The sequence below is a fragment of the Brassica rapa genome, chromosome A03 (genome assembly GCF_000309985.2).
Source record: "Brassica rapa cultivar Chiifu-401-42 chromosome A03, CAAS_Brap_v3.01, whole genome shotgun sequence".
Taxonomy (NCBI): domain Eukaryota; kingdom Viridiplantae; phylum Streptophyta; class Magnoliopsida; order Brassicales; family Brassicaceae; genus Brassica; species Brassica rapa.
The window spans coordinates 13,912,870-14,157,847 of record NC_024797.2 but is presented as its reverse complement, the minus strand read 5'-3'; the positions used below and the strand labels follow the sequence as shown (position 1 = coordinate 14,157,847).

Here is a 244,978-nt window from a genome sequence, read left to right as displayed (position 1 = left end):
TAAAAATCATCCTAGTGATGACATGTTGCTACAAAAAAATGTTATAATGCTTCTCAATTAATATATAAGGGATGTTAATATTGTAAACATTGCTATTAAAACGTAAGGATAACATTTTATCAGATATAAGGTTACAAAATATTTGTGATAACATTTTATTAGATATAAGGTTACAAAATATTTGTTTGGTAGACCAATTACTTGAATCACAGTATACAGTGAAACTTCTATAAATTAATAATGTTGGAACTACACCAAAACTATAACTTTTTATTAATTTATAGAGAATTAATTTATTAATATACTAATTGAACCAAAAATTTAATTTAGAACTATAAAATTATATTATTTTATAGAAATTTTTAGTATATATTAATTTATAGAATATTAATTTAAAGACGTTATACTGTATATGGATGGATCGGGAAAAGAACACTCTTGTCTCTTAGGATTGAAGAACAAAGAAAAACATATGTATTCTTCATTTCTTTGGACTCAGAACTAGTGGCTTTAATTTGGAAAATAGAAACCACGCTCCAACATACAAATTTCCAGCACTTTTGAACAGACTTAAAGACATTGTATTAATGATCCAAGATTTAAAGCATGACCGAGATTCTCAAAATAGAAGTAGATTTGCTTCAGCGAAGATTTCTTGGCTAAAGATTTCTCACATACTGAAAGAGTAGAATCCGACATTAGATGGTTTAGCTAGAATAAATCATACTTTCATTGCAACTTAATTTTTGTTGGTTGTTCTACTCATGTATTGATTCCCACAGATCTCTAATTTGAGTAATAGAATATTTTTTTGATGGCAAAAAATATTTTATTTGATATATTAGTTAACAGCTTACATATAAAGATTGTTATATTGTTTTACTGATAAATTTGGTAGTTGCCCGCACACATGTGCGTATATAAATATTTTATGTTAAAAATAAATTAATTATAATATTGAATTAAATAAATTTTGATATATACTTTGAAAACGTGGAATTGTTTATTGAGTCACACACAATTTATTTAGCTTAAAATATATTTTTTAATAATAAATCTTTTTTATTTTAAATATTTTTAAAATTATATTTTTTTTATTTTGATAACTGAACTAACCGACTATCGAACCAAATGAAATTGATAACCAAAATTTCTCCCACTACACCATTCGAATAATGAATGGTGAATGTGTTTTTTACAAGTACGGAATGGTATTAATGTAATTGTTGGTGACCCTTGCGTTTGTTACCAATCAATAACAATGTGTAGAAGCAGACTTTTTTTTTGTCAAAGTGTGATTTTTTATATTCATTGAATTATATGAAGAAAAGGATCAATACGCAATTATCAGTAATAACACATCTTTTTACAAGTGTTTGAAGTTATTTTAATTTATAAATATGAAATAACATTGTAAATATTTTATGGAAAAATTAAAGTATTTGATAATATTTTTTTATTACAATGTATATTTTTCTTTTAAATATTTCATGTAAATATATGAGAAATGAATTTTAGTATTGAAAATTATAAAAAGAAATAAAATAATATAAATTATTATTTGAAAATAATTTATTTAATTATATTAATAAATTTATTTTATATTATGTTCTATCAAAACCATATTCTTATTTTTATCAAAATCACACTATTTTTATATTAAAATCTCACTACTTTTTAGCACTTATCCTATAAATTAAATATGAAATTGTATGTTTAAAGTACAATTTTTTATTTCAAATATTTATATTGCATACTAATTTTTACAGTCGAGTTGTTTTTTTTTGGATAATTTTTTGAGTTTTTCTGTTTTTCGAGTTATTTTTTCGGATTTAGTTAATAGCACTTCGAGTTCGAATATATTTTGTAACACCATACAAAACTCTTTTAGATTTACGTTGCACCGGGTATAAATCAAAGTTTTCTGTTTAGATTTGGTTCAGATTATGGAGTACGGACTTAATTAACGCAGTTCCGCTTTGCATACACGTAATTGTTGCAAGTTCTTCCTTGATCAAAAGAAATCCATAAAATATTCTTAAAAGTATGAAGAAGAAGCGACTACACAAGAGCATGGATTCATGATTGTTTAAGAAAGCTGGCAGAAGCCGAGTTGCTTAGCCGGTGAGTTGACTTTTATGTAATACCATCACAGATCTGAACTCCCCCATGTCCCATCATTATGACATTCTTTTTAAACTTATTTCATTACTATAATTATTTATATTCTCACTATTATTAGCAACAAATGACAGGAAATCATTTTCAAAGCTTATGCCGGTGGAAATTTTGTCTTCTTATAGTATTTAATTTATGTTGACGTTTCTGCCGGCATGCGCGTATGAAGTAAATGCGTCAGCTACGATATAGGATTATTGTGCATTTCTCAATTATTTAGGTTTTTTTTCTATGATATAATAATTGTTATTTGAGCTGCACATATAATTGCGTCTGATGAATTGATGATTAGTGCTGATGATATTTTCAGTTTATCATCCTAACTAACGTAAAAATGAAATACTTTCGAACTTAACTATTTACAGCATGTAACATATGGAAGCAACCTTTCATCTACCATATTTCCGAAAAACTCCCAAATACTTAGGAGGGGTCAGGAGTGAACTGGGCGATTGTTCAAATGGTGATGATATATTAGAGAGAGGATGTAACCGTTGTCAAAAAACTGGACAAAACTAATTTGTTTATGCGTGATTGTGCATCAAACTCGTCCTTAAAAACATTTCTATAATTTGACTTCAAATAGTAACGATAAACCGTAGTAACATAAACATATATATTTTTGTTATTATTACAACGACACCATATATAGTTACTATGCATATACCATTTGAACCCCTATATATATATTTTTTGACTCCATAATTGTGAATTCAGTGATGTAGATTATAGTATCAAATATAGAATCTTAAAAATATGTAGTATAGCATTCAACCTTATCGAAAAACACAATTAAACATGTATTACTGTAGAACGAGATGATATATTAAACTGTATAATTAAACATATACCATATAATTGGTATAGTTAACTAAATCAACATTTTAATATATTTAGACTAGTATTTTTTTTTTTTTGGGCAACTAATTTAGACTAGTATATTTAATAGAGTGATTTTCATATATAGATAATTGTTGTCAATTTATTACATTGATGGACACTTATTGCTACCAACACACTTTGTTGTGGCTAAAGTCGTGGGTGCCCTTGAAAAAGGTAAACCAGTCGAGGGTGTTTTTGTAACTGGACATACAATTCTGGTTACTCTGGTTTGCGGTTTCGAAATTCGAAACTGGTGGATTGTGATTGGCGGATTTAAAGGGATCAGTTATCATCGTTTTATTTTCTCACCTTGGGCCCGTAAAAAGGTGAAACTGTAAACTTTCTGCTCTTTACGGTTTCTACCTCTCGATCTTGTAACCGCCGGCGACATCGACGATGGAAAAACTGCGGAGTAACGACGGTTGTAAAGGGAGACGAAGTGAGGATATGTCGACGAAGAGAAAGAGAGCTGGGAAAGCGATCGACGACGGTGAGTTTTTCTTGTATATGTTCTTTTGTCAGTGTTTCCTGAAGCTTTTGGGAACATCTATGCCGGCAAACACCTGTTCCGCATCAGATCCACCGAGATGTTTTGCAATCAAAGGGTCCCAAAACTCGTGGTCATAACCGCGTGGTTGAACTTCTTCAAAGCCTAGAGGAAGGGGACTGTCAGGACCGATAACCTCCTCCTCCTCAGCTTCTGTTCGCCAACTATCGGGGATGTTGTCGGAGTCTGATTTGAACATCTCTTCTAGCATATCATCGCTACAAAGAACAGTCTCATCAATAAGCGAGAAACGCCGGATCTTGGAAGGAGTTGAGTGAGGGCTGTTGGTTGTGTTAGATGGCTTAGAAGGACTGGCTCCAAATAAATCACCATCAGGGAAAAGGGAAAAGCAAGGGATTTTAGATGGCGGGGATAGTCCGGATGTCGGAGGACGAGGACCAGAATAACGGTTGAGTAGATGGGGGGGTTTGGTGATAGGCTGATCGGGAGTGGTGAATGGGAATAGATTTTCAGCAACTTGACTCGTGTGGACGGGGTCAGACAGATGGTTGAACGTCACAAACAAGTTCATGGCTTTCTGTACCTCGAAATGCCGGTAGAAGAAACAAACAGAACCATCGTGTGTGAGCATGACAGGTGGGGTTGAGATCCCAGTTGCCAGTTCTTTAGAGTTCGGAGGCCAGTAGCTCAAAGAGGCTTCTGGGAGGGTTTGGGTGTTAGGGAAAAACTCGTCCAAGACATTGTTTTGAAGTTCTAGCAACGTCATGGAGGGGCTAAGGGTGAGGATCCTCGACATTTGGTGTTTGTCGATGGAGAAGTTCCAGCTACCGTCGCCGGAGGTCTTCCATTCGCCGGCAATGATCATACAGTGGTCGGCCATGGTAGTTGCCTGCAACAAATTGGATAAATATTCCTTTAGTTGGAGATAACGTGACAAGAAGACCTAAAAAAAGTGGTGAGTTAGCTAACGAAGCTCGACTTGTGGTACAGATAAGAAGATTCCCCTTTCAGGGGATTGATGATGTTCTTAGTTTCTGAAGACAGAATGAGGTAAAGCTGAAGATGTTCTTAGAAAGAACGACAAAAGGTAGAAAGAAGATGGTGGTTCTGCGGCAACAAATCTCGGCCGTTCAATGTACTAGGTTTGATCTAGTGGTTGATGTTTAAAGAAGATATTTACAGAAAGTAATGTGTCTTGTCTAGATCTGGGTAAGAAAATCTAAGCCATTGACTAAAATGCGAAATCGACGGCTAGGGTTTAATCCCGCCTAAATGACAAATGGGAAGAAGCTGCGTACTTGGACTGTAACGAAAAAGGGAATATGTTTGTTAGGAAACAAACTAGATGGGACAGGAGCTGTTAGGGAAAGTGTCTCAGTATAGAAAAGTGTCTCATACTGTAATATAAAGTAGGAAAGTGTCTGATAGTGTAAATGTTTTCTATTTAATATAGGAATGCATAATATAAATTTTATACTGTACTATTTACCATAATCTTTATTGTTATGGTATATAGTACAGCCTTCAACATTAAAAATATAATGGTATAAAACGGAACATAATGTGATATTTTTAAAAGATTTATCGATCGGTTTTTGTTTTATTTATCTGTTTACCAAAAAAATATAAAACTATGGTATATATGAAAAACAAAATTATCTTTGTGTAGAATTTTGAGGTTAATTTTTTTCCAAGAGAATTAAAGGAATAAGAAAGAGTTGAGGAAATTTTCATTAAAAAAGAAAGAAAAAAATAAATAAATAAAAAATAAAAATGAGTGGTTGTAAAATCGGATTGTGATATTTTAGTTTATATGTAATATATCGTAGCCATTATTCTGTAATAGTTACATGTTGAAGTATAATTTTTTGGTTATCCTTGCCAATTTCCTTTAGTATACCCTCTCATTAAAAATACATCACCAACTATATGACCAAGCCATATTAAAAATGATTCTGGAGTCTTTTTTTTTTATCGGACAGATCTCTCATACAAACAACATAAATAGGTAAGTCTGCAAGAGGTTAACAATTACATTTTGATTTCGTAGATTACATATCACCGATTAGACTATCTGACTTGAATTAGGAGTCAATTTTGTGGCCAAAACAAAGTCAAAATGATATTTATAGTATTGCCGTTTTGCTTTTGACATATTATTTTTATCACTTAACTATTTTCATATGTTACCATTCTTTCTTTCCGCTACTGTAGCATTCGGATATCCATTCGGGTTCGATTCGGATCTATTCAGATTTTAGATTTTTTGGGTTAAAAATTTTAGTCACATTCGGATATTTCTAAATTTTGATTCAGGTTTGGTTCGGATCTTTGCAGGTTTGATTCGGATAACTCATTTACATTATTTTTAAAATTTTAAATTCATTATATACTTTAAATTTCTCAAAATCTATAAACAAAATTATATATTACATAAAAATTTGAATAACATATGTTAAAAGACCTAAACTTAACATATAAATTGGTTTGGTTTGAATATTTAGAAAGAGAATCAATAGATATTTCAAGTATTTTTGGTGTTTTGAGTATATTTTAGCTATTTTAGCTATTTATTTTTTACTATCTGTATATATTTTTTAAATATTGTGGACAACTTAAAAGTATAATATATATTTTAGATGTTTTTATTATATACTAAATCTAAAATAATTAATATATTTAAATATAAAAATCTATTTCGGATACATTTGGTATCCGAAATATTTCGGTTCGGGTCGGGTTCAGTTACATAGATATCTAAATTTTAAATCCATTCCGATATTTAATCAATTTCGGTTCGGATTCAGTATTACTTTTTCAGATCGGATTCGGTTCGCTTCTTCGGATTCGGGTTTTTTGCCCAGCTCTACTGCTACGTATTTTTATCGTTTTGTTTTATCAATTGAACCTTATATGATTAAAAATAGTATACACAATTGTGCTGACATGAGTATGAATCAAAACATTGGATACAATCATACGAGTACACAATTAATATATATGCACATTTAATATACTATTAGTTTAGTATTAATTAGGAGAGATTCCTTATCATGTTGCTTCCATCATCGGATACCTTAGAAAATAGAGATTTACATTAGCCATTTGGTCAAAAAATATAAATAAATAGAGAGTTACATGCACGCAAATATTGTCATATAAATGCCACCAAAAGGCACAAAGCAGAGAGAAGTTAACAAATATATCAAATTGTCAATATAATGATATGTTCTATAATCATGTGAGGTCAAAGCTCAATATATAAATTTCATCTGACGACCGTCTCCAAAGTTTGTCTCAATCTTGATAAACCATCTAAAAACAACCGGGACTAAACCACAAAAGTTCGTCCAATATTGCAATTGTTTCAAATATTTCTGAAAACCAGAGTAAGAAGATTAAAAGTGAATGTTATGAACGTGCAATATTGCAATTGTATTGTATCAAAATGATTGACAATAATGTAAGAAATAGGCTAAACTTACTTATAATTTAGCAAGACCTGGTTCACTACGAACCCAGGTTAACTCAAAGTTTGAAGACATTTCTAGGCCAAAATATTTTGTTAAGCAAGATGTATATTGTAACAACCAGGCTTGTGGATTCCAGACTGGCTCTCCGGAACACCGATCCTAACTCCTTATCCGTGAGTTTTTATTGATTTTTCATGTAAGTTATCGGTGAGTTTGGCGTTGCTTGAACCTAAGAGGTCACTTTTTAACAACGCTCACACATGACAAGTTTTCACCAATTGATCAATTAGTGATAACTCGTCTTGTGGGAACGCTGTTAAAATGTGAGGTCTTGGTTCGAAGAAACGCCAAACGCACCAATAACCTACACGAGGAAGAACTTAATATTCATAGTTGAGGGGTTAAGATCGGTGCGCTACAAAACCAGACTGGAGTCCATGAGATGAGTTGTTACATATATATTATAACAAAATATTATTATCATTTTTTATGACAAAATATTATTTTAGTTTGTATAAAATTTTATATTCAATTATAAGTTGAAATATATTTCACATAAACCACCTTAAAAGATATCGGTTTGAGTTTGAATCATATCAATATACTATATGCAAATAATATTAAAACGGGCAAATCTCCAAAATAGCACATTTCTAAGTTTATATCACAAAAATAGCACTCAAAAACTAAAATGACCAAAATAGCATTTTATCTTTTGAAAATTTTAAATTTTTTTATTTTTCAAAATTTGAAATCTTATCCCCAAAACCTCACTTCTCAACTCTAAACCCTAAAACCTAAACTCTAAACTCTAAACCCTAAATTCTAAACCCTAAACCCCACCCCTTGAATGCTATTTTTGTGACTTTTGGCCTTGAGTGCTAGTTTGGGAACAAAAACTTGATTTAGTGCTATTTTAGTCTTTTTCTCTATTAATATTGCAGATGGTATATATTCGATCACTTATGCGAGCTGAATTGTTATATATGTTGCACAGTGAATCCTCCACTTATAGAAATTTAGATCTGTTTGTTGTAAACATTATAAATCATCAGATATATCTATTTTACCAAAAAAAATCAGATATATCTAAATATTTACATAATTGTAGTTATTGAATGATATAAAGTACGAAAAATATGTGTGAAAGTGAATGGTCCTGGCAGGCAAACAAACTTAGAAAAATAATCCACATGTATATGTACAGTATTACTCATTTAGTCATACACAACGCAACAATTAATAACACTCACATGGTCTCTTTCACGCCCTCGCCCTCCTCCTCCCTCACTATATATTTATGTGTACTTCATGTTATTAGCTTGCACAATCTTTCTAAATACTCCAAAGGACAAAACTCACAAGGATCAATCAACGGCAATAATGGCGAGGAATAATCCATACGTATACACAAAGATGGAAAAAGAAGATCCCCAAGAGCTAATTCACAGAAGAGCTCAGTTTATTATTCAGAAGGTTCTAGAACGGGCAGACAACAGGACAAGACAGCAGCACCAGAGGAAGAGATCATCTGGACCGTTGATTATAATCAGAGTAGCTGGAATAAGAATGAGAATCGGTAAGAAGCTAAGGAAGCTGAGGAAGAATAATAGTTGCCTTTGCAAAAATCTTATCTCTCGTTTCATCAAATCGTTTAAACGATTGTTGTCGTCCTCGTCTTCTTCACGAACTATCTCTGATCTTCCTCCTCTATTCTCTCTTCAAGTTTGATGATATGAACTGTTTTTTGTTTTAATATTTTCCTATATAATATACTTCGATTCCCTTCAACTAATAAATACACGTAAATCATGTTATCTGTCGCATTAATTTTTGATTTGGAGAGAAATATACATGGTTTTTACACCAAAGAAAAAAGATACATGGTTAAAATATCAGGAAGTGATTTTAAAATTTAATTAGTTTTTATGGCTTTATTAAATGGTTTTCAATATCTTTTTTAAAAAATAGTTGATTTAGGCTGTGATTAGGTTACAGTTGATGTAATGGTTAGGAAAATCTATTTTGGAGAATCGGTGATGGATGTTGTTCAAAAAAAAAAAAGAGAATAGGTGATGGTTAATTAATATGAAAATGATGACTCTAAGTGAACTTAGCGTAACCATATATGTATTATTTTAGTTAGGCCACAGTTGACTATACAATTAAAACTGAGGTAAAGCAATTTATCAAAGCAGAAGAACAAAGACAAAAACTGTTCTACGATATATCGTTTTACTATGGAGTTCAAAAGAAAAATTCAAAACTAAAGATATACCACTCACTAAGAAAATCTTGTCCAACATATCAGCCCGTACTTTACTTGCAATTATACGACACATGAGCCTTGACTCATGAGTACCAAAATATCATTATTATTCCCTTTTTAATCTACTTGAAGCAAAACGTTCTTTTTTATTTGCTAAGAATGCTAATATCATATTAATGATGTTCGGATTATACAAAAAGCGTAATCTAAAAACTACTCTACCTTGGCAAAAATAAGAAAAAAATAAGATAGAGCAACAACAGCTAATAAAACCTACTAGTTAGATAATCCAACTTGACAAGAGATTATGAAATTTCTTCCTATCTTTCCTTTGCCATGATTGTGTTCCTCACTTCTCTGTAGATCATTCTCGCGATCACTGCAGGTCCAATGATGATGTTGTTGTGATAAACGTTGTTCCTCTGCTTCCCCAAGTGGTATATCGTTGATTGAACAGCCAACTTACGGAGAAGGATAGGGCTTTGAATAACAGACGATCTGATCCAAGATAGCAATTCATTCCAGTCATGGAAAGCATTTGTAGGTGGGTTAAGACGGATTAAGACAAGCTGCCAAACCTGTCTGCAAAACGTTCTTTCATATACATTATTTCATATACCAAATTTTATGAATGATAAGTTAAAGATTGTTTAATCCCGAGTCAAGTAGTCTAGTTCGTCGACCAGCATCATGTGAAGTAAAAAAAAAAAAGGCAATGCAGTGACGGATGTGTCGAAGTCTGATTGAAAATTATAAAGGTTTTAAGAAATTTTAGTTCTAGGTTAATCAATGTATGTGTAGCCACTTACATAATGGTCGAAGAAAAGACGTATATAATACTCCCGACATTATATATGGCCATGACAATGGAAAATACTTTATAACGCGTTACGACGTTAGTTATCCTTTTTCCTACAAGTAATTTTCAACTCAATTTAATAGTATAAATTCGATGTAATAATGGAAAATTGGGTAGTTGTGAGAGACAGAAACTGGAAAAGGCTGTAAGACCGAACATGGCCACACACAACTCATTCATTTTTCACGATCTTGTCGGTTCTTTGATTAACTTTAAAACACATTAGCTCTTTTCGATTACTTAGTTCTTGTTTGGTTGACGTTGACCTATACTTTCTTTCTTTGCTTTATCATGTTAATCACATTTCGTTTTTTTAATCGTTTATCGTTTATAGTACAATTGTTCATAACTAGATGAGTATGCACAAATTTAAAATTAGCTTCAGACATGTTGGAAGCAAACAATTTGATTCCAGAGAATTACATCAAAATTTATTTTAACCCAAACATCAACTGAAAACCCAACAGAATTTTGATTTCTAACCGAAGTGAATAAATTAAATGATTTAATTATATTGTACTATAGACTAGTTTGGTAACTACTTTCTTGTAGAGATTCCTGACTAGACCTGATAGAGTAATCGGTTGGTGTTGAAGGCATATAGCCTTTTCTTCTTTATCATTAAGGTAATTAACAACTAACTACAAAATGGTCCGCAACTAATTAGTTATTAATCCAAAACCATCCAAGAAGAAAATTTTAAAACCACATCTATGGATGAACAAAAGCAAATGTAAACTTGATTTTAATTTTGAATTTTTCTCAAAACCAAAACTAAAAGAAGTATTTCAACCGACAATCTAAACAAATATTTTTATCCATATAAAAGTAAGAACATACATTCATCTCACTAGCACACTATCCCAAAAAGACTGAATATTATATAAGGTCTAATAATAAGAAGACCTTGAGAACGGCCCAATCGAACGGGAGAAAGACCTATTTCAACATGAATCTTTTTTTTCCGTCGTTCCTTCCCTTGACGAACTTTGTAAGTTTGTCACAGTGCTTTTTATCATGGACTTAATATAATTAATTTCAAAAGAAATATATGAAATTTTGAAGAGAAATTCTCGTAGATAACTTTTTTTTAGTTTATTTTTACAAAAATAGACTTTTAAAAAAGAAAATGACCAATAGATGTTTTATTAAAAGATAAATATGCATTTATATATTTAGAATTAACTAATCTAAAACTTAAGATTTAGAATTAAGCGGTTGAGTTTTAGGGATATGTTCAAATTTTTTAAAATAAATAATAAATAACAAAAAAATTTAAGATAAAAAAAAATATTTTAATCATTTTATTTTTTTGTAGGCTATTTTTGTGATAAAAATTTAAAATGGACTATTTGAGAAATTGCTCTTTGTCAATTTGCTGAAAATGCTCTCCTAGAATAAAATCTAAATTTAACTTGTTTTTACTGGAAAGACAATGAAGAAGAACAGAATATTCTATATATGGGAATGGTAACTAAAGAAAATAAACTCCTGAAAATATTCAAATTTCTTTTTAACAATCAAATACTTTTTTAGAAAAAGTTATAGGTTCTAAAAGTGTTTTGGATTTATTTTCTATATACGGATTTTAGATTCCCTTTTGTGGGCTAAGTTTTCGGGGATTTTAAGGTGTTTCTGCCGGTTTGGATTTTATCCTTGTATGGTTCTTAGTTTTATAAATCAAATTCAGATGAAAAAAAAAAAAGAATTTCTCTAGATTATTTTTTCAAATAACTATTTTTATGTTTTTGTCACAAATAGCTTTCAACAATAATTCTAAACTTTAAATCTTAGATTAGTTAACTTTAAAAGTATAAATGCATTATTATCTTTTATTAAAAAAAAATTTTGGTTGTTTTCTTCCTTGGATATTTTGATGTTTATTCAGCTTTAGTTTTTGGATTTTTCCAACTTTTAAAAAATGTTGGATATCCGTTCACATTCGGACAATACATATACCCGAACAACCATGTTCAGATATTTTGTAGATCAGATTAAATACAAATAAAAGGTTTTTTAATTAGATTTAATGTTGATATCCGTTCATTTACAACAGAAAATAAAAATAGCCATAATAATTCAAGAATAAAAATTCATACAATCCCAAAAATGTAACAAATGGTACGGGTACAGATAATTGGTTAAGCTAGTGAAACCAATGTCTCAGAAAGTGAAAACCGGTCATCAAAACTGAGATCTTACATGTTACACAATACAATGGGATGTCTCTTTGCTGTAATCATCTTTCATCTGCATCTCACATCGGCTACAAGATGGCGAATCCGAGGAGCATACCATTTCACTTTCTCTATATGTTCTACTGTAACTTCCCAGCTACGACCTAAACCATGACAAACCAAAATATAAACCTGAGTTATTCTGTGGTTAACCAAAATAAAGAAAACCACACTACATCAGTCTTGATTTAGTAACCAAAATCAAAAAGCGTTTGACAAAATAGTCGTTTACCTTCGGCTCTGGCGATATCACTTAATGATTTGGATACATGCTCGGACCAACTGCTCACATCCGAGTCCTTGACGTTTCCATGCACATGGAGTATTCCTCCCTCTGGCCTGCAAGTTCCAATACCATGAACAGGGAGATTAGTGAGAATTCATTACTTCGCAAACTTATGTACAAGAACCAAGTTCAAGGAAACTAAAACGACCTTAACGCCTGAATAGCTGTGATCCAGCTTCCTTCGCTGGTCGGGATAAGACCAAGACAGACTCTGTCAGCTACTCCCTGAGAATGAAAAAGATTTCAAACCCCAAGCAATTTATTTAGTCCAACACTTAAAACAATTTGCACAAGATTGAATAGATTATGAGCAGTTTATAAAGTGTCATCAACGTACTTTGGGTGCATTGATCCTGTTATCCCCTTCAAGAATGATACAACGGTCAGAAACAAAATTTGCTTCAATGTTATGACGAAGTGCTTCAATAGCATGAGGATTCCATTCACAAGCATATACCAGCTTTGCCTTTGCCCTGCAAAAGTATACTTACTAAGAATGAATTGAAGCTACAAGAGATCATTTGTGGTTGTAAGACTTCCTTCGTTTGTTTAATGGTGGCATACCTCACAAGGAACGGGAGGGTAAAGTATCCGATTCCAGCAAACAGGTCCACCACAACCTCATTTTCGCAGGCCACGTTACCCATACGGAGCTTTTCTGAGAGATTACCCCATGAGAACATGCACTTGGTAGCGTTAAAAGAGTACAAGATCCCATTTTCACGGTGATCAACCCATCCATCGTCTCCCACAAGAATCTCCAATGTACTATCCCTTGTACCGTTGGCTTCCACACGTCCCTTGAAAGCAAATGCAAATAGGGGATGGTGAGACAAAGTGCTTACTACAACTATCAAATAAAAAGGTTACACTTAAACATACTTGGCGTGTAAGACGGTTGGCACTGAGGGATATAGCAACAGCAGACCAAACTTCCTCACTTATAGAGCTCCAAGCTGGATCTTTAAAAGATGTTACAGGAAGTACAACAATATCTCCAAGCCGTTCCCATCTACGAATAGAAGAAAAATACACAATAATTATCAGTGTCTAAAAAATAGTGTATGTCCTAATCGGCAAATGGACCTAAGTGAAACGATTTTCTTTTAACGATTTAAATAATTTAATCTACCATTTAAAAAACTGGTCTGCGTGCACGCCTAATCAACAATCCCCTATAAAAAACTTTTCAGTCCCCGGACATAATAAAATTAGCATTGTGTAACACTTACTTCTGTGGAAGCTCATCCAAAAGCTCCTCAGGTAGACCTTTCTGTTTAAGTATAGACGTAACAGCTTCTTTCATTCTTTGTAAAGGGGACTTTGCTACTTTTTTGGCTTCAACAGCTACATTAGTGAATTTTCTAGCACCAACTTCCTTTAACAGATTCAAAGCCACAGAGCTGGATATTTCCTTCAGTGATAGACCCTTTGTGAGCTGGCTGGTAAGGTGATTATCTTCTGACCCTCCTAAATCCTTGTCCAAAAGCTGCTTTTCATGGAAGAGGGCAGAGAACTTTTCTGTAACAGGGAAGCAGATATAAAGACCTTTCTCGTGTGAATAAACTTTCCTCTCAAGGTCTAACCATCCAAAGTTTTTAAGTATGTCCTTGCCCAACTTTGCATACTTTCTTTCTAACTGTATGACACAGGGTTGAGACAGAGAAGCTTCAGTCTTCACTTGTATAGAAGCCTCAACATCATTTCCACTCATAGTCAATGATTGAAGCAAGTTGATTTTCACTGGTTCACTAAACTTTGTCCCAAAAGCATAGCAAGCAGCTCCACCCCCAATAACAATAAGATCATCACCAATCACACTAGCTGTACTTCGAACTAATAACTCTTTGTTCATAAAGTCCAGTCTCACACTCCTCCACAACCGGTGCTTCAGATCTAGCAGAACCAAATCATGGCAGTTTCGTGAAACAGGGCAGCCTCCAATTATGCCAATAACATGTTTATACACAAACATCGAGTGTGAGAACCTGGCCTGAGGCCATTTTCCTGAAACCATTTCGAGTTTCCAAGAACAGCTTTGGACGTCAAAACTATATAGATCATCTAGTACCTTTTCACCATTGTATCCTCCGAACATGAATAACTGAGACTCATATGCAACCATATCATGAGAATGGCGCGCACAGGGCCATGGACCTCTCTGTTCAATTTCTTTCCACTGAAGGTTCTTTGTGTCCAAAATGTGCAACGAGGATAGTATCTTATCCTGGTTAAGCCCCCCAAATATGTATACATTTGAGCCAATCTTGGCTGCTGCATGACGATGCCTCGGAGGAAATTCACATCCAATGCATCTCTGTAAGCTCCACTCACACTTAGATATATCAAGCATCCACACATCATTCAGAATATTCAAGGGATCAGCTCTTCCACCAATCACAAACATGTAATCGCCGACCATCGAAGCTGTGTGTCCGAGTCGTGGCGATGGAGATTCATGGACTGTGATTAACTTTAAGGTGCCGCCTGAAGGGTCAAGCAACATAGACTCGTTTCTTCGAGCATGTCTACCAAAACCGCCAAAGCCACCAAACACAATAACTTCTTTCCGGTCTGTTTTATTTATAGTACAAGCTGAATGTCCCCAAATGTGAAGCTTCTCAACAGATTCCCCGGTGATGGATATTGTTGAGAGCGGCATAAGATCTTGATGAGGCCCTGCCAATGATTTAGATATGGAAAGTGGTTGTCACGTTTAAAATTTGGAAAGTTATCCTGCAAACCAAATAGCATGACTCAAAGTCTTGACCAATGATACTCTAGCACTACCATAAAAGCTGAAAAATTGAGACCAGAAACAAACCAAACCAGAGATTACAAATACTCAGAACAGTTCCTATATATATCTATAAAATATCCAAACTGAAACAACCCAAGAACCGAACCGGAACCTAATATAAGAAATACACTTTTTATACCTAAAATATTAATTATACTTATTAATTAGAATAACCAAAAATCTATAAATATAACTTATAAACCTACTAAAAATATCTAAAAATATTTGAAAAAAAAAACAAGTTACCCAAAAGTATCCAAAAAATTAAACGGAAATAATCCGAACTATTTTATAATTTTATTTTAACCATACGAGACATTTTACCCAAATTACGCAATATTTTATTCGAATTTTCTGGATAAACCGAACCGAACTGGAACCAACCTGAACGGAGGACTAAATGATCCAAACCGAATCTCTCTCAGTTGTTAAATGGATCCTAAATTCACCCAAACTATCATATCCTAAATAACCAGTACCCGAAATGCTCAGGCCTAAGTCCTAGTGATACACATAAATTCCATATACAAGATTGAGCTCAGCGAATTACCAGGAAGCAAGTCACCATTGCTGATGCTCGACTCATGATTCTCAGCTAGATTCTCGAAATTATCCTCCTCGTCCACATCATTAGCATCATCTGGATTCTTGAAACCGTTACTTAACAAAGCAAAACCAAACCCATCAGTCCTCTTCCTATTAGCAACCATCTTCTCATTCGCAACGTCCACAAGAAACCTCACATACTCCCGCGACACCATAACCTTCCCCGTATCACCCAACGGCACCTCCATCCGAATCGAACACCTTATAGCTATAATTACCCTTTTACCCTCTCCGCAACACGTGATCCCCGACTCTCTAAACCCCGCGGAGATCGCCGTCGCCACGAGAAACTGAGCCGACCTCACGTCCTTGCACTCCACCGCGATGATCAACGGCTCGAATCGGAAGACTAACTCGCTGGGCTGGTCAAGTGGTTCCGACGGTGGGGAGAAGAGGAGGTGGAGTACTGACTCCGGATCTGCCGGATCGTGCGTGATGTAGAGCCACGAGCCGCCGCGAGCTTTCTTCTTGGATGAAGGGTTTGTTGTGGATTGTGGTTTGGGTTGGGAGAGGATGGAGATTCGACCGGAGCAGGAGCTGGTGGTGAAGTAGGAAGGGTGGTGGTTGATGGTTTCGAGGAGAGGGAGGATGGGCTCGTCGAGGAAGCCTTTTGGAGACTTGTCGGTTACTGATGAGCGGATTGAGGCTAGCGTCGCGGCTTTCCTCTTCTCGAATTCCATTTTTTTCTCGAGGTTGATGTCGAGGAGAAACCCTAGCTAAGCTCAGGTTTCATAAACCCCTCGGCGTCATCGTCTTACGAAACGGTCACAGCCGCTGTCGTTTAGATACAATGATACGACAGCGTTCTGTCTGCTACGTGTGTCAACCGGTTCTGGGATTTTAAACATTCCGGTTCAATCGTACTCATTCCATGCTGATAAAGGGACTACACAATGTTTCTAAATTAGTAAATTGGGAAGTGGCAGTGTACTTAGCAGAAAGGTCTGTACATTGATTATCTTGTCTTCCAGTGAAGTTGAAAGAGACCTATTAAGCATATCAAATCTTTAGATGTTCATAGAATACCTTAATCATAAGAAAATATTTATATCAAAATGTATTTCTAATGTGTAAAATGGATGTTTTACAGTCTTTTCTCTTTTCTCAATATTACAAAATTAAGAGCAAATATTAACGTGTATATGTAAAGGGGATATACAAAAGAGAAAAAGACTAGGATAGCACCAAACCAAGTTTTTGTTCCCAAAGTAGCACTCAAGGCTCAAAGTCACAAAAATAGGTTTCATTAAAGAGGTAAATATACACTTATACCCTTTGGGTTAATTAATCCAAACCTTAGGGTTTAGAGTTAAGGGGGTGGGGTTTTGGAATTAGGGTTTAAAATTTTATAAAAAATAAATACTAAAATAAAAAAAATAAAAAATTTTAAAACAGTTTCAAAAATTATTTTTAAATTCTAAAAAGAAAATTTGAAAAAAAATATAAAAAAATAAAAAAAAAAATTATAAAAATTTCGAATCTGAAAACATATAATCTGAAACTATAAAATTTTTTTTTTTTTTTATTTTTTTTTTTTGTTTATTTAATTTTAAACCAAGGGTATTAGGGATATTTTACCCTTTAATGAATGTCATTTTTGTGACTTTCTCCTACTAGTGCTATTTTTGAGACATAAACTTCAAAAAGTGCTATTATTGACAATTGCCCTTTACAAAAATTCTCAAACGAAATATTTTTTTGCAGTTTTCTGTTTTTCTTATTTTTTATTAAAATTTATTGCGAGAACTCTATTGAAATATTTCCAATGGTTCTCAGATTTTAACTATTATGAATGATTTTAACTATTAAGAATGATTTTAATTTGCTTCTTCCTCAATGTCAATCAGATATCGACATGGCCGCGTTCTCCATAACCATGAGATGTGCACACCTGGACAACAAGACACGGGATATTGTCAACTCTTCGCGGAAAGTCTTAATGTACTAGCATTAATGTGGTTCTCGAGACTGAAGGCGAACTCACTTGAAAATTTTCACCAGTTATCAACAGAATTCATATATTATTCAATGTTTATCAGACATAGAGCATCAACCACTGATTTATGGAAGCTGGCACATGGTCCCAAAAAAGGTCCGAGAGCCTTCATAAAGAGATGCGAGAGCATGTTATCAAAAGTTTTGGTTCCTGACCAACTTCAAAAGATGCACTACGGAATGTGTCGTAAATATATAATCCTTCTACTAGGGCCTGAACACGAACATCAACATTTTTCAAAATATGCTCTCTATCGAACAACTGCTTCATCGTCATGGAAGAAAACAAATCCGTGTATGCTAAGCAAGCTGCAATGAAATCCTAGACAAAAAAAAAGACGGCTGACACATATTAAGAGCCACAATAGCACAAGAACTGAAACAAGCAAGACAGAAAAAACCATCCAGTTATGCCATAAGCGCCTCAGGAGCAAACGAAGCGGCTCCATCAGATCCAAATAGACCATGGAACAAATGGCAGCGACAAGTTGAGGATTGATACCGTTGAGTGTTCCCATCTTATATATATGCTCTCATCACTGCGTTAAACAAAGATAAGGTACAAACATAAATACGTCCATATACCAGAAAGCACAAGAAACCATGATACAAAGCTCAGAACCGCTTTCAATAGAAGTCACAAAATCGTCCTAGAGATAATTTGCTAGTCCATCTTATATATAACTGATATTTTTAAGTATAAAAATTGTATTTAAGTATTTATGTATTAATTTGATTTTTGGTTCGATTTTGGTTCAGGTTTTCTCGATTCGGTTCTTCGAATTTAAGATAAAATATCTAGACCCTGTTCAATTGCATTAAAGTACAAATTTATCTGAGTAAACCGAATAAAATTGAACCAAACCGAACACATCAATTTAATTTATATCACTTGTTTCATCATATATTTCCTCTCATTGGGAGAGACACAAAACTAATAAGCACTGGTTGGCTGATAATCAAACGAAGATATCGGATTCTCCACTCATACAATGCCACGTCAACAAAATGAATCCTACATCAAAGACTTAAAAAAAAAAACAAAGGTTCAAAACCTTATCTCCAAACCTCATCCGTTACCTTCTCTTCCCTCCACTCAATTTCTCTTCTTTCCTTTCTTCCTTCTTCTTACAATCAAAGAACATAGATAAGGTTACACAAAATCTCTGTCCGAACAGAAAGAAGAAAAACTTGTCTTCTCTCACAACAAGATCGAGAACAATGGCTTGCACTAACCTAACAACAATGTATCTTTCATCAAAACCATCTCTCTCTGATTCCTCTTCCTTGTCCTTCCGATCTGTTCTCAACCCACTTCCTCTCCCAAACCACAACTCCTCTCCTTCAAGATCCTCCTCCGTTTCACCAATCCAATCCTCTCTCCGTGAGCTCAGAGACCGTATCGACTCCGTCAAAAACACTCAGAAGATCACCGAAGCCATGAAGCTTGTCGCTGCCGCAAAAGTCAGGAGAGCTCAAGAAGCCGTCGTCAACGGCCGACCCTTTTCAGAAACCCTAGTCGAGGTTCTTTACAACATCAACGAACAGCTTCAAACCGATGACATCGATGTGCCCTTAACCAAGATCAGACCGGTTAAGAAAGTTGCACTCGTGGTCGTGACCGGAGATCGTGGGTTATGTGGTGGGTTCAATAACTTCATCATCAAGAAAGCAGAGGCGAGGATCAAGGAGCTTCAAGGTCTAGGTCTTGACTACACAGTCATTAGCGTGGGGAAGAAGGGAAACTCTTACTTCCTCCGTCGTCCGTACATCCCCGTCGACAAGTACCTCGAAGCCGGGACCTTACCGACCGCGAAAGAAGCTCAAGCTGTTGCTGATGATGTCTTCTCTCTGTTTATAAGCGAGGAAGTCGACAAAGTCGAGCTCTTGTACACAAAGTTCGTGTCTCTGGTCAAGTCAGAACCCGTGATCCACACGCTACTGCCTCTATCGCCCAAAGGAGAGATCTGTGACATCAATGGGAACTGTGTGGACGCTGCTGAAGACGAGCTCTTCAGGCTAACGACCAAAGAAGGGAAGCTGACGGTCGAAAGGGAGACTTTTAGGACACCAACCGCTGATTTCTCCCCGATCTTGCAGTTCGAGCAAGACCCTGTTCAGATTCTTGATGCTCTGTTGCCTTTGTATCTCAACAGTCAGATTCTTAGGGCTTTACAGGAGTCGTTGGCGAGTGAGCTTGCAGCTAGAATGAGTGCAATGAGTAGTGCTTCGGACAATGCATCTGATCTTAAGAAGTCGCTTTCGATGGTGTATAATAGAAAGCGTCAAGCTAAGATTACTGGAGAGATTCTTGAGATTGTTGCTGGAGCTAATGCACAGGCTTGATTTGTGTTGGTACCCTATTTGATATATGAGCAGACCCTTTTTTTTTTTTATCATCGTTCTCGTTGGTATAATGTATAATTTGTCTAGAACTTGTTCTGATCTTCTCTTTAAAATCATGCAATTACAAACATAATGCGGTTGTATTTATTTTGGCCTTCCATTGGATAAATGGTTTAAGAAAATTGTGAATGTGGAGGTTTTGCAGGATCCTTCAAAGAATAAAATTTGTTTTTGTGAACAGTTACTTTAGTCATATTGAATTGTTGTTATGAACGATCTTAGTTAGGCAGAAAAGAGAGAGTTATCATGAGTATTATTGCTAAGTGTTTGTTTATCTTTTGGTCATCTATTGTCAAATAGTTTTGATGTAGCTACATGAACTTCAAATGGCACTCTTCAAAGGAATATCAAATAAAGAAAAGAACATTGAATAGGAAATCAGATTTGTTCAACAAACAATCATCCTAAGAGATAAACTAGAAATACTACATTAAAAATGAATATATTATATAATGTAGATGGTTAGAACGTAGAGGTGATGGCTAACTCCATTTGTAACTTTTCGGCAAAGGTTAACTCCCACTTACATACAATTTCTTTTACGTTTAAATCGACTAGTGTCGAATCTGAGTTAGATCGGTTCTTAGGAGATGAACAAAACTCGATTGTGGGTTATTTCAAATGCGTTTTATTGATCAAACAGAAGTATGTTACAATGCTTGTATGAAAAAAATAGACAGCATTCAGTGGAGTCTGCCAGAAAATACAAATCGGTAAGATTAAGCTAAAAAAAAGAAGAAGCTAAATTAGAGAAAACCCTAGTTTCTAGCAGTCAACCTTTGTAGTGAAGTCTGAATGTCCTACTTTGTGTACATTATCCCTCTTTTATACTGAAACCTCTTCATTTATTTGCCCTAAGTCGGTTTGACCTAATGAGCTGAGCCAAACTTCATGGACCGAGCACCTGAGTCGAGTCTCCTGGTTTTCAAGCTTAACGGCCGAGCACCTATGCCATCTAAAATTTTGAATTATTATTTACTAATAATCTGTTTTAGGAGGTATACTTTTAAAGACTGAAAGCATAATTTTCTTGTGACGTCTCTCACTAAAAGTTGGGAATATCTTTTTTTTTGTTTAATAGATCTAATAGCAGTGAATGATTTGTAGAACATAAAGCGGTGGACGCGGGTGATAGGTGAACAATGAAAGTAAATCGTGTAACGAGAAAACATAACAGAGGTTAGAATTACAAAACCCTTTCTTTTATTATTACAAAATGTAGAAAGTACTAAAGATCTTGTTCTTTAGAAGAAAGTTGAAACTACAGTTCATTTTTTGATAGAAATGTATAAAAATATACCACCCCAAATCACGATCCAAAATCGTGAAGTATATAGAGCCAAACGGCCCAACAAGGATTCAAACCCAATTAAAAAGACCCTTTATTCATCAAGGTGAACTCATCACGGTTATGTACCTCATGGTTGATGTAAAAAGAATACGAAGTTCAACGACTTGATTATATTGTTTTTATTGCATGCTTGGCAAGCTAAAGCATGGATGTTGATTGGTACGCACGTTCAGACGTTTTCTTTATTGCGGAGATTAAGTCAATGACTTGATCAGATCAAATAATGTGGTTGCTACTTGCTACTACCCCAATTATCTTCCACGTTTTCTTCTTCCTCTTTCGTCTACTAGATTTCAAAGTGTCTAAGGTAATCTTTGAGTGCGTGTTTCCGAGTTTTAACTTTTAAGTTCTGTTTATCCTTTTGGATTTCAATTTTTAAGAAGACGTGAGTTTATGATCTCTTTTTGTCAACTTTACCATCCAAATTTCTATTCTGAATCTGGTATTTTAACAACATGTTTTTCTCATAAATTCCTATCAATTTATGTCTTATCTAACTTCTTGACAGAGATTTAACTCGGATATGGCCTTGGGATCTGCTGGCTCACAACCACGTCTCTCGAGTGCTTCACGGCGTCGCAAAAGATCTAACCAGCAAAATATAGAAGATTCAAAAGGTGGCATCAAATTTCTTGCGTGGGCTGCGATAATGGCAGCAGCTGTGACATTTGTTATGGGTTTCACATGCACAAAGCTTTACATCAGTTCTGCTCCAGGTCCAGGTTTGGTCAAGAAAGCAATATTCATGGTTTTTCTGATGTGCAACACCATTTCACTGTTTAGTTCTATTGTAGCACTAACACATCTCATTTGGGGACAACGCCAGAGTGATTTTCAACTTATACAGAAAGCTATGCTACGAGCCATGGCACTTGTCACAGTTGCATTTATGTCTATTTTGGTTGCTTTTATGGTTGGTGTTTGTTTTGTTTTGATTCATCTCCCATGGCAAACCTATTTTTAATGTTTCCTAATTGTAAGATTTGTCCGACACATCTTCTTCCACTTTGTATCCGGATGCTTTTTGGTTGATGGCTTAAAAATGCTGTGATTAAAAAAGAAGTTATTGTGACAACTATAGGAAGTGTTTCAAATTAAACAAGTTGATATTCATGCTTAAGACATCTCTTCTTCTGTAAGATTAAATCAATTAACCTAAAGCAATTGGTGAAGTTGGTGAAGATAGTTAATTTTCGTAAGCAACTGACACTGACATGATCAGCTTATCTGTGGGTAATTTAAATTTTTGGGCCTTACCCCTAATTTTTTTTAGAAAATTAAACCCCTCTTAACATTATTTATGCAAAAACGGTTGGGCCCCAATCGAAGCTCAAGCCCCTTGCCCCGTGTCTTAAGCCTTCCCTGATTCTAGCCTTCGATTGGTGAAGCTATTGTCCCAATACAAAGAAGGGTCAGATGTCGTATCCTGTGCAAGCAAAGCCGCAATTGCCGGTAAACCAAATCCCGCCTCCGGCCTATAATGGTAGTCTTCGGTTCCCATGGGTTACCCGCATGAACCTGTAACGTCCCGACCGTCCATTAACCGTGGACGGACGGGGCGTTATAGTTATGCTTCTAGAAACTGTGGAATGTAAGAAATGCATATCGAATCAAAAAGTGCAAAACTGTATCTTGTCTTGTGAAAGAGATGCTATATATGTTATCAAACCGAACTAGGGAGGCCTTTTCTTAAAACCGACCGAACTTCTAGTGAGTAATCAACCATTTGAAAAAGAGATGATTACTTGATTCCACTGTCATTCAAAACCTAATTATCATATCATTGTATTTTAAAAGAAGTAGCATCAGAATTTCATGAAAGGCTAAAACTCAATTGTGTTTCTCAAAAATGATTTTTTTTTTCTTTTTTGTAATATCCATCAATGTTCAGTCTTGTTTCACAATTTTTTTTAATTCTTATTCGTTTTAAGTTAGTCAAATTTTCAGGTTTTAGATGTTCATGAAACAATAAACAATTTAGCAAACGGAATGGCATCCGAAAAACAAAGTTTCATATAAGTTCATTTTGATGGATATGCAATGGTTTGAATGCCAAGAAGTGGACACCAACCATTGCAATGGAGAAATAAGTACGTAAGAATTTGACGTTAAGAAAATAATAATACAATACAAGCCTCCCTCTATTTATAAAGATAATTTGTTTGCACTACACGGCATCTCTTTAATTGCATAAAGCAAGCCAAAGAAGTATACAAACATGCTAGATGGTTCACTAGCCATGCAGCGATGATGATGGTGACGGTGGTGCCGTAAGAAAAGTAACAGGTGTGGGCACAGGCATGGTTATAGCAGTATGACTTTCAAGCCATATGAGAATTGAATTAATGGTAGGCCTTTTGGAAACATCATCTTGAACACACAATAAACCTATGTGAATGAGCTTCATTACTTGGTCTACTGGGATGTTGTTACTCGGCGCAGCCAAAGGATCGATGATCTCTGCATATTTTCCCTCATTCCACTTCTTCCATACCTGTAAAGAATTTTTTAACATTTCAATATCTTTAGGAAGAAAAGAAGAATGATGATCAAAATATGTGAAAATCTTACAAAATCTAGAAGCCCTTCTTGTTCTCCCTCTTCTTCTTCTTCTTCTTTCAAGTTTTTGTTTCTTTTGCCACTTATCATTTCTAGGAGCATAACACCAAAGCTATACACATCAGATTTAGCTGAGAATTGTCCATATGTCGCGTATTCTGGAGCCATATATCCACTGCATTAACCAAGTCACATTAAATGGAAATGTTTATGGAATAATTTTAAGAAAGGAAAAACAGAGCATACTTACTAGGTTCCAACTACTTTGCTAGTCTGTCCACGAGTCTGGTCCATGTTGAAAAGCCTTGCCATCCCAAAGTCTGCAACTTTAGGGTTCATCTCAGCGTCTAAGAGAATATTGCTTGCCTTCAAATCCCGGTGAATAATCCTCAACTGGGAATCTTCATGGAGATAAAGAAGCCCTCTTGCAACTCCTTCTATAATTCTGTACCTCACTTCCCATGTAAGAAGAAAACGTTTGGCTTCATCTGTAGATATCAAAGAATTTTTATTTTTTTAGATTTTGTTGTTTTCAAAAATTATTGTAACAAAATGGAATGGTCTAGTAAAGGAGGTTCACCAAATATGAAGTTGTCAAGGCTTGAATTGGGGACAAATTCGTAGACAAGAATCTCTTCATCTCCTTCATTACAAAACCCAAGGAGCTTAACAAGATTCCTATGTTGGAGTCTTGTCAAGAGTAAAACCTCATTCCTGAATTCCATATCTCCTTGCCCTGAACCTCTTGTTAATCTTTTTACCGCTATTTCTTGGCCGTTCGGTAACACCCCCTGAAAACCATTGTAATTCTATATGATCACTGACCCATCTAAATATAGGACTTATAAGATTATTTTACCTTGTAGACAGATCCAAATCCACCTTCACCAAGCTTCATTTCAGGAGAGAAGTCATGGGTTGCAGTTCGAAGCATTACAAAGTCAAACCGTAACATAGATTGACCATCATATGGATCAGAAGACTCTGCACATCACCATGAGACATGTAAGAAATCTATATATATATTCTAACTGTCAATGGGAAATACTAATACATTCCCTTGAGATTTGGCTCATATGTTATCTTGAATCGAATCTCATCCTTGGCCTATTTGGACAAATCTTATTTGGGTTGATAAAATGGGTTTTGATATCATATTTCATTATCTTAATTTAAACTTAAACCAATCGACTCTTATATACCAGGCATGTTAGAACTTCTAATATAATACATGATCTAACAAAACTTAATATATAGTGTTGTTTAAATAACTTTACCTTTGATTCCGGTGCGTGGCGTTTTTCTCTTCCAAGAACAGACTAAAGCAACAAATATAATAAGATTAATGATTGCAGGGATCACAATGATTGCAATATGTCTTCCTTCGAAATCTTTCTCGTCTCTCCCACAATCCAGAGCAGTCGGAGAAGCTTGACTAGGAGGAGCAAGAACCCTTGTAACATTACCAAAAGCTTTATAAAATTCAAAAAGATCCCACCGGAAATAACAGCTAGGCCGACCAACTCCACCTCCTAGTCTTCCCCAATACTGCCTTTGAAAGTCATTAACACTCTCTCTAAGACATCTGTTGCAGTCACTTGGCGATAAATCAGGCGTGCATTGCATCATCGCGTAAACATCTGGAATCTCTGTGAACTTTGTTCTTGTGGCGCTATAGTACTTGAGTACTGAGGAAGTGTCAGCCGTAGAAGCAGCATCGAGCGTCCTATTAACCATAGCAATCCATTCTTGGCTGAAGGTCATATTCTTGTATGATTCTATAACGTTCGGATTAGGGTTGATAGTAAATGGCGAAAGCTCTAGTTTGCCAAAAGTCGAGTGATTAGTGTAACGTAGATTGCATAAAACGTCATCGGCTTGTTCAGTGACCCACGAGAAAGACTCCATTTGGTGAGGACAGTTGGCTTTTGTGTCGTCAATGACATGCTCGAGGCATGTCTTACAAGCTTGGATATCGTAACCGCGTCTGCATAAGGCGACAACGTGGACACTATTGTTTCTGGATACGCTGCCAAGTGATGCGTTGTAGAAACCGCCGTTATTGACGACGTTAGAAGGAAGAGAAGATAAGAGGTTGTCTCGATTGACGCCGTAGTTTGGGGTGAAAAAGTCGCCGTAGCATTTGAAACTGGCGTGAACATGTTTTAGGGTTTGAAGGAACAGAATAAAAAAGAAGGGGGAAGTTATCATAACCCAACTCTTTCCCATTTACTCAAATTATCAAATCAATAGGATTGAAAAAATGAATCTGTATCTATTCTATTAATTTAGAGTCCTATTTTTTATCTACTTATAAATGTTGTCATTTAAGTTTGGACCTATTCATATTTCACTAGGAATATACCTTTAAAATAAGATATCTTTAAGTTCCCTTAATTTACTTTTAATATTACAAATGTGTCTCTCCTATTTTTATGGTTAACAACATTAACTTCATCCTAATTACTATACATTTGTAAAACATTCACCATTTATTTCATTTGAAACTACAGAGATTTCATTGTACTTAATTGTTTCTTATTTATTCATTTAAAAATTTTCAAAGCCTAATAGAGTTGCTGTTTTAGTTGTAAGGCATCAGAAATATACAACAACATTGGTTTGAATTTGATTATTAATATGAAATTATGGATGGTAAATTATAGTTATACAACTACATGATTTTTATAATATAATTAACTTTTAATATTTTCATAGCTATAGTGCTATATAAATATATAGTTGCTATATTATATGATTTTAATTAAACATATTTTACTCAAATGTGGGCTAACATATTATATCATCATTTCTAAAATGGTTAGTTATACTATAAAATATATAACTAAATGTATTGTAAATTAAATTAATTTAAAAAATGTATTGTATACAAAAATAATATTTAATAACAAAGTAAAATAAATAAATTAGATCAATATATATTTAAGAAATCTAAACAAGAAAATTTACATAATATTTAAAGCTAAAATGTAAATTTAATATCAAAATTATACATTTATAAAAGAAAAAAATATCCGCACGGACGTGCGGGTTCAAACTCTAGTTTTCATTATAGGAGACATGCCTAATATATAACACTAACTAATGTATATTTTTTGGTTAGACATGACAAATATATGACGTGAGAAATGGTTACCAGTTGACCTAGAAGATAAGATTTTGACTTGCATACTCGTTTTATTTTCTTTACTAGCTGAAATAATCTATATTTTTATTGTAAGAGATTTAATTATATAAAAGTCTAATTTCTTGGTTGTGTTTACAGTTTTATTGTTTAATATAAACCGTATAATTCTGGAGTTTTGGTCTATAATCTATGTTAGTGATGAGAGTTGACCGTTAATTATACAGAACTCTTCAGTAATCTCGAAACTCTTACAACTATTAAACAACCATCAATTTGATATCACAACTGTTTTTCTTTCATTTGGGTTTCATACTTTCATGGCCGTGTGGTCCTTAAAGAGTACATGGATTCTTTTTATTTTACCTGATCAAACACGTTACATAATAAATATATGAAAGCCTTAAAGAAAAATTACATCATAAATATCGGGAAAAACGTACATTGTTTCCAAAGTCGAAAGTCTTCAGTAGTCCAAAGTCAAACGTACACCAAGCAGTCTGCTTTTATTTCATTTTTTCAGTTTTCTTGAAGTTGCTTTGAGACTATTTTGGACAACTGGTTTCTTACCAACTAGAAGGTGGGGGTTAAGAGTAATGACACCATCATTCTTTTACCTAAAACAGTAAAACTCCTGCTTTCACTGGAAGTCAATCACAATATAAACATGGTACAAAATTTCAATATTAATGCATAAGATAAATATGACATTATTTTAAGAAGTACAAATATGTTTATATAAAAATAGATAAATAAATTAAATTAAAATACAAAGACATTATTTTAACCGCACTAGAGGAAGAGTTGTTCTGTTGGTTTAGGCCAGAGATCGATTCACCTCTAGTGCGAAATTATTAGTTTCACAAATGGCCATAAAGATATAAATCAATTTGAATATCTGGAAGAAGGTCTATCTGTGTGATGCATCTTACAACCAGAAGTTGTGTTTGGTTATTTAATGGACTTCAGTTTAATCTTTTTTCAGTTCAATAAAATAAATTTGTACATAGATAACTAAATTTACAAGTCTAGCGGTCGAAAGACTCAACGTAAACGCAGGGTCAAAGGACTAACCAAGATGTTTCCAGTATTTGTGCTTGTTTTTAATATAATATTATTTTTAACTTTTCCGTTATATTTGATGATATAAACATATCACGGTGCGGGGAAATTGCCATGCCACATAAATATAGCTTTTGGCCTGCAGCCAAGTGGCATTGATTCTCACACTAAGCAAGACTCACCCACGAGTTATTCCACATGTTATCCCAACCTAGTTAATTAGTCCAACTTTTATATTACGTTAATGTCCAAAAGTAAACTGACAAAACTGTATTCAAAGGGAGTTAATTGGCAGTTTGGCACAGCCTATGTCCCGTATCGAAAGGGTAACTCGACATTGACGAAGATTTCAGATGTGAACATGCAGATGACGTTGATGGTCATTGAAATATGTCTGTAAGTAAGGCTGGAAATCTTGTTCAAAAACAGCGGGTTTCACTCCGCCCCGCGCTGCGCATTAAGTTTTTTTTTTTTGTATATGGGACAAATGTGGGTTGACTGTAGGATATGGGACAAAAGCAGATCAACCATTTCTGTATTCGCCAATCCGCTAAAATTTCAAAAATATTTTTAGAAAATATTTTCATTTATCTAATTTTTAATTTTAAATATTTTATAATATCTAAACATTATTTTTAAAATTATTTATAAGAAAATATATTTAAAAAATAAATTATAATTTTAACTATTATTATATGGGGATAATTTGCGGATAATCTAAAAACTCGACGGATACGAATTTACTAAATTTTATTTGAAAATTACAAAGATTAATTTTTTTTGAAAAAAAATTGTCAATCCGCCACAACCAGTATCAAACGGGGCGGATCCTTTCTGATAGACCATGGATTTTACCCATTATTAGCCATGATATATAAGTATTTTAAGATATATTTACTACTATATAAAGTCTATTTAAAGTAATTATAGGTTCATGTACTTATTTGAGGAAAATGCTGTATTTGGAGCAATTTGGAGACGTTTTGAGAGCTTTGCTGAAAACAGAGAGAGTCGATTATTTGTCAGAATATCGACCGATAATTACCAAGCACAATCGATCGATGAAAGACTTGCATCATCGATCAATGGCAAAGCCATCTACGACTTAATGATAAAATTAGAAGATTGCAAGTTTCACAAAAGTTCCAATAATTACATTTTAAGTCCCTGACCGCCTGTTAGGCTCTATTATTAGGGTTTTGTATTATTTTAGAGGCAGACTTGCCTAGAGACTTTTTAGACCTAGTTTGGAGAGAAGTAAGAAACCACCATTGAAAGAAGAGAGAGCTTAAGTTTGGAGAGATAGATATGAACTACAAAACATAGAAGATCTTGAACTCTCTTGCTTTCATTTACTCCATTACTTACTCTTTATTATTCATTTATTTAAGTATTATTTAGACCATCATAGTCATATGCTTTATGAATATGTCTGAGTAGTCTTACTGTTAGTTTAGGTTTCTCAATAGGTTGATAAATGTATTACTGACTTAAACTGTTGCTAGGGTGTTTAAAAATATAGTTCTTCATCTAGTTGTTCTTAAAGCTAAGTTTAGGATTGATCAACCTTTAAACTTAGAATCTTAGGATTAATTGAGAACAAGCCATCGCTTGACTCAATACCTGAAATTAACTAGCATGATTTAACCGAATATGTACACACGAGAGTTGATCTAGCTAGTAAGTTAGAGAATATAAATCAAACCTATCCGTAAAGCTTTCTGGAAGAAGCATCGATCGACGCAACGATAGTTCTCTCGATCAATATTTTGATAGGTGTATCGATCGATATTCTTAACGAATCATCGATTGACACTTTCTCGCGATTAACATACGATAGTTAAAATTCGAGATCCATATTAGATAATCAAATTGATTATATCTGAGTTTAAATTCAAGAACAATTAATATCAATAAACCCCTAAAACCCCAAATTAAGTTATTTACTTATCATACCTGAGAATATACCTGAATCTAGATATTTTCCCAACTGTTAACAACCTCAAATCAAACCAATCGAGCAATTACTTAGCTCACCAATTCATGTACTGCTTTAAAACCTATTAATCTAGCTTTACTTCAAAGAATATAGATCTATTGTGTAATTCTAGAGTCTCTGTGGATTCGATCCCTAAATACTAGAACTGAACTTCTTATATGAGAGAGTAATTTACTTTTTAGTGTAATTTGAGTGATATCACTTTTCCAATACTATTTATATGAAAATAGCTGGGATCTATAAGAAGATGAATGTTGCAGCTGTATTATGTCTCATCCGACAATTGAATCAGAAGATTGAGACCCATAAACCAAAATAGCACAAAACAAGATCTATTTGGTATTTATGTCGGGTTCAGATTCGTTTTATCGGATCGGGTTTGATTCGAGTTTTCGTATTTGGTTTATTGCTCAGCCCTAATTTTAGTAATTTATAGTTATTTTAAAAAATTCAAAATATAAGATATAAGAACAATCTAAAATTTATTATATGGTTAATGTGATTTTTTTAATTTCTTTCTTTTTTTTGCCAACAAACGGTTATTCTATTACTCAAATTTGAGTTGGTCTGGATAACCAGACCGAAATAGAACAACCAATAAAAAAAGAGTTTTTAATTTCTTTTAATAATATAAATATTAAATAAAAATGATGGAGGATACCAAAATTGTTATCAAATATTTATATATGTGTTAATTATACATGTAACTCCTTAGCTTTTATTTAAGAAAAAACTGAAAAATATTTTTTCAGTACACTACTAATTAATTTGATAGTTAGTTTTATGAAAAAAATATAATATATATTTAGATGGATCAACATATTTTCTAAAGATTTTAAGAATCATTTTAGTGATGACATGTGGATACCTCAAATATTGCAATGTTTCTTAATTAATATATAAGAGATTTGATCGATTACTGATCATAAACAACGAGAGTTTTCTGAGAGAAAGAAGAATGTTCTTGTAATGTAATTGAAAGAATAATGCACACTTGTATGTATGAGTTTACATAGAGCTCTTCGATTCAACGAGGACTTAACTCGCTGACTGATAACTTGTTCAATGACAGAGTACCAGCTTCACCTTTGGCTTGATTCATTGCATCGGTTCTATGCAACTCGGTCGTGGTGAAAGCAGCAATGGTAGGTAAAGGAATCGCGATAGTGTCACTACTAAGCCATTGAATAACCAAACTCATGGTTGGTCTCTTTGCAACATTTTCTTGAACGCACAACAAACCAATGTGGATGAATCTCAGGATTTCATTTGTTGGGGTCCTACTCAAGACAGGATCTATGATACTGGCAGCCTCGCCGGCCACCCAAGACTTCCAAGCCTATACATATACTTAGTAATCAATAATTTTTTGAGACCCATTTGTGTGTTCAAGTAAGAAAAGGAGTGATAATTATATGCTTACATATGCGGGTAGGCCCAAGGATTCAAAGTAATTCTTGTTACTTTGACCGGTTATCATCTCCAAAAGCACAACCCCAAAACTGTAAACGTCGGTTTTGGCTGAAAATCTTCCGTTCTTAACGTACTCAGGAGGCATATAGCCACTGCAATCATACAAATGTAACATGAGGGGTGATCTTATTCAATAATCTCTGAAATAAAATGACATTAATGATAATCCTAATATCCAGAATCTCTCAAATTTCTATTTTATATAACATAACATCCATCAGTATCTATGTAAGAGATAGATCATCCAAGTCTAATACAAATTATACTTACTGAGTTAAAGAAATTGATCAAATTCTGATTTCGTGTTTAGTCTAACTTGTGAAATCTTTTTATGTTTTCCTTATTGTTTATACTCCTTCCGTTTCTTTTTGTTTTATATGTCTTCTAGGTTTTTAAACACATATTAAGAAAATCACTAAATTTATTATTTTACCCCTTAATTTATATATTATTTTATATGATTATTTTAATTAATGAACAAAGAGAATACGGTTAAAACTAGAAAAACTATAAATAAATGCACTGAAAATATAAAACGACACTTAATATAAAACAAATTTTAAACTCTAAAATAAAGGGAGTATTTAATATTTTATTTCAATGATTTTAATGGACTTTTTTTTTGAAACAAATTTCAATCGGCTTTATTTTGTAATTTTCAATCATAATTGTTGGTGGTTCTATACTTACAAGGTTCCAACGCGCCTCCTTGTCACTCCTTTAGTCTGGTCCATGTTAAATAACCTCGCCATCCCAAAGTCTGAAACTTTGGGGTTCATATCAGCATCTAAAAGAATGTTGCTCGCCTTCAAGTCTCGGTGAATAATCCTCAGCTGAGAATCTTCGTGTAGATAAAGAAGACCTCGAGCAACTCCTTCAATGATTCTGTACCTCACATTCCATGTCAGTAGCACACGCTTCTCTTGATCTACAGATTTCCAAAGAATCATCAATACTAAAACTTTATAGTTCCAAAAAATGCAGCATCTCCCATCAAAAAGGCTTACTGAATATGAAATGATCAAGACTTGAATTCGGGACATGCTCGTAGATAAGAATATCTTCTTCTCCTTCACTACAGAACCCTAGAAGCTTAACTAGATTCCTATGTTGGAGTCTTGTCAAGAGTAAGACCTCATTCTTGAACTCCATCTCTCCTTGCCCTGAGCCTCTTGTTAATCTTTTTACTGCTATTTCCTGCCCACTCGGTAATATCCCCTAAAAACAATTCTCATACGATAAGATCTTTGACCGATCTAATGATTTTATACAAGTTTTTTTTACCTTGTAGACAGATCCAAATCCACCTTGGCCGATCTTATTTTCAGGGGAGAAGTCACGGGTTGCGACTAGGACCATGCTAAGATCGAACCGCAGCATAAACTGACTATCGGAAATACAGTCCTCCTCTGTACAGACTAACCAAAAGAAACTTACGAGCAAACATACATTATAAAAGCTGACTGAAAATAATGAGAGCGTACCACTGGTTTCGTCTTTAGATTTTTTTATCTGGCGATATGCTCTGATCAGACCAAGAAGCACAAAAAGATGAATGACGGTAGGAACCACAACTATCGCAATAATTGTTCCTGCAAAAATTTACTCGTCTTTAATGTATGTGAAACTCAAATAATTATATAGGCGGCAATGAACATAACTCATAATTTTGTTTCAAACCTTTCAAGCTAGTAGCAGATGTTGCTTGTGCTTGAGGAATCAAAGGTCTAGGAGGGGCAGGAACTCTTGTTATATTAGCAAAAGCACCGTAAAAAGAGTAAAGATTCCACCGGAAAAGACAGCCTGGTCGACAAATTGTACCTCCATCTTTTCCCCAAGACACATCTCTAAAATACGTAACGCACTCTTCCAGACATGTCTTACACTCGCCTGAAGTTATGTCGGGTGTGCATTGCATCATCATGTAAACATTTGGAAACTCCACAAACTCTACATTAGCTACTCCATAATACTTGAGAACCGATGCAGAAGTGTTGACGATTGCAGCTTCAAGTGTTCGGTTAACGGTTGCTTCCCATTCTTGGCGGAAGAGGGTCATGTTTTTGGTGGATGAGTCGATATTGACGGGACTTACGTCATTCGTAGCTGGTCCAAGATCGAGTTTCTGAAAAGTTGAGTGGTTTGTTGCACGTACAAGACAAGATACCTGGTCTGCATCGTCACCGTCCCAGTCGAACGATTCCACGCGATCAGAACAACTTGTTTTTATCTGTCGAATGGCTTTTTCAACGCAGTTGATACAAGCTTGCCGCTCGTATCCTCTTCTGCAGAGGGCAACAGCGTGAACGCTATTGAGTGAGGCGTTATAGAATCCACGGTTGGTGATGACTTGAGAAGCAAGAGAGGAAAAGAGAGAATCGCGGTTTTGGCCGTAGCTACTGTTGGCGGTGAAGGTGTCACCTACGCAGTGGAAGCCGGCTTTAACTCCGTTGAGAGTTTGAAAAAGAAGGGAAATAGAGAGTAAAATCGTAGCAATGTTTTTCATTATAATTGTTATGAAATGGAGATTAGGGCTATGTTAATTGTTATATTTGCTTAAAAAATATATAGGTGTATGAGAGATTTGTTTTTGGTCTAGGATTCATCTACTAGCCCGTCTCCCCAGTTCACTTCCTCCACAGAATGAATCTACAGACATATCTCAATGACTAATTCAATGACCATCCAAGTCACCCTCATGTTCAGTGTTCACATATAGTCTTCGTCAAGGCGTCAACGTACCAGCGCCGAGTTGAATACTAATTCGTTGTTACCCTTTCAATACGGCCACTGTGTCAATTTTCTTTTCTGCTTTACTTATTATGAAAGTTTGAATAATTAGTACTCGTGGGCGACTCTTGCTTCTTTACCTCGAAAGAGTCCCAATATCTAGAACCCCTAAGATCATTTCCAATGTATTACTCCAAATTTTACTCCAAAATGGTGTAACTCCAAAATGGAGTTGGATTTTCCTCCAATGTATTACTCCATTTTTACTATAAAAAAAGGATTTTTTTTTTCATTTAGTTAATAATTGTTATTAGTAGTACCTTCAACTTATAAAAAATTAACAATTAACCCAACTATTTTATGTTTACAAAATTTCTATAATAATATATTTTATTTAAATTAAATATTTATCATTAAAAATACAACTATAGATTATCTTCCAATTTCAATTCGTGCAGATTTTATCATATGCAATTTTTCTAATTCAAAAATATTTTTATGCATTAAAAGAACATAAAGAAAAAACAAAGTTTTGTTTTGTTGAATTATGTATTGGGTCCTATTGTTTGTTTGTGCAGATATCAAGTTCAACAAGTACAAATGTTATCAATCAAAATTTTGACACACAAGATTAAAAAACTCATCTATTCCGTTTGAATAATACTTTACCGATTTTGGTAGTTTCGAAAACAATTTACAGAATTAATTATTAAATTACTTATTTATAATATATTATATTTATTTTATATTTTTTATTCTTAGTTTTGACTTTTATGAGTTTATGCATATTTTCTGTAAACTATAAAGTAATCTTTTGCTGAGTATTATATTTTTTTTATGTTATTATATTATTTTAAGTATGAAATAAAAACATTAAAAATTAAAAGGACCATTTCATAAATATAAAACGTTCAACTCCAAAATGGAGTAATGGGTAAGATTACTCCATAAATGGAGTAACCCTAGCTATTACTCCATTTTAGACTTGAATATGGAGTAGGGTTGGAGAAGATTTTACTCCATAATTGAGTTTAGAGTTGAATATGGAGTAGGGTTGGAGAAGATTTTACTCCATAATTGAGTTTAGAGTTGAATATGGAGTGGGGTTGGAGATGCCCTAAGCATAATATATTTGAAAAGTAGTAGCAGATGTCTTCGCTAAAGTACTTGGAAGACGCTCACAATTGGGAGTGTATTAGAGCATTGGAAATGACACACTATTTACTCCTCTATAATTTATACTAAAATAGAGTAATTTTATTATAGTAACTCTTTCTCCAATGTATAATTCTATAATAGAATTATTTAATTTTAGTGTAAATTATAGAGAAAAATCGAAAACCATTGGAGATAGATTTTAGAAAATATATGTTCTGGTTTATGTATATATCGGTTTCTGTAATTATCATATCTATAGTTTTTTGTAATTAAATATTATATTAATTGTCTCAAACCAGGTTTGGTTTACTGATTACATTGAAAGGATAGGATGAAATAAAACCAAGATCAAAATAAACCAAAATTTGGATTCCCCAAGTTTCGAAAAAACTCTAGAAACTAAACCAGTGCAACAGTCGTCTCTAAATCACCGCCGCTGGCAAGCCTGAGCCTCTTGTTTTGTATCACTACAATCATAATTCTCAGAGCCGACGGTGAAAGACCTCGACGTAATACAAGCATTACCAGTGGTTCGACTAGAGCCTAACCAAACTGCCCACACCAACCACGTAGGAGATACCAGCGACAGAGGTTCATTCCAAAGAGTGCATCTTAACAACCAGAAGGGATTTTGGCATGAAAACAGTTTCTACGGATAGTCAAATCAACAATGTATCACTGGGTATTGGAATCACAAGGAAGATTCATGGATCAAGAAGATATGGAGTTTACAATTCATGCCATATTCTGAGCCATCGTTAGCGCCGGCCTGGAGCACACACAACATAAACGACGGATTGAAGCCCATGAGCTGTATAATTTTTTTTTCCACTATGTAAATTTTTGTTTATAATTTTTCCTATGTAAAGATATAAATTTATTTATTTTGGCTTAGGGTAATAGAAAAAATTCTGAATCTTTGGACCAGGTTCTGGCCATCGTACTAATCAGAAATAAAGAGTTAGACATGGACTCACTAAATCCTAACAGAGACCTCTTCTTTTCTTAGACCTCGATTGGTACAACTAATGACAACCAATATGCTAGATGGTAGAGCAATAAATGATTTATATATAAAATTAACATATCATATATAATTAACTTATTTCTGAATAATATAGGTATATTATCTATTTTAATTTTTATATTTTTATTGGCAATAATGAATTATATATTAAATGCAAAATAATTTTATTGAAAACAAATTTAAATTTTATTTAAAATTTTATTTTAAAATTCAAAGTTTTATTTTAAAAATTTAAAAATTTATTTTTAGAATTTTAAATTTTTTAATTTTTATTCAAAAAGTTTTTTTTAGAAAAAATAAATTTTATTAAAAAAAGTTTATATAGTTTTTAGATATAAATATAATTTGTGATATTATTATATAAAATAAGTTAATTCTATTAAATCATATGCTAATGCTCTGAATCAGCTCTAAGTTGTACATAAAGGTTGTATTTAACACATATAATACACACTATATCATAATTACATTATTGCTACGGTTTTTTAGTACATTATAATTTTTTGGAGGTTGTTCCTGCCAATTTTCCAACTTCGGTCTACGTGTTTCGTGGATATCAAAAATCGAAATTTACTATCTGATACTTTTGTTTTAAATAAAGTTTTTCTTTGTCTAAATGTGTAAATTGACGGAAGGCTTAATTAAATATTAAAAATTTGTGTGATGTATTTTTTTCACCGTTTGATGTATTCAAACAGATGCGTATTATTCTGATATGTTGAAATTATTATAACGTTTTGGTCAACTCTTTTATGTCAACTGCTTCTCGATCTTTTTCTCTATCCACCGTAACGAAAACGTTCATGTTTAAATTTTCTGCAAAAAGTAATTTTAATAATTATTTTGCATGTATATATATTTAGGAGGTATCACTTTTTTTACCACTAAAAATGTTTATGAGTAGCCAAAAATTATTGCTGACAGAAAAAAAAGTAACCAAAAATTATTGAATTCATAGTAGAAAAACTCATACTCTACCAAATAAGAAATTTTTTCTTCATAACGAAGGACCATTGGAAAAAAGAGACTATAAATAGTATTCCTAAAATTTGAAGAAACACTATTCATGAAGTTATTTTAATGTTTAATTTTATTTACTTATAAACTAGTTCTTAAACTTTTATATCATTTTGTTTAAATCTGAAAAGATACAATATTTTAGTTTTATAATTTATAAAAATTATTAATAGTTTAGTAATATAATTTTAAGCTTATATAAATTATTATATCTTTATAGGAACTAAAATTATGTATATAATAAAGATTTAGTTCAATTAAAATTATATTTGAGTAAAATTTTGTAAGTTTTATAAAAATAAGCATTTTGGAATTAATAAATAGTAATAATATAATATACTAAGTATTCTTTTCGAGGAAGAATATGAAAAAAATCATTGGCCAGTACTGACTGAAGTTTTGTTTTTGTATTTAGGTCCTTGTAGTATCATAGGTCAAGTATTTAGATACTAAATGGGTCAAGTATTTAGGATTTGATTGGTGACATGCATTACACTTGATTTAGTTTGATCTAGACACAAAAATTTAAAACGTTACCAATTATGAATTAGTTTTGAGTTCTTGAAGTTTTGTTTGAGTTATCTAATAACTTAAAGAATTAGTTATTTATGACATATTTGATTATTTACATTAATAATAAATCAACTATAATTTTTTTTAATTATAACAAAATCTATGGAGGAAAAATGTAACAAAATATTACTTAAAATTTAAATATTTTTATAAAATAACATATTTAATTTCGTAATTAGTAATATAAATTGTTATAAATTGATGTTAACTAAAATTTTATTATAAAAAAAAAACTATATACTACTTTTAATAAATTCTATAATTATATTTTCTATTATATAAAAATAGAAGTGTTATATGAATTAAATATGAAAATTCTATTAAATAGGTAAATTAACAAAAAAAAATTGTTTCATTTAAATAAATTATCACTCATCATTAAAATGGTTTAAAATTTATAAAATATATAATATTTTATAAAAAGTAAATTTATTAATATAGGTTAAACTCTTATATCTACAACTATATGTTATTTTTTATTTTATTTTGAAATTCTCAACAATATATTGTTTAAAATTTTTATATACAAAAATATAATAGTATATAATAACCTTTAGTTCATATACTATTTAAACAATATGTTATTAGAAAACAATGAAATTTAAGTAATTCATCTAAAATATTAATGATAAATCAAATTATGATTTTTTATTTTAACTATAACAAAATCTATTGAGAAAAATTTAGAAAATATTAAAAAATTCAAATATTATTTTTATAAAATAATGTATTAATGTAGTAACAAAAACAAATTCAAAATTTATGTAATTTTCCAAACTTAAAAACAGTACTGTAATTTTTCAAAATTTTCTTGACAGAATATAAAATTTTGAAAATAAATATAAAATCAAAAATTATAAGTTTTCACATTTAAAAAAAAAAAGAGAAAATCATAAATAGATGATAAAGAATAACTTTTTGAAATGCATTACGAAAAAACAATATAGTTTGTAAAAAATTAAAGCAATCTAATATTTTAAATTCCTAATTAAAAATAACAAAAAACTTAATATCATAAACATTCAAAAATACTCTATAAATATAATTTACTAAAATAATATGATAGATGCTATTATGTATAAAAATTACTAAAATAATAGGGCTATAGTATTTAAACAAAACAGTATTTTACTTATAAATCCTGTAAAATACCAAAATAATATATGTTAAAGTATATTTTTTAAAAACAACATGTAAATATAAATGATCTTAAACATATTTCTTTTCTATAATATAAATAAATAAATTTTAAAAATGTAATATAGAAAAATGTATATTTTAAAGAAAAATATATATTTTGAAAGATTTTATAATATTTGATTATTTCATATTGTTATTTTATTGTACCTGGATTTAGTAAGTAATACAAATTAGCAACAAAGTAAAATATATTAAAAAAATCACTATATTCTAATAATGCCGAATTAGAAATATAAACAATAATATTATTGTGTTACATAATATATAATATGTATTAAAATTGAAATTATATATTTAAAAAAATTGCAATAATATCAAATATATTTATAAAATAAAAGAATATCTGCACGTACGTACGGTTTAAAATCTAGTAATTTATTATTATTGAGTTATAATGTTGAGTTATACTTTTTGTAAAAGTGATAACTCAAATGTTAAACCAACATCAACCAAAATCTCATGTATTAAGATTTGAGTTAAAGAAAATTATTGGATTTTCTATTAACTACCCACGTACATTTTTTTTTATTTTAAAAAATTAAACTATTTACATATATTTTAATATAGTTGACGTCAGAAAACAAGAGTCTTTAGATTTTTGTTTGTTAAGAACGTACGTAATTGTAACTAATAAAATATATTTAATAATTTAAATAGCTATCTGGTTGTTAGCCAAAGATTTTTTTTCTGAAAAAATAACTTTAATAAATTAATAATTTTTGTCTATAATTTTAGTTTTTGATTTTTTTGGTAATTTAAATTTTATGTAAATAAACTATTCGTATATTTTCACTTAATTAGTTAATCAAAATTGTTCCTATAATTTTAAGTGTTAATATTGTTGATACTTAAAAATTTATGTACATAAATTATTTATACGTTTGTTAATATTTTAATTTCATTTTTCTTTGACAACATAAGAGGCTGTTAGCCAAATCGGAGGTAGAAAATCGACATATAGTATAGCTGAAGGAAAACTCATTGCACTACGTGCAAACTTGTCCGTCATTGTGTTTTGTGCCTTTAGAAGTATGGTCTTAAAATTAGAGAAGAAAGTCTTACTGCAGCAGAATTCTTCTATGTAGCAAACGCTGACTATTTTTTAGGTGAAGACATCTTTACCAATTGAAAATAATCTGAGAGGATTTCATTTGTTGGAGTCCTACTCAAGACAAGATCGATGATACTCTTAGCCTCACCGGCCACCCAACACTTCCAAGCCTAGTGTACATTATCATAAATTTACAATCAATCAACTTATGAGACTCATTTGTGTGTTCAATTAAGCAAAAAAGAGTGATGATTATATGCTTACGTATGTGGGGAGCCCCATGGCTTCGAAGTAGTTATTGTTACTTTGACCGGTTATCAACTCCAAAAGCACAACCCCGAAACTGTAGACGTCTGTTTTGGCTGAAAGTCTTCCGTTCTTAATGTACTCAGGAGCCATATATCCACTGCAATCATACAGCTGTAACGTGAGGGTGATCTAATCCAACAATATTATATATATATATATATGTACATAGAAATACAAAACTAAAGCAATACTAATCAAATATTCTTTTGATAGTTAAATGAATAACTTTTATTTAAATTTATTGGTTCAATAAGTTAATTAACATATTTAATTTTAATTGGTTTAACTTATTTTAACTAAAATAAATAAAAACCCAAAATTCATTAAATTATATTTGAATAAATACCTATTTCAAAACTAAGGAATAAATAAAAATAAAAGAGTTAAACCAAATAAAAAGAAACAATACTACAAAAATATGTTTATGGTTTTTTTTCTTTCAAATTGGTATAGCAATGTCAAAGTATAAAATATTTTTTAATAATATTATATTTATAATTATTATTTTTGCACATGGTGCAAGAAAAAATTTAGTGTACATTTATACAATTGGGCGAAAGCATGACCAAAATGTAAAAGATCAGTTTTGGAAATGTGTAAAAAGGCATTATATGTAGTACGTGTAAAAACATTACCGTCTTACGTTTCAACTCTACATGCTACAAAAGCAACAACAACGTGCCACCCAAACAACATAAAAAAACAGATGCGACTTTTGCTATTAATTGAAGCAAATGAAACTTGTCTATTTCATATGAAGCGCAGCCCATGACTTTTTATCTCCAAATTATGTATCTAAGCCAGCCTGTTATATTATCTACCTATAGATAAATTAAGAATGTAGTACCATAACTATATTTGTATAAGTCTAGTTTGTCAAACAAAATATCATGTTCTAATATGCATAATTAATACCACTCGACGTTATTAAAACACTATATGTCAACTTTAAACACATCACCCTCCCCATAAGATAATCTCTAGCCCCTCCTTGAGCCAATCATATCTAACTTTAAAAGTCAAAAATGCCGACACAAATACCAACTACAACAGTCGATCTTCACAATAAACTTACATACCTACTAACAAATGTTCAGTTTAATTATGGTAAATAAACGCCTATATATTAATAGGAAAAACATTAAAAAATTGTATCCTTAATTTTATATTAATTTTGAAAAAGTCTTGTTTAGGTGTCACTTAATTAGGATGTCAATTTCGCTTATGTGACAGCATAAAAATCAATTGAAAATTTTGTAAGTCCAAAATCTAATTACTGGAAAAATTTATATTAATTCAAACATAAATGTATATGATTTGATAAACATAATACTCGGCGATCTCATTAAATTAATACTTGGCGATTTCATTAAATGAAACTTTCTTTAAATGGATGAATGTTGATTTATACTGTGAACCCACATAATAACTTTTTTTAAGTGTAATATATATACTCTTAGTCCGTATTACTTGGACAACAATTTCAATCAAAGTGTGCTATATATTATGGCATAAGTATTGCATGCTTTTGCTATAAATGGGAAAGTAATGATTTTTGTAAGTGTTGTTTTTTTATTAATAGAAATGAGAAGCTTTGATAAAAAATAAAAAAAGCTGAGAAACGCAGCTATTCATAAATGTTTTGTTAATAAGAAAAAAAAGACAATATTATTCGGTTCTCAGTTCTTCTTCGCCTACATAAATATATATAAAGAGTAATACATAAATTAAGTTTTTTTTATTACCAAACGAACTTATATATCAAATATTTTTCCTTGCAACACAATTCTTTAGAACTTAAATTATGGAATTTATATTGAAGATTAAGGAAAAGCTTTGGCACCTGCCTAATTGTTTTTCTTAGTCTAAGAAAACATTAACAATGACATTTTGTAGTAGTTAATGATATATATCACGTTAACCTAACTTTCATCCTATACAAACTACAAAGTATCGGTTGCAAACAAATAGCACTATCATCTTTCTATATTTAGGCCTTAAGTATAATAATAGTCGGGCTGCAAAATTTTATGTTGTCTTAATGTGGTCCATAACCAAACTATACTTCAAATTATAAGTTTAATATAATTTGTAATTGTTTTTAATATATTAATTTTCCATCTTATGTTGTCAAAAAGAAAATAAAAATCTGATATTCTGGAAATTAGTGTAATTTCAAAATCGAAAATATATAAATTTTATTTACTGATAAGTTAGTAAAATAAAATATCCAAATGTATCGGCCCGACATATAGATGAGTATATAAATAATCAAAAATTATATACATATAAAAACAATTCGATCATACATAAATCTTAAATTTTTCAATACAATATGTTAATTTAGAAAACAACTACATATTTCGGATTATCATAATTGAGGTCGCTTAAATGTTCTTTTTAATTTCAACTGACCCGAAGAAGGATCAATCATAAAGTGCCGGTATTATTATAGTTAGAAGACAATAAAAATTCTAAAAATTGAACCAAATTGTGTGAGCCACAATTTTTGAATCAAGCTCTTTTGGTAAGTTTAAATTAGGGAATTATTTTTATACCAAGTTGTTTAAATAAATAAGAAACTTTTCCACCAAGTTAATGTTCCACCAAATTTTTAAGCTTGGTACAAATTTTTAAAGAAGTTATATACGGTAAGTTTAATTTAAGATTATAATATATTTTTCATCAAGTCTATAATTTCAACCATTGAAAACAACTTTTCAAATATGTTTGTGGTAGTTATTGAAAATTTACATAAATATTGGTTCAATGTATCTGGCTAAAATACAGTTTCTAGATAATTAATGCTAACTATTTTAACTTTCCAAACAATCCGAAAATCTACATATGTCTACTATATATATATACGGTTGAATTTTCCTTTAGAAATACCATCAATTTTTTTTTCACAACTCTTAATTTATGATTATAGAGGTATCAATGATATCACATTTTAATTGTTCGATTTGGACTTCTATACTTTTTTATGTGTACCAAATATTTATAGTTAGTTAATTATTTTATATTGAGTAAAAAATAAATACCAAATATATTTTCACCACAAGAACATATGTATCGAAAAATCATCAGATTTTATAATATGAAAATATAAGATTCTTAATAAATATTTCACCCTGCGTAAACCGCAGATCTTATCCTAGTCATGTGTACAACGCGACCATACCACTAAAGTATAAATAAAAGGTTTTTATTAACTTTCTAATTTTTTAAAAAAATCTGATGTATTATTTCTTAAAGAATTATTTAGTTATGTTATTATAGTCTTGATTGGTCTTGTTTAAATTTAAAGATAACTATTAAAGAAAAAACAGAGCCACATGTTAATACTCCATGATCTACCATTACATTGTTACCAGACTCAGTTGCAAAAGATCGACTAAAATTCCCTTTCAGCTTCTAGCGATCCATTTTCTCTAGAGGTTTCTAGAACTATTGTTGTATCTGTTCATAATTGTTGCTACTTTCTTTCTTATTTGAGTACAGTTAGAAAATTTGGTACTACCTTGAAAACAACACCTAGATTAACAATTTTAACTCAACGACAACTCAACTCCGTGAAGACATTGCTCATTGACATTGTATCATCTTCAGATTGGGAATGACTACCAAGCCAAACTATTACAGTGCTCATGGTTGGTCTTTGTGTTGCATTCTGTTGAGCACACAACAGACCAATGTGGATCAACTTTATGATCTCGTTACTCGGATTCTCTATCAATAAAGGATCAATTATAACCTCAGGCCTTCCTTCAGCCAATCTCTTCCGTGCCTGACCCAAAAAGAAAAAAGAGTATATTTTTTCTTTTAGGTTTTAACATACGAGAGTAAGGACCAAGAAGACTGTCATGAGAAGAAACTTACAAAGGCTGCAATTCCTTCTCCTTCAAAACTATTATTTCTTTGACCACTTATCATCTCTAGAAGCACAACACCGAAGCTATACACATCAGATTTAGCTGAGATTTGACCATAATTCAGGTATTCAGGAGCCATATATCCACTGCATATATACAATTATAATAACGTTAATTGTTGGTGAGCATATTTATGTGTGTTCAAAGTTGATTGATATGCTTTTTACCGAGTTCCAGCTATTCGTTTAGTTTCATCTCGAGTCTCATCAGTATCAAACAGCCTAGCTGTTCCAAAATCTGCAACTTTAGGGTTCATCTTTGCATCTAAAAGGATGTTGCCTGCCTTCAGGTCTCGGTGAATAATCTTCAGCTGAGAATCTTCATGGAGATAAACAAGACCTCTAGCAATTCCTTCTATAATTTTTAACCTCACTTCCCATGTAAGAAGCGAGCGCTTCTCTTCATCTACAAATTTGGAGGAAACATTTTTATTTCAAAGAGTTCCTTAGCACTATATAAAATATAGCTGTTTTTCGAAGTCTCACCGAAGATAAAGCGGTCAAGACTTGAGTTGGGGACAAACTCATAGACAAGAATCTTTTCATCTCCTTCATTACAGAAACCAAGAAGCTTAACTAGATTCTTATGCTGGACTCTTGTCAAGATTGAAACCTCATTCCTAAACTCTATACCTCCTTCTGAACCTCTGGTTAATCTCTTCACCGCTATCTCTTTCCCGTTTAGTAATATACCCTGTAACCGGTTCTTAAGATTTATACTCACCTAAGATTAAGATCTCAACAGTATAAGTAGGAAAAATGTTATTACTACCTTATAGACCGTACCAAAACCACCTTGGCCAAGCTTATTTTCAGGCGAAAAATCAGCCGTTGCCATTGAGATCATATCAAGATTGAACCGTAACATAAATTGACCATCTGAATTAGAGTATTCTGCACAACCAACTAAAACGAATAGAAATAAGTCTTACAATGAGAAAGGTTGACTGAAGCAAGAAAGAAGGCGCACTTACCATTTATTCCCTTCTTTAATTTTCTCCTCCGAGCTTTTACTTTGTAGAAACCAATAAATACCAAAAGATTAATGAAAGTGAGAACCACAATTATCGTGATAATTCCCCTCCTATGCATGCTTCTTCCTGAAAATTTTTAATTACTTTTTATTGCTCTGAGAATGTATATTGAGTTCTTTATCATACAAAATAATTTAACAGCGCTACAACTATTTATTTGACCTTTCTTTTCTGGTATATAGCTCGGCCGCTTTTCTTGAGCCGGAGGCCGAGGAAGTGCAGGCATACTTGTAACGTTATCCCATCTGAATAAACAGCTCGGAAAACTAGCCATGCCCCCTGCTCTTCCCCTAAACTGTTCTCTAAAGTACTCCACACAATCCCCCAAACATTGCTTGCAATCTTGGGAAGTTATGTCGGGTGTGCATTGCATCGCCATGTTAACATTCGGGAACTCTGTGAAATGGGCGTGTATGGCACTATAGTACTTATGTACCGAAGAAGTATTAGCTTGTGTGGCAGTCTCGAGGGTCTTATTAACCGCTGATTCCCACTGTTGCATGAAAAGTGTCATGTCTTTAGATGGCTCAATATGATCTGGGTCTGCCTCTATTAAAGGAGGTATAAGCTCCAAGTTCCCAAAAGGTTGGTTTGAGGAACGTATAAGACACCAAAAACGGTCTTCATCGTCACTGCTCCAAACGAAGGATTTCGTGATGTTTCCACAACTCGTTTCTGTATCCAGAGCCAAGCTTTCGAGACAACGGAGACAAGCTTTTTGCTCGTAGTATTTTTCGCAGAAGCCAAGAGCGTAAACTGTGTTGGGATATTGGCCGAGTGAAGCGTTGTAGAATCCGCCGTTAGTGACGACATCATTAGCAAGAGTAGAGAAAAGATCACGGCGATTCTGTGCGTAGCTGCTGTTGCTGTCTAAGCTTCCAAAACACCGGGCGCCGTTAACAGCTTCGAGTGTCTGATGAAAAAGAAGATAAGAAGCGAGGATGATCATCAAAGCTGGGAATTTCCCCATATTTGTTTTTTACTATGTAAGATAGAAAATGTTTTTTCTTTTTTTTTTTCATTCTTCTTCTTCTGCCTCAATAAGTTAATACTATTTTTTTTTGTGCACTAATACGATTGATTGCAGAACATTGTAATGTTTCTTTATTCCATGGTAGGTTCGGAAAAGATAAATTTCATACGATAACTTTTTTTTGTTTATTTTCGCTAAAATAATATTTTTTTAAATAATCAAAATTATTTTATTAAAAATAAAAATATATTTATACTTTAGGATTAACTAATTTAGATTTAGAGTTTTTAGTTAAAGTGCGGGGTTTTTGAGGATATTGTTTAAAATTTTGAAAAATTAAAATTTTTAAAATAAAATAGACTCTTTTATTAAATTTACTTCTATAAAACTATTTTTGTGACAAAAACTTAAAAATAGTTGTTTGAGAAAATTGTTATGTATTGCTTTATTTTAGGAGATGTGTTAATTTTTAAAACAGAACGGACATATATATATATCTTATATGGACACCAAAATAAAGTGTTCTTTTTGTGCAAGATTGCTTAAAAAAATATTGAAAATTGTGTTACGTATTTTATTCATTGTATGACGTATTCGAAACAGCTTTACTTTTCTGATATGTTCAAATTTAAATAAATACTAGATTAGATTTTGACCCGCGCTTTTAAAGCGCGGGATTGTTTATTTATATATATCTTATATATTAAAACAGAAGTCATGACTTCTTTTCATGTGTGATTTTTTTATTTTGGACCATTCCTAAAAAATATCATATTTTACATAAGTTCATTATTATATCTTTTAATATCTTTATCATTTTATTTAAAATACAAATTAATATATTTAAAATGTTCTAACAAAATCTTTTTAAAATCTTCTTAGAATCTTTTTAAATTTACTTTCAAAAATTAGTTAGTTTTAATTTAAATATAATTAGAAATTAAAATTGAATATAGTTTTGGTTTATAAACGAAAATTTAAATAAAAAGAAATTAATTAATTTCACAAATACATTTACTAATAACTTTTAAAGATTTTGTTAGAAATACATATTTATTTTTATTTTAATTTTTTCAAATTTGTTTTCTAATAAAATAAAAATCATGATTTTTTGATGAGTGATATTTTTATTTGGACCATCATCTAAATTTTATATTAAATGTATATCACTAATGCTAATATACATAATATTTTTAACTACTTTAATCATAATATATTTTATATCTTTTAATTTCTTTTTAAAAAAAATTAAAATTCTAACAAATCTCTTGAAAAATATTATAATAAGTTCTTAATTGTCATAAATTGAATATAAATATTTTCAACTAATTTTGTAATTAGTAATGAAATATTACTAAAAGAATAAAATTATATCATATTTTATCAATTTTATAATAATATCTATCATTTTAAAATAAAAATGTTATATTGAATAAAATATGATAAAATTATTTTTAATTGATAAGTTAACATATTTTATTTTCGTAAACATAAAATATTTATGCTAAAAATATAATATGTTGGTAGAACGGGTTAATATTAGTAAACTATATAATACATGTATAAAAATTTAACTTATCCAAAACTTTTTAATATACAGTAATTTATTATATAAAATTAATAAACATTAAAAAAATACTAAAAAAATCTAGCAATTTGAATTACGGATCATGATTATAATTAATTAAATACAAAATTGTTTTCATATATGTTGTTTCATGCATTTAAAAATTTAGTTTAGTAATCAAACGCAAATTCAATAAGACAAATATATAATAAGCAACATATATATGTGATTTTAATTTACTGCATAAAAACTATAAAATTATTATATTTGGCATAATTATACAAACATTTAAATATGTGAGTAACATTAAAAATATATAATAATAATTATGTAAGTATTTCCGCCTGTCACGCGGGTGACCCGGATTCGATACCCGACAACGGCGTATTTTTGTTTTTTCAACAAAAAAAAATGTGAAAATATATACCCGCACGGTTGTGCGGGTGGAAATCTAGTCTATTATTATAACAAATGTGTTTCTTCATAAAATTTATATCAAGTGTTTTTATGATTTTTATTATCAGTTGTTTTTATATGTTTATGTGATCCTTTTTATCTATAAAATATTAATGCTGTGAAATTTATTGTTGCAAAATTTAGTAAGAAATTAACTTCAAATTATTTGCAATATAATTAATTTTACAATGACATGTAATATTATTAAAATTTTAAAAGACTATATAATTTAAATTAAGAATGTTTAGCAATATAATGTAAAACCATATTGTAAATATATTTTTATGTTTATTAATTGTAAATGTGATATTTTAATGTAATATCAGAAAAATGTTTAATTGTTTTGTTAACATCAAAATTAAAATATTGAAATAATTAATTCAAAGTCTATATAATTAAAGGTTGTTTGATAAATATAAATCGAATGGGCCCCCAACAAATTTGTTGTTGTCGTTTGTAGTCCAATAAAACTAATACTTATTTTTGGTCTCATAGACCATTTGTATATATGTACTAGATTTTGACCCGCGCTTCGAAAGCGCGGGTATTTTGGGTTATAAACAAAATTGAATATAAATTAGTATTTTGTGTTTATTGTATATTATTGTGTTATAAAGTTGTAGTATATCGAATAAGGATATTTGTATAAAAATATATGATATATGAATCAGTTTATTTGAGATTTTATATGTACACTCTTTTGCAACTCTCTCTTACGTATGAGCGTTTTACCTGGATACAAAAGAACGCTGAGAAACTAACACGAAATACAGGTTTTGGTCCAAGGATCATGGCAAAGTACCTGTTGGATTTTTTGGGCCTGTGGGTCCTTTGTTTTTTTTGGCCTGTGGATAATTTTTTAGGTTTTAAGTTAACATTTTCGGTTATAGTTTTGAGTTTCAGGTAAAATTTCAAAATTTTAAAAACGTATTTCAGGTAATCGAATAAACTTTGGATATATTTGGTCGATCGAGTAAGATTCGAGTAAAATTTTGGGTTTTTTGAATATTTAAATATTTTGAGTATTTATTTGATTTTATTTTTCGTATTTTGGCTTTTTCGTCTTAGTTTGAGTATTTTTTGTTCCGGATATCCGAATAGATCTAATTCATTATGTATCCAAATTATATATAATTTACAGGTACTTGAATTATAGATTTGAACTGACCCGGATCCAAAAGGAACCAACTTAAACCCAAACCAAATTTTCTTCAAAACCTAGTTGGATTCAAATGTCTAGGATCCGAAGAAATCAGACTCGAAAGACATCGATTTGTGTCCGATCCAAAGACCTGAATAAACCTATTTTTCTCATTATATTTGGTGAGTATTTTATAAGAGTTACATTTTTTCGGTTAACGAAACTTATAAATTACTTGGAATATTTTTGGGTAATTTAATATTATAGATTTGTAGAATTGTTTTTTCTAATGTATCCTTTTTGGAAATTTTTTTAAAAATAGTTTCAATTCGTGAAAATTTAAGACATATATTATATTTTGGTTTGTGTTGTTTTTACCAAAAAAATTATAAATATAAATCTGTGCAAAATATAACATTATGTTTATATTTTTTTATATCAAAAGTTAATATGATATTTTCAAAAATAGCTGAACTAAACTATTTAATTTTAAAATTCTTAACCCATAAACACACTAAAAATGGCCCAACATAAACATTGTAAACAAAGCCAAAATACACACTAAATTTTCCAGGAATGAAACAACCAAGTTACGTTATCAAAAAAGTTAACAACTCTGGAAAATTCTCTTCAAGTGTCTTTCTCTCTCTGATCGGTTCAGATAATGTTGCATGTATGATCCGATGATAGATCTGTTTATTCCTGTCTCTCAATACAAACCAAGCTTGGAGACCTCGATCCAGATTTTCCTATTACTTCAGGTAAATAAAGTTTCATCATTTATCTTACTCGATTAATCACTAAATAAAAATAGAGTCTAACCCTTTTTACCATTTTCTTTGAAATTTTGAATGTCGCAATGGTGATTTCTTTCTGGTTCTAAACAATCACCGATCAAGGGCAGGTATATCTCCCATATCTAACTCTTTATAATGTTTTTCTAAATGTTTTGCATGTTTGACGATATTAAGATTATATATGTAGCTCTTTCACTCTGTATAATAGATTTTTTTTTTCTTAATTTTTCAGAAGAAAATACACTGTATGATGCTGAAGGACATGAGGCACAGTCGAACCAAATCCTTACAGTACACAGATAAGTCTCGGACTAAAGGGTTATTGAGTTGTCTTATACCCTAGTTAATTTCTAGGATGTTCTAGAATTTTATTTGTTGCCTTATTAATGTTTACGATTCATGTGCAGGTCTTGCAGTGGCAGAGAATAGTGGCAGAACTTTATTAATGTGACTCTAACCTTAATCACAAAAACCTCAAACCTGAGAAAAAGATAAGTTTTTATTAGATGACATAAATTTCAACGCATACAGTGACTATATTATATTTAGTATTTGTAAAATCTAAACTGTTGACTAATGTTTTCTCTTAATTTTACAGAAGAGAGTCTATATGCTGTATGATGATGAAGCAAAGTCAAACCAAACTTTCGAACCAGTATACAGATAAGTCTTGGATTATAGTTTAAAAGTCTAGATTGTTGTATATTTGACTGAGTTGTCGTATTAATGTATACAATTGAAGTGCATGCCGTGCAGTGTCATAATAGAGCCAGCGCTTTGTTCATGTGAAGGTCATGGGGACAGTGGACATTCTGCAATACGTTTCCAAGTAGGTAAATTTTAAAATATCAACATTCAAGTAATTAGGATTCGAATTGAGAATGGTAGTTAGAAAAGAAAGTTGGAGATTGATTGCGTGTGTGTTTGATTGAGTGATTGCATTTTTTATAGTACTACTCTTTAAATGAATATTGAAAATAAGAAATCTTGATTGTTATTAAAACGACCTATAAATAAAAAATTAAGTCTATAATTAGGAAAAAGTTGAACAGGACAGAGATAACAATTTGGTTCTTCAATGATGACATGAACTTTTCCAAAAGTTCAAAAACAATAGAATTAAAATGACTATGTATTTGTTCAGTTTACCTTCTTGTCAGTGAAAATGATCTAAGACGGATTTGTTTGCTTCCAGGTGTGGATTACTTTCACTTACTTTGGCTTCGATCAATCAAGTTGTTTCCCATGGCCTAATCGTATCAAGGTACACCATCTTTTTCTTAGAAGACATTATATAAGAAACGTTTGTGTTTCAAAAAAAAAAGAGAAACATTTTGAAATCTGCACGTTTGCTTTGAGGTTAATGTGATGTATATATAGCAAAAAAAAAAGGTCGCGGATTTAGGATATTCCAATTTATACTCTTAGAGAATATAAAGCGTGAGTTTAGTAAATCATATATCTTGTGAATCAAGCTTATTCAAGTTATAGAAAAATAGATTTTTGGATTTATTATATATAGATATAAATTACCAAATTCCGCGGTTTCTTGTTTTGTTGTTTGTTATTGATATTTTAAAGATATGAAATATAATGAACGACCAGGTATTTATTATTTAGTACATTCGCAATTGTTAGTTAAGCAACTTCCGGAAATTTAGTTCATCTGCTTAAGTTTTAGATTATTATTTAACGGTATAGATATTTATGGTTATTGATTTTAAAAATGATTGGTATTTATGATTTGGTATATTGGATATGGTTATTTATGGAACTTCCGAAAATTTAGTTTATTTTGCCAAATTTTTTAGTTTTTGCGTTAGTGGTTCATATTTTTTTTGTTATTGATTTGAAAAAGTTTTGTACATTCAATAATTTGGTCGAGTGTAGCCAAAACATTGATTGGAAGTGATGAAAGGTGGATACACTGATATGAACATAAACGCTCTGTTTTTTATTATGAAATACTTGCAGAATCCAACAATTGTTGAAGCTTCTGTTTTTTATTATGAACATCAGTATCAAATTATCAATATTCAAAGATTTGGTAAAGGTACTGTCTAAGAAATGTAAATCAGTGTGTCATAGCAATTGGAGTTTTTTTTTAAACGTAATTGTTCTTTTGATATGTAATTAATTTTTTATATGTAGCTGTTACTTTGATATGTAATGGATGATACATTCGGTAGTTAATTTAGCGTAGGTGTTGTTTAAATGTTGTTTAAATAAAAGGAATTTCAAAAAATACATAATTTAATTAAAAGCATACACTCAAAATATTCCAATGGCAGAGAAGGGTAAATACTTCAAAACTTCAAGGTGACTTCAAAAAAGGCCCTTCAGTTTTAATAGTATTGACTAGATTTTGACCCGCGCTTTGAAAGCGCGGAATTTTTCTTTTCGGTTCTACTTCGATTGTTGTTTTAAGTTTTTAGGTTAAAGAGATAAAACTGTTTGATTATGTATAGATTTGGCTCAAATTATTTGACCTGATTAGTTTTTGATATTTGGTACATTGATTCCGTTCTTGGTTTAGTTCTAATTTAGTTTAATTTTTCATGTTCTACAAATATATAAATCAAAGCGCAGGATTTTTTTTGTCATAATTTTTTTTTAGATTAAAAAGATATAAAAACCATTCGATTATGTATAGATTTGGCTCAAATTATTTGACGTGATTAGTTTTTGATATTTGGTACATTGATTCGGTTTTGGTTTAGTTATAATTTAGTTCAATTTTTCATGTTCTATAAATATATAATTCATTCTGATTTATATGAATATTTTTTCTTCTTTACTTTTGTATTTTGAGTTTGGTATGTTTTAGTTTGATTCGATTTATATGTGGAGGTTTAAATTTATTTAAAAAAACTTGTCTTGCATTTGACTCATAACCAGTGTTTTTGAAACCCGACCCGGATCTGCCGCGATTGAACCGGTAAACCCGATGACCCAAAAAAAATCTGGTTTGGGTTTTGTGAAAAATTAATATTTAGAAACCCGCAAAAATCCAGTAAAACCTAGAACTCGATACCGGTTGAACCACCAGGTGAACCAATAAATAACTTTTTTTTTTTAGTTTTAAATTATGTTTTTAGATTATGTTTTATATTTTCAGTTTCCAATTAAGAAGTTAGGTGCTGACAAAAAAAAAGAAGTTAGGTTTTCCCTTTTCAGTTTTATATTTGTGATTTTTAGATTTTGATGAAGATTTCACTATAGCACCTGTAGAAAATGAAATGAAAGATGGTAGAGAGAACCAAAATTAGTTGATGTGATTTGGTGTTAGTTTATTTCCGTTATTGACAATTATTACAATGATTTTTTACTTTTGGTTTATTTTGTATTTGAAGTTTAATTTATTATTTACATTAGACATTTAAATATTTATAAATTTTATGTCTTGATATTTTAAAGATATCATAACTCTTACCTTGTTAGAGAAAATTTTAAATAGTCTAAACTATTTTTTTGATATTTTGTATGTCAATTGAAAATAAAAAAATATAAAAACTAAAGTTAAGTATTTTCTAAATGTTTTTAAACATAAAATATATACATATCCAAACTATTATTTTAAGTTTTCAAAAATATTTAGAAAATATTAAACTTTAGTTTCTATATTTTGTTTTACATAGTTGATATATTATTATATAATAAAATTAATTTATTTATTAACTCACGGTTCACCCGCGGTCGACCCAGTGACCCAGCAATCCGGTAAGTCATCCGGTTCAGTGTCCGGGTTGGGTTTTAAAACATTGCTCATAACTGATTTTAAAATATTTTTAATGATAAATTTTATAACAAATTATAAATTTAATGCTTAAAGTTTAAATATAAGTAAAAATTTTGCTACATGAATGTTTAATTTGGAATAATAAACTAAATGCAAAGTCTTCTACTTTATTACATTTAATTCTGAAAAACGCTGATCATATTTATTTCAAAAACATTCTGCATACATTGGCCAAGGTATTAAAGACTTTTAAAAAAATGTTTCAAAAAGAAAAGTCCATCGTTAATACAAAAGTTTTCAATTTTATGTCAAATACTAACCGAATACTTCCGGCAATCAAGTTTATTTGCCAAGTTTTGAGGTTTTGATTTAGTGGATTATATTTTTGGTATTTGAAGTGGGAAAGTTTAGGATTTAAATAATTTGGTCAACTATATTTGAATAATGCAACATATAGGATTTATGGTGCAATCATTTGTAAGCAAAACTTCTGTTTGGAAGTGACGACTGGTAAAAACAATGATATTAACAGATATGTATTGTTTTTATTTTGAAGTTTGCAGAATCCAATAAACGTTCAAGCTTGGTATTGCTGGAACATCATTCTCAATATACAAAGAGATGGTATATCTAATCTATAAAAAATGAAAATTAGTGTTGATGCAATTGAAGTTTGTTTAAAATGTAGATGTTACTTTATTATTTAATGATACGTTATGTTTCATTAGGAAGACACTATGTTACTTTTAAAATAAAAGAATTACGTAGCTGTAATGTAGGTGTTTCTGTTTAAATAAAAAGAATTTCGAAAATATTGATTTTAATTAAAAGCATATGTTTAAATAAAGTTAGTGGCAGTGTATTGTAAATACTTTAAAACTCTAAGGTGACCTCAAAAAAGGCCTTCAGTTTTAATAGTATTGATTGATTATTTGTTTAATATGATCCATGCCCACAAAACCTTTTTTGGCAAACACACAAAAATTCATCTGTCTTTTTGCCTTCTTCAAGAAAAGTCTTGCTCTGAAATAAAGATTACTTTCTTGAAATAGAAAACGAAAATTGGGAGATACATCCTCCATCGACACCAATCTTTACAGGCATTTCACTTCTCACTTATTTTTTTTTTGATCAATAGATCATACGTTCATCTGAATCATTTTTGATAAATAGAAACGCACTTACACACACACACACACATATATATATATATATTATATATATAATTTTTTTTTGTCTTTCCAGAAAAGGGTTGCATGTCGAATCTGATATCATAACTTTTTAATCGGATGAGCTTCATATTGTTTTGTATATCCAAAAAAGATCTGTAAGAAAAGACATTTCTCCATCAAAAAATCACACGAAGATCGAGAGTTCAAGGATCCAACTACTCCAAAATGGTCACGTAAATATAATCTAAATTCATTTTGAAATTCTAAAGATAGTAGGTTAATCTGACCGATTTACAAAAAAGTTTAAAATCGAAATCTAACTTTGTTTTTCTTTTTCGAAATGTTGCATGTCGAACGATGGGTTGTGCGGATTATAGGAGTGACTTCTGATGGTTTCAGATATAATTGACAAAAATAAGCAATAAAGTTTGATATTGTTCAAACTTTGTCAAAACCATTAAAGGTTTGTAATCGAAATGATTTCTTTCTTCAAAAAAAAATACTCTATTTCCTGCTCTAAGATTTGATATTCGTAACATTCATTGTAAAATATAGATTAGTCTGTAATCGAACAGAACTATTAAATTTTATATAAAAATGATTTGTGATTCAGCTATATTAGTTATGTTTTCTTTATTGCAGCATTCACAGGAGTTAACATGTTGTGCCGTTGTACTACTCAAATGAAAAGGACTGCAAGAAATAAGTAATATGCAATGATGCTCAAAAACGAAGGACTGGTGGCTATTTATAATCATAAATGTATATCTAAAATAATCGTTTGTTGTGTTTCTATAAAATAATCAGATTATTTCCTTTACCTCATGTAGTTGAATCTAGAAATCTATGATATGAAGTTTTCCCTCGGGACCATTGAACTTTATAGGATCTACAAAGATTGAAAACATATAAATTATTTGATCAATATGCTATTTCTAAAACTGTAAAATGTTAAATATTTTTGTTTTTGAATTATCTTAAACTTTGTTGTCTGCAAACACGATCGTTTGTCCGATCAATTTTTTTTTTTAATGTAGTTTGAATTTTGAAGCCCTGCAAAAATTATAACAATGATCACATGAAAAGAAAACATACGCAAAACAGCAAAACGTATTGAACTATTTAAGTTTTTCTTCCATTAATTAACGAAAACATAGACGCTTTTTGATGAACCTGATTTCGCTACAATAACAAACAAAAAAAAAGTAATCGTTCAAGTTGATATATATTTACCTTTTTATCTGCATTCGGATGTTTCCAGGTGGTACTTTCACATGAACGCTCCATGCAGATTTGAAAGGCTTAAGAACAGTTAGATTGCTGATTCTGATTGTGGAACCCATAAGTGTATATCACGGTTTTGGAGGTTTAAAATGGTTATTTTTGCTGGGTTTGAAAGGATAATTATATACTTCTTATCGCATGTAAATTATTAGGATAGCAAACCAACTAAATCGTTTTAATTTAGGAATATTCTAGGTATATATATTATTCGATATCTTATAAGTTACAACAATCTATTCTTTATGTTTTTGGATGATTAAAGTTGTTCAATTTAGATAAGATATAACAATATAGTTGCGATTTTATACCAGTTTATTAGATAGAATATCACAATGTGTTGCGATTATACAGGGTAGTTTATGCTTAATTATATATTAAAAATTTTGCAAAATAATTGCATTTGAAAAAGATTTGCAAATAAGCTTTAGCGAGTTTGTTTCATAGTTGTTAATCTCAGAATTTATATTATGTGAATTTTATAAAATAAACAAATCTGATAAAATCATAGCAAATTAATACTCTGTAACTTGAAATGAATAATTATTGCATTTTTCTATTGTTTTTGTTTTTGGTGTACATTTTGCTACGTGAATTAGTTGTAGACTATTGTGCTTTACATGAGTACTAAATTTCAAATATTACAGGTATAAACTTTGATGATGAACTGGTGAAGAAGGAAGATGTCAAGATGATGAAGTGGTGAAGAACAGTATGGTGGCGAAGAGGATGCTACGATCTCTTTCTAGGTTTTATTTCTATATTTGCTTCGTAATTGTTATTTTCCTGTCGGTTCTTGCAATATCAAATTCTGTTTGTATTATATGGTTGAATAATCATGGTTTAAATAAACCATAAATCTTTTAAATAGAGGATAATAACTGTGATTTACAAAAAAAAAAAAAAACATTTAATTAAAAGCATAGACTAAGAAGATATCAGTGGCAGAGATCTGTAAATATTTCAAAACTTCAAGGGGACCTTAAAAAAGACCTTTCAGTTTTAATAGTATTGATTGTTTTAAGTTTTTATTATGCACTGATTTTGCTTGGTGAATATGGCACATGCCTAATATTATGGCTGCATTTAGTGATAATGTCGAAATTTGGTTCCTAGATTTTAGGAGAATCACAACGTAATATTTATTGTAATTGGTTTGAAAAAAAATCAGGCCAAAAATAGAAGTATAACAGTTAATGATTTTATGTAATTGTTTTGTAGATTTGATTGGTGGTAATTAATGTTGACGTTTTTTTAAAACAAAAAGCAAAAATAGGAAATGGCAGTCCCTTGTAAATAACTCTCAAAATCAAAGGCAGAATCCTATTAGGGATTCTGCTTTAATAGTATAGATTATTCAAAAAACAAAAAAAATATATATGAAACTAAAATTTATGAAATAATTAGATTAAATTTTAAATTACATTTAAATGGGTTGTTTATGAACATGTCTATTTGAACACAATATTTAGACATACGTTTTCTTAAGTCATTGTTCATTATGGACCAATTAATTATTGTTCAACATAATACTTCATCCGTTTTACATTAAATTTTTCACATAATTAAGAAAATAGTTGATTATTCAATTTTTCTCCATATTTACCTATTATAATTATATTACTTTTTGTTTTACTTTACTTAATTAAGGATAAAAAGATAAATAAATGAAAAAATAATTGACATTTTAAAATAACAATAGTGGAAAATTTTACTTTACTATGACATTTAATATGAAGTAGTCTATCTTTTTTTTTTTGGTGTAAGATGTAGTCCATCTTAACAAGTCTAACAAGAAACATTTGACAGCTCTGTTTCTAACAAAAAAATTATGACACTCTAACTCCATTGGAAATTTCTAAATTGGCTGCTTGACGAATTGGCTCCATTCAGATCTACTTGTTTACCAACTCCATTAGAAATTCCCAAGTTGGCTGCTTGACGACTTGACTCGATTCAGATCTACTTGTCTATACAAACTCTTTTAGAAATTTTCAAGTTGGCTGCTTGTCTGGTTGACTCCACTCAAATCTACTTCTTAATATTTTTTGGAAATAAGAATCAGTTCAAAAAAAAAAATTGTTTGGAATTTTAAGTCTTCGGCCAAAAAGTAATAATATTGTTTGGAAATGGAAACGACGTTGTTTTACAAGTCTTGAACTTTGCATGACACTGCATGCCACTTGACTTTGAGTAATACGGACAACAAAATCTTTCGCCACATAGTTTACGTGTGAGCGAAAACTAAGGGAAGAAAAGTCTTTCTTTGTATAGCCTTAAAGGTTAAAGTTTAAAAGATTTTACATCTAAATCTAAAATTTAAATTCTAGACTATACAATTTCTTGCATGTTATAATTGATCATTATATGTAATATAGTTAGACATTATACGATGATGTAATGCCGGTGTTAAGAAAAAAATCTGTCTCGTTCCTTTCTCTATTTTTGTTTTACCGTCAAAGGACTCATACAAATTAAGATCAGACGTTAATTATTTATATAGATGGAAAAATATGTTCTCTTATTTACCTTATATGTCTTTTACTTTTCTTTTCCTTTTAAGTAATGGCTTCATAGATACCAACTTCTTCTTTCGGCGTTGAAAACTTCAGTTACCGATCTTTGGAGGGGCATATTATGATTCATTGAAATTATAATAAGAAATTGTCAATCAAAATACTTCCTTTCGATTGACAATCCAAAAAGTCATTTTGACACATTTTCTTATTACGTAAAGTAACACTTATTAATTCTAATGCAATTTATATCTTTTTAGTATTAATAAAAACTAGAAAATGTTTTAAATTTATAAATAATTTTATTTATCTAAAATATTATTGGTAAAATAAATATAATTATTAAATATATAAATTAATAGTAATCATTTTTTAATTTATGTACAAAAGTCAAAATGCTACTCTGTGTGAAACCAAAACGTTTTTGTTTTTTTTTTGAACTGAAAAGGGTTAAACCCGGGTCTATTAAAGACACAGACCTAACCTCCGGGTGGAGGTACAACCCACGGATAGACCCTCTCATGAGCATTCAAATGAGTCGAAAGCAGTAGCTCATATCCGTGTGGTCAGCGAGGTTCGAACCAGGGTTCGCCGTATTGGGTTTAATCCCTCAAGCGCCACTGGACTACCACCACCGGTTCCAAAACGTTTTTGTTGAGGGTTCTAGAACTTAAAATTGTATTTATTCATACTTTTTACTACTACTTTTCTCAATTAAATTCAATTAGAATATTTGTCACACCTTCAAACAACATATAATTTAACAATTGATAACTCAACGAGAACTCAATTCTGTGAAGACATTGCTCATGGACATTGCACCATCTTCAGATTGAGAATGACTCTCTGTGAAAGCAGGAGCCTTAGGCAAGGGAATGGTGATGGTCTCACTGCCAAGCCAAACCATTACAGAGCTCATTGTTGGTCTATTTGTTGCGTTCTCTTGAACACACAACAAACCAGTCTGGATCAGCTTAATGATCTCGACACTAGAATTTTCTACCAATAAAGGATCAATTATAACCTCAGGCCTTCCTTCAGCCCATCTCTTCCATGCCTGAACCAAAAGAAAAGTTATATGCTTACTTTCTACATAGGTTTGAAGATACACGAAGATTGTTATGTGAAAAAAACTTACAAAAAGTGCAATTCCTTCTCCTTCAAAGCTATTATTTCTTTGACCACTTATCATCTCTAGAAGCACAACACCGAAGCTAAATACATCAGATTTAGCTGATATTTGCCCATGATTCAGGTATTCAGGAGCCATATATCCACTGCATATGTGCATTTAATAACGTTAATTTATGGTGGCATATATTTATATCTTCAAAGTTGATTAACATGTTTTTACCGAGTTCCAGCTATTCGTTTTGTTTCAGCTTGAGTTTCATCGGTTTCAAACAGCCTCGCTGTCCCAAAATCTGCAACTTTTGGATTCATCTCTGCATCTAAAAGGATGTTGCTTGTCTTCAAGTCTCGGTGAATAATCTTCAGCTGAGAATCTTCATGGAGATAAACAAGACCTCGAGCAATGCCTTCTATAATTTTAAACCTCACTTCCCACGTAAGAAGTGAACGCTTTTCCTCATCTGCAGATTTAGAAGAAACACTTTTATTGCTAAGAGTCTCTAAAAACTAAAGAAAATGCAGCTGTCTCTCACAGAGCCTATCCAAAATTATTTTAGGATAAAAAATAAATAAATAATTCTATTATAATTTTATCTTTTTATAATAATATTTTTACTATTATATAACTTCCAGAATGTTTTTACTGTATGTTATATCAGAGAAAAATTATAAATTAATTTATAACTTTTTTAAATTATGGCTCCTGTATAATTCTTTTTACTGTATGGCTCTTGTATACTATATTAGAATGTTTCATATAAATGTTCTGTTCCGGCTATGGTCTTTCGAAGTCTTACCAAAGATAAAGCGGTCAAGACTTGAGTGGGAGACAAACTCGTAGACAAGAATCTCTTCATCTCCTTCATTACAGAAACCAAGCAGCTTAACCAGATTCTTATGCTGGAGTCTTGTCAAGAGTAAAACCTCATTTCTAAACTCTATACCTCCTTCTGAACCTCTGGCTAATCTCTTCACCGCTATCTCTTTCCCGTTAAGTAGTGTCCCCTGAAACCGGCACATTCTCAAGATTTGTTACTCATCCAAGACCAAGATCTCAATAATAGATAACAACTCTATATATTAATAATGTGAGAACTATATTGATTTATAAAGTTCTTACTAAAAAAAAACTTTTTTATGAATTTATTAATCTGAAAAGTTATTAATTTAAAGATAATTGGCTTTTCAAATATTAATTTATAGAATTTATATTATATTACCTTATAGACAGTTCCAAATCCACCTTGCCCAAGCTTATTTTCAGGCGAAAAGTCAGCCGTTGCCAATAAGATCATTTTTTTTTTGCAAAAGAAAAGGGTTAAACCCGGGTCTATTAAAGACACAGACCTAATCCCCGGGTGGAGGTACAGCCCACGGATAGACCCTCTCCTGGGCATTCAAATGAGCCGAAAGCAATAGCTCATATCCGTGTGGCCAGCGGGGTTCGAACCAGGGTTCGCCGTATTGGGTTTAATCCCTCAAGCGCCACTAAGATCATATCAAGATTGAACCGTAACATAAGTTGACCATCTGAATCAGAGTATTCTGCACAACCAACTATAATGAAAAGAAATAAGTCATTACAAAGCTTGACGGGAGCAAGAAACAAGGTGCGCTTACCATTTGTTCCGTTGTTTAATTTTCTCGTCCAAGACTTTACTTTGTAGAAACCAATAAATACCACAAGATTAAAGAAAGTAAAAACCACAATTATCGTGATAATTCCCCAGTGCATGCTTCTTCCTGAAATTTTTAAATCCTTGTAAATTAGTTTGAGAACCTCTTTATTATATATATATATATATTTTTTTTTTCTTTCTGAAAGCTACATCTTTATTATGCTTACAACATATGTTTTACCTTTCTTATTTGGTATAGAGCTCCCCTTTTCCTGAAGCTGAGGTCTAGGAAGTGCAGAAAATCTCGTAACATTATCAAAAACACCATGGAAAGAAAATAGATCCCACCTGAAGAAACAGCTCGGAAGACTAACCATGCCCCCTGTTCTGCCCCGAAACTGTTCTCTAAAGTATTTAAGACAAGCTTCCAAACATTGCTTGCAATCTTGGGAAGTTATGTCTGGCGTGCATTGCGTCAGCATGTAAACATTCGGAAACGCTGTGAACTCGGCTTTTACGGCACTGTAGTACTTATGTACAGAGGAAGTATTAGCTTTTGTGGTAGCCACGAGGGTGTTATTAACCGTGTACTCCCACTGTTGCATGAAAAGGGTCATGTTTATAGATGGTTCGATTTGATCTGGACTTATCCCTGTAACAGGAGGACTAAGCTCGAGGTTCCCAAAAGAGTGGTTTGACGAACGTACAAGACAAGAAACACGGTCTTCATCGTCACTGCCCCAAACGAACGAATCCATGATGTTTGGACAATCCTTTTGTGTTTCCAAAGTCAATCTTTCGAGACAACTGAGGCAAGCTTTTGGCTTGAAGCCTCTTGCGCAGAGGCCAAGAGCATAAACTTTGTTGGGATATTGGCTGAGTGAAGCGTTGTAGACTCCGCCGTTAGTGAGGACTTTATTAGCAAGAGTAGAGAAGAGATTGCGGCGATTCTGAGTGTAGCTGCTGTTGCTGGCTAAGCTTCCGTAACACTTGGCGCCATTAACAACTTCGAGGGTTTGAAGGAAAAAGAGAAGAGAAGAAGCTAGGATGATCATCAAACCTGGGAATTTCCCCATATTTTTATGTAGTATAGCAAATGTTTTTTTTAATGTATTTTAGCAAATGTTTTCTTTTCTTGTACTTCTACGTTAGATATTGTGATATATATAGGTCTCTTTTTTTATTCCATTCCTTGGTAGGGTGAGAAAATGTGCATTGTTTATTTTAAAGATGAAAGTATGTGTTGATTATTTAAAGGGAAATTGCACCCTATAACCTTCAAATAAATTATAATTCACTCTCTATCTAAGACTTCAAACAAATTGCTTCGTAAAAATACAGATATCCGGAAAACCGGAATACCGGATATCCATATTTTTTTTTTGATATTTGCAAATATTCACAGATATTTACTTCTACTTCATCCACTTTGTTCAATACAAGTAAATTTAGAAAAAAATAATACCGATTTATTTTTTAGAAATATATTTTAACATAATAAAAATATAAAGTAAAATATTAATGAAACCATATGTTTTATAATTTTTTTAAATTAATAATGTTCTTATAAAACAAATGTTCTTAGAAAAATTGTAGTTTTGTATAAATATTTTATATTCTTTTTTTGTTTAATTTAATATTTTTATAAGTAACTTTTAAAATAAAATTTAATAAATTATATGTTAGATAATAATTATATAATATTATGCATTTAAAACTCTATATTTAATCATAGATATACATTTATTGTATAAATGTCGGAGCGGATTGGATATACGTCTCTAATTTTTTTTGTATTTGTGATTTTCATCTTTTTAACGGATATGGATTTTTAGTATTTAGTTTGCTTCAAATAATTACAGATATCCAGATTTTTCGAATCGAATCGAATAAAAATTTGAATAAAATTTAACGGCTAAAATGTCCAGTAAAAAAGTAAAATGAACGCAATCACAATCAATCACTAAACAAAGAAGCAAGATTTAATCAAAGTTTTAAAATAGGGGTGTGGCAATTGATTAGATGCTTAGGGTTTAGGTCTAGGGTCTTAATTTCTATACTAATCATGTAATTACATGAACGCAATCACAATCAATCACTAAACATTAATCTACTTTCATGATCTTAATTTCTATACTAATCATGTAATTAACATCAATTCTCATTGGCTAATCATATTCAACTATGTATTAATTAATCACAAGTCGATGCAACCACAAATCATCTTAAGCATCAATTTCCATTGGCCTAACATGATAAGCACTTAAACTGGTTCATTCCAGCTTTTCATAGAATACCTTCTCGGCATGAAAAGCCTATGATCTATATTCATGATTTTCAATTTTAAGTGAGCATAATATACACCAATCAAGTAAGGATTATATAGATTAAACACTAAACATCCTAAATCATCCCCAAATCAACCTAATCTACGTACATATCCCATGAGTCTAACAAGTGTGTACTAACTAATCACTATGAAACCCACTAAACACATGAAAAGTTAAGAGATAAACATGGTAGAAAAGTAGATAATAACTACAAACATAAGAAATGATTAAAAAAATTGCTTAAAAAATCAAAAGATCCAAAATTTTAAAAATGTATCAAGAGTTCCTGAGAGAAAAAGAGTTAGATATAAAAATAGGTCTAAAATAGTATAAATAGGCTACGTAAATCGAACCGGCTCGACCCGAAAAACCCGGGCCAACCTGAATTTTTTTCTGTCTGCGGGTCGATCAGCAGCAAAGGCTGGCCGCTGGTATCGTCCGTTGGACACCCGATCGTCGGGCTGATGGTTGACTGCACGTCCAGCGGTCGAGCGCAGACGCTGGGTCTGACCGTGGGTCGTGGGAGGAGATTTGGTCGTCGGCCAGCGGTTGGGCTTGGCCGCTAGGTTCTCGGGTACTGATATGTCTCCAGTAAATTAGCCATAACTCTTAGAATATAGCTCCGATCGATCTGAGACCACTTCTATTGGAAATATAACTCAATTTCCTATGTTGTGGTAAATAATGAGATTCAGTAGATATCTTTAAAACCTTCATCCAAGTAGATATTTCAAACCCTTGTGGGTTAATCCGCTCCAATTACTCCAAAATCCTAAAGTAACCACTCCAATATCTATAATATGCAAATGAACAGGAAAATGCAATATATACTACTAAGTGCAATCTAAATGAATTATAATGAGTTAAAAAAGGGGCTAAAAATAATTAAAATAGCAATACATCAACTCCCCCAAACTTATCATTTACTTGTCCACAAGTAAACAAGCAAGAAACTTTTAGAAAAGAAGTTTGAAGGTGCAAACTCATAGCCAAAAGAAACACACAAAGTTGAACCTAAAATTTTTCCAAAGCAACTCCATTCTTACTCTTTCGTGCTTCACCATACTTATCGCAAGTCAAATGTTTTGCTATCTAGCGCATGCCTTGACTTCCATATGCAATCATATCCACAAGCCATTTAACATTCATTAAGCTCAAGGTGCATTCTCACAAATGGACAAGCAATCACAAACTATTTAGCAATGAAGAGGAAGGATTTAATATTGGTGAATCAAGAGGGTTATTAAGTTCCTTTGTAATTTACTCTCAAGAACAAGTAAGTTGGCATTACGCATAATATATCTAAGAAAGAGAACAACTGATGCATACAATGCTCAGTATCCATTATTCTACCCTTCATTCTCATTGTCAATCTCTCTTTTCACTCACCAAAAGACACAAAGATCACCCAAGAACACTCTCACCACATGAACCCTTTGTTTCTTTTCTTTGTGTACTATGTACTTTTTCACTTTTCTCTTTTCTTTAGCTCTCATTCTTTCTTCTTCCCCATACTTTTTTTCTTTTTTTTTCCTCGCTATAAGGGTTTCTTCCGGTTGTTTCCAATACTCTCAACATTATGCATATCTCAAGCTTTCGTAAAAGACCTCACTAACTAATGAATGTTAACTTGAAAGGAAGAAAGGGCTAAGAGTGGAAGGATGCTTGGACTATTTACAAGTCAAAATTAAGTTCAAATTCACATGAATAGCATTAAATAAAGCAACTTCGATTAAGACGTGAACAAGTAAGCCGAGAAATCCATGCATGGTTTTCCATTTTTCGGTGTATCAAAGGCTAAAGTCTACTCAATTAGGCCAAATTCACATTGGGTTTCTATGCAATAACCATCTACAATACAATGCATAAGACTCATCACAAGTAGACAAAACAAAGCATATGGTGAGATGATAGATTATTCTCCAAACTTACTTCACACAGTCATCTCTGTGAGAGTAAACATAAAAGAGAGATTCAAAGAAATAATAAAAAAAAATGTAATGACAACTAAGTATTCACAAAGTTGGAGTAATACTTATTTAGAGGCGGGTTTACTTGGGTAGTAGAAGACCTTTGGCCTGAGGTTTGCTGGACCGGGATTTCGACATGACCTTTGAGCAATATGGTGATTCCCCCCCCCCCCCCCTCCCCCCCCCCCCCCCCCCAAACTTACTTCCCCCCAAACTTACTTCACACAGTCATCTCTGTGAGAGTAAACATAAAAGAGAGATTCAAAGAAATAATAAAAAAATGTAATGACAACTAAGTATTCACAAAGTTGGAGTAATACTTATTTAGAGGCGGGTTTACTTGGGTAGTAAAAGACCTTTGGCCTGAGGTTTGCTGGACCGGGATTTCGACATGACCTTTGAGCAATATGGTGATTCCCCCCCCCCCCCCCCCCCCCCCAAACTTGTTGGTTGCCCTCTTGCATCAATCAAGTTTGCCCATGCTTATTCAAACGTACCAAAGGAAGATAAAAAAATAGAAAATAATATTTATAAAGGATACCATGTGACTTCTTTCCAATTAAGCTTGTTTAAAGTCTTCAATTACCAAGCTTGGGGGCATTTTAATATTGATGGAGATCCTACTATATAAAAGGGACTAAATCTCTCATTTCTAAGCCCTGCCACATGGGCAAAATATTGTAAACCAACCAAGATGCCATGTCATCCGGACTGGAGTTGAGTTAAAAAAAAACTATTTTCGGAGCCCATTCGACCCATTTTGAAGCACATTCCCGAGCCACTCTCTCATAAACATAATCATGTGTTCTAAACATCCCGTGTTAAATTTTTTAAAACACTCTAATCTTACAAATAGTTTAGAAAATATCTTTATATAAATGTTTTTTTCTTGAATAATATTTAATTATTGTTTTCAGATAGCAACAAAATATATATAAGAATTATCTTATTTTTAAACTTTGTGATAATTTTATTATATTATTTTAGAATCAATTATTTAATATTAATATAACATATAAATTTTATATGATTAAAATAAAAATTCGTTTTTAATTATATATAAAATTCATTAAGGGTATTGTTTTAATTAACACATTAGTGAATCAGTTATAAATTAATAATAAATCAATAACCTATCTAAAAGTCTAAAACCTAATAAAATATGACAAATAAGAAAAACTAACTAAATTTTAATATAAAACAGAAATTTAATATTACTAAAATAAAATTCATTTTTTAATATATATATATATAAAATATTAATTAAGGGTATTTTTAAATTAATAAATTAGTGACTTAGCTAAAAATATATAATAAATAAATAATAAATCAATGATTTAGCTAAAACCTAATAAAAACATGACAAATAAGCAAATTTAATAAAATTATGGATAATATAAAATATGATTGATTCTTTAATACAAAACTAAAATAAGAGTTTTGTTAAATAAAACATAATTTTACCGTATCGGTGTTACAAAAAAAAACAATCATTAATAGTATCGTAGGAATTATGTATTTCCCATTAGCGAATGAAATTGAAGCAGAGTGTTGGAGGATAACTCAACGTATAGACGAGATTATGGAGATTGATATGGGAGTTGAGGTAACGGATACAACTATTCCTCCGCAAAGAAACGCTCCTGCTAGACATCCTGGATAAATGAAAGAAACATATCTGGACTAGGCTTTGTGTTAATGGATGGTGACTTTCCAATGCTGTTTGGAGCAAGAGCCGAAATAACGCACCAAATCACCACTGCAAGCGGAAGCTGAAGGTTTGCTATGGGCAATGCAAGTGATACTGAAGTTTGGACACAGGGAGATGGTCTTTCAATCGACTGTGAACAATTGGTTATACTCATTCAAAAGGAGGAAGATTGGCCTGCGTTGGACTCGGAGCTCGACGAAATACAGGCTGTATCCAAAGAATTTTTTGGACTTTCTATTGCTTATATTCCTAGATCTTTAAAATTCTGTACGAATAGCCTAGCAAAAGGAGTCTGATCACGGGCATCTCGATCAGCTTTTGTAAACTTTTTTGCACCAAGTTGGTTAGCCCCACAAGCTAGCATGAGGGTACCAAAAAAGAGAATAAAGTTGAAAGTAAAACTAAATATCTCAATTAACAAATTTATTAGAAGTCTATATTTATGTGGATGTCTATATGGGACAATTATAGAATATAGTCACGAAAATCAATCCTAAAATATATAATTTAAAAAAGACCATTTAAACAAACCATCAAAATTTTTAATATTACACCAAATAAGAATATAAAGACCAACTATATTCTCTTCATGTATAATGTGTTGTGGTAAGATTCAAAAAAATTAACTTACTTTACAGTAAGGAAAAATTGGATTTTTAATTCCAAATTTACAGTAAAAACATAACATTTTATAAAGCTAAACAATTTGCATAATAGTATAAAATATGAAAAAATCAAAATACTATCCGCGCATAGCGCGGACAAGGACCTAGTTACCGTAACAAATATTAAATCAAATCTGTATAAATGGTAGTTACATATATTCTATGTAGAGGTTTCTGAACTTAGGATTGTATATACTCATACTTTTTACTATTCTCTTTCTCAATTCGATACATTTAGTACTACCTTGAAACAACATAAATTAACAAATTTATAACTTAACGACAACTTAACTCTGTGAAGACATTGCTCATTGACATTGTACCATCTTCAGATTGGGAAATTTCGAAGTTGGCTGCTTGACTCCATTCAGATCCAGTTGTCTATTTTAACCCCACTGGAAACTTCCAAGTTGGGTGCTTGACGAGTTAAGTCCACTCACAGGTGCTATATTGTTTGGAAGTGGAAACGACGTTGATTGGAAATGATGACACTGCATGCCACATTGTTTACATTAGGCCTGGGTATTTTGGGTATCGGTCCAGTTTAGATATTTTGGGTTTCGAGTAGTTCGGATAGGGGACTAGAGGATCAATTTACTACTTGACATATTTTCGGTTCGGTTTGGATAGTTTTGGGTTCGGTTCGGATAGTAAAACAAAGAATCGGAAAATACCTGAAAAATATTTTGTTCTCATTTGGTTGCGGTTCGGGTTTGAATAGTTCGGGTAGTTTGGACAATTCAGATAAAATATCGGTTATTTAGATAATTTTTTTGGATATTTCGGATTAATTAGTTTGGACATTTCAGATAAATTTCAGTGTAATTAATTCTTGTACATAACATAGTTAAATAAATATGTCATTTGTTTCCATTCGACTATACTATACTATATATTGTATAATATAGAATCATATGATGTCTGGTGCTTTATGAGGCTACTAGTGTGTCTCCCGTGCTATGCACGGAGCAAATCTCTTACGTTCTTAATTATTTTATTTAAAGGTATTAAAGACAGGATTCAAATTAACAAACTGAAGTTCCATTAGATATTAACACAAGATCATTTTACCTTCTCAGCATCCTTACGTTTTGACTTTGTCCTTTCAGACCCTGTATCATACAAACATAAAAGCCAGTAGAACCAATGACGTTCCTTGTGAAATGCTAAGATAAGAAGAAAAGAATTATTCTAAAAATATTGATAGAAAGCATAAACCTTTGCAGAGTGTTTTGGCTACGATGGTAAAAAAGAGAGAGATGAAACGATGATGAGAAGAAAAAAAACGGTGGTGATAAAAAGAAAGGGAAAGATGAAAACTATCATGTGATGATGGTGTTCAGTTGAGAATAATTAGGAAAATAGTTTGTGGGATATGTAATCGTGGGTAGTTATTCTATTTTTATCTCTTTTTATTGTTAAATTAATTTTATGGACTTTGTATTTTATCTATCCTTTATTATATTAATAATACAATCACAAAAACACATAGAAAATCTTGTATTTGATCGCTAGATTTTTTTATATCATAGAAATAGACACATGTAGACAATCATCCATATCACCAGGTTGATATAGTAATATAGTAGAAAAAGACACATGTATCATTCACCACCAGCTGGATGAATCCTTCGTATACATTAAACATTTGTAGATCACACTATTTGAGAAAGCTCGCTTTTGAATAAGAGTAGTTGTCGATGAAAAAAATGAGTATAAGAGTTTTGAAAAGTTAAAGTATCATCTGGTTTTAGGATAATTTATATAAGAGATGAAGAAAAGATAGCAAATTTATAAGCTAACGTAAAAGATAGCAAAATTAGGAAATTGGTTGTTGAATATTATAACTGCCGAAAAAAGAGTGATGAAAATAATTATTTTTTTTAAATTTTTTTTGCCACATGTCTAGTTTTTATTCGCCAAGCGACTTGCGCTTTAGTATATAAAGGATACTAAAGAATGTCTTGCACGAGATTCAATGTACCTACTATACTATATGGTGTAGAATATAGTAACATTTCTTATATATTAGTTTCCTATGTCTTAATTTAAAATATTTTTTTTGTAACTAAAAACTCACCTTAAATAATTAATTTAAAATATTTTTAAATAGAAAATAAGTTTTTTTTAATAGTAACAGTATGGACAACATTTTTGTTTAATAATGATATAATTATAATTGACTATTTTAAATCTAAAACGACAAGTATTAAACTGAATTTTCAAACAATACTATCGAGATAATTGTAATTGGCCATTTTAAAAAATCAATAAAAATATGGAGATAACTTCGTACTACGTTTTGTTTTTCAGTTTTTAGCCGTTTGAAAGTTCTCTCTAAATCCAAACGCAACCTACGGTGGAAACCTAACTCTCTCACCCACACTCACTGGTGGATGTAGGTTACGACCAAGTGGGTAACATCTCCGACTAAATTTTGATTTTTTTTTAAAAAAAAAATAATCAGCTCAAAACATGTAACTTCCTAAAATTAGTTTGTTCAAACTCCATTAAACACTTATGTCTAACTTAAATTTCGAGAAAATGGCCAAACAAATCCTGAACTTTCGAATTTAAGCCAAAAAAACTTAAATTTGTATTTAAGCCAAAAAAATACCCCAATTTTCAAATAATGGTCAATAATAAGCGTGCCCCTGTTGGAGAGAGGTCTCTCTAGACCAGGATTGCAAAGTTTCCAATCCAGCGGCAATATTCCAATACCATGCGTGTTGGCGTATTGCGTACCATGATTGATCTACAGCACAAGTCTTCAATTACCGATCTTGAAGGGCCATATTAAGATTCATGGCGATTACAACAAGAAATTGAAAATTAAATCTGTATAAGTAATACTATCATATATTCTCTGTAGAGGTTCTAGAACTTAGGATTATGTATTTATTCATATACTTTATAGTCTCTCTTTTTAATTCAAATCAAGTAGAATAATTGTTACACCTTAAAAGAACATATGGATTAACAAATTATAACTCAACGAGAACTCAACTCCGAGAAGACAATGCTCATGGACATTGTACCATCTTCAGATTGAGAATAACTGTCTGTGAAAGCAGGAGCCTTAGGTGATGGAATAGTGATGGTCTCACTGCCAAGCCAAACCATTACAGAGCTCATGGTTGGTCTCTTTGTTGCATCCTCTTGAACACACAACAAACCAGTCTGGATCAACTTAATGATCTGGACACTTGGATTTTCTACCAATAAAGGATCAATTATAACCTCAGGCTTTCCTTCAGACCACCTCTTCCATGCCTGAACCAAAAGAAAAGTTATATTCTTACTTTCTACATTAGATTGAAGATACGTGACGACTGATATGTGAAGAAACTTACAAAAGCTGCAATTCCTTCTCCTTCAAAGCTATTATTTCTTTGACCACTTATCATTTCTAGAAGCACCACACCGAAGCTATATACATCAGATTTAGCTGAGATTTGCCCATGATTCAGGTATTCCGGAGCCATATATCCACTGCATATATACAATTATAATAACGTTAATTGTTGGTGTGCGTATTTATTTGTCTTCAAAATTGATTGATATGCTTTTACCGAGTTCCAGCTATTCGTTTTGTTTCAGCTCGAGTCTCATCGGTGTCAAACAACCTCGCTGTCCCAAAATCTGCAACCTTAGGGTTCATTTCTGCATCTAAAAGGATGTTGCTTGCCTTCAAGTCTCGGTGAATAATCTTCAGCTGAGAATCTTCATGGAGATAAACAAGACCTCGAGCAATTCCTTCTATAATTTTAAACCTCACTTCCCATGTAAGAAGCGAACGCTTCTGCTCATCTGCAGATTTGAAAGAAACATTATTATTGCTTTTATTTTTAGAAACTAAACGAAACTGTCCTATCCAAAACCTTGTCTACAATCCAATAAATAAATATATTTTGTTTTAAAAATATATTACAGTTTTATAATATATCATTTTTTCTTTTTATAAATAATTTACTATTTTACTATTAGATAAGTATTTTCCAAAATTTATAGTTTTGCTGTATTTTATATTAAAGATTATATAAATTATAAATTAATATATAAAGTTTTTTAAAAATTTTGGCTCTTGTAAACGATAAATCTCTATTAGAATGTTTCATATAAATCTGGTCTTTCCAAATCTTACCGAAGATAAATCGGTCAAGGCTTGAGTGGGGTACAAACTCGTAGACAAGAATCTCTTCATCTCCTTCGTTACAGAAACCAAGAAGCTTAACTAGATTCTTATGCTGGAGTCTTGTCAAGAGTGAAACCTCATTCTTAAACTCTATACCTCCTTCTGAACCTCTGGATAATCTCTTTACGGCTATCTCTTTCCCGTTAAGTAGTTTCCCCTGAAACCCGATACGTTCTCAAGATTTGTTACTCATCCAAGACCAAGCAAGATATCAATAATATAACTAGAAAAAAATGGTATTACTACCTTATAGACGGTACCAAATCCACCTTGCCCAAGCTTATTTTCAGGCGAAAAGTTAGCGGTTGCTGATAAGATCATACCAAGATCATACCGTAACATAAATTGACCATCTGAATCAGCGTATTCTGCACCACCAACTAAAACGAACAAAAATAAGTCATCAGAAAGGTCGACTGAAGCAATAAACAAGGTGGACTTACCATTTTTTCCGTTGTTAAATTTTCTCCTCCAAGCATTGACTTTGTAGAAACCAAGAAATACCAAAACGTTAATAAAAGTAAGAACCCCAATTATCGTGATGATTACCCATAGCATGCTTCTTCCTGGAAATTTTAAACCCTTGTTAGTCTGCGAATCCTCTTTATTATATTTACAACATATGTCTTACCTTTCTTATCTGGTATAGAGCTCCCGTTTTCCTGAGGCGGAGGTCGAGGAAGTGCCGGAACTCTTGTAACATTCAGAAAAGCACCATGGAAAGTATATAGATCCCATCTGAAAAAACAGCTTGGAAAAGTAGCCATGCCCCCTGTTTTTCCCAGAAACTGTTCTCTAAAGTATTTCAAACAAGCTTCCAAACATTGCTTGCAGCCTTGAGAAGTTATGTCGGGTGTGCACTGCATCAGCATGTAAACATTCGGAAACGCTGTGAACTCGGCGTATGAGGCACTATAGTACTTCTGTGCCGAGGAAGCATTAGCTTTTGTGGCAGCCTCGAGGGTCTTATTAACCGTGTATTCCCATTGTAGCATGAAAAGGGTCATGTTTATCAATGGCCCGATATGATCTGGACTTGGCCCTATTTTAGGAGGACTAGTCTGGACGTTCCCAAAAGAGCGGTTTGAGGAACGTACGAGACAAGAAACAAGCTCTTCTTCGTCACTGCCCCAAACGAACGAGTCCATGATGTTTGAACAATCCTTTTGTGTTTCCTGTGCCAATTTTTCCACACAATTGGAACAAGCGTTTGGCTTGAAGCCTCTTGCGCAGAGGCCAAGAACGTAAACCTTGTTGGGATATTGGCCGAGTGAAGCGTTGTAGACTCCGCCGTTAGTGAGGACTTTATTAGAAAGAGTTGAGAAGAGATTTATTCTATTCTGGGAGTAGCTGCTGTTGCCAACTAAGCTTCCAAAACACTCGGCGCCATTAACAACTTCGAGGGTTTGAAGGACAAAAAGAAGAGAAGAAGCAATCAAAGCTGAGAATTTGCCCATATCTTTTTTTAATGTAAGATAGCAAGTGTTTTATTTTCTTGTACTTCTTCGAGTACTAACATTGTTACATTTATAGAGCTCTTTCTTTACTGAGATAACTACTAAGAGTTAAAAACAATTGGTTTAGAATTTAGTAATTAGATTTTAGAATTAAATATTTAGGAATCGAGGTTAGAATAAAATTTAATGTTTGAAGTACTTAATCATTTTATCATGGGCAATTCTCTTAGAGAACCAGTTTTTGTCACGAAAATAGTTTTCAAGGAGAAAAATGACCAATAGAATTTTTTTTTAAAAAATTTTAATATTCTTTTTTAAAATTTGAAATTTTATCCTCAAAACCTACCGTTTAACTCTACACCCTAAACCATAATATATGTTTTTATGCTTTAATAAAACTTATTTCCGTCATTTTTCTCTTCGAAAACTATTTTTGTGAAAATAAATTAAAAAAAAGCTTTCCTCGAAAATTTAATCCATCATTAGTAAATACCATTTTAGAGATTTTTTTCCCTAAAATACTATTTTACCACAAAATGTGATATTTTGGAGATTTACCCTTACTGATAGGGAAAGAATGTGTTGATTATTAAACAAAACGGATATATCTTATATGGACACCATAAACTGAAATTTGTTCGTGATGCCAAATAATATCTGATATTTTTTTTAAATAGTTTTTTTGTCTAAATGTGTAAGATACAATCGCTTAAAAAATATTAAAATTTGTGTTCTGTATTTTATTCACAGTTTGATGACGTTTTTAAAACAGGTGCGTACGTTTTGGTCAAGTTCTTCTGGTATGTCAATTACCAAATTGCTGGATTTTGTGTGGTATTCTTTCCACCGTAAAGAAAACGTTCATGTTCTTTTTTCTGTATTCACCGTAAAGAAGACGGTCATGTTCTTTTTTTTTTCTCTATCCACCGTAAACAAAACGTTCATGTTATTAGTTTTTCTGTTAAAAATAATTATTGAAATGAATTTGAATGGATATTTTATTTAGGAGGTATAGGTTCATTTACGTGCATTATGGATAACGTTTACTATGTTGGGAAATTAGAATGTATAACCATAAAAAAATATAATTGAACATATTATGTATAACCATAAAAAAATTATAATTGAACATATGAACTATATGGTTAGGGTATGCAATATATTTTTATGTACTATATTATCTATGTTTCCCTAAACAATTTCAAAATTGATTCATTTTTAATCAGTTTTTTTTCTCATTTCTTCTTTTTCCTTCCTATTTAATTTGATGTATATTTTCTTTACCAACATAATTTAACCAAATAATAATATTAGAATAAATCATACATATTTTTTACATCGGAAGCATATCTTGGGTTATGGTATACATGGCGGTAAAAAAAACAGCTTTCATGTCGGCTGTTTGTCGTCTATCATTACAGCGGATTTCTTATGCTTTGTCTCTCTCTAAATCTTTCGGAAGTCGGTGGCGGTCCATTCCGAAAGTGTCACCTTGTTTAGTTTGATTTCCTCTTTTTGTTGACACCGGAAAGTGGCTTACAAGCCTCAGTCAACTGCTTCTCGGTTCTCGATAGGCAGTGAACGTATTTCCGGTTTGATCGTTCTGTGTTGCTTTGTGTCAACATTCGGTTGATATGGACATCCCAATTCCGCTGGTGTTTCGCTTGTCCATTTACAGGATAACCCTAAGGTGAAACAAAAAAAAACATTAACCGTAAATTGAATTGTTTATATGAATCCTTCAAACACAATAATTTTATAGTTTACAAGTTGTAACTTAATTAGTTGTTTAAAACTTTCATAGTATTTTCTGCTTTTTATTATATATTTATTTTATTGTATTTGCGTTTGATATTTGACGAATTAACATATGCATGAAATAACATATTTTAAGAATATTTTGTATTTAACTAATAGATTATTAATTGAATATTCTTATGTCTTTCTATTTAAAATTGAAAGTAATTAAATAATTGATTAATTATCTAGTAAATTTAGTTACACATATGATAATTATATATATTCATTTATGTTAACATTTAAACATTTGTTATTAGTTATACATATGATAAATAAACTACTGAATATTAAAAGAAAGCATTGATATATGTTTTTATTATGTTAGATTTGAAGGTAAATTTTAAAACATAAGTTTATATGTAATTTAATTCAAATATATACAAATTAAAAATGGTCTTTACAAAAATAGAAATTTTTTGAGTTTTATTATTAGGGTAATAAACGGTAACCCATTTAAAGTTTGACACACAAGCATATGTCGGTATTTTTTTTTATACGGGTCAAAATTTAGTTTTTATAAAAAGTTTATTAAATATGTCGTTTGAAACTGTTGTTATTTGTTTTATAATTTTATAATACTGTTATTCATGTGCTTTTTTCAAAATTATTGATATAATCATTAAATTTTTTATACATAATTTATTTTATCATCAGTTTTTAATGAAAAATAATGTATTCTTGTTACATTTGTGACAAAACATTCTTGATTTATAATAATCAAATAGAATAACATATTAAAAAATGCCCAAATTTTGTTTGTATAGACTTATATGTTCCCTAATCATACACTAAATTCTTTACTTTATGCATTATTCTTTGCATTATTAAATCAATACAAACATCCAATGTCCATTAAAAATATAGCAAATCACGATAAAAAAAACGGGATATCTTCTCCTATTATATATGTATATATATATAAAGAATCATATATAAGCTACATATTTTTTTTATCTCTCCAAATTTTAAAATATGTTTATTTGTTAAATTAATTATTTTTTACTAAATTTTTAAATTAAAATATTTTTATAATGAAATATTTCTGTTTTAAATTTTGAAGTTCTAGAATAGTGCTTAATTGATTTAATGATAAATTTTCTATATTCATAATCTGATTTTCCGTGATTTCCTTAATGCATGAAGCTCATTATTCATAAGTTTTACACTGTATTTACTATATAAGAAAACAAACTTTCCCCTTTCGCCTTAGCTTAATTTTATTTTCAAAGAGTTGTTGTATAACATTGGTCTAAGTGTATTTGATTTATTTTATATTACTTTTATTGATGTGAACTTATCCCCTATATATTATTTGAGAAGCATTGCAACATTTTTTTGTAGCCACATGTCATCAATAGAATGATTCTTAGAATCCTTAGATAAATAGGTTGGTTCATCTAAATATATAATAAGTTTTTTATTAAACCACAATAAATACATTATTAAATGTGCTTCGTTATTTCTTTAAATAAGATTACGGAATTGCCTAATGTGGCTAAAGTATATATGACAATTAATGATTTTGAATAATAAAGATTTGATAAAAATAAGTGTGTATTATAATTATATTTGTTTAATTTTAAGCTATTAAAATAAATTAAACAATCATAGTAACTATATAATAAAAATTTAAAAAATTATTTATATATTATATTTTGAATTTTTGAAAGCGAGTATAAATTACTAAAACTGTTAAAAGTTTCACATTCAAATTTTGTGATCTATGATTTAAAATTTTTGTTATGACATGATAAAAATAATTAAAAAATAATATAAGTTGAAAGTCTCATTTAATAAATATCAAAAATAAAAGATATATAAATATATGTATCATTTTAAATTAAACTATATGCCATATAAAAATATATAAATATCTTAATTTTGAAATTTTTTTTGAACATTTTTTTGATAAAAAATTTGAAAAAATATTGACAACTTAATTTTTTAAAATATTATAAATTACTTAAACCATTAATCCCATAGTGAAAATTTTGTTATCACTAATTTAGACTTTTTGGTATAACAGATACAAATGATAAAAAAAAATATGAGCAAAAAGCATCATCTAATAAATATTAATATTAAAATTTACCATATATATGTTACTATCATTTAAATTTAATTATGTATCATATCAAATATAAATATTTTTTTATTTATAAAATTTATTTATATGTTCGCACCAATTTAATTATATAAGTAGTAGATAATGATTTTTTAATTATTTAATATATATTTATTATTTCATAATATGTTATAAACATATAATATATAAAATAATTTATATATATATAATATTTATCCCGCGCAAGACGCGGGTCTTAACCTAGTAAGGTAATTAAAAGGTTAAAACTTTGAGCTATCACTGAGAGAGTTGGATTGGCCTCATGGTGTCTCTCGGCGGACTTGAACACGAGATCGACATTATCCCATGTTATGGATTGGTCGATCCCGTGTGTCGTGGAGTAATAATCTCATGAGTTGGATTCTAGGACATTGAGTTGGGAACATGATCAATGTATATATATTTTCTTACATTGATTATCTCATGAGTTGGATTCTACGAAACATAACGATAAGAAGAAAAAAATGATCCACATGTTAGTACTTGTTGATACGTGAAACTTCACGAAGCCGGCTGATCATGATCAACCACTGCATTGTTGCAAAACAACGACTAAAAATCCCTTTTCAGCTTCTGCCATTGCAATCTTTTCTCTGTAGAGGTTTCTAGAACTTAGGATTGTATCTATTTATACTTTTGCTACTCTTTCTCAGTTCAATACAATTAGAACTTCAGGTACTACGTTAAAAAAGACATATAAATTAACAATTTGCAACTCAACGACAACTCAACTCCGTCAAGACATTGCTCATTGACGTAGTACCATCTTCAGATTGGGAACGACTCGCTGTGAAAGCAGGAGCCTTAGGTAAAGGAATGGTGATGGTCTCACTGCCAAGCCAAACTATTACAGTGCTCATGGTTGGTCTCTTTGTTGGGTTTTGTTGAGCACACAACAGACCAGTCTGGATCAGCTTAATGATCTCGCTACTCGGTTTCTTTACCAATAAAGGATCAATTATGATCTCAGGCTTTCCTTCAACCCATCTCTTCCATGACTGAACCAAAGAAAATATATATTCTTATTTTAGGATACCAGAGGAAGGACCAAGAAGACTAATATGAGAAGAAACTTACAAAAGCTACAATTCCTTCTCCCACAAAGCTATTATTTCTTCGACCACTTATCATCTCTAGAAGCACCACACCGAAGCTATATACATCACATTTAGCTGAGATTTGCCCATGATTCAGGTATTCAGGAGCCATATATCCACTGCATATATGCAACTATAATAACGTTAATTGATGGTGAGCGTATTTATTAGTCTTCAAAATTGATTGATATGCTTTTACCGGGTTCCAGCTATTCGTTGAGTTTCAGCTCGAGTCTCATCGGTGTCAAACAGTCTCGCTGTCCCAAAATCTGCAACCTTAGGGTTCATCTCTGCATCTAAAAGGATGTTGCTTGCCTTCAAGTCTCGGTGAATAATCTTCAGCTGAGAATCTTCATGGAGATAAACAAGACCTCGAGCAATTCCTTCTATAATTTTAAACCTCACTTCCCATGTAAGAAGCTGACGCTTCTCTTCATCTACAGATTTTTTTTTAAACATTTTTATTGCTAAGAGTTTCTAAAAACTATCAAAAGTGCAGCTGTCTTTCAAAGTCTTACCGAAGATAAAGCGGTCAAGACTTGAGTTAGGGACAAACTCGTAGACAAGAATCTCCTCATCTCCTTCATTACAGAAACCAAGAAGCTTAACCAGATTCTTATGCTGGAGTCTTGTCAAGAGTGAAACCTCATTCTTAAACTCCACACCTCCTTCTGAACCTCTGGTTAATCTCTTCACAGCTATCTCTTTCCCGTTTAGCAATATCCCCTGAAATTAGTGTCTCAAGATTTGTTACTCATCCAAGACCAAGATCCCTCACTAGTATTATTAGAAAAGTTGTTATCAATACCTTATAAACCGTACCAAATCCACCTTGGCCAAGCTTATTTTCAGGCGAAAAGTCAGCCGTTGCCAATATGATCATACTAAGATCAAACCTTAACATAAAATGGCCATCCGAATCTGAGTATTCTAAAGTGCAACCTAAAACGAAAAGAAATAATTAAGTCTCAGTACTCTCTACAATATAAGGTTGACTGAAGCAAGAAATAAAGGTGCACTTACCATTTATTCCGTTATTTAATTTTCTCCTCCGGTCTTTTGCTTTGTAGAAACCAATAGATATCAAAAGATTAATGAAAGTAAAAACCACAATTACCGTGATAATTCCCCTATGCATGTTTCTTCCTGAAAATTTCAACCCTTTAGTCTTATAGATCCTCTATATCATTAGAAATTCTATAAATTAGTATTTTCGAATTAATAAAAAATTAAAAATTAAAATTTTCTCCAATTCTTAGATTAGAATAAAATATGACACAATTCGATAATTAGATAAGATAATAAAATATAAAAAAATATTTTTATAAATATATGATCCCAATATTTACACAAACTAATAATTAATGTGTATAATATTTATATAATTATTAACAAAACATTGTGAAGTTTGTTTATATTCATAGTGGAGTCAACTTTAAATTTTTAGAACATTTTAAAATATTTTTATGTTATTAAATGCATATAAATATAAATACATATTTTATACACCAAATAATTGAATAAAACAATTTGAAATTTGTTTATGTAAAATTTAATCAATATAGTATACTGTAAAATCAATTTTTCATAAAAATATATTTGAAAATATATAAATCTAAAAAAAAATCGTACATTAATAACTATATAAATTAACAAAACAGCATAATTCTAACATTATTAATTTATAGAATTTTTTTTTGACGAAATGTTTTCAAATTTTTAATCTATAGAATTCTTACTTTACTTACAAAACTTTGACAAAGCTCAAACTCATTTGCTTTACCTTTCTTTTCTGGTACAGAGCTTCCCTTTTTCGGAGCCTGAAGTAGAGGAAGTGCAGGAACTCTTGTAACATGACCAAAAGCACCATAGAAAGAATATAGATCCCATCTGAATAAACAGCTCGGAAAACTAGCCATGCCCCCTGTTTTTCCGCGAAACTGTTCTCTAAAGTATTTCACACTATCTTCTAAACATTGTTTGCAATCTTGAGAAGTTATGTCGGGTGTGCATTGCATCATCATGTAAACATCTGAAAACTCTGTGAGCTGGGCGTGTACAGCACTATAGTACTTGTGCATCGAGGAAGTATCAGCTTTTGTGGCAGCCTCGAGGGTCTTATTAACCGTGTATTCCCACTGTTGCATGAAAAGGGTCATGTTTACAGATTGAGCGAAATGATTTGGACTTGGCCCTATTACAGGAGGATCAAGCTCGAGGTTCCCAAAAGAGTGGTTTGAGGAACGTACAAGACAAGAAACGCGGTCTCCATCGTCACTGTCCCATATGAACGACTTCATGATGCTTCCACAACCCGTTTGTGTTTCCAGAGTTAATTTTTCAACACAGCTGATACAAGGTTTTGGCTCGTAGCCTCTTGCGCAGAGGCCAAGAACGTAAACCTTGTTAGGATATTGGCCGAGAGAAGAGTTGTAGACTCCGCCGTTAGTGACAACATTATTAGCAAGAGTAGAGAAGAGATTGTCGCGATTCCGAGAGTAGCTGCTGTTGCTGTTGGAGCTTCCGTAACATTTGGCACCATTAACAACTTCGAGGACAGTGAGAAGAGACGAAGCGAGGATGATCATCAAAGCAGGGAAACTCCCCATGTCTTAATTTATGTGTAAAACAGCAAATGTTTTTATTAGAACTTTCTTATATTTATATAGGGATCTTTCTTTATTCCATGGTAGGGATGAGAAAACGTGTATTGTTTGATTTTCAAAGATGAAAGAAAGTGTTTTTATTAAAACAGAATGGATATGTATTATATGGACACCAAAACTTCTAGTGTTTCATGTATATAAAAAATCGAAACAATCGAAACTTACTATCTGATATTTTTGTTTTAAATATAGTCTGTCTTTGTCTTAATGTGCAAATTGACGGAAGGCTTAACTAAATATTAAAAAATTATGTTATGTATTTTATTCACTGTTTGACGTATTCAAAACGGATGCGTATTATTCTAATGTGTTTTTGTCTTTGAAAAGTACTATTCTGATATGTTGGAATTTAATTCTACGTTTTGGTCAACTTTTTTTATGTCAATTGCAAATTGCTGGATTTGTGTGGTAGTCTTTCTCGATCTTTTCTTTATCCACCGTAAAGAAAACGTTCATGCTTTAATTTTCTGCAAAAAGTAATTCTAATAATGATTTTGGTTGTATATATATTTAGGAGGTGTGATTTGTTTACTAATAAAAATGTTTATGAATAGCCCAAAATTATTAAAATATCATAGTAGAAATACTCAAACTCTACCAAATAGAGCATTTAGAGTGAACTTTTTAAACCACGAAAACATCTCTACTCTTCAGAAAACATCTCTACTTAATTGTTTGAATCGAAATTAATGTACTCCCTAAGGCTTACAGCAGATACTCAACTTTACCCCCTGAAAAATAAATAATACTATATATTATATATTTTTTTTTGTTCACCATACTATATATTATATACTATAATTAAATTCTTGTACATAAACCATAAGTCTTAAATCCTTATTTGTGAAACATAAACCCTATGCTCTACACTTTTCCCATAAACAACATATAACGTTGAAATTTCACTAAAATAAAACATATTATGTAATATATTGATCAAAAAGCAATCAATTTATAAATAAGAAAATTGCAATGTACAACCATAAAAATTATAGTTCAACATATCAACCACATGGTTATAATATACAGTGTATTTTTAAGTAATACTAGATTTTGACCCGTGCAACCGCACGGGTGTTTGTTTTCACTTTTCTATACATAAATTATTGTTTTAGAATATAAGTGGTATATATTTTTAATGTTAATCATATACTTAAATATTTATTTAACTATTTCAATAATTTTATAATTTACATATTATAATTAATTAATTATTTAAGTCTTATGTATTTGTCACTTCTTATTATATATTTATCTTATTGTATTTGCATTTAGTTATTAAGAAAATTAATATATTCATGACAAAATATATTAAAAAATATTTTATATTTAATTTATGCTAAATTCTGACCCGTATTTCAAAAATGGATTTCTTTTTACCAATATTTTTATGCTTATTCATTTTAGATAATTTATTATTGTATATTTTAAATAAATAGTTTATATTTATGAAAATAAAATTTATAAATTTATCAATTGAATATAATTTTATCATATTTATTTTAGTAAAATAATTATATTTTACCATGATTATGGCTATAAAAGTAGATAAAATAGGATATAATTTATTTATTTTCATTTCTAAACGATAACTTAAAATACATTAAATTATTGTGTAAATATTTTTACACAGCTTTATTAGAATTTTTAAAATATAATATATGAATATATATTATATTTAAAATGAAAATATATTATGATTAAAGTAGTTACAAAGATTTTATATTATTAACTTTAAAGAAATACATGTTAATCTTTATACAAGTATTATATAGTTTGATAATGTTAACCCATCTTACTAATATATTAGATTTTATTTTTGAACATAAATATTTTATAATTACGAAAATAAAATATATAAATATATAAATTTAATAAAATTTTATTATATTTAGCTCAATATAATAATTATATTTTAATATGATTGATTATGATTATATAATAAATAAAATATTATAGATTTTTTATTTTCCATTTTATATAACTGAATATATTAATGTATAATAATATTTTAAACTAATTTCGAAATTAGTAAAAATATTTAAATATAATTTTGAAAATATAGATCTTGTAAAAATCTTTTTAAACAGATTTGTTAGATTTTAAAATAAATATATTTATATTTAAAATGAAAAGATATCAAAAGATATTATGATTAAAATATTTTAAAAATTTTATTTATTATTAGTCTGAATTAAAATTTAATATGAATTTCTATGAATAGGTCCATTAGGTCCATTTTCAAAAGAATCACACATGAATCAAGGTTATGACTTCTGTTTTAATATATAAGATTACTATATCTACCCCTAATTAATCTTGTCTTTGATTTATTTTCGATTTTTTCTTCTCTTCTTCTCTCATTTTATTTTGACCTATATTTTCTTTACCAATAGAACTTAGTCAATTAATAATATCTGACTAAAACATAAAGTTTTTTACATACACTGTCTTTTAATTTTTTAAATGGATATAAATTTCTTTTAGAATATATAAATTGTTATTAACAAGAATATTTTATTTCATTCTACATTATTTTTATAAATAATACATATTAAAAAAAATTCTCTCTCTACATTTGAGTTTTCTTGTATTTTGTAATCACATAAACGGTTCTATTTGCAAAGAAGAAATAGAATAGTATTATATAGTGAACGAGAAAACGCTCATTTCATACCCAACATATCGCGATATGTTCAATTCATACCCAATTTATATGGCCGTGCCAAAACATATCTGAACTTATATGGTCTTGCCAAAACATATCCGACTTATAATTTTTTGGCGAAATCATACTTCAGTCGCCACATCAGCTGCCATATCATCCACTTTTGCTTGCGTGGATGTTACGTCAGCTAATTTTGCTGACGAGAATGCCATGTGTATAATTTTTTTTGAAAAAACTAAATACTGTTTTTATAAAAATAAATTTATAGAAAATGTAAAATTTTATATTTTTTTTATTATTTAGTAAAATTAACAAAAACTAATTAATTAATTAAATTTTAGTCTTATATAATTTATGTATAATTTGGACATATGACAATATTTTGAACACAATTTTTTTGGGGGTCCAGTATATTACCTATTTATGTCAGTTGTCTATGATTTGGTTTAGGTAAAAAGTTATTCTTAATTTATTAAATTAATTTTTTCATGTGTATTTTAATGGAAAATTATGAATTTGTAATGGATTAAATTCTCATTTTTTTTTGGTGATAATATTAAGAAAATTTTGTTTATATTAGATTCCTGTTCTGCTGCTTCGGTTTGGAATCAATTTGATGATTTCATCTCGTCACCCGCCTCCAAATACTTAACTTATAGCTCAAGTTCTCGTTGAAGTTTCTATTAAAACATAGCTCTTTGCAAAAGTATAATAAATTTTGTTGATACAAATAAATCAAAGAATGAATGAATTCATCTATACATAACAATGTTAATTATCTCTGTTAAAAAAACTAGAAAAGTTTGCTTGCAAATTCATTAGCCTTAACCTGCGAGAGATTTGATCTCTTCGCAAGATCTCTCAGTTCCGACAAGCTTCTCCCTAGCTTCAACGCAACTTTTGTCTCAAACACTTGTCCATTTTCTCTCTTCTCCGTGGACTTTACCGTTTCTTCTAACAGAGAGAAGAACCCGCCTGAGTTTCTGTACATCTCAAACACCATCCCCACTTGACCACCATGCTCTAAAGTGTTAGCAACCGCAGCCAAAGAAGCACAAGTCATCGCCACAATTCCAGCTAAACCGGAATCTTGACCGATAAAAACAGAGCTCACTGCAGAAATTCCGGTTAAAACCGGTCCAAAAATAGCCAAGAACCGGTTAAGCTTCAGCATCACGTTACCTAATTTCTCATACTCTTCTGCGTCTCTGCTCTTAACCACACGAGCTACCTCTCTCATCTCCATCTCAAGCTCTTGACTCCACCCTTTAGCTAAACCGGTTCTCTGTTTGTTTTCAGGCCACCAACTCGCCGGTTTAAACTCTTCCGGAAACTTCTCGAGCATTGTTCCGATTAGAGGAAGAGGGTAAGCTTTGTCTAGAGCCAACACTCTCTGTATCGCTTCCTTCACATCTTCTTCGTTGATCTCCTCGTTTTCTCTCAGAAAACTTTCGAGTTCGGTTCTCAGCTTCTTGAACAACCTCGCCGCGTTCCTCTGTTCTTCAGCGAGCTGAGACGGTTGAATCTTGCTCATCAAGGCACCTATACTTGCAGAAGTTAACAACACAGTTGAAGCTATCTTCACAGCTGTTATAGAATCTCCGCCGTGAACGTTAACGGAAGCTATTCCTGCCATCAAAGCGGCGGTGAGAGTGATCATGTTGACGGAACTGAGCAGTAGAGAGTTCCAGTTGTTGCGCTGGTCTCCGATGTTCTTGTGCATCTCAATCCTGTCCATGACTTCTTCAAGAACCGCGACGAGGCGTGCCCTTTGGATTGGATCAGAGTCTCTCCTCTGTTTCAACGGAAGAGGAAGACTTTCTAACCCAAAGCTCTCTTCTTTAACCCAAAAAGTCTGCTTCTTTATCGGTATTTTTGGAACCATGACGTTGAATTTAGGTAACTTGGGGATGGAGACTGCAGCTTTAGGTATTGAGCTTGAAGAAGACGAGGAAAGAACTAATCTTGAAACCTGTAATGAAGCCATTGATGTATACAAGAATGTTTTGTTCTTTCGCTCAGTTGGAAACCGGTTCTTGAATGGTTTGGTTACGTTTCTTTGTATCTCGCTTTAGTTTTGTAATGAAGAAGATGAGGATGGTAGAGATATGATGCTAGGTTTGTATATATAGGGTTTTGTTGATAGGCAGAAAAACATTTTAAAAATAAGAGGGAATTGAATTGACCAAAGAGGGAATGAGAATTGAATTTTGACCAAAGACCAAGGCGCTGATAGTTTCTCCTGTGGCGGTTTGTTTGGTCTAAACCGGAAGCCTCCCTATTTTACCCGCCATCCTTGTAGAACGAGTCTTTAAAACTCTTAAACCGAAGTTAACCGGATTGGTTGAGATGTAGTTTGGCAGAGTAGTTTCATTTCTTTGACATTAGGGTCTAGTTTGATCGACTGAGAGACGATGATGTTGTTTTCGATTAAAAGTCTATTAATTTTGAACCAGAACCAGTTTGGTAATCCGATTATATATGAGAATCCTTGTGATTTCATTAGCTCGTTGACTTTTTTTTTTCTTTTTTATGAATTTAGGTTTTTGGGTTCTTGTTATGTATTTAGCTCGTTGACTTTCTTTCTATGTAAGCTATATGTATTTGCTATGAGTTTGGTGTTAATATGTCTGTAATTTCCAGGCCATTACTTGTGAAGTATTGTCCGGTGTTAGTGATATTGTTTAGCAGAAACTCTCTAGAATACAATAGATTCAGGTGAAAAATGGTTCTTTTCAAACGGAGGGCATTACCACATAAAATCTGATTATTAAACAGGCCTTCCGGGTCATCTTGCACAATCCGAACCTTTTCTTCTTCCTTTCTGTTTCATGAGAACTTTTTTTGGCCCTTCGAGCCAGGTCAATGACACTGGCTTTGGCAAAAGCTAAGTGATTAGGGAAATACAGAATTTACTCCTCGGACTAGCTCTAATCACAAGTTTAGACGGTAAATATAAAAGGTAAAAGCTTAAGAATATGTATTTAAGATGATACACCATTCTAGGATAGCAATGCTTTTAAGTTATTACAACCATTTAAGATTTAAACACATTCACAAACATCATATTAACAAAGGGTTTTGATCTTTCTTTAAGCAGATTTGGCGAATCCAACTCTTGCTTTCCCATAATCGAACACAGTATGGTATGGTCCCATGAATATATCACCCAAGATCCTGCATTGTTTGCGTAATTACAAAACCTTAGAGTAAACCCATTTGAGTTTTTTTTCTTTGTAATAGTAGATTAGATTTTGCCAATGAAGATTACCAGAGAGGTCCACGAGGTGGAGGGATGTCCATGGCAGTGAAACCACTGGTGCACTGAGACTGAACTCCATCCCCAATCTTGAATATATACTGCTCGGTGAAAAAATGGAAAAGACTTTAGTTTAAACTCCTTGTCATGATATTAGTAAGCTGAAATCTAAAGAGAGTAATGGAATGAGAGTAGTTACATCTTGAGGTGAGAGATCAAAGGGTTTGCCACCAATGGTGAATGTGACTATAGGCATCGACGAAACCTTCTCGCAGTTCACTGCTGATTGTTGGTTCGGACTTGGTATATGGTCACATAGCTAAAGAAAAGTTTCAAGGATATTACATTTTTAACATGTTTTATGTCCAGAAAATGGCTTCAAGACTCTCAAGATTAAACTCACCTCAGCAGCATAAGAGAGTATACGTTCTTGTGTTTCATTCTGATTCAATTCACTCTGCATCCACACGGTTGCCATTTCACAAACGCTGCACATCGCTTCGTTTATAAGATCTGATGTTCCATCGTCTAGAACTGACTTAATCCCCATTCTGCAGGCAAAACATGAATCAGTTTTAAGTTTGCTAACTAATGAACCAGAGATGTTCTTTCTACAAGGATTATGTAATGCACTGACCTCTCATTGAAACCGCAGAGTCCTATCTGTGAGCATACCTTCCTAGGATCCGCCTGTAACTCAAAAAAGATTTAGAGTATTGATTTCAAGATTGTGTTGTTTATAAATAAGTGTGAATGTGTTGGTATGAGTTGTAACTTCAACCTGAGATAAAAGGGAGTTCAACATGGTTTTTCCATATTGACCTATGACGGTTTTGCACTCTTTGCTTGCGACTCCTACTGCTCCAATCGCATGATTGATCATTGTGATGACACTCTAGACAACAAATAGAAACTATTTAGCATGTTTCAAGTTCTAAATAGTGCAACAATCTACATCTTTCTCACCGTTGGACCGGTGAGTAGAGAAGTTCCAGAATCAGCAATGGCAGAACAACCATTAGAACAGTATCCTGAATAACATAGACATGCAGATATTTCATATTGTATATGTGTCACGGGAACATAAGTATGCTTACTACTTACCTGTTGGTTTGCCAGCAATGTGGAGATCACCCATGTCAAATTGCCAGTAACCTTTACGTGTCACGGGAACATAAGTATGCTCTCCTTTGAAGTGCTTAGGATCGACTCCGCCAAAGACAATCTCACCACCTTCTTGATCTTGCGGGTTGCGGTTAAGCCAAAACGAAAAAATCTGTTCCTTAACCAGACCTTTTTCTACCATGTTATACCTATATATGTCACAATCAGAATATATATGGTACCAAAAAATTATGTATATCAGATGAAATATCAAAAGAGTAATAAAAAAATATTTTCATACCAAACCGGTGTTGAATTTCCAACAGCTATCTCTTTGAATCCCAACCCTAGGATTCCATCAAACTTGGCTACCAAGAATGTAATACCAGGCTCATTAGTAGCCTCTATGAACTCCTGTGGTTGATATAGATTTAGTAATAAGATATGGCAAAAAGTAGAACTCTCAAGAAATTGATATATTAAACTGGATGAATAGGGTTTATAACCTGATCCTTGATAACAAGATCACCAATTTTAACATCATCATTGCTGAAGTAACCAGATATAGCACCTGTCCCATAGCGGATTGACGCAGGTTTTCCTGTAAACGTCAAATGATTTAGTGTAAAAAACTATATGAAAACTGGAAAAATTAAAAATGAACATTATAGTACAACAGATAAAGAATCAGATAACAAACCGTTCTTTTTGTATGTTGATGACTCGCTAGCCGTGTACTTCGAATGAAAATAACAAGCAACCTGGGAAAAAATGGAGATGAAGAAGATAATATGATATATAACATTTAGTATACATTCCTAAGAACAAGTTAACCGCTAATTTGTACCGATAGGTAGCATTTAGAAGATGGCATCCAGAGATTGGAGCTTCCAGTATCAAAGATGGCAGTAAACTTCTGAGGTGGAGTACCAATGGTAATGTCACCGTAATATTGAGCATCCAAATAATTTTTCAGGGGAACAGCATCCGAATTGCCATCGTTCAGGTGAAAAAAACCTTTGGAAGACCAAGACCCTCGGTTTTTCAAAAAAAGCTGAGAAGCTAGCCTGTTGGCCCGGTTTAGTTTCCTTTTCTTCAATCCAATTCTAAGGGTTCCATCACCTTTTTGCTCGGATGAGGTCGCCGATATAAAGATTAAACAAGAAAGCAAGAACAGGAGCATGAAGGATTGAAATCGGGTTCCCATTTTACCTATCATAAATTAAAGTTAAAGAACAGCCACATAAAACTTGTTTTAAAGATGAAAGAAAACACATATGCAACATGAAAAGCCTCCTTCCTACAAATTAGTCCTGAGTCTTATTCAAACACCCTTGTACACCTTAAAACCATCTACTAATCCGATTCAAGATTGGTGAATTACTGGAACAGAACACAAAGATCCTTGGACTGCTAACATATTACAAAAATAAGGTGGAAACAGAAAACCTTAAAGGTATTGAAGTAGTTAATAAACTGAAACGTCTCCACCATATTGTTATACGCACAGGTTTCAAAGAAGAAGAAAAATGTTACTACACACCAAGGTCAAGCAGACTTTCATAAGTTTCTGATTTACCAACTTTAGGACAACTAGAATTTTTAGTGTTATATTATTACTTCCCTTTCACAAAATCCTACTCAAGACTAAATACAAGCCAAGTGTACTGTTGTTGATTAAGGTACCTCTCAAATTTCAAGCCGACCGAAATCTAAAATCAAAAGTATGTGAAGTAATTGGTTAAAAAGGTTAAGATTAAGTCAACATATGATCCCCAAATCAAACCTTCAAATGGTTATAAATTCAATCAAACCTTCAACTGGTTATAAATTAAGAATCTGAGGGCAAAAAAAACTGAATTGAATAATTTTGACCCTGAAGAAGTGAAAAATCACTCACCGAGAAAATGGCAGTACAGATTCTGAAACCTTAAGAGGATCAGAAAGAAGAAAAATCTAGTGTCAAAAAGGAATGGTGCATGGATATATATTTATACGTAAATGATTTAAAAGAGAAACGTTGAAGAAAACTAGAGAAACATGAATCTAGTACTTTCAATTAATTGATAACCAAATCTACTTGTTGCTTGCAAATGGAAGGTTATGAAGGAATGAATTACACTTTAATTGTGTTTTACATTCATAAGTAAGCGTCACGTTTATGGAACCATGTTTGCGTTGGGTGGGCCAAGACAGATCAGCAGAATCTGTTTTCAATAAGGTGCATTTTCACTTTAATATGTGCACCCTTGTACTAAATGTTTTCTTCAATTATGTAAAAATTCATATATTGTTGCATAAACCTTTTTAAGAGCAATTCTGTATAAAAAATTGATTATTCAAATAATATTTGTTATCATCTAGGTAATATGTTTGTTAAGGATCTTTTACAAGGTCGTTACGTTTTAAGTGTGCAGGGAAGAACTTTGTTATATATCCTTTAATCTATCTTTTACTCAATTAAACTTTTAATATATGTATTTTTCATAACATCGTATGATAACTTAATTTAGAGGAAATTTAGAAATAAGTGAAAATCATAGTAATATAATTAAAAATGCTAAGAATTTCAAGATTACAGGTTAAATTTTGAAATGACATGTTAACTATACACAAATAATATTCAACCACATAGTATTATTACATCTAGACAAAAGTAATGTATTAAATATATGAACAATATGACAACATTCCTAAAATAATATCTTATACACCATCAAAATAATTCGGATAACCATAAGAGTATATTAAAATTGCAACTCGACAACTTTCAATGATGTTTTACCATGTCATCACATGATTTTTTTTTGTATAATATTACATTTTGAATACTTGATTTATGTGTTAGTTTTTATATCATTTAGATATGTTTTATCATTCGTTTTTCAAAGTATGTTTCAGTGGGTGATGTTGTTTCAGTGGGTGATGTCAAATTTTTAATCAGGCACACTTTTCCGGCTATTAAAATATATTTCTGATGTTAATATCATAACACATTAGTTTATAAATATTATATCATGTAGTTCATATAGTTCGTATAGTTTTAATACTTGAGCTTGATCTGTGCATCTGTATGAGTGTTCAATTTAATTGAAATAAACATATGAAAATTTTCACAGCATGAAAATGTAATGGTTGTATGGTTTCACAGATATGCATCTATAAGAGTGTTTATTTTTTTATTTGTAGTATATAAAAATTATGATAGATCTACGGTTTTTAACTATCGGTAATTTGTTGGTTGCTCATATTATGGTTAGATGATAAACCAATAAAAATAATATGTTATATAACCTATTCGTTAATTACTAATTTTAATTACATTAACCATTTTGATGTATTTATTTATAAAATAAAACACCAATTAGTATGTTTATGGGTATTAATAAATTTATCTTTCCCAAATAAAATGTTTAATGGCAAATAAAATTCACTTTTTTAATAAATAGATATTTATCTCTAAGTTTTTATTAGTCAAATCAATTTTCTATGTTTATTTTGAGGGAAATATTAAATTAAATTTTATTTATTGTATTTTTATAATTAAAATATACATGTGTAAATAATATTAATCATCAAATTATTTAAAAATATTTGAAAAATAACTTTATATGTTTTAATTAAATATTATAATTTATATTTTGTATTTGAAATATAATAATAATATACATAAATATATAATATTTAAAAGTTTGTATGTCACCTTTTAAATAAATTTGTCTGTAAAAAATTGATTAGAGAATAATGGTAAGTTTGGTTAGAGAATAATATAAAAATAAATGATTTATAGTTATTTAAGTAATAAATGATTTGTAATAACTGATTGGTAAATATTCCAGTTAGAGAACAATGGTAAGTTTAGTTAAAGAATAATCTAACAAAATTAATGATTTATAATTAATTAAATAATAATTATTAAGTCGTGGTATAATTTGTAATTATAAAGATGAAGGAATGGTTAGTATCGAAAAGTACTTCCATATTAATAATATAGATTAGAACTTCATGCATGCTAGGCACGCCACTATACATACAACATAGAATGAATTATTCCATTTTAATAATATAGATTAGAACTTCATGCATTCTAGGCACGCCACTATACATACAACATAGAATGAATTATTCAAAAGTATTGTATATATGTATTAAGCTATTGAATTTTCAAAAGAGCAATGTTAAAAGGTTAAAAACAGTTTGTTTTTGGAAAAAATAAATAAATAGATAGATAGATTGGTTGTTTGATTGGTGTTTGCTGCAAATGGAAAATATAAGGTTGCTTTGATTTTTTCTTTTTAAAGGTTGCTTTGATTTTTGGCACAAGCAACCCGCATTCACGTTGTTGACGCTGCGTGGGACCTAAAAACGCAAACATCGTTTCGTTAAAGCTTCAACTTTCCATATTTTACCAGTTACCCCTTAGGTCCCCTTAGTTTTATTTTGACCCCTGTACAATGTATATCGCTTCTTGAGCCTACTATAAGAAGTCCATTGCCTTATTAGCAAAACAAAAAGCGATAGTAACAAAGCCTAATAAAAAGTATGTGTGCAAATCCACGCCCTTTATAAGATGTGTGACTACTAGCTAATTGATTTAATCCAAAATATTTAGTATATCTAACTTTAAAACCAAATGTGACGCCGAGTGTGATCTTCTCTACATAACCAGATCATCTTAAACCGAAACTATCAAGGTTCACAAATATTTGGATTTACCTTTGAGCATCTACGGATGACCAAGCTCATGTGTGTATAATAGAATACAAGTTTACGCTATGCCCTCAAGTTACAGGCCTGAACCATAGTCCACATAGCCCTTGCATGGTTGATCCACTTTAATTTATAAGAATTATTTTTTTATTGAAAAGGCAGTTATATTCCTGAACAAAATTGCCAATCATACACAAGCAACGAAAAAAATTGCTCTCATGACTCTTGTTGTTCGGGAAAGACCTAAAAACCGGTAACTACATTCCAAAACGTAAAAAAAAGACCAAATAACTCAAAACCGGCCAATAAAAACCCTTAAAAATATAAAAATGTTATTGCCTCTCAACACTGCTTGTCCTAACATTATTATTACCAGTGTTACTGTCCCCATTCTTGTGATTATTCGGACCGTTGATAATAGACGTGAGGGCTGCGGCTAGAGCCGCTGCAAAGTTCGGATTAGCTGCGATAGCAGCAGTAGCAGCGCTGACGTTTTCGCCCGCGTTCAGCGACTGAGTCGGTATCTGTAAACCCGAGAACTTGGACTGTTGTTGGTTATAATACAAAGCCTGACCCATCATTTGAGGCAACCCTGATTGGTTCAACTCCGTGAAACCAGACCGTTGTGGGAACTGCATCAACGGATTGTTATTAGTTTGATTGTTAACGTTAGATGCTGATTCTGTGAGGTCTAGCGTAATGGTTGGGAATGGCGCAGAGGCTGAGATCGTGGCCATGCTTGAGGAACAAGGCAACATGGTTCGAGCGAAGAGATTTGTTGGGTTCATTAAACCGTCCTGGCTCGACATTGTGGAACCTGATAGGAGCATGCTTGCGGCTGCGGTTGTGGTTGAAGCCATGTACATAGCTGCCGGTGGTAATGGATGGTTATGGTTTCCTTCATAGGTTGTTATGAGAATAGATCTCTCTTCTGCGCAACGTTGCACCTGTTAGGTCATTAATTTGTTAATCAACATATTTGATACATAAAAAAAACATATTTGATACATTTGATTGAACCCTAAAGTCTAAAATGTACAAGATGTTTGAAATGTTATATATATGTATGCTTCAATGTTGCGATGAGAATCATGAGATGTACAACCTTAGTCTCTGGTATTTCTGATATAGTATGTAAGATTTTATACAAAAACTCAAAAAGTAAAACTAATTCATGATTAATAACAGTTTTAAGTTACACTTAATAACTCAAATTTAATTAAGTGTAACTCATCTCACACCAATCAAAGTCATTTTGGCTAAATTTTTTTTTTTTATAAAAATTGAATTACTCTAGAAAGCATTGGTCTAATCAACGTACTTGCTTGCGAACGGGGCATCCAACGGCCATCGTGCAGCGGAAATAAGCTCGAGGGCACGGGTTTCCTTTTGCCATTTTCTGTCCATACTTTCTCCAATGACATCCATCGCTTAACTGTATAACATTTGGGTTAATAGATGGACCTTCAAAACATTAAATCTTTAAAAACTAGAGAGTAAGGTTATTGTTACCGTGGGAGCTTCCGACCGAGCACGGACCGAGACACGTGCTTTACGCATGGTGGCTTCAGCAGTCGACTGATCGATCGCACTTACATTGTCATTGCTTGAGGAAGCATTGTGTTTGGATACTTTGTTAGGGTTTCCCCAGCCGTTTGATTGGGTCTCGGGGCTTTCTTCTCTCTCAAGTAATCTCTTTCCGCGCTGACGTGAGCTAGAGTTCTCTAGGAGTGACGGTGGAGATCGTGACCGAACCGTGGTCCTTTCCTCGGACGACACTTCAGCAGTCGGCAGTCCTAACTCCATGAACTGTCTTGGAACCATTTCAGAGCCTTCATGTCGTTTATTGGTCATGTCTTTGCTTCCGGTCATTGCCTGATGAAAACAAGAGTTTAAAACCTTACCTAAATAAACTTGGGACGAGCTTGATCATGTGTATATATTTTTTTAAATTGTTGGTTAAATAAAAAGATTAAGATATATATATACTATAGAATTAGTTACCAGATGATGATTATCTTCTTGTTGCCTCATGACAGCAACAAGTTGCATCTGCAAGGAGTTAAAGTTGTTGGTTGTTTGACTTAGCATTTCCTTTAGTCTTTGAATCTCTTCAGCTGCCTTCTTTAGCTCTTCTCGAAGTTGGACATTCTTCATTTTATTAAACAACAATTATCAGACTAATTCAATATGTCTATTAAGAAACTCTACATAGTAAAACATTGAACTAAGTAAACTTGTCTAAAATATCTATAAGTAAAAAACAAAATAGATTGACAAAATCTATAAAATAATACTCTTTTATTTTTTAATCAAAAATAAGGTACTAATTTAATAAGTGTACCTCAATCTTTGAACGTTTCTCCTCCATGTCCACAGACAACCCATCATCCACCATTGACTCGTCGCTTCCCGTATGCGCAGTGAGAAGATTAAGTCCAGTCTATTTACAATAAATATATGAATTTTCAGATCTATAACGAAATTCTTATTTATAAATTTTAATTACTAAATTGACAAAAAATGTGATGAGACGGTAAGAAAAATAATCAAGATTAATATAAATTTAACTACTTACATTGATACCCGTTGAACGGTCATCATCATCAACAACACGTGAGTTCTCCCTTTTGACATGAACTCTATTAGTTTCGTCGGTGATGATATTCTGATCATCTCTCTTCTCCGACCTGAAAAAGTCAACTTCATCGATCATGGCCCGATGAGGCTGCTCATCCGACGACTGTGGCTGCTTTGGATTATCATGTGGACCTCCAAGACTCACCGGAAAACGAAACATCTCTCTTTATAGATACCCTAACTTAAAACTTAGATTGTGTTTTGGTTTAGAGTATAAGTACGGATGATTCCCTAGTAAACAAAAGAGATATGTTACTTGAAGGACAAGAAAAGTACGTATCTATTCCACTCTCTGTGTGTGCCATATCTAATCCTCCATATATAGAGAATGGAAGAAGAAGATATCTTAACAGAGATAGAAAAAGAGATATTTGAGTATGTGGTTAGAAACGAATAAAGAGAACGAGACCTTCTTACCGAACCAGATGCTTCGGCTACAAAACGGGTATTTACGTGGACTCAGATATTGTCATTTTTTTCTACGAATATCTCTAACGTTTTCGTTTTTTTAATAATAATATTACCAGCTTAAGACTATTGTTGTTTGTCTATATTTCTTATAATTTTGATTCTGGTTGAGAAGATATATTTGGAGATTTGTTTTAGTTCATTTTCGTCAGTGTCGACGTCATTTGTCTACCATCTAGCCATTGACCCAAATCAAAAACAAGCATATCATGCGACCCAACCATTTTGTTTTATATTACAGACAAATAATACATTGCTGTTTATTGGATCAAACAGTTCGCAAAGAGAAAAACTTTGTTGTTGCTTGCAGGAGGGACTATGGTTTATTAAAGTATACAAATCATATACAAGAGTATATTTGTACATCTCTCTATTTAGATTAATCTAACATTAAAGAGTTTTAGAGGTTTTTATACTTTGTTGCCAATTGTTGCTATTTTATGTTCTTAAAATTGAGTTGTTTTAGTAGGAAATATGTACAAGTTTGTTTCCAACCCTTAAATGGATAAAAAGTTAGGATTGGAAAATTGTTAAGAATTCTATATCTGAAATGAGATGGAACATAAAGTAATATACAAAAAATTATATGTTTTAGTTCACTCATTGTTGATTTGTCTTGGTTAGAAACTTTCGAAATCTAATATGATACCAAAATTGGAGTTTAAACAATCTGATTCCATTAGGATATAGTATTATCAATTAGAGTAAGATTTAATTGTAGGTAGACTAGAAGAGCCATTATTTCGATGTATAGTGCATTATCTATAAATTAAAATAAGATATGAAGGATATTCATCAGTTTACATCTTGTTAATTGGTTTTTTGAAAATCTATAAGACACCAATAAACATAGAAAATGAAAAAAAAAAAGAGTGAAATGACTTAACAACTAAACAAATCTCAAATTTATTGGAGATTTAAGTTCTGTATTTTAAAAGATGGTAAATCATCATATTATTATATGGATTTTTTTTACAGAATTATTACATGGAATTTTTAAGGATTTAGTTAAATGTAAACTATATTAAAAGGTATTAATACCAGTCTACTCTACTGAAAAAACTCACCTAAGTAACATTTTTTTTCTAAAAAAAGTACTCGAGTCTACGAAATTTATTCAAAGCATTTGTCCTAATTAGTAAAACATTGAATCCTTTTTTGATCAAGTCAATATATTTGGCTTCAGAGAAGAAAAAAAACTATTTTTAGGTAAGGAGGTTTTTCAACGAACTCTTATTATAGATGAAATATAGCTTTCATTATTTATTTATTTTTGACTAAATTAGTAAATATTCTTTAAATTTATTTTCCTTTTTCTTTAGAAAGACTTTTGACTCGTTCACGGAGTTAATAGATCAGAAAATAGATATGAATCACCGGTTGCAAATCAATCGGCGCTTCCCACGTGATTGAAATAATTAAAAAAAATAAAAATAAATAATTAATAGCTTTATTTCTATTTAATGCATATTAAATAAATCACATAATCCTAAACATGTACGAAAATTTGTTGAATTTTGCTAAGATTCACTGTATTTAGTTATCTACTTTATTAAAACAGAAGTACACTTATAGAATAATCCTAAAAGTTACATAATATTTACAGTCAAATGCCTTTGAAAATTAAATTAGTTTTACATTAAAAATGATTGTCTTTTCCACTTATTCATTGTTTTTCTAAAATAACTCAAACTAACCACAAAAAAAGGAAACATATTATTAATAAACTCAAACAAACTACATATTTTTAAATAAATGAACAAACATAAATAATTCCCCTGCAATATCGACACCCTAACATTGCTTATTATATAAATCTCATCCTTAGCTTACGTAACATGCACGAACATCAAATTATATAAGTAATTAAACTAAGAAAAATTAACAATGATTCTCACACGAGTTGAACAATTTCAGTTCACTTAATTTCACGGTGGTGTCTGTAGCATATTTGTAACCACTTTATTATATTGAAATATTCCACTGACTTCCATATGTCCAAATAATTAATAATCATTATCTATCTTATTAAAATCTAATATTTTTGAATTGAAAATCTTTTTCCCTAACAATCTTCGGAAAAAAAAATAGAAATATTTGCAGAATTTACTAATTTGTTTCTAAATAAGATTTCCCCTTCAATTTCGGAACAAGGAATATATATATATATAATTTGATCCATAACTACTAAACAATAAACATAATATTCGAATTTCAACAACATATTCTGCATACTAATGCAAACAAGAGATGCCTTACGAGGGTGGTTAAGATATTTCCTCAACTTTAGCGTTTTGTATTGCGTTAAAAAAATTGACCCACACACTTGCGGAACAAGCATAAAATCTTATCATTTCCTATTTCAAATCATAACCATTAAGATTTTACCATAATTTCAAAAACAAGAAACATAATCAACAAAATATTATTTTCATTTATTTCACCTAATATGCCTTGCAAAATAAGCAAAGATATTTATTCTCAACTAGGGTATTGTCTCTCTACTATATATTCTATCCGAGTACAAACTCATTCTACACATTCTTTTACGACTTACCTCACAAAAAAATCATGTCTGCTAACAAAAGATTTCATTTGATCAGCGATCTTAAACCCTTTAAGGAAGTGTGGCATGTTCAAGTAAAACTGATTCACTCATGGATACAAAATCCACCTTACGCTGATGAAACATTAGAAATGGCTTTAGCTGATCAAACTGTTGGTTCTACTCTTTGTATTTTTTTGAATTTTAGTAAAGTAGATCAGGATGATTAAGTGATGATCTAAGATAAATAACAGGTAAAACATTAGAAATGCCACGGTGTGATCAAATTATGTTACAGCAATATTTGTATTATGTGATGTATTTTTGTCATCATTTGTATAAAAATTTGATACATTATATAAGGTGTGAAAATTTTTAATTGCATTACGTAAACAGAAAAATACACCCGCCCGGTCGGGCGGGTCCAGATCTAGTTTACCTTATTCGTGAGGTCTCCTAGTATCATATCCCCTAATTAATAAAAAAATATTGCCAAAATATTTCAATTATATAAGTGTGATCACAATTCACAAACTCTTCTTACAATACCCTAACTATAAGGCCTAACTATAATTACTATGCTAATTAATATTTCACGACTTTCATTAATATCCTGATTAGGTATAGTGTTTTTTCTCCGTAGATTTAATATTTTCAACACGCAAAATTTAATATCCTTTAACTGAAAATAGACAATGGTTGAGACCAGAATGGGAAACCTCAGTGTCACATGTGCAGTTCTGACCGGTGACCGGTTATGGTCCCACTAATTTTTCTATAAATAAACTTATGATTACCCTTTGTGACAAAAAAAAAAAAAAAAAAAAACTTATGATTACCGGTAAACCTGTTGACAATCGCGACCCGGCCACTCTTTGACTTCTTAGCCTCAAGAGACGAATAATTTGTCCCTACATAATTCCCCTTTTTCAGCTTAAATTCGATCTCTACATAATTCTTGAAAAAAACATAATATCATTTTGCCAAATAGGAAACCGTTAGTTTTCACTTTTAGACTCATTCTTTGTTATAAGGGAAATTGCACCCTATATACATGAAAAAAACATAAATACACTAAGTAACCAAAATTCTTCCCTCTCTCTTACTTTCTCTTCCTATCTCTCTCTACTCTCTCCCAAAATCTAATTTTTCATTTTTTTTGGTTATTTGGCAAATAAGCCCTTCTTATAATCAGTGAATTTCAGATTGAGCTCCAAACTAATTTTCGAGTCAAATGGAAAACATAATAGTACTAGTTTCTTTTACTCCCACTTTTTGTTTTGTTTTGTGTATCTACACAATTAAAGAAAACTTGTCAACAAACAATCAGGGGGAGGGGGATCCTGTTTGAAGAAACCTCACAATACTAAAAGTGCGTACCACAAAGATACGAGGTTATGCTCTAAGATTTCAAGAGATAATCCATTTGTGGGCTATATCTTTCATTAGGAATTTTTTTGTTTGTCATCTAGTAGATTAATATCAACTTGAACGAAGTATTACACAAAGCCAGCAAAGGTTTGCAATCTTTCTGGAGCCAAACGCCAGCAAAGTGACATACACCATCTGGAGTCTCGGTTTAGTACATACACTAAAACATAAACTAGACAAAAGGAAGCAGGCAAAGTTGATTAGGAACATAAGGAAATAAACGATACACTTCAAGAATGGAGAAGCAGAACGGAGCCGGAAACAGAGATGAGTGAGAAAGCGATGCAAGCCTAATTATTTAAGTTCGAAGATAACCTCCTAGAATAGTTTCACCAGTGAAACACGTTCAAGTACCAACCATAAATCGCTTCAACACAAGAAGCCACAAGAGAAACGATTTTAATAGTATAGATATAAAAAAAATTGAACATGATATCATTTAACGACAAGAAGGTTTCGTCTAGTGTCTGCTCTTGTTATGCTTGTTCAGTTGGTCCTATGCTACATATATTAGTGATTTATTAATCCCTTGACTATAACTCTACCAAAATGCTGTCAGAAATAACTATGCTATTCAGTTTGTTATCTATATTTAAAATACTAATTATTCTACAAAAAGTTGTTTGTACTAGTTGAACTGGGAGAACCATAACGTTCTTCATAAATCGTACCTCACATTATGTGTTGAAATTTTTCTTAGCAAGGAAATGAAGCAGATCAAATAATGTAACTATAAACAAGTTAAAATTGTCATGGTTTATCATTAACTTTGATACATATATACATAATACATTTTAGTCACATACTTCATCATTTATAATGGCTAAAAATAGGAACCAACAATACAAAAAGTTAGGAAGGATCAAATACTTGTGTGAGATTTCAAGGAGATCAGTTACTGGAGAATCTCCTCAGATTCATAAAAAACTTTTATTTGCAGAGAGATAGAAGCAGAGAGAAATGACCAGAAGGCAGAAGAAGACGGCCAAGGTGGTTACAGGGGTAATGGGACTGTGCATCCTTGCTTACATTGCAGTACCGTCTTTGCATTGGCATCTCAACGAGACCATTGAAGACTCTCTACATTCCTCTTGTCCTCCTTGTGTATGTGACTGTTCTTCTCAGCCTCTCCTCTCCATCCCTGACGGTAATCATCGTTCTTTTCTTCTCTTGCAAGTGATAAAATTCAATTATTGATGTGTGTGATTCACATTGTGTCTTACTGCAGGATTGAGCAATCATAGCTTCTTGGGTGAGTGTTTTCATAGCAATGCCTTTTATAGTTAGTAAGAACGCTAAAACTTGGGAGACTTCATATGTTGGTTCTTGTTTCATTGTAAAGATTGTATGAGACGTGAGGAAGGGAGTGAAGAGAGCGAGAGTAGTTTCACAGAGATGGTAGCTGAAGAGCTGAAGCTAAGAGAAGCACAAGCTCAAGAAGACGAATGGCGTGCAGACAGGTTGCTGCTAGATGCTAAGAAAGCAGCGTCTCAGTATCAGAAAGAAGCTGATAAGTGCAGCATGGGGATGGAGACGTGTGAGCTAGCAAGAGAGAAATCAGAGGGGACTCTAGACGAACAGAGAAGACTTTCTTACATGTGGGAGCTTCGAGCTCGGCAAAATGGCTGGAAAGAAGTTATTTCCTCTAATGATCTCTAAGAATCAATCAAATCTTTTATTGTTTTCTGAAACTATTCAATAGAGATATTGAGTTAAGACACGGTGAAATTTTTGTCTACTTTGTAGTGACCTTGACATTAGACTTGTTTAGGATAACGTTGAGGATCTTCCCAGGTACATAGATCCTCTTCTTGATCGATTGTCCGTCTAGATATTTCTCAAGCTTCTTGTCCTGTGAAGCTAGAGAGAAAGCCTCATCGTCAGAACACCCTTCTTCAACCTCTATGGTGCCTCTTGTCTTCCCGTTTATCTGAACCGGAAGAACAATAGTTGTCTCCTTCAAGTAATCCGGATTTGCCTGCATAATGACCAAAACACTCAATACAGTTAAACATTCTCCTCTGTTGTGTTTATATGTTGGATGTGTACCTTAGGGAAACTTTCATATGCCAGAGAACTCGAATGGCCTAACCGTGACCAAAGCTCTTCAGCCATGTGTGGCGCATAAGGTGAGAGCAAAAGAACAAAAGGCTCAATGATTCCTCTAGGTTGATTATTCCACTGTTTAATGAGAAGAAACAAGAGTAAGGGTCAGTGCTTGAAACTGACTTGTATAAGAGTTCTTGAGATCAAACCTTATAAGCTGCATTAACAAACTCCATCATCCCTGAAATGCCAGTGTTGAATCTTGTACTCTCGATTTCCTCTGTCACCTTAGCTATGCACTTATGGAGAGAACGGAGTTGTTCAAGAGTCGGTTCATCATCAGTCACTACAGTGCCATCTTTGAAAGACCCGTCAGGTTGAGGCGAACCGATGACTAGTCTCCATGTTCTTGCCAAGAAACGGTGTACGCCTTCGATCCCACTTGTGTTCCAAGTCTTTGAATCCCTAGTAGAAGCAAATGCAGCAAATGTAAACGCAAGATAAAACGTTATAATACAACATGTGGGATGTGAAGTTTTACCTAAAAGGTCCCATGAACATTTCATACAAACGTAGAGAATCTGCACCATACTCTAACACAACATCATCAGGATTCACTACATTTCCTCTGCTTTTGCTCATTTTATAAGCACGTGGAATCAAACGAATGCTAGCGTCTTCTTTCAGAACAAAATGATCTCCAGACTTCATAACCTATACACCATTGAAGATCATTAGTCAAAACCGGTTTTAGTTAGTGAATGAGAAAGAAGAAGATTCATACTTTATCTTCAGGGATTGTCACTTGTTGATACTCATTTAACCGTTCTTCAGTATCTGCAGATACATAGTTTCCTTCTTGGTCTTTCCAAGCTGTATACTGGACCTCCCCAAGGATGATTCCTTGGTTTATAACACATTTGAAGGGCTCTTTCGTTGACACAACACCAATGTCATAAAGTACCTGCGATGATGCAGTAACATGGTTTGCAGTTTTGATCAAAAGAAAGCTAAAGGAAAGACAGTTTTTTTTACATAAGGACACATACCTTGTGCCAAAACCTGGAGTATAGTAAGTGTAGAACTGCATGTTCAGCACCACCGACGTATACATCTACTGGGCTCCAGTATCTGCCACATGAATACAACACTTAAGAAGAATCTTCCCAAAAGCAACAAAGCTTTACTTAAATGGTTCTCACTTTTCTTTTTCCTTGTCAACTAATGCTTCAGGGTTTTTTGGGTCCATGAATCTCAGATAGTACCTGGAGATTAAAAAAAGACTATCATGAATACAATATAGCAGAAAATCACACGACTTTTGTTTAGTTTCTCACTACATAACTCAACATCCTTCAACACACCAGTAACATTGTAAAGAGTATAGCTTATAAATAGATATTTACCAGCAAGAGCCAGCCCATTGTGGCATAGTGCTTGTTTCTCTTTTGGCAGGCTTCCCTGTTGCAGGATCTACAGTGTTCACCTGCAAAATCATCAATCATAAACAAAAATGTCCATCTCCATCTTTAAATATCCAAAAAGCAAAGCATACCCATGAAACTGCTTTTGACAGTGGTGGTTCCCCTGTTCCGGTGGGAGTGAAATCATTCAACTCAGGCAAAGTAAGTGGCAGTTCAGATTCTGAAACCGCAATAGTTTCACCAGATTCATCCAAAATTAAGATAGGGATAGGTTCTCCCCAGTAACGCTGCCTTGCAAATAGCCAATCCCTCAACTTGTAGTTTACCTGCCAATAAGAAAAAACCTTTAAAAGTAAGAAACAAAAGAGCTAAAGTTTTACATAATGAGAGAAGACATGAGGATGAAACCTTTTTCTTTCCATTGCCGGTTCTCTCAGCCCATTCAATAACTTTCAAAGCAGCTTCTTTGCTAGACAGTTGATTAATGTCAAGTCCTGTTTCCACACTTGATGAGTTTTCAATTATCCCCACTCCTGGATAAACCTCATCACTTGAACTTGCCTCGTTCCTCACCACCCACTTGATAGGAATGTTATACTTCAACGCAAACTCATTATCACGAGTATCATGAGCTGGCACAGCCATGATTGCTCCGGTTCCATAGCTGCCACATATAACAAAGTTCTCTGTCTCACACACAAATGCAATTCAAAAGCAAATGTAAAATGTTAAAAGCTGAAGTTACCTTGCTAGCACATAATCAGCTACCCAAATGGGAATAGCATCCCCATTAGCTGGATTTTTCGCGTAACATCCAGTGAACACGCCTGTCTTCTCCTTCTGAAGTTCAGTTCTCTCAAGATCACTTTTCCTCGATGCAAAATCTTTGTATTCCTCAACCTGAAACCATAAGCGAGGACTCATGAAGTTCATAAGTAATGGAAAGAGAAGAAGAAATAAAAACTTACTTGTTGTTTCTGTTCTGGTGTTACAAAGTAAGACAATAAATGATGCTCTGGTGCAACAACCATGTAACTGCAAAACGAAGAAAGAATCACAATTTAGATCTTCAAATCATCAAAATATAATTTGATCTGTTTGAACATACGTTGCTCCAAAAAGGGTGTCTGGTCTGGTGGTGTAAACTGTAATCCCTTTGTCAGTTTCTTGGCCTTCTCCATCAAGAACTGTAAAATCCAGTTCAGCTCCTTCAGATCTTCCTATCCAGTTTCTCTGCATTTCCTTTATACTTTCAGGCCACTCAAGCTCGTCCAGATCCTCCAGAAGACGATCAGCGTAGGCAGTGATCTTCAGCATCCATTGCCTCATGGGCTGCTTGGTAATAAACAATGTCACTGTAAAATCCATGAGAAGTTTCAAAACAGAGGAAAAGAAACAATGTCACCGTAATAGTACTCCCAGAACAGTTAAGGGTATTACCTTTCTTATAACCGGGTGGCCGCCACGCTCACTAACCCCATCCACCACTTCCTCATTGGCCAAAACAGTTCCAAGAGCCGGGCACCAGTTGACAGGTACTTCAGCCTGAAGTTATTACAGCTCTTTCAATAACTTTTCTATAAACATTTGCACAATTCTAAAAAATTGTGAACTTGAGGATGACTTTTTTGACCTGATATGCCAAACCTCTCTTATAAAGCTGAAGAAAGATCCACTGTGTCCATTTATAATAGTCTGGCTCTGTTGTAGAAAGTTCACGGTCCCAGTCATATGAAAATCCCAGCGATTTGAGCTGCAACCAAAACAAACGGAAACACAATTAGGAAACAAGTGGTCTACGGATCTTACTATCATTATAAACCTACGCAAATAGCAGGGCGGGTACTGGACAAAGCCAAATGAAACATTCGCTTCAAGCCCCCAAATTTTTTGAAGAAAATTACATATTAAAAATAACAACATAAGTATAGGCTCTCAAATATGTAGAAATTTTTAAAAAAATATTTTTTTTACTAAAGTCTCAGGGCCGACAAGGGGCAAACAGCCATCTAAACACTAATAAAGACCTTGTTGGATATAAGTAAGCATACAAGCTTAATATTCAACCAAACCAACTAATATCAAAATACTAAGTTTTCTAGGTTAGTGTTAAGTTGAAAGCAATGCACCTACCTGCAAACGAAAGCGGTCAATGTTCTTCAATGTTGTAGTTTTCGGATGGGTTCCTGTCTGCAATGTAGATTACAAATGGCTATAAGGACTCATAAGGCTTATCCACGTAAGTATTCAAAAATGAATAGTAACTACAAAATGGACCTCAATAGCATATTGTTCAGCAGGCAAACCAAAAGCATCCCAACCCATAGGATGCAAAACATTGTAACCTTGCATTCGCCTAAGCCTCGCAAGAATATCAGTTGCTGTGTAACCCAGTGGATGCCCCACATGTAACCCTGCTCCACTGAAGACAAGAAGAACCCACAAACAAAAAAAACCTCATCTTTAACCTCAAAGCTCATACCTTTAAGCTGAATTAGCCTCTCAATTAGTCAAAAGTTGTGAACTTTCTACCTTGGATAGGGAAACATGTCGAGGACGTAGAACTTGGGTTTGGAAGTGTCGACATCGTCTGGTGTCCGGAAAGTGCGGTTGTCTTCCCAGTAACGTTGCCACTTGGGCTCAATTTCGTGAAATGGATAGACCCTCTTCGCCGTTTCCGTCGCCGGAGTTTCGTTTTTGAGGTTACACTGAGTCTTCTTCTTCGTCGAGCTCCTGACTCCGGCGTGATGAGAGCGACGCCACTGGAATGGGAGACTGGGCTTTGGAGAGACTTTGGGACAAATACGAAGGCAACAGGGTGACACCACAAATGGGTCTGAACGAAATTGGAGGATTTGATGAGAGCTCATTGTCTATGTCTCTGTGGCTTTTCTTGTGCCGGAGACGAATGGATAATTAGATAAGTCTTCTACTTTGAACCTCCCTTGAGACGATGGTTACTGGGACGACGCCGTTTCGGTTTTTTTTTCAAGTATATGACGTCGTTTTTTTTTTGTAACACTTATGACGTCGTTTCGTGTAGTTGTTTGTTGGTCTAACGGTTGTCTCTTTTTTTTTGTCAATTAAGCATGTTACTAGAGGAGCTTTCTCTCTCCTCTCTGTTCTCTCTTCCAAACTTTTGACAGAGTTGGATGATTGAGAAAGCGAAGCTGAAAGGTCTCTCTCTTTTCTTTCCTTTGTCTTTCAGAGAGAGAGAGGTTCTGTCAAGCTGGCCGGATCTGTTACTGGAGCTTGACTCCCGACGTTCGGGCTATGCCTCTGGCAAGCGGTGGCTCCCAAAGCACTGTCTTGGCCGGCTTCTGACTCCGACAAGTAGGTGGTTCACATAACACAATCTTGTCCGGCTTTAATATGAGATTCATCTCCATCTCTGATGGATTTCAGCTTTGTTTTATCTGTTTTTTTTATAAATATCTTTTTTGTTTTCTTTATCCGCTTCTTTGATCTTCTATCGATTTGAAATTGCTGAGAATATTTTCGGATTGTTGAGAAATTTTCCTGTTTTAACGGATGGTTCCATCTTCAAGCTTATTTTTATCATTAAAGATGGCTGTTTAAAAAAAAAAAAAGTTCGATTTTCAACTTTCCTCGGGTTATCAGATCTTGGTATGTTCCAATCGTATGTCTCTGAAGCGTTGTTACGGTTATGGCTACTGATCTCGAGCTTTCATGTTGGCTGGCTGTTCTAATCTTGTGTCTCCTGTTCCGGTCTGTTCCGGTGGAGTTCCGGTTAGTTTTCCGGCTACGATTTCGAAATCGGTGAAGATAGAGATGGCTCTGCTCTTCCGACACGCGTCCATCTTCCGCTTGCGTTTGACGCGTCTCCATGAGCTGTCGTGATTGAGCCTCTTTCTTCCATTGGGCTTTATGTTACTGGGCCTTGTGGATGGCTCTATATGACTTGTATGTTTGCCCCTGTTCTTTGGACTTTCTTTTTAAGTTTGTTGTACTATGTTGGCCTTTGGCCTTTAATAAAACGAGATGATAAAAAAAAAAGCATGTTACTAGAGCAGGTTCGGTCCAAAAAAAAAGCATGTTACTAGAGCTGAACACTCCAATACTTTTTGCGAATCTATTAAAACATGTAGAGTTATTTTACAGTATGGACGAACCAATTTTGATTTCTTTAGCCGATCTCGGATGCCACTAAAATGAAAGATGCTCTTTAGTAACACTAGACATAATTTTATTAAATATAATATATAAGAAAAAATCCATAACATAATATTCATTCAACAGTAGAAAATAAATATTTTATATATTTGAATCTGGAGTTTAAAGATTAGAATTTAGAATTTAGGAAATATAATTAAGGTTTAGGGCTATGGATGTGATATTTTTTAATATTTTTATTAATTAATAAATACTATTTTTAGAAAATATTTAAATACTATTTTTACGACAAAACTAAAAAAAAATACTATTTATGAGAATCTATCCTACCAAAATTGGTTTTGGAAAGCTTATATTATCACCGGATTATAAAATCCCCTGTAAATGAATCATCGAGTATTATAACATGTTTTCGTAGCCACGTGTCATCAAGAATATGATTTTTAGAACTCTTAGAAAAATAAGTCAGTCTATATAAACTTATACTATGTTTTTTTATTAAACTAACTATCAAATTAATTAGTAATGTACCAAAGAATATATTTTTTTTCTTAAATAAAATCTACGAAATTACCTAATATGGTTAACATATATATGATAATTAATGATTATGAATAATACATATTTGATAACAATTTTTGTATTCTTTTTCTCTTTGTTTAATTTTATATTATTAAATCAAATTAAACAATCACATTAAAAATATAATAGATTTTTTCTTATATGTTATATTTTGAATTTTTAAAAACGACTATAAATCACTAAAAATGGTAAAACTTCCACATTGAAAATTCTGTGATCAGTGATTTAACTTTTTTTTTGTTCAAACAAGATACAAATGATCACTAAATAATTTATTGTCACTTAATTTTTTACTCCATATAATTATTTTACTAAATAATTTTTTTTTGTTTTACTTAATTTAGCTAAATAGATAGAAAAAGTAATAAATATAAAATCACTTAGGCAAGAACATTAGATATCCATTTAGGTACGGATTGTTTTTTTCGGGTATCGTTTTTTTTTTTAAATTAGGCTCTACTTGAATATTATAAATTCATGTATGGGTTTTGAGTTGGGTTCTTCTTGGTCTGGATGAATTTGGTTATGATATATAAGAACCTAAAAATATCTAAATAATTAACAAATATATCTAAAATAAATTTGGATATTTGTACCAAAAATAACCATATCACCCGATTTAGTCATGATATTTTGAATACAATTAGTTATATTACGACTCATCTAAATAAATATCAATGTATAAAAATGTAATAAGCACTCCATGGAGCAGATCAATTTTTAGTGGGAATTAAAAGCATATACAGGAAAAAAACAAACATAATGAAGTCTTCATCTTTCTTTTACATGGGAAACCTTCCATTTCCGAAACAAAACAAGTTACGATGTTAGAATTTATTGTGTTTCATTGACGCTCTTTCTTTATCGTTTTATACCTATATATCATTAAATGAATTTTCAGATTCACGAGAAACTGGGAATCTCAACAGCCGGTCGCATTACTTGTTAATTCAGAGTTTAGTCTCTATAAATAGTCCCCTCGATACTTCTTTTCTGTTATATCATTCTAAAAATTTATTAACAGCAGGTTCAAGAAGTAAAAGAAGATAGAATGTGGTGGATGAACGTTTTCAGGTTCATTAGCCTTGCTGCTAATGTTGTCTCAGCTGTTGTAGGCTTGATTATGATCTTCATCTAGTCTATCAAATCTTCAACTATGTAGAACAATATTATCTCTAGTATTAAAGAGTTGTTGTTTGTTTTCTTTAAGATATCAAAGAGGTAGATCCATATTGCCTCTATTATTTAAGTAAAATCAGTATCTTATTTTGCAGTGTCTTTCTTTAAGTCTTTATATTTTTGCTAATTGCGGTACAATGGAAAAAACAAAACAAGCAAATGCCCACTTCTGCTTCTCGCCTTCTTCCTCAATTTACTTCTATCGTATGAGGCATTGAGCTTTTGCTCTTAATTATCTAAAACTTCCATCTTGTTTTGTATATATTTACTGTAATAGAACAACTAAGAGGCTACTCTTTAGACTTTGATAGATGCTTCTCAGTCAAGCAATGAATATGAGTTCTCTTTGATTCGTTATCATTACATAAATATAATCAAGATTAAGCGATCCAAACAATCGACAATGGTACAATTCAACCTATTAGGAAGCCGAATTTAGAGTAGAACCGGTTAAGAGTTAATCGACATTATTTCTATAAAATATACAACGAAACGAAAATATATGGAAAAACAAAATTCTTTTAAGCTATTTTTGCTCTCTCAGAAAACACAATTGTGATATATGAAAAACTATAGAAAGATCTAGAATGATACAAAATAATGAAATATACCATAGATATACACTAAATATTTGTAAATAGCTAATAGTATACACTAATTAAGGTGTCTCGTATATATATGTACTAGTTTTCAATTAGGATGTATCTTATTCTCATCACCTACACACAAAGACCCCCAAGTTTCATCCTATTTTTTATCTTCCTCCGCTGTGGTAATCTTTTTCAGACGTTCACATCGCTCATATTGACACCATGGCTGCTACAGAAGGACAACACGTCATGGCTCTCATCAGCAAACGTCTGCGTACCCACCGTAAGAAATACAACCGAATCACTGAGGTGGAAGAGTCTATTTCTCAGGGTAAAACACTCAACAAGGAGCAAAAAGAAACCATCCTCTCTAAGCCAATCGTCACCGCCCTAATCCAAGAGCTCGAAAAGCTCCTCATCCTCCTTCCGCCGCCGTTTCAGAAGAGATCATTAGCCTCCCTGCTAAGAAAAACAAAATGCAAAAGGTATTCACTTATTTTCTCTAAGGGTGTTAGCCACACATCGTACCATAATAAACCTAAACCTAATCTTCCTTCTTCATAGGCATGTAAGGAGGTGGCGCCTGAGGAGAAAGACCTGACTTCCAAGACAGACATGGAGGATTGCAAGGTCTCCGATGAGGTTTCGAAAGACGATATATCTCCTTGTAGCGAAAGCTCTAAAGACGTTACACCATCGCCACCTTCTACAAGTAGTGGAAAGGCACAACGTAAAAAGAAGTCTAAGAAACCTCAGACCACGAATTGATTGTGTCTCCAACTTCTGTCCGTAGCAGAAGTCTATACAAAGACAATAACTGGAGCTGCTTTGGTCACAAGTTCCCTTTAGCTTTCTTTTACGAGGATGACTTTTTGAGTTGACTTTGTTTCTGCTATTTTGGTTCATTTATATTTGCAACATGGAATTTCTTATTCACCAAACTATATATTCTAAATAAAAACGATATATTTTAAAAAAGCCTTCGAAGTTTTGATTATACAACATGAAAACACATCAACGTCCAGCAAACACAAACCTATTGCAAGCAATGACCAAACGTTCTCTATGTACATATAAAAGTAGGCTTATATGTACTACATATGTGACATTATATTCATACAATTTTGGTATGCATGTGGTGTTTATACAAACAATCTTTGACTAGACTTCTTTCCCGTTAATGACGGCCAAAGACGGCGAAGATTCGCCGCTGATCCTGCTTGGGGCCGGAGTGTTCCTCCGCGACTGGCGCTTCGTTGGCACTATGATGACTTCACCCTCCAACTTCCCAAGCACACTGTCATCATCATCATCACCATCACCGCCTTTGAAAACAGGATGAATATAAGCTTCTTGCAGGTAGCCTTTCAGGTTCAAGTTCGGCTCTTTTGCTCTTTCCAACGTATCTTTCATCATAGCTTCCTGTAAGAATGCGATTTTACAGAAAACAGTGACCAAACCGGACCAAACCAAACCATAGTAGATATGTTACAAAGAAACCTGACCTGCAAGGGGTAACGGACAAAGGCGGGCTCATAACGGCCTTTACAGAAGCGGTGGAAACCGATTGTAATCACGGGAAGAGCGATGATAAATGGCGCAGCTAAAGCAGCACGCTTTGTAACCAACAAACCCATCAGAAGCAACTGAGATATGACCAATGCCGTTATAATCCGTCCATGAACATCTGGCCAAAACGCAGCCGCACTCTCATACTCTTGATTATACACATTTATGATCTGAAAATCAATAAAACAGAATAAAATGTTACGAAGTTACATTTAAAATCAGCAAAGAAGAAACTACTACTCTCTCCGTTTCAATATGTACGATGTTTTAGGAGATTTTTGTTGTTTCATAATAGAAGATGATTTCACATATCTAGGTAACTTTAACTTTCTGAAAACTTATATATCCGATTGTGTTTTTATTATTTTCATTTATAGTTAAGTAAATTGCTTTTAAATTATATTTTCAAGGACTGTTTTTAGAAAATGTAAATTTCTTAATATATGTGTATTGAGTCAAACATCATATATTATGTGACAGAGGGAGTATTGTTTTACCTGATGACGGTACACAATGTAAGCAAGTGCAAAGAAGACTAGGATGAAAGGAAGAAGCATTGGTGTCACAGGAGCGTAGACAAGACCGAGAAGGAAGTAAAGCTGTATCTGAGGCTCTCCTGTGTTGAAACCGATGCTTCCCGGGTCCATTGCTTCCTCTCTGTCTTTCTCTGTTTTCACCAAGAAAGCGTTTTTCAAATGGTATATAATGAGAGGCTTCAACATGAGAATCTCTCCTGCAATTCCTGCCCACCCATCAACCATTATGTATGTGATAAAGAAGGTTGCTTTCATCGGTATCGCCACGCCAATGGTCTGAGGAATCCTGCAAAAATTGAGACAGTCTTTAGAGAAGAAGCTTCTGGTATTAAAAAGAAGAAAAGAATGAAACTTCATCAAGAGAGAGAGATGCATACTGATTTGGAGACTGGTTGAGGAAAGAGTTGAGCTGCTCAAACGCAGCTCCAGCGATAACATTGGCAAGAAAGACGTTCACAAAGTTGAATATGTAATATCTAGAAGCTGAACGTCTTTCCAACAGTGAAATCGCTGTAAAGCCTTCAAACTTAGACATGGTCATCAGTATGGATGGCAGAAAGATGAGGAAAAGCTTCAGCACAAGACCAGATAGCAACCCTGTTATCACCGATTTAACGAAGCCACTGCAAAGACAAATGTCATGTAAGAACGAGAACAATGTCTGGAGAGAAAAAGAGAGAGAACTCACTGTTCGATAATGACACTCAAGAAGGGAGCAACTTTCTCAATGCCCTCAATGGTAGCAAGAGATTGTACAAATGCAATAGGGATGATGAAGAAGAAGGTGAGGAAGAAGAAGGCTACACTCATTGCCAATCTTCTTATAGTCAAAGAAACATATGGCACTGCAAGGTTTGGCCAAAACACATCACGCGGCTCTGGGGCCCATTCGGTTAACCACTCTGTTGGGTTTCGTGTCTGTGTGGTCTGAGCGCAGACAGCAGCAGCCCAACGGGTCTTGAAAGAGACAAAAGATGCTGGCATGATTGACTTTTGATCTTTCACCACATTCTCTCTTTCTTCAGCAATCTATAAACAATGAAGATAAGAATAATAACACAAATGGTAAAACCAGAAGAGATCCCAAAGCTTATACCTCTTTAGATGTTTTATCTACTTCAGCCATGTAGTGTTCAATTGCGTCAACTTTTTGTCCGCACAAGCCGAGGCAACCAAGCTGTGTTTGTTAAAAGAGAAGATAGTTAAGTTATTACGTAAGTAACATAACAAAACATCCTAGTTATCAAGTTCAACAATTTTAAGTACCTTCACCATTGGTCTGATCTGAGAGTTGTTTCTAGAGTATTTGAGTTGATAGTAGTCAAGCCAATTCTGCAGCTTCTTCCTCTTATCAACCAAATCAGCGAGCTTGTTTGCATTGCATACCACCTTTATAATGATTCCAGAAAATAATTAAAGTCACAATAGAAATGGTTTAGTGAAAAAGGACAAGTCATGTTATGAGAAACTGTGTACCTGATGTGTGAGGTAGTGGTCAGGGTGATTGACTAGGAAGAAATGCTCCACAAGCTCACTTACAGTTTCATCTGGGTCCGGAGGAACATTCCTAACAAGAACCTGTCAAAAATTTCATGACATTTAACACACAACACAATCAATGTTCTGACATTTTAAGAGATGAATCTTACAGTAAACTGGTCAGGACGACGAGCTTCTGAGGCAACAAACTGAAGCCTCATGTTAGCAATTATCTCATACTCCTTCATAAGCATATAACAAGTCCAGATTGTGAAGGCGTAAGCCATTACAATATGAGTGGCAAACCTGGAAAACAATATTTTTACTTTAAGTCCCAACATTTTAAATCATAAAAAAGGGATTTTGAGATGTTGTTCTCTAACAAACCTTTTTGAATACAATGGGATATTTGATACTGACAGTTTGTCAATATCACTTGCAGTTACATTCTTTAACTGCTTAGCCAACTCCAACGTGTGGTTAGTCCAATGGACAGGTACAAGCACTGCCCATGCAAGTATTGCTATTGGTGCAAAAATCTTAAGCCTGCAAAAATAATGTAACCAACAAAAAACAATATTCACTATCAAATGCCTCAAATCTTTTTTTTAATTAAATATTACTAACAAACCCGAACCCGGAATAAATGATCCGATTACAAAGCCGATTTACACAAAAGCACCCTATTCAAACTATTTTCTAGCTAGCTTCGTTCCACCCACTAAACCAACACGTTCCGCTAGCAAGGATTTAAAATCCCGTTCTCTATCTTTCGACAGAACTACAAGAAGGTGAGATTCAACTCGTTTCCTCGGATGCTGACTATTAAATGACTCAAATCTAATAGATGCCATTTAATCTTATAGATAATAATTTTGTATACAAAGAATCATTAGTCAATTGATGTTTTGACTCAACAAGGCTTTGCAAAGAATTTAAAAAGTCTGAATCTTTCTTTACCCAAGCAAGTAGATGCGGAGGTACACAACAGAGTCTAGACCCGCATGATCAATCAGCTCACGCTCAGGCATCTTAAGAGCTTCAGGCATCCAATGCAAGAACTTGAGGTATGCTCTCACGTCCAAATTCAAAAACCCTCCACTTGCAGGGCTGCTTCTTAACCCCTTGAGGTACCATTTAGAGAAGTAAACTCGGTCGTTGAATGGCTGAAGCCTCAGGACAGCAAAGATTATGAAGAAAATGAATGCAGTGACGATGTTTATCCCTGCTGCTACACCAATATCTTTAAGTGTTGCCATGATTTGTTACTTTTGCTACTCCAAATCTCAGAATTTAACCTGCTATACACAAATTAAGAGTTGATTACTATTAAAATTCAATAAAAGTGCTTTGAAGTACAAGTCAGGTTATAAACAAGGGAAGCACATCAAAGATTGAACCTTTAGAGACTGTATCAAACTAGAAGCAACATAAGATTCCCCAAATTGGAAGTATTATACAGAAACATTAAAAATTAATTTTTAAAAGAAAATTGAGAACAAACCCACTTCTGATTATATTACAAAACATTAAAAAAAAAACAGTTTTGAAGACAAACCCAGTTCTGATAACTGTGAAAGGATTGAACTTGACACGAGATCTCAAGCATAACAACAGACCCTTTGAATGTAAATCAAGTGAAAACCCATAAATGAAGTTACAAAAGCAAATTGAAACAAATCAAACCTTTACACAAACTTACTCTACAGAGATTTGGCGAAAATATTAAAATTATAAAAAAGGAAAGAGAAAGAGTGAGAGAGTAACCTAGAGATGGGGAGTGAGGAGAGGTAGTGAATGGATTGACTCGAGATTCATATGAAGTTAAAGCACTGGTGAAGTAACACGCACACCACGCGGAAAAGAGAGAGAGAGAGAGACAAAGATTATAATATATGAACCTAAATCATTGTTGTTTTCTGGATTTTGAGATATTTTCTTATTACTGTTTTGTTTGATTGTCAGTGGTAATGGAAAGGGATTCGACAGAGATTGAACGAACTGTAGTAAAGTTTTTGTCGGCAGTCAGAACTGTAACGACCAAAAAGACGAGAAGATTTTTCTTTTTAGATAGTCATAAAGATAAGGCAAAAAAAGGACTATTTTTATTCATTTTTTCAGTTTATCTAGTGTTAATATTTCAGGACCGTGTGGGTTTTAGAAGTTACGTTAAACTACAACTGGCCGACCAAAAAAAATATTACAACTGATCTGGGAAGAAAGAAACAAATGTTATCGGAAGATTTGTCTGTTTCTCATCTAAAATCCTCAGATCTTGACACTGAGGCATACTGCATACTGCATACTGCATACCGACATGACTTTTTTTAAACGTGGTCCTAGATTAAATAAAATGATTGACAAGGAACATCTTTTTCTTATTTGTCGTGGATATAACAAGTGGTTTTATGCATTTTGATTATTTAAAGAACTAATTATATACTAACTATTTAACGCAGTTATATATCTACAGCTACAGTTGAAACTTGAGAATGTCCGCCAATAGAAGGTTATGTGTAATATTATTTTGTTTTGCAGATAAGGATTTCAAATGTGTTTTTATTTATTTTACTATTTAAATTATAAATATATCTTACCTTTTACGATAATTCGGTCAGTTAGTTTCTTTTTGGCATCTTCGGTCAGTTCCGTTTAACGTAGTATAGCAGTTACAGATTTATGAATCAAAGTGACTTGAAATTTTATTACATGTTTAGTAGTACTATTAGACTATTAGTTCTCTTTCCTATCGGAATAATTTGATCAATTATTCGAAATAAATAAATTTATAGTATATAATTTATTACTTTTTTCAAAATTGTTTGTTCTTTTTCTGTATGTTATTTATTTCATTGCATTCTTCTCCCTTTCATTTTTATTATTCCTCTAAAAATCATCCAACGTATAATTTACAAAAAAAAATCATCTAACGTCGAACTGTATGAGAAAAGAGAATTCATCTGAAGAGTTGATGTAATTAATAGCTGTTGCCATGCTGTCAAGATCCTAAAGGCTAGTTGAACATGAAACTTCTGATTCACGTAGCACGCTCGAATAAGAGAATGAATCACACGCACCAACAGTATCGATGAAAGGAAGATAAAATCTGCATTTCACACGTGTGGTAAGACAACTTTTTAACTGTTTACCTTTTCGCACGTGCTGCGATGTGTTATAAAGAAATATCGATGAATCTAATGTTTCTTGACTTTGACCAACTTGCGTGATTGCCTAGGCTAAGATATCGACACGTGTGTCTGGATACATTAATAATATTTTTTATATGATCATGAGGCGACGTCGTGAAAGTGGGTAAGGTGAGGTGTTCCATCAAGAATCACTTAAATTACAAAATTAGAATAACGGAATAAAAGATAGCAGCCAAAGGAAAAATATTATTTCCTGAAATGTCAAATCAGATTATACACCAAACTTTACCATAACCCACATCTTCTTGTGTAATGATAGGTTAGAGAAACTTACTTTGTCAGATTGTTGCGTGTGTTGTTTTTGTTTTGTAATGTGTTCATTTTTTGAACATGGTCACTGATTTTGTTACTGTTTGCTATCGAACCCACCAACTTTTAATGAGTACTAGAGATTTTTTCGGGCTACGCCCGGGTTTTTGACTAATATTTTTTATTTAATGTAATACCTATATATTTTAACCATGTTATATAAATATGAATTATCATTAATATTCAAAAAATTATTCTCCAAAATTATATAAGCACGTGTATTTTGTGTAACTGTTCAGTTTAGTTTATTTTTGTTTCCAATTTTTTGGTTTTAGAAAATAGGATCCATTTGGTATTTAGGAAATTAGCTCTGATTTCGGTTCAGTTATTTCAGTTTTTGATTCAGTTTGGATAACATAGTTAGAAACCGCCTAATATCTGAAATAATCTTGGATCAAATCTAGTTCCGGTTTGGTTTTGGTTATTCGTTTAATTAAGGTTAAAAGTTAAAAAAAATGTTTCAGATTAAATATCAGATTTTTCAGGTATTGAATAAAAAAAATTCAGGTTTTGAATAAAAACTCGGATAACTTAAAATATGTTGGATAAAAAATAATTGGATAATTTGGTTTATACATAGTATTTTTGTAAATATTTTTTTATTTTAAATCTAAATATAGTTAATATTTATAAAAATATAAACTATATTATAGAAATTCGGGTATTCATTGAGTTATCATTTTTGATTCGATTTAAGTTTTTCAGTTCTAAAAATTATATGATTCGGTTCTTTGTTTTGGTTTTTCTGTTTCAGATAAATGTGCCTATGTCTAAATATGATGGTGAACCACAACATGAGATGAATACATAATTAATTAAACATTAGTTATGATCTAATTTTTTTTTAAAAAAGCATGTGTGTACATACAGTAGACTTTCATCTATATACTCGAACGGTACGTCACATATACTATTGTTTGATTGTTACTTTGCGTTTCTTAAACTTTTGGGCGGTGCGTCACATATACTATAATTTGATTGTTTTTTTTTTGAAGAACAACTATAATTTGATTGTTACTTTGTGTTTCCCAAAAATGTTTATATCAAATTGTTTGTGTAATTTCTGTGGTCTAAATTGTCAATTACACCATTTTCTAGTGATTTACATACATACATGATATTTGAATAACTACGATATTGAATTTTCTCTTTCTTGTTTTTAAAGCACAAAAAATAGAAAACTGTCATTGAAATCGATATACAACATATATATTTTGTTAACTTAACATATGTGATAGTTGAAGCCAGTTAATATCCCCTAAACTATATTTAAGAAGTGATTTGTATATGTGTAAAATTTACTATATTTAGATTTATGTTTTTAGTAAGATTTCTTAAATATAATAATGATGATTTTCTATACACAGATTTATATTTTTGGAAAAGTTTCATAATATAGTAATAACTAATAAATTTTATATCAAAAATATTTTTTTCTCAGTAAATATTCATTTTGGCAAGATTTTATGATACCTAATAACTTTTTTATATCTATTAAAATAATATGTTTTTATATATAAATAATAATTACGAATATTAAAATTTTACATCAATATATGAATAATATTTTTATTATCAAAATAAGTGTAGTTTAAAATATATTTTATCAACATATATAAGTTATTTTTATTTAATGTATATATTATTAGAAATAATTTATATATTTACAAATAGACATATTTAAAAATGGTATTTAAATAAAGAATAATATAATAAAGTAACTTTATAAATTTCAATTATTTTTATCAAAAGTTAAGTAATGCAAAATTAAAGGGTCAAAATAAACTTGAATAAATCAAACTAAAAACAATTACATTATGATTTTTTTTTAAACTAATAAAAGTAAAATATAAAAATAGAAAATTTTATTTATATATAATATTTTTAAATATTTTATATCTGCGCATGGCGCAATAAATACTCCTAGTTAGTCTATAATATCAGCGAAAGTTTTATGCTTTTGGTAGAGGTTAAAATTAGCAACATCGGCTATGTAAAACCCTAAACGCATACAACAAACCGTTATTCACTGATCACGCTTGCTCACCACACAACGGTGCCCGTTCACCCACTCCTGTTAGTCTTCCAGTTGCTGCTGTTGCAAAGCCTTCAACATATGCTCCTCTTAGGGTACATGGTGAAATACGATCACTCACCATACAATAATATTTATTGTTACATTATTATAACTTTAACTATTTTTTCCCTGAGCTAGATGTAATTTATAAGCAACAGTCTAATGTTACTACTACATACAACATTACTGTATATATTCTCAGGGGAAACTGATATAATATTCTGCCTCCAGTTAAAGGGGCTGCCCGCAAATCCCTTCAAGGAGCTCCAGATTCTCTACTATAATCAAAGTAGGATTGAGAGGTTCCAATTAATTCACATGTTCAAAACCCTTCCTAATTCACTGATCGACGGTGGGAATGTCTTAAAGGAGAAAATGGAAAGGCCAATGCTACCATGTCGAGTCCGCTGAACCAGCGCCTGTTGCTTTAAATCACATTAATCATACTGGCATATATATCCCAAATCAGCCAGGATTGATATTGCCTTTCTATACGTAAAGATCAGGTTATTTCCTCTCAAAATTTCATTTCGTTAATGAAAATAAGTTCATTCGCTTTACCTGAGCTTTCATGGACCGGAAGACATTCCAGAACCTGAAGGTTTCATCTCCTGCTCCGTTTGCATTCGTTTTTCCTTCAGGTGATACCGCAAGGAACATAAATCGGTCTGTGTAACCTGTCAGGGACTCAGGGTTACAATTTGAACTGAAAAAAAAAAGAGACAGGTTCAGTAACCACATATACTTAATGATGCCGAGTAATATACAGAGCCAAAGGTCAGAGAGTTTATTACTTTGGAGATGGTTAGGTATTTCCAGTATGTTATTTGGTTTTGGGACCATCCAATGCGTGCTTACCAGCTTGTTTATGTTCTTAGACCAAGCTAGATTACATACCTGTCATATGAAAGAACCAAGACAGTAATAACATTTGGTTTTTACACATGAAATCATGGGAAAACTGAAAAGAAATTACCTGACTGCAAGTATTTATGGAAGTAGACATTGTTCTGGGAAAACATATGCATCTATCAGCAGGCCCACCAACAAAAGCAAGGAGCAAGAAGCTCGCTAACATCAGGAGACAAAGCAATGGCTTTAGAGTGCAGCACCAAACGAAACAATCTTGAGTTACTTTAAGCTAAAATGATTACTTCTTTCTTAGATGTTTTAAAGCATATTCGAATGATTGTTTGTGTACCTCGATTTTGCATCCGACATTTCGCTTGTTCTTCTTGTTCCTGTGTCGAGAAAGCTTCACATGTTGACCCTCTCAAGTACAACTTACAATAATCCTATCCAAGTTTCTGCTCATAAAAAAAGTATACTGTAATCAATCAATCATATTTATTTTTACAAAGTACACAACTTCTTTTCATATTGTTTGACTCAGCAAACGAAGGTTCACATGATTGCATATATGTTATAAGTTTTCTCGAACCTGATGTCACCTTCAGCTTGCTGCATCCTAGAAATGGAACCAAAATCCAACTGAGCAGGATCAGGGTAATTCTGAGATGTGATGATACAAACGGGAGTTTATACAATAGGTACGGTGCGTAAAAACACCAACCCGTGAATAAAAATTCAAAGAATGGCTCTATCCTACAACATAGCAACATGGCTGGGGGACCAAAAAAAAAAAAAAAACAAAAGAGAGAAAGTAACCTCTCCAATCTTCTTCTTTCAGAGAGAGAGAGACCTCAGAAGCGTCTGATCTCTTTGTTAAGAGGATGGGTTTCAGGAGTTGCGTTCTCGTCTTCCTTCCACATCTTTATGGTCTTGTCTGCCTCACACGTTACCAGCCTTGAACCCGTCTGATCGTAACACGCTGCATATATACCAGCTTCATTCTCCAGCGAACCAGGCTGTACAATAGCTTGTGCCTGTTGGAAACTGTGACCACTCTTCCAATCCCAGAACCATAAGCTTCCATTATCACCTCCAGTGACCATTACACCATCCTCATTCACAGCCACTGCGTTGATTGTGGCTCTTTGCTGAGAAAGCATGTTGTGGCGAAACTCTCCCTTAGGATTAAGGCTAAACTTCTTGATGTTATCAGCCGATGCAGAAACAGAAGCATTCTTTGTTGGATGGAGCGCCGTTGCTCTGACAGCTTTCTTATGATTCGTTAGAGTTGTCATTGTTCTACCGTAACGAAGGTCCCAAAATTTAATGGTGGAATCATGAGATCCGGTAACAACTTGAGGGTGGGTTGGAGGGGTGAAGAGGGAACAAACGTCTTTGTCATGTCCCGAGAGTGCAAAACTCTGCGTCTTCTTACGGATATCCCACACCCTGCAGACAGAGTCTCGCCCTCCGGTTAGTAAAACGTCGAGAGTTGGATGAAGAGCTAAACAGTAGACGCCAGAAAGATGGCCATGATCGGATAACCTTATTCTGCTCAAGGTCCCAGCATTTTACTTGCTTGTCATCACCAGCAGAGAACATGTAGGAGGTATCTTTGTTGCTTACAGCAAGGCCTCGTACTTGCCCAATATGTCCAGTAAGTGTGAGCTTCAGAACTCCACTCGCTACATCCCATACCTTAATGGTACCATCAGCTGAACCAGTGCAAAACCATTCATTACTTGGCTCAAATGCAACAGATCTAACCCACCCCAAGTGCCCCTGGATCACCCTGTAATTCTTCCATGGTGTGAAACCTGAACTGAACTCAGTTACAAAAATTCTCTTGATTGCTGCAGCTTCTCGTAATAGCTTGTTAATTGGGAATATCAGCAACCACCAAATCTTCCTCAATGGCCTCTGTATTCTCGCTAATACACAAACAGTGGCCAAGATTAAGCTGAATTAGCAATTTACAGTTTACATCAATCACAGTTCAGGAGCTAAAAAGAAGAAATCTCTAACCTCCACCGCTCGATAGAAAACTTACCGGAGGGTTGATCAGATTAATGGCTATAGTTTTATATTCTTCGACAGAGGTTTTTGATTACGATTGGACGGAAGATTTATGTAGATGGAGAAACAAAGGGGTGTAGGATGATTTAGTTAAAACATATTTTAATAATTTAGATTGGATCGACATTATTTACACCGTAACGGCGAGTTGCAGAGACCGATGAATTTCACGATAGGAATGATGAGGGTGATGGAGGAGTCCCGTTGCTAGACTGATGACCAAGGTTGGAAGTGGTGTGGGCTGTTGCTATAATGGTTGTAGCCCAATAAAATTGACCCAATAAAATTATGTCTCTAGTTATAAATTGTATGACGTGGCAAATGAAAACTTTTTGATTGGTCGATTTTTTTAGATGACCTGGATAGCTTCTCTGTTGAGTATATCCAACTTTTAGTATTGTAATATATTTTTACAATTAACCAAAAAATATGTAGACAATTAAGACCGCTCTGATTTTTTTTGGTTAAATATTAAACCCAATATTAAATACCCACTCCAAAATTTACATTAGAGTTCGAAGACACTAAAATTTTTAGTATAATATTTTTTAAATAAATAGGCTTTACATTTATTTAATAATATACATTCACAAAATACAAGAACAGAATAATAAGAGACATTTTTTTAGCTTAAAGAAACTTTCAAATTAATTAAATTCAGTTAAAGTTTTGATATTATAACGTATATTTAACATAGTTTGATTTTATATAAATATTAACCAAATAAAATTTGTTTGCCTTTTACGTCTAAATAGAAGATATTCAGCCATATGCTATAGATATCTTAATGTGTGAACCTAAGACATTCTCCTATATATAACTAAGATCGGCCCGCCCTACGGGCGGAATATTAGTTAATTTGATATTCACTAAATGTTCGAGTTGAAATTTGTTTTAAGATTCAAGAATTTGGTTATTTGTTATGTCTTACTTATTAGTATGCGGTGGTATAGTTGTTTTTTTATTATTCTTGCTTTGGTATTGTATCAAATTAACTAATTGTCCAACTCATAATTATAGATGTACAAATGTGGATTTGTGATAAAGTTTGATGACAATACTGTTTTTTTTTTAATTCTTATTCATAGTGGAGTGTGCATGTGTCAGAAAGAGGCATATAACAACTTTTATGTTTTTGTGTATGGATTTTAAATATATATTATTTTGTATAATGCATACTTGCTCTACAACATTTGCTTGTAGACTAAAAAAATTGTTTTCTATATTTTAAAAAAAGAAAATATTTAATCTAAAATATAACATAGACATATGTATTGACTATATATAGAAATTGAGTGTTATTTAAAAATGACATATGTATAGAGATTTTTCAATCATTACTTCACTGGCACAAAACATTTATAATTTTAAATATCTTCTTTTAAAAGCAAAACTACTAAAAGCGTGTACAGCAAATGTATTTTGATATATATTATATGCATCAAGTTATAAAAGTTGGAAACATTGCAAAACTGTTTGGAGCAAAGTTTTTAACTTCACGATCTTCATCTTGACGTCAATTCAGTGTCGGTCCTGGCCACAAGCAGAAGAAACATGGGCTTCCAGCTGACACGATAATAAGTATTTTCGCGGCCACATATTTATAAAAAGTGACTTTAGCCTAGTGGTTCTAAGAGTAATTACCAGTGCTAGAAGTGTTGGGTTCAATTACCCTTAACTGCATTTATTTATTTTGGCCCTAAATATAAAATGGGACACGTGTCACTCCTAGAACGCACGAATTGATGATGTGGCTTGGCGAACATTTCTTTATATATATAGATAGATATGGCCAACTAGTAACACAGACACAGTATATGCCACTCAAATTTTCCTCATCTTCATCTAATAATATTTCTATCTAGGTATCTTTTTTTTGGTAAAAAATGTTAAGATTTCATTACCAGATTTTAAGTTTTTTACAGACTTGACAAAGATGACTAGTAGCAGACTTGCAAAATGAAACTAACAGAAACTCAAACCTAAAGAAACAAATGAAATGACTCAAGCACAAGCGCAGTACACAAAGGATACATCGGAGAGGAACCGTCACTTGCCACAGAATCGATCCGCAGTTATAGCGAGAGCTGGACCCGGTAGAGTTTGGCGTACCCGGTGACCAGTTCTTTATGATCGGGTTGTCAAAAACAGCTCGCTAAGCCCTCCCAGTCAGCGGACTTCATGGACCGACGCCTGCCACTCGAGACCAAAACCACACGTCCCAAACAGGTCGAGCTTTATTTAGAGAAGGAGAAACTATGAGCCGCCACACGCTATCGAACCTGCACCAGAAAGACAGAGCCCAATACTCCACCAGAAGGCGAAGTGGACCAGGACAGCCCTAGATCAGCCCTCAGTCCTTGTTGACTCCGCACGTGCCGCCACCGAAAAAGCTAGTCGTGGTTGACAAGACCGACTACTCGCCTCCTCGCACACGCCCCTACAACGGAGAACCCGTAACAGATCAAGCCGGCTTGGAAACGAAAGCAACACCATAGAAGCCCCTGTGAGAATGGTTAACCAGCCTAAGAAAGAACGCCATCGGGATCAACAAGACGACGGAAGAAACACCGCAGCTCCACCGTCTGAGGGACCCTAAGCGTCTTCAGCCAAGCGAACCAACCCACCCATATCGAGAAGATCAAACAGAGAGGAGGCAGAGGAAAGAGACAGAGCTCTCCACAGATCCAGATCTGACGCCAGATCTGAACCACTGCCATTCCGCTTGACCAAAGAAACCGCACATCCGCTCCTCCACTTCGCTTCTCCGAAGATCCGGGTCCGACGCGCCAGATCTACACCGTACGGTGGCGCTAGAACAGAGCTTCGAGAAAGGAAACAGGGAGAAGGAGGGAGAGGAGAGGCGAAGAAGAAGGAAACGAAAGAGAGGGGGGGGCGACCGGCGTTAACAGAAGAGAAGCACGCCGCCGGCCACCCAAACGGAAAGCTAGGGTTTTCGCCGAGAGTTTTTTCTATCTAGGCATCTTCTTCATCACTACTCTTACATCACTTACTTAAAAACACCTTTCATAATGTCAAACACAAGTTTAATATGTTAGTAAATAAACTGGTTATATAATGCGTTTTCGCTAAAGAAATACTTCATTTCTATGTCAAATATTAATGTTTTAATTTGCACACATATTATTCATATTTTAGATTTTATTTTATGTAATTTTTTAAAAAGATATATTAATTAAAATTTTAAACATTACTTTTTTCTGTATACAGAATATATTGGTGGTTTACACAGAATCTCTTAGCTTTTATCAAACATTCTTTTCATGCAAAAAATAAAAATATTCGTTTCGTGCAAACGAAACTTTTCACTAAATAACACAATCCCTTAAGTATTTATTTGGACGTTTCTCGTAAAGGAAATTCTTTAAAACTGCGTTACAAAACGTACAATTACATTTTGCAGATAACTAAACAGTCATTTTATATTTATCCATATGCTTCGTATATCTTTCTTTATATTCTTACATTTATTATGACTTTGATATAATGCACAAATCAATTTCCGTTTCCTTCTCATAACTAATGCAAAGCCCTTTATACTTTAGCAGTATCTTAAGCTTCCAAAAATACACTTCAAATTTTATTTTTACTTTTACATTTGTAAAAGTTTTTAGATCTTTTGTGGAGTTTACTTAGAGACGGGAATGGATACCAGGAGAGGCATGGATTTGTCCCGACCCAAAATATGATTGAGCAAAGTCTTCAATATTCTCTAACCTGTCATTAGTCCATTAAAAAGAGTTTAGGGCCAAACAAAAAGAATGAAACAACTTTTTAAAACAAAGTTTACTTTACCTGTAGACATAGTTAACCATAATGCCTCCACTTTGATGAATACCTTTCTCTGATCTATCCGCCATCCAATTTATTCTTTCAACCATCTATGCAACATATCAAAACAAAGGCGGCTTATCAATCTCAACCACTCTATGTTTAGTCTAAAACCCTTCTCACATTCACTGGACTTACCGCTCCATTTTGCAAGTGGAAGTTAGCAACAGAGTCTAAAGCTTTTCCTCTCTTCTTCTCCTGCAAGAGGTACCTACCGAAGACAAAACATTAGTGAGCTTAAATTGACCATTACATCTCCAAGAATGAACATACCTAGCACACAACCGCATCAGAATAGGTTCTAAAACTGGTAATATACGAGGTGAAGTAGCCCAATCACAGTTCTTTGCTGATAGCAAGTTCAACAGAACTTCCATGCCGTTGCTACCGGAAGAAGAATCACTGCAAAAACAAGTATCATTGGAACTTTGATAAGAACATACATGGAAGAGTTTGATCAATTTATGCTTACTCTGATAGACTCATGAGGGCTTGTTCCTCTTCTGGTAGTAATACTTTCTCGCTGAAAGTAGATGAAGATGGATTGCTCTGTGTACCATCGCGCTCTTCTTCAGCAAATCTTGACTGAGATGATAGCTTCGAGAGGAGCCATTGCATGTATCCAGGGATGGGGCTTAGTGTTGCAAATGTCTGCAACAGCAAAAAAAAAAAAAACATTGATAGTCTCTTTCTCCAGTAACACATTTTGCATACAAATTAGTCAAAAGTACTCACAGAAACATGTGGCATTTCTTTCTTCACCAATGTAATCACTCGTTTGATCAGAAATTTACCTAGGTTTATCCCAGCCAAGCCAGGCTGCAAAAATACATAAGAGGCAAAAAAAGCCTTCAATAATGGTTTCACAATCTATAGATATGCAAGAAGTTGAAGAAACCTATATGGTTTGATATTAATGGTTTGGTAATCTATAGATATGTACAATGTTCAAGAAAATGGTATACAGTAATTAGGTCATTTATAGGGGATTATTGATTAGACGGGTGTCTAGACTGTTTTTTGAATGCCTACGCTGATTTTGTTAAAAATCACTCAAGAAAAATTGATTCCTTTAGGTCCGATTTAGACGCACCTAGACCGATTTTTAGAATTAAGTACAAACCTGAGTTGAAGAAATGGAGTAAAACAAAGCGCATGTTGCTTGGTTCTCTGGTATTGGTGGATTGTCCCACAAAACTTCCTGTGAAGGAACAAAGAAATTTCAGACAATATGCTGCAAAAGCTAAAAACTAAGCAGCATAGGGTCAAGACTAGTTTGACCTGAATTGTCTGAGCAACAGTTTCCATAAGAGCAACTTCGATGAAAATAAGAGGTTCACCTTAAAAAAAAAATAAACTGCGAGATTAGTGAAAGAATGTGATCAACTTAGAATCAAAGAAACATGTGTATGAAACTAAGTAACTAACTAACCAGGGATAGATGGATGAAAATAACCAAAGCATCGACGACCTATTCCCAATCTTCTTTTGAGATCCAAGAGGTTGCTGATTGGATGCACCGCCTTATGTATCACACACACGTTGTTAGATTAACAACACAAAGTTATTCTAAATTGAGACTACTAATGCATGCATACCTCATAAGCAACAATTTTCTCAAGCAAGGAAGCAGGATCATCCCAAGTGATCTGATGAAGCTCTAAAGTAGCAGGACTAAGCCACATCCCTAGTTTCTCCTTTAGATATGAATCTAATGCTCGCAAAGAGGGCATGTTATCTTTCCTACAACCATCAGTAGCAGATTCAATTTTAACCAAACTATTTGAGTTTCAGTCACATAAACAAGAGGATGAGAAGGCATTACGTGAGTATGGAGAGAAGATCAGCACGGAGGATGGAGAGAAACCGCAACCCTCCAGGATGAGTATTCAACCTCTCAAAGAAAGTTTCATACGTTGGCTTGAGAGCATGTCTCAGACTCCACTCAACGCGATAGAAAACAGAAGATGAAGCCTCCTTCTTTGGAGAAGAATGAAGCTCTGCATCATCATCACTTGCTAGTGGGGTTTCAAGTCCAAGATATTGCTTAATGAGTTCTCGGACTTGTTCTCTGTTGACATCGTATTCTTTGGCTAAGGCAAGAAGTAGTTTCCCACGGTCTTCAAGGGAGAGGCTAAAGTATCCCTAGAAAATCATTTTGATGAGAATAAGTAAGAGCGTTGAGAGAAGGATCAGGATGTGAAGATAGTTTATTATTACCTCTTCAAAGTCATTAAGAGTAATGTCTGAGCCACCGGTTTTAGTAGCAGAGATAGCTGAGTGCATTGTTTCACGAACTACATCATATACCCTAAACAATATATTAACAGAACAAATTGTAAATTAAAAAAAAAAGGACTTATTCAAATATAAAATGGTATCAGTTAGTAGTTAAAGTACCTTCCTATGGTATCAAGCTCACTAGAGTTTCTCACTATGTGATCTCCAGAATGATTCTCTTGAGGATTGGATGGGATCTCTTTCTGATAATCAGTCAACAATCAATTAAACAAACAACTTGGGTCTTATTATATTCATACTCTATTTAAAAAAGCATTCAAGAAACCATAATAATACAGTAGATTCAAAGCTCAATAAGCAACAAAAAAAAAAAGGTTCCAATTTCATTCTTTTTTTTTTTACATTAAAAAGACAAACTTTCTCATTTCCCATGATCATATATGGTTTGGTTGGATGTTTTGGAAGAAAGGGCTTACAGTAAACTGAGAAAGGGACGATTTGGCGGAATGGTTAGACGATCTCATCCTAGCGCGCAACAGAATCGCCAGGTTTTTCTTGCTCATCTCTGTTTCATTTTCATTAACATCTCATCACAAAAATCAGACAAAAAAAGGAAAAGCTATTCGCATCAGATTAGGACAGGAGGAACCTTAAAATCTTGGCCGTTCAAGGATGGCGAAATTAGCAACAGATTTTCTTCTCTGTTCAACGGCTTTAGTAAGTTAAAAAGCCCAAAGTACTAAAACGGCGTCGTTTTCACTTCACCAACCGGTTTAATGATGAAGTAAATAATTTTCTGTGACAAAATGTATTTTTGTCATTTGCCCAAAAGAACTCCAAAATTAAGAGTTTTGATATGGAAGTGAAATGATAAATTGATGTTTCAAGAAGTGATTTACAGTATCCTGCGAACAAAAAAAAATTACATGATGATTGTATGGTGGTAATCGTCTCGGAAAGTTTAAGTTCAAAAAGAAGCCAAACATCTCAAAAATCTTCTCGATCAAGTCTCTTTCTCTGAACTAATCCATAAAATGACGTAATTATAAAACAATTTTTTTTTTTTGGTTTGAATAAAATTTTAACATTCAATATTTTGAAAAGAATGCTAAAGCCGTTGTTGTTTCACAAACATATATTTCAAATTTTTGTATAAACTTATGTGTTGTAGTTTTTACCAATATAGTCCCTTACATTTCAAATTATCAAAGCTTAGTAATTCTACAAAATGTTTTGAATTCTCATATTTTGACCAACATGACATTTTGATTGTAATCTTACCAAATGATTATAATTGTTCATAAACACCAAAACGCTTAATGAAAAAGTTTGTTTTCGATAAATTAAGAAAATCTATACCACAAGGCTTTTCTTCCCATGTGAGAGACCATTCATGCCGCGTGTCTAAGTAACTTACAGACAGGCCAACCATTTTTCTGGTGACAGACAATAACAGTTATGAAACTCTGATCATAACGCATATATAGAAACATAAAGAAAGAAAAAAGAAAACATTCTAGAAGTTTCTAGAATTTCTGAAGAACAACAGAGTTGGCGAGACCAGCTTGTTCAATGGTCTGAGTGAGATCAGTCAAAGGCGTAGGTGGGAACCCCATTGTCTGAAGCTGGTAGTTAACCGGAGCTCCAGGTCGAGAAGAGTCAATGAAACCTCGAATGTCGTTGACAGTGTGATGGTGGTTGAACTTCCCCACAAGCCTGGTCCCATCCGTTAATCTAATCTGGATCGATGTGGTCGGAACGGTTTCATCTATTACAAGACATTGACATGGAGTTGGAGTTGGTGCTGCTAAACCGGTTTGGATGGGAATGGTGGCGGTCTCTGGAGCCATTGGTGAGCCACTTCCGCTGCTATCGTTGCTGCTACCACCTAGAGTCCTCCCAACACCCTGAAATGAAACCTTACGCTTCTCTCTTTCCTACAATGACCAAAAACAAGATAGTTAACTTGATTAAGAAATGATAGAAGCTTTAGGTTTATTTTTTGTATCAGTTACCAGAAAAAAAAACCCGAAAAACTTGAAAAACCCAACTCCAAGATTCAATATAGCATCCGAAATGAGTATTTGAAACCTAAGTAATTACTTCAAATACTCAATTTCATGTTGTTGTTTTTTTGTCAGCATTCAATTTCATGTTTATTTTGGTTAAATCCTACAAAAAGTATTATTAACCGAACTCAAATGAATTTCAATCCAAAATGAATCTTATACAAAATTATAAAATCTACCTGAATCCTAATTATTATTAACTAATCCTGACCCGGACATATAAAACTAGAAAGGAGCCTAGGCTCAACCAGAAAACTCAATCCGAACCCGAACGAGTATCCGAAGGCCCAAGCATACATAAGATAACATTTTGATGATAAAGCAAAACATATAAAAGCCGATCAAGAACAAGATATGCAATACGGATATAGAGTATAGAGAGGACTCACTGGACATTTCTCTTCCCTCCTCATCAGATTGACATGAACAGGAGCTCTTCTATCTGCAGGCTCAAGCTCTTTCGGGCACTCAGACTTTCGAATGCTCTACAATCAAAAAAAAAAAAAAACAGAACAAAAACAAATCAGTAACTCAGACAGAACATAACAGTTTCACATGGAACTTAATTATGTACCTCGAGAAAAGAAGCATTCTCTGGATCATCCAACTTCCTCAAAGGACCATCATCAATGGTGAACCCATTAGCCCAAAAAACAATAGTGTGAACCACAGGCTCAGGCTGTTGAGAACCAGTTGAAACACTTTCTCCTGAAAGCAACCTCCCAGTTCCGGTGAAGCTCGTGGAACTCGAAGAAGGAGTCTCGAGAGGTCCTTCCACAGCTCCTAGTTGTCTAGCTTGATTGAATATCTCATCAACATCGTCTTTCTTCGAAGGATCTTGAACTAGCATACCACTGCAACAAGATTCGAATATAAAAAAAAAATCATTACAACACATCATCATCCTCTAATTACAGAACACCAGATCCAAACATGACTAATCACGAATCCTCACACTTGTATCATAATTAGGTTACCTTTTCTCACCGCCGGTGTAGTATTCCTGAGGACTGTCGGAATCACTGTCGGAGTCAGGACCGGACCTTCGATTGAGATCGGACAGAGTGCGGATTCCACCGGCTCGGCTACTCGATGGCCTCGCCGGTTTCTTGTCCTTCGATGACATTTTTTTTTCTCAGAGAGAGAGAGAGAGAGAGGAAAGAGCCGAGAGACTTTAGAAAAATAAAGATATTGAGTGAACGAACGCTAGAGAGAGACGATCACTAGCACTCGTATCACGCGCTACTTGAGCGCGTGGGTTTATTCTGTGACTTCTCAAGTTAACTTAAGGGAGTACCAAACTCTAGATTTTGCTGTTGGTACTTTGGTTTTGGACATTTTTAGATGTATGACGTTCGAACTAATTCGATGCATGTTTTGTTTTTCATTTTTTTCTCTAACCTATTGCACTATTCTTAAAACAACTATATTTACACTTCTGAAGAATTGGTGTGACTTTTATTGCTTTTCTTTTTTTTTATTAGATAATTTAGGGTTAATTAAGTTATATAAACAAGAAACTGATTCCTGGTTTATTCGATCTTAACCGATCTTAACCGAATTAAAGTAAAACTTCATTTTTTTCTAGAATTGAGTAAAAATGGATATGAAGCAAAAATGCTCCAACTCCATTTTATTTCTTACTCCATAATGAAATAATAAACGACCAAAAAATAAATTACTACATAAATGGAGTAAATTTTATTATGAAGTGAGATATGAAATTGGGTCGAAATATTTCTTATTTTATATCCACTTTTACTTTATTTTAGATTAAAAATTGGAGTTGAGTTGGAAATGCCTTTATCAAGACAGTAAAAACATGAGAGGCTCAGTGACACATGAACTTATGCTACGTGTGGCAATGCTGTAGGTACTAGGGGTGGGCACTTTACCCGATATCCGAAGTGGCACCCGAACCCGATCCGAAAAACCCGAACCGAAATCCGAACCTAAGTAGCAAAATATCCGAACGGGTATTGAATAAGGAGAGATTGGATATCCGAACCCGAACGGATAATACCCGAATCCGAATGGATATCCGAAGATAACCGAACATATGTATAATTAACCTTATATTTATAGTTTATATCTCTCATTTTATATAAAATATTTATATTGATACTACACATACTTTAAGTTCATATGATATACATACAATTACGGAAAAAATGATTTGCTACTCACTTAAAATGCATGTCAAGTTTTTTATTTCAAAAATTAACAAAAAGTTACATCCAAAATTTTAAAAAAGTAACTAAATTGATGCCTTTTAGTTTTAAAATGTTATGTCCAAATCTATTAACCATTCAATCTATTAAAAATAAAAAATTAGTTAACTGAAAATTATATTTTTAAATACAACAAACTTGAGAAATGAAAATTTTAATTTTTTTTTCAAAATCTAAATATCCGAACCCGATCCGAAATAACCGAATCCGAACTAAAAATACCCGAACCCGACCCGAAGTACAGAAATACCCGAACGGGTTCTAGACCTCTATACCGAAATACCCGAAAATCCGAAATACCCGATCCGAACCCGAACGGGTACCCGAACGCCCACCCCTAGTAGGTACTGTGGATAAACATTAAATGTCTTAATATACTTAGCCCTGTCAAAAACGGAGCGAGCCGGCTCAGCCTGCCGACGTCTCTAGATAGGGGAGATCACATGTGCTTCTTCAATAAAAAAATCTCAGAATAATTCCAAAGTTGGTTTAGAACTCATAAGAAAATGAATTTTTTGTTAGGCCGATTTCTGTGTGGCCTCAAAAAGAAGTAAAGTCACCATCGATTAATCATCTAGAAAAATTGTTTTGACTTTAGTAAAGATCACATCACCTCTTCTTCTTTGGTTATCCTGCTCCTGTGTACTCCTTGATTAGGGCTTCAACATCTTTCCACAATAAACCCTCAACAAGAACTCCATCTTAAGTGAGCTTTTAATACACAAAACAAAAGAAATTAGGCTATGCAACGGATATTGCTTAACCCAAAGTTACCCTAATCCCCAGTTATACATACTGAATTTACAAAATATAAATACTTGAATTATTCTATCATATTTTATTGTTTATGATCTTGCAAAATTTAGAAACAATATGTAATCCCCTTCTGTTAATTTTTTTTTGGGATGAAATATCAAATTTATTGATCAATATGGAGAACATTTACAGTGGATCTATAAGAAATTCTATAAAGAGAAAAAAAAATCAATAGAATAAAAGAATTGGCTGTTGAGAAAAACTAATGTGTTGCAAACCATCTTCTGAGCAATTCCTCGAGTCTATGATTTCTAGTGTCTCGAAGAAATGATATACGATTACGCATGAGCTTATCAATACTAGAGTTTCGTTCCCTCCAAATAGCATAAATCACTGACTGGAAGCTTAGCTGGATGAGTATGCTGTCCATATTGCTCCTAGCTGTATTCGTCAAATCAAGCATTATTGAAACAAAGGCGAAAGCATTACGCATATTATCTAGTATCTCGGCTAACAGGACGTCCATGTCGATGGGCTGAGCTGCTGGTGGTGGTGGAAAATCATTGGGGAGATTTTGAAGACCGAATGGCGTGGCACCAGATGGTGGGACGATTCGGTTTCCGTTATCGTCAGTTGTGGGTTGTTAGCATTCACGGCGGTGGGATTTGGCTGGTTAGATCCGTTCAAGGAGTTGTTGTTGTTTTTGTTGGTAGCAGCCATAGTGATTTGTGTTTCACATCGGTTTTTAGCTTAGTAGCCACATTAGCAGTGCTTGGGATGATTTTAGGTGCGGCATATATATTCCCTTTGGCGGATTGCAAGAAGGAGCTGGTCAAAGGTTTGGACCAATCACAATTTATCACCATTTTGTCTGCTTCTAATTTATTAGCAAGAGGTTGGCATTATGAATATGGATAATTTTGATGAATCTCTCTTCCTTGTAGCGTCAAATGGTCATGAATAGGATTTACAGAAATAGAAACTTGACTGATAAGTAAGCTTGAAGGAGAAAGATTAAGCTACGATTAACTATGGAAAATGGGTGTTTTATTTATGATATTGAAGATGAATAGAAGGGGTGCTTGCTAACAGTAGAGATTGTATGTGATTAGAGTATTGTTTAGCTATCAAGAGTTCGGATCCCTTGTCTTTGGTTCTTCCTTTTCCTTTTATAGGTCTTCTAGGTGGACATAACGGTGGCGTGATCTCCGGTGTGAACCGTCTGCTTTAATAATGATGGCTTATAACACTCTTGATTTCTTTACGTTTTCAGTTGACCCTTCTGAATTTGGTATGTTTTACTTCTTGAGTCTGGGTGGGCTTTGACCTTCGTGGGTCTTTGTTTCCTTTTTGGACCTTGATGGTGATCGAATCCGGACTACATCGCTTTCATGTTAGGATCTCAAACTGGGTCCGGAGCTGGATGAAACCGGATTCCAAACTCCAACATTGATCATAAATATGTTTTCTCTATAACTACGAAAATAGGTTTAACTGAACTGTGCATTGTTTAAAATTTGGTCGTCCGTCTAGGTCTAAGTTTAACCACGCATCCTTGAAACCACAATTATCTAAATCTGACTCTTTGTTTTGTTTTGCTTCAGATCAGTTTGCTTCCGTTCTGAGAGCTTGGAGACGGAAACGTGGTTAAAGTTTTTTGGTTAATCAAAAGAATAATTTTAGATCTAATCATAAATATGGTAAGGAAGATGTAACATATAATCATAGACCCTAAAAAGTATGGACCATAATGGCAACATGTGGTTTAACTGTCACATTAACAAGTTGTTAAAGTACTTACTCACTGTATTTAGATCAACTAGTTAATTTGTTTTTCTCGTTCTTAAAGTTTTCTTCTTTTTTTTGTTCTTAAAGTTCACTTTTGAGTCTATCAGGCTAATTAAGAATTCACCACCAAAATAAAAACACATATGGATATTGTCACATGACAAAATCCCTAAAAGACTCAATTCTAGAACCTACAAAGAAACGTAAATCTCACAAAGTGATTCTCTCCAGCGGTGTAACATCTTTTGGGGTTAATCTCCAATTATTGCGCATACTCTTTTGTTGGGTAACTTGTTCTTAGAACACTTTAAAGTTAATAACTAATAAATGTGTATATACAGGGAAACCATATTCAATTTGTTTGTATACAATAAGTCATCAAAAATCAAGAATAACAATAATTCATGCTTACAGAAAAGTCCCATAAATCTAGCCTTGTTAAAAAAAAGTCTCGTAAACTAGAAGCATAGTGTCTACAATCGAGTTTGTCCAAGCCGTTAAGAGATAAATGATATTTTGTTTGCGCAACCAGTATAAATTGTTTCTTTTTTTTTAACACTGAATTTTATTCATTATTCACGAGTATAAATTGTTTCTTTTTTAACAACCAGTATAAAATGTTTCTATGTCGCCAAAAATGATGTCTTTTAAGTTGATTCATTTCTACATATTCTATTGATTTTGTAGAACTGTTTCTCTTGCTGTTATCTGTTAATATTTTTTGTTAACCTGAATGGTGAATGAACTCTTTAGATTAAACCTTTTTCTTTTTTTTTTTGAGAAAATAAATCATTTGTTTGTACTACAGAAAAAAAAAACATATTGACAACTATGGTAAAAATATATATATGTTTCAAAAAACCATTTTAACACCTATGGTAAATTATAATATTTTTATTGGTAAAATCTTACGATAGTCAGCACATATATTTATGTTTCAAAAAGTGATTAACCCTGAATGTAAGCTATAACTGTAAAAATATTACGCAGATTATTTTGGATTGGGTTGCAACTTAAATATACACAATATTTATTAAATATTAATATTTTTCTTACAACAAATCTCATATATCTTGTTTTCAAGTTAAGATCTCAACTTTCTTTTTATATTTCATTGACTAGCGGTTTATGGTTTTGTACCATCATCATGTCATTAGGTTCCGTATTTTTTATTTACAACGGATGGCTATTATATTATTTAAACTTGAAGTGGTCTGGTTATCAACATGTCATTAGGTCCTGTTTTTTTTTTTTACAGCGAACAACTATTCTATTATTCAAACTTGAGATGGTCAGGAATAGAACAACCAATGTAACAGAATTCCTATGAAAAGATCTAACAATCTTAGCTAAAAAATCTGAATTTCCATTTTGTACCCTTGGAATATGAGATATCTTGAAATCTGAAAGCATATATGCAGCGTCTTTATAGCCTTCAGTTATGTTGCAAATTTGGCCAAGCTTAACTCTTTTATCATCGTGATTACATCTTTGCAATCTGTCCCCAAGCTCAAACATGAAGAATGTTATAACATGCTCTCCATTATCCATCGCAGTGTTTCTACTTCCGAATGTAAAGCAATCTCTCGCCTCCTTAAGTTTCGCATTTCCATGAGCTGAATAGTAGTTCTAAAATTATCATTCCAAACCAAGTCACAACCACTGAACTATGATGTAGAAGTCTATGAACCATCCACGATGAAGATATTATTCAGGCTTATGATTTGGAGTTCCTCCCTACTATACTCTTGTGGAACGGGAGTGATTTTCATTTGCATTAAACCAGGCTTGACTTTTATTTTTTGCATATCGGACTAGCTCCAAAAAATCTCTATTAATCCCCCTAAAAAGTTTGGCATTCAGAGTCTTCGAGATATACTAGATTATTTAGGGATCTTGTCCACTTCTAATTCAACAATGCTATTCTTTCTTAAAAAAGATAAATTATTGACAATATTTATTTAAAATGTTGAAAAACCAAGTGTTTCTCTACCAATAAAGGTGCGGTATTATAAAACAGTCAAAAGCCTCAGAAAAATATGAGGTATATGTACAAGCCAGCAAGATAAAGCATGTCTTGTCTCCAACGCAACAACAGCCATACGTTCTCTCTTATGTCTTATTGTAATTTTTTATATAACAAGTTTAACCAGTTTTTACCACAATACAGCCTGAAACATGAAGTTCCATCGTAAAGGTTTTAGTGAAATCATGTATGGCCCATAACAACTATCTATGAACTATTCAAAATCTTAATGTGAGAAACAAAAGCTGAAGTTAAAGAGTTTACCAGTAGGCAGTAGTCATGTGAACCGAAACTGAAGTTTAGAGTTTATCAAGAAGATCACTTTTTTTCCACATTACCAAAAAAAAAAACACTTTCAAAAGTATAAAGTATAGATATCCCATCTTTCAACAACAACAAAAATAAAGTAGTCATCTACATCATACCATAATCAAATTAATCACCCCTATATTCCAAACCACACACAAATACATGCATTTAGGTATCTTTTTCTTAGTTTTTTCTTTTCAAATATCTTTAATCATACCTAATTTTCTTTATTATTCCCAACATTTGATTTGATATATGTATTTTCAAAAATATATAATATGTTTTTCTTTTCGGTAATTTTTCTATTCATCTTAAATATGAATCAAATTTCACTTGAGACAACAATTTTGTAATGCATCTAATTTGCCTTAAATATTTTTTTCAGTTCACATCAAAACATTCGAATATGTATTGTCAGCCTATTGGTTAATTTTTTTTTTTTCTTAAAATGTGGCCTATTGGTTAATTTTAAACTCAAAATTAAAAGAATCTCTTTTTAGAGTATTTTAAAAAGAATTAGGATCGAGACATAATCATGATGACATGACCCACAATTCCAATTACACATAAACTAGAACTCTTTTTTATCAACGTTAACAGACATCTCATTCAAAATTCTGTCTATAATGCGACTTAACATTCAACATGAAAATCACAAACAGAGCAGAAACAGAAACAGAAAAAGATAAGAAAAGACAGAACAAACAAACACAAAACCAAACAAGAGAATCAAGAATCTGCAGACCTTTGTGTTGCAGCAACAAAGCGAGACTCAGCATTTCGTCTTCTTCTTCTTCTTCGGTGGAATTAGACAGGCATTCTAATTTCTCAGACCAGCACTGTTCGCTCTCTAGCCTAACACACTACATGGTTCAGGAGAAGCTAGAGCAGATGATCAGAGAGACACAAGAAGCCACACACCAAGAGAAGTTAAGAGAACAAATGATGAGGAGGAGGAGAAGAAGAAGCAAGAGTAGCATCAGTAACACTAAGTTCATAGTGATGATGGCAATGGAGAAATGTTCTTATGATCCAAGAGAGGATTTCAGAGAGTCCATGGTCGAGATGATTGTTGCAAACAAGATCAGAGAAGCAGATGAACTTAGAAGCCTCTTGGAGTACTATCTATCAATGAATCCTCGCGAATATCGGTCTGCCATTCTCGAGATCTTCTACGAGGTTTGTGCTGATTTGTTCTTGTGTTCGTAACTAAAAGAGTACAAAGATCACTTGTTTCTTTCAGTTGTTTGTGTAAGAAGATACATCGGTTTTGTAACGAACCGGTTTTCTAAGTAATAAATAGACTGAATGGTACACCTTTGTAAATTCGAACCGGTCCAAAACTCTTAACCAGGCGATTTAATTAAGTATCTATATGTATATATATTCCAAGAGTTACATCCATTTACAACTCTCCAACGAGTAAAGTATATAACAGTTACAACACTATTAAGCACAGACGTATGGTTCTATATAAGTTACTATACGGATGTGATGTGAGTAGTAACGATGACTTAAGGGTTTAAGAGAGAGCTTCCTTCTCTGATGAGCACAAAGACGCTTCCACCATCGCCTCTAGAGATCCGAAGGTCTTTGTCGAGATAAGTCGTGAGCAGCCACGACTGTGCACTGTCTCCAGGCAAAGAGAATTTCAACGGTGGCTGGCTTGAAATGGTTCTAGCCACTGAAGAAGCCGTGTCTTGGACCGATGTAAGTAGCCCTTTGATGGGGTTGAGATCGATTTTCTGACCGAGAACCTCGACGAACTCCGGGATTTCAATCGAATCCGTTAGTTGTGGAGTTCCGATAACGCCTTGCTCAAACTTGACCTACAAGCAAACAAAAACCATCAGTTAAGGTTATGCAAAACGGGCATTGGACATCATCTGCTGTTTTAAGGTTATGATTCGGTAGTTAACCTGGACGCGTTTAGGACTTCGGACTTCGAATTTAGCGTTGGTACTAAGCGATGTTGTGGCAAGTGGACTAGCGAACCGGACAGAGTTGTGTACGGTGAAGCTGTCGGAATCAATGGTTTGTGAGATCTCATCCACTTTAACCAACGGTGAGATTCTGCGCGAGAGCAATGGGAACAGACCCACAAACGATGTATAGCTGCAATATGAAGATAAGTTCTTCATTCATAACAATGAGATAACGCACAGCTACGACTTTTAATAGCTACAAATAAACAAAAAAAAAAACTCATCCATAATTATTTAAAGCCGCATAAATCTCAGTACAGGCCCTCACACTAATCCAGTTTAATAAATCACGAACTGTGGACGAAGATGAATACTAGGATATTTCATTCATTGTAACACCTATGAGATTAAACAATCATAAGTTTATAACACATATTTCATTAATCTCGGAACATAACTGATTATGTAACAATTTTATTCCGAACTATATAACTAATTTCTAATCATCTCCCTGGTTCGTATAATATTAACTTACACGAGAATCCATTTGCCGTTGAGGAGAAACAGAGCCTCGTTAGGAGCTGGGTTAGGGTTCTTCGACTCGAGCTGCGTTATCAGCTCACTGATCTCCGCTCTCGTCTCACTCGACGCGCTTAGACCTCGATCCGTTCCGTACAGAGAACCCGCTAGCACTCTCTTAAGCCGCTCCGTCTCCTCCGCAGACTCGATGGCTTCCTCTGCCACTTTCTCAGCCACCGATGAGTTCAATCCTATCTCGGGGCCCCACTCGTCGTCAACGTCACCGCCTCGGCCCTTGGAGTCCGGACCCCACTCGTCATTGACGTCACTGGCTCGGACCTTGAAATCGTGCCGATGAACAGCGATTCGCCGATTGATTGGATTGATGGGTAGTAGAATCGGAGATTTTGATTGGAATGAAGAAGTCGATGAGCTGGTGATTGGGGTTTTGCAGGTGAATTGGCTGAACAAAGGTACCGTCGTCGCCATTTTTGTGTTCTAAACTATTCAGACAAGCAAACTCAAACCTCACAGAAATAGATTTTTTTTTTTTGTCTAAGCCGTTTTTTTTATAATGTTTGAGTGTAGTTAAATGACTTATATACCCCCTTTTATTGAACAAACAAGGATGGATGGATGTATTGTGTGGTTAAGGTAACCGTCAGGGAATCGACATGGTCTCTCGTGTGAGGCAAGGATTGTTTTCTTTCTGTTACGGATTTTGATATTTTGCCGAGATTGCTGAAAATTTATAAATTTGTGGAAATAACTTTTTTGTAGAAAATAAATAATTTTAGAATATTTTGGATTTTTGTCTCATTATTTGTGTGGGAGAGAATTTGTTTGGTTTGGGAAACACCATGCAAATAGCATGTTGGATTTAGAAGCTTCGAGACAGGTATTTATTGGACGAATATATTGTTTTTGTTTTCTTTTATATTATTATTGAAGTTGGATTTTAAAATTTTAGTTGTTATTTATTTTATAATTTTATTAAAATTTTAAATTATTAAAATTTTCTTTATATTTGACTTGTCAATCTTAAATTCCAAATATAATATATAACCATGTCATTCTTAAATTTTCTTTAACAAAAAAAACATGCATACACACAAAAACCCAGCAAATAAAACAACAAAGTTTGATTTTTTTTTTGGTAAAACTATGAATAATAACAATTGCTAAACAAATCAGGGCATAACCCATACTTTTTACATGCAAGTACTAAAACATGAAGTTTAGTGGCATTACAAAACTTCTCAAAAGTTTAAAACCTAACAAAAATATTGCACAAATACTCACACTTAGGAATTCGCTCTAAATTCTTTCTACTTATGTGTGGGATCAGTTTTACTTCATTTTTGAACTTAACATTATTAAGTAACAGATTGGCCATAAGCTTTATATCAAGCCCAATAAAGGATAACAGAGCATGGTAATCATGTTCCCTATGTCAGCTTGTACTAGATCATCTCCAATGATTTTTTTTATAATAGAGTTGGTTCAACTCCAATATTACTCTATTTAAAGTGAAAATTAAAATAATGAACACAAAAATGAGTTATTCCATTTATAAAATAAACCTATTTCATGCTCTATTATAAAATGAAAAATAAAACTGGATTGAAATTCTTTTTACTCTAGACTTTATTTTAAAGTGAAAAATGAAGAAGAGTTGAAGATGCTCTTACAACAAAAAGAAACAAAGAATCTTGGCTGGATATATACAAAATGGAAGAAGTACAAAGCACAAGAACCTTAACCCTAAAACAAAAAGCGAAAATTGCTAGAGAGAGATTGGAGTATAAGAAATCTAGGGAATATGAGACATTCGGTACATAGAAATATCTTACAACATTGTTAGCCTCTTTGATTGATAATGGAAATTATGGAATACGTTTTCCATTCAAAATACACCGATTACAAGCCTGAAATTTTGTGATTAAATTCTTTGTATCAGAAATTAAGAAACTAATCGATAAATAATTCCTTACAACTCAGATAGATCTAGATGTGTTAGTATCCTAAATTCTTGTAAATTTCATAATATATCTACATTCAGTTTCAGAAAACATGCCTCACTATGAAAGTCACTACACACACAAATCATTTTGTAAAAAAAAAATGTTTTCATAGTAATAGTTTTCTTTACATACATTTAACACCGATAATCACTTTTACATATTCAGTATAGTGTTATTTTCCGTGTCACATCCCAGCTTTGGGTTCGCGGAAAACCGTAAATCGAGAGAAAGTTGTAAATGGACAAATAATAACTCAGTATAAAATGATGAGCAAATGTATACGTTTCCTCGAGTGCGAGGCCAACTTGATTGATCTACAGGTTACTGATGAGTTTAATCAGCTCAAAAGAAAATGAGCAACACAAAAGGGAATATAATTAAGCAATTCCATTCTAAGAAATCCACTTCTCGTAAGATGCTTCCCTACTTATTTGATGAGGTAACAACATTCAGTTTTTTATTCAATTAATTTCCTCACATGACTGAGTTGGTGTTGTTACCTCACACTTCTTGTAAGATGCACTTGGTTCCTTTTATTCGATCGATAGAAAAAGATGCTTGCTTTGAGCCTAAAACAACATCTAATGTTTTGATATATATTTTCGTAAAGGTTCTCAACATTTTACCAAAAGAAAAGAACTTCAAGAGGATCATGACATGGCTGCAACTTATGTTCGAACCAAACATTACGACATTGACATGCTGGAGTATAGTTTTACTTTTGAACTTCAATAATATTTATTCCAATTTCCAATAACGGAAACATAGAAAACGTAATTAACACTCTCGTGAATCTCTAGACGCACCACCATCACCGAAGTCACGTGCACGATTAAATCGTCAATAAATGTCGAGGATCTCGATGATCGGACGGTTGCAGAGGGGACACGATCCTCGATTCAGCCACACCTCTCGAGAGCACACTCTGCAAAAAGTGTGTCCACATGGGATAAACGCCGCGCCTTTCTTCCTTCCCATGCACACGCGGCACACTGAATCACTACCTTTAACCGTCGACGACGCCGTTACTCTCTCCGTTTCCGTCCCTTCGACGACAACTCTCTCCGCCGTTTCCTCGAGCAATCTCATTAACGACACTGGTAACGGCGTCGAACTCCCAGATGATGCTGCCGTTGGTTCTCTTTGGTAATGCCTTTCCGCAGCTAACGCAGTTGCAAGATTCATTCGACCCGTTACATGATCCAACTCGGAAACGAGTCCGGTTCCGAACGGTTCGTCTCTTTCTCTAGCGCGAGTGTTATTAGTTAACCGGAGTCCCCAAGCGGGCCCACAGCAGCCGATTCTTTTAAATCCTAGCCGTTCCTTAAGAGTCCGTTTCTTTCTCCTGGTGTGATCGTGGACGTCTATCTGTCGGAGCAAATCGAGAAATGTCGTCGTCTCTGGTGATGCAGGCGTGGCATGATGGGTTCCAAGACCGAGTTCACTCATTTTGAGCCAGTTAGTCTACTCACTTGAATGAAAGATCCAGTAGCGAGAGAGAAAGAGAGGGAGATAGAGACTGTGTTTGGAATTGGTGTATCGCAGGTTTAAAAGGCTATTCAGTTTCTTCCGTATTACGATTGGATAATATTATATTTATTTATCTTACACTAAGAAAATAATACTCCCTCTGTTTCAAAATACTTGAAGTTTTAGGTTGGGACACAACTATTAAGAAACTTGTTTTTTGTCTAAAAAATATCATCAAATATGATTGGTTACACAGTTTTTGATAAAATTAAAAACTACATTGAAATATGAAAACATCATCTATTTTGAAACATCAAAAACTCTCTAAAACATCATTTATTTTGAAACGGAGGGAGTACTATGGTTTGAATGTTACGAACGCTCCCTCCCGTACTGCAGTTAACAGTAACAAAAATCTCTACGTATATCATATATCTATACGTTTTTATAGCTGTTATAACTGCATCGCAGTTAAACCGCTTGTCGGTCACCGCTTAAACCGCAGTTACCATTCGGAGCCTATATTCATTATGTTCAAAAAAATATTACATTTATTTATTAGTTTCTCAAAATACATACTGTATATTATAAAAAAAACTGTAGATGTCAAAGATCTCCATGAATCTTTGGTCTGAGACTCTAGGATTTCGAAGCCGCATAAGGCTCAATGACATGATGTTCTAGAGAGACAAAAAGATGTTACTTAGAAGTACTTGTAATGCTTCTGGGATAACCTTATCTGGAATATTAACAAAGGATTCTTGAGAAAACAGAGGGAATCATCTCTAGTCTTAGTATCCATTTCATATGGAAGAAAACTAATAATTCCATCAGTACGAGATCTCTGGTGTTGAGAACTTGAAGCAACAATATATAACATAATTGTGCAACTAAGAACAGGCAATTCCTAATCTCCTTATAAGTCATATATTTCACAGAATTATCATAATTTAATTTTAATACAACAATTGACCCTAAATGAAAGTGAGAGTAGCTGCTTAGGAAATCAAATCTAGAACAATTGATCTGCAGAACATTAAGTGAAAAGAAAGGTGAAACTTTGAGATTGTTCTTCACTCTAAAACCTGTTCTTCCCCCTTACAATTGCTTCATACCCTTTTTTTTCTTGACCCTCAATCACCAAGTTAGTCAAAACGAAACTATAACTAAGCTTCACTCACAACATCAATGCATTTCTCACCTACTTCTCCCTCTTGGCCACTCTTGCTTCTTCCATAAACTTCTACAGACTTTGTTGGAGTTTCCTTTGCGAACTTTTTCACATTTGGAGTCCTTGGGATATTATTACTCGCTTTGGATTCTTTCTTGCAACCGTCTACACTGTGTCTACGTCGAGCAAAATGCTTCCCTTTCACCTCCTGATGTGATGAGTTAACTGTCTCGCTGCAGCTCTTTCTACGGTTAAGGTTTGGTGACTTGGGCCGAGTCAGAGGAAACTGTGATCAAACAACCACATAATGTTTTGAACATAGAGAGAGAGAGGAAGCAAATACTGAAGTGAAAATGGTTTTGTTTACATACCTTTTTCAATGGAAGTTTCGGTGGAGGAGCTTCGTAGTAGAAATTTGGAACAGGATTAGCTTTGTAAACCATGTTCTTCCGGAGTTGCTTAGTGACTACTTCTTGCTCTTCCTAAAATAACAATAATACATTGAAAATGCATTTCAGAATGCTCAAGAATAGAAGATAAAAACATTATTAATTAATTCAATCTAAAATATTGTTGTTACCTTGAGCCTTTTCTCGTTTTCTCTCTTCTCTTCCTCAAGTGCTTTCTGCTTGTCCTCTAGTTTCTTGTAAAACTGAAGTCATAACATGTTGATAACTAGCAGATCAACACGGAAGAGGAAATGAACATAGCTTAGTTGTTACCAAATACCTCTTTACGTCTCTCTACCCGCGATGTGCTCCTAAATGTTGGAGCAACTCCAATCGTTACCTTACTTATTACAGATGTAGCTGTTCTATACATATATTGGCTAAGGACCAGGCAAAAAAAAAAGAGTTAGATATTAAAAACAAATACAATAAAAAAGGATACGAGGAAGCAACTGAGAAACTATCTTCTTCATCATCCTGGTGCTTCTTCTGATCTCTTATTGTCTTCCTAGCTGTTAGTGGCATATTTGTCTGTGAAACGAAAACAACAGAGCTAGTTCAGTCACTATTCTACAATCACCATAAAAAATATGACAAAGATTATGTTACCTGTGAACCTCTTGATCCTGAAGAAGAGTTTCTTCTGGAAGCAGGGGACAGAGAGAATGGCTTTGGAACAGTGTAATTCATACCAAGGGTTTTAGGTGAAGGTGTGTTTAGCTTTTTCTTATGGTCAGTAGTGCATTCTGCTGATCCAGTTGAACTTCCTGTGACAGTGATACTACTGCTTGGGTTCTTATCCATGTGTTTGTCCACTGGTTCTCTCCCCATTACCACTATATATATAAATAAAGTACTCAGCCTTTGAACTAACAAAGAAAGCTATAAACTTCAAAGATAAATTACCCATAAACATCAAAACTCTAAAACTTTAACAGGAAATGCATATAAATTGAATGTTCATATACACTGAATGTTCCACAAACATCAAGTCTCCACCTTTTAATGCTAAATTTGAAGAAAAATTGAGGCGAAACGTAATCAATGTTGCAATTAACATCTGAAGGATTATGCGCAAACAACAACAACGAGCACAGGCAGATCTGAACTACAATTTTTTTCTCGGTGTAAAAGATTTATAATATAAAAGAAATATCTTACGGTTTATAGGTCCGATTTCTGCAGACGCTTTGTCAAATGCATTCTCTCTCACTCTTCGCGAAATCCTCCCCCTTTCACATCTACCTCCTTAGAGAAATTCTCTTCTTTCAAAAGTTAATTAATTCAATTGTTTTTTTTTTCGGGGTCAAAACATACATTTATTTACTTTTTTACTTTTCTCTCAAATACTAGATATTTTTTTGGGGGAATTTGCACTGCATAACCAAAATAAAAATATCCAATATCATGATTCATTGGTGGTTCGAGTTTCTTGAAAGAAAAATACTACATAAACCTTTGCAAATAAGCTGCAAACAATGTGTGGACAAGTATGTCACCGACATGAAAACTAGTGTTGCTGGAAATTAGACAAAAAGTTTACTCTGGATATGAAGTTAATGTGTGGAAAGACGTTTGGATCCCTATCACACCGGCTAGTTCGGCTCGACATTTGATCCTGCGTTAAAACATCTATTTATTTATTTTCTCGCAAATACTAGATATTTTTATTTGAGAATTTATAGAATGTAACCAAAATAAAAATATCATTGCATAAATTTGGTGGAACTCAAATTCTCTAGAGAAGGACATTCATATTGGGTTAGTGAAAAAAAACTATGCTTACTAAAAAATGAGGAGCTGCACTGATTTTCGTATGATCCAGGAATTTAATCTTTCGTTGTTGATAAAACAATTATGGATATTAGTACAATTTTCTGAATCTCTGATATCTCATGTTTTGTGTGGTAAGTATATTATAAACATGATTCGCCTTTGCGAGAAAGTTTTACATATACTCCTTCATATGCATGGACAAGCATTCAAGCCGCGAGACCGCTATTGATATTAGGAATTATACATAAAATTCACTCAGTCTATGAAATTAAAACATAGGAGGATTCATAGATTCCAAGTAAACCCGCCAGGCCACCCAGGCCAAATGTCCCAGTTTTGCATCTCAGTGTTTTAGCTATAAGTCAATTGCCTTAAGAAGTTTATTTTCCACTGTCCAAAATCTTAACAAACAATGCCGCTTATTATATACAAACTCTCTCTCTCTCTAGACAACAAAAGTTGCTAAAAAGGAAAACATACATGATTAGAGAATTCATTCATCCAAAACTAACTTGATATGTTCTTACTGGCTTTTTTTTTTTGATATGTTCTTACTGGCTTTTTGCATAAATTGCATTATTGCTTTGATTCCTCAGCAACAAGATTACTTATGTTCGTTAACAAGATTACTTATGTTTTTTTTTCTTCTTTATGTTTTGAATGGTTCTAAGTTGGTGGTCTAGTATTTTGGATTCTAATATTTGGATCTGGTGTTTTGGTTTTAAACTTTCATATTATTAATGGCTATATTTTTATTTACCGTTTTTTCTTCATACACACATTGGTCAAAGGGAAAGGCAAAGAATATCAAAACTTTTTATATATCTACATATACTTTATCATTAAAATTGTCAAATTTCTCCGGCCTTCTTCCACTTTGCATTCTATATATTAAACATGTGTCTTTTTGAAAAGACACATAATTTCACAAAAATATTAATGGTAAATAATCTACCAAAATATCTCAGATTAATTTTATCTATATTATTAAAGTTGAAGTACACATTGAGATTGTTTGGCAATATGAATAGTAGTTAAAAAAATAGTACTGTTTGGAAACATGGATAGTAGTAAGTTAGAAAAAAAAATAATGGGCTTATTCTACTAAAGAAATTAGAAGTCCATTACATTATATTGAAAAGTAATGAGTCTATGTTACTTGATATATATATTCAAATCAAAATAATAATTTAAAATTGATTTATATCAAAAATTCATTCAAAAAAAATTATATATATATATATATATTCAAAATTTGATTTTTACTAACATATTTTCTAATAACTATTATAAAAATGTTTTCAATATATATAAGAAAAATACAATACAATGCCCAATTTCAAACACGAACTTAAATTATGGTTTTTATATTTCACATTAAATTTTAAAATATAATATATGTGATTCTTTATATGATTGTACATATAAAATATTATTAATTATAAGAAAACTTATTTGATGGTACGTATAAAATACGATTAATTATATGATAACACTTATTTTGTAACCTATGTTGACACATATAGGATATATATATATATATATATATATAAAATAGTGATTAGAGGTGGGCGTTCGGGTTTGTTTTCGGGTCTTTTTGGGATTTCGTGTTCAGTTCAGATCTTTGAGGATTTGGTTCGGATTTGGATAACCAATTTAAATAGGTTTAGATTAAATATTTGGATAGAGAATTAATAATTATTTAAGTATTTTTTGAGTTTTGAGTATATTTTAACTATTTAAGATATTTACGATTGATTATTTGTATATATTTTCAAGCATTTAAGCGAACTTAAAAGTATCATATGTATTCTGGATTTTTTATTTATATTAAATCTAAAATAAATTAATATATATAAGTATATAAATCTATTTTGGATACCCAAAATACTTCGGTTCGGATCGGATTAGATTTGAGTTCTTCAGATGCCAAAATTTTGAATAGTTCATATATTTAATCAATTTTGATTCGGATTTAGTACTACTTATTCGGATTGGAATCGGTTCAATTCTTCGAATTCGAGTTTTTTGCCCAACCCTAAATAGTGACATAAAAATCAAATAGCAACATATTTTTTTTTTAAAAAATACACCCGCACGGGCGTGCGGGTGAAAATCTAGTTTATATTAGTTAGTAATAGAAAACAAAATCCAGATTCAGTTTTTTTTTTTAAATTAAAGTTTCAGGATTAGAAGCCAAATAACTAGTTCTGATATGGGAATTATCTGACATAAAGTAACAAGATACGTCCGCAGTTCTGATATGGATTATTTCAGGCTCTATGTTTGTAAACGAATTACTTCTGTTTCACTAGTATTGTTTGTTTACATAATGGAAATAGTTTTACACAATTTACTGTTAGAAAATTTCTCTATAGCCAACAAAAGTTTGTAGCTATACAAAAAATTCTGAGACTATGGAAAAATTTTAACAAAGAATTTCTTGCAGAGGCACTGTTAGTGGAAAACCCTCTGTATAGCCACAAAATATAATGGCTATTCATAGGTATTTACAAATATTGTACTAGTGTTTCTCTTGAGACTTTCTAAATTTAAATGCCAAATCAGGTTCTTCTATTAATGCCAAATAGATCTCTCATCTAAGTAACAACATGCGGGATCTCTAGAAACGGCGTTTAAATAAATGATACTATAACAACTTATTCACTCATCAGAAAATCAGAATACACTTTATAATCATAATACAGCAATCAGGTTAAAAAAGATTCATTAGCAAGCATGAGCAGTTCAAAATTAAGTCTACCAAAATTTTTATCCCACCAAAACACAACAACATCTCCTGTCCTGAACTTTCTCTTCCCTTGAACGCACGACCACCCATGTAGTTTGAAGTTTCCATTTTCGTCTCTTTTCATGGCCACAGCTGTTGTTACTTGAGATTCATACTCATAGAGATGCACCATCTCAAACGAGTTGGGTTCTAACAATCCTTCGGAACGTTTGACAGACCACCAAGGGAATAACTTCGCTTCTACCTGCTCTTTTGGTATCGTTATTGTATCGCTGGAACATGTGTCTGATTCGGTCAACGTTATCGTGATGTGCCATCCCTCGGCTTGACTATACGACACATCATTTTTTCTTCCCATGAGGTAGCACACAAAGATATATATGGATATTGGAATAAATGATATACAAGAGTTGTGTTGTAAATAATAATAATATGTTCTTGAGTTTAGGATATATATATATATATATATATATATATATATATATATATATATAATAGCAATAAGTTGTGTTGTCTAGGAAATTGTAATGAAGACTTTATAACTTTTAGAAATATATGATTTTGATTTTTGCATTGATATCCTTAGATTGTGTGCTAGTAAGTGGACTTGTTATATTTTAGACATGATAAGACTAATTTGTTTAATATTTCATAATTTTTAACATATATGTAAATATTTTACTATCTTAAATCTGAAAAGTGTTAAAAGTTAATTAATTTTACTACATATACTAGATTAATATATAATAATAATGTAGAAATTATCTAATGAATATCAAAACTATTAATATATCTACATATACTATCATTAAATTTGTTAAATTTCTCCAGCCTTCTTCCACTATGCATTTTATATATTAAACTTGTATCTTTTATAAAAAAAGACACATAATTTAAAAACATTATTAATAGTAGATCATCTACCAAAGTATCTCATATTTATTTTATTCATATTACTTAGTATCAGAAAACAAAATCCAGATTCAGATTTTATAATTCAATTTGTGGGGTCAGCATTCAAATAACTAGTGCAATCCACATAATATTCTTTAAATATCTAAAAGAAATTTTTCAATCAAGTTATCACCAAATTGTTTTTAGGATGAAAGTTTATTTAATATAATATATCAGAGCAATTGTCCGAGACGACTGAATGATTATATAACAATGGAAAGATGAATGAGTGTATTAGCATAAGTCAATTGCCTTGAGAAGTTTATTTTCCACTGTACAAAATCTTAATGGGCAATGGCACTTATTACAAACTTGAGCTCTCTCTAGAAAACAAAAGTTGCTAAAAAGACAAACACACATTCTTAGAGAATTCATTCACTTGAAACTAACTTAATATGTTCTTAGGCCTTGATTAGTAAAGTATTAGCATTAGCAGTATGCTATAAAAGCAGTATGCTTTTACTAAACTGTTTAATAGAATGATTGGTACAACAGCATGAATATGCTATTTAAAATTATTATAAAAATTAGTATATAATATATAATATATTTATTTTTAATGAATATATTTCTAATATATATAAATATTAACATATAAATTAAAAGATGTATAATTAATTTACTTTATTTAATAATTTTAAATATATATATATAAATATATTAACATATAAAATTAAAAGATATATAATTAATTTATTTTATTTAATAATTTTAAAATTATGATTATATCGAAAATTGTTATTTTAAAATAAATTATATTATATAAATTATATTATATTTTAAATATGAAATACTATTTTTTAACAAAATTTTTTATTGTAAATTAATTTTAGAAAATCCAAATTTTATTTTCTGGATATAAAAATAATTTTATGATATTATTAAATAAAATCAATAAATTAATTATATATATTTTTAATTTTATAAATTATAAATGTAAATGCTCTTTTAAAAGTTTCATATGAGAGCATTGACCATAGAGAATTTGGAGATTTGCTATAACTTTTTGGCATTTCAATAAGTTATAGCAAGATTATGCAAGTTTTATCTATTAGTTATTTACTTAAACATGTATTAATTTAAGATTTGTTAGCTCTATCTATGGGAATTATCTAACATAAAGTAACAAGATACGTCCACAGTTATGATATAGATTATTTTAGACCCTATTTTGGTAAATGAATACTTTATAACTATTAAAACGATTTGATTTTAATTTTGCATTGATATCCTTAGATTCATTCGCTAGTAAGTGGACTTGTTATATTTTAGGCATGATAAGACTTTTTTGTTTTTGATATTTCATGATTTTTTTAACATATATGTGAATATTTTACTATCTTAAATCTGACATGTGTTAAAATTAAATTGATTTTATTAGATATACTAGATTAATATATTATAAAAAATTATTGAACATTAAAATTGTAAAAATTTCTCCAGCCTTCTTCCACTTTGCATGCTATATATTGAACATGTGTCCTTTATAAAAAGAGACATAATTTAAAAACATGATTAATGGTGAATAATCAACCAAAATATTTCATATTTATTTTATTAGTATTATTTAGTAACAGAAAACAAAATTCAAATTCAGTTTTTGTAATTGAATTTGCGGGGTTAGCAGACAAATAACTAGTGAAATCAACTTAATATTCTTAAAATATCTAAGCGAAGATTGGGCAATCTAGTTATCACCACATTAAATTTAGGTTGAAAGTTTACTTAATTTAAAATATCAGAGCAATTATCTAAAATGAGTGAATGATTATATAACAATGGAAATATGAATGGGTGGGTGTATTAAGTTATAACTTATAAGTCAATTGCCAAGTTTATTTTTCAGGATCCAAAATCTTAACGGGCAATTTCAATAACATTATTTGAGAAGTTAGTTTCCTACGTTTTACACTCATGTTAATTTTAACAATGGTTAATTACAGAGGTATCATTAATAAATTAAAATATTAAAGGGAATCAAATCCAAGACGGTACTCAGAATTAAGTTGACTGTCTTAGATAGGAGACTTCAAACCCCCGAAAATTGAATTACAAAAATTAAACTTCGGTTTTGTTTTGTGTTGCTAAATAGTCTTAATCAAATAAATAAGAGATTCCTTGGTAGGTTATTTACCATTCATAATGTTTATAAATTATGAGAATTTTTAAAAAAATTTATTTATTAATTATTGAAATATTCACTAGAAAGTGAATGACTAACTGTTATAAAGGGTACATGTTCAACACATAGAAGCCAACATGGAAGAAAGCTGGAGAAAGTTGACAGTTTTAGTGATAATATGTGTAGATAGCTTTGATATTCTTAAGATATTTTTCTACATTTTTATTATATATTAATCAGTATATGTCAGAACTTTAACATATATTAGTATAAAAATAGTAAAAGATTCCGAGGTTATAATATTATTAAATATCCAACTATTAATCTTATCATGCCTAAAATATAAGAGATCCATTTACTAGTGCAAGAATCTGAAGATATCAATGGAAACAAAATCATATATTTCTAATAAATACAAAGTCTTCATTACAATCAACATGCAACACAACTTATTGTTATTATATATATCCTTAATAACACACTAATATTTACAACACAAATATTGTATATCATTTAGTCCAATAGTCATATATCTTTGTGTGCTAACTCATGGCAGGTACTGATCTATATCCAGATGCGCCGTTCGACCCAAAGAGCGAAAGGAACATCTTCATAACGTTGACAGAATCAGAGATAGGTTTAAGTAATACGATAACGATGTCGAAAGAGTTACTAGAAGCAAACGTATTTATTTATCTTCCCAGCAAGGATGTCACAGGATTGATACAACACAACGAGCCAATTCTTATGGATGTTTTTGATTATGATACTAAGATTACAACTACTCATATCATAAAAAAAGATGGAGATAAATATTTCAAATTTCATGGATGGAATATGGTACTCCAAGGAAAACATTTCAGGACAGGCGATACTATTGTGTTTTGGTGGGATATCTTTCACATGAGACTTAATTTCAAGCAATTCATGTTTTCTTTTGTATAAATACATTCCTATTCGCTGCTTCATTTGATGTTGTTTTCTATTTGAATTATGTTTCTAAAACTCATGTTGTGCTTTAATATTATAAATAAAGCCATTTAGCCTTAAGATGATATATTTTAATTAAGGTAGAGAGTGGAGATAATTTTTTTGTTTATTCACATATTAAAAAAAACAAGATAAAACCAAACCAACAATATTAAAAACGTATAAAACTGTAATCTGAGCTAGCGACGTATATGAGTACGGAGGCCTAGAGAAATTTGAGCTAGCAACGTGTAGAGTGCGGGGACACTGAAACATCTGAGTTAAGCGATGCATATTGGATGAGTACGGGGCCCAGAAATGTCTCAAACTAGTCATCAATACATCTTCGAATGCTTATCTGCAGCATAATGTACCATGCGATGCCACATACAAGACGTGTAAGTATTGTCCTTGTGAAAACATTTGAGCATATCTAGTGTGAAGGTTTCTTTCAAGTCATGGTGGGTGTTACGTTGATTCATGAAACCTCAAAGATTGTAAGTAAGGAGTTATAAAGAAGCAAAACTAAAAATTGTTTCCTTTTTAATTATCCTTGTCTTTTGTATTTCAATCTGGCAACAACAATGATGACAATCCTATGGTGTGGGAAACTCAAATACCTCTCTAAATAGACATTCTTTACTCACCATATTGGCATTAGCAAACTACTATGCCCACTTTTCACTCCTCTATGGTGATTTATTCGCCAGAGTCTCTATGCATCCTTACGGTTTGGCATCAGTTTCGAGGTCCATCATGTTATCGTTTGCCTAATCTGCATTCCCCCGGATGTACGAGTTCTAAAATTCACACACAAGACTGACAATTCATCCAAACGCATTGTGCAATGGTTTATGTTGTTACCCTTCTTGTTGGACGCATATGTTAGTTCTGGTTCCATGTTGTAATTGATTGTAACCCGCAAAGGTGATGGGTTTTAACTCGTATTTCACAAATCACTTACTAGATGCTAAGCAAAGATATTAGAACCCAGTGGTAAAATAGGTCTTTAACTTGATTCTTATGTTTAGAAATCAAGAAATGAGAAAAGATTATTATGTTTGCTTAACATTTTTGAAGATAAACTCTCATTTTTTTCTCTCAAAAGAGTTAGTTCAAAAGATAAGAGAGGGGCAGCCTCATTTCCCCCTCAAAACGACGAAGTTCTGAGAACCTGCATTCTTCTGTATCTTTGAGATCTTCCTCAGAATATCGGCAAAAGCGTTCTTATCCTGCAAAGATACACAAAATGATTTGATTCTCCAGAGTTAAAGCTCAGATATCATAGCCATAAAATGTCTTTAAAAATGAAATAGAAGTAGAGTACTATAGCTAATATTACCTCTTTGGTCTTAAGTCTTGCCTTGAACCTAGAGACAAGGTCCTGCGTAGTGACTTGCTTCTTCTCCATGAGGACAGCTCGGATTTCATCTTCAGTCACAGGCCCTGTAGCAGCTGAAGCTGAAGCTGAGGCAGTAGCTGGAGTTGGTTCAGCTTTCACAGCCTTTGTTGGTGCCTTGGATTTGGAAACAGAGTTATTTTTCTCTTCCTTCACTGAAGGTTTCGTCTCCTGCTTACAAAGATTATAATAAGTTCAAATGGACAAATCCTCTTCACCTCATATGGATTGAGTATGTTTAGTGTCTTACATTTTCAGTCTTCACTTTCTTTTGAACAGAGCTGCCGCTAGGTTTTTTAGAGTCGCCATCATTTAGTTTTCTCTTTCCCTTTGATGGTTTTGCGGAAGGCGTTCCACGAGAAGATGAAGGTGGTGTAGGCTTTGGAGGAGTGCTCTCAACAGGTTCTTCTTTGGCCGCTTCCTTCTGTTTAGAATTCGTAACTGGATTGAAGTTTGTCTCCTCCTCCTATGAAACGAGACATTCATAATGATATTCCTGTATCAAAACCAAACAATTTGTCTGAAATTGAACAGGGCTTACATCATCTGAATCATCATCGTCGTCTTCTTCCTCAGACTCGTTCAAACCATTAGCCTTGCCGAGCAATTTCTTTAACTCTTTACCAGAATTGCTCAATCCTCCTTCCTCTTCTCCATTTTCTTCATCCTCGTCATCCTGCAAGAGAAATAAACAGAGAGTTGGGACCTCATAAAAGAGTATAACTATATTCAATCCCATAAAGAACTGTACATTCTCTCGCAAATGAAGTATTATAGTAAAAGATAGACCTGCTTTATTTCTGGAGGAGCAGGAATTTCAGGCGCCAGAAGATCTTCACGTTCGTCAGGATCATTACCCACTGCCTCATCATCATCAGTGAAAATCTCTTCATGCTCCCAGTCATCCCCTGAGATACCAACACCGTTATCAAACTTTACAGCCAGATTCTCCAGTTTGATAAATAGTATAAGACCAAGAGAATTTTACAACTCACCCTTCTCAATGTCATCATCATCCATGTCAAGATCACCACCCCTTGGACCTTCTTCATCATCGTCGTCATTGCCCTTTTTATTAAGACCGAGTCTACTCTTGCGTGCAGCCTCTTCCTCTTCATCTTCCTCTCCTCTGTCAGAGACATTACCCTCTTCTTCCTCGCCGCCTGAAGACTTCTTGCGACCCCTGCCGCCACCACCACCTCCACTGCTTCCACCCGCCTCTTTGTCATCATTATTTCCGCCTTTCATCATCCACCTGTTATACCCATCCGCAGTTTTCCTACGATTCTTCATCTTCTCTTCTGCTTCTTCCAGTGTAAGCTGCTTGTACTGTGCAACCTTGTTGAAGTTATACCTAATCCAACAAAAGAAAAAAAACAGATGTTGAAGAATAAAACGTTCTCAAATAGTTTACGAACTGACCCATCAAAACTGTCACGCAGAATCTACACTCCAAGAAACATATCAACAAAAGACTAAGAGGCTAGGGAAGTTCAGTACCAAGAACCGGCAGGAATGGCGACGAACTCCTTGTTCTGCATCACTAAGAGATAGTAAGTTGCAGACTGGGATCCTTCAAGTTGTCCCTGGTACTGAAACTGGCCAGTTTCATCTTCCAGGATCCAAGGCTTGTTCTTCAACTTCTCCTACAAAAAGTTCCATTTCCCAAAACCCATAAGCATGTACCCAAAAAAACCTCAAAATGACTTGCATAACAACATAATGATAATGATCCAGTAACCAAAAAATCCTCAAAGTGTTCTGCATAACAACATGATGACAATGATAATGATCCATGTAAACAGAAAACCTCAATTTGATTTGTTATGAAATAATTTATAATTTGCAAAAAAAAAGTGTATACGATTTTAAACAACTTTTACGAAATAACAGAACATAAATTATAAAAATAAATATTTACAATATTGGTGAATATATTCAGACTAATTAATTAAAAATACATATTTTATCATAAACTATGCACAATATGATGGTCCATGTAACCAAAAAAACCTCAAAGTCATTTGCATAACAACATGATGACGATGATGATTCTCCATGTAACCAAAAACAATGAAAATGATAATCCATGTAACCAGAAAATCTCAAATTGATTTGTTATGAAATAATTTATAATTTGCACAAAAAGTTTACAAGATTCAATCAATTTCTACGAAAATAACAGAACATAAATTCTTAAAAAATACATATTTTATCCTAAAATATGCATAAGAATATGATGGTCCATGAAACCAAAAAGTCTCAAAATGATTTGCATAACAACATAATGATAATGATGATGATCCATGTAACCAAAAAGACACAACATTTTTACCCGTTGAGCATCAGTGAACTGGCGACCTTGAGGTATATCTTTACGAAGAGACCATTTATTCTCAGAAGAGCCTTTCTTAAAATTGGGAAGACCACTCACAAACCTACCAATGAAGTAGTTCTTATCCGTCGGTGTCGCCGCACGGACATTATACTCCTACCAAAACAAAAACAAACAAGAATTGATAATATCCTTCTCCTCTTCTTCAATCTCAAATTGATATTTTTGGAAACTGACCCGAATCAATCTGGTGAGGACGGTTCCGCAATCGAGACACTTGGCTTTGTTCTCAGCCATGGTTTTGCCGCACTTTAGGCATATCGTCATGTGCCTGCAGGAGCTTCCGTAGAGGTCTGACTGCGATCCGCAGCCCATACACGACGGCTTCAGAACCAAACAGTGCGACATGATGATGTTCCCCTTTCTGTAACCCCACCAAAAATGGAGATTAGGGTTTCTCGATTTCAAAATCGAATTAAGGAAATGAAGATGACATCGTACGGTTTCTGTGTTCGATTGAGTTTCTACTACCTTCGGATTCGAGATTGCGATTTGAATTTGTTTTCGTGTTGCAGAGAGAAATGGCGAAGAAGAAGAAGGCGATTGAGATTGACAAACGTTTCTGGTTACAAGGAGAGGATGCAAACGTGTATAAAGGGGACTTGCTTGCCCTCCGAAAGATAAAAAAAGGAAATACTAAAATTAGCCTCTTATTATTAGCATTGTCATAAAATGGAAGAAAAATATAACTAAGTTCTGAAATAATTTATAATTTACACACACAAAAATATTATAATTTGATAAATTTTATAATTGATCAAATATATATTACATAATAAATTTCCATACACTTTTGTATTGCTGATAGTCACATTAATTATTGAGAAAAAAAAACAAATTAAATCTTAATATTTCTATCATAATTATTTAGTTTAACTTTAAATATAATTAGAAGAATATATTAATATGCTATTATGTTAGAAGCTAAATCTTTATGTAATTTTATTGAATCGTAGCAATTTTTAATTAACATTATAAGTATTTATGTATTAGCCTAAAATATCATTTCATATAATTAGATAATATAAAAATTGATTTAACAAGGAATCTATATAACATTCTGTTTAATGGAAGTTAAAATGTTTATAAGATAAATCATTTAAACTACTGTTGGTTTCTATTTGTGTGTTTAAATTTCGTTTAGATTTAAACAAACAAATAGAAATCAACAGTAATTTTTGATTTAATATATTTAGCATATTGATTTTATTATAAAACAAATCATATTTGTTAAACTGTTCTGCGGTGCTTAAAGTCTGTAGAAGTTTTTCTTCAAATATATGATTGAACGTTAAAATTTGTATGCAATAGATACTGCAAGGTTTTTCATACTTAATTTGGTTTCTAAATTGTTTACTTTCCAATCATGTTGTTTCAAGAAAATCCCAAAACCACCAAACAAATAAACTTATAAATCTAAAAAACTCGAATTATAAATTATTGTTCTTGTTCAAAACTACATTAGCAGCAACACAATATGAAATTTTTTTTAAAATAAAACATTACAAACTTCAAAAACTCATAGTAGAATCATCGTTTCTTCATAAGCTAAAACTTCAAAGCCTTCTCCATCATTTGGAGGAAGACTCATCATTCATTCATATCCCCACCCAAAAACCTTAGATGAGGAGCTTCTCAATAGCATCCTTAAGCTGCTGAATTTGAGATTTCAACTGGCTAGCCTCGTTTGATGTAACGGAACAAGCAATCACGGGTCTTGTAACACCACATGCTCTTCCAAGGGCTTGTTTGGATGGCACAAACACATACGGCACATTCTACAACAATTCAAAGACATAAAGACAGAACAAACAGTTAGTTAGAGAATCAAAAGTTGCTTGTTTAAAAGAGATTGCATAAAAAACTATTACATATACATATGCAGCACATGTTTAAATTAAGTAAAACAACATATATGGATTTCTTGTCGGTTAAATACTCATGAATCAACAAAGTATGGCACTACCAAGAAAATACATCCCTGTTATTACAGAACTAAGATTTACACAACATAAAATTTGCCAAATGTTACAAAAGAAACAGAACATCATGACTTCAAACCTTGAAAGTGAAGTCTAGTAGTAACCAACAGATTCTACATATAGATTCATAGACTTTCTACAATTCTTGACGCAAATCAGATATACAAGTGAAACTAGCAAAATACTTAATTGAGATACATAAAGATAAGAAGAAGTCAATACCTTGTCTTCGGCGAGAAGAGGGAGATGAAGAAGAATCTCGAGAGGCTCAGCATCGGCAGCCATGACCACGAACTCAGAGATACCACGGTTCAAAGTCTTGGTAGCTTCATTAGCTCCTTTCTTGAGCTGTTTGTAGTTCGTAGCTTGCTGGACAAGGTCGAGGATAGTTATCGCTAGCTGAGAATCGGCTAACGGGTACGCCTTAGGGTTCACTGCTTCTACGGTCATCTTCGCGCCGCCGAGTGCTGAGAGAGAAGCTAAGGGAGAAGGGAGAAGGAAGAAGGTAGGGTTTTAGTTTAGTTGAGAGGAGGCAGCGATTCAGGAGATTATAAAGGGAAACTTCGCGATGTCTCCGGTTAGGTCAGAATCGTTCATTTGAAAAAAATAAGAAAAGAAAAATAATCAAAATCGAACCCAAAACCCAACTGAGTCACAAATTTATTGAACCGAATCGAACCAAATCCAGAAATCAAATTTATTGAATTAATAACCAAACCGAAACTTAAAGAAAATTACAATCTGTAATCCCCCAACATTAGAAATTCGAAATGTGGATAAAATGCATTACTAATGTAGTTCACTAAGGGGGTGTTATTGGTTCTATGATTTTAATGGATTTGAAAATCCAAGCAAAATCTAGTGTTATTGGTTCTATGATTTTAAAATTTGTATTCAAATTCATTGTTATTGGTTCTATGATTTTAAAATAGATTTCAAAATTAGGTGTTATTCAATAGTAAGGATTTGAATAAGCATTTGATTTGAATTTGGATTTGAATAGATTTATAAGTGTTTTAGAGAGTAAAATACAAAGAAACAAATATTGTGTTATAGCTTGTTATTTTGAATGGATTTGTCTTATAAATTTTTCTCTAACAAAAAATGTTCAATATCTCACGTATACAACAAAAATTTCAAATAAGCCATGGCACTTTCATCATGCAATATTTTATTATAACACCAACTTCTATTGAAACTTGACAAGCACATGTGTCTTGCATACAAACATATTAGTTGCACTAAGCATATGTAACTAATATTACGATGCACTAAGCACGATGCACTAAGCACAAACATATTTTTTTTACTTTTTAATTGAATGTAAAGTCTATGTAAATAATTTTCTTCGAAAGTTTTATAGAACAGATAATTTTCCTGAAGAAAAAGACTCTAAGGATGTAGGAGATGTCGAAGAAATTAATAACAATGATGAAGAAATTCTTGTAACTCAGGATCAGCAAAAAGAACATGCCAATTAAGTGAGAGCCACAATAACAACAGATATGTGGAGAGATTTTATAAACGTATGAAATATGAATGTGTTTTACTTTTTATATACTTGGTTTTATTATAAAGCTGAATTTATTACAAATCCATTTGATTGATTTTAATAATCCATTTATTTTGATTTTGAATTCTGTATGTTTGATTTCAAAATCTATATGTTTGATTTAAGAATCAACGGATTTCTTAAATCCTAGAAGAATTCTCAAATCCATTAAAATCATAGAACCAATAACCCCTACTAATTATGCAGATCCACCTGCATTTTTTTCTCATTCATCATTTTAATTGCAGAACAAATAAAAATTATAAAATATTTAGAAATCTGCATGCTGATTAATGTTGTTCAGTAAAATATTTGATCTGCAAAACTAAGAAAAATGTGTTGGACAATATGCAGATCACCAATACATATAAGTTTGTTCTTTTTCTTCCTATTTATTTCTTATTAATAATTTTATGTATTTAACTTATTTCATTCAGTTTTAATTCAACCAAAAATTCTTCAAATCCGCGAAATCCTCCAGTAATCTTTACAATACCTCGATCCGAGCAATCCGTCTCGAACGGTAACGAGGTTATCTTTATGTCTCTCATACATTAGACTGCCCAAAGTAAACCTTATATCTCAGTATGCAGAGCTGAGAGGCTTCTGTTGCATGCCCGTAATCCAAAATATTCATAATGTGAGACCAACCCGGGGGATTAGCCAACATTGGCGGCAGAGATCGAGGTGTTCTAGAGATTACAGGAGGATTTTGCAGATTTGAGCATGTCTCACATTCTTTGGAGTATGAATGGTCGGGTGGACGCGTTAGCAAAAAAAAGCAAGAACCGAAGGCTATATTTTTTTCATTATTGATCAGAACCGGTCAGACCGAGATGCTCTTAGAGAATCGACTCGTCTAACCACCACTTGATCTAGCATAGATGAACAGTTGACAAAAAAAAATAGATCTTTTATGATGAATATGACAAATGAAAAAATTCAAAAAAGAGAGATTTGTTTTGTGACTTTTGTCTATGACCACAAGATTTAGGTCAATTGTGAAAGAAGAAGTAAATATAGTTGCATAGAAAAATTCATAGCGATCTATATTTTTATTAAACTTAATTCCAATATGGATTGTCGGGTACAATATATTAGCTATTATTTTGGTAACATGGTGGAAATCATCAATGGAATACTGCATAAATCTTGAAAATCATTAATCTTCATCAATATTTGAGGATCGAGTTTGATATGAAATTCTTCAAAAACGTCTTTACAAGTTTCTGCGAAAGTCATCGCTGCTGCGATATTGACATTTAAGCTATGAGGATCCTTGGCTGCTAAATACTTGAGAGCTGAATCAAATGGCACAAGTGTATATTCAAAATTGTTGGAGCATAAGCTATATTGTTTTTTAATAAAAGGATCTTTGATGCTTTCCGCATGAAGTTGTATTATTTTCTCTGTGTCTAAGGATTCATCATGCGCATATTTAATCAAAACCTTGACCAAACCAGTCAGATTTAGATTTGTAATATGTGGATCCGATTTGAAGAGCTTAAAACAAAATGAGGGATTCGGTGTACCCGTACATATGGTATTGATCTCAGCTTTTGTAACAGCCAAACTTAATCTCGCTGATGAAGAGATAAAAAAAATCACAACAAAAAGAGCAACCCAAATTTTGTTTCTGAAACACACCCCCATTTATATCTCTTTGCTTTTCTCTCTCTTTAGCTTTCTTAGTGATTTGTTATTTTAGACCCTGAACTATGTGTATATATATATATATATATATACATATATCGTTACCATCATTGACTCGTCAGTTTAGTTGCATGATTTATATTAAATTTTAAATATTTTTTTGTCTTCGGTAATCAATATATGATATATTTTAAAACATGCAGATTATCTTTCTTTTTCTAGTGAGAATTATGTTAGATTTAAAATTGATTTGATAGATTTATTATCTTTTGACCATGTATTTTTGACAGATTCATTTGGATTTCAACTGATTTTCATTTGACCACAAACTTACTTATTTTAACAGATTTAATATGGATTTGATAGATTTATTATCCTTTGACTACATATTTACTTTATTTTGACAGATTAATATCAATTTGGTAGATTTTTTATACTTTCACCACAGATTTAATTATAATTTGATAGATTTTTTGGTCACAGATTAATCAAATTCCACTTAACCGGTTATTGAAAACCGAAAATCATTTAAACTGAAATTAATTAAGTATATGCTAAATAATGACTTAAACTAAACCAAGAAAAAGATTGCATCATTCACACATGTACAAAGCGTAATAGACGACAAGACGTGTGAATAATTTGGAATAATCAGAAGAGACAATAAAATCTGAGGTACCTTCATAGCTTTTCACCAATATATTTGCGATAAACGTCAGTATCTTACCAATTCTCAAGGCTTAGCTTAGTATTTTTAATCAATAATTTTCAGTTGTACGCTTATACTTGTACTAAAGAATAAATACGAGACTGCGTTCTCTATTAGTTATGTAGGAAAATGGGGTTTAATATGTTAAAAACAGAAGTTATCAGCCAAATGTAAATTCTCTAGTAACTTTAATATAGGAAAATAAAAATTCGCACAAACAAATTAATTATGAATCTTTGCCATCTTTGTAATAGACAAGAAATAAATTATATCCTCCAACCTAACCAATGTGTGATTCTGTGATTCTGTCTCTGTTGGATTCAGAGGTGAGCATCTTCAAATCTATGTATTAGCATAAGCCGAATACTTTGGCATCTACCTATCAATCCAACCCCACACACCACCCGAGCATTGCTTTTTCACAGTCCAATATTTTCCTTCATCACATGCTGACTTCTGTCTTCTAAGCATCTCAACTTCATTTTCAATGGGTTGTCCTGACTCCAATGGTTTCTGCAGCACTGCTATTTTTACCTGAGACATTCAATTATATAGAATGGCAACTGAGTTGAATGTCATCGAAAATTCCATAAAAAGGATATGAAGATCACTGAAGAAGACATAATGTGAGCAACCACCAAAATAAAGAGGTAACGATCGGAATGTGTAGCAGCTGTGTGATCAAATCTGGAAACTCGGTGTGTCTGCCTATCAAACAAGAAAATTACGACCAGCTAGAATATAACTGCGGTAAGAAATAAAGTAGGATCTCATTGACAGCAATTTTGAATAAACATTTATTAGCATTTTTTATTCAACCGGCAGATAGACTACTCTTCAGTAACACACGCATAACACAAATGGAACGACCTTAAACCAGTAAAATTGGAAAGCTAAATCAATAATCTATACTGTGACAAAATTTGAGTTAATTTCAGTATGGCAAGCCTTCCATCCATTGCTAAACTTCAGACGAATCTACATAGTTCTGCATCTTTAACAACTATTCTACACTCAATTCAATTCCTTCTGTTCCAACTCGACCTATAACCTGAAAAAACTGATAAAATATTAAAAAATACATACTATGACTCGACAATCGACTCAAAACAAAGGTTATAAACATGCAAAAACACCATTTATCAACTTCCCAGACTTAGGTCCGCAAACAAAACATTTGGAACTCATATATCCTTCAGAACATCATCTTAGCATTGCTAGTTGCAAGCCACATCAAAGAGCACCAACCTTCGAAGGTACTTTCATGTACTCTGCCTAGAATTAGCAACCTAATCTTTTTCAGTCCATAGCTAAATTCACCATCACTGACCTCTTTTAAGATTAAAGCATGTGGTCTCATTGAGGGAGTATCGATCAGCACATGAATTCTTACCAGTGGCGGAGCCATAAATTTTTTTTAGTGGGGTCAAAACAAAATTTTTCATATTTCTAAAAAAATTAACCTACATTACAATTCATCTAATCTTTAATTGTATCACCATTTTTTATAATATTTAGATTTTATTTGAATAAACAATAAATACAACCACCTAAAAACCAAACATCATTAAAAACATCGTTATAATTTCTAACATTTTTAATATTTGTATTTTGGGAACAGATGCATTATCTATTAAGAATAACAAACTAAATTACATATTTAAATACATAAATTACAAATATAGATCTTAAATTTTCAATGAGTTTAAATCATGTCATATCTAACTTGATATAAACACAAAATATGACCTACGTATACTAAAGTAAATTAGAACGTAAACAAGTTTTACTTGTCTTTTTGTAATGAAAAGTAAAATATATGAAAACGAATAGCAAAAAAATAAAACAATCAACGTAAAAGATTTGTTGACATTTTAGATAGTGATTTGTGGATTCATATTAAAGTGGATTCAAATTAAAACTGACTCCAAAATAAAGTAAGCCCAAAAATAACTTAAAATAATTCTTTGATTATTTTGTCTTTCGCGTTTTTTTTATTTGTGGGATCAGTTAAAAATTTATGCTGGGGTCACAATCAAAATTTATACAAAAAAAACACATAAATTTTTTATTTAGGTGGGGTCAGCTGACCCCCCTACCACCTTACTACCTCCGCTCATGATTCTTACCCATTCAGGTTTAGATCATATAAACAGTCTTACTTCTGGTTTCTTTCCTCTCTCTTTCTCACTTCATTCAGTCATTTTATCCTTACCTCATAGATATCATTTTATTTTATTTTTTGACTGAGTTTATTGGACATGTTTCCATGAGACACAAACTCTAATAGGAGTAACCACTAAACGCTCGATTCACTTCTCCAGATTATAATAGTTATTGCAAGTAAATCATGACCTTCCTATAATATTTTGAGGCCCTTAATAACAATAAATATTTATGGTTAATCAAACTAAAATCTTACATACTTGAATTTCCAGGCACCTTATTTTAGTTTTATTAAATATTTTTAGTTAAGTTTATTATGTTCTAAGTAAATTAAATAATTAATTCTAAGAAATGCCTTAAATCATTTTTTACCAAAAAATATATTGCTTCTTAATAGTGTTTAGATTATAAACACTATTAAAAATGTAAAGTAAATTTTAACCTTGCCTGCGCCTTTAGAAGGCTTCGCTCGGCACCGGCCGGTAGAACCATAATCAGAAAAGTCTAGTTCTACAAAATAATTAGAGTTACTTAGAAATTTGTGAGACATATATTATTGGAGGAGAAGCCTATCGTAGTATCATAATAAACGTGACGATACAAGTATTAAATTAAACTGTGATTCCTCATGTTTTGTTTAATACGTGATGGATGTGTATGTAACTACTTTTTTTTTGTTTAAATAACAAAAAAAAACAGGAATGTGTATGTAACTACATATATCGTATTGAATAAAAAATTAAAGAAACCTTTAAACTGTTAAAATATGCGATTTGATAAATATTAATAATAAATTAAATAGGAATTTGAATTAATAGTACTTTTTCACTTCATCTTCCATTGACCATTGTTTTTATTACACCAATAATTAGATATCCTTTCACCAGGATTTAAACTTTTTAAGTCACACATCAGCATATGATTTATATAATAGATACCTTACGGAACTAAACCACCAATGTAAGGAACCTTGGTTTGTGGAATCCAACTATCGCCGTCAATAAAACTAGAAACCGTGAAATTCGAAGCAATAGTGGCACTGATGATGTGGTAACTAGGCCAAGTGACACGGTTTGTGGTGTTTGAACCGGTTCCATAATTGTTGTATTCAGCAAAGTAGAGCGTTCTCAGTGCCTCACCAGAAGATTTATCCCAACCAGCTGGTTCAATAAATCCATCGATGTATGTTTGCATGATAATCGTCCTCGAATAATTTTTCCACGGCCGACCAAGATATGTTTTAACCGTATAGTTGCTCCTTGCGAGATCGTGTGTTGGTTTTATCGCACATCCTTGGATTACAATTCCGGATTGGTCTTTTGGGTTGGTACGACCTTGTGCTGTAATCTCGTTACCATTGCCTTTGCTTGGTCGACGTGCATACAAGTTGCATTTCTGCAATACAACCACAGCATTACCGAATATAAAATCGATTGTACCATATACGTCACATTCTCGATAGAATTGTTTGCCACTGCGGACCCACAAAGTATCCTGGTATCCTTCGATACTGCAATTGTAGAAAACGGATAAGTCCCCGCTGCACATCAATGCCAAAGCTTGTCCCTTTGTGGGTCCAGCCGTGTTTCGAATGGTCAAATGTTTGCAGATAAAATGTGAGCCTGATGCAACTGTAACGTAAAAGCGAAAGTCGGTGGTTAGAATAACAAAAAGAAATGAAATCTCACATATTGTTAATTGTTTATCGATAGTGACGATTGACAAATCCTATTTGCAAAATTAATTATGTACCCTCCAATGCTCATTTGAAATGCTTTCAAAATTATTTTTAGTTATTTGAAAGTTCTTACACTGTTAAATATTTTTTGTACTGAAAAATTAAAACAAAATTTTGATTCACAAGAAAACAAAACAAAATTTTGATTTTACGTAAACGATTTATGAGAATATTAACTTACTAAATGTGGCTGAGACATCTATTCCCCATCCATCCTCATAGCTATGGTTTCCGGTGATGATTGTCCGGTTAATACCGGCGCCGCTCATCATCAAATATCTCTTATTCTGATCGATATTTATATATTCTTCATATTCTCCCTCCATTATCTTTATATGAAAAAAACCTTCATCTCCGTTACTATTATTTGGAGCCATTGCAACCGCGTCATTGATTCTACTGAAATTCCCAAACCCATTCTTGCTAACAGTTACGGTTGCTCGAATCTTGACACCATCGGCATCATGTTGGAGAATGCTTTTTGAAATAGCCGTGCGACTTGCGAAAAAATCAGAGAATACCGAAATGATAATAATGAGGTATAAAGTGGAAATCCGAACCATCTTTCTAATTCTTGTATTACTTTTCCTTAACAAACACTAAAAATTGTGTATTGTTGTTCCCTTTAATATAATGTTGTTTTTCGCAGCCTGTTGAGTGGACAGTAAACATTTAACTAAGCTTCAATGGTTGGTCAGTGGAACATTAGTTGAACAACGCTTTGTGAATCACGTTAGGCTTTTAGGTGGATAGATAAAAGAAGCTTCGTGCTTGTTTTTTTTCATCTTTGTGATTAGCGTGTGAAAGTAAGACTACGAGAGACTTGGTAATTGCATTAATGAACGATGATTAGTGTTGTTGAAATGTTATGATCATAGATTACCCAAACAAGGTCATTTGTTATCGTCGTGAAGTGTATAGGTTTTTCCTATTTTCTGTTTTTTACTTATTTATGTGAATCAAGTATAGTTGTTGGCAAGTGTCCGTCTCTTTTATGAAAGTTAAATGATAAGTTGATACATTAGTTTTTACCAAAAAAGTTGATACATTAGCTCGGCAGAGATCGTTAAGTAAAAATTCTTAACCTACCCACCGCTCCGAGTCTCCGACCAAACACGATTAATACTTTAGCCCATAAACTTCTGGTTCTTGAAATAGTTGATCAGTATCACATATGTTGCAATCATCATTTATAATAGAAATATAAATAGTTGATCAGTATCACATATCAGCATGTATTTATCAAAGGATCGCAAATTATTATCATCAATGTTACAATCTTCGAGTTACTTTTATAACAATAAATGCATACTAAAGCTACACATGGTATGAAGAATTGTACTAAGCTGGCAATAAACTGTGATTAACCAAAAATTTCTGTGAATCAAAAGAAAACATACAAGGGTGGTATATACTAAGCCGGCCACCATGCACCTAAAGTTTTTTTTATCGCAATTTATCATTAAAAAATATATATCAAGAGTATACGTAATTAATTATATGAGTACAAAATTTTAAATTAATATTAACAATGTTGTAGTACTACATATGAGAAATCTACTCTATACTAAAAGAAACAAATAGTGAGTTTTAAGCCTATCCACGTAGGCAAATATATTCCCCCAATCAAAACATTTGATTAATCCACGTAGGATTTCGGTTTTTCTTTTTTTTGGTTTCTGGGTCGCGGTTTCTGGGTCGCGACAAAACCAAACACGAAATCAAATGCTTTGGATCTCATAAGGAATTGTCTGGGCTTGGTTTGGTTTATTGGGCTTGGTCTCAGTATATTAAAAAAAAAACAAACCCACGCGAGGCGGAAACCTCGAAGCTCCGCGCCTCCATCTCTTCGTCTTCACCCTTTGTTCTTCATCGTTACAGAAATTTCGATCCACATCTCTACAATCAATACCCCACGACATCTCCATCCATCAATTTATCCTTTATGAGTTCGTTTCGGTTTGCTTTTTTCCTGCTCCTTTATATACTGTTCATCTCTTTTGCGTGGAAACCAAATCTCGATGATCTAACCAAATCTCCTTTTACACTTCGTCTTCGTCTTAAAGCCACTTCCCCTTCCTCTTATTTGTTCCCTCTTTCTTTTCAACTTCCTATTTACTTCTAATTGATTTTTGTTTTGTTTACAGATCTAAGAAGGAACCGGGAAGGAGAAGAAGTGGTGTTACAGAGCGGTGTCTCCGGCTTCGTCTCTCTCTCTCTCTCTCTCTCTCTCTCTCTCTCTCTGTGTTCTCTGATTCCGGTTTTGTTTTTCTGTTCTTAGTAAAAAAGGCAGAGTAGTCTGAAGAAGCTTGATGGTCGTGGTCTCGGCGTCAACAATGGTGGTCTCGGCGTCAACAGTGGTGGTCTCGACTTCGTTAATGGTAGCTTAGCGCGGTGGAGGAGGCTGAATAAGCTTACCTGTGGTGTTCTTGGCTGGTGGTCTCGGCCTCAGGCGGAGTAGGCTGAAGAAGCTTGATGGTCGTGGTCTCGGCGTCAACAATGGTGGTCTCGACTTCGTCAATGGTAGCTTAGCGCGGTGGAGGAGGCTGAATAAGCTTACCTGTGGTGTTCTTGGCTGGTGGTCTCCGCCTCAGAGATGAACAAACCGAAGGAGCTGAAGTTGACGGCGAAGGAGATGAAGTTGACGGAAAAAAGTTTAGATGTAGGGTTAATTTTTTTTAATTAGGTTACACTTTTTAGGTTTATATTTCCAAACCGGGTTTTGTAAACCAGAATTAATTATATTTGGTGGTTTAATTTTTAATTAATTTAGACATGATTTTGCACGCAATCCAAGGCACATCCACGGGACCGTGACATGTTTTCTGATGTTAACTATTTGCAAAAAGACATTGTGCGTGTGTACATTTTGATGTATAATGTGGACATGAGTTTGTATTGTTGAGTCACGAGCACCTATATTCATGTATAAACGTACTTTGAGGTAAGACAAAATTGTTGACTGGACCCCTTAATATATCGTATTTGGGAGAATTTAACCAGACTCGAGACGTACCATAGCGTACTCAAGCGTACCGGACGTAAGAGTCGGTTTAATAATTAATAATTTTGCTTTTGCTGATACAAGGAATATCGAAACAATTAAAATTATTAGAATGTTCCATGAAGCTCAATGCATCTATCCATGAAATTGTCAAAGCTCTATTTGAATCTTAGCGTGGGTGCAAAAGGTAATCAGTTTTACTAGATTGTTTTTTTTTTTTTGAAAAACAAAAATAACCACAGAAAACCGATGAACCTTGCATTTTTCCGAGTGAAATGAATATATTGACTTCCGTTTGCACCCATGCTAAGATTCAAATAGAGCTTTAACAATTCCATGGACATCACATGCGTCTTTTTTGTAGCTCAATGCATCTATCAAGACTCAAGCATTTTTTTGAAGTTTTTGTTTCCACATTGAAGACTCTCCTGCTTATATAAGGAATAGTAAGCTTGCACTATGTTGGAAAAATATAATTATATCTCTCATCTAATGTGCTCGAGTTGATATGGTGTACAAGGTAAATGGCAGAGTGAGGCTTTATTGGTCACAATGGAGAGGTAGATGAGCTTAAGTGGGGTTTTGATAAGCAGAAGAATTAATAGAGAGACATATGAGTTTCATGGTGAGAGGAAGATGAACCATAGAGAAGAATGTGTAACAACCTGCTTATGAGTATATTATTATAGATGATGCTGATGCTGACCAAGACTGGTCATTGGCGTTGGCCATACATATAACCTCATTAAATAATTATTTTAAGTACATATAAGAGAATTTCTAGGAGGAGATTTTTGATGTTGTTGCAGGAACCATGATTAATGACCTAATGATGTTGCACCATGTCACTAAGTGTAGGCACGAAACATATCTAGCCAAGTTACTATTATAACTTGCCTAACCATGTCACCAAGCGTAGGAGAGCACGAAGCATATATTAGCCAATTTACCATCATATTGGGGCCTGTGAAACAATCATGAAAAAAATGAAAACTGGCTTTTGACTGCAGAAGACTACTTAAAAAGCTTTTGTTTTATAGTTTATTATACTTTCAATTTATGGGTGTGATTATTTAGTTTTTTGATCAAAATGGGCATGATTATTATGATTTTAACTTATAGAATAAAAGAGGAGTTTCATCGTACCTTACTATTGGTACATAAGTTTTTTCATGGATACGTTTGCGAGTAGTTCATAGGGATTTAACAAATATATTTGCAAGTTTCTCTATATTGGTTGGTGATATCTAATTGGGTCACTTGACCAAAAAAAGTCTTCTCTTTTTATTTGAAGGTACGTGAGAGAAGTCAGAGAAGCTTAAGCTTCTGGCCTAATTGACGAGTCTAACAATACACTTGCAAAAGACCAGGATGAGAGGAGTTCAGAAAACGAAACTTAAGGATATAGAGAGGAGAGATAGCTAGAGAAGTCCATCTCTGGACGTCTATTAAAAACTCTGAGAGGCCCACAAATGACCACAATGGAAAAATGTTAAGAGTAAGTTTCTTAGCAGGTACAATGAGGTAGCTCTTTCATTACAACCATTTCCTAATTTTATGTTTGCGAGCTTTTAACTAAATACCTGAAAAGGTGACAGACCAAACTATAGTGTTTAAGTCAGTGACAAAAAAAAGTGTTTAAGTTATATATCTCCCTCAAGGTTTCCATAGTCTTCTACCTAATGATCATGCATTCATGCCTATGGGTTTGGTTTACGGTGAGTTTATAAAATTTTACACATTTATTTTAGAGAAATTCAGTGTCAACTTAATTACAGTGAAATAATCTAAGACCAGCGAGATTATCCCTTAAGCATTAACTACTAAGAATCTGAAAACGAAAACCCTGATAGTAGGTTTCACCACCCGAACCAACCTTGCTATATAGTTGTTCTCTTCTTGCATTGATATCTTAGCCCAACTCAAAGTTACTTTGGATTAGAAATACTGTCATATGTGTATTCGTTTCAATTATTTTAAAAAGTAAAAAATGAGAGAAACAAGAGGACTACATGGCAACATGTAATAAGTGTTCGTCATGCTAAGCTTAATGGAATTGTGTACCTTTTTGCCTAAACGTTATACTGTTTGTAACTTCAAACTAGATTATGAATTTTTATTAGAGTTATAAAATATATAGATGAAAACGGTGGAAGTTACTTGGAAACGGAAGTCAATAGGATGAAAAGATACTATGTAACAAACCAGAATGCTCTACGTGTAGGAGACCATGATCAGTGAGTCAGTGATCTAATGAGGTTGCACCATGTTACCAACTGTAGGACAAAACGAGGCATATATCTAGCCAACTTACCATCATAGTGGGGCTTGTGCAACACTGAAAAGGATCATGATCCTCTCACACCAAGACGTCAAGTCTGTTTGGGTCCAGTAACAACTCTGTTTAGCTACCCAAAAGAGAAAATGTACAGTTAAAATCAGTGACCATAATTCAAAAGTAAAAGAAGAGATCGAAGAAAAGCAATACGTATATGCATGTACAAAGAATTTTTAGTGTTCGAAAGAAAAAGTTTTGCTCAACTCGGACAGTCTTATTCTATTTTTATTTTGTTATGAACGTTAATATTTATATAATAATATGTTGGATTGTACAAAAGTCAAATCTATAGAGACAACAAATAGGCGAAAGAGAACAAAAAAGTATAGTGGGTCTATAACTGGTGTTTACGTGTGAGAGCTATCTTAGACATTAGAAACTTGAAGTGTTTCTTTTGCCTTTTCCTTACATAGTGTTGCGAATGTCCAGGTCAATATTACTCAAGATTTCAGTGGTAGAGAACGAAAAGTGTTTGGAAAGAGGATTGTTTTGTTCTTTCCATATGTGAAAGATAATATTGCAAAAATAAATTATTATGACAAATATATATATATATATATGTATGTTACTGATGTGTTTAAGTAATAGAGATCAAATTTATTGCAGATTAATACAAGAATAACTAAAAATATTAATAATATATATTTTATATATATATATATAATCTAGAATATAAAATATACAGTTCAAAATTATGAATTTGACAAATTTAAAGTACATCATCCGCGCGTAGCGCGGAAAAAAGTTCTAGTTATTCATAATAACAGAATGTTAATAACTGAAGAGTGAAAGTATGATAGCGCTATTAAATATAAAAAAGAGATGGCAAAAATTGTTTCCTTGATGAGGAAGAATGACTTGTTGTTGTCGAACAGAATTCTGGAAGAAATATATGAAGAGATTAAAATAAAAAGATGAAGTCCGAAGTGTGTGGGTTGATGATTGATTATTATCACAGATCACGACATCACGTATAACTGTAGAAGCTTATTTATAGTGAATTTCGATGATTTGTTAATTCTAAAGTTTCTGATGAGTACTTTTCAGTTGAGTGTTACTATCATTAGTTACGTGTTTTTTTTTTGTCATGCATGTAGACTCATATTTTTATTTTGCAAAAAATTAAGACTCATATTTTGCCCCATCGTATTGAGCTATGCGTGGTTGAACGTTTTCATGAGTGTGTTCATGCTTAGATTTTAATTTTTTAAACTAGTTGGTTTCTTTCGTATATGCGTAGAAACAGGCTTTCTAAATAATACTTTTACGTTTTACCGGTCTAAACATAAAAACTGAAATAATAAATAATTATATATTTAGATTTTATATTGTTTACTAAGATTTGATTTTTGATTTAATTAGAAAAATTCCCTATAATAATTTTTTTAGTTTATTTTTATAAAAATAGCTTTCAATGAGGAAAATGACCAAAAGATGTTTAAAACTAAAAGATGAGATTTTGAGAGTATGGTTTCAAAATTTAAAAAAAAAATTAAAATTAAAACTTTTAAAATAAAATAGCTATTTTGGTGAAAAAAACTTTAAAGTGCTATTTGAGAAAATTGCTCCTTTAATGAAAATATTTATTTTAAATATTTTAATATTTAACACTATAATTGTAATAGATAATTTTTAATATATTTATTGGTTAAAATACGTTGATCGATTAAACTTATTTATCATATTTATCTTAATAAACTAATTTTCAATCATACAAATAATTCATCGTATATCATTTAACCTAAATTAATTTAATAACTTGAAAACTCAATTAATCATATATTTACACTAATTAAGTACAATTTTAAATATTCAAATAATTAAATAAATATCCATTTTGTGTTTGTTAAGATATATTTACAATTAATTTTATGGATATTATTAATTATATTTTAGTTATAGTATTTTCTAATTATTTTAACAATAATTATGAATATGATTTATATTTATGGCATATAACCACATTTTATCATTATCTTATTTTAAGAATATAAGTTTATTGTGGCTAGCCAAATTTTTTTATTAATTTTATTTTAAGAATTTTCAAAATAAAAAAATTTGTCACTAAAATTGTACATGCTACAATAAGATGTTAGCCATATCTCATTTTTTGCTATGCAATATCATCATTTTTATTTCAAAATCATTATGATGATAACACATGCATAAGCAAAGTTTAAAATAGCAATTCGTAAAAATGTTTAGGAGATTAAATGAAAATTTGATTAAACAATGTATTAATAACTTGTAAATTTCTTATACTGTTTTTTCTATATCTCATAAAATGGTATACATCAGATATTAGTAAAAATAACATTATATATATATATATTTATATTACTAATACAAATCTGTTAGAAATGCTTTACATCAATACTATTAAAACAGAAGCAATATTTATCTACTTACAAATAGTCTAGGTTGGACTATATATTCAATTATATTTCCTATTATTTCTACTCATATATAATTTAATTGTTAAATATACATCATACCTAAAATTAAGGAACTAACTAACTAATCTATTATTTTTTAAACTAATGAATTTAATTTATATTAATTCAAAATTCAAATAACTACTCAATTATATTTTAGTTATTAATGTAATAAATAATTGTATATATATATATATATATATATCTATTCATTCGTATATATACAACTATATATTAATCCAAATGCAAAAACAAAAAACAAATTGTTCAAAACCCTCACCAAATACATAAAAATATAATTCTTATAGTTAGAGTATTAAAAAATATATAAATATATATCATAAAATAAATATTAACAGTAATTATATGATGAAACATGTTACTATTGATAGTTTAATAATTATATTTTTTACGGGTTACTCAAACAAAGATGTAATATATATATCAAATATAAACTAATTGAACAAATATATTAACACAAATATATCATAAAACATTACATTAACATGAATCGATATCAGAGAATAAGGGTTGTTACGGGTTTTATAAAATTTTAAATAACAGTTTTTTTTTTAAAACTAAAATGGATTACATATGAGCCACCGAATTTGCAAATTTTATTGCGGGTCGGGTCGGGTTTCAAAACATTGAATATAATGTTCTATTTGTAATAGTTAAGTGTAGATATAATTAAAGTACAAATTTATATCAAATAAATTTAGAATATTTCGAAAACAATCCCGCGCTTTGAAAGCGCGGGTCAAAATCTAGTATCTGTTATTAATCATAAACTGAACGAAAAAATATAAGAAAAAATTATTAATTACAATACTTTAAAAAATCTCCCCTCTCGCCTCATTTGATAAATTAAATTTTAATATGTTTAGTTTTAAACACACAAATTTGAGTTAATATCATTTCTAACTACACTCGAAAATAACAATCGGGTAAATTTGGTGTTTTGTGAATAATATTACAGCAAGTTTGATGTAATATTATTCACCATATCAAATATTTAAATAATATTATTTTATTGAGTAATATAGTTAATTATTTTTAATTTGTACAAATAGATATATCATACTGATTTGTACTTTAGTTTTATTTTCAGAAAATGAACATTAAAATATTATATATTCTATTTTACTATGTTTTACGAAATATTAGGTAATGATGAGATTGGGATAATAATAAAACATTTCAGGTGCGAGTATGATTATTGTAATTGTTTAATAAATAAATCATGGGATTCTGTTTTGTATCTTGTCTATGATGAAAGTGAAACGGTGTTTTTTTTTAAACTTTTCATTCCCCCTTACCATAAAATTAATTAATTATCCTCAAGTTAAAGAAGCAGAAGCAGAAGTTAAAAGAAAGGTTTCACCTCTCTCTCCCGGTCATAAACAGAGGCTGACCACAGATAAATGATATATACACCAAAAGCACCAACCTAAGAACCTAAAAGATCAGAGAGAGAGATCACTTTGATAATTTAGTCACCATTTACCGAAACTGGAGCTGACATGATCTTGAGTGATGAACCTTAGTCGCTGTTCCATGAGACCCATCGTCGGGTACTTTGGTAAACAGAGACGGTAAAAGCAAGTATGAGACGTTGGAAGACGATCATTAGCTTCATGTAACCTGTAGATATAAAGCTTTGAAGACAACCCTCTAAACCCTTCCAACGGTATGAACTTATTGGATGTCCAAAAGAAGAGTACACTCCTCCGTTCTTCCTCTGTCATCTTCCTCAGAATCTACAAAAAAAAAACTTCAGTTAAAGAGATTGGTTTAAAAACAAAGTCGAGCTTTCAAGTGTTTCTTACCTTCCAGAACCAGTCTATTTGGCGGTCGGTTTCTTTGAACCCGTTGTACTCTGTATGCGCTTTCCAATCATCTACGCTAATCTGATTCTCCCCTCCACGAAGCATCCCATCAAAATCCTCTTGATCTAAGTGACGGAAGAAAGACTGTATAGGAACTGAAAGTATATCAGAGAAGCCCTCTGAAAATTTCTCTACTAGCTCGGACACTGATGTGACAAATCGTTCACTGATTAGGAGCTTGACGTATTCCTCCCTGTTCTTGCTGTCAACAGCTGTGGACTTCCCGTCTTTAATTAGCTCTTTTGTCTCCCTTTTTCCTAGCTCCTCTGTTTCCAACACAAAGTTCAGACCGAGACCTGCGTTTGAATCGAAAAACACTGGATCCATCTCTAGAATCTGTTTGCAGCTGTTGTAGATGACTCGGTCCGTATCCTTGATATCTTCCAAAGAGATTGTCTGGTTGGTCAACTGTAGGTAGAAGACACGGTCGAATAGCACCCCCACTTGAACTTTGTGCATCAAAGCTAAGGCAATCACACGACCAGCGAACTTGAAGTACTCAAGATGCAATGGGTCCACCTTGGATGCTGAATGTAAAACAAAACAAAAAACATCAATTTATCATTGCAGATCAAAGAGTGACATCCTTAGCAACAAAGCTTAACCTGGATTAGGAGAGAATCTTCTGAAATCATCAGCAGATCGAAGGAAGAGGGTTCCTCCAGGACTAAATATCTCCTGACACACCAAGTAGAACCATTCTCTCAACACACCAGGACCTGTAGCTTCCTCATTCTTGAATTCCATAAACAGTGCACCATGAAGTCCCGCTGGGCTTGCTTGTGATATGTAGACATACGATTCTTTTAACACTTGGGACCGATCAATGAGCATTTCGTGCATCTCCGAATAGTCTTCTTTACCGTCAGGAAACAACATCATCGCCAAATGCCTCCTACATTCAAAGGTTGTAGCTTCCCTGTACTCAGAGATCCACCCATGATCATCCCCTCTCTTCACAAACTTCAAAATGAGAGCGCAGAACGGAACCTTCCTGGAGTTAATAAACCTAACAACCTTTTCCTTACCACCTTGATAGAGTTCAGACATTGAATTGACAATCTTCAGAATATTAAGATACTGACCCCACTTCAAAGCCACAGCTTCAGTGTTGGCAACTGCTCTCCCACCCAACGAAGACTCGATTCTCAACATACAGATATGCATTGTAGTCAACAACCTCCCAAATATCTGACAAATCCGCCCCACCTCGGCTTCCAAAACAGTACTTCTCAGAGGCAAAGCGATAGGGATTAAGCTAGAGAGCTGGAAATCAATAGCATACCTCAAGGGTCTCCAAAAGGAAGAGAATTTCTGAACGTCATACAAACTAGGCCCTAAGTTATCCTCATACAACTGCTGCTCCATAAGATCAGCTAACTCGCTTAAACAAGGCAAAATCTCTTCCCCAACAGTCAACAACCTATAATGTAAACTAGTAAACTCTATGCCAGACTTATCAACAAGCTCCTGAACAGTTTCCAGCAACGATCCCAGCGTGTTCCGGCACGATCCGTAAAGGCTGTTGTGAGGGCACACTCTCCTAAGCAATCTACAAAACTCCAACACGACGGGTAAGCAACAGCCCTGCTGCTCCTCAGGCAATGCTAAGCAGCTATTCAAGAAGAGCTTAATCGAACTCTCCCCACATGATTTGTTAGCCTCTAAGGGAGAAGTATATAGCATGACCAGAGCAGCTGGCACCGAAGAGTTTGTGAATATTGTAAGATACTTCTCAGTAGACTCGATATACGAACTCTCATCATCGCCGCCTGCTTCCGTAGGAATCGTGGAGAAGAATGAAGAAAGCTTCTCGTTGATAGACATCCCGCGAGGGAGGTTGTTGTTCTCGCCTCCTCCTCCTCCTCCTCTATGCATCAAAGAGACAATGTACATGATGTCATCAACAACTCGACAAGCTACAGGATGATCTGTGCTACGCATACGGCCAACGAGGTGGAGAGACGAGTCCTGCGCGATGGAGTAGTAGCTCAGGGAGCGCTCGTCCTGTAGCTGCTTCCCTTTGTAGATTACACGCTGCTCATTCACCGGAATCTTGGTCTTCACCTCGATTCTCTTGTGGAGATTCTCCACCGTGTCGCTCTTATCCGCCTGGATCACGATCGTCTTCCCTCCGGACACCATCCTCACGAAGAGCTGCAACCGAGTTGACTCGGAGCGAGTTGACGACTCAGTGGAGGAGGAGGAGGAGGAAGAGCAGTCGTCTGAGAAATACCGATTCTGGGGGGAATTCTCATCGGATCGCCAAGGATTGAACGGTTGCTGCGACGGGGAGGTGTGATCGGCGTCGACCTCGTGCCTCTTCATCTTGTGGAGGATATTGTTATCAACGCCGTTATCGTCGAGTTTCCGTTTGGGGTTGTCGGAGTAACGGCTTAGAGTCATCGAGGGATGATAAAAGCCCTGTGTATCGCCGTGTATAGGTGTATGTATAGGAAGGCGATCGGAGGTTTCGTCTGGGTTTTAACAGAGCGGTCACTTGATTTCTCTATACGCCATCTCTCTTCTTTAAACAGACGCACACTTTGATTTTTCTTTTTAAATCTAATTCAATATCTAAAGGGGACAATTTTTCAAAAAGAAGTATAATATAAAAAGTTTCATACGTTTTTTTGATTCGCATGAAAAACGTCAAAAAACAGCATTTAATTGTTGTGATATAAAATGTATATTTTATGACACGTAGATTTTTTTTTTTAGATAACTATCTACTACTGTTTTGTAATCATAAAATAATTAAAAAAATTATGTGGACTAATAGACATAAATATGTATATATACATCCAATAATTTTAATTCAATGTTGTAAGTGTTTATTCAAATATAACTAGATTTTTATCCGCGTAAATGATTTCTATTTAAAATAGATAATTTTTAACTTTATAAATACTTTGTTATGCATTTGTTAAGTTTTGATTAGGTTCAGTCGAAATCTGTATCCGAAGAACCGCATCCGATCCGTAAAAGTTGTATCAAGCATGAACCACACTGATTTTTTTTAGAATTGTATACTTATTTTTATAGGTAGTATCTTAAAAATGCAAAATATATAAATTGCTTGGAATTAGCCAAAGCTAATATATTTATTTTTAAACGCAAAAAAATAACTTCTCTAGTTTTACTTTATTAGGAATATAATCGTATAATTTTGGAAGTTCGTATATTCTTGGTCTAATCAAATCTTTTAAAAATGCCAAGTTATATAATACTAATAAATGATTGTTATTAATGGGTGATAGGTCTCGCCAATCGGGTGACCATTCGAGTTCAGATCGGTTCTAATCGGATTTTGATTTTTTGGGTTTACAAAAAACAGCCCCGTTCAGTTATTATAAAAATTCGGATTTTGTCGCATTCGGGTCGGATTTGATAACACATCTTAAACCCGGTTGAACCTATTTAATTTTCGAGTTCGGTTCTGAACCGGGTTTCGGGTATTCATACCACTCATAATACCCGAAAGTTCCATACACCTGCATTTTTATTACATGGAACACTTACAGAGACACTGTAATGCTTACAGGACAATACAAAGTAGTAAAACACTTGTAGACTCTGTTAACATGATCCAAAACAGACGCTGGCAACACTAACCCATTTCTCGTTCCCGTGCAAACACAACCTGAAACATACTTCAAAGAACCTGAATAACACAACCATCTTACACATCACAGAACCTGAATAACACAACCATTAATAAACATGGACAAAGAAATGAGAAACTCCAAAGAACCTTTATTAAACTTCAATGTAAATCAAACTTGTTCATAATAAAACTTAATTAAAAGCAACTGTCAAAGCATAACACATCTCTAATGAGACCAAAGCCGAAAATAAAAAACCAAAGCCAAAATCAAAACAAAAACAAAAACAAAAAGACTTCAGATTTCAAGAGCAGTCTTCAATATTCAATCCTCACACTCCCAAACTCTGAAACGACAAACAAAACAACAAGTAAGTGCATAAACAAACAAATAATATGTTAAAAGAACTAAGAGAAATAAAAACATACATTTCTCAAGCTTGTCGAGCATTTCAACTTCAGCTAGAATATGCTCATTCGTTTGGACGTTTTCACAGAACTTAATATCAGCCTTTAGCCACTGCTCACTACACATCAAAACTTCTAAAAATGTTGAAACTTTTGGTGCAATCTGCAAGTCCTCTATCGTGAAACTGATATGATGGTCTCTTCAGACACAGTGCGTGAATAAATATAGTTGCTCATCGCGTATAAACAATAAAGTATGGTTGCTCATTACAAAAATCATTTTTAGATTGTGTATAACGTATAGTTGTTCATTACGTAAATCATATTTTTCCTTTCTTCCGCTTCTTGATTTAAACAAAGTCAAATTCATACAGTGATTTTAAACTCTATATTAAAAAAAATATAGTGAGATTAAATTTATATTTTTAATAATATCAATAATTGTATTCCCAAATTTAACAAATAATATGTTCTTACCATTAGGTATTTAAAATGTTACAAACCCATGCCATATCTTCTCATAACTAAACTAGAGTGAGGCATGAATGATATAATCAGAATCCAACTTAAAGTTTCGATAACTACATCCCTGCGTATAGTCATGAGAGTGGCGATCATATACTTCAAGAAATAACTCTGTTTTAATTGACAACTAGATCTTGAGAAAATAATAGATATAAAAAAATTAAGAACTATAAATATGTCTTGATCATATTACTCATTTTTATATAGATTAATTAATTTTATTATAATTTTTGTGTAATTTATCTTGTTAATTACTTGGTTTATATTATAATCAGTTTAAATTTGTTGTTAAAATTAGTGTTAAGCATTTTTCTTTAGATAACATATATTTTGAAAATTTGAAAAATTATTTTTGTTATTATATTTATTTTACAATGTATAACATATATATATATATATATAATGTAGTGGCTATTATTGAATTATTATCTTTCTTAAATAAATGATATAACAATTATTTAGGAAATTAAAATGAAATAATTCATTAAGTTAATTGATTTATTATTGATTTGAATTTTTTTAGTATTTAAACCTATAAGAATAATTTCTATTTATTTTCATTGTTTTATAAATTATTTGAATTTTTCAATTATTTATTTTATCTAAATAATTTATAAAATAATTGTTAGAAATTATTAAAAAGATGAGATCTAATATTTTATATTTTTGGACACAAAATTTATCATAGTATTGTTTGGAAACATGTATAAAAGTATAAAGAAATAGGTATATTGTTTGGAAACATAGATAGTAGTATAAAGAAATGAATATTAATGATTTAATGTAAGTTTAACTATAAAATAGAAAGATGTATTTAATTTAAAAACTTACAAAATAAATGTTAGGTCTAACACAATGTTTCTGTTATAATAAGGTACTAGATTTTGACATGCGTAACCGCGCGGGTGTGTTTTCATTTTTCTATACATAAATTATTGTTTTAGAACATAAGTGGTATATATTTTTAACATTAATCATATACTTAAATGTTTATATAACTATTTTAAATACTATTGGAGAGAAGATCCCACATCGGAAATATAAAAGAGACTCGAGTAATATATAAGGGACTTGGGCCAATCCATTAATTGCCAATTGGTTTTAAGTTAGAAACCCAGGAAACTTTAACATGGTATCAGAGTCGGCCCAATACCCTGACCCATTAATCTAACCCGGAAGGTGGCCCGATCATCCCATTAGTTGATGGTCCATAGAAAGCTCAGTTCCACCGAGATCGTTAGAAAAATAAAGCATGATTTCGGAGGGGATATGATGGATTTTGCGAGATTAGTGGTTATACGCACCATTATCTCGAGGGAGGGTATTGGAGAGAAGATCCCACATCGAAAATATAATAGGGACTTGAGCAATATATAAGGGACTTGAGCCAATCCACTAATTGCCAATTGATTTTAAGTTGAAAGCCCAAGAAACTTTAACAAATACAATAATTTTATAATTTATATGTTATAATTAATCAAAATTTTAAAGCTGTATGTATTTGTCACTTATTATTATATATTTATCTTACTGTATTTGCATTTAGTTACAACGCAAATTAATATATTCATGAGAAAATATATTTGAAATTTATTTTGTATTTAATTTATGCTAAATTTTGACTTGTCTTTTAAAGCTAGATTTTTTTTTTACTAATATTTTTTTTATGATTATTCATTTTAGATAATATATTATTGTATATGCAAAGGTCTAAGATATGTTAATTTTTAGACATGTATTACATATTTTGCTAATTTTAAGTTGTTCTATCATCATATTATATTTTTAAAATAAATAATTTATATTTATGAAAATAAAATTTATAAATTTATCAATTGAATGTACTTTTATCATATTTATTTAAGTATAATAATTGTATTTTAACATGATCATCATGACTATAAAGTAGATAAAATAAGATATAATTTTTTTATTTTTTTATTTTATGAACGATAACTTAAAATACATTAGGTTATTGTTAAAATATTTTTACACAGATTTATTAAAAATTTAAAAATATAATATATAAATATCTATTATATCTAAAATGAAAATATATTATGATTAAAGTAGTTACAAAGATTTTATATTATTATCTTTAAAGAAATACATGTTAATTTTTATACATGTATTATATAGTTTGCTTATGTTAACCCATCTTACCAATATATTAGATTTTATTTTTGAACATAAATATTTTATACTTACAAAAATTAAATATATAAAATATATAAATTTATAAATTTAATATAATTTTATTATATTTAGCTCAATGTAATATTTTTTTTAATATAATTGATTATGAATATATAATAGATAATATTATAGAATTTTTTATTTTTCATTTGATAAACGATAACTGAATATATTAATGTATAATAATATTTCAAACTAATTTCAAAATTAGTGAAAATATTTAAATATAATTTCAAAAATGAAGATCTTGTAAAAAAACTTTTAAAACAAATTTGTTAGAATTTTAAAATAAATAAAAATTTATGTTTAAAATGAAAAGGTATCTTATATATTAAAACATAAGTCATAACCGTGATTCATGTGTGATTTTTTTTAAAAGGTAGACTTAATAGACCTATTACTAGAAAGTCATATTACATTTAATCTATAATTTCATCATTATTATATGTCTTAATAACTCAATTTCTAGATTATAGGAATTAAATAATATTTCTATAACACAATATTGCTACATTATACGAACTAAATAACTATCAATCATTTACAATAAAAAAAACGTGATCTGGAAACTTTGTTATCAATTTTTACTTCCATATCATGTACCATCATGTTTGAAAAAGACTGCAAGGAGCATAAATATTTTTCGAGACTTCTACGCTTAATCAAGTACAATTTTAAAACTAAACTGATTTCAAATTGTTTTGTGTTTTATATATAGTTTATTTACAAAATATAATTTAATATTTAATTAAATTTTTTATAAAATTTATACACAAAACTTTAACTTTAGTTTTTTGTTAACTTTTTTATTTTGTGAAATGTTTAATTATCTTTGTAGATGATAATATTTTAATATATTCCAAATTTTATTTCTATTTATTTATTCAATAATGAAATACTAATCCAACAAACAAAAAATATATAAGAATAAATAAACACATGTGAAAGTTTAAAACAATCTATTTGATGGAGAACAAGCATACTCTAATATTATTATGTTTGAACAACCTTAATATACTTGATAATATAAATCTATGAAGCTAAAAGTTTAATTTTTTAATAACTTGTGAAATTTTGAAACAACCAATTTAATAAAACAAATTATGGTAAAATTATTTTGTTTTAAAAAGTGATAGACACATTTCATATTTATTATAATATATACCAATTTAGAATTGAAAATAAAATGTTTATATAAAAATAAATGAAAACAAACATCCACGCAACTGCGCGGATCAATATCTAGTTATGATTAAAGTATTTTAAAATTTTTTATGTATTATTAGTCTTGATAAAATACATTTAATAAAAAATTTAAGTGATTGTCAAAATTAAAAAATTATACATGAAATAAGTCATGACTTCTATTTTAATATATAAGATATTACTATTATCATATATGAATTTTAGTCAACAACGTCTTTAATGCTCACCTCATAATATTTACGGGAAGCACAAATCAACGATAGCTTCATATAACACAAACAAGGAAGCTTTAGAAGGTTTGAGAATGGTCTTACGAGAAACTGCAGAACTCTAGTGTCGAGTCCATTGAATGCAGGAATCAAAAGAAGCTTTGAGAAGCTGAAATTGGTACTCTATGAAGAAACTGGAGCAGAAACTGAAGACTAGAAGCTGCATACGAGCCATGAGAGTCTTCAGAACCAGTGGAAAGGTCACCAACTCACTCCATCATCGTTGACTTAAAAATGGCTTTCTGATAGATGAGAAGAAGCAGTTGTTCGTCTTCCAATATAAAAAGAAGAATAGGAGATTTTGTCTAAGGTGGAGAATGCAAATATAGGCTCCAACTTTGTATTTTTTCCGGCCCATATAAAATTTATAAGCAAGAAAATGCCGAGCAAGTATAGATACGAATTTAGAGTATAACCAACCGGGGCTTCTAGCTTTAGTGGTAAATGACTTATAACGGTGAGTACCGCCACCTGAATTCAAATCCCACCACTGGAGAATTAACATTTCAGCATCGCTAGGGATAGAGAATCGACACGTGTAGTCTGAATCATTTCTGTGAGGCCATGATGCCTCTGTATAATTCAAAAAAAAAAATTTAGAGTATAGGTAAAAACTTTCTTATTTCTGAATGCCAAAATTCGACCAACACTCTGACCACTCAGATTTAAGAACATAATACCTATCTTTTTGGAAAAAAATTAATTTGAAAATACTTACTTAAAAGTAAATTTCCAAACATATGAACACAAATTATAGATAAAAATGCTATGCTTTACTGAATTTATGCAAATCAACACATGTTTACCATAGAAATTTCTTCTATTTTAAAATAAAAACATATCAAATATTTATTAAAATATATATTGAAAAGATAAAAAAGTCGTTATAGGCGAAATACACATTAACAAACTTCTAAAACCAAAAATTAGAAACAAAAGTGGTCATATATTTACCGCTAAAAAGTAAACAATAAAACAAATTATTAGCAACGCATATAATTGTAATTTTTAGTATTTTAACTGCACTAGTTGTATATATACTATTCACTTATTGGAAAATAGTTTCATTGAATTACAGAAAAAAACATATATGAAAGAAATTGTAATTCATTCCTTTTAATATTAAGATAAACATACTATAGTAAAAATAACAAAATACGCTTTACTAAATTTAAGATCAATTTAAATTAAATTAGGCGAAACACTTTGAAATATTTACTAGAACTTATAATAAATTTATGTAATTCTTTTGGATACTAACCGGCCCGTAGGGCGGACCAACTCTAGTATCTTTAATTTTAATGTTAACATCATTATAATTTATAAAAAAAATTAATTTTAATAAAAGAAAATGATTCATGTATTTTCTTAATTTAGAATATAATTAAATAAATTTATTTTATATTGTATGCAAACTATACAATCAAAATATTCTTTCTATATTTCGAAGGTGTTTTCTATTTTATTATTTCAAATAATGAACTTAGTGTAACAAAATATGTTAGAATATATGATATCTATTAGCAACTTATAACAATTAAATTATATATTAAACTTACACCCATTCTATATTAATAATGTTGATCAAGACATATGAACAACATTTTTTATTGAGTTACACTATATATACATGTAAATAATTATTTAAAATATTTATTGTAAAATCAAAGGTAAACAACACATATAAGAAGTTGAAATAAATGTTCGACGAGACAAACAAAGTATCATTTTGGTTGTCTGAATATATATAGGAAATATGAGTAACCACTACTATATAAAAAAATTTAAAAGATAACCGATTTTAAATTTAACCAATAAAATAAAACAAACATCTGTACTGTCAAACTCTAATTACGTTATTAGATGTAATCGAACGAGGTCTTCAAGGTTAAAACCAGTGAATATAATTATCAGAAAGGAAACCATAACCACGACGGTACAGGAAATGATAATCGATTCCATTCCTTTCGTGAATTCTTCTTTAAGCTAAACACTTGAACAAAGTTCACCATCCGAGTCTCTCTTAAACTGGGCTATCAGGATATAACGTCAGCCCTTTTAATATTAATCCATGATAAGAAGTAAGATCTAAGCCCATTTCATTGTTTTTCTTGTTCTTTCAGCTTCTACAAGCCTAAAGTCTTCGGGAAATATGTACAGAAAGGATCTTCCTCTTCTGTCAACAAAAAATATTTAAAAGGGTTAATGTGTTGTCCAAAAAAGAAGAATATAGTTTTTATTTCGTTGTATATAAAACAAAACATTATAGAATAAAATAGTATTTCATTCTGTAAATTTTACTAGATAAAATTTAACTCCTTTAAAAGAATCAATTTATTTTTAGTTAGTTTTCAAATGTACATGTTTTTCAGCATCTCACCTAAAATATCTATGCAGAAAAATCTCATCATTTTATTGTACCCTATTTCGATTCCTGTTAGAATGGGTTGTGTACACCGTGTTTAAGTATTGTCAGCGGTTGACCCTAGACCTAAGAGATTATTTGGGTCGAAGATTCAGATACCGCTTGATTAACTAAAAAAAAATATCAATTTTAGAAAAAAAAAAAAAAGTAAAACAAATATTAACAATAATGCAAAGCCTACAATTTTATAATCTATTGTATTTCAGGGTATATAAATACATATAAGAGCGAAAGGAACCAAAGGACCGGTCAAGTTTCGTAGATTCAAACTCTACAGATATGTTTTTCGGAATTCAAGATTTCACAATAGCGCAAAATAAAGTATCTTCTCAAGTTTGAGTGATATAATAACCGTTTGATGTCAAAAAATAAATACATAAAAATGTTTGTAAGTACTATTAAAAAAAAGTAATTCAAATTTTATTATTATTATATAAAATTTCGAATTTGTTTCTATTAATAATTTATCATCGTGTATCTATTCATAAATAGATAATAAAAAGCTTAGCTTAAAAATAAGTTATACATTAAGTATTATTGTCAAGTAAATACACAAATACTTTATTTGAAATCATATAAAGGTGTCATTGATAATATTGTTTAGATCAGATCCATTTTTTTACCAGAATTAGTTTTGATGCCAAAAAATTATTCTCTTTAAGTTTTCGTTTTTTGTTCAAATCTCTCCAAGTATATTAAAAGTTTATGTTGTTTATATGAATATATATGACTACATTGGTATTGAATTAAGTATCTGTCGTGAATCAATTTATGTACTTTCTTTATAATCCATCCAAATTCCAACTCATATAACCGCTAGATCGAAGTTCAATAATAGAATATATATTACAGTATACGTAATAATTACGTGTACCTGTAACGTTTGATTGAGTATGAAGGCATCTCAAATCAATGATAAGTCCCAAAATTCCAAATTTGAGCAATGATAAAAGTCTGAATATGCCAAATTTGATCACGGGAGAGAGTTCATGCATTTTATAAGATTATCTAACTGGAGTAAAGAATAAGTCAAATAATTAGAATTAAAAAGGTATAATTTAAAACTGGTTTAGTTACAAAATAAAATAAAATTAAAACTGGTTTAATTTGATCAATTAATCAGTAATTAGTTCATCAAAAACTGCAAATGATGCGACATGTTTTATTTTCCCCGATGACCCGGTTAATTTAATTTGTTCGTCTCTATTTGACTATCTGCGGATACCACTATCGACATTTTCAACTTCACTTTATTTTTTACTTTAAAATAGATTTTAGAATAAAAGTGTTTTAATCCAATGATATTCCATTTTCCATACTATAATATAATAAAAAATAGGGTTAGATCTATATATAAAGTAATTTTTTTGGATCGTCACTTTATTTTTTATTCTAAAATATAGAATTATTGGAGCAACAATCATCTCTATTATAGAATTACTCTAGAATTATTCTATTTTAGAAAAAATAGAATAAACACAATTATAACAACACCAAAAAATAGTAGTACAACACCAACACATTTTAAAAATAAAGATAAAATTAGCAGAAAATAGTACACAAAAAGTTGAGTGAGTATACTAATTTTTATATACTATTATTAATGCTAATTGTTAGTGATCGATAAAGTATAAATATACCTACGTACCTACCAATGATATCTTTTTTTTTTTGATAAGTAACGGATGATATTCTTTCTGATCTTTTATATTGTAAAGTTGAGAGCCATGTTATAAGCCATAAAACATTTTTACGTCATGTCATAAGATATTAGCAAACGTACTGGTCCCAGGAGAGTAAGCAGAGCAAACCGTAGCATTAGGTAATAGCTAGAACAAGTTATGACACATAAACAAGAGAAGGTAAACCGTATAGTTAACTATAGAATATGTATTCGAGCTCTATGTCGACCAACGGTATCTGACCATAATACAACCAAACGAATTATAGCAAGGTAGAATATATAATAAAATTTTGTTTGCTTTATATACCAAAGATAGATCACTTTATAATACTCCGATTTCTAAAGTAAGTAGACGAACATAATGAATATTCTATTCTCAACTAAGACATTAAATAAAATATGATTTCACATTTGTTTTTAAGTAAAAAAATATATATGAATAGTCCTACTTTTGTTTCTAATAGTTTTCATATTTTTGAAAAGTATAAAATTTAATTTACTATTTTTTTCTTTACCAAAAGGTATAACATGTCCTTTTTTTTGAACGACTAATGCATTAATTTCATAAAGAGTTTTACATGCAGATGAAGAAGTTTAACAGAGTCTTCTTAGCAAGGTTGTCCGCTGCAATTTTGTCTTTGCGAGAAATAAATGAGAAAACAGAGGTGGAGAGATAACAAGTTAAGTTGTGGATGTCCTGGAGGATTCCATAAAGTCTCGTGATTTGGTCTCTTCCGTTGATTGCCTTGATTAGTATCTGGGCGTCCGATCTGATTGCAATGTTGATATGCCATGGCTTTGAGCTTGTAAGAGAGCTTCACGGATGGCAAGTGCCTCTGACATGATTGGAGAGCTCACCCATTCTTCTGTTCCACTTCCTTGTCGAAACGGCTTCCCATTGACATCAGAGAAGATCCAAGCAATTCCGGCCGTTTTTGTCTCCTCCTTCCAAGCTGCATCTGTGTTGATGATGATGGTTGCTGTTGATTGTATCTGAGGATCTGTCTGAAGTTCTATTGTTCGGTGTTTCTCCTGTTGTGCCTGTTGTCATTCTCTAGCGTCGGTGATTGCTAAATAGCCTTAAATTTTGGAAATAGTCTAAAATTTTGTCTAACATGTCTAAATAGCCTAAAATTTTGAAAGTTTTAGTGGAACAAACTTAAGTTAAAAGTATCCCATTATTTCAATTCTCTCATGATTTTATCTTAACAAAAATGTGACATATGTTATAAAGATTGATGACAAAATTAGTAAATACACTTTCTTTTGCATGTACTCGGAGATGGTCGAATGTTACATGTGATTCATTCTTATAACTAAATAAATAAAACATGTTTCCCTGTTTTTTTGGATTGACAAATAAGGCCGATATAAACAACAACATCGATGGTACTTTTATTAATCAAATTCAAAAGAAACAAATACAACAGATATAGATGAATAATGAAGCAAAAGAAGTACGAACTTGCCGATTACACACAGAAAGACCCATACATAATCCATATTATTGCATGATGAAAGTTACGTTCACCATTTAAAACAATCCACGAGAAATACAAAACAGAAAAAAATCACACCAATTAAAAAACCACAAGAAGATAAGGTAATAAGTTCACGCATTCGTAAACCGTATGATTTGTTTTTGTAAGGTTGGCTTTAGATAAGTACTCAACTTATGCGCATTGGAAATTCTTTGGAGCTTTTCTACTACACACGTTGAGGAGTACGCTCAGATTGATGGGAAGGTTAAGTTTGATGCCAAGAATGTTAGCCTTGAGAACGGTACAGAGACAGACCGCAGCCTCAAGGTCAGCCAAGCCTGCAATGAGAGAGCAGCATGGCTTTACGGGTGGGTTTCCCAATGTTAGGTCCACTAGTTTGAGCACATTAGCGCAAACACCTAGCTGTAGGGAATCTCTAGGACAAGAGCCTGTGCTTGGGGTGCTTGGGGTGCTTGGGGTGCTTGGGGTGCTTGGGGTGCTTGGGGTTGTTGGGGTGGTTGGGGTGGCTGGCGTGGGGATGCACTTGTAGCATGTAGCGGAAGTGTAAGTGAAGAAGAGGAGGTTGACAGCAAGGAAGAGTGCGAGAGAGGTTCTTGAAGCCATTTTTTTGTAGCGGAACTGTTCTAACAAAGACTCAAGAAGTAGTAGTGTGTTTAATTTTCTTTGAGATCCGGTGGAGATAAATGGTGGGTGTTACTTGGTATTTATAGAATTTTCGTTAGGAGAGAAATGAAAAGGTTTATTGTTATTTTACTACAGGAGACTAGTTGACTAATTTTTATATTTACAATTTGATTATAGAAGGAGACTTAATGGTCATTTTCCAAAATTAGCTGGCAATCAAACATAATACGGTACTAATTAAATCTTTAGTTAGTAATAAACTGGAGACGCCAAAAATATTTGGTGGTAGATACTAGAAAATGCATAGTGAATAATATTATTTAGAAAAGATAATAATATTATTACCTATACAGGTTTTTGTTAGTTAGTGCTCCCAGTTTTGCGACATATATAGAATAAAACTTCTGAAATAACAATATTTGGAAGTTTAAATTTTTAATTTTAGACAAATATTAATCAATCAATAAATTAGTATTTAAGAAAGACATTTCTTTTTAATAATTTTCGAAAATTGTACTTCAAAAATGTTATATAAAAATTATATAAAATAACATGCATGATTTTAAATTATGATTAATAATCTTAGTCATCATAATAGAACAAAATGTTAAAAACCCTACTAAATTATCCAAGTGAAAATGGTATATGTTCAATAGTTCAAAAGTTACAAGTAGTTGTTGGTACTATCCTTAATGGTGATGATAACATTGAGTTAATACTATGGTTCTTTTTTCCGTTAAATAGCTAATACTATGATTCATTAGGAATTTGCCACGCAAGGGATTAGTGATCTATTACAGTTTTGGACAGAGTTCACAATTAACTAAATAGATGAACAGTCAAATTTTAACAAAAGAAAGAAAGGAAGTGCTCACAAATCAGTTGCAATAGCAATGCCGAATGATATTATATCATATTTTTGCCTACCAAAAAAGTAACAATAAAAATAACAAATGTAATATCTTAATTTTGGTGGAATTCACATAAGATTAGAAGCAGCTGACAAAAAAAATGGAAGAAGTTTGTACTAGTTTTTTTTGGGAATAAATAGCATAAAAAGAGAGAAATAGGTTTCATGATTTTGACAGATTTATTATGGTTATGTTGGAAAAACAACTATAAAGGTTAATGGAATAACCCAAATCATTATTTCATGTTTTTAAAGTCTGGTACTTCAGGGATTCGAACCCCATGGAACCAGTAAAATCATACTCGCATCATATGGCTGGCACAGAATTGTATCTTATATTTCATATTGAGAGAATGTCCAATTTGATTTATATTTTTTTATCAACAGTAAAAAACATTCTTCGTAAGTCTTTCATATTTTTTTTGTTTTCAAAGATAAAGATGTAGACTTCTAGTAAAGATTGCATTGCAAAAAATATAAGTTTGGTCAATTGCAAAATTAATTTGTGCATTGATAAGCAGACCGCATAGTAAGTATATACATATACATATATATACAAAACAGTCTACTATCGTGAACCATATTTGAATAGTAATGAAAACCATGTAAATATTTACTTTTTTTTGGGTCTAAGCTCATTTCCAAAAAAATTCAACGTCCAAACTCTAAATATGAGTAAAAAAACTTTTGACGATTTTTTTGGTGAAAGTCACCAAAATATAAATATTGGGTCTATGAAAATGAAAGTTATGAGTGTTTTTAGTTGAAAGTGGAAAGAAAATGAGAGGAAATGAAGTTTTGTTGGTGTATAATGAAAAAAAAAAGAGAGATGGAAATTGAATGTTGAGCTTTAAGAAAATTAAAATGGTTTGTTCATGGGAGTTTGAGAAATTGATGATAGTGTCATTTTTGTAAATATGAAAAAATGTTTAGGGTGTTTATGTTTTTTTGTAATTTTCTTATAAAAATTATAATGACATTTTGTAAATATTGGAAAATCATAGAGATTATATGCAGAGATTATGACATAATATTGTTGACAAAAAAAATTATGTTTGAATTTGACATCAATTTTTGAGTATTTTTGCAAAACCCATTTTATTTAAACACCATTTGGGCGTATTTAGAATGGAATGATTGTTAAACCGGTTGACAAAAAAAAAGAATGGAATAATTGTTCTTTATTCGTTCACGATTGTCCATGTGAACATGTCTTAATCCTTCAACGAATTCCTTTGTCACGGGGCAAACTTATAACACAATTATTTTAAAGCATTATTTAGTCAATACATAATCTCACACGAAGACAAATTTCTGGCTTCTTTAAAATTGTTAAATATCCGTCCAAATTTTTAAATCCCAAATTTATAAACTAGATTAAATAATTCCATATAACAAGGGTTACAAGAAAAAAAATACTATAAATATTTTGTCAGTGATATAATATGTGGGTTTTAAATTCAAATTGTGACAGAACGTTTTGATCTCATGTAACCAGCTCTATAATTTAGAGATTATGGAATGAAAGGCAAATCTACTAACAAAAAGATTTTTTTAATTTTTAGGAATTGTCAAATTATTAAATGATTTATAAAAATTGAAATAAAATCAAAATTCATTATTGTGAAAAAATTAATTCTTCTTGTTTTGAAGATTAAGAAATTTCATATTACTTTCTCAATCACAAGTTTAAAAATACAGCTACCTTTTGTCGTTCAGATGGACTTTGAGTGACCAGTGTGGTTTACAGAGTTTTAATTGAGTTATTTATGTTGATGACAAAAAAAAAGACAACTACCTTCAGTTAGGGGTGAATACAAATAAAAGTTCCAGTTTTTTTCAGGTATTTGTGATATGATCCCTTTTGTCCGAATAATCAATTATTTGATTCTATTTGATCCATAGGTACTCGGTTATCCGTAAAATTATATATTTTAAACTGGATATCTAATTGGATCCGTACAAATAAAATAATATTTTAGTACAAATAAAATTATTTATTTTTCAAACTCTAATAACTAAAATAATCAATTTAATAAATGCATAAAATATAATAATTATACTGTATATATAATACTTTAAATATATGTATATAGTAGATCGAATATCCGTTTCTAAAAATATTAGTATTTGTGATATGGTTCATTTTTTATGGATATTAAATATTATTATTTACTTTATTTTGTAAAATTACACATATCTAGATTTTTAAATTCCAAATGAATAATGAATCAAATAAAAATTAAGAGATATTTTTTCTAGCCATGCCTTCAATATGATTAATTTATAAATAAAAAAATATTTAGTTGCTAGATCCAGTTATATTATAGTATATAAAGGTTTTATAACGACAAAATCAGCCATGTTAATTTCTCTATCGAATTATATGTTTCGTGTATTGGTGGTATCTGTTTTATAAGGTCAAGGATGCCAAATATAAGGTTCACGGGTAGAGCTATAGGAGAGATATAAAATATAATTATTCCATCGACGATTGTAATATGATAATCATCATGCCAAATCATTATTTAGTAAAAGAATTGATTGGTTAACTATTTTCTTATCCGTTATGTTTTCTCGATTTTAAAAATTTTCACATTCGAAAATCGCAAAATAGAATTGCTGATTCTAAATAAGTCTGCACGGTTTGTTATGGAAAACTTGATTACATTGGTTGTTTTATTCTGATCTGATTACCTAGACCATCTCAAATTTGACTAATATAATAGCTATTTGGTGTCAAAAAACTATTTTCTTATACTGCTTTATAGTTTCTGTTTCTGTTTTTGTTTTTGTTTTTGAATTTCTGTTAGTTAAGAAACATTATCGGCATTTGATTAAAATAACACAATAGAAAGATTAGATTAAAACATAATTTTCTTCTTTTTCTGGTTTTAGCGAATCATTATTTTTAAAAATGTACAATTTCATTTAATTCATCCCCAAAAAAAGATAACGGGGAAAATTACAGGCCTGGTATATCGGAGAAATGACGATGACCTAGAAAACAAGTTAAGCGAACAACAATGAAACATTGATTTCATGTTCTTAATTTTGCAGGCCTCTACATAAATTGAAATTTATATATTATACATTCAATTTTTTTTCTGGTCCAGTTGACAATAACAAATGCATATAACAAAAGTCCAATTCCCTATTTTCAAATGCATGAAATAACAAAAAAAAAGTTTCTTTTGACTAACAAGTTTTTTCATTTTTTGACAAATATGTTCTTTCTAACTATTATATTTGTATTTATTTATTATACACTGGTAGTAAAACATTTTTATTTTCAAAACAAGATTTATGAAAATTTTATAAAATAAAATAGAATCCCCATTTTCTATTTTATTTTAAGCCTCCATAATTTCAGGGCTAGCCTGTATATTAGTTAAATAGCATATGGCTTTTAATTAGGGATGTTCAATATGGTAAAACCAAACCATACATAACCGAACCGAAATAGACAATATGATTTGGTTTTGGTATATACCATACAAACCGAATGGATGTGATTTTATAAAAATCGTTGGATTTGGATATGGTTTGGTTTATCACCGATTAAACCGAATAAACTGAACAAAACCGATAAAAGTAGAAACATGTAAATATGTATATACTTTATAGCTACGGATGAAAATCTATTTGTTATATAAATTAATCTTTTTGCTAATAACTATTACCATATTTTTTACAGTAATAAAAAAATCCTAATTTGTAAAACACTTGAACTATAATTAAGTAACAATTCATCGAAACCGAGGTTTCTTATTTTCTTAGTCTTCTTTTTTGATGTTTTTTTGCTTAATTTTAGCATTGACTAAATTGAAATAAAGATTATAAATTTCATGGACATATTGGAATTTCTTCACAATTTTGTTTCTTGTCTATAATGTTGAATTGAAGAAACATGACTTTAATGAACACTAAATATGGAAGAATATAAAAATTTCTTTCATGCTTCTGTTTTGTTTTATTTTTAATTTCAAAATTTCGAACTTGATTTTAATTCTAAATTTGATTATTTTATTAGATGGGAGAAGCATTTTTTTTCTTCTATTTAAGCATATAATATTTTTGTAATAAACGACTACGTTGACTACATGACTCTAAAATTCATATAATATGATTCCAAACTAAATAATTATGTTTTTGGTATAAAACCGAATAAACCGAAAACGCCGGTCTGTAAACCAAACCAAACCGAAGTAAATATGGATTTAGAATGGTAGTTGTACTTTACTAACCGAAAAACCGAAAAACCAAAAAAACCGAACAGAAACCGAACCGAAACCGAAACGATATCCGGATTGAACACCCAAGTTTTAATGCATAATTAGTCCCTGATTAGTGTTCATTTAATCGGGCTTGCATATTAGTTGATTAACATATTTCTTTTTTATGCATAACTAGTCCCTGATTAGTGTTCACTTATTCGTCTTATTTCATTTAATTTAATGTGAATTATCAGAAATTCACGTAAGCATGACCAAGAACAAATACAATAAGCAGAGAACAGATGCAACGAATTAATTTTGATTTATGAGTAAATGGTTCGTAACTGAGGCCTATATATATATATGTCTCCATCAGGGCTGCCTTAATTAACCTAAAGCAGAGAAAGTATGTGCTTTAGGCACCAAATAGTTCTTGTGACAAAAAAAAGAAGAAAAAAGGCACCAAATAGTTCTAAAATTTTTTAGGGGCATCATGCTAACAAATCTCGTTAGCGGGTTAGTGGTTGCGTCGTTTATGTATGTGTTTCTCACGTTTATTTGTCCAAATCCGAAACTAGAACCTATAATATGCATGGTCTAGTCATAAATGTCATTTAATCCTACAATTTCTAGGATTAGTATTTTTTTTTATGACATTTAGTAAATTAAAATACTTCTCTTCTACTAAAACGATGCAAACATTTAATGTAACACCGAAAAGTGTTATCTTATTCATCAAACAATTGAAATAAATAACAAAACAGACTCATTTTTTAGTTGATGAGGATCTTCTTATCCACATCCACCAATTCAAATAAGAGAAGATAAAAAACACAGGAACACAAATTAAAGTTCGACCAAATTTGAAACATAGCACATTCAGGTTTTTGCAATATTTTGACATGTTTGAGAAATTAAGGGCATTGGAAGCCGCGAGGAGCCTTTCTGCTGCAAACGTTGAGAAGCAAGCTAAGGTTGATTGGAAGGTTAATGTTGATGCCGAGAATGCTAGCTTTAAGCGCGGTGCAAAGACAAACTGCAGCTTCTAGATCGACCAGACCGTCAATGAGGCTGCAACACGGCTTAACTGGAGGAGCACCTAATGTGACATTCAATAAGTTAAGCGCGTTAACACAAACACCAAGCTTTACTGTATCTTTTGGGCATGTCTGGATTGCTGGAGGGGTAGGCTTGGGTTTGTATGGCCCTGGTGGACAACCAGAGCGGGCGGCTTCAGTTAGGGCGAAAAAGAGTATGTTCAAGACAAGGAAAATGGCAAGAGAGTTTCTACTAGCCATTTTTATTACCCTGAAATTAGATTGAGTGTTGTTTATGTTTGAGATTGGTGAAGAAATTGAGTGTCTAAGTGGGTGTATTTATAGGGTAAGTGGGATCGTTTTAGTAAAAAAATAGAGTTATAAGATTGTATTAGTTTGATTATTCAAATATACAACTTTGGGTTATAATAATGATAAACAATGTAAAATCAAAAGTATCGAGAATATGAATGTGACCGACCATGTGTTAGCCCTAGCCCCTAGGGTATATTTAGCTGGCGGTCTGCAGTAAGAGTTTGGAACGAAGTGTATCAAGTGTACATTAAAAAAAAAAATATACTGAAATTTATAATAACAAAACTAAATCCTATAATTCATATTTATATTATATATTATGACGTTAAAAATTCTGTATATTAGTATTGAATATATAGTACATCAACAAAATTTAGGAGGTGTCTAATAATATTATTAATTTATTTAATATATCAAAATATTAATTCAAATATATAAATATTATTCCAGAATTTTCACTTGAATTAATTTTAAAGAATATTTAGTAGCAAATATTTTTGAATAAAATTTGGCGATACGTTTTATGGTTTATATAAATAAAACTAGAAAAATATTTTATGAATATTTTGATGAAAAATGAATAAGATAAATTTATTCTATTTCTTCCTATATCTCATTTGTTTTATTCATTTCATTTTTATCCGATCGGTTCGTAGCGATAAATACCTGAAGACAATATCCATATTATTGAGCTTCAAACCCAATTGGAGACCATATTAAACTGCAGCCCTATTTCTTTAATATTGTTAATATATTTCTATGAAATCTATACTATACTAAAAGGGGGATATAAGCCATGGAGAGGGTGTCCACATAGGATAGAAAAATCAACCAATCAGAGAACCCGAAATTGCCATGTCATCTCATTTTTTTCCGTAAAAAATAAAAAAACAATGCGAAGGTGAGAATCGAACCCGGGTTAGTATGATATATATATAGGACAGTTACCACTAAGCCATTGAAACTTTCTTGGACACATATACAAGAACCACTAAGTATATAATCACAAACTCTTATGTACATTTACAATAATATGAATTCAACTTTCAAGACTCCGATACTTTATTTTGTAAAAAAAAATAAGTAAGTGACTAAGCTAATATATTCTTAGAAAGTGTGAGAACGTTGACAAGTATGAAAAAGCATAGATTTTTGTTTTCGTGACAAAGTTAAGAATTTTGTAAAAGTAAGTTTAACATATAAATTTTCGTGACAAATATGAAAAAACATAGATTTTTGTAAAATTTTGACAAAACAACTCATAACATACTTCTCTAATGTCTTAATAAAATATTATTTAAGGATGCAATAATTAAATATATTAATTCAATAAATTTTGTAATTTATAGACAAAACAATAACACAACAAATTTTGAAACATTTGTTTAACCTATCGATTTTTTTTCATGAGAATCCAACTAAACAAGATAAAAAAATAATTAGATTTACAAATATTTAATTACCATTTTATTCAATTTTGATTAATTTCAAATTATCATAATGTATCTTTTTGAAGTTACAAATATGAAAAAGCATAGATTTTTGTACAATTTGACAAAACAACTCAAAACATATTTTTCTAATGTCTTAATAAAATATTATTTAAGGATGCAATAATTAAATATATTAATTCAATAAATTTTATAATTTATAGACAAAACAATACCACAACAAATTTTGAAACATTTGTTTAACCAATCGATTTTTTTTTCATGAGAATCCAACTAAACAATTAGATTTACAAATATTTAATTACCATTTTCTTCAATTTTGATTCATTTTAAATTGTAATAATGTATCTTTTTGAAGTTACAAAAAAATAATGTTCTTTCTTTATTACACTAGAATTATATATAGATTCTATATACACAAAATAAATATAATATAACAACATAAATTTACTTTCCCCGATTCATATGAAAACTTTTTCAGTTATCCACCAAAGCAAATTAATTAAATCAATGAAATTGTTAAAATACAGCAAATTAATATATAATTTTATTTTAAATTAAATTATTTAAAAGTGTATTTTTGTTAAAACAAAATAATAAATAAGTAAAACTGATTTGATGGTAATTTTTATGATATCAATTTTGTGAAAGAAATAGAAGCTTAATATGGAAAAAATCTTAAATACAAAAACCTCTAAAAATTAACAAAAAAACTAATAAATTAAACTATGATATCACTTAAAAGCTTCTTAGACCATATTAATAAAATATTTAAGCGATAATTAGACAAATTTGATTTTTTTCCAGCAAAAAGTTTATTATTAATTAGCATCAGTTATTTCAAGATGTTTAAGAAATGGTGGACAAAAAAATAGGATGGACATTAATGATATATGAACTATGAATAGTACTTTGTGAAGCAGACTTAGATAACATATATGCACATACATTTTCAGTCCTTTTTGATGCCTAAATTCAATTTCTTCAGAGTAATTATTCCACAAATAGATCGTATGAGATATTGTTTTGATATGTAGATTTGTTTTTTCAATGTTAAGAAGATTGATAACTGTAAAAATGTCTCATTCGTATATGATATGTCTATAACCGAGTCCCCAACATGAGACAAGTTTGTTTAAAAAGTAAATAATTTTATTTTTCTTATATTATATAATAAATATATATTATTTACTGATAATAAAAATATAGTTATTCATCTATCACAAATATTTATGCAAATATTTGAATCAAGTACAACAATCAAACAACATAATGATTTCCACAAAGAAAATTTAAAAAATATATTTATGTTATGTAGTCATATTTTATATTTTTTAAATAATATAATACAATATTATACATTATTTTTTAGAATTGAGAAATACATATAATATCTTATCCGCGCGTAGCGCGGTTAAAAAATCTAGTAGAAGTAATAAAGAGAAGAATAACTTGGTTTCTCTCCTCCTCACTTTCATCTTCTTCAAAACATCAAACCCGAATATTTGAAAACACAAATCCCACTTTCTCCTTCTTCTACAAACCCTCAGACAGATGAAGGAAGCACAAGCGCAAATCTGCTCACAAATCGTGCCTCTTTGTGACCTAATTATTCGTCTCTCTCATCAGTTGCTTTCGGGGGCGGATCTAGGTAGCAATTGGGTGGGGCAAGTGCAACGTACATAATTTTTATTTTTCATTAGTTTTGTTAAGAAAAACCTAGAAATTCAGATGGTTAGTCTTCATTTCCCTATGCACCTCTGGAGAATACTCTAGTAGATAACTCTCAAATAAAACTAACTTTCCTAATCATTATCTCAATAGGAAAATATTAGTTTGTTCCTCAAGCTACTTCAAGTTCACTTCAACATTCACCTCCTTGATCTTGAAGTCTTCATTGGAAACACCTTGAATCCTAATTAGATCTCTCATCTCCTTAAACTTAATTCTCCATAGTGTTTCTGTAAGGATATCGACTTTTTGCTTCACACCTGTGATGTGCCCCATGCTCACCAAGTTCTTCTCAACACATTCTTTCCAATTTAACAATCATTATAGTGATTATATGTGTCATAGTTAAAAAAATATAATTTTTCTCTTTTTATATATAAGAGATTTTCGCTCTTCTTAAATAGAAAATATTTCCTTCACCTATTATTTTTCTTATAATTTAGCCTGTTCAAAAGTAAAACTATATGTATACCTACCATTTCATTTGTTAACAACTTAATAGTATGTCATAAAAATAAAGAAACCAAACATTCATATTTTCAAGTGGACACACAAGGAAATTTCATGTTAAAAACCGAAAAGTCAAATCTAAAAACCAAAAACTAAAACTAAATACTAGATCAAACAATCAATAACTTTTCATATGACCCTGTATTCTAGGCAATTTTGGCCAAATATTATATTTTCTCTAGGTTGGGGACGCTCATGGAGGTTTTCTCTATACTAATCCTATTGGTGGACTAAGTCACTCTTTAGGGGGTTGAAAATGAAGGTATTGACGACAAAGAGCCTTTCTATCCTCACTTCATAGTTTATTCTAAAGAAAATAGAGTGAAAAATAGAATATGAACAAAAAAATAAAAAGAATATGAAATAATCATTTTTTTTTACTTTTTTATTATTTCATTTCCCATTATATTATGCAGTAAATTATAGAATTGAGTTAGTGATGCTCTAAAGAGAACGATGGATGCATCTCTGGCTATCGCAGCTCAATAAATTTTAAGGATAACATCCCGAATTATTGTTTTTACCATTTTTTCTTTTTTTTTTAAACTATTTTCGAGAATTTTTATGTATATAATCATACCATCAGTTATGAATCATATTTTATTTTTATATCTTTTCAGGTTCAAGATAAAAATCATAAGTAATTCACTAATTTTAAACTTTTTTTTAATTTCTGTGGCAAAGATCACACGATGTAAAAGTTTCTTCTGAATTTTCTTATTAAGCTTATCAAAATTACATTAACACTATTGCCCTATGGGTTTAACTCCACCTATCAAAAGTACAAAACAATCATTTAAAAAGAGACCATTTAAAACAAAGCTTATCAAAATTACATTAACACTATTGCCCTATGGGTTTAACGGTACCCAAGTCTTACAAATTCGTGTATGCTATTGCTGCTACCGTTTGATTAACGACTCGCGAGACAGGTTTGAAGGGGAATGTATCAGGTTATGTCTTGTTAGTATGTCACTTCTTAAAGGTATGTCCTGTTTCTTGTAGATGTCCTTACAGACATATGTATTCACTTTTAGCTTACTTACTCTGTGTCTTTGAAAACACTTTTTGTTTGTGTTGATGTTGCATTAGTTGCTACGGTTCTCTTTACAACCATGCGAATAGTACAAAACTTTTTATAAGAACTTTTTTAAAAATATTATTAACCTATTACAAGCCATGACCGTAGTCATGCAGTGTTTTGACAAGTGATAACAAGAAAAGGGAACATATGATGAACCAGAAACAATCAAAGATCGATCTTGGACTGACTTAAAATACTATGAAGGAGATATTTCTAGCCACGTCCACCTCGATCGACGACCTCGGTTTCCCCTTCCACGAACCGTTGACTGCAAATGCATCTCTTTAGCTTTTATGGATGGTTTAACCGGTCTCTCTCTGAGCTGTTATGGAAACATACATGTCTTCAAGAACAGAGATTGTAGCTAGTGGTACGAGATTGTCAACTTTGGCAACAGTATTTGGATCAACCAAGTTGGATTCATTGTGTACATCCAGAAGAATGTCCGGAGATACAACAATCTCTGAAACTGGAACTAAAGTAGTGCTGGGTTGAGGAGATTCAAAGGCAGTGACAGAAGTGGTCATATAACCACATCACTAATGTTGGAGGCCATCTCAATAACCTTGGGAGCAGCAATAGCTCTGTTCTTTTCATTAACGCTGCAATCAGCGTCAGCATCAGAAAAACACACTACAAGGAGCCAAATTTGACCGCGCGACTGAAAAAGCAAGACATAGCTAACGCTAAAATTTCCAGCGTCCATTTCACTCTTCGCTGATTGCCACGCGACTGAAAAACAAGTTATGTTGTTTCGCGGACGTTGTGTCAGCCATGGTTGATAAGAGTAATTTTCTTGGCGCTGACGCAAGTCGCAGCGTTCGTGAAAAGAACAGAGCTAATATGAGACTTATCGACCTCTTGCAAGCAACGCTTGACCTTATGCCCAAGCTGACCACATCTACTACATTTCGAAGGCAACCAAGCGTATTCTACATCAACCATGGAAATGAAACCATTTTCATCATTAGCAGCGATTTTTGTAGGAAATGCTTTGCTTAACTCTACCTCAACCAAAATTTTTGCTTCACCCATTAAAATGGGATCTAACCGGGGTTTGTGAGTTGCCATTGGAGCACATAAACCAGAAGCTATGTGACTTATTCCAGGAATAGAGTAGAAGATGTTAGGAATTTTCGTCAAAGTTACCCACACCGGAACTGTTTTGATCTCCGGGATAGCTAAAGATGCTTCCGGTTTCCATGGAGCAACAAACATTAAGCAGTCATCAACATGCCAATGCCCTCTTTGAAGAACCCAATTTCTGGTCGATTCATCGGGAATATGGAACAAGTAATTAGATTCCCCAAGCTTCATTATAGTGATTCTACATTTCCTTCCCCATAACTTATTGAAAACTGCATAAGATTAAACCACCAGGCGGAGGCAAGCATCTATAGAACTGACCCAAGATATATTCATTTTGTTTCTCTAATCCTTGTAAGAGAACATGCCTTGGTATAGTTAACTTAGGAGTACCATCTTCCAGGTACTCAGGTTCTGTTGCTCGGTAAAGATTCCTAGAATCAGGATTCATCTTTGCGGCCCATGGAAATCGAATAGCATCTTCTTTCCTGTCTAGCGAATTTTGAGCTTGTGCCACTGCTGGGAAAGATTTAGTGACTGGAGCCTTAAATATTTCGCCTCTCATTCGACCCTTCTGAGATTCATGTACATACGGCCAGAGTTCAACTTTTATAAGAACTTTTATTTGTTAACTCAAGTAAAATGATCAAAAAGATCAATTACCGGTCCTACAATGTGATTCGGTTCAAATATACTAAGAATCATCATTTCAAAAAAAGTATGTTGAGATTCCATATTTAATATTAATAGAAAAACAAAACTAATATATAAATTTGTGTCAATATCCCCTTTTTGTAAGCTTATGTTGGTTGGAGGTCAATAAAACTTGTGAAGGTATGTGATTTTTCCAAACGACTAATCTCTACGGCCTGCTTACCAATGCCATCAAGATCATGTTTCTCGCAGTGAGAATTAGATATCCATTTCACCTGGCTACACAAACAAACATATCTGAAATAATAGATTTCTAACCCGGAGTCCTTAACATCTTTCCCATTTCACCGTACCACTCGACCATATTTGTATTGTAGATTTTTCCTTTAGGTTCCGTCAGATCTGCTACGGTTTACATTCATTTTAAAATCGGAAGTAATGAGAATTGTTGAACATTTTAGCACTAATGATATTATGATCAAGACAGTTACAATAAAACAAGAAGTATAAGCCAATATACATATGAAAAGCCAGACTGTGTGGTCATAAAATTCCAAATTACCAATCTTCAAATATAATCGCCAGACGCCAGCTACACATAGGAATCGAGTGATTATTCTACACATGTGCATGGATTCCAATTTAAATCTTGTTTTTGGGAAGTTTACCTTTAACCATTTAATTTTAAAAGTATATATATTTTAATAACATTATTTGTGAAATAAAATTTTAAAGACAATAATAGCATTAAAGTTTACAAAAACAAATTTTCTCTTTAGAGATAAAAAAACTATAATATCTAATTATTACTATGAATAAAAAATTACCATACTGAAATAAAAATGATTTATCTTAACCATTTAATAAAATAACAGATCCACTTTTAGTAAAACAAAAAGGCCAGGATCAACGAGTTATCTTTCAATAAAATTGACATATTAAAATTATGATAACACAGAAGTGGTCCATACTAGTCATATGTTGTCACGTGTCGGTTCCCTGTCTATGTCCCTAATATAGAAATGTTGATTCTCCAGTGGCCAAGACTCGAACCATAGTAACTTTACCAGATTGGACTTTAGCCCTCAAGTTGATTACCACCAAACAACAAGTAGTCCTGGTTAGTTTTTCACTATTAAATAAGAGCCATGATTGTACACATTTCTGAATGATATATGGAAACAACGATTTATTGTAACCACTTAATAAAACAATGTTCCACTCTCACTAAAATATCAAAGAAGTTAATTATTGCTCAAAATGATTTAGTAAGACAGCTTTATTTAACTGTCCAAACCCTTGCAATCCTAATATATATACACACATCCTCTCTTCATTTTACTTCACCACTCTCTAGAGCAACACTTCCATCTTAAAATTGCTCAATTTGAAGTATATCTTTGGAAAGATGGCTTCAAAAATCTCAGCCTCCCTTATCATTTTCCTCACATTCAACATCCTCTTTTTCACGTTAACTACTGCTTGTGGCGGTGGCTGCGGTTCTATTCCCAAACCTAAACCCAAGCCCACCCCAACTCCATCCTCCTCAGGAAGTTGCCCTAGAAAAACTCTCAAACTTGGCGTTTGTGCCAATGTCCTCAAGGATCTTCTCAAAATCGAATTGGGCACGCCACCAGTCAAGCCTTGTTGTTCACTCCTTAATGGTTTGGTCGATCTTGAGGCCGCGGCTTGTCTCTGTACCGCCTTAAAGGCAAATGTTCTAGGAATCAAGCTTAATGTTCCCGTCTCTCTCAGTCTTCTTCTCAATGCTTGTGGAAGGAAGACCCCTCGTGGATTCATATGTGCTTGATCTACCTATCAATGCTTCGTTATTGGGAGAATATATATCCTCTCTTTTTGATATTCATCTATCTTTATATCATTCTTTGAAATTATCTATTTTCAGTTTTCAATTTTTAATCGAATAATTGTTACTTCTACTTTTGTTATTGTATCCGCTTTAAAAAGTGTGCTCATGCATAATTTATAATAATTAATCGGCTTCTTGTTTCCACATTAATTATCCAAATATTATTCATTTAATAATTTTATCATGCAGATTAAAAGAAAAAATAAATTTATGTTTACCTGATATATTCGTTAAAATAAATCGACTACAGTAAGAAATTCTCGGGATGTTTGTAAGGTACTGCAGAACATAAGAAATTTACAATTCTATTAAATATAGGAAGTTTTAATTAATATTAAAATACAAAACACAACAATAATCCAAGAAACTAATTACACAAACGAAATAAAACCAATCAGATCTTATAACTCCATTAAATAAATTGGATTCCACTGTTTTTTGATCAGCGATATGGATTTATTGAGAGTTGCCTGCGCTGAAAGCCTGAAACCATAATGTCTATAAACACAAAACATTGTTCAGTTAGAATTAAATTCTGATAAACCTATTCTCTCAAGATTTGTCCCGCATAATGATTACGCATTTGTTGCCAACACGTTGGTACAGATATAGGATCCCCAACAAATATGCATTATCAGCAAATTATTGAACGTAGCAACCACATGCACGATACATATATAACTAATACAATAACAGTATGCAACATATCTTTAAAACGATTTAACACGTAAGTCTACCGTTAGTAATTGTCAGAATTTAGACACAAATATTATCTTCAGATTTTTCAGATTTCTAAATAATATTTTGATACCATACTATAATTCACGCCATTATCATCCGTATGCTGAATCGTATATGTGGTTAGTTCAAGATAAAGTGACGTATCCAAGTGTCTGCGCAAGTGTTAGATAAATACCGAATTTCAAACTAGTTACACGAACTGACTTGAATCCGGATGAAGCCAAACTGAACTTGACCAAAAAATAACAAAACAACTTGAATGGATCATATACGTCCATTACCAGAAAGATGATTTCATACTACCAACTGCCATGTTTGTCAGAACGTTATCAGAATAAGCTCTTACCAATCATTTTTCAAAAGAAACGCAATTTGTTAGAATTCTAGGCTCGGAAATGGATGATTCTCAGAATTGTGTTGGAAGTTACCGATAGGATGTGTTCTTACAAAATAGGATAACACAAATTCATCGGAACATCTGGAAAGTTATGGCATGGTTCATCTGAAAATCAGTCAAAAATGGATTGCTATAAACTAACACTACAAGAAGAATCTGTCGGGAATCCGTCAGAAATTTGCATTCCCAACGAACACTCTTCGTGATGGATTCTCGGTGGACATATTCTCGGAAATTCATTGGAAAATTGAAAAATCCCGACAGATGGTATTCGTCAGGAAAATTTCCGACAGACACAAAGTCGCCGGGAAAATTTCTGATGGAGAAAAGTCGTTTGGAGTTCCCGACGGACAGATCTTGACAAGCTGAAGTTCCCGGAAATGTAAACTAATGGACCCCAGTTTGTGGACATAAACTTCTTACCCACCACGCTGACTACACCGGTTACAGAAGTTGGTTTCCGATTGAGCATTTGTTTCCAGATTTGCCCCATGCTTCTTAAAATCGTCCCAAACTGTGAGGTTTATCGGCTTCGGCACTTTTTCAGCGAGCCACTTCTGCTTCCACTCATTGAGTTTACAGCCATGGTTATCTGTCGCATAATGGTGGAAGCGCCTTCCATCTCCTTTGATTATTTTAAAACTAAATATATTTAATTTTTCTAAGTATATTAACTATATCATAGAAATTCATGTATCTATTCGGTTCTCTGTTCGGTTTTGGTTTGGTTTCAGTCTTTTGATTCTATGGATATAGGATCCGCTTGAAAAATTGATCAGATCCAAACCCGAACAAATATCATTTTTTGATTTGATCGATCCGTTTTTTTTGGTTTTGGAGAAGAGAATATCTATGAAGTTTTGAATTTGCAGTTTTTTTTAGAAACCTAATTTTATATATAAGAGAATAAAATTTTATTTTATTTTAACTTTAGCTTTCGTGTTAAATTTTGGGTGAAATATAGATGGACAAAAACATACCTCCGTTAAATCTAAAGCTAAATATTAAAAGTCAAATTTTATGGTTAAAATTTTTGATATAGGATAAGGCTAACCATGTTAAGTCAAGAATATTCAAAATCCAAACTTTTGACATGTGCAAATATTCATAATCACATCAACTTGAATTTCAGCGCACTGGGGTATGAGACCTTGTTGCTCTATTTTCTTAGGTCTAACTGAACATGATGTTGCTCCAAAACTTTTCCCTAAACGCCTGTGGAGAATAAATTAAAAAAAAATCCAACATCAAAATGAGTTTGTGTTTGAAGTAATGCTAGTCACAAACTCATTTACTATTGGAGAATGCTTATTTTTTTTATGTTTCCTTCATAATGAGGGATCATTGGAGATGTCTAAAGATTCATTAATGCTTATACATCAGAATGTCTAGGTTTTGAGTTCCAGAAAATCTGGAATTATGCAGTATAATGAAAAAAATGCTTACAAGAGATCTGCAGTATGGTGCAAGGAGTACCGTTAAATGTGGATTCGATAGAACGGTTCAAGTGATGCAGTCAATACGTAAATTCTTATAAGACATGTAAAATTTATCAGCTATAGAATCGGATGTAATATTTCTCATAGTTTGTAATACCATAATTAACCAGTGTTGTAAAAACATATGTTAGAGATCCCATATTAAAACTAATATATTAATTATATGTTTCAATATCCCCTTGTTGTAAGTTTAAGTCGGAGGTCAATAAAACTCGTTAACGTATGTGATTTTTGTTTCTGGTTCCGTCAGATCTGCTATGGTTTACATTCTTTTTAAAAATCAGAAGTAATGTGAATTGTTGAATTTTAGCACTAATGATATTCTGATCAGGACAGCTACAATAAAACAAGAAGTATAAGCCAATACACATATGAAAATCCAGACTGTGTGGTCACAAATTACCAATCTACAAACACAATCGCCAGGCGCCAGCTACAATACGAATGATTTATTCTACACATGTGCATGGATTCCAATTTAAATCTAGTTTTTTTAAAACTAAAAGAAAACCAGTTGAGGCCACAAGGAATTCCAATTTGTTGCTAAATCTAGTTTTTGGCAAGCAAGTTTAATTGTGACACAAATTGTACAAAATACCGTTTTACCTTTAACCATGTAACTAGATTTTGACCCGCGCTTAGAAAGCGCGGGTTTATTTTTTGAATTTAATAATTTTTAATATAAGATAGTTTATAAGTTTGGCCATATTATTCGGAACCGAATAATCAACCCGTACCAAATTGAAAAAATGAAACCAAACTTGAACCAAAATTTATAAATAACCGAACATATCATGTATATCTAGAACCAAGATAAATAGATACCTGGATTTTTAAAATACAAATTATATACCTACAAATATTAATTATATGTAATTTTTAAATAACCAAATATCTTAAATATACTATTTATAAGCTGAATTATCCAATAAAAACAAATTACTCAAACATTTTTTTTTAAATATTAAAAATATATCTTAATAAGTCCTCAACATTCAGTCTAATAAAGGAACCAAAACACCAATAAGTCAGTCAAACCAGTAAACGCAGTCACCATATATAATCTAGTTTCAGTTTAATAAAAATCCATTATTTAAAAGCTAAAACCCATATTAACTCGTGAATCTATACCAGATGACATGGTAAAAATCTAAAATAACATGATAATATTTTTCAAAATTTGATTAAATTTCTCATATAAATTTTACTAAGATATAAAATTGAATAAACTACATTTTTTATGTTATACATTCTAGTTTATAGGTTTTTTAATGACTATATTAAGATTAAATTTTTGAGTTTTAGAAATAAAATTATTTTTAAGTTGAGTATAGTTGAGTTACCTATAAATGTTTAAAATAAATAATATATTTTATTTAAACATAAAAAACATTCTAAAAATGCTATAATTTTCTGAGAAAATATTTATACAAAACCCTTTCTCCCGATAAACCCAGTTGTAAAAGATTTTCATCACAAAAATAACCTAGGAAGGTTTTCAAAGAAAAAACTATAATTTTGAAATATAATTAAGCTTGTTGTTGTACTGTGAACTATTTCTCTAATCGTAATTGGAAGTTAATATGTTTTGACCGTCGAATGGTATCATGTTTTTAACTTTCTGTTAACCGTACTTGCATCATGTTTTCATGTTAGTTTGGGTCATAAAACATTTAATATGAATTAAAAGCATGGTATTGTTCAGACTTTAATTACCAATAAATCCAAATGTTTTTTATAGTAACTGTTTTTGTTAAAGAAAAATGATCGTGGGTTGGATGATTATTAAATCAGTTATAAAATAATCTGTTTCTTTTAATAGGTTTAGTGGTACAAAAGTAATATTCTAAGGAAAAATAGGGGTAAAATATATTAATGATTCTGAATTAATAACATTGATGTATAAATCTTTGGTGTATTATAGTAAGTTGAGTATTAAATAAGAGCATTGGTTATTTTATAGTTAGAGAAATATAAGGTAATTGTTAGTGTATAGTTAGAAGAAATATAAGGTGAGACCAAAAAAATAGTTAAGTTTAGTGAATATGTCCAACAACTTTTCATAAGTAGATTTTTTGGGACTCCTTCCTTTTTAATAGTATAGATATTAAAATATATTTTTTTTTATTTTTATAATATTATTTGGGAAGTCAATTTTTTTAAAAAAATATTAGCATTAATTTCTTACAAAATAAAATAATTCTTTACAAAATAAAATATATTTTTGCAACAATAAAAATTATACTTTTACTATTAATAAAAAACCAAACATATATCTGTAATATTATTTGAGAAATTAGTTTACTATGTGTTGCTGTCACGTTGATTCAGATAATAGTTAATTTCAACGATAATCTTAATGAAGTAAGTTTATTATTACAATGTCATTACTAATATTTTTTATTTAACCTTTCTGTTAAACTTTGTTTACCAATCACCTTATTATCGAAAAAGCAATATCTTTAGTATAAATATATATGATTTTTATATTTAAAACATGAAATTGAATAAAAATATATCAATTCAATTTTATTTTAATCAATTTTTAATTTCTAAAAAAATTAACATTTTTAAATGAAAATTTCCAATCTTAATAATATATGAATGTTCATACTCTATATAAAAACAATTATTGTTTTCAAGTTTAAACTACCCACAAAAATAATTTGATATATAAAATTATACTTTATTCATAAAAAAATATGTCTTTTCTTCGTAAGAAACCACAACCATTGTTTTCTTTAGAGAAATTCATTCATCTTTGAATACATAAAAGATCAAAATGAATATCATATACTATATTTGTACTGAAAGAATACCTCAAATAACTCTACATATTTTATCGAGACAACGATTCTAACATGTAATAGAATTAGTTGAAAAGTTTTGGGAAATTACCATAAATATCACAATAATAATACTATTTTTCATGTGTACACTAACCACTTTTACCTTCACTTTTAATGAAAGATAAAAGAAATATATATCCCTAGGATTAACTAATTTAGGGCCTGACTGGTTTAACCGCAGCGGTTGCGGGAGTTTGCGGATGCGGGTGGTTGCGGTTTCTAGCGGTTTTAAGAGATTTGTACGACTGGTTCTGCGGTTAGAAATTTGTGCGTTTACGGGATACTTATGACTGGTTAACTACCAAATGCAGCAGCTGTTAAATAATAAATTAATAATATTTACATTTTATACAATTATAAAATATCAAAAATAATAATATTATAATAAATATAAAATTTATATTTAGAAAGTTATAGTTTAAATTTTTTTAAAATATAGAAAAAAATATTTTTATTTTAAAGTTTTATAATATTAATTAAAATTTAATTGATATATTTTAGCATTTTTATAATTTCACTTTAATTTTTTTATTGAATTTTTTTATTTTTGTATTTATATTGTTTTGGAAAAAAAATAATTTTTTTTATCCTCCCGCAAACGCCCGCAACCGCAAACGCTAGCTGGAACCAGCTTTTGAATTTATGAGGTTCAGAGTGATTTGGAGCGGTTTAGAGCGGTTTGAGCGATTGTTGCAAAACGCCAGCAACCGCTACTAACCGCAAAAGCTGCGTTTGCGGGTGGTAGCGAGAAAACCAGTCATACCCTTAGACTTAAGTTTTAGAGTTGAGGAGTGGAGTACGGTTTTTGGAATGTGAATTTAAGATTCTAAAAAGTATATAAATAAATAGTTATAAAATTATATTTTTTTTAAAAAGAATAGTTTAAAAACATATTTTTTTATTTTCAAAAAGAAATTTTGAATTTCGCAATTTTTTTAAATTTGTAAAAAAGTTCAAATTTTAATAAGTATAATTCAAAAACATAAAAAACTACTTTTAAATTGGTTTTATTTTTTTTTATTTAAATAATTATATATATGTATATAACAAAAATATAATAGTTTTTGTCACTTAATGAATAATATATTGTTGCTCTTCAGTGGTGATAAAGATGATAATTGTACTATGAAAATGATAAACATGAAATTCTCCAAAAGTTTTAATACCTATCATGTTTGCTACTATGCTAGAAAAAAGATTTTAATTTAGTACACGGCACATTTTATTTTTACTTAGGGTATGACTGGTTTTCCCGCTACCACCCGCAAACGCAGCTTTTGCGGTTGGTAGCGGTTGTTGGCGTTTTGCAACAATCGCTCAAACCGCTCCAAACCGTTCTAAATCGCTCTGAACCTCATAAATTCAAAATTTGGTTCCAGCTAGCGTTTGCGGTTGCGGGCGGTTGCGGGAGGATAAAAAAAATTTCTATTTTTTTCCAAAACAATATAAATACAAAAATAAAAATATTCAATAAAAAAATTAAATTAGAATTATAAAAATGCTAAAATATATCTATTATATTTTATTTAATATTATAAAACTTTAAAATAAAAATATTTTCTATAATTTTTAAAAAATTTAAAGTATAACATTCTAAATGTAACTTTTATATTTATTATAATATTATTATTTTTGATATTTTTATAATTGTATAAAATGTAAATATTGTTAATTTATTATTTAACTGCTGCTGCATTTGGTAGTTAACCAGTCATAAGTATCCCGCAAACGCACCAATTTCTAACCGCAGAACCAGTCGTACAAATCTCTTAAAACCGCTAGAAACCGCAACCATCCGCATCCGCAATCTCTCGCAACCGCAACCGCTGCGGTTGAACCAGTCAGACCCTTTGTGTTGACTTCACATTAGAAAACTAGATCTATTGTTTACTAGAAATATTTCTAAACTTAATTTGTTTTAATTGATTTTATATGTTTTTAAAAACAACTGAATATTTCAAAATTAAAAATTTTGAATAAGATGATAAATCTTAACTTCAATTAATTTTTTTAATGTGATGTTATAATTTAAATGATGAAATTTTAAACTGGTCTTAAACCATACTTTTCAGTTTTGAATTTTGTTAGTTTGTAAATTTTATAAGTTATTTGTGAGTTTTCATAATTCACAAACTTCAGTAATAAACCCAAATAAATAAAATACAAAATTTAAATTAAAATATCCTTACAAATAATATGAAACCAACTACACCATATTAAAATTAGATTAGAATTTGTTTAAAAGTTAAACTAGAATTTTAGAAACAAATATCATAGTAAAGCTGAATATTCTGTACGTTAAAACATCACAACTCAATAACTCATAAATAATAATCTTATCTAAAATAATATAAAATATTAAACTAAACGAAACACAAATAATGTTTAATAACTATTTTTTTCGTAAATCTTTATTCTCGCGTATGGACGCGGATAACTCATTAATTGAAATTAAAAAAAAAAGATTTATCTTAACCATTTAATAAAACAGTGATTCACTTTTAGTAAAACAACAATCAACGAGTTAATCCTTCAATAAAATCAATATTATTAAACCAGAAACACAAAAAAATTTAAAGGAATATTTATATGGTAATACTTTGTATCACGATTATTAATGCTGGAATTTTTAAATCAATTTTAATGGTAAGATTCTAACAATTGAAAAGGAATATTCGATGGATAAGGAAGTCTTGCACAATAACAAAATCCACATCTGCTTTTCAAAAACCAAAAAGGAATATTCAATATATAAAGCTAAGCAGTTCTCTCTCAAAAAATTTGACAAAAAGAAAATTTAAACAAACAAACATTCGTTAATGACCACTAGTTTTATACACACCATAGTCTAGTTTATATGATTATATCTTTATATATTAGTCGTATTGCTTATGATATCTTATGTGATTTTGTTATTGTGTAGTTTTTAACAGGTTTTCGAATGTTAATCTAATTATGAAATAACTAAGTCTAGGTTCCATTTCTTAAGAAGTTGGAATTAAAAGAGATATAACAAAATACAATAACATTAAAACTAATAATTATTTAAACATCTAATGCAAAAATTAAAATTAACTTTAAAATTTTAAAATTTACAATTCAAATCAAATAAGATTTACATTTCGGTCACACATCGGTTTCAGTAGTAAGCCTCGAAATTTAGCAGTTTTACGGATTTTATTGGGTTTTTAAATAATGGGTAAACTCAAACCGAATTACATATCGGATTACCGATTTACCGGTTCGACCGTGGATTTGAGTCGGGTTTAAAATGCTGATTTAAATGCAAAACTATTTTAAATAGACACAATTCTTACAAATTAACAAAACGTTTGAAACATTGTTAATGATTTGAAACATTGTTAATGACATTTTTTACATATCGGTCACCCATCGGTTTAACCGGCTAGCCTTAAGATTTACCGGATTCTTACGAATTTTATTGGTTTTTAAATAATATATAGATATGTTTTAAAACCCAAACAAGATTACATATCGGAATTATTGGTTTACCGGTTTGACTGCAGATCCAGATCGGTTTAGAGACGTTGATTTAAATAAAACAACGTTTTGTCTTGACACAATTCTTAAAAATTAACAAAACATTTGTAACAATGTTAATAAAAAAAATTATCATAAAATATTCTGCGATTTGAAAACACGGATCAAAATTTAGTTGACAAAACAAAACTACTACATCACAACATCATTATTAAATAAGTTCCATGGTTGTGCACATTTCTGAATGATATATGAAAAACGATTTATTGTAACCATTTAATAAAACAATGTTCCACTGTCACTAAAATATCAAAGAAGTTAATAATTGCTCAAAATGATTTAGTAAGACAGCTTTATTTAACTGTCCAACCCCTTACAATCCTAATATATATACACACATCCATTCTTCATTGTACTTCACCACTCTCTAGAGCAACACTTCCATCTTAGAACTTGCTCAATTTGAAATTTATCTTTGGAAAGATGGCTTCCAAAATCTCAGCCTCCCTTATCATTTTCCTCACATTCAACATCCTCTTTTTCACGCTAACTACAGCTTGTGGCGGTGGCTGCGGTTCCATTCCCAAACCTAAGCCTAAGCCCACCCCATCTCCATCCTCCTCAGGAAGCTGCCCTAGAAAAACTCTCAAACTTGGCGTTTGTGCCAATGTCCTAAAGGATCTTCTCAAAATCGAATTGGGCACGCCACCAGTCAAGCCTTGTTGTTCACTCCTTAAGGGTTTGGTCGATCTTGAGGCCGCGGCTTGTCTATGTACCGCCTTAAAGGCAAATGTCCTAGGAATCAAGCTTAATGTTCCCGTCTCTCTCAGTCTTCTTCTCAATGCTTGTGGCAGGAAGACCCCTCGTGGATTCATATGTGCTTGATCTACCTATCAATGCTTCGTTATTGGGAGAATAAATATTCTCTCTTTTTCATATTCATCTCTCTTTACATCATTCTTTGAAATTACCTATTGTCAATTTTTAATCGAATAAATGTTACTTCTATTTCTGTTATTGTATTCGCTTTAAAAAGTGTGCCCATGCATAATTTAAAGTAATTAATCGACTTCCTGTTTCCGCATTAGTTATAGAAAAAATATTCATCTAATAATTTTATTATGCAGATTAAAAAACGAATAAATTTATGTTGACCTGATATATCCGTTAAAATATATCGATTAGACTAAGAAAAACTCGAGATGTTTGTAAGAACTGCAGAACATAAGAAATTTACAATTTTATTAAAACATAGTGATTTTAATTAGTATTAAAATATAAAAACACAACAATAATCCTAGAAACTAATCACACATACGAAATAAAACCAATCGAATCTTTTTTTGATAAACCCTATCGGTTGATCCGGTCGTCTTCGGGAGGAACACACTTAATGCTACAGAGTGGATTGGCTACCACACTGTCTGATCCGAGTTTAAATTTTTTGTGATTAACAGTTTAAATTTTTGTTACATCAAATATACAAATATTAATAAAATCATATGAATAAGAAATGTCAATAATAAATATTTATATAAAAATATACTACATATATATAGACATCTATGTCAATATCATTAAAGTTTAATTATATACCATATAAAGTAAATTAAATGATTGTTTTAATTTATTTACCAAAAATATGATTATAAATATAAAAAAAAGTATTGGTTTTGATTTATTTGCTTACTCTAATGTATATACTTTTATATATACAATTTATTTTTTAATGGGCGTCTAATATGTTATTTGATCATGACAATCCCAGAAATACATTTCTTCAAATCATAATGATTTTTAATATTTGAAACACTATATATATATATATATATATATATTATTTTATTCATATTAAATATTTTAGTCTTTATTTTTATTCCTGAAAAGCTTTTAATGAAATATCATGACAAGATTTCAACCACCTCCTATTAAGTTTGTTCGAAGAATAAGAGATTTGATCATTCGTCTAATATTGTTTTCTTCCAAATATGTTATCTAGCTATTATAATTGTAAGAATGAGAGATTTGAACTATTTATTATAATTTTTCTGATTTATCATTTAAATAAATCAAACAGTTCTTTCCTTATACATAGTTTACATATACTAGAATAGTAAAGTATTATATTTTTTTATTGGTATACTATTAAATAAGTAAATTTCAAAAGTGTTCGTTAATAAAATAAGTAATTTGTTTTGTTGTTCTAGCATTAGATGATTTTTAGACCGAACATGTGAATATATACTAGACAAACATTTATATTTCGAGTCTTTACTTATATTCTATAGCAACTTGATATATTAGATTTAAACTCCAACCTATGAATAGAGTTTGCCGGTGATTCTTCAAATTTTGATTCTTAGATTTGTATCTAGAGTGAAATTTTTACAGATGTCAATCTTTTTTAATTGACAATTATGTAATTCACTAAATTCACAAAAAAGTTAATTCTCATATTAGTGAAATAGAAGCGAGAAAGAAAGCATAACTATATAGAAGTAGAAAATGAAATAACTTATGGAGAGTCAATTGTAAGCAAACTAAGAGCATAAAACCTAATCTTCTTTCATCATTTTATATTTTATACTAGGGTCAGCCCGCGCTTCGCGCGGGATTTGGATTTTGTGTCGTTTCCATTTGAACAGAATGGCAGAATGGTAAAATCATTGTTTGTTAGATATTGTTTAGTTTCCTGTTGTATTAATTGTTTGACTTTATCCGCAAGTTAGCTTTCACACGGAGTCTTATCCCAGACAAAATTGAAACTGAAGTCTTCTGGAGTTATGTTGTCCGAGCCTTGAGCTAACCAGCCAACTCCAACCTGTCTGAGTGTAGATTCCCTTGGTAATATTATTGTTTGTTTCATTCAAAAAAATATTATTGTTTGCTTTGACGACCCTCAAATTTTTAATTTTTTTTTTTGAAGATTTCAAGACCTTTAGCAGTATACTTTGGAGCAACCACGATTTTATAAGACATTCAAGTTTTACTAAACAATTGAACTGAATACACTAAAGAACACTACAACTTTAATTTACCTCATCTACCACGATAATGAAGGCCACAATGCCACCAAAGGCAATAATAGGGCAGCTTTTACAGCAAACCGGTAAGCCTCACGAAAAGGATTTGTGTGCTTCACGACTATACATAACAGGTTTTCAAACTCTGATACACAGTTCTACACAGAAAATCTTTTAAAGTGTTAAATTGTCAGAAAGCAAGGAAAAAGATCATAAATGACAATTCAGAACTAAGACCATTTGGCCAATAAAAACGAAAACCTAAAAGCACTATACTCTTACAACTAGGTGGCCAAACTATTATTATCTTTCCATGGAGCTGGAGTGTTGTGGCAAGACCTCGAACATTCAGTTCAGTAAGGCTCTGTAGCAAAAAAGAACTCTAAGTGAGAGCATAAAGAAACTCGGAGGGAACATCTCTTTTGAGAAAGACATGAATAGCAATTAATCGGCTCGGTAGATAATGGTTAAATACGATGTTCTCACCACCTTCGATGAGTATATTATTTCTCAAGCGCAAAATTCTTAGATCGTCTCGACCTGACTTCAACGATCATGATTAAATCTCCTTCCACAATCACTCTGTAATTAGTGATACGGAGTTCCTCAAGAACCATCAATTGGATTGGTTGCTTCATCTTTGAGAAAATTATAACCACTTTCTCAAAAAAAAAAAAAATTGAATACCTACTTCAAAATTATAACCTAAGTGCACATCCTCTATTCCCACTAAAACACATGTATTTCCAGATACATATACATAAGATCAATTCCATTGGTAGTTTTAGGAGGAGTTCTGAGTATTAAAAAAAAGAAAAATAAATAAAATTAGGACAGAGAAGAAAGAAAAGTTATTAATTATGAATTTTTAAGAATCCCTAATATACTAAAAAGGGCACATGTCATTCAAATAAAAGCTTAACTTATTTAAAGAAAATAAAAAATAAATAAATGATTATGATACTAATAATTTTTTTTATTTTGGAACCTTTCGTGTTTTCTAACCATTGGAGGTGTTCTAAAATCCACCTGAAAAGTCCAAGTCAGTAATTTACTTTGCTTGTATGAATCGTGCAAGTCATTATTGTCTACATAAGACCCACCTGAAAAGTCCAAAATTAAGTGTCAGATGCTTTAAAATAAGTGCTAATGTGGCAATTACCTTTTATTCTGAACGTCTTTGGTAGGCCCATATTCTTCTCAGCTTTAGGGATGAAGAGTAAGAGAGTTGTTAACTGTAAAGAAATATATAAGCATCATAACTTTAGGAAAAATATTAATGTGATTCCAGATACAGCAACTCACCACACTAAAGAACAGGTTCCACCAACTTTAGGTGAGTATCGTTGAGGAATTGTCTCGAAAATACTTTTCCCTGGCATCTGAGATGAGGGTAACATTTCTTTCTTCTTCCATGTTGTCTTTGTCCACTCAGTGGCAAATAAAAAAACAAAAACTATTCACTGGGTCAATATGTATAGATTTTAGCATATTATATATTAGACCATAGATTGTTTATGGTCATTCAATTTGCTTGCTTAATTCAGGAAAACTTCACAGTCGAAGTCCTTAAATAAATATGGAGAAGATTGAATCGTTTTTAAAAATTCATTTGGTCACATCTTATCCATATATTAAGCATTGCAATTATGTAACGGTACAATCCATAAAAAAACAAATCGCAAAGATGCTCCTGAGAGTTACAAACTTAGTTACATGAAAATGCAAGGAGATGATCAAAGCAACAAATACTCTTCCGCACAAAATAAACTTAAACTAAAAGCCGAGAAAACAACGCCAATACATACTTTGAGTTCCTCAAGCTGATTGCTTTGTCTAGTTGAATCTTTTGATCTTATCAGCCTCTGGAAACCACTCCTGCAAAAAAGTAGAGGTGATAAGCTTTGGTTTCAGGGAAGAAACTATCTTTCCAAGTGATACATCTATATCTGTTAAAATCAGCAAGTAGAACAGAGGAGTAAGCCATTATAATGAGAAAGAAAATTCTAGTGCTAGGCGGAAGATAAACACCTCCTACAATCTTCGGGTTTATACTGGTTGCAACTACAACCTTACCTTACGTTCTATTTTGTTGCGAAACGCAACAGATTGTGAGTCAAACAAACTAAGTGTCACATAGACGTACTGCCAAGGAGAAAACAGAATATGAATTGCACATATTCAATTTTTAAAACTAAAATCCATCATTTATGAAAGTTCTAAGGGCCTAAGTTACTTATCGAATTTGATGGTTGGCACATACAGTGCTCTTCACAGCAGTGAGCTCACCAGTTATGTCTGCAAGATGAGGAACAACTGAATAGCGCACTGGTTACAAAGATGAGAGTGGGAGAAACAGCAAGCTGAAGAATTTACCTGGAAGGTGGGTGTTGGTGTTGGTGTTGGCTAGACCAAGCAACTCACTGTGATTGCAGAACCTGAACCGTTCTTCAGGAATGGGGTTCACCGGCTCAGTCATCTCATCCATAGTGGTGGAATCACTGAATCGGATTGCCAGAGGAGAGTCTGACAGCATGAAGTTCTGGTTGCACTCAGTCACATCAAATCCGCTGACGGAGAACATGGAACCCGCCGTGAGGCGATGTCTGAAAGTGGACATTCACGGTGGCATGTATGAGAGTCGCCTGAAACACATGTAAATAGAAAAACCTAATCAACAAACGAAATTGAATCTATCTCCGAAATAATGAAATAAGTTTAAAGACAGAAAGAGATAAAAAAAAAATTGCGTCGGAATCTGTTTTAAAATGGGCAGGCATGGAACAACTTTAAAGTTTAGACGGCTCATGTCTACCTTATCAACTTTCCACCAAGTTTAGCGTTTCTTGCTTCCTAGAGTCTCAGAAGCCGCACCTCCACCGTGGAAGAACACCGTCGAGCCTTCAAATAGGAGAGCAAAATAGTTGAGGCAGCCATTATACTGAAAATAAAATTATTTTAGATAGTAGGAACTGTGAGGATGATGCTAAAGGGATTAATCCATACCTTTTTATAGCTGAGAATCACCGACTGGACGAAGAATAATAATCATTTAATGGAAGATCGTGGGTGTAGTGGTGATGAAGATTTAAGTTTCGGTTCATGGGGGTCTATTAATTTGATTTGTAACGATCGAAATGTGAAGAATGGAGACAGAAACGTCAGAATCGCCATTGTTGGTTGATGGTTGCATCTTGGATGCGCCGATAAACCCTAGAAATTTTAAGAACCAGGAGGAAGCTTAAGGCTTGATGGGCTTAGATTTTGGTAGATCTCGCCCAATGAGAATTCTGTAAAGTACGTATTCGAAACTGAACCCCAATATCAAAAAAGAGACAGTATCGCTGAAGTCCATTTTAGAAGTCAAAAGGCCGGGGATTTTTTTAAAAAGACACGTGTCGCCTTGTAAAGCAGCGAGTTTCCACGTGGACACTGCGGGAGGGACTCGAACAATTTTTTATATAATTAGATTGCCTATCTAGTTTTTGTGATTTGTGACATCCACAAAACTTAATTTTATTTTGTGTATATGAAGTCTTAAAAATAATGAGATAGACTGTAATACGTTAACTCTCGAACAACGGTGATACATTTAAGAACCAACATTTGTATTCGCCATTTCACAATCGATAAAAAATTTATTGTTGCAAAATATTAAAACTATTTAATTAACAAACATTAATGTAAAAAACTCACTTTTCGCATGCAGGCGGGTTATCATCTAGTTATATTTATTATATAAAAACTATATAAGATACTATTATTGTAACTAAGAAAACTTCATTCGATCTGCAGATAAATGTTGCTACCGAGTCTTGTGAATTCTGTAATTAAGATTTAATTATTACTTTTAATTTTGTTAATGATATTTTCTGAATATTGAACTAGTCAAACATGTGTATTCCATTACTATCACGTTATTTATCTTCTCTAAATCTCATATTATACTGAATAGATCCTACAACATATTATTTTAATATTATTTATAGTTACTATGCTATAAAGTAAAAATGTCGTTTTAAGATATATATGTATATAATACTAAAACATGTGTCAACTATATTTTCTCTCTTGTACTGATAGTTTACCATAAGGTACAACAATAAAATATATAAATTCTTGACTTTCTTATAATTATAGCAAATCATTTAACCATTTCAATATGAATATACATGTTATTATGCACACATGTTAATCAGATATTGTCATATAACCATATCGTACATCAAGAAAATACTCATTTTAATATAATATGCATAGAAAACCAAACATATATACCTACGTATATATCAGATTAGCCTATGGTAAATTGATATAAAATTACTATTTATTAAAAAATGTATAAGTATAATAAACATATACAACTTTTTATTAAACATAGTTTCAAATGATATTAACATTAAATATTTGCAAACATATTTTTAAGAATCCCAGAATTTTGTTAAAAAATACCACTTGTTTTACAAACTAGGATACATTTAAAATGCAAAAGTTTAATTAGAGAAAATTAACGTATATTTTGTTTCAATATTATTCAAGTAATTCAATTTTTCTAGAAAATTCAAATTATAAAGATATAATCCCTTTAAAACTATGATTGTACTCATAAATCTTAACTGAACAATATAATCATTTATATAAAATTTGAATTATAATTACACAAAACCAAATTTAGCGCAGATTTTTTAAAATATAAAGTTTTTATTTTTCAAATAATGAATGTAAGGTATCAAAATGTTGTCAGGAGATATTGTTATGCATAAACAACTAATAACACAGTAAATTACTTACAAATCATATTATATTAATTTTGTTGATAAAGAAATATGAACAACATTGTTATTTTTTGGATGAAATTTTAAATTTCTTGATCAATGCAAAAACAATTTTTCTATATGTACAATCCTACGAGATTATGGTGTTAAAAATGGGTACAAAATTCGCAAAATATTAAGTGGACCGCGACTTGAACCACCTAATCATCAGACCGTGCAGCTTAGGTTTCAAAGTATACCCAATGAATGTAATCCGGTTCCTGACCAATTTATCAATCACCTTTGCTAGGTGATCTACTGGCTTTGATATGTTGTTGTGCCTCCTCTCATTCCGCTCACGCCACATGTAATAGATCGTAGCCTGAAATACCAGTCTCAAGAGGATGAAAGTAATCATGTCGTATGAACCAGTTAGCAATCGTGAGATGCTTGTGTCCCAATCAGGGTCAAGGTCCCTCCCAAACAGATTCCCAATAACACGAAGCCAAAGCGTAAAGGTGTACGGACACGCAAATAATAAATGGTCTCGTGTCTCATCAGGCTCACCACAAGAGAGACAACCCTGAGGGTGGCCCCAGCGGGTCGTTGTGATGTCCAGTCGATAGCCTATTCCTGATGGCCAGCCACGTAAAGAAAGCGAACCGATGGACCCCTTGCGAGAACCAAATCAGCTTTCTCCAATTTACCTTCTCACGTCGAACTCTAATGAGGTCCCAGTAGTGTTCGAAACAAACCTAGCGTTAAAAGATCAACATTGTTATTGAGTTACAATATATATGTAAACAATTCTTCAAAATATTTATTGTGAAATCAAAAGTAAACACATATAGAATTAAAATAAATAATCTGTGAGACAAACAAAAATGTTTTAAATAACAACTGAGTTACATACTATATTAATTTGGTTGTTTGAATATCGAAAGGAAATATGAGCCACCAACGCTATACAAAAACATTTTAAAAGATAACTATGTATTGAAATTAATCAATATGGATGAAACAAATATCTGCGTGGTTGTGCGGATCAAATTTAACACTTGGTTAAACAACTTTTTACAATGGATTTTTTAGAATGACTATGTTTTATTATTTTAAAAGTAGATAATCTCCAACCAAAACGATTATGGAATCAATTATTTGTATTTTTTTATAACGTCTGATTTTATTGCTTCACGACTCGAGGTCGTTTACATGGTCATTATGCAGAAGCATAGAGATTGAATTTAGTACAAAGTGATGAAAATAAAAGGATCTTTTCAAAGGAATATTGTTCTTTGCTAACATGTCTGCAACTTTTGTTTCTATCTCTGCTGAAACATTTAAACTCCCAACTCTGGAAATCTTTGTTTTCACCATAAAGCTTCTCGAATCCAGTTGTACGTACCAAAGCTTATAACCTTTCTGTTGAGTAAATCTATAGCTTTTTGACAGTCTCCTTCAAGAATAAACCCTTCTATAACCGAATCTCTAAAGACCCATCCAGCTTTACTTGGAATAGTTGAATTCACAAAAGAGCCATCCACATTACACTTAATCCATCCTCTATTTGGTTTTTTCCAACGTTTCACAGACTGCTGAATCCCTACTCTTCCCATTCTCATTCCCGATCTCGTATTCTCATTGGCCTGACTAGGGTCGATGATCTATTTCCCCATGATAACTACCATGTAGCATTTGATCCCCACCAAACTATGACCTCGTGCTAGGTCTCTGTGAATTAAAAGTTGCAAACTTATTTCTCCTTGAATCTATAGTTCGAAAGCTAATTACCCATAAACGATGGTTTTAATTGGTTTACTGGTTTAAATTGGTTATTCTTAACCAAACCGTTTAAAATCAACTAAACCAATCAAAAATTCAATCCCTTTTTATATATACATTATTTTCAAAACTTCTTCAACAGCTAAGAAGTCAAATATTAATGATTAAACGACAACTTGAAGTGGATTGTTTTGGGAAACGATCACAAGCAATTCTATTACATCGGAAACTGGTCGGAGAGTCACATTCAGAATCTGAAATTCTCTTACAGGATAGTTTACCGCTTATGGAGAAGGATTTGCCATTAATTATCTGTTGGAAGAGATGCAAGCTCGGTGTATTCAGAGATATCCGGATTTGTACGAGTTAGATGTTCTATTAGTCCTATGTTTTTTTTGGTTATTCCTCTGTTTTTGGTTAAAGTATATTATATACACTCGAGAATGATTAAAAAGGAAAACGACCTACCAATTAGAGATTCTACCGGAGGAACTGCGTTTACGACTAGATGGCGGAGGAGAAGAGATTGTGGCACCTGAATTGTAGAGATGCTCAGAGACGGTGTGTGAAGGGTTAGAGGTGGAGAAAATGGCGCAAGGAAGCTTAAAGGCATTAGGAAGACCGTGTCACTGTTGTGTAGACAGTAAGATTGGTTTGGGATGACTTCAATACGACACACCTTTGCCTTTTACTGCTTTTGTTCTCACCATCAAACTGAAATAGAGATGAGTAGATTCATTAGGAGAAAGTGTTTGATAATGAGAGAAGATTGGTTTTTCGCCATGGCTAGGATTAATACTGGCAGAGAAGGAGAAGAAGAAGGTGATGAACTGATGATCAATTCTTTTTTAATTATATATAAAATTTTGATTTTTGATTGGTTTAGTTGATTTTAAATTGTTTGGTTAAGAGTAAACCGATTAAAACCAGTAAACAGATCACAACCATTGTGGGTAATTAACTTTCGAACTATCAATTTGGAGAGAAATAAATTTGTAACTTTCGATTCGTGGGGTTCTAGCACGAAGTCATAATTCAGTATAGATCTGATGATATATGATAGTTATCGTGGAAAAATAGATCGTCTTCCCGTGTGATTATTCATCCATTCTTGAGCATCCTTCCCTTTGGTCAAAAAATGGGAAAATATTCATTACACAAATAAGTAATTAGAATAAGATGGATAGTACAAAACGCAGACGACTTCCAGCAAATTCATTACTGGAATAGATTGTGTCCTATGTATTAATGATACGTTCCCTATCTAGTACGTTTCCTAAGAGTATTACGTCGTTTTTTTGGGTTCACTTATTACGTTTTATGTCTCTTTTTTGGACAAACGTAGTTTTATCTCTCTACTTCTAGAAATACAGCCCAAGTTCTGCCGACGACAATGTATGAAAGTGCTTGATTCCGGATTCCCCTTCATTTTAGATGTTGATATGATAAAGATGATATGTCAATAAGGAGCGGTATTGACTTTTGAGGTATGATTATGTCCGATTCAAAAAATTAAAGGGACTAACTTCTTTTAGATTCCAACCATATGTTTCTACCCAGCAATACTTGCTTTCTGCTTTTTTCAAAAAAATAAAAAAATACTAGCTTTCTGCAGGCTAACCTCTTTTAGATCCCAACCATATTAATTTGGGATGATGATATTTTGGCCAACTAAAATTTTGTTTGTTTAATGTTGAGAGATCGACTGATACTAATTTCAGTTCGTTGTTTCGGTCACTTAACCGCCCAAAATTATCAGTGTTTTTTTTCTAAATAGATATTTTGTATAGTGTTGTTCAAAAAAAAAGATATTTTGTATAGTATGTTTTTTTTGAACTGAAATATTTTGTATAGTATGATTCATGCTTTAAGTTGGAGTCGGTTTAAACCAACGCTTAATAACTGTTTTTATGACAAAAATAATTCAGATAAAAAAATATATATACTGAACGAAATAATTAGAATGAGAAAAGAATACACATACAAGTTTTTTTGGACCCGGCACAAGACTATGTCATGATCCTTCGATTGACATAAAAAATAACTTGAGATATGTTTCCAAGGTTTTTAGTTTTCTTTTGTCGATCTAATACTTGTATATCCAAAAATTAATACATATATATAGCATATGAAGCACTCCGTGACAAATGAGATTCAAAGCCCAACCCGAACCATGCTGGATATTGATGTCCTCCAAATTAATAATAATAACATAAGATGATTATAAATTTTCTTTTTCAAAAAAAAAAAATGATTATAAATTTTGAAAACATTAAAATATATAGAACATTTTGTATTGACTGGGATTTTTATCTACACATGTAAAGTTATAGAAGCTCTCGTGTAATATGGCAATAGACTCTGAATAAATGTGCAATGGGGTCTTGAATTATGATCATGGTAGTGATAATAACAGCGTTGACAATCAATAATAATACTATCATGACCGCAAAAATGAAATTATTTATTTATATTTTTACAAAACCAAAACCAACGTTCGAAATTATTTGGAAGTTCGGTTCTACGAATCTACACAAGTAACAACTGTGGTGGAGGGAACAAGTACTATTTGGTATATATACTTTTGTAGAACCACAAATATATATAATATAATCGATTATACTAAAACAAGTTGGTACTCTATTTTCACACCCTTGTAAAACCCTATAAATACCCACAACGTCTCTTCATTTCTCTTCATCTCTTTCTTAAACACACTTGATAATCCTTATAACTCTGAGTCTATCATCTTTTGAGAAAGAGAATGGCTTCAAGGAACTCGTCCTCTGTTGCTCTTTTCTTCGCCCTCAACATCCTCTTTTTCACCTTAACCGTTGCAACTGATTGTGGTTGCAGCCCAAGTCCCAAACCCAAGCCGGTCCCAAGTCCTAAGCCCCCCAAGCATGTCCCAAGTCCTTCAGTCCCAAGTCCCTCTGTCCCAAGTCCATCGGTCCCACACCCTAATCCTATGCCGGCCACACCTCCGAGGACCCCTGGCTCATCAGGAAACTGTCCAATAGATGCTCTCAAGCTCGGTGTATGTGGAAATGTCCTAAGCGGCCTACTCAACATACAATTGGGTCAGCCATCAGCTCAACGATGCTGCTCGGTTATCCAAGGTTTGGTTGACCTCGAGGCTGCGGTTTGTCTCTGCACTGCTCTTAGGGCTAACGTTCTTGGGATCAACCTTAACGTTCCTATATCTCTCAGCGTTCTTCTCAACAAGTGTAACAAGAAGGTTCCGTCTGGTTTTGAATGCACTTGAATCAGCTATGCATACGACGCACACACAGTTTCCTCTGCGAAATACTTAAGTTTGAATAAATGCACGCAAGCTACAGTCTAATATTTAAATCTTAATTTTGTTTAAGTGATATAATAAATGTGTACGAGTTTTATATATTCTCTTAAACGTTCCTCGTCGTTGGTTCTTGTATGTTTTTCTAGCCATCTATACCTATTTTCAAATACTTAACACTTGCATTCGGATTATTGTTACAACCTTCAGACTGACATAATACCACATTATGAAATCACCAAACGATTAAACGATGATTAGACCCTTCTCGAGAATTGTGGTGTTGTTGAACATGATAGTATGTTCAGCTGAGAATAAAGGTTGCTAATTCAAATTAAAGTAGGATCAGTAAAACTTATGTATGTGGCCATTTTATTCGTGTGTCACCGTAAGAAATGCGGTTGGATTACTAGTGTTTGATGCGTGATCATGTGTATTAAGGTTGAATGATGTATATGCGATTTCATTACCTCACGACCCAGAGACATGGCCGCAGAATATGTGTGTTTATGAGTCTATGAGACCTTAATCGAAAGTTTATGTGATGATATTGAAATCTATTTTGGGTATGCTGAGAAGCCTTATTTCTTGGCAGAAGAAGTAATACCTTGCATGAAAATCTAAGGACAATTTCCACAACCAATTATTTCTCAAAAAAAAAATTTCAAAACCACTCACTTTAAAAATGTTCCACTAATAATACAGTAATGTTTATGTGCTCTCAAGTGTAGTTTATTAAACTGAAAAGTATCAAAACCATAGGCTAGATGTCAGAAAATAATTGAAACCCTTGGAACGAAAAAAATACTATATGGAATATTTTGGCTCTGAACCTGAAAAAGTTACAGTTTTCAGCCTAAAAGTTCTTAGTCATATAAGATAGTACAATTAGTAATAAAAATAACTAAATTTATATGCCAATAAAGAAATTTTAACTCAAATTTGAAATAGGATTACCCAAATATAATTTAAATTTTACTTAGGATAAAAATATGTTTATACTTATTTATTCTACTTTTTGAATAAGAACTAACTCTTACGATATTTTAGTCATTTCTCAAATTTAACAACTATAATTGCATTTGTTCAAAAAAAACAACAACTATAATTGCATAGCTTGAATGTTATAATAATTTTTTTGTGTTTTATTTTTAGATAAAAAAACATACAGTATATTAGAATTCGAATTCATATTTTTCAAAAAATAAAATATGAATTCAAATCTAATATTGGTGATACGGTTATGGCACAAAGGACAAACACAAATCACTATGATATATATCTTTGTCTGTGGATTTTGTATTTTATGATAACCGGTTTTAACATTCATACGAATGGAAATTTCATGCATGTTCGGGTTTTACGACTCGTGATGGTGTGAATCTGAGTAATATTAAGCTCAATGCCAGAAGTAAGTTGACTTATGTGGGGACACTGGGATATTTGGAGCCAGTCTTGCAAAGATATATGCAAATATAGTCGCAAATAAAGACTCAAAGAAATTAAAGACAATTATAAGGTTTTTAATAGTCGACTATGAAAATAAAATAACATGATTACATTGAATATTCAAACTACAGTTAAGGAAATGATTGATATTACTTAACACATCCCCTTATTTATTAATTTAAAAGTCACTTAAGTGATTTCTGCTGATGTGTCGCTCATATGAGATATTTCTAATTAATTTTTGTAATTTGATTGGTTGATAATTTTTAATTTTTAATTTATTTAATTAAATTTTTTAAAAGGAAACTAACCCTAGAATTACCTAATCTAATAAATGTTTCTAAACATACAATTAAGCATCTTAAATATAGATAAATTAAAATAATGTATTTATAGAAACAATTAAATATCATATATTACATTATATAAATTGATAATATACATTTAAATACATATAATACTACAGAAAAAAATTATAAAAACGGGTTTTAATATATTTATATTAGTAGTGGATACAATAATCATAGATTCCAGAAAACGAATTAATGTAAACCTAATAATATTAATTAAACTCAATCATGCACACTCTCTCTCTCTCTCTATATATATATATATATATATATATATTCTTAAGTGTATCAAATGAATACAAAACATCAAATATATAATTATAAAACATTCTCATCATTTTCCAATGACAATGTGATATCATATATAAGTTATTACTTTTAGAAATGTATACACAAGATCCATCATTTTCTAACTTATGAATATACATATTACTGAAATATATACACAAGATCCATACAGGTAATTAGTTATATTTGAAACTGAACCGAATCTAATTTTTGGGGTCGGTTCAGTTCTTTTGGTTCTGAGTATTTTGACAAGTCCTACTTACCACCATGGTAGAAACATAAGTATCTGAAATATCTAGAATGAAAATGGAACTGAAATATACTTACTACAAAAAATATTGAAATAGCTACCTAATCTAGAAGAAAAATAAACTGCCCAATCAAACTCCACATCACCCATATATGCATATTGAGATATCCATAATCAAAATGAAACTGAAGTTTACTCGTGTAGATATTGAATAATAAATACCTCTGGTCAGTGTTCAAAACAATTGCGGCAACTGGCATTTCGTAGATGACTGGCGACTAGGTGGATTATTTGGATCTAGGCGGGTTTTAATCGTTGATGAATTATTAATTTATTTTTATATATTTTAAATTTATATTATATATTCGAGTTTTAGGTTTAATTATCAAATTATTTTTATGAATTATAAAACCTAGATATACAAAATAAAAGATTTACACCAATTTGCATTAACATTATTGGTTAATTTAAAAGATTTACACCAATTTATATGGATCTAGACTAATTTATGCTATTTTAACTAATTTAGAACTGTAACACTAATTGAATTTTAAGAAAAATATTTTGATTATAACCTTTGTCGTCTAGGCGTCCGCGCACACCCATGTTTATTTTAGAACAATATTGTTTATGCTAAATACTAATCTCTCTGTTTCAAATTATATAATGTTTAGACGATTTATGTTGTTTCGAAATATAATATGTTTTTAGGTTTTAAGTTTAAATTTAACTTTATTAAATACTGTTTGACCAATTAGATTTTAATATATTTTTATAACTAATTGAATAATTTTAAAACTATAACTTTAAAAATGTTTTTAGAGATAAATATGTTTATTAATCTTCGTACATTAAGTCAAAACATTATATACTATGAAACGAAAACGAGGGAGTAAAAGGTATTAAATAGCAAGCCAATCAAAATTTGTCCGCTCCTTAACAATTATTTTCCATATGTATATTCTATGTCCACTTGACTTTATTAGTTTTTCTAGCTATTTGTTTCTTTTGAACTTTGAAGAAAGTCGAGATAATATCTTTATTAACGGGTTTTAACTATTTTGTGGTTTTGGCATTGCTGAATTAACATGGTATACTTCTTTGAGGACAAATGCTTTTATTGACTATGAAAAAGTAAAGCAGCTTTTGGGGTATGACCAATAATCTGCGTTTCTCTAATTGTCTAACAGAAGAGTACGTGACGACGTTCACATCATAATTTCATGTCAATAATATAGATTCTTTTGTTTGTTGTTTTTACTAAACAAATATTGCATGTTCTGATAATCCCTTATATATTAATTGAAAAGCATTATAATATTTTTTTGTAACAATGTGTCATCACTAAGATGATTCTTGGAATCTTTAAAAAAATAGATTGATCCATTTAAAGATATATTATATATTTTATTAAACTAACTATTAAATTAATTAGTTATGTACAAAAAATATATTATATTATTTCCTTAAATAAAAATTACATAATTACCTAATATGATTTTTTTTTGACGTCAAAAGGCCATTCTATTATGAATTATAAAGATTTGATAACAATTTTTGTATTCTCTCTCTTTTTTGTTTAAAATTAGATTTTTTCTTATATGTTATATTTTTAAAATAATTATAAATTACTAAAAAAATTCAAAGTTCGCCATTGAAAATTTTGTGATCCATAGTTTAACCATTTTGTTATAACAAGATACCAAGCTGACAAAAAAAGTTATACCAATTATCATAAATCGTATGAATATATGAAGTTTCATTTAATAGATATCATATTATATATTTATATATATATATCTAATTTAATATCGTTTTAGTTAAAATATATACCATATAAATATACACAAATATGATAACTTTAGAATTTGCATTGAAAACGTATTGAGACATTAATATTTTGATTTTGAAATTTGCATCGAAAAAATCTCACTTTAAAAATTTTGTGATTATTGGTTTAATTTTTTTTGTTACAACAAATATACAAATATTAATAAAATCATATGAGTAAAAAATCTCAATAATAAATATTTATATTAAAATATACTATATACCTATCTCAATATCATTAAAATTTAATTATATACCATATAAAATAAATAAAATGATTGTTTTGATTTATTTACCAAAAACATAATGTCAATAAACAAGAGATATTATTTTTATTTATGTGCTTGCTCTAATTTAAATATGTATATAATACGTAAATGAACACAATATAAATTTTAATATTTAAAAATCAATTTTATACATAATCTCATCCAATGCATAGTGCGGATTTTAACCTAGTATACATATATTACACAACATATGTCCCATTAATTAGTCGTAAACTACTTTTAGTTACATACTTACATGGATTAAGCTGCATTATTGCAGTGGTAAACTAGTAAAGAGGCGTTTGAGCCTAGTAAAAAAAGTTGGCACCGGGATTTGTATAATGGCGATTTATTTTGATGGTGACTGTGTTTAAAATATGAGGGTTTCTTAGTTTAAAACGTAAATTTTTTGGTAAAACTGAAATTGCTCCTAAAATCTTAATTCTCTAAACTATTTAATAGAATGATTGGTAAACAATTATTATAAAAATTATTATATAATATATTTATTTCTAATGAATATATTTTTAATATATATATATATTACTTTCACATTCTTTTTATTACGTGTATGATTTCCAAATTGTGCGATTGGGAGTAATTCAGTCGTTGTCAGGTTGACTTTAACAGGAGCCACTAATAAAATCAGTAGAATAAAGATTCCTGCTTCCATTTAAACCACACAGCATCGATTCGCAGAAATATAGAAATATAAGCCTACGAAATATTGACGTAAATTATTGTAAAAGAAAACAAAATTTTGGTCATCAACGTCTACACAAGAAGATCATTGTTGACGAATTAAAAGAAGACAATTCTTTAATATCAAGCAGATATAGACATTTTCTTCAAAAAAAAAAAAAGAGAAGATATGGACCAGTAAGCTTGAGATGGCCATTTACTTATTTTATATAAATGAAATATCGTATTTAGACATTAGCAAAAAAAGAAGAAGAAGAAATATCGCATTTTGGATTTTACCAAAAAAATAATATCGTATTTTGCCGACGACGTCTTTTTAATTAGGAAGAATTTAAACCTTAGTCTCTAATTTTTTCCCTAGCCTGAAATCAGTAGTATTTGTTAATATTAATGACACGACGTAAAACATTTTTTCCATTGAAATTTGAACTAAGAACATAACATGACTAATCCATGCGTTTAACTACTAGTTTTTTTTTCTAAAACTTATTTAACTACGAGTTTATACACCGGTTGTAACTTGTAACTAACAAGTCTTTGCGTTGAGCCAAAACGAAACACACGGCTTCGATTGAAAATCAAAGATATGCATAGAAAAAAACTAATAAGTCTTTGCGTTGAGCCAAAACGAAACACACGGCTTCGATTGAAAATCAAAGATAAGCATAGAAAAAAGGACAGAATCAGACTTGTAATATGTTGACTTTATTGTAAAGTAGTTATACAAGTCGATATAACTAGAACCGTGAGACACCAGATAATAGTGAGTCAACACGTTGGAACATTTTATCTTTATTAAGATCAGTACTTGAACAAGTCCTTCAAACTTGTTTGTTAGATTTAAACACCGTCAAAATAGCTCTTTGATTCCTCTCTGATCACTCTCTAACTCTACCAAAAATCCCCTTTTCTGACGATCAATGTTTCTTCTCCTCAAAACGGCCAACCCTAGCTAGGCGTAGGAGTGTAGCCATTGAATTTATTGCAGCCAACTATTTTATCTTAGAATATTTTTTTCAAAATTCAAAAGATGTGACTTGCGTAAATTATCTAGACTAGGCGGACTATCCAACTAATACAAAGAAAGACCAGAGATTTATAAGCTTTTTGTTGGAGAATATCATAGTTGTCATAACATGCATCCCTAATTTTGTATTTGAAGCAATGTGGTTAACCACAATGAGTTAGTCTATTGGTTAAAACGTTAGATTATCTAATAAAGATTTGGAGTTCATAAATTTATTTAAGTGTTTTTGGAAGGGTCATGCTTTCTAAACAATAATACAATTACTTAAATAATTCGGACTTTGTCCTATGAAGATGTAAGGATCCAAGGGCGAAGCTATATTTCAGACTATGTGTGCACGTGCACCCATTATTATTTAGGTATCGGAATTTTTAAATTAGACATGCAATGTGGAAGTGGCTTAATTGGTTAAAGGGTACCAAGAATTTCTAAATAACCATATTTGTACTCTTATTTTAACATATTACCGGACAGATGTGCAGGTGTAAGTTTTTACTTTTAAAAAAAAAAAATTGATATTTTGATACATTAGTTTTTAAAATTTTAAAGTTTTTATACATCAAAACCGAGTCCATCCGGACTTGGGAAGATCCGAATTTGAAACCCACACGAAAATTTATATTATCCGGATGAAGCCTAATTTCAAAACTAAAAAAACTGGTATCTAAAAGAAATAACTTGTAGCTGAACAGGTATATGAATGTCTATGCATAACTGATTATGTAAAGAAATTAAAAATACTCTTTATTAACCATTTTGAATTCTTGTCACAAATAGAGTAATTTTATTCAAACATATCAAATTATTATGATATATACAATGAATGATGTCTAAATATTATTAGTAAAAAATATTACTAAAGTAGTTAAAAGAGTGAGAGAGAGAACGTAAAAGCTAAAATAAAAAAGTTGAAAATAAATAAGTTATGTTTTGTACTTCATTAATAAATGATGTTGATTTATGTAGAAAGAGTAATTAATAAAAAAAAGTTATAATGAATGAAAATAAGGTAAGAAAATATGTAGTAGATTAGTTGAAAATATGAGTAGTTCTATTTGTACTTCAATTTTAATAATATAGATTATTATCTTTAGTTATTATTTCATTTATATGCACCCAGTATAAATATGTCTGCCTTCGTCCCTTAAAGCATCTCCAAAAGAAACTCTGTAACTTCAAGTATATAATTTTTTTCTTTCAAAAAAGAACTTCAAAATTTCAAATTTGTAGTTTTAAAAAGTGAAACTTCAAATAATCAAAACTCCAAATTTTAAGTTTCATCTTTTTTATTTTATTTTGGTCATTATAATTAATTACACATCACATTTATGATTGTTAAGTATTTTTCATTTATCGTTTTAATCTTTATAATTTTTGTATATCACATATATTTAAAATTTGTTTTTATAAATTTAAATTTTACACATAAAATTAAAGAAAAATTTTTAAATAAGATTTATAATATGTTAAAACTAGAATTAGACAACAAGACTATTACAAAAGAAATTTAATAAAAAAGTTTTAAACAGATACACGAAGATATAATTATTACACAAATTTAAATATTACAACAACACTAATAGTCTAGTAAATTTTCTCTGGAACCTCTTAAATCTCTAGTATTGTCCAAAAAAAAATTGTGTAACCAAAGATGGAGCATTAAAGAAATAATTTTATGGAATAATGTGCTATTCTGCTTGTAGTTTAATATTTAATTATTTATTTTTATTTATAATTTAATATTTTAGTATAAGATTTTATTAATATTACTGTAATATTTTTTATATATGTGCTAGTTATCTATAAAAGTTTTATAAATTTATATTAAGTATGAAAAATATAAAGACTGTACGGTGCAACACAAATAATTTTGAAATTAAATTTGAAATTTTTTATTTTGGAGAATAACACCTTAAAATTTCAAATATGAATTTTTGTAAATTCTAAAATAGAGAACCTTTTTGGAGATGCTCTAATGGACCTATCCTATCTTAGAACCTCTAACTCTATAAAGAACCTCTAACTCTATAAAGAAAAGTAACACATGGTTATGACCTTCACGAACTCAAATGCCCCATCTCCCAAGTAACAACCTTATTTTATCACGGTAACATCAATGCAGTGTACCTCTTTCTGTACGAAGGGCCGACTAATGAGAGGAAGAGATATCGTGACGGCATTGGCCCCAACCCCGTATCCACTGTCTTCTAATAATTAAGACCATAATATATATATTAAACCAAAATAGTAAAATATTTAAAATATATTGAATAAAATCTATAACGTTATATATATTTTTTGTCAGCATCTATAACGTTATATATATATCTTGAAAAATGTATAAAATATTTCTTACACATTTTAAGAACAAATTTAGTAACCACCTTTATAGTATAAACATTAAGGATTAAAGACAAGCATGCATCGAGTTGACTATCTTTTTATATATTTTTAGTCGAATATTTATAGTGCACTTAGGAAGAATTTTCATGATTTTCATGATTTTAGTTTTTTCCTCGTTTATAAGATCAAGGTCTATAATTGACAAATATGATACATGCAACGTATATTAATGCATATATCGAGTTTTACGAGAGCAAGCAGTAGCGATTTGAAATACTATAAAACCATTTATACGATTTATGTAACCGGCACCGCTGAAACGTATATATTTTCAGAGATATATTTATAACTTGTAATAATATAAAAATAAATAAATAAACAATATAAATATATTATATATCTATTTGAAAGTCCAAATTCGTTTTTAACTTTTTAAAAATGTTTATCTATATAATGATAATATATATTTTAAAATTTTATATGTATTAAATAATATTTATAAATGCAATAATTTTATAATTTATAATAAATAATTTATTTTATTTTTGATTTGTCAACAGTATCTTCCACATTTTAAAAATATGATTCGTCTATTCGTGAAAATGTAGTTTTATAGATCAAAATTTAAATATAGAATTTATCTACCGTTATATTTATACGATCACTAATTCAATATATTATTTATAATTTTGTGTTTTATATTATGTATATTTATACTACTTACTTGTGTCTTTTCCGGTATAGTAAATATACCAAAAAAAAATCAACCCGTAATATTGGAAATCTTGTTATAATTTTTTGGTATTGATTAAGTATAATTTATGGTTTAGCTTGATTATAAGAAGTATTTCTTAAATCAACCGTACATAGTTTGTTGTACTTTAGTTTAAGAAAATGCATTAATAAAACACGAAAACACAAAAATACTAAAAAGTAAGTTAATTAATTAAGGAAAATTACCAAAAATTCCACATTCATAGTATATTTTTTTATGTTTACACTAACCACTTTCACCCTCATTTTTAGAGAAGGGTAAAAAACATTTATAACCATAAGGCTAACTAATCTAGACTAAGAGTTTAGAGTTGAGAGGTGGGCTAGGATTTTTGGAATGTGAAATTTAGGATTCTAATAAATATTTAAAAATATAAAACTTTAAAAAATAGTTTCAAAATTTTTTTTTGATTTTCAAAAAAAAAATTCAAAAATTTTTTTATAAAAAAAGTTCGAATTTGAAAAAATATAATTCGAAAACATAAAAAACAGTTTTTTTTATTTAAATAATTGCTTATTATATATATATATATAAGAATGGTATAAGAGTTTTTTGCTACTTAATGAATAAGATATTTTTGAAAATTTTTATTTAATGGTAGTAAACATGAATAATGGTTCCAAGAAGGTGATAAACCTAAAATTTTCCATTAATTAATCCAGTGATATTTTACTGTAAATAAATGGCAAAACTGAGTGGTATTTCTTATTAGTACTTCTCTTTTAATAAGGGGTTTTTGCCAAAACTAACCCACAACTTGATTTTAATTCCAAACCTATACCCAAACTTGAAACAAATGCAAAACTAACCTAAAAGCCTAGTGAAATTACAGCTCAGCCCCTTGTGACCAAACAAAAAAACAGAAGCCATTTTTACGAATATAGCCCCAGTAAATCGTCTGAGTCGTCTGAGATGTTGGAAGTCGTCTGGACGACTGAAGTGTAAGTCGTCTGGACGACTGAAGTGTAAGTCGTCTGGTACCAGTTTATTTTAAAAATAATTTATAAATCTTGTAAAAAAATATTTTGATGCGTAAAAAATAAAAATCAAGTAATTATAAACAGTTTTAACTGATATAAATTAAGATATGATAAAATTGATTTGTTTTGAAGATATATGAGTGGAAGTAGTGAATCATGAAATACTTTGGTTTAGGAGTTTGGCAAACATATGTTGTAGTATTGTATGTATTGTTAGGGTTAGATTTTGGAAAACTAAAATGTTTTTTTCAAAAATTAGTTTTCACCTATATGTGTTTATTTCTGTGTATAGTAAACACTTTTCAAATTTGATTTGGTTTTATGAAGTGTTTAATTAGATAATTAAGTTTAGGGGTTATGTTTAGGGTGTGGACGACTTATATTTCAGTTGTCTGTTAAATAATTTACCCGGACGACGTATATTTCAGTCGTCCAGACGACTTACTTGTAAGTCGTCTGGAAAGTCTTCTATTTTAGTTTCCCGCTAAAAATATTTAATTTCCCGCTAAAAATATTAAACTCTTCTGGACGACTTACATGTAAGTCGTCTGTTTTAATTTCTTCACCAGACGACTGAAATGTAAGTCGTCCAGGAAGTCGTCTGAGTCAAAAATATTTAATCTAATTGGATTTTTTGTCTCCCTATATAAAGAAAAATTTACACATTCTCTCTCCTCCTCTCAAATGGCTACAACAAAAATGTAATGTTCATCATTCTAAAACTCTCCAACCTCTCTCTAATCTCTTTGACTTGAAAACACCAAACTTTATATGAATTTTTCAGTTTTGTCTCATGTATTTCTTACTAATCTATCTCTTTTGCAGGTTTTTAATCAAATGGTACTCATCTTCCACTAATTTAGAGGTAGATCTATTAATTTTAGATATGTATTTTTGTGTGTTCTATAAATGTAGATTTATCTAATCTTCCACTCATTTTCTCTATTTTTAAGTCATTTGAACGTTTTTGAATATGCAGGTTTTTCAGATCTGGATTTGATGTGCTGGTTTTTCAGATCTGGAAGACTTCTGGGACGACTTACCTGTTAGTCGTCTGAAAGTCATCTGGAAGTCATCTGGATGTCTTCTGACAAAGTCGTCTGGACTTCCAGGAAGTCGTCTGGACTTCCTGGAAGTCGTCTGGACTTCCAGGAAGTCGTCTGGACTTCCAGGAAGTCGTCTGAACTTCTAGGAAGTCGTCTGGATTTTTCTGAGCGTTTTGGTAAGTTCTTATGTCTGATTTTTCTTCATTTGGTAACTTCTTGTTGTATAAAGTTCTTACTTTTTTCCCAAACTAAAACTCTCCAAACCCACTCTAATCTCTTTGACTTGAAAACACCAAACTTTATATGAATTTTTCAATTTTGTCTCATGTCTTTGTTAGTAATCTATTTTTTTTTGCAGGTTTTTAATTATTTGGTACTCATCTTCCACTAATTTAAAGGTAGATCTATTATTTTTAGATATGTATTTTTGTGTGTTCTGTAAAGGTAGATTTATATAATCTTCCACTCATTTTTTTCTGTTTTTAAGCCATTTGAAGTTTTGAACGTTTTTGAATATGCAGGTTTTTCAGATCTGGATTTAATATGCAAGTTTTTCAGATCTGGAAAACTTCTGGGACGACTTACTTGTTAGTCGTCTGGAAGTCATCTGGAAGTCGTCTGGAAGTCGTCTGGACTTCCTAAAAGTCGTCTGGAAGTCGTCTGGACTTCCTAAAAGTCGTCTGGAAGTCGTCTGAACTTCCTAAAAGTCTTCTGGCAAAGTCGTCTGAACTTCCTGGAAGTCGTCTGGACTTCTTAGAAGTCGTCTGAACTTCTTAAAAGTTGTCTGGTCTTGTCTACTCAAGTGGAATCCAAGCTTGTCTTTGTAGATCAATGATCTATAATAGTTTTGTTTGTGATCTGTTTTATGAATTGCATGTATACTCTTTTAGTTGTGAATTTTTTGTAAAATCAGTAATAATGTTTTCCAAGATGTATTAAATGTGCTAACAATGTGTTTACACATTTACAAATCAATGAAATAATAGACTTCAGTAGCCTTTTTCTTATCTTTGGATCTCTCATATGCAATAATAAACTCCAATGGCCTTTTTCTCATCTTAATAAACAAGAATGTTGGTAAGAGATGGAAACAAACAATAGTAACTAGTCAAAGCATATCATATTTTTTATAAGTTTGCATTGAAAAACTTAGTCAAATTTAGTAAAACTAAGGGAGAGAACATATTTTGTAAATATGAGTTTTACATATCTTGAAGTTACTTATCACTCTTAAAAATACAAGTTATTCAAAAACTAACGTAGAAGACTTAAAAACTAGTGGAGAAGACGCGGACGACTTCAATCTAAGTTGTCTAGACGACTAAACTATATGTCGTCTGGTCAACGCAGAGGTTATTTTTGCAATTGACTTTGAAATCTGTTATTTCGGACGACTGAAAGTTAAGTCGTCTACTATTGTTTGGTTAAAAAAAAACTCCAAAAAAGCTAGACGACTTACATTTCAGTCGTCAGAGGTTAGTTTTGCATTTGACTGGATTATTTCAGAAGTTTGACTTTTTGGACGACTTACGTTTCAGTCGTCTAGTGAAAATTAAAATAATAATATTTTTTTAAAAGTAGACGACTTAAAGTTAAGTCGTCATAGGTTAGTTTTGCAATTGAAAAAAAAACTTCAAGATTTAATTATATACAGACGACTTATAATTCAGTCGTCCACGAGACGACTGAAATGTAAGTCGTCCAGGATTTACGAGGTTTGACCAGAATCTCGGAAAAAAATCCTGGACGACTTACAATTAAGTCGTCTGGTGGACGACTGAATTATAAGTCGTCTGTGTATAATTAAATCTTGAAGTTTTTTTTTTCAATTGCAAAACTAACCTATGACTACTTAATTGTAAGTCGTTTACTTTAAAAAAAATATTATTATTTTAATTTTCGCCAGACGACTGAAATGTAAGTCGTCTGGGGAAGTCAAACTTCTGAAATTATCCAGTCAAATACAAAACTAACCTATGACGACTGAAATGTAAGTCGTCTAGGTTCTTTGGAATTTTTTTTGAAACCAAACAATAGTAGACGACTTAACTTTCAGTCGTCTCAGGTTACAGATTTCAAAGTCAATTGTAAAAATAACCTCTGCGTTGACCAGACGACTTCCAGGTAAGTCGTCTACAGCCAGACGACTGAAAGGTAAGTCGTCTACAGCCAGACGACTTCCCAAGTAAGTCGTCTGACGAACAGATCTGGAAAAAAACTCGATGTCATACCTTAAATTAGTGAGATAAGTTCCTTAGCATACATAAGGCTTCTCCAAGCACACAGAATCACAAACAGAAGTCACCCACCCATAATCGTTAGCTTCTATGACTCTATGAACCATGAAAATTTTAGAATCAAAATCTTGAGTTTTTTTAGCTCATTGTGGAGAGAAAGTGAGAGATATGTTGTGTTTAGGTCACAAGAATGGAAAAAGAAGAAGGGTAAATCGATTTTAGGAGCATTAAGAGCTTCAAATTGGTTGTTCATGGTGGTTGTGGTATTGATGACAATGGCAATCTTGTAATTACTTGAAGATGATGAGGGTGAGAGAGTAAAAATGTCATTTTCGAAAAAAAAAATTAAAAAAAAATGGATGGCATTTTCGTAAATTATATGAACTTGTGGGGTGAATAGGGCAAAACCAATTTTCAAAAAAAAAAAAAGTTAGTTTTGTGTTTGACTTTAAGTTATAGGTCAATTTTGCAAAAATCCCTTTAATAAGACATATATATATATATATATATATATATATATGAAAATCATTAATCCAATATAATTAGTAATGAAGAACGAGTATGTAATATTAACATTTATTGTTAGTTTTCTTTAGTTTAGATAAGCTTATTATTTTTGTGAGAAATTATTTCTTCCGTGGATATTAATGTTAGATTTATAAATATTTATTATGAAAAATTAATTAATATCTATGTGTGTGTTAGCGATCTATACTATTATTTGAAAAATGTTTTTGTCATTTCGTCTATGATTTTAGCATAAATCATTAGTCCAATTAATTATTATTTTAACATATATTTGATCATGATACTAAAGATGATTAATTAGTAAATAAATATTAACCAATTCTACTGATCTAAATATACTATTATCTGAATATTATATATATATATATATACAGAGATATGTTTTCTCATGATTATTGGGTTGTTCATTAATTAATATATATTAACAAATTTTACTAATAATATAAATTGTGTACATAATCCAAAACAACTTTTATATTTATTGGATATTATGTGACCGATCCAACAATGCATGCTTTTTATTATTGGTTGAATATATATATATTAAATACTATTTTTTCAGAAGTAACAATTTTCTTACATATTGTAACAGAGGGAGTACCCAATTCTACTGATAATTTCATAGTTAGGCTTATCTTATATTTAGTTTATGATTTAAATGGTTAATATTATAGCCATGTTTTCTATTTTTATTGAAAATATTGATCCAAATACAAAATATTACAATAATAAATTATAATTAGGTTTATCTTATATTTAGTTTATGACTTTAATTGCTTATATTATAGTCTGGTTCTCTAATTCTTATTGGAAATATTAATCTAAATACAGATTATTACGATATTAAATTTAAGATTAGAGGTAAATAATCATTGAAATATATAATTGCAAAATATAAATTGTATACTTATGCTAATATTTGTATATTTTTAATATTACATAATCATATTACTAACTAAAATAAATTAATATTTATACATGACAAACATCAAATTATTTTAGATCCATAAAATCACTAATATTATCAAAAATAATACATTTAAACTAAAATAGTAAATAAAAATGAAAAAATGGTGAAGGTTGTTCTAGAAATATAAGTGCAGACTTAAACTAATTTAAAATTTAGGTTAACTAATATAGACTTTTAGAGTTAGTGAATACGGTTTTCAGGATAGGATTTCAACTTTTAAAAAATAAAAAATAAAACTAATAATTTTAAAATAAAAAATGGATATTTTGGTCATTTTTCTTATTGACTATTATCTTTGTGACAAAAATTTTAAAAAATGCTATTTGAGAAAATTGCCCTCAAATGTATTCATGTTTTTCATAATAATGAAATTTTAACATTAATTTATTATATATTTGAGTTTTAAACAAAAAAAAATATTTGTCTAATTATTCATCCACAACTAGTGAAATTTTAATATTTAAACGTTTTCAGTTTATTAATTAATTTTTTAATGGTAAAATATCATAGAGAAAAAGACTAAGATAGCACCAAACCAAGTTTTTGTTCCCGAAGTAGCACTCAAGGCTCAAAGTCACAAAAATAGGTTTAATTAAAGAGATAAATATACACTTATACCTCTTGGGTTAATTAATCCAAACCTTAGGGTTTAGAGTTAAGGGGGTGGGGTTTTGGAATTAGGGTTTAAAATTTTATAAAAAAT

The 244,978-nt window shown here is 31.7% G+C and overlaps 32 protein-coding genes, 3 long non-coding RNA genes and 1 pseudogene across 53 annotated transcripts; 11 read left to right on the top strand and 25 right to left on the bottom strand.

Moving 5' to 3' along the window:
• Positions 1–8,003: 8,003 nt before the first annotated feature.
• LOC103858672 lies at positions 8,004–8,912 on the top strand. Its single transcript, XM_009136069.3, has one exon. It carries the CDS (start codon positions 8,353–8,355, stop codon positions 8,770–8,772), a length of 420 nt encoding a protein of 139 aa, XP_009134317.1. The 5' UTR covers positions 8,004–8,352; the 3' UTR covers positions 8,773–8,912.
• Positions 8,913–12,168: 3,256 nt separating this feature from the next.
• LOC103858670 (tRNA wybutosine-synthesizing protein 2/3/4) lies at positions 12,169–17,042 on the bottom strand. The gene is made up of 8 exons (XM_009136068.3): positions 16,043–17,042; positions 13,925–15,371; positions 13,575–13,704; positions 13,257–13,492; positions 13,030–13,165; positions 12,841–12,917; positions 12,639–12,745; positions 12,169–12,510 (listed from the first exon to the last, which is right to left on the bottom strand). Exons 1-8 carry the CDS (start codon positions 16,776–16,778, stop codon positions 12,416–12,418), a joined length of 2,964 nt encoding a protein of 987 aa, XP_009134316.1. The 5' UTR covers positions 16,779–17,042; the 3' UTR covers positions 12,169–12,415.
• A 2,116-nt stretch (positions 17,043–19,158) lies between these two features.
• LOC103858669 (ATP synthase gamma chain 1, chloroplastic) lies at positions 19,159–20,679 on the top strand. The gene has a single exon (XM_009136067.3). The coding sequence runs from the start codon at positions 19,315–19,317 to the stop codon at positions 20,437–20,439; it is 1,125 nt and encodes a 374-aa protein (XP_009134315.1). The 5' UTR covers positions 19,159–19,314; the 3' UTR covers positions 20,440–20,679.
• A 3,147-nt stretch (positions 20,680–23,826) lies between these two features.
• Positions 23,827–28,331, bottom strand: LOC103858667 (cysteine-rich receptor-like protein kinase 37). Its single transcript, XM_009136065.2, has 6 exons — positions 25,687–28,331; positions 25,269–25,393; positions 24,990–25,200; positions 24,660–24,897; positions 24,422–24,584; positions 23,827–24,344 (listed from the first exon to the last, which is right to left on the bottom strand). Exons 1-6 carry the CDS (start codon positions 26,636–26,638, stop codon positions 24,084–24,086), a joined length of 1,950 nt encoding a protein of 649 aa, XP_009134313.1. The 5' UTR covers positions 26,639–28,331; the 3' UTR covers positions 23,827–24,083.
• Positions 28,332–30,415: 2,084 nt separating this feature from the next.
• On the bottom strand, positions 30,416–36,363 carry LOC103858666 (cysteine-rich receptor-like protein kinase 38). Of its 3 annotated transcripts, none has more exons than XM_009136063.3 (7): positions 33,769–36,363; positions 33,573–33,680; positions 33,373–33,506; positions 33,096–33,306; positions 32,779–33,016; positions 32,039–32,180; positions 30,416–31,954 (listed from the first exon to the last, which is right to left on the bottom strand). In XM_009136063.3, exons 1-7 carry the CDS (start codon positions 34,592–34,594, stop codon positions 31,643–31,645), a joined length of 1,971 nt encoding a protein of 656 aa, XP_009134311.1. In that variant the 5' UTR covers positions 34,595–36,363; the 3' UTR covers positions 30,416–31,642. The 3 variants fall into 3 exon arrangements, with proteins under 3 accessions (XP_009134311.1, XP_009134310.1, XP_009134312.1); XM_009136064.3 differs by having other exon boundaries at positions 31,643–31,954; positions 33,373–33,497; positions 33,769–34,594; XM_009136062.3 differs by having other exon boundaries at positions 33,373–33,680.
• A 4,832-nt stretch (positions 36,364–41,195) lies between these two features.
• Positions 41,196–47,928, bottom strand: LOC103858665 (putative cysteine-rich receptor-like protein kinase 39). Of its 2 annotated transcripts, none has more exons than XM_033286153.1 (7): positions 46,284–47,928; positions 46,062–46,187; positions 45,860–45,981; positions 45,574–45,781; positions 45,256–45,493; positions 45,036–45,174; positions 41,196–44,943 (listed from the first exon to the last, which is right to left on the bottom strand). In XM_033286153.1, the coding sequence occupies exons 1-7, from the start codon at positions 47,089–47,091 to the stop codon at positions 44,710–44,712; spliced, it is 1,875 nt and encodes a 624-aa protein (XP_033142044.1). In that variant the 5' UTR covers positions 47,092–47,928; the 3' UTR covers positions 41,196–44,709. The 2 variants fall into 2 exon arrangements, with proteins under 2 accessions (XP_033142044.1, XP_033142043.1); XM_033286152.1 differs by having other exon boundaries at positions 45,860–45,993; positions 46,284–47,091.
• An 858-nt stretch (positions 47,929–48,786) lies between these two features.
• Positions 48,787–58,174, top strand: LOC103858664. The gene is made up of 3 exons (XR_004455952.1): positions 48,787–51,884; positions 52,251–52,319; positions 53,030–58,174. It is a non-coding gene; the product is annotated as an uncharacterized LOC103858664 (long non-coding RNA).
• Positions 52,859–67,831, bottom strand: LOC103858662 (putative cysteine-rich receptor-like protein kinase 39). 2 transcript variants are annotated; one of them, XM_033286239.1, is made up of 8 exons: positions 62,755–67,831; positions 62,515–62,637; positions 62,373–62,451; positions 62,115–62,169; positions 61,692–61,899; positions 61,118–61,355; positions 60,902–61,040; positions 52,859–60,820 (listed from the first exon to the last, which is right to left on the bottom strand). In XM_033286239.1, the coding sequence occupies exons 1-8, from the start codon at positions 63,587–63,589 to the stop codon at positions 60,539–60,541; spliced, it is 1,959 nt and encodes a 652-aa protein (XP_033142130.1). In that variant the 5' UTR covers positions 63,590–67,831; the 3' UTR covers positions 52,859–60,538. The 2 variants fall into 2 exon arrangements, with proteins under 2 accessions (XP_033142130.1, XP_033142131.1); XM_033286240.1 differs by having other exon boundaries at positions 52,859–61,040.
• Positions 67,832–71,963: 4,132 nt separating this feature from the next.
• Positions 71,964–78,038, bottom strand: LOC103858661 (cysteine-rich receptor-like protein kinase 40). Of its 2 annotated transcripts, none has more exons than XM_033286149.1 (7): positions 74,016–78,038; positions 73,828–73,950; positions 73,631–73,752; positions 73,334–73,541; positions 72,762–72,999; positions 72,543–72,681; positions 71,964–72,462 (listed from the first exon to the last, which is right to left on the bottom strand). In XM_033286149.1, the coding sequence occupies exons 1-7, from the start codon at positions 74,839–74,841 to the stop codon at positions 72,181–72,183; spliced, it is 1,938 nt and encodes a 645-aa protein (XP_033142040.1). In that variant the 5' UTR covers positions 74,842–78,038; the 3' UTR covers positions 71,964–72,180. The 2 variants fall into 2 exon arrangements, with proteins under 2 accessions (XP_033142040.1, XP_009134308.2); XM_009136060.3 differs by having other exon boundaries at positions 73,631–73,764; positions 74,016–78,031.
• Positions 78,039–79,160: 1,122 nt separating this feature from the next.
• On the bottom strand, positions 79,161–83,386 carry LOC103858659 (putative cysteine-rich receptor-like protein kinase 39). 4 transcript variants are annotated; one of them, XM_009136058.3, is made up of 8 exons: positions 82,113–83,375; positions 81,647–82,001; positions 80,887–81,009; positions 80,672–80,805; positions 80,382–80,589; positions 80,063–80,300; positions 79,844–79,982; positions 79,161–79,764 (listed from the first exon to the last, which is right to left on the bottom strand). In XM_009136058.3, exons 1-8 carry the CDS (start codon positions 82,470–82,472, stop codon positions 79,483–79,485), a joined length of 1,839 nt encoding a protein of 612 aa, XP_009134306.1. In that variant the 5' UTR covers positions 82,473–83,375; the 3' UTR covers positions 79,161–79,482. The 4 variants fall into 4 exon arrangements, 3 of the variants coding, with proteins under 3 accessions (XP_009134306.1, XP_009134305.1, XP_009134304.1); XM_009136057.3 differs by having other exon boundaries at positions 80,887–80,925; positions 81,647–83,378; XM_009136056.3 differs by having other exon boundaries at positions 81,647–82,472.
• A 1,422-nt stretch (positions 83,387–84,808) lies between these two features.
• Positions 84,809–87,913, bottom strand: LOC103858658 (probable F-box protein At4g22030). Its single transcript, XM_009136054.3, has one exon. The coding sequence runs from the start codon at positions 87,182–87,184 to the stop codon at positions 85,991–85,993; it is 1,194 nt and encodes a 397-aa protein (XP_009134302.2). The 5' UTR covers positions 87,185–87,913; the 3' UTR covers positions 84,809–85,990.
• A 240-nt stretch (positions 87,914–88,153) lies between these two features.
• LOC103858657 (aspartic proteinase A3) lies at positions 88,154–91,655 on the bottom strand. The gene is made up of 13 exons (XM_009136053.3): positions 91,461–91,655; positions 90,408–90,772; positions 90,261–90,321; positions 90,067–90,161; positions 89,862–89,974; positions 89,561–89,769; positions 89,423–89,487; positions 89,238–89,351; positions 89,094–89,146; positions 88,860–89,007; positions 88,656–88,775; positions 88,469–88,557; positions 88,154–88,374 (listed from the first exon to the last, which is right to left on the bottom strand). Exons 2-13 carry the CDS (start codon positions 90,765–90,767, stop codon positions 88,290–88,292), a joined length of 1,512 nt encoding a protein of 503 aa, XP_009134301.1. The 5' UTR covers positions 90,768–90,772; positions 91,461–91,655; the 3' UTR covers positions 88,154–88,289.
• Positions 91,656–94,602: 2,947 nt separating this feature from the next.
• LOC103858656 (probable WRKY transcription factor 42) lies at positions 94,603–97,070 on the bottom strand. The gene is given in 6 exon segments (NM_001302043.1): positions 94,603–95,217; positions 95,592–95,705; positions 95,783–96,145; positions 96,275–96,421; positions 96,615–96,713; positions 96,849–97,070. Coding segments are annotated over 6 exon segments (1,560 nt in total).
• A 4,125-nt stretch (positions 97,071–101,195) lies between these two features.
• Positions 101,196–103,074, top strand: LOC103858654. The gene is made up of 3 exons (XM_009136050.3): positions 101,196–102,501; positions 102,583–102,606; positions 102,697–103,074. The coding sequence occupies exons 1-3, from the start codon at positions 102,315–102,317 to the stop codon at positions 103,011–103,013; spliced, it is 528 nt and encodes a 175-aa protein (XP_009134298.1). The 5' UTR covers positions 101,196–102,314; the 3' UTR covers positions 103,014–103,074.
• On the bottom strand, positions 102,981–107,774 carry LOC103858655 (leucine--tRNA ligase, chloroplastic/mitochondrial). Its single transcript, XM_009136051.2, has 18 exons — positions 107,357–107,774; positions 107,102–107,246; positions 106,958–107,014; positions 106,458–106,577; positions 106,265–106,369; positions 105,933–106,156; positions 105,793–105,859; positions 105,570–105,724; positions 105,233–105,488; positions 104,956–105,150; positions 104,807–104,886; positions 104,603–104,665; positions 104,450–104,531; positions 104,185–104,364; positions 103,942–104,114; positions 103,610–103,865; positions 103,404–103,535; positions 102,981–103,332 (listed from the first exon to the last, which is right to left on the bottom strand). The coding sequence occupies exons 1-18, from the start codon at positions 107,692–107,694 to the stop codon at positions 103,090–103,092; spliced, it is 2,871 nt and encodes a 956-aa protein (XP_009134299.1). The 5' UTR covers positions 107,695–107,774; the 3' UTR covers positions 102,981–103,089.
• Positions 107,775–108,011: 237 nt separating this feature from the next.
• On the top strand, positions 108,012–112,140 carry LOC103858651 (annotated as a pseudogene). Its single transcript, XR_004455924.1, has 3 exons — positions 108,012–110,923; positions 111,506–111,794; positions 111,874–112,140. The product of XR_004455924.1 is annotated as an uncharacterized LOC103858651 (transcript).
• A 115-nt stretch (positions 112,141–112,255) lies between these two features.
• Positions 112,256–116,914, bottom strand: LOC103858652 (protein OSCA1). 4 transcript variants are annotated; one of them, XM_009136047.3, is made up of 12 exons: positions 116,661–116,914; positions 115,854–116,194; positions 115,281–115,439; positions 115,064–115,199; positions 114,891–114,992; positions 114,681–114,803; positions 114,511–114,591; positions 114,103–114,443; positions 113,792–114,037; positions 113,376–113,700; positions 112,815–113,048; positions 112,471–112,731 (listed from the first exon to the last, which is right to left on the bottom strand). In XM_009136047.3, exons 2-12 carry the CDS (start codon positions 116,150–116,152, stop codon positions 112,471–112,473), a joined length of 2,307 nt encoding a protein of 768 aa, XP_009134295.2. In that variant the 5' UTR covers positions 116,153–116,194; positions 116,661–116,914. The 4 variants fall into 4 exon arrangements, with proteins under 4 accessions (XP_033142031.1, XP_009134295.2, XP_009134294.2 ...); XM_009136046.3 differs by having other exon boundaries at positions 115,854–116,191; XM_009136049.3 differs by lacking the exon at positions 116,661–116,914 and adding an exon at positions 116,452–116,472 and having other exon boundaries at positions 115,854–116,191.
• Positions 116,915–119,389: 2,475 nt separating this feature from the next.
• LOC117132371 (protein FIZZY-RELATED 2) lies at positions 119,390–122,189 on the bottom strand. Of its 4 annotated transcripts, none has more exons than XM_033286221.1 (6): positions 121,930–122,189; positions 121,690–121,795; positions 121,465–121,559; positions 121,283–121,385; positions 121,050–121,165; positions 119,390–120,934 (listed from the first exon to the last, which is right to left on the bottom strand). In XM_033286221.1, the coding sequence occupies exons 2-6, from the start codon at positions 121,700–121,702 to the stop codon at positions 120,926–120,928; spliced, it is 336 nt and encodes a 111-aa protein (XP_033142112.1). In that variant the 5' UTR covers positions 121,703–121,795; positions 121,930–122,189; the 3' UTR covers positions 119,390–120,925. The 4 variants fall into 4 exon arrangements, with proteins under 4 accessions (XP_033142112.1, XP_033142109.1, XP_033142111.1 ...); XM_033286218.1 differs by having other exon boundaries at positions 119,390–120,907; XM_033286220.1 differs by having other exon boundaries at positions 119,390–120,977; positions 121,930–122,188.
• A 2-nt stretch (positions 122,190–122,191) lies between these two features.
• LOC117132592 (protein pleiotropic regulatory locus 1-like) lies at positions 122,192–122,635 on the bottom strand. Its single transcript, XM_033287308.1, has one exon. The coding sequence runs from the start codon at positions 122,633–122,635 to the stop codon at positions 122,192–122,194; it is 444 nt and encodes a 147-aa protein (XP_033143199.1).
• Positions 122,636–122,681: 46 nt separating this feature from the next.
• Positions 122,682–130,578, bottom strand: LOC103858649 (malonyl-CoA decarboxylase, mitochondrial). 2 transcript variants are annotated; one of them, XM_033286146.1, is made up of 16 exons: positions 130,159–130,578; positions 129,986–130,074; positions 129,669–129,751; positions 129,489–129,579; positions 129,094–129,413; positions 128,867–129,011; positions 128,701–128,791; positions 128,550–128,608; positions 128,392–128,469; positions 128,004–128,087; positions 127,741–127,919; positions 127,542–127,670; positions 127,407–127,479; positions 127,233–127,318; positions 127,090–127,154; positions 122,682–123,271 (listed from the first exon to the last, which is right to left on the bottom strand). In XM_033286146.1, the coding sequence occupies exons 2-16, from the start codon at positions 130,070–130,072 to the stop codon at positions 122,772–122,774; spliced, it is 2,070 nt and encodes a 689-aa protein (XP_033142037.1). In that variant the 5' UTR covers positions 130,073–130,074; positions 130,159–130,578; the 3' UTR covers positions 122,682–122,771. The 2 variants fall into 2 exon arrangements, with proteins under 2 accessions (XP_033142037.1, XP_009134292.1); XM_009136044.3 differs by lacking the exon at positions 122,682–123,271 and having other exon boundaries at positions 126,842–127,154.
• Positions 124,916–126,845, top strand: LOC117132384. The gene is made up of 2 exons (XR_004455961.1): positions 124,916–125,281; positions 126,397–126,845. It is a non-coding gene; the product is annotated as an uncharacterized LOC117132384 (long non-coding RNA).
• A 247-nt stretch (positions 130,579–130,825) lies between the features above and the next one.
• LOC103858648 (plant UBX domain-containing protein 4) lies at positions 130,826–132,814 on the bottom strand. The gene is made up of 4 exons (XM_009136039.3): positions 132,556–132,814; positions 132,153–132,432; positions 131,968–132,063; positions 130,826–131,446 (listed from the first exon to the last, which is right to left on the bottom strand). Exons 1-4 carry the CDS (start codon positions 132,702–132,704, stop codon positions 131,036–131,038), a joined length of 936 nt encoding a protein of 311 aa, XP_009134287.1. The 5' UTR covers positions 132,705–132,814; the 3' UTR covers positions 130,826–131,035.
• Positions 132,815–133,966: 1,152 nt separating this feature from the next.
• LOC108871409 (probable transcription repressor OFP9) lies at positions 133,967–140,014 on the top strand. Its single transcript, XM_018658127.2, has one exon. The coding sequence runs from the start codon at positions 139,334–139,336 to the stop codon at positions 139,895–139,897; it is 564 nt and encodes a 187-aa protein (XP_018513643.1). The 5' UTR covers positions 133,967–139,333; the 3' UTR covers positions 139,898–140,014.
• Positions 140,015–140,029: 15 nt separating this feature from the next.
• LOC103858647 (plastid lipid-associated protein 1, chloroplastic-like) lies at positions 140,030–141,854 on the bottom strand. The gene is made up of 3 exons (XM_009136038.2): positions 141,149–141,854; positions 140,608–140,803; positions 140,030–140,517 (listed from the first exon to the last, which is right to left on the bottom strand). The coding sequence occupies exons 1-3, from the start codon at positions 141,619–141,621 to the stop codon at positions 140,203–140,205; spliced, it is 984 nt and encodes a 327-aa protein (XP_009134286.1). The 5' UTR covers positions 141,622–141,854; the 3' UTR covers positions 140,030–140,202.
• LOC103858646 (death-associated inhibitor of apoptosis 1) lies at positions 141,674–145,276 on the bottom strand. Its single transcript, XM_033286208.1, has one exon. It carries the CDS (start codon positions 144,603–144,605, stop codon positions 143,997–143,999), a length of 609 nt encoding a protein of 202 aa, XP_033142099.1. The 5' UTR covers positions 144,606–145,276; the 3' UTR covers positions 141,674–143,996.
• Positions 145,277–145,556: 280 nt separating this feature from the next.
• On the bottom strand, positions 145,557–147,659 carry LOC103858645 (protein WVD2-like 2). Its single transcript, XM_009136036.2, has 7 exons — positions 147,408–147,659; positions 146,856–147,082; positions 146,689–146,777; positions 146,527–146,611; positions 146,378–146,449; positions 146,169–146,279; positions 145,557–146,083 (listed from the first exon to the last, which is right to left on the bottom strand). The coding sequence occupies exons 2-7, from the start codon at positions 147,075–147,077 to the stop codon at positions 145,793–145,795; spliced, it is 870 nt and encodes a 289-aa protein (XP_009134284.1). The 5' UTR covers positions 147,078–147,082; positions 147,408–147,659; the 3' UTR covers positions 145,557–145,792.
• Positions 147,660–155,785: 8,126 nt separating this feature from the next.
• On the bottom strand, positions 155,786–159,278 carry LOC103858644 (transcription initiation factor IIF subunit alpha). 3 transcript variants are annotated; one of them, XM_009136035.3, is made up of 10 exons: positions 159,085–159,278; positions 158,791–158,977; positions 158,554–158,709; positions 157,719–157,864; positions 157,214–157,572; positions 157,008–157,126; positions 156,760–156,894; positions 156,469–156,684; positions 156,162–156,389; positions 155,786–156,051 (listed from the first exon to the last, which is right to left on the bottom strand). In XM_009136035.3, the coding sequence occupies exons 2-10, from the start codon at positions 158,959–158,961 to the stop codon at positions 155,959–155,961; spliced, it is 1,623 nt and encodes a 540-aa protein (XP_009134283.2). In that variant the 5' UTR covers positions 158,962–158,977; positions 159,085–159,278; the 3' UTR covers positions 155,786–155,958. The 3 variants fall into 3 exon arrangements, with proteins under 3 accessions (XP_009134283.2, XP_033142050.1, XP_033142049.1); XM_033286159.1 differs by having other exon boundaries at positions 156,772–156,894; XM_033286158.1 differs by having other exon boundaries at positions 158,791–159,220.
• Positions 159,279–160,016: 738 nt separating this feature from the next.
• LOC103858643 (NHP2-like protein 1) lies at positions 160,017–161,142 on the bottom strand. The gene is made up of 2 exons (XM_009136034.2): positions 160,818–161,142; positions 160,017–160,391 (listed from the first exon to the last, which is right to left on the bottom strand). Exons 1-2 carry the CDS (start codon positions 161,043–161,045, stop codon positions 160,233–160,235), a joined length of 387 nt encoding a protein of 128 aa, XP_009134282.1. The 5' UTR covers positions 161,046–161,142; the 3' UTR covers positions 160,017–160,232.
• Positions 161,143–163,155: 2,013 nt separating this feature from the next.
• LOC103858641 (probable pectinesterase/pectinesterase inhibitor 20) lies at positions 163,156–169,895 on the bottom strand. Its single transcript, XM_009136031.3, has 2 exons — positions 168,595–169,895; positions 163,156–168,306 (listed from the first exon to the last, which is right to left on the bottom strand). Exons 1-2 carry the CDS (start codon positions 168,974–168,976, stop codon positions 167,615–167,617), a joined length of 1,074 nt encoding a protein of 357 aa, XP_009134279.1. The 5' UTR covers positions 168,977–169,895; the 3' UTR covers positions 163,156–167,614.
• Positions 169,896–170,384: 489 nt separating this feature from the next.
• On the top strand, positions 170,385–171,284 carry LOC117132373. The gene is made up of 2 exons (XR_004455946.1): positions 170,385–170,619; positions 170,695–171,284. It is a non-coding gene; the product is annotated as an uncharacterized LOC117132373 (long non-coding RNA).
• A 6,205-nt stretch (positions 171,285–177,489) lies between these two features.
• On the bottom strand, positions 177,490–181,624 carry LOC103858640 (E3 ubiquitin-protein ligase UPL5). The gene is made up of 3 exons (XM_009136030.2): positions 178,685–181,624; positions 178,020–178,606; positions 177,490–177,950 (listed from the first exon to the last, which is right to left on the bottom strand). The coding sequence occupies exons 1-3, from the start codon at positions 180,483–180,485 to the stop codon at positions 177,687–177,689; spliced, it is 2,652 nt and encodes an 883-aa protein (XP_009134278.2). The 5' UTR covers positions 180,486–181,624; the 3' UTR covers positions 177,490–177,686.
• Positions 181,625–181,863: 239 nt separating this feature from the next.
• On the bottom strand, positions 181,864–197,499 carry LOC103858639 (putative lipid-binding protein AIR1). Its single transcript, XM_033286222.1, has 3 exons — positions 186,333–197,499; positions 182,113–182,210; positions 181,864–182,030 (listed from the first exon to the last, which is right to left on the bottom strand). The coding sequence occupies exon 1, from the start codon at positions 192,499–192,501 to the stop codon at positions 192,070–192,072; it is 432 nt and encodes a 143-aa protein (XP_033142113.1). The 5' UTR covers positions 192,502–197,499; the 3' UTR covers positions 181,864–182,030; positions 182,113–182,210; positions 186,333–192,069.
• An 847-nt stretch (positions 197,500–198,346) lies between these two features.
• On the bottom strand, positions 198,347–199,758 carry LOC103858637 (putative lipid-binding protein AIR1). The gene has a single exon (XM_009136028.2). The coding sequence runs from the start codon at positions 198,945–198,947 to the stop codon at positions 198,564–198,566; it is 384 nt and encodes a 127-aa protein (XP_009134276.1). The 5' UTR covers positions 198,948–199,758; the 3' UTR covers positions 198,347–198,563.
• Positions 199,759–206,829: 7,071 nt separating this feature from the next.
• On the top strand, positions 206,830–207,533 carry LOC103858636 (lipid transfer protein EARLI 1-like). Its single transcript, XM_009136027.3, has one exon. It carries the CDS (start codon positions 206,926–206,928, stop codon positions 207,325–207,327), a length of 402 nt encoding a protein of 133 aa, XP_009134275.1. The 5' UTR covers positions 206,830–206,925; the 3' UTR covers positions 207,328–207,533.
• A 9,042-nt stretch (positions 207,534–216,575) lies between these two features.
• On the top strand, positions 216,576–217,450 carry LOC103858635 (lipid transfer protein EARLI 1-like). Its single transcript, XM_009136026.3, has one exon. The coding sequence runs from the start codon at positions 216,858–216,860 to the stop codon at positions 217,257–217,259; it is 402 nt and encodes a 133-aa protein (XP_009134274.1). The 5' UTR covers positions 216,576–216,857; the 3' UTR covers positions 217,260–217,450.
• An 11,035-nt stretch (positions 217,451–228,485) lies between these two features.
• Positions 228,486–229,416, top strand: LOC103858633 (lipid transfer protein EARLI 1). The gene has a single exon (XM_009136024.3). It carries the CDS (start codon positions 228,698–228,700, stop codon positions 229,196–229,198), a length of 501 nt encoding a protein of 166 aa, XP_009134272.1. The 5' UTR covers positions 228,486–228,697; the 3' UTR covers positions 229,199–229,416.
• Positions 229,417–244,978: the final 15,562 nt, after the last annotated feature.

Coding starts and splice junctions, on each gene's coding strand:
- LOC103858672 (XM_009136069.3), top strand. CDS start 8,353: ATGTTATTAGCTTGCACAATCTTTCTAAATACTCCAAAGGACAAAACT.
- LOC103858670 (XM_009136068.3), bottom strand. CDS start 16,778: ATGGAATTCGAGAAGAGGAAAGCCGCGACGCTAGCCTCAATCCGCTCA. Junction 12,918..13,029: donor ACAGGATCAATGCACCCAAA/GTACGTTGATGA, acceptor TTTCATTCTCAG/GGAGTAGCTGACAGAGTCTG. Junction 12,511..12,638: donor TGATATCGCCAGAGCCGAAG/GTAAACGACTAT, acceptor GTCATGGTTTAG/GTCGTAGCTGGGAAGTTACA.
- LOC103858669 (XM_009136067.3), top strand. CDS start 19,315: ATGGCTTGCACTAACCTAACAACAATGTATCTTTCATCAAAACCATCT.
- LOC103858667 (XM_009136065.2), bottom strand. CDS start 26,638: ATGGGAAAGAGTTGGGTTATGATAACTTCCCCCTTCTTTTTTATTCTG. Junction 24,585..24,659: donor AGCAAAGTAGTTGGAACCTA/GTAAGTATGCTC, acceptor TGGTTAATGCAG/TGGATATATGGCTCCAGAAT. Junction 24,345..24,421: donor AAGAAGGGCTTCTAGATTTT/GTAAGATTTTCA, acceptor AATTCTTTACAG/GTATGGAAGAAGTGGAATGA.
- LOC103858666 (XM_009136062.3), bottom strand. CDS start 34,594: ATGAAAAACATTGCTACGATTTTACTCTCTATTTCCCTTCTTTTTCAA. Junction 33,681..33,768: donor ATCTGCTACTAGCTTGAAAG/GTTTGAAACAAA, acceptor AAATTTTTGCAG/GAACAATTATTGCGATAGTT. Junction 33,017..33,095: donor TCTTGATCATTTCATATTCA/GTAAGCCTTTTT, acceptor GGAAATCTGTAG/ATCAAGAGAAGCGTGTGCTA.
- LOC103858665 (XM_033286152.1), bottom strand. CDS start 47,091: ATGGGGAAATTCCCAGCTTTGATGATCATCCTCGCTTCTTATCTTCTT. Junction 45,782..45,859: donor GTTTTGGTACGGTCTATAAG/GTAGTAATAACA, acceptor AACCGGTTACAG/GGTATATTACTAAACGGGAA. Junction 44,944..45,035: donor GAGAAGGAATTGCAGCCTTT/GTAAGTTTCTTC, acceptor TTTTTGGGTCAG/GCACGGAAGAGATTGGCTGA.
- LOC103858662 (XM_033286240.1), bottom strand. CDS start 63,589: ATGGGGAAATTCCCAGGTTTGATGATCATCCTAGCTTCTTCTCTTCTC. Junction 62,452..62,514: donor ATTAAACAACGGAACAAATG/GTAAGCGCACCT, acceptor TTTTCATTATAG/TTGGTTGTGCAGAATACTCT. Junction 61,900..62,114: donor GATTTGGAACTGTCTATAAG/GTAATATAATAT, acceptor TGCCGGTTTCAG/GGGACACTACTTAACGGGAA.
- LOC103858661 (XM_009136060.3), bottom strand. CDS start 74,841: ATGGGCAAATTCTCAGCTTTGATTGCTTCTTCTCTTCTTTTTGTCCTT. Junction 73,542..73,630: donor GATTTGGTACCGTCTATAAG/GTAGTAATACCA, acceptor ATCGGGTTTCAG/GGGAAACTACTTAACGGGAA. Junction 72,463..72,542: donor GAGAAGGAATTGCAGCTTTT/GTAAGTTTCTTC, acceptor CTTTTGGTTCAG/GCATGGAAGAGGTGGTCTGA.
- LOC103858659 (XM_009136056.3), bottom strand. CDS start 82,472: ATGGGGAGTTTCCCTGCTTTGATGATCATCCTCGCTTCGTCTCTTCTC. Junction 79,983..80,062: donor CAACGAATAGCTGGAACCCG/GTAAAAGCATAT, acceptor GCATATATGCAG/TGGATATATGGCTCCTGAAT. Junction 79,765..79,843: donor GAGAAGGAATTGTAGCTTTT/GTAAGTTTCTTC, acceptor TCTTTGGTTCAG/TCATGGAAGAGATGGGTTGA.
- LOC103858658 (XM_009136054.3), bottom strand. CDS start 87,184: ATGGCTTCATTACAGGTTTCAAGATTAGTTCTTTCCTCGTCTTCTTCA.
- LOC103858657 (XM_009136053.3), bottom strand. CDS start 90,767: ATGGGAACCCGATTTCAATCCTTCATGCTCCTGTTCTTGCTTTCTTGT. Junction 89,147..89,237: donor TGAACTCCCTTTTATCTCAG/GTTGAAGTTACA, acceptor TTTGAGTTACAG/GCGGATCCTAGGAAGGTATG. Junction 88,375..88,468: donor CCACCTCGTGGACCTCTCTG/GTAATCTTCATT, acceptor CAAACAATGCAG/GATCTTGGGTGATATATTCA.
- LOC103858654 (XM_009136050.3), top strand. CDS start 102,315: ATGACCAGAAGGCAGAAGAAGACGGCCAAGGTGGTTACAGGGGTAATG. Junction 102,502..102,582: donor TCTCCTCTCCATCCCTGACG/GTAATCATCGTT, acceptor GTCTTACTGCAG/GATTGAGCAATCATAGCTTC. Junction 102,607..102,696: donor GAGCAATCATAGCTTCTTGG/GTGAGTGTTTTC, acceptor TTCATTGTAAAG/ATTGTATGAGACGTGAGGAA.
- LOC103858655 (XM_009136051.2), bottom strand. CDS start 107,694: ATGAGCTCTCATCAAATCCTCCAATTTCGTTCAGACCCATTTGTGGTG. Junction 104,532..104,602: donor GTTGACAAGGAAAAAGAAAA/GTGAGAACCATT, acceptor TTCATGTGGCAG/ATACTGGAGCCCAGTAGATG. Junction 103,333..103,403: donor CATATGAAAGTTTCCCTAAG/GTACACATCCAA, acceptor GTCATTATGCAG/GCAAATCCGGATTACTTGAA.
- LOC103858652 (XM_009136047.3), bottom strand. CDS start 116,152: ATGGCAACACTTAAAGATATTGGTGTAGCAGCAGGGATAAACATCGTC. Junction 114,592..114,680: donor AGATCAGACCAATGGTGAAG/GTACTTAAAATT, acceptor TAACAAACACAG/CTTGGTTGCCTCGGCTTGTG. Junction 113,701..113,791: donor CTCAACCAGTCTCCAAATCA/GTATGCATCTCT, acceptor CAATTTTTGCAG/GATTCCTCAGACCATTGGCG.
- LOC117132371 (XM_033286218.1), bottom strand. Junction 121,166..121,282: donor AATACCTAACCATCTCCAAA/GTAATAAACTCT, acceptor AGTCCCTGACAG/GTTACACAGACCGATTTATG. Junction 120,908..121,049: donor TCCGGTCCATGAAAGCTCAG/GTAAAGCGAATG, acceptor TTAAAGCAACAG/GCGCTGGTTCAGCGGACTCG.
- LOC117132592 (XM_033287308.1), bottom strand. CDS start 122,635: ATGACAACTCTAACGAATCATAAGAAAGCTGTCAGAGCAACGGCGCTC.
- LOC103858649 (XM_033286146.1), bottom strand. CDS start 130,072: ATGAGCAAGAAAAACCTGGCGATTCTGTTGCGCGCTAGGATGAGATCG. Junction 127,920..128,003: donor AAGAAATGCCACATGTTTCT/GTGAGTACTTTT, acceptor TTGCTGTTGCAG/ACATTTGCAACACTAAGCCC. Junction 127,155..127,232: donor ATGGTTAACTATGTCTACAG/GTAAAGTAAACT, acceptor GACTAATGACAG/GTTAGAGAATATTGAAGACT.
- LOC103858648 (XM_009136039.3), bottom strand. CDS start 132,704: ATGTCATCGAAGGACAAGAAACCGGCGAGGCCATCGAGTAGCCGAGCC. Junction 132,064..132,152: donor AGAATGCTTCTTTTCTCGAG/GTACATAATTAA, acceptor TTTTGATTGTAG/AGCATTCGAAAGTCTGAGTG. Junction 131,447..131,967: donor GGAGGGAAGAGAAATGTCCA/GTGAGTCCTCTC, acceptor TGGTCATTGTAG/GAAAGAGAGAAGCGTAAGGT.
- LOC108871409 (XM_018658127.2), top strand. CDS start 139,334: ATGAAAATCACAAACAGAGCAGAAACAGAAACAGAAAAAGATAAGAAA.
- LOC103858647 (XM_009136038.2), bottom strand. CDS start 141,621: ATGGCGACGACGGTACCTTTGTTCAGCCAATTCACCTGCAAAACCCCA. Junction 140,804..141,148: donor AACGGCAAATGGATTCTCGT/GTAAGTTAATAT, acceptor TTCATATTGCAG/CTATACATCGTTTGTGGGTC. Junction 140,518..140,607: donor GAAGTCCTAAACGCGTCCAG/GTTAACTACCGA, acceptor GTTTGCTTGTAG/GTCAAGTTTGAGCAAGGCGT.
- LOC103858646 (XM_033286208.1), bottom strand. CDS start 144,605: ATGAGTGAACTCGGTCTTGGAACCCATCATGCCACGCCTGCATCACCA.
- LOC103858645 (XM_009136036.2), bottom strand. CDS start 147,077: ATGGGGAGAGAACCAGTGGACAAACACATGGATAAGAACCCAAGCAGT. Junction 146,450..146,526: donor GGGTAGAGAGACGTAAAGAG/GTATTTGGTAAC, acceptor TTATGACTTCAG/TTTTACAAGAAACTAGAGGA. Junction 146,280..146,377: donor AAAACGAGAAAAGGCTCAAG/GTAACAACAATA, acceptor TTGTTATTTTAG/GAAGAGCAAGAAGTAGTCAC.
- LOC103858644 (XM_009136035.3), bottom strand. CDS start 158,961: ATGTCGCACTGTTTGGTTCTGAAGCCGTCGTGTATGGGCTGCGGATCG. Junction 158,710..158,790: donor TCCTCACCAGATTGATTCGG/GTCAGTTTCCAA, acceptor TTGTTTTGGTAG/GAGTATAATGTCCGTGCGGC. Junction 157,865..158,553: donor AGTTCACTGATGCTCAACGG/GTAAAAATGTTG, acceptor AACTTTTTGTAG/GAGAAGTTGAAGAACAAGCC.
- LOC103858643 (XM_009136034.2), bottom strand. CDS start 161,045: ATGACCGTAGAAGCAGTGAACCCTAAGGCGTACCCGTTAGCCGATTCT. Junction 160,392..160,817: donor CTCTTCTCGCCGAAGACAAG/GTATTGACTTCT, acceptor GAATTGTTGTAG/AATGTGCCGTATGTGTTTGT.
- LOC103858641 (XM_009136031.3), bottom strand. CDS start 168,976: ATGGTTCGGATTTCCACTTTATACCTCATTATTATCATTTCGGTATTC. Junction 168,307..168,594: donor AGATGTCTCAGCCACATTTA/GTAAGTTAATAT, acceptor TTTACGTTACAG/TTGCATCAGGCTCACATTTT.
- LOC103858640 (XM_009136030.2), bottom strand. CDS start 180,485: ATGACTCTAAGCCGTTACTCCGACAACCCCAAACGGAAACTCGACGAT. Junction 178,607..178,684: donor AAGATTCTCTCCTAATCCAG/GTTAAGCTTTGT, acceptor TTTTACATTCAG/CATCCAAGGTGGACCCATTG. Junction 177,951..178,019: donor AAATAGACTGGTTCTGGAAG/GTAAGAAACACT, acceptor TTTTTTTTGTAG/ATTCTGAGGAAGATGACAGA.
- LOC103858639 (XM_033286222.1), bottom strand. CDS start 192,501: ATGGCTTCAAGAACCTCTCTCGCACTCTTCCTTGCTGTCAACCTCCTC.
- LOC103858637 (XM_009136028.2), bottom strand. CDS start 198,947: ATGGCTAGTAGAAACTCTCTTGCCATTTTCCTTGTCTTGAACATACTC.
- LOC103858636 (XM_009136027.3), top strand. CDS start 206,926: ATGGCTTCAAAAATCTCAGCCTCCCTTATCATTTTCCTCACATTCAAC.
- LOC103858635 (XM_009136026.3), top strand. CDS start 216,858: ATGGCTTCCAAAATCTCAGCCTCCCTTATCATTTTCCTCACATTCAAC.
- LOC103858633 (XM_009136024.3), top strand. CDS start 228,698: ATGGCTTCAAGGAACTCGTCCTCTGTTGCTCTTTTCTTCGCCCTCAAC.